The 246,158-nt window shown below is 50.9% G+C and overlaps 1 protein-coding gene across 3 annotated transcripts; it reads right to left on the bottom strand.

Moving 5' to 3' along the window:
- Positions 1-9,116: 9,116 nt before the first annotated feature.
- On the bottom strand, positions 9,117-168,207 carry MVB12B (multivesicular body subunit 12B). Of its 3 annotated transcripts, none has more exons than XM_080668686.1 (10): positions 168,033-168,207; positions 153,541-153,663; positions 131,558-131,665; positions 125,748-125,844; positions 118,692-118,821; positions 115,910-116,032; positions 89,220-89,314; positions 45,111-45,166; positions 42,626-42,685; positions 9,117-9,733 (listed from the first exon to the last, which is right to left on the bottom strand). In XM_080668686.1, the coding sequence occupies exons 1-10, from the start codon at positions 168,090-168,092 to the stop codon at positions 9,590-9,592; spliced, it is 996 nt and encodes a 331-aa protein (XP_080524812.1). In that variant the 5' UTR covers positions 168,093-168,207; the 3' UTR covers positions 9,117-9,589. The 3 variants fall into 3 exon arrangements, with proteins under 3 accessions (XP_080524812.1, XP_080524814.1, XP_080524813.1); XM_080668688.1 differs by lacking the exon at positions 168,033-168,207 and adding an exon at positions 167,528-167,665 and having other exon boundaries at positions 9,119-9,733; XM_080668687.1 differs by lacking the exon at positions 9,117-9,733 and adding an exon at positions 27,753-27,989 and having other exon boundaries at positions 168,033-168,204.
- Between the last annotated feature and the right edge of the window lie 77,951 nt (positions 168,208-246,158).

Raw genomic sequence — 246,158 nt, 5'->3', positions numbered from 1 at the left:
GGGGCTGGACCCAGGCAGGATGGGGACAGCCAGGCCAGAACCCGGGGGCTGGACCCAGGCAGGATGGGGACAGCCAGGCCAGAACCCCGGGGCTGGACCCAGGCAGGATGGGGACAGCCAGGCCAGAACCCGGGGGCTGGACCCAGGCAGGATGGGGACAGCCAGGCCAGAACCCCGGGGCTGGACCCAGGCAGGATGGGGACAGCCAGGCCAGAAGTCAGCGAGCAAAGCCTCTAGGCCAGTGGTTCTCAACCTTCCTAAGGCCGCGACCCTTTCATACAGTCCCTCATGTCGTGGTGACCCCCAACCATAAAATTATTTTCGTTGCTACTTCATAACTGTAATTTTGTTACTGTTAATGAATCGTAATGTAAATATCTGTGTTTTCCGATGGTCTTCGGCTCTACAGCAGCAGTTGCGACCCCACAGGTTGAGAACCGCTAGCAGGGTCGCCTAAGACCATCAGAAAACACAGATATTTACATTACGATTCATAACAGTAACAAAATTACAGTTATGAAGTAGCAACGAAAATAATTTTATGGTTGGGGGTCACCACGACATGAGGAACTCTATGAAAGGGTCGCGGCCTTAGGAAGGTTGAGAACCACTGCTCATCAAAATAAATGGCACTGAACTGTAAAGAGTGTGAGGAAGGCGGGCAGGGTCGCCGTTCTCCCCACGATGAAGACTCTGGGGCTTCCGCACGACCCAGCCAGCATTTCCAGGCGGCCACCCACGTCCAGCCCTTGGCGCCCTCAGCCAGGCTCCGGCTGCTCGCTGGAGCCTTGGCCCGGCGCTTCCTGCCTCAGGTTGGGGTCCCTGACCTGGGGGCCGTGAGGGAGGAGAGGGGGAGAGCCTGAATGCCCGCCCAGGGCTGGCACGGAGCCGGCCCGCGTCCTGCCTCCTGCCGTCTGGAGCACCGTTTGCTCGATGGACTGGATGCTCCAGTCAATGCTTATTTGAGGTCACCAGGAATAAACTTTTAGTATAAATATGTCCGGGACATACTTACACTAAAAAATAAAATTATTCCTTGTTTCCCTGAAATTCCAGTTGAATGGTGCAACCTGTGTATTTATTTGTTAAATCTGGGCTCCTTTCCCAGTTGGGGGTGCCTGCTCCCTGCCCCGGGGGAGCCGTCCAGGCTTTTCTCTGGCAGGAGGGCCCCGGGTTGAAGGCATTGCCCTCAGCATCTAGAGGTTCTGTGGTTACCCCTTGACTGTGGCAGAGAGTTAGAAAATGCATTTTTTGGTGACATCGTTCTTTTGGGATATGCTTTTGGAGGGGCCTAGGCGTTCCCGCACAACGGGGACTTTTTATCGGGGAAGTGCGGCGTTTTTGAGCCCGTTGTTTGTAGAGAACACAGCGGCCGGCCGGCGGGCTGCCTCGACCTCTGGTTTCTCTGGGAGGTTTTCTAAAACAGCCGCGTGTAAGGGAAACTTTCCCCTCTCCTCTGTGTAAAACTTGTCAGGACACAGGTGGGTTTTAAGGGTTAAAGTGCAAGAAAAGAAACAAAGTTACAAGCAAAAGTCCTTGGGGCAACTCCTGGATTAGGATTCCTTAAACCGGTGCTATTTCATTATTCAGATGCTGGTAGGCTTTCCCCAAACATCATTTCCCAAAGGGCCATTACATTTTGCATAGGAAGAGACTAAGAACGGTTTTCCTTTTTGTTTCTTTCTTCCTCTCTTTTGCTTAAGGCAAGACAGAGTTGTTACAGACAAATTGTTTGAGCTAAGCAATCGGGAAAAAAAGATGGTCAGAACAGGAGAAAAAAAACAGCAAACGTAAATAAAACACACACTAGACAACGTCTTTGCGTCAGATAAAAAGTTTTAACACTTGACTTTATACCTCGGCGTGCTATCCTATTCGCATTTAATTTCACAACGTCATAATTAAAACTTCAAATCCTGATGGCTTTTTTTTTTCACTTCTTCCAAATATTTAAAATTTTTTCTTTCTTTTTTTTTTTTTTACATCTTGTGGACCCGGAGAAATATTCCAACGTGGGAAAACCATGTATTCCGTGTATTTCCTTTCTAGAATGATATTCCAAGGCAGTGGGGCTCTGATCTTAGGATGGCAAAACTTTGCAAAGGCAAAATCCTAGCCCCAAGTCACACCAGAATGAGAGGGCGGAGTTTACCAAGGTTCAGACAGGTCTGAGCGATGGAGAGAGTCCCGTGTCACCGGGCGAAGAGCCTGGCTGAAGCCCAGGGGCCCCAGACCGCAGCCCGGACCCTCTGCCTCTCTCCCATCCGACCTCTCCCCTCTCGGAGCACAGACCCCAGATGGGAAGCTTGGCCTCGAGCCGGAGCGGGGAGGTGCCGCTTGATGTCAATTACGGCCCAATTCCAGAGGTGCCATCAAAGAGTTAACTAGGATGTCCCAGTGCGCAAATGTGGGATAATTGGGAAACAAATTCTACAAACATCTTGAAAGGGACAAAAGACCTTTGATCTTTCTCTAGAAAGGCAGACATTACAGACGTTACTGCCTTTCGGGGTCTGCACACATCTCGGACCAGGTTAGAGGATGCCATCTCTCCCAGAAATCAGCCGACACCTAATTCCATCGAACCTTAATTATCCTAACTGGTTTCGTATGTCCCAAGGCATTTTCCCCGAAGATTAGAGGAGAAAGAGGGACTGACAAAATAATTAAATATGCAATTTGCCAAGCGTGGGCAATATGGCTTTGAAATCACCTTTTCAGGAAGTTTTACCGCTTGTTCATGGACATGTATATTGCAGGCTGCAGGCTTTTATTTAAGCTTTTTTGATTGCCTTAATGGATTAATACCCGAGTGCCATCAGCCAAGGCCTGAGACCCAGGCTGTTTCTAATTTTGCAAATATTGGGCCTGCTTCCTCTGGTGTTAGGACAAAAAGAAGTATCTAGAATTTGCCTTCTCACTTAAAGCAACACGCTGGTCCCCTCAAACAGTTGCCTGATGTCGGAATCTGTGTCTCACAAGGGGTGGTGTCGGTTCCAGGAAACGTCCCCGGTGCCAGGGGTGGGCGGCGGGCGGCCTTGGCAGGCCTGGGCAGGCCGGTGCTGCCCATGGGGCCTGGGTCTGTTTGGGGTGCCACTCCCGAAATGAGTCCGTGTCCCAAAGACAGGCCCCAGCAGCATACAAGGGTGCAGAGGGGTGTTCCTGCCCCTGCATAGGACTCCCGACGGTGGGGTGAGAGACATTCCATGGGGAGGGGTGGGCGGTGCTCGCGGGGATGCGGGGAAGAATCTGGGCTGAGACTGCGGCCGCATCCAAGGGCGGCATCCGGAAACCAGAGCCGGCGCCTGCTCTGGGGGAATAGTTCGCATTCTGTACTCGTGATGGCAGAACTGGAGTTCGAAGGACTTGGCCGAGTGATTGCACCCGTCCCATCTTTTGGCCAAGCTGAGTGTCAGGGGGGTGGGGAGCGGGGGGCAGTGTCTTAGAACCTGCTCCAAGGACATGAAGGCTGGGTTTGCAGGGGCGGTGTCTGTCTGGTCTGGGACGTCTGTGGGTACCCGGCAGGCAGAAGGGGGATCATCAGAGACACACTGAGAGGGAAAGAATAGATGGAAAGGAGAGAGAGAGAGAGAGAGAGAGAGAGAGAGAGAGAGAGAGAGAGAGAGAACACAGCAGCGAAGAGCCAAAAAGACAGAGAAAGAAGAGACGCACACAGAGGCTTTCCCGTGTACACGCACGCGCACACACACACACACACACACACACACGCACGCACACACATGCACATGCGCACACGCACGCACGCACAGCGAGGCTGCCTTTGAAGGCAGAGGGACAAGGCCTAATTGTCCGGGGATGTGCATGGCGGCCCGGCTTTTTCATCGTTCCCAGAGCTCCCTAATGAGGCCGGGGCCCCTCCTGGTGGGGACGCTGCTCCCCGGGATCGGCTTTGATAAAGCGGACGGACCGTCTGGGACGAGTTACCAGGTTTTCCTCTTGTTCCTTTTGAACCCTGCGGTGGTTTTGCCCTTTCATGGCAAGCAGAGCAGGGCCAAGGTCTCTGGCCTCTGCCTTGGGGGACACGGCCATCTCACCCCCCGGGGATGGGGCGTTGGGGATGCGGGCCCTAGCTGCGGGCGATGCGTGAGAAGGGGGCTTTGCGGGGTTCCGTATTCAGACCTGCTTGCCAGTCGCCCGGGTTCACGGCCCTCAGTGTCCCTATTGGCCGAAATGCCCGTGGGTACACGCAAGCCTCTTGCAGCCGTGAGGGTGACGATGCCCAGGCTCCGAGGGCGCCCCCTGGGCCGGGCGCCGAGCCCCGTGTCTGACGAGGACGGTAGTGCAGCAGACAAGTGAGCCCCTTTTACAGGAGAGAGGTGCGGGCTCTGAGAGTTAGGTGGCCGGCGGGTCAGAGACAGGATGGGACTGGCTCTGCCATCCACGGCCCAGCTCCTAACCACTGGCCTTCCCGCGGGCTGCACCTCTGCTGGCCCTCAGGCCCTGGGCACACCCGTCTTTCAGCCGCACGTCCCTCCCTCGTTTCCGCATATACCTGAGCCCGGGCCTTCTGCGAGGCCACAGCCACCAAGCCAGCCAGACTCCAGAGCGGAGGTCCCCGGGCCTGGCTGCCCTGGGTAGCCATCTGGAAGGGAGGGGCACGAAGCCCGGCCCGTGGGGCAGGGGGAGAGGGAAGGGCCTGGTGCCTCCAGCAGCCCTTCTTGGCTGCCCGCTGGCTCCCGGGACCCGGGGATCCCCAGCCCAGTGGGACTTGTCTTTGATCTCTGATGAGTAAAACAAAACACCCTCTCAGGTGCTCCTCTGAGCATCCCAGGCCCGGCCTTCCATGGGAGAGGGTTCGGTTCAAAGGCCACGGCGGAGAGGCTCACCTGGATCCCTGGCTCTGACCAGGGCAGCCTTGTTCCTGACCTAGTGGCCTGCCCGCCCCCTCCCCCCCCCCCACCTTCTGGCCCCAGCTGCATCCTTCTACCCTCGTCCCCAGGGGCTGCTCACCCCCCGCTGCTGCCGCCCAGAAAGGCAGGGAGCAGGGGGGCCCAGTCACACCACCACCAGCCATTCAGCCCCGAGCCCTGTGGTCAGCTGGGCCAGGAGGAGGACCTCAACTTTATTCTAACCTGGGAAAACAGACTGGATTGCAAGCTCTAAGTCACTCCATCAGGTGCCCGCTCTGTGCCAGGCCCTGGGGTGGCACCTGGGAGACAGAAGCGGGCGAGATGGATGTGGTTCCTGGGCTCGTGGAGGGGTTTCTGATTCTGATTAGCAATGGATTCTGTGCCACGTGCTTCACCACTGATCGGGGCATCCCAGTGTGGCCCTGCTCTGAGGAGGGAGGTCGGGGACCGATCCCTCACTTGGTGTCTGGTGACAGCCCTGCCTGTGGTCCTAATGGGTCCCTGGGGATGGGGTGCCCCTGGGGATGGGGTGCCCCTGGGGATGGGGTGTCCCTGGAGATGGGGTATTCCTGGGGAAGGGGTATTCCTGGGGATGGGGTGCCCCTGGGGACGGGGTGTCCCTGGAGATGGGGTATTCCTGGGGAAGGGGTATTCCTGGGGATGGGGTGCCCCTGGGGATGGGGTGTCCCTGGGGACGGGGTGTCCCTGGGGACGGGGTGCCCCTGGGGATGGGGTGCCCTGGGGGTGGGGGTATTGGAGCACCTTTATGCTCCCCTCTGAACTGGCTGTGCCGGCAACTGTGGGCAGAGCCACGTGACTCTCCTGCTCGTGTCCCTGGCAGAGTGTCCTTTCCACGTCTCCTCGCTGACACGGCCCCTTGGACCTCCGGGCCACATCCCCGCGGAGGGAGATAGCAATAAAGGGAGGGGCGGGCTGAGAGCAAAGGCTCCCCCCAACCGTTCACGGTGAAAACGCTCACGCTCCTAGCAGAGCTGAGAGCAGAGGACATGATGCCGCGTGCCCAGGCCGAGGGCCCACGCAGGGAAACGTCTCACCCCTCTGCTTGTGTGGGCACTCACTCCTGAGTGCCTTTTGCTGTGAGTTTGGAAGGATGTCTCAGGTGCCATCCCACAGCATCTCAGGGCGTGTTTCCTACGAATAAGGCTGTTCTCCTCCGTGGCCAGCCCACACTACCCTTTGGAGAAAATCCACAGTAATCCGAGAGGCAGGGGTTTTGATGATTAGTTAAGACAGAAGCAGCAGCCCTGACCGGTTTGGCTCAGTGGATAGAGCGTCGGCCTGTGGACTGAAGGGTCCCGGGTTCGATTCTCGTCAAGGGCATGTACCTGGGTTGCAGGCACATCCCCAGTGGGAGGTGTGCAGGAGGCAGCTGATAGATGTTTCTCTCTCATCGATGTTTCTAACTATCTATCCTCTCCCTTCCTCTCTGTAAAAATCAATAAAATATATATATATTAAAAAAAAGCAGCAGCAGCACCTCCACTCGAAAACAAACAGAGGGACGGAACCCACTGAGCCAGGCTGCCTTCCGATAGAGTCCCCATTCGGGACAGCTGGAGGAGGTGGAGGGGCGCTCGGTCACAAATCCGTGGGTTCCGCGGCGGCAGAGTGCCTGCACACAGTAGGTGCTCGGGAGGTATCTGTTGACTGAATGCATCTAAGGTCAGAGCCTGCCCCTGGGCCCTCCTTCATGTTCCTGTTCTTCCGCTCTGCCCCTGCCCAGGGGAGAGGGGCCTGTGGGGAGAGTCAGGGACACCCCAATCTCCAGCTCCCCTCAGGACCATCCACGCTCAGCTGGGATGCGGGTGAGCGGTGGAGGGGAGGTATTTTGATGTGTATTTGAGTATGTGATCGTGTACCTGTTAGAAGCAGCGTCTGGGCCAGAGAAATAGTATTCAGCCTTACAAAGGAAGGACATCCTGACACAGGCCACTGCATGGATGAACCAGGAGGACATTAGCAAAGCGAAATATGCCAGATGCAAACAGACAACGACTGCATGCTGTCACTTACCGGAGGTGCCCAGAGGGTCAGGTTCATAGGGACAGAAAGTGGGAAGGTGGTTGGGGGAGGGGCTACGGGCAGTTATATTTAGTGGAGATGAAATTTTTGCAAGATGAAAAGAGTCCTGTGGGCGGGTGGCGGCGATGGTTGCACAGCCGTGTAAATGTACTTAATGCCCCCGAAACCTACACTTAAAATGGTTACGAGGGTCAGTTTCACACGATGGGTATTTTACCGGGTCTGGGTGCCGGGGACCGGTCGCCGTGTGAGACCCCGTTTCAGAGGGATGGTGCCCCCTCGTCGGGTGAAGCGCTGCCCGGCGGCTCGCTGGGAAAGCTGGCATCTGGTCAGTCACAGGGAGTGACCGACGGAGCCCAGGACACTTGGGGACGTCAGCCCCAGGACCTGGTGCTGGACAGGCTGTGGCCCGGGACGAAGCTGAGGCATTTCGTCCAAGGAAAGGACTTGACGAAAATTTGTTTTATGAAACCCGCATTTTGGCCTATTTTCACATTTTAGTTTGTCAGAAGGCAGAGTAATAAACGTTCAACATGTTGTTTATCAGGATGCACGGGTGACTTCTTTATGATGACGATTTTATTTTAAAGTTCGTCACGGCGTCACTGCAGAAAGGGGTGGGGAATCCAGAAGAGAAGGGGGAGAGATTTTATGGTTCATCCCCGCAGAACTATTGGGAGAGTAATTTTTATTAAAACAACCAAACAGAAGGGGCAGCCCAGGCCCAAAGCTCCTGACCGTGGCACATTGGGGAGGGTTAGCGTGGGGTGCGGGCCGTCCTGCCCCCCCCCCCCGCCCCCGCCTCAACCCCATGCCGCCCCTGGTGGCTGCCTGCCTGCTGTGGGTGTCGCTGGCCGCGCGGGCCCCAGCTTGCTGAGCCCTCGGCGGGGTGGCGGCTCCACAGTCTGTTCCCGGCTGATAGCCACATCACTGGTTTGTGGTTGTACATGGAGGGAGACCCAGGGACCAAGAGTCCCTGTGCCAGGCCCCCCTTCCTGCAAAAACACCCGCCACAAAAGTGACCGTAGGCAGAGAGGGACCAATGGCATGACCACCAGTGGATGGAGCAAAGGGCCAGGTTCCAGCCCCTTATGAGCTGAGGGTGGTGGGACCCAGGGGGACCCTGGGAGCTGCCCCACAGCTGGCCCTACAGTGTCCAGGCTGGGCGGGGCATCTTCCTCCCGAAGCCTCAGTTTCCTCAACTGTCAAATGAGGTGTCCACACCCTCTCTCGGGGGAGCTCCCGTGTCCTGGGTGCTCAGCCCAGGCTGGAGGCAATCAAACCCCAGGAGGGGCCCGTGTGGAGCCTTGTCTGAGGTGAGGAACCGGGGGTCAGAGAGCAGCAGGGCGGGCGGCTCTGGGCTTGGGTCCTGGGTCTGTCTGCTCGGAACCTGTGCAGGAAAGAGGATGGCTGCAAGCTCAGGATCTGGGACTGACACCGGGTCCCGGGACTGAAGAGGAAATGCAGGCCTCCGAGGAGCAGGGCGCCCCGCTCGGGGCCCAGCCGGAGGTCCTGGCCAAACGGGGATTTCCAGCTGGTTTGAGAGGAGAACAGAGACATGGCCTGGCCTGGGGTCACACAGCGGCTGGCAGAGGCCACCTGCCCCTCCCACCCGAGGCCATTGTAGGGGCACTGGGGGTCCCTGTGGCCGGGTTGGGTGGGATTAGGAGAAGGCTCTCCCCACCCCTGACTGCTCCCCCCTCGGGTTCCACCTCCTCGGCCTCCTTTGGCATGGAGGGGAGGAAGGGGTGGAAGGAAATGTCCCCCACCCCAGGGGGCCTGCTTGAGTGCCCAGGCCTGGGCCAGCGGGTTTGAACACAGATATTGGCCAAGACAGGATGACGGGGCTGGTCAGGGGCTGGTGTGAAGTCTTAGATTTGGCCCAGAAACACATCCAGTCAACCGTCCAGGGCCTGCAGTCACACCCCTGGCGTAGGAAAAGCTTTTCAGTAAGCCGAGGTGGCCAGATCTGAGAGCACAGGGTGGGGGCGTGGAGCATCCCTGTCCCCCCTCTGCACCGCTGAAGGGGGGGGCAGCCCCTGCCCCTTCTGACCCGAGGCCTCTCCAGCCGGCAGCCAGGTCCTCCAGAAGGGATAAGGATCGCATTCTTCACTTTTTAAGTCGCACAGAAGCTGTATGCATAATTAATGTGCAATAAACGTGAGCGGCTGGAAATTAACTAAATGAAAAAAAAGGAGGAATATACTTAATTGTAAAAATTTAATTTTGTTTTTATTCTTCCTCTCCCTCCGCCCCCCCGCCCTGTCCGAGGCGTTATCGTCTCGGAGCCTTCAGATCTCGCCGGAGACGGTGTTTGAAGGGCTCTCCGCCTGACCTCTTGCCGGGTAGCCAAGGACAAGATTAGTTTTAAGCTGCAGCCCAGTCAGTTACTCTCAGCAGAGGGTGGGAGAGGGCCCACGCGGGGCTGCTGCCACACAAAGGAATGCTGTCATCATCCCTCGCCACCCGGCTGGGGGGGTAGGAGCGCTTCAGGGCCTGACTTTAAGGGCTTTGAGGGATGCAATTTTAAGCGCTGCCTTTTGAGAGAACCCATCATAGTGTTTAAATTCCCAGACATGAACCCAGTAGTTAAAAAGCCAGAGGAATAAAGATACTTCCCTACATTCAAACACAGGACGTTAAGCAATCGCCTCGAAGCCCCCTTTTTTCCCCTGCTAACGCCGGGAAGGACCGGCGCTTCTTGATGAGAAGATCGGGCGCAGAGATTTCCCAGTGGAGAGACGCAGTGACATGTTCTTATTTATTGTCCCGTCTCTTAATAAAACCCGAGGGTTCGGCTTCGAGAAACAACCCATCCACTTGAAAGAGAGAAGGAAAAAAAGAGTTATTATTTTTTAAGAATAAAACACTCTATTAACAGATACTTTAAACAATGATTTATGGCCCACACATAACAACAACAATAACTTAAAATATCAAATCCCTGGAAATAAATCACCGCGATCCTATCTGCTCCCACGCCAGCTGTTTCTCTGTTTCGGCTGTCCTTCTCAGCCCTGCTCTGCATCAGCAGATCATTTAAGAAAAAAGAAAAAAAAAAAAAGGCAGAAGATTCAAGGGACAGAACCCAGAGGCATCGAGGCTGTTTGGGTGGTTCCACAGCCTCCCGGTTTGTCCCGGACAGTTCGTAAATGGCCCTTCTCCCCGTCTTCTCAAACAGGAACCAGCACAGGGTGTTCCCGTGAGCCGCTCTGATCAGATTAATTTGCAGCGAGGAAAGAGGCCGTTTGTATGGCCGCTCACACTGGCTGCCCCTCTGCCCGGGTACCTGGTCCTGTTTAAGGCGAACGGCCGTCATCCCGAGATGCCTGCTCGCCGGGACCCCGGGCAAGCCGTAAATAACCTGGTCTGTGCGGCAGATCCCGTGGGCTCCCGCGGGCCAGCTGGCGAGGTGGCTGCCGTGGGGAACAGGTGGCCCGCAGGGGCCGCGGCCGGGCGGTGGGCCGGGGCCGCGGGCGGGTTTCTGCAGCGGGCGTTCGGCAGCCACCAGCCTGGCTTCAGCCAGAGACCCCCACCCAGCGGCCGGCAGGCCCCAGTGCAGACCTTGACAGGAAACAGGTTCTGACACTGAAACTCAAGGCCTGTGGGCCGTTGTCATAGGAATGCAATATCCTCTGAGATCCCCTTATTAAAAAGCCGAGGCTTGCCGCTGCCGCCCAGGATGGAGCTCTGTTCCGTTTGTATTGATCATGGGGGTGGCAGGGGGGAGGGGAGGTGGTGGCTCATTCTCTGGCCGACAGACCCAGCGGCAGGGAGGGCGTCTGTGTTGGGTGGAGACATTTGTATTTGTTTCCACAGTGATTTGGGGGACCCTGAGCCGGAGCTGAGGTTATGTTCACGAGGTGGTGGTGGGTGATCTCTGGCTCTGAGCCGGAATTACGAATGGGGGAATGACAGTGTGCAGAACAATAGAGCCTCAGGGGCTTCAGAAACGATGCGATGTACCCGCTTCGTTCCGAGGACTTGGGGCCCAGAGAAGGGACTCGACTCACCCATGTCGCAGGTAGTGGCCCTTTTAGGAATCTGTCCTAGCTGTCCGGGTGAGAAAGGACACACAGCACAGCACTATTATAGGTTCGAAGGGAGGAAACCACCTCCATGTCTGACAAGGAGATCAGGTAAACGGCATGAAGTTGGCGTTTTTATTGGTGAAATAATGGTTGGATATTGACAATCTCATATGGTTCAACTCCATCGATGGAATGGAATGGCATGCAGTCTTTAAAGGAATGAGATGGAGAACGTGCCAAGATACATGATTAAGAGAGCAAACGGCAGAACAGCATACCTGTTACGCTCCATATGTGCGCTTAGAAAAGGCAATAGACACGGATTTGCTGGTAGAAGCCTGACTCTGGAGGGAGACGCCAGAAATCGTCCCAAGTGGCCGCCTTGGGGAGGGGAACAGGGGCCAAGGAAGGGTACGCACCCCCTCCCCTTGCAGCCTCTGTACCTTCTGAGTTGTATACTGTGTGTGTAGGGCTGATATAAAATAAGTTAATTAAAATGTTAATGAAAATGTCAACCATCGGTGAAGCGCTCACTGCTGGGGGGAAGAGCTCAGACTCTGGCCTGAGAATTCTGGGCTTCTGCTCACTTCACCTCACGGAGCCTCAGTTTTCTCACCTGTCAAGTGGGCTTGTAAGGGTGTTGACTTCATAGGGTGGAAGTGACGATTTCCCGGAGACACGAATGGGAAAGGCTCAGCATAGAGTCGCAGAGAACTCGGCCAATATTATTTTATGATAAACGATGCATACGTCATAACACCCAGAAATCCTGCTAATGACTCGTTGGGCACTTTCGCTTTCTCGGGCGACAGATTAAAAATAGCTGTGTGTGTTGAGGGTCGGGAGCTGCGACGCTGAGTGTCACTCGGGACTCCACCTGCAGGACCGTGAGCCCGCGCAGGGGCGGCCGCGCTGGGTTTACAGGGCGGCTCGGACGATGCTTTCCTGAACCGCAGCCCTGCGCACACAGGCAGGTGAACTAATGGAATTAAGCTTATTGGTTTGGTTCCTCTGGGGCCCCGTGGCGAGGGGAGAGCAGCTGGATGGATATTTTAATTAAGCTCTGACACCCAGAAGTCAAAGTCCCCGCGTGGTCCCAGGGGGCAAGGCCGTGCAGTTTGGGGTTTAATCAAGTTGGATCTCAGAGTTCAGATTTCTTCCCGGATGGAAATATGTCATTAGGCATCCCAGATTTCCACCGGAAAAAAAAATGCCCGTTGACTGTGTTTTCCCCAGAGAATGACTCCATGATTCGATTAGCCCCCTTCCCTTGACATTTTGCCCACTTTATTAACTTCTGCTTTGCTTTTGAGCAGGCAACTACTGTTTTACTTCCCTGAAGAAGCTCATAATATTATAATTCAAGTGTCAGGACAGATTAGGTTAAACGAACTGTGTAATTCCCGAAGGAAAACAAACTTCAAAACGGACGTGGCCACCTTGTAACATGTCATGGATCGCATTAGCGGTGAATGGGCGATTCCATCACCTAACGTGCTAAACTTGGCTCAAATGTTCCCCACTCCAAAGGTGAGAAATTACTTAGCTAACAAAACATTTCGTTTTCCTCCCTTTGCATTCTTCCCTTATGAGATCCTGAATGTGACATTTTCGCCAAAAAATCTCTGCGCTTATTTGTGAAAAATGTATATTAAAACCAAAGCCCATCAAATGGAAAGAAATCACAGATGGTTTTATTCACAAGCAGTAGAATTAATGGCCTCTCTTCTCTTTATAAATATTAGAAGCAGATGAGTTCATTACGATTTCACCCTAATAAAGAAAACCTGCCTGATTTTGACAAGACATCGACTTATCTAATACATCTCCTAAATAACAAAGCTACTTCCCGCCCGTAAAACACGGCTCGAAAACACCAGCTTTACCTGGACTGCTTCGAAATTAATGAAAAACACTCGAGTCCAAGGAGAGCAAAAGATGGGGGGGGGGGCGGGGGGGCGCGGGGGGGAATGGAGAGATGGAATTCAAGGGATTTTTGAAAATGTGATGGATTCTGAAAAGAGGGAGCTTTGAAATGTTTACTTTGCGGTGGTTGGAAATTTTTACATCTTTCAACAAAGCGGGCAGAGAAGTGAAACCATCTGAAAGGGCTTTTGAAAGAAGCGGATCAGCACAGGCTGGGTGAAGCTGCGGTTCTTTATCGAGGGCAACCCGTGCCCAGCGAGGGGGGGGGGCCGGCCCTCGCCCCCTCCGCTCCTCTGGCTCCAGCTCCGCGCTCCCAGCTCTGCAGCGGCCTCGCCCGGGCTTCAAAGCGCGGCTGCTGAGGTCCCGGGAGGGAACCGGACCCCTCGCACCCCAGTGGGGACCAGGGCACGGCTGCCTGATGTGGTCATCTTGTTAGTCACGGAAAGCCGGGGTCTTGCTGTTTGTGCCGCTTTCAGCACTTATTAAGCAAGAAGTGGGAGGCTTGACGCAAAACGGCAAAAGATGTTTTTGCTCCCCAGGGCCCCGGCCGTGGGGCCCCCGGCTTACCCATCACCGCAGAGAACTCTCGGAGAAACGGAGGGAGTCGGCCCGCCCAGAGGAAGAGAGAGATGAGCGCACACGGGGCCTCCGTCCCGGGACCTTCTCGGCTCAGCTCCGTGGGAGGGCGTGGGCTCCTGCGTCTGGGAGCTGCCACGGGAGTGCCGTGGGGGAGGCGGGCCGCGTGGCCGAAGGAAAACGGTACACGGGGCCCAGCTCCGCAGCTTCCGTGTCCCATTCTACCACATTCTACCATCAGGGCCGAGACTCAGACCCCCCCCACCCCACGTTCCCAGCCCCCGGACCCACAGGGGCTTACACCGCGGAGATCCAGACACCTGCACAGACGTGGCCCGGCTCGGGGAGGCGGTGGTGAAGGCGGAAAAACGGTTTCTAAGCAGCTTCTTGAAAGCGAACGCGTTCCGGTGCCTCCGCCTTGTCTCAGGAACCCGCATCTTTCCTGCCGTCGGGGCTCCCTTCCTCTGTGTCGGGGCTGTGAACTGCCCCCAGGCCCAGGTACAATTCGGAGTTCGGAGATCCTCCGAGACCCTCCCTCAAGCCTCCGTTGCACGAGTATCAAACTTCTGGGGAGATCTTGGGGGGGAGCAGCAAGTCTGAGCCGGGAGCCCATGATTGCAATTCTCCACTAAATCCTCCCAGCTGAGCCCGAAGGGTCTGCAGTTGGTTCAGCAAGCAGAGGCGGTGGGAAAGGGGGGTTTGCAAACTTCAAACAGGACCTGGGGGTGGGGGGAAGATTGTGCTGGGGAGAGGCCACCGACAGAGGGCTCCGAGTTAATTAAAGAAACTGCGTTGTAGGCCTATAAACTCAGCTCAGCCCTCTCCATATGAAAGCGCCAGCAACTCAAGTTCTGGGCAGGGACAGCCTCTCCCCGAGGGGTGACCTGGGAGGGGGAGCGGGGCCACGTTCAGGATGGACATTGGCAGCTGTCTGGAGGGCCCCAGCCCGGGGTACTTTGCCCTTCGACCAGGAGTTCCAAGGTGGCCGAGACCGTGTTTAAAAGCCTCCTTCAACAGACATTCAGGGTGTACTATCTTCCAGGCACTGGGCTGGCACCCACCTGGCATAGGGCCAGCATCGCTCCCATTTTACAGATGAGGGAGGGAAGGCTCGGAGAGGCAAAGCTGGCGGTCCCAGGGTGTAGGGCGGGTGTAGGGGGAGTCAGCATCCTCCCGCTTCTGCCACTGGCTGGAGCTGAGGGCCCAACAGAGACCAGGAAAAGACAGGTTATCGCTGCCTACATCCTGCTCTCGCCTCGGCCCTGGCCCCTCGCACTGTCCTTGACATTCAATCAGGTGCCGGTGATGTCTGCCCCGCCGTGGGGCTGGGCCCCCCCAGCTTCTCTGCGACAAATGGTTCTCATTTGAGAGGGAGGTTATAAAAACACGTGCCCAGGGACACTGTCAGGAGGATTAATCTCACTCCAGTCAAAGACCATTTCAGATATTTCTCTTTTTTGGGGGGTGGGGGTGGGGGAGATGAGGGGAGGCAGCAGCCCTGGTTAGGAATAAAGGCAGGGTTCGCGGGGTGCCCCTCAGGCTGGCTGGTTTGAAGGCACCTTGAGGGGGGCTGGGCGGGGGGTCGGGGTCACCCATCCCTGCTGAGTCTGAGTCTGACTCCAGGCCTGGCTTTGCTTCCCGGGTCCCTGAGGCGGGCTTTTCTGGAGGCGCCACCCCCGCGTGGAGGCTCACACTGTGCTCGCTCGCTCGCCGCCTTGGTTATGTTTCGGGGCGGCTTAAGTTGCCAAAAGGAAGGGAAGGATTAGACGCCTGGGACATTTTCATTTTCTGGATGGTGTCAAAAGCTGAGTGCTTTTGCCAGGTGACTCAGCCAGAGCGGGCCCTGAAGGCCAGCGGGGGGGGGGGGGGGGGGGCACTGCCTCCCCTCTCACTCCCTCCCAGCTGCTGTGGGCTCCACACGGAGCCCCATTCCAGCCAGGAACCAGGGGCGGCACCAGCTGTGCTCCCCGCCAGCAGCTGCCAAATTGGGTGGCCTGGATCCCCAAGGGCCGTGGTGGGGTTCTGGGCCACAGGCTGTGGCTGCAGCTCGGGGCCTCGGCTGAGCTTTCCTCGCCCCAGTAGCTGTTTGCTGACAGCGCAGGGGGAGCGGGCAGCGGCTGCAGTCTCACGGGTATGCTGACCCCGGTGACCCCGGGAGGTAAGGACATTGTCATCGCATTCTAGGGCTGGGGAAAGGAGGCTCAGGGAGGTCACTTGTGACAGGCCCGGACGCTGGACAACAGTGCCACGTCTCCTTTAACCTCGGCGACTTTTCCAAGCAGGGACTGTGGATGTCCCCATTTTATGGATGTGGAGGTTGAGGCTCAGAGCTGAGGCTCCCTGATGTGACCTGTCCAAGCCGAGCGCAGGTGAGGGCAGAGCCGAGAGCTGGCTGTCCCCTGGCTCAGGCTCTTCCTGTGGATCCGGGTTCCAGATCACCGCGAGGCTGGGCCGGCCTGTCCTCCATCGGGACTCCATCGTCTCCTCGGGCCTCTGCCCGCTAGCCAGCGGGTGCAGCAGGGGTGGAACCCACGAGGGTCCTGCAAGGCCCTGGGTGCAGGCCGGACGCGGTCCAAATCAATGTCTGCAGTGCGGAGCTGGGCATTTATTTTCCGACCGTCGGAACCAGCTGAGCTCTGCTTGCTTTTTGCAAGGAGCAAGAACCGCCAGGATGGGGGGTGGGGGGGGGTCCCCGCAGAGCCAGGGCCCGGCCTGGTGCAGAAGAGCGCCCCCGTGCGGCAGCCCGGGCCCCAGACAGAGTGGGGCCTCCGGTCCGATCCGCCTAGGACCGCCCCCATTCGGAGGAGAAAACAGGCAGGAGAAAAGTGCCAGAGGCCTCCGGCTTCCTGGCTGGGACTCAACGGGCGTCTGCTCCCTGCAGCGTCCCTCCTCTCTGGGGTTGCAAGAGGGCCACCCTGGAGCCTGCCGGTCAGTGGGGTGGGTGCTAGAGACCCAACCCCGCAGCTCTGTAGCCCAGGCGGCCGCCCCCCCCAGCAGGATGCAGTGATGGGTGCAGTGGGGTTGGTACTAGCCCGGAGCACTTGGATTTTCTGGCAAATTCCTGCCAAGGCACGTGGATGCACCAGGCCTAAGCATGCACTAGGCCAGTGGTCGGCAAACTCATCAGTCAACAGAGCCAAATATCAACAGTACAACGATTGAAATTTCTTTTGAGAGCCAAATTTTTTAAACTTAAAATTCTTCTAACGCCACTTCTTCAAAACAGACTCGCCCAGGCAGTGGTATTTTGTGGAAAAGCCACACTCAAGGGGCCAAAGAGCCGCATGTGGCTCGCGAGCCGCAGTTTGCCGACCATGGCACTAGGCCAACGGCTCCCATACTGGGTGGACAGGGCACCTTGCACCCTGTCTCCCTTCCTGCCCACATAGAAGGGGCCTTTGGGGGCCTCCCCAAGGCAAATGCCCTTTGCTGGGTGTCCCCCGACACTGAGCTACACCCTGAGCCAAGTGTATGGTGGGTCTGAGCACAGTTTCTTCTCTGGGAAGCCCTGGTGGCTGGCTGCTGTGAGCCCAGAGCCTCAGGTTCACACACTGGGGAGGTGGCCGAGCTGGGCCTCTCTGACCCCCGGAGGAACCACTGCAGACGGGACACTTCCTCTGGGGGGGACGGAACTCAGGTGCCTTCGGGCCCAGCACGGAAGCTGCGCATACTTGGCTGTGAGCTTCTGAGCTCCCGGGAGTCTGTTTCCATGTCTGCTAAGTGGGGGGAGGGACCCCTCAGTGCAGGGCTGGTGATGATGCGTAAGGCGCACTGCCGCGGTCCTCCGTGCACGTTTGTTGGGACCCCGTGAAAAGTACAGTGCTCCCCTCCATTGATTTACCTGCCACTCAGAGCATCGTTCACCCCAATCCAATACCCCCCAGAGCTCAGCAGGCGTTGTCTCCTCCACGAACCCCTCCACCCCCATCTTCCGGGACTCCTCTCCAACAGAAGGTACTGTGGGATATAAGAGCCATTTTTAAAGGAAAAGATTAATAATTGGACTCTGTTTATTAGTGACTTTTTAAATTTAAAAATTATTTTTTATTGAAGTATAATTGACATGCAACATTAGTTTCAGGCGATGATTCAATATTTGTAAATATTGTGCGATGATCACCATAAGTCTAGTTAACATCTGTCACCATACTTAGCCACTCTCAGATATGCACTAGAGGATCCATTATTAATTATGGGCACCATGTGGTGTATTACAGCCCAATGATTTACTTATTGTATAACTAGCAGTTTATGCCTTTTGATCCCCTAAACCCATTTTGCCCCCCTTCCACCTGCTGGCTCTAGCAGCCACCACTCTGTTTTCTGTATCTCCGAGCTTTGTTTTTTATCGTTGTTCTTAAAAAATTCCACGTATCAGTGAGATCACACAGTATTTATCTTTCTGTCTGACTTCTTTCACTTGGCAGAATGCCCCCGAGATTCCTCCATGCTGCTGCAAATGGCAAGAGTTCATTCTTTTTTTATGGCTGAATAGTATTCTTTGTGTGTATACCACATCTTCTTCATCCACCGTGCACACTAAGGCTGTTTCCATACCTTGGCCATTGAAAACAATGCTTCAGTGAACAAAGGGGTGCGTATATCTTTTTGAATTCGTGTTTTTGTTTTCTTTGGATAAATACCCAAAAGTGGAATTTCTGGATCCTATGGTAGTTCTATGCCTAATTTTTTGAGGAACCTCCATACCGTTTTCCATAGTGGCTGCGCCAATTTACATTCTCACCAACAGGGGGCAGGGGTTCCCTTTTTCCACCTCCTCACCAACACTTGTTATTTCTTGTCTTTTTGATAATAGCCATTCTGACAGGTGTGAGGTGACAGCTCATTGTGGTTTTGATTAGCATTTCTCTGATGATTAGTGATGGTGAGCGTGTTTTCACATAGATGTTGGTCATCTGAATGTCTTCTTCGGAAAAGTGTCTACCCAGATCCTCTGCCAATTTTTAAATCGGCTGTTTGTTTTGCGATTGAGTTGTATGAGTTCTTTATACATTTGGATATTAATACCTTATCAGATATATGATGTGCAAATATTTTCTTCATTCCATAGGTTGCTTTTTCATTGTATTGATTTCCTCTGCTGTGCAGAAGCTTTTTCTTTTGATGTAGCCCCACTTGTTTATTTTTGCTTTGGGAGTCAGATCCAAAAACTCATTGCTAAGGCCAATGTCAAGGAGTTTACTGCTATGTCTTTTTTCTAGGAGTTTTATGGCTTCAGGTCTTACATTTAAGCCTTCAATGCATTTTGAGTTCAGTTTAGTGCATGGTGTAACATAGCGGTCCAGTTTCATTCTTTTGCATGTGGCTGTCTAGTTTCCACAACACATTTATGGAAAAGACTGTCTTTACCCCATTGTATAACTTTGGCTCCTTTGTCATAAATTAATTGTGCCATTGATCTATGTGTCTGTGTGCTAATACCATACTGTCATATATTTTTGACAAGAGGCATGAAATTTATGCACGGGGGTGGGGGGTATCCCTCAGCCAAGCCTGCACCCTCTCCAATCTGGGACCCTCGGGGGATGTCCAGGACTGCTGGCTCCCAACCGCTTGCCTGCCTGCCAGCCTGATCACCACCTAACCACTCCCCTGCCAGCTTGATCAACACCTAACTGCTCCCCTGCAGGCCCGATTGCCCCCAACTGCCCTCCCCTGCTGGCCCAGTCACCCCCAACTGCTCTCCCCTGCTGGCCTGATTGCCCACAACTGCCCTCCTCTGCCAGCCATCTTGTGGCAGCCATCTTGTGACCACATGGGGGTGGTCATCTTGTTCGAGGGCATGACAGTCAATTTGCATATTACCTCTTTATTATACAGGATTACTGTAGCTTTGTAATACAGTTTGAAACCAGGGAGCATGATGCCTCCAGCTTTCTTCTTTTTTCCCCTCAAGATTGCTTTGGCTATTTGGGGTCTTTTGTGGTCCATACAAATTTAGGATTGTTTTGTTCTATTTCTGTGAAAAACGCCATTGGAATTTTGATAGGGATTGCATTGAATCTGTAGATTGCTTTGGGTAGTATGGACTTTTTAACAACATTAATTCTTCCAGTTATTTATTCTAACCACCTCTGAACATTAAAAAAATCTTTCCATTTGTGTCATTTTCAATTTCTTTCATCAATGCCTTACAGTTTTCAGTGTACAGGTCTTTCATTTTCATCTCCTTGGTTAAATTTATTCCTAGGTATTTTATTCTTTTTGATGCAATTGCAGATGGAACTGTTTTCTTAATTTATCTTTCTGAGAGTTCATTATTATTGTACAGGAATTTTGTATCCTGCAAATTTATGAATTCATTTATTCACAGGTGCTTTTGTGTGTGTGTGTGTGTGTGTGTGGAGTCTTTGGGGTTTTCAATATACGTATAATATTATGTCATCTGCAAATAGTGACAGTTTTATTTTTTCCTTCCCAATTTGGGTGACTTTAATTTTTTTTCTTTTTTTCTTTTCCCCCAATTGCTATGGCTAGGGCTTCCAACACTAGGTTAAATAAAAGTAGTGAGGCCGAAACTGGTTTGGCTCAGTGGATAGAGCGTCAGCCTGCGGACTGAAAGGTCCCAGGTTCGATTCCGGTCAAAGGCACGTACCTTGGTTGCGGTCACATCCCCAGTGGGAGGTGTGCAAGAGGCAGCTGATCGATGTTTCTCTCTCATCGATGTTTCTAACTCTCTATCCCTCTCCTTTCCTCTCTGTAAAATATCAATAAAATATATTTAAAAAAAAAAAAGTAGTGAGAATGGGTATCCTTATCTTTTTCCTGATCTTGGAGAAAACGTTTTTAGCTTTTCACCCTCACGTGTGACGTTAGCTGTCATATATTGCCTTTATTATGTTGAGGTATGTTTCTTCTATACCTACTTTTTTGAGCGTTTTTATCATAAATGGATGTTGGAGTTTGTCAAATACTTTGTCTGCAATTGAGATGATCATATGATTTTTATCCCTCATTTGTTAATGTGGTGTATAACATTGATTTGCAGATGTTGAACCATCCTTGCATCCTTGCAATAAATTCCACTTGATCATGGAATATGATCCTTTTTAACGGATTGTTGAATTTAGTTTGCTACTATTTTGTTGAGGATTTTTGCATCTATGTTCATCAGGGATATTTGGCCTATACTTTTCTTTTCGTGTAGTATCCTTGTCTGGTTTTGGTATGAGGATAATGCTGGCCTTGTCTGTTTGCTCATATTTTATAACCTGGGAGAAATGTAGTAAAATCGTCAAGTGCAACTGCTGATTTATCTGTTACTCTTCGTCTTTAGTCTCAGTATTTCAAAACCAACAGACTCTTATTCAAAGCAACTTGCTTCTGCCTAATGTTTCCAGTGTCCTCCTGTGTCTATTGGGAGCTGTTTTTTAATTTATAGTAAACTCACGTTCTGTCTGGTCTCTCCATTTTTCTGGTGTCAACGTCTTGTTTAGCTCTTCTGGTATGTTCTTGCCCGTGACCTCACTGTTCCTTGGGACTCTCGGCTCCACTGGCTGGTGCCACGCCCGGGGTTCTTAACTTTGGCTGCACGTTGACATCACCTGAGGAGCTTGACAAATGACTGCTTCCTGGGTCCATCGTCTAAAGGCTCTGATTTCAGTGACCCAGGTGTGGTCCGGCACAGGAAGTTCTAATGTGCAGGCAAGGTTGCAAACCCTGTGCCCTCTCGGGAAAAGGTGGGGGGTGAATGAACCTCAGATGTTCTAACCTGTGCCAACCTTGTCCTCCCATATCAGGAGATCCAGACCCTTAAGAAGACACCCAAGATCCCTGCCTATTTGCAGATGACACGATATTATACGTATATTGAAAACCCCAAAGACTCCACACACACACACACACACACACACACACACACACACACACACAAAACACCTGTGAGTAAATAAATTCCATTTGTGTCATTTTCAATTTCTTTCATCAATGCCTTAGTTTTCAGTGTACAGGTCTTTCATTTTCACCTCCTTGGTTAAATTTATTCCTAGGTATTTTATTCTTTTTGATGCAATTGTAAATGGAACTGTTTTCTTAATTTATCTTTCCGAGAGTTCATTATTATCGTACAGGAAAGTAACCTGTTTTTGTATATGGATTTTGTATCCTGTGTCTCTGGTTGCCCTTACCTGGTCCGAGGTATGGTGAGAGGGGAAGAGGGGGCCCAGCTGCTGTTTCGGTGGTAAAAGGATGAGCGTGGGGGCCCCGTGGGGGAAATGATGAGTACAGCCAGAAAACTGCTCCCCCCACGCCATCTCTCACCTGTGTCTTTGGCCATCTTTCCCTCGGGCCTGCTGCTGTTCCTCCCTCTGAGCCCCAGCCCCTCCTCGCTTTAGTGTTGGGTCCTGTGGTCCATCCATCTTCTCTCTTTCTCTGGCATGAGTTGGGGTTGAGGGAGAGAACCAGTACTCTGTGGCAGTTCCTCTTCCTGCCCCCACCCCACCATCATGGGACATGTTGGGCACTGCGGCTTCAGAGACAAGCTGGACGAGGGCCCAGGGCTCACTCTCATCTCTGGCATCCAGGGAGGCTGGCCATTGGTCATCACGGTCCCTGGAGTGGCCACAAGCCTCACAGCAAGTGCCACTGGGTCCGTTCTTCTTGAGCTTCTCAGCAGTTGAGTCTGGTCTCCCCGCCAGCTTCAGGAAATCTATTCAAAGAGTATTTGCTTGCGCCTGCTGCTTTTCTAGGCCTGTGCTGGTGCTCAGATTGAGTACCTCTGTGGATGGGGAGGGCAGTATAATAAGCGAGACGTATACCCCTTCCGTGTGATGTATGGAGTGGCTTGGGGTGGGGTGTCCATTACTTCCAAGGGGCCAAGAAGGACATCACGGAGGAGGGGTACGAGCAGGGTTTTGAAGGACAAATAGGAGTTCACCAGGCAGAAAATCAGGAAAATGCATTCTAGGCAGAGGGAATAGCATATGCAAAGGCAAAGAAGCACAGAGTTTAGGGAACCAGAAACATAGCAGGGAGATTAGTGGGAGCTGAGGCTGGCGTGGGAGGTGGAGGTCAGACGTAGGATGGTGGTGTGCAGAAACCGGAGGGACTTAGACTTCATTCTGAGGGTGAGGGGCAAAGCATGGTACGTCTTGTGAGATGGATCTTGGCGGTGTGGGAAATGGCCAACAGGGGAAGGCCCTGGAGGCGGAGGAAGGGCTGTAATCCAGGTAAGGAGAGTGGAGGGCCAGAACTGAAAAAGGAGCAGCAAGAAGAGAAAATAGTGGCCGAGTCTGAAAACAAATTTAGATGAGCTGGCGATGGAGGTGACCCCAGATGGCTCCAGGGGTGGCGTGGGTGACTCTGGGGGAGGTGGTGGCGCTGTTCCAGAGATGGAGATGTCGGAAGGGGAGCCATGTGGGGTTAGGAGGAAGATGGGACATTCAGCTCGGGATACGCTGAGGTCAGGGTGGAACATCCAGGTGGCTCCTGGAACTGTGTGACTGGGCCAGTGACAGAGCTAAGCATAAAGACACGGGCTGCTCCCGGCTGCTGGGAGGATGCAGAAGGGGGAAAGGCAAGGGTGGGGCTCAGGGATGCCCCCAAGTTTTAGGGATGAGCCAGTTTGTCTGGAAAAAATAGGCAGAGCAAGGGGAGAAGTACGAGAGAGATGGCTGGGGTGTGTACACACTGCGTGGAGTGAGATGGGCTAGACCAGTGGTTGGCAAACTCATTAGTCAACAGAGAGGTAAACCGTGGCTCGTGAGCTGCAGTTTGCCAACCACTGGGCTAGACCATCAGCTTTGTGAAGACAGGGATGCCACTGCTGAATCCCCAGTGCCCGGCTCAGGACCTGCATACGGAAGGTGCTCACACGTAACTCGGATGGCTAGACGGATGGATGAAAGGATGAATGATGTGTCATCCACCTCACAGTTCCCAGCAGCCACCTGGATGTCCTGGTGGGGTGCTTTCCCATCTTCCTGGGAAGGTCTCCCACCCCTCTGCCCACAGTCCTGCCTTCCTCCGTAGCAGATGCCTCTATAGGACCCAAACCTGAACTGGCTCCAGGTACTCTGTGATCACATATTCCCCCTCCCACCTGGGCCAGAGCTACCAGGAATAGAAGGGGTCACATGACCCAGGCCGGCCAATCAGAGTCTGACCTGGGACTCTTGCCTCTGGATCTTCTGAATGAGCATGTGTAAACTTGGGTGACTGTATGTACACCCACTTGTGTGTGCCAAGAATGCTGGTGTGCAGAGCACAGGAGAGGGAGAGTCAGAGTGTGAGAGAATGAGAGGTAGAGGCAGACAAGGTGGTGGGGCAAGACAGGAGACAGGTGTTCCCTGGCTCTGGATCTGAGGCTTGGCCAGGTCCTGCTTTGGGCTCGAAGTGTCCTCTGGGTCTGGCTACTAACCCTGCCTTGGCCTTGGCTGCTGTGTGTAGATTTGTTTTTTTGCTGCCCCCCAAGGCCAGTGTGTGAGGTGCCTCTCCGGGGCTCTGAGCATCCTTTCATCTGCCTTCCCCTTGAGGCCTCTTGCAGACAGACCCTGGGTCCTGGTGCCAAAGGTCCTGGATGCCAAAGGCCACCACTTGCACTTGCTGGTGACCCGTCCTGGGCGGGACTCAGCACACACTATGGACGGCACCACAGAACCCAGACCCCAGAGGAGGGGTTTTCCTCTCCTCCTGCTGTGGGAAAAGACCTGAGGGATGCCAAAGGCGGGGCCTGGGCTGGAGGCGCTGACACTTGTGGGGACCCTCGGGGTCGCCCTGGTCTCCCCGGAGTCCAGCATGAACAGGGCTGGAGGCAGTGCAGGCCCAGACCGTGCTGTCGAGCCCAAACACGCAAAGGTCGCCTGTAAAGGCAAAGCGCTTTGATGGTGAAACCTGAACTGACGCTCCTCACAGGGAGCCTGTGTCCCGGGGCCCTGCGGCCCCTTCCTGGCGCTGGGAGCGGCCGTTTCTTACACGCAGGTGAGCAGTGGGGACGGGGCCGAAACCACGCAGCTGCGTGTCCCCCACCGGGCCAGGCCCTCTGCACGCAGACAGGGCTCCAGGGCAGGCGCCGATGAAAGGGGCTGCATTCCTCACTGTGACCCGCCGAAGCGCACACGTCCCACGTGCTTTTATGGCAACGGGACTTCCTGCTCAGGGAGCATTCCTGAGGCTGGTGCCAGAGAGCGCGGCCTTTCCCGGGCCTCCCGATTCTCTGGCGTGGGACCAGCCCACCAGCTCTTTCTAGAAGGCTGGGAGGCCAGGGGGACCAGCTGGAGGCCTGGGGGCGCTTTATCAGGTGGCTTCAGAGACAGCAGCGACCCGGGAAAAGGTCAAAACGAACATTTATTTAACAAATTACATTAAGGAGACAGACGATCACACAGTGAAACTTCCCTTTGTCAACCGGAGTCACCTCGAATAAATATGCGTGGCGAGGACACTCGGCCCACGCGGCAGCTTGCGCCTTTGCTGGGAGAGCAGGACCGGCTCAGGGTGGTGACAGCTGCGGCGGCCGAGGGCCACGTTTGCAACAGGCGGAGGAAGCTGGCTGACCCACGGGCGGCGCCAGGCCGCAGGGCACGGTAGAGGGGGCCAGTCAAACCTGCTCAGCGTGTGCGCTTTGTCAGGCCCCTCTGCCCTCGCTCTCAGGGTCCCTGGGGGCTTCCCCACAATTGGCAGACGATGGGTAGCCAGCTGGCGCCCTCGCTTGGGGCCCCGCCGAGGTGGCGTCCACCACTGGCCCGTCCCCGAGGCGTGTGCTTATGGTGAGAGGGCTGGCACCGTGGCTCTGGGGCCGAAGGACACTCGGCTCCAAACCCTGTCTCTGCCACCTACCAGCTTGTGCCCTTGGACCGTCCGGCATCTCCATCTGTGACGGCGCAAACAGCCTCCACTTCTGGGTGTGTTGCTTTTCGGGGGGAATGACGGGGAGAAATGTGCTTAAGGTGCCGGCCTGACGCCTGGCAAGGAGCGTGGGCTTGGTGAGCGTCAGTTCTGCTTGTCGCCCCTGCGCCCGCCCTTCCCTGAAGGACAGGGGCCAGTCCCCAACCAACCACCCGCGTGGGGGCGGACGCAGACCGGAGCCTGCGTCTAACCTGCTATTTCTGCCGCCCTGGCGGGTCCTTCCCTTACCAAGCGGAGGAGGGCCGTGGCCAAGACTAGTTCTTGGACTTGGGAGGGGCAGGAGCCGTCTCATAAATTTACAGGACACCCTGCAGCAGGTCCTTACTCCTCGCCGTGTGCCACTTCCAAGGCCGCGGAGAGGGCGGATGTCAGAGGGAAGAGAAGGAAGGGGGCGCTGTGCTCCGCGCAGTCTTCTCAGAGGGACGGGGGGGGGGGGGGGGGGGGGGGGGGGGGGGGGCTGGGGCCAAGGGAGGGCCACTCCTTCACCTTTCCAAGAGAACCTCCCCCTCCCTCCCCTCCCCTCCCCTCTCCTCCCCCCTCCCCCCGGGCAGCGGGTTTGTACAGAGTGCCCTCCAGGAGGCAGCTCATTCCACTCAGGTGTGAGCCAGAGCCTGTGCACGCGCTCCAGCCTCGTCACCCCCCACCCCCACCCCCCTCACGAGGCAAAGCAGCAGGCTCAGGAGCAGCCTGGAAGCCGCCACACAGCCTACCAACGCGGCCACCCCCGCGGTCTCAGCCGCCGTTTATCGTGTTCGGTCAAGGCCACGCCCTAGACTAGGCCTGCGATGCGGGGAGGCTCTCGGCTCGCCTCTGCCAGGTGGCCCCCCAGGGGCGTGGTCGGGGAGCTGTGGACACCCTCCCCTTTCACGATGGCCGCCCTCACCCAGGTCCCACTGGAGCTGCTGAGATGTCAGTCAAAGGGGAGGGGCTGCGGGTGCTCCTGGTGGAGATAATCTCACCACCAGGCCGCAAAAAAGGTCGAAGGTCAGAGTGCATGGACCACGTGAGCCAACAGGAAGAACTGGGGCTCTGCCTACCCCCGCCCCCCGCCCCCTGCCCCCCGCCTGCTGAACACCACGTCTGTCGGCCTTCAAGTTACACAGGCCACCTGGTCTGAACCAGCCACCCATCCACAAAGCAGCAGTAGACACGTTTTCTGGGCCCACGGGCTCCCTAACGCCCCAGAAACTCAACTAGCCGATGCCTGTGGGCACACTCTCCGGCCCCGGGCAAGCACCAACCCCAAAGCTCCACGCACTGCGTCCTCCGCTGGCCGCGAGGGAGGCAGGGGAAGGCCCGTCTCACCAGGGATGTCCTCAGGTTTGGGGGAGGCGAGGCGACCACACCCCAATGCCCAGAAAGCAGGAGGTATTACAATGAAGACCGAGGGGGTGGCGGGGGACAGGTGCGTGAGGTATTTTTCGCCCTGCCCTGCTTCCTCACTGGGGGCTGGTTCCTGTTGCACCCAGCCAGCCCTGTGCCCGCCCGGGGCCCGCAGGGAGGGGGTCTGTCCCTGGTGTGGCTCCCCCGTGCTGTCTTCCTGGAGGGGGCACCTCACTGCTCTCCATGGCCCAGCCACACCCCAAACCTCTGTCCGAAGTTCTAACCATCTGGTGACCCCCAAGACGGGGAGACACCAACAGCCAGACATAGCAGGCCCTTGGGGTGAGGAGCAGCAGCACCCTGTTCTCATGGTAGATGTGCGTCACGGTGAACTCGGCAGCGGCGCTGTGTCCACTGGCCGTTTGTGGCAGAAAGGTCAGTGCCGATCCCGCTCGACGACCAGGGTCAGACGGATTGTTCACAACTGTTCCTGTGAGCGGGGGCCGGCGGGACGCGGCTGGCCGAGCGGGCCCTGCTTAGAGCCTCTTCCTCGACGACCTGGAGGCCAGTGGCTGTGGTCGCTGGGTCAGGCACCGGGCAGAGGCAGTTGGCACTGCTGATGGCACGTGGGCACTGCAGAGACGAGCCCTTTGGGGGGACGTGGGTGTGGTGGTGAGCACAGCGTCCTGGGCGGGGAGCGCCGGGCACACGGCCCCCGACCTCAGGGCGTCCCGTGTGTGGATCCAGTGACGAGTCCCAGCTCGGATGTCACCGCGGGGCGGGGAGCCAGCGCGGTCCACCTGGGCCACCGGCTCTTCCTCCTCGGGGTCGTGAGAGGCTGGGGCACCTGATGCAGGGGCTGAGGGCCCGGTTCCGGCCGCGGGCGGGCGGGCGGTCTGAGCCGTGGAGGGCCTGTGCAAAGCCGCCCGGGTCTCCCAGGAGGGGCCGTGGCTGGGGGCAGCGACGGGAGGGAAGGGAGTCACTGGTGGCCCCGGGTGCGGGGCTGTTTAAGGACGACTGCTCCTCACACGGACACGCCAGGAGCCGTCACTACGGCACACACAGGTTAGTCGAGGTTATGAATGTCCCCAGGGAGGTGGGTGTCATGTCAGGCAAGCTGATGACCGGGATGGAGAGCTCAGCTGCCCGAGTCGCCCCGCCGAGCCGGTGGGGCAGGGAGGGGTCGCAGAGGGGGCGGGCGAGGCGGGCACTCAGGCGCCTGGGCCGATGCGTCTTCTCCCCACAGGAGGCAGGTCCAGCTGGGCCCTCAGGACTGGGGGATCTGCTGGCAGCGCGTGGGGCTGGGCGGGAGCCGGGCGGCGGCGCTCTGCTCCGTGCGGAAGCTGTACTCGTACTGCGGAGGGACGGACAGACAGCGGTCAGTGTGCGGGGACCCGGGCGGCCACTCCACGCCTCGGGCCGGGCCCTCGCTGAGCCCTGTGCGTGCACACGGACTGGGGGTGCGAGCATGCGTCTGCAGACACAGCTGTGGGGCTGCAGCGCCTGCGGGTGTCAGAGGGCTGGTCCCTCTCACAGTCCCTGCCCCACGCCGCAAGGTGAGACCTCAGCACCGGCAGCGCTTAAGCCACGACGCCAGCGGCAAACACGCGCCAGGCTGCACGCCCGGTGCCCTCCCGCCTCCCACCCCCACAGACGGTCCTCGCCACCCTCCTGGAAGGAGCCCCACTGGCACGGGCAGATCTGGTCTCTGCCCAAACCTGACCAGGGGCAGTGCAGCCACCGGCCCGGGGACCCCGACCGCTCCGCTCACGTGCCCTCGAGCACTGCTGGTGACAGACACTCTGGTGCCGCGGGACACGCCCTGCCACGCCTCCTCCCTGAGGGTGTGCGAGTGGCCTCATCAACTGCCGAGGACCCTCTAGGGCTGCACCCCCCGGCTCCCCACCGCCCCCCCCCCCCCAGCTCACCCAGCAGATCCTGGGCCGAGGGCAGCGCGAGGAGGGGCAGCGCCTTTACTGTGGGGGGGGCCAGGGGACCTGAGGGTCACCTTGGAGGCCAGGTGGGATCTCATCATCTATGTCGGGCAGGGCAAGCCGGGCAGAAGAGGGGGTGCAGGTGAGGGGTGCCTGGCGGGCGGAGATGGGCCACAGGGCTGGTGCTAGGCGTGGGGAGCAGCCACGTGCTCCTGCAGGTTTGGGATAAGCAGCTTACACTGGGTTGGTGGCTGGCAAGCGTTTAAAATAGGACCTGAAACCTTGTTCGCAGCTGGAATCATCATAAATAGGGCTGGCCTCCTGAAAACAGCGCCCGAGGCCACCTCGCGGGGACGCTGGTAGGAAGATGGGGTGGAGCCATGGCAGCAGAGGGGCATCCCTGGGCACCCCCACAGGGAGGGCTCCAGATGCCCTGCTCCCGCCAGGCACCTGACAGAGCTTGCCCCTCCCCGGAGGGGCTGCTGCAGCCACGAGGCACTTCCGGGGCTACGCTGAGCGAGAGAGCAGCTAGAAGTTGGGGGGTTTCAGGTTTAATAGTGTCCTCAACCCCCCAGCCTGACAGTCCCACAGCTCTGACCCAGGACAGACAGACAGACAGACAGACAGACACAGATCCGCGCTGGGGCGGGGGCGGCCCGGCTGACCGTCCGTGCGAAGGTGGAGGTGCGCAGCGCCGAGCCACAGGCCCCGGTGATGAACGGATGCGGTCCCGACCCACAGCCTGTCCCCGAGGGCGGGAGAGGGGCTCAGGTTGCAGGGCGGCCTCGGGCAGGTCTCTGCTCCCTCTGAGCCTCAGTAAACGCACCTCTGCGGTGAGGTCACCAAGAAATGACGAGCGTTGGTGAGGACGCGGAGAAAAGGGAACCCGCGTGCACTGTGGGAATGTGAACTGGGGCGGCCACAAAGGCAGCAGTATGGAGACCCTTTAACAACGAAAATGGAACTGCCGTGTGCCCCGCAGTTCCGCTGCCGGTCTCGATGCCAAGGAAGTGAAAGACAAACGTGAGGGCTGTCTGCGCCCGCGCTCACGGCAGCTGACGGCTAGCCGAGGCCGAGGAGCACCCCGCGCACCCTCAGCGCCTGCTGGATAGAGAGAGCGTGGCACCGGGGTGGGCAAAGGAGACTCAGAGCTGCTCGTGTGGAAAAAGACACGCGGGTTACGGTATTACACCAGCTCTAGTAACTCAACGGAGTGTCACAACGCAACTGCAACCGACTTCTGCCCGGCCCTGTGCATACCCAGTGGGAAATTATTCAGCCTCAAAAGAATGAAGCCTTGCTGTCTGTGACACATTATGCTAAGTGAAATAAGTCAGACGGAGGAAATACCACATGATCTCACTTACGTGTGGAATCTAAAAGAAAAAGCAAGACACAAAAAACCCCAACCAAGTCAGCAGATTGGTGATTGGGGGGGGGGGGGGAGGAGGGGGGCGGGCCTAAAGGTACAAATTTCTGGTTATAAAAAGTCTCGGGGATGTGGAGGACAGCGTGGTGACGATGGCTAATACTGTTTTGCATATTTGAAAGGTGCTAAGAGTGAATCTTCTAAGTTCTCATCATCAGAAAAAGATTCTGTAACTATGGTGACGGACTGACCGTTCTGAGATACACATAAACAGGGAAGCGTTATGTTGTACCTCTGAAACGAATGCAATGTTTACGTCAAGTATACCTCAATGAAGAGTGGAGTCACAATCCGTGAGGGTGGGATGAGGTTTGTACCTTTGACCCTCACCTGGCCTCCAGGTACATCTGTTGGTTACCAGCCGGGTCACTCTTCTGCTCTCTAGGGACCGGGGCACAGGCCAGGACCTTCGGTTCAGCTCCCAGGCGGCCGGCAGACCCGTGCAGCAGGAGGCAGTGGCCTCCGGGTGAAGTCTGGGACAACACCGCCACCTGGTGGCTGCTCAGGTGCATCACAGCAGTAAGTGCTCCCTCCTGGGCTGCCTTAGCTAATCCACCCGGCTGGGCGCTGGGGCCAGCAGAGCCCCAGGAGCAGGGGAATGTAGGCACGCCAGGGCCACTGACCCAGACGAGCGCACAGGAGAGAAGGCCGGGGAGGGGGGAGAACATGAGGGCTTTGCTCCAGTGGCCAAGGAGCACTCTGGAGCCGTGGGACTGGGGATGAAGGGGTGGAAAGTGGAAGCACTGGGGTCAGGGCAGCTGGCGTGACGGGTGTGAAGATGTTTCAAGAAAAGCACACAAGGTGGGGAGAGAAGAGGCCGGCCCAGCACTTGGGATGAGGACCCAGAGACCGAGGGGGTGCAGGAGGCTGGGGCTTCCCTTCGGCTGCTCTGAGACCAGCGGGGAGACGCCTGCCTGGGGCGGCAGCCGGGGCGAGGCACCTCTCAAATGAGGAAGCAGTGCCAGTCGCCAGGCCCTCGGGCGGCTCATCTCCTTTGAGAGGCTTTGCGGGGCCTGCTGGGCAGGCTCTGTGCCGGCTCTGGGGCGGCGGGGACACAGGGGTGGTCAGGCCTGGATCTGTAGGGGCTGGTCAGCACCGAGAGCCCATGAGGGGAGATGGAGGCAGAGGCAGTAGCTCCCGGATGTCCACAGCCAGAGGCCCGGGCCCTCTGCTGACTGGGTGTCAGCAGGGGTGGCCGCAGAAAAGGTGGGGGCCGGAGCGGGATCAGGACACTTCCCAGCCCGGGCAAGCAAGTGCTGGCCAGGGCTTAGGGAGTCCTGAGGCCAGTCTTTGTGGTCGGGGCAGGGTCCCCAGGAAGGAGGCACAGATGGGCCTTCAAGGATGAACTGCTGAATCCCTCCTCCTCTCATGTCTGGGGCAGGGGCAGGGGCAGGGGAGGGCGGAGCAGAGCCCTTTCCTGACTCACAGCCCAGTACACAGCCCACCCCTGCCCGGGGCCGGATCCGGTCACAGCACAGATTGGTGTCCCCCCACCTCTGCCCTTGGGATTTTTCCCTTTTAGGTTATATTGGCTGGAGAAAAGGGAGACCCCCCCTCTTGTTTTCTCTAACTCCCCAAATGAAATTTCAACATATGTCCCCTGACATAATCCCCCTTAGGCTGCGGATAACCCTTCCCACAGACGCTGTCCTCGGCGGGATTGCGGCCCCAAAGTGTTTGCCCAAGAGACTAGGGCCGCCTCTGGAAGCCCTTTCTCTCCCCTGGGCAAACAGCGAGTACCTTTGAAGGTGGATTTGGGCCCAGATTTGTTTACTCAAGACATTAGTCTCCCGCATAAGGAAAACCTGCACTCGCCTACAAACAGCAAATCCTTTTTGAATTAAAAAATTTTTCAATTAAAAAGAATTTGGGTTTGCAGAGCCAGCTCAGCGGAGTGGCGCCAGGCCTTGGCGCCCTCTGGTGGGCACAGGCTGCCATCGCAGCAGCATCAGCAGCCGGCCTGGGCGTCCTCTCCAGGAAAGAGACATCACTGTCAGGGCCCCGCCTGGGGCTTCCCAGGGGCCCGGGGACCCTGCAACGGAGCACCAGACCTCTGAGCCACAGCGCACGACTCCCACCTTCCCAACGGCTGTTGTCGCGCGAGGCAGCATCCCGGCAGTGGGAGACAGGCCACAGCTTCCAGTGCACCTGGAGCCGGCATGTCCCTGCCTGGCCTCACTGGCCAAAGGTGGCGACCATCCCACCCCCACGGGTCCACTCTAAGGTGCGACGAGACCCGCCTGAGACAATTCATGTGAAAGCACGTCCTCCTGTGCCTCAGAACCAAAGGCTCAGCCAGCCCAGGGCGCTGGGCCTGCCGGGTGGGCAGCTGCCTGGAGACAGTGACCAGCCATCCCAGAGGAAGGCACATCCCTCCCCCTCACGCCCTGGGTCCAGCGGCCAGCCCGTCAGAGAGCTCCCTACCAGGAAGGGCGGAGCTTCGGGGCGTCTCCAGCCCGCGTTTCCAGATGTGGAGGCTGCGGGAAGCGCCACACTGCACAGGGTCCCAGCCCGAGCAGAGGCGCGGGGACAGGCCAGAAGCTGGCCCCGGGCAAGTGTCTCACCCACTTCCTCACGGGATGCAGTTCGGAGGCGGGGGTAGAACAACAGGTGGGTGCTTCGGGGAGCGAGAGGGGCCTGGAAGGCCGGCCAGGGGGGCACAGGCCAAGGGGAGGTAAAGGGGCAAGACCCCGGCCGCGGAGGGGAGTCGGGTTCAGGGGTCGGCCAGGGAAGGGTGGGCTCCGGGAGGCATGGAGGGTCCCTGCAGTCAGAGGGCGGGGCTCTGAGCAGCGGCCCCGCCTCTCCCAAGCCTGCCCTGCCTGGCACCAGCCTTGGCCGCACAGCCCGGGCCCTGACCTCAGCCCCTCTGGGCGACGAGCAGCGTCCTCCCGCACTCCTCTTCAGAAGCCTGGCTGCGGGGACTTGGCCCCGGGGCAGGTGGACTGGGGGGAGCCGGCTCGGCTGGCCCCGGCCTTGGTGCAGGCCTCCTCCGGTCTGTCCTGTCGGAGGCCTGTTCGTACCTGGACTGTGGCACCACAGGGACATCTCAAAGCCTGGGAAAGGGGACGCCTCGGGCTGGACACGTGCAGAGGCTCGGGCTGCGGGGGAGCCAGGCCTGCCCTCCCCTCCCTGGGGGAGGTTCCAGAATCCCCGGAGCAGGGAGCACACCTGGCTACCGCCCTCGTTTGCTGAGGACGGGCCTGCCGCTCAGGGCCCCTGGATTGTGGCTCCACAGGTGACAGGGTGAGTGTTGGGACCAAATCCTCAAGCCCCGCAAAGCTGGTACTGTTCTTCCCACAACAGTGAGCAACCCGGGCTCAGAGAGCTGGGCCACCTGGCCCAGGCCACCAGGGCTGGGGACACGGCTGGAGGGCCTTTGACCACCACGGCCGGTGAGGGTGCTCCGGCCGGTCCCTGTGCTGGCTCTCCCAGGTGGCTTCCTGAGCAGCCCCGGAGTCGGGAGCCCCGAGCTCCACCCCGTCCCACTGCTGGGTCGCCCTAGGTGAGGGGTTGGACAAGGCCCCCCCAAGGCCCACCTGCTCCGGGAGCAGGAACCATGTTTGTGGGGCACAGAGCCGCCCGAGAAGGGCTCGGGGAGCCGCTGGGGCTCCATGCCCTGCCATGCACTGGTTCAGCTCGGCTGCTGCCTGCTCTGAGGCCTCCGGTCACTTCATCCCTCCTCCTCAGTCACCCCCCGTCCTGCTCCAAACCTGGGACGCGCGGAGGGGTGGGGGGTCAGTGACTCCTACGTCCCCACCCCGGGGCAGAGCCCCGAGCCCTCCTCACCCCCGCTAAATAAACACCACTCTGTGTCCACTAACAGCCAGGCTCACCCGTCACGGCCCAGCATTTCAGAGTTTGCCTGCGTGTCGCCTAAAACACAGGTGTCTGTATTTCTCCTCCCCGGGGTCATCTGCAGAAGATATCTGAACGATCCTGCTTCCTGGCCCCGGTTTGGGCGGAGGAGGAGAAGCTGTGGTCACGCTGGGAAGGTGCCTCCCCCCCTCAGCTCATCGTTGTGCTCACGTTTACCTACATGCAGGTAACCTTCTACAAGTTCAATGTGGGGGCTATCACTTTAAAAGTTGGGCGATGAAAGGTCCCCGAACATAACGGAAAAACCCTTCTCTGAAGACCTCGCATCGGCCGGGTATTCATCTGGACTTCGTTTTGCACGAGCAGCAATACCACCCAGGACGGTGTCCAGGCGGGCAGTTCTGTCCGCCCGGCGTCATCGCTGCCGCAGCCACTCCCACGGCCCGGCCCGGTTCTCTCATGTTTGTGGTGAAGGCCGGGGCCACTGTGGGGGCTGCCGTGCGGCGACCACAGAGGCGGGAGGAGGGAGCTGAGACTCTCAGAATTAGGAACTCTATTAATATAACCTACCGTATTAACATGCTGGTGGAGAAAAAAATGAGCATCTCAAGAGATGATTAAAAGACATTTATCAAAAGCCACCATCCATTTCTAATAAAAACATTTAGGAAAATAAAAATAGATGGCTAATTCTTTAACACGAGAAAAAAAGGGACACGTCCGTACATATGACAAGCCAAAATGTAACACTCTGGGTTAATACCGAAATTAGAAACCTGCACTAAGAACATGACGACAAGGAGGCTCAGTGGCTGGGCCGTGCCAGCCAGGCAAAGGCACCAAGCGAGGGACAAACACCGGAGGAGCGGGCTGGGGTCGCGGTTGGTCCGGCTGCGAAAAGCACCCGAGGAACCGTCAGGAACAGCTTCTGGATACGCAAGCAACAGAACACCTAACGGAGCGAAGAGCCCTTTACGAGAGCCACAGCACGTAACACAGCCAGGAAGGACCTGGAAGGAACGTGCAGGAACTCTGCAAAGAACTCCGTTCTACTCCGCCGGGTGATGGAGCAAAGGCCCGATGGGGACGCTCCCCCTGCAATGGCAGCCCCATCGCCCTGTCCTCACAGCCACAGCAAACCAGAAACGGAGCTTTTGGAACCCCCGGCCCCCAAAACCATTCGGAAGTCCAGCTGGAAGAACAGTCATGTGAACATAATTAGGAACATTTTGGGGGGAAAAGAGCTAGCCCTATCATGTATTAAGGCTTATCACAAAGCTGTACCACTCAAAACAGGGTGGTAACAGATCAAAAGAAGAGTCCAGGGAAATGTCCACTAATTAACTCACACACGGTCACGTACCACTTGACGACGAAGGGATGCACTCTGAGAAATGCGTCGTTAGGTGACTTTGTTGGGCGAACGTCATAGCGCACTTAGACAAACCCGAAGATACAGCCCCCTGCCCCTGAGCTACCCGCCTGTGCAAAGCAACAGGAATTAAATCGAGCATGAGAGAAAACGCGCCATCAGCTGGTGCGGGAAACACGAGATGTATGCGGCTTCTGCCCCTAGAACACGGTCTGCTCTACAGCCAACGTTTTTATTCGCGGAAAGAGTGCACTCTGAAGTAACAATAAAAAGTAGAGTATGCAAATACATAAACCAGCAACACCGTCAATTATCATTATCGAGTCTTACGCACTCTGCATGTTGTACCTGCCACACTTGTGTACGACTGGCGAGCAGGCGGTACCAACCACGGACAGCACCACCCAGGTGGGTGACGTGTGGTGGTCTGACGTTAGGACGGCTATGATGTCATTATGCGACAGGAATGTCCCAGCTCCATTACGATCTATGGGACCACTGTCGTCTACACGGTGCATGACTGTGTATGATGAAGGTAGTATTTAAAATTTACTGAAGAAAACAATCAATGCTAAGAAAACTGGCTAACACTCTAAGATAAAGTAAATATGGTTCCAGTCCTCATCTTCTAATAAATTTCAGATGGATTAAGGAGTTGAGAAGCATTTAATATTTTAATATATTAAAGTACAAAAGGGTAGGAGAAAATAGGAATATTTTTATAATCATCTAATATGAGCTGAAGCCAAAAATTAACCTGCCCATGAAAAAATTTAGTAGGACATATTAACAAGGTGAAAAGCCGCTGGCTAAAGCGGTGTGTGTGTGTGTGTGTGTGTGTACACAGAACAGAGAGAAGGTTGTTACAAAGAGCATAAAGAACTCTTTAAAAATGAATGAGAAAAGCTAAAGAAGCCAACAGAGGAAATTAGGCAAAGGGTCCAAACAGAAGACATTCATAGAAGAAATACAAATGAGCAATAAACATGAACAGATGTTCACTTTTAAACACCAGGGAAGTTTGGCCAGAGAGGACATGGGAAGCAGGCACCCTCACATGCGGAAGGTAGGGTCATGAAGGCACACTCCTTTTTCTGGGAAGGAAAATGGTGATATATATTCTAAAGAAGGCCCAGCGAAGCAAGGACACGTGTACAAGGAAATATACCCAGCAGCGTGACAGCAAGTAATTGGAACAGCTCAAAAGTCAGTCAGTGGTGGGTTGTGTAAATTATCATAAAGGAAACACACAGTCACGGAAAGGAGGGAGCAGACCTGTGCGCACGGACATGGCAGGATGTGCCAGGTACATGGTAAGTGTGCAACAAGGGACAGAATACTGTGTAACGTGAGCCCGTGTAATGTCTGCGTGTATGTGTGTGTGTGTGTGTGTGTGTGTGTGTGTATCCCAGGAGTGGAGTGTGGGGAAAGTTTATGTGTCTGAAATGTTTGCATTTTTATAAACATGTAAAGCCTTTGAACTCAGGGGGAAAAACTAAATGTTAAAAGTTGATTTTGATTGGCAGGGAAGCTGCTTAAGATGATAAACTGCCCAGGAGACCTGCCAGGATTTACGGGGAGGGAACTAGGCTTGTCTTTGGCCTAAAATGGTCCCTAAATGGTAGTCAGACTCCTGAGGTGGTCCCCAAGTTGCTTCCCACGTTTCAAAGTAAGGATAACACTTCTTTTGTGCCTTCAGAAGGGCCATCCATTAAACGACTTAGGTCTCTTTGTTTTGGGCTGGGATTATCTCCACTCTGCCATAGCCCTGTACAATCTGGTGGCAGCTCTGTCTTTGAGCAATATAAAGAAAAGGGGGGCGGGGAGACAGGTTAACTCCTATTTACTTAACTTTTATTTAATAAAGTAGGCACATTTCCCCCCTCCCCCCAATATATCAGCTTCCTTACTGAAATATAAAGAAAAAGGAGTCCGGATGGTGAAAAGGTTAAATCTCACAGGTGGAGAGAAGGCAGCTTATTTCCTGTTGCAGTTTAAGACCTGACCACTAGATGGTGCAAAGAGACCACACATTTTGCAACCGCTGCCTGTACAGAATTCTTTAACGTTAATAAGCACAATGAAAGCTTTCCAGAGACGAGAGAATGAACAATTGTGCTGGGATAGGAACATTTTGCTTTTATAAAATTGGGACTCTGCCATTTCATTACTGATACAAAAATCTTCTGTTTCACTTTCTGCCCACATATGCAGGTTCCAAATCCACACAAAATCTCAGCTATTTGAAGGGGCCAGCAGAAGCCCAGGAAAACTGAATGTCCGAAAGTTGAATTCAAAAATTCTTCTCACCTCGAGCTGCCACATGCATCCCATTAATTTCACCTCGATGTCGTGACGTAGATGCTTGTGGAGCGGGCCCCAAGCTAAATAAGCAATAAGCCCCATTTTTCAACACACAAACATAAAGATGTCAACTCAGACTGTTTACTAATTAACGCTTAAAAAGACACAAATTAGATATGCGTGGCTAAGAGCAATTATAATCAAGACGAATTTCTCTAGTCATTTGGGAACTGGAAAAAAAATGCCTAATTGCTGGAACCAATGTTTTAAAAACTGAAATCATGCCAGTTAGCAAATATGTTCATTTAAAGAACATTCCACGTGACTACACTCTTGAGGATTGACTACAAACATGAGAACAAGGAAAATATTTAGGGATAAAATTAAAATTTTAAGCTCCCTTGGATTTGTAACTTCTTCATTAAATACGCCTGCAAACAGCAGCCCATAAAAACCTGTAGCAATTAAGTGGTTAAATGGACTGCCTCCCTTGTCACTTTTAAGGGAGTGATTAATATTAGATCGTCCCTTCACTAATTAGACTCTCCCTTGTCTTCGGCTTCAGAGCCGTGAAAATGGAGGCTGGTGGGCGACCAGCACTTCCCTTGCTGGGTCTGAGTGAGGCACCCCGGAAGGGAGGGGAGCGCTGTGGTTTCCGTGGGAGGCGGGCAGCAGGCGGGGAGCTGGCCGGCACTCCGGATGCCCGTCCAGCACAGGAATCGCCGGCTCCTATTTTTAAAAGGCTCTCCGGTCGGTCGTCATGCAGCATGAAATCCACCACCACCACCAAGGCCCCTCTCCTGGCCATCGTGCCCGAGACCAGGGACAGAGTGGCCTGGGAGGGAGGCAGGTGGGCCGTGGGCAGAGGAGCACCAGGCTCCGGTACAGGTAACGACACGGGAATTCTTGCAGAAGCTGCTGCCTGGACGGGAATCCAGCGGATGGAGCAACGGCAACTGCTTACCGGGGAAGTGAAGCGCCGCGGAGACAGCTCACGCGGAGGGAAGATGCTTCATCACAGGGCCCGGCTGCACAATCACCCTCTCCCGCCTCCCGAGGAGAGAGCCTTTTGTCTGGGCAGCTGAGGACAATGAGGCCTGCAGGGGGACACGGCCGGCCCGGCCTGGCTGCTGCTCAGCCCCCTGGGAGGGGCCGGGTGGGGCCAGAGACCTCCCGGTGCTGCCACTCCTGCCACTGGTCAGCCCCTGGCCACCTCCGGGCTGAGGGGAGAGGAACAAAATCGTCCTCTCAAGCCTGGGACCCATTTACGTGGCAAAGCCCCTGCTCTGGGCCGTGGACGGATGCGGGCGGCTGGCTGTGGCCGCAGGAAGAGGGGCCGGAGAAGCGGGGCTGCTGCCACGCCGAGGGCCCAGAGCGATCAGATTTTAACGTTTTTATTAACCACGGCTTCGTTCATTTTCAACAACCCACCCACACGGCCTGAGCGGGCTTCTGTGTTGAGACGTTTTGCCTTTCCAGTGATTTTTTTCTTTGAAATCTGCTCGATAGCATGTACACTGATTTTAATCGTGACCTGAGAACACGACCTCCCTGGGGTGTCTTTCCTAACACGTCATCAGGTCCTGCCTAGGCCACACCCCTGGGGAGGTCCTGACCGCTGACCAGGGCTCGGACCTGTGGGCGGGGTCATCAGGAGACTTGCCCCAGGTCAAACCCGGGGGCAGATCTGGCATGCTGCCCCAGGCATGGGACTCGGACACTGTCCTCTCCCCTGCACCACGCCGCCTCCACAGCCCACCGACGTCCTGCAAACACCCGGGTGCCCACGGGCAGAGCCTCGTCCTCGCTCACACTGCCCCTTGAGCTCACTGGGGTTCTGTTGGGCCCACCCACGACCGGGGTGACACCTCGTCTCTTCCCATCTGTAACTCAGTGGCAGGCTGGGGCTCCCTGCTGTGCTGGGAGCACCCAGGGCAGCTCTCTGGGCACTGCCGGAGGGCTCCCTTGGGCCCCTATCCCCCAGGCTCAAGGCTGACAGGTTAATGGGGGTCAGTCACGGAGTGACCGGTCCCAGGGCCAGCTGGTAGTGACAGGCGCAGGCTGACATTCAGAAACATCCCTGGCAGCGCAAGTAAGGAAAACGCACCTCGGGGTCTGGATGTAAGCATCACGCTGCTCAGGGGCGGCCCTCTACTTCCTCACCCCTGGGAGCAGGGAGCAGGGACCCAGGGGAGACGAGGGAGGAGCCCCAACAGGCACGAAGCCCAGGTGGGTCTCGGCATCTGAGCCCCTGACCCAAAGGCAGTCTCCCCGCTTTGGGGGGTAGGAGGCTTGGCTTAATGGGATGAGACGGCTTACAGCCAGCAGAGCTCCCCGTGCCCTGGGGTCCACCCCTCCCCACAAGAGCAGCCGGACCTGCTGGGAATAAAAAGGAGCGAAACCATCGGATGGAGGAGACAGCAGCTGCCCAGGCCCGCCCCCGGGCCCAGAGCCCCTCCCAGGCCCTCAGCTCCCCCTGCAAGGCGGGGTTCAGGGGCTCGAAGGAGCACGTTCAGGTTTATTTATGGAGAAAATCCTCGAATATGGTTGCAGAAGATGGAGCCGTTCACCAAAGTGTATGGGTATCAACATACTAATCACCATTAAACGCACGCGGATGGCTGGCGTCACGCGTAAATCCTCAGATTAGATGCAAAACTCCCCAGCTTTCCGACGGCGGGGTGTTTGCGATGGCTTCACACCCTATTGAACGTTTCTAGCCTCTTCTCATTTCCCCCCATTTTCAATGCCACTTCAATAGCCTTCAACAGAACACAGATGTGTGTTTTTAACCCATCACTAAAAACAAGAAACAGAGCTCGGCTCGGTCACCCGACGTCCCCTTCAGCCATGGGCACCGAGCAGCGCGCGTGTGGAGGGGCTGGACTCGCACTGTTCACCCCCTCCCGTGGTCGAGGGGAGCGGCGCGGCCACGGCACAGCAGCCAGCGAGCGGGAGCCAGGGCGGCACTGTGCTAAGCCCGTTACAAGACGCCCAGTCAAAGCCATAGATCAGGGGTCCTCAAACTTTTTAAACGGGGGGCCAGCTCACTGTCCCTCAGACGGTTGGAGGGCCGGACTATAGTTTAAAAAAAAAACTATGAACAAATTCCTATGCGCACTGCGGGCCCGGGACGAGTCGGCTGCTAAGCAGGACAGGCAGCGGCACCCGGCGGGCCGGGTAAATGTCCTCGGCGGGCCGCATGTGGCCCGTGGGCTGTAGTTTGAGGACCCCTGCTAGGTGCTGCAGGGTAAGCATCTTCCTTACTACCCCAGTTTTTCAAGGAGGAAGCAGGCTCAGAAAGGCGAAATGGCAGGGTCACGCTCAGGCCCAGGGGCTGACTGCAGGACCGCCTGCCCACCAGCTCCACTCAGAGCCTCTGACCTCAGATAAGACAGCCCAGCTAGACGCGTCTGGACTAGACTTTAGTCCTGAGAGCGGGAAGAGAGAGCGAGCCACCACATGCGCGGCTCTGCACCGGGCCTCGCCTACATCACCCATCGTGTGCCTCAAAGGCACCCCCCTTACCCCGGGACTGGAAGGCCAGGGTCAGGACCCAGGTCCACCGGCCCCGCTTCCTCACTCCTCACCAGCCCCTCGCGGGTCCGCAGAGCCACAGACTTCAAGTCATGAGGGAGAGGATTTGGGGTGTGACACACCAGGCCTCGACCTTTTCCTCACCCTCCGAGCCTCTATTTCTGCCCACGACACGGGAGCAATGACACCCACCGGGTCAGCGTGGGGGAGGGCCAGGGAGGCTGCAGGTGAAGTGGAGCCCGCGCTGAGCACACAGCAGGTGCTTAAACACACGGGGACCCGGGGGGGCGAAGGCCACACTTGGGGGCTGCCCCATCGCCAGCACGTGCCACCTCCCAACACCCGGCCGCGGCGATGGGCACCTGTATCCATGAAAAGCCCTGGAGACCGGTTCTACGGAGACCCCTGCTTTCAACAGGGAGGCGTGTGACTCGCCCGTCAGTGTGGGGCTGGGCTGGGCCCGCCTGTATGAACCTGGCCACCCTCAACGGTCCCGGCTGTGCCCTGCGTCACCACCTGCGGCCAGAGCAGGCCACCTCGCGGCCTCCCCTTCCCACACACACCGAGCGCCACCGACGAGGACCCCGCGCCAAGGCAGGCCGAGCAGGCGGCCGGGACCAGCCGGCTCTTCGACTTTGAGAAGGGCTGACGGGGATCCTATGCGCATCTCCGGGGTGGCAGGCAGCCCGCCATCCTTTCCCCGGAGTTTACCCCCCGCCCCCCAGTCTATGGATGACAATCAGGTTGGGTTTATGATTTACTGAAAGTCAAAGGCAAAGGGGGGCTTTGCTGTCTTGTTTTTGCTGTGACAGGTTTGGAAATGTGTTGTACTACACTGATTCAATTTTCCTTGATTTCAGCCATCTTTCAATAATGCAACCTGCTTCTGCTCGCTGGCACACCAGAGAAAACCCAGAGGAGCCGGGATATGGAAATGGTCCTACCATTTCCATCTTTGAGACAAATGCTCCTCTCAGCGGGGCTGGCTGCACCACGTGACGGCCCCGCAAGCCGCTCCACACAAAGACGCACACGCGCGCTGTCCTCGGGAGCGGGGCGCACGCCTGACCCCCAGCCTGACTCCATTATCTCAACGCTCTTTCGTCAGAGCTGTCACATGTGCCCCCAGCTTGGATTTCTTCTTTTTATTAGAAAAACATCCAAACGACTTTGAACCAGGCTGCCCAATGGGGTCTGGCTTACCACGCACAGCGGAGTGCACCGGGCCTCTAAATTAGAGGCTGGGGCCCATCTCCCCGCCCCTCCTGGTGGCTCGGCACAGCACAGCCCCTCCCCACACCCCCCTTCTTTAAGCTGAGACACCGAGCAAAAAATAAAGCGCAACTGATGGTTCCCTCCGTCCCTCACAACCTTCTGGCCGAGGAGGGTGAGGAGAGGCTGGGCATACTCGACGAAGTAATAAACACATTACAAGGGGGTTCTTTTTCCAAGCGACAACTGTGAGTGACGTGGAAGTGGTTTTCTGCAAAGGGCACCCCACACCCCGGTCCTTCCTGATCCGGAGCAGATCCCTAACCAAGGAGAGACCCAAGGGTGCGCGAGCCGGCCCGCCCCTCCCTGCTCTGGGACCTGCTTACCTCTTTCTCAATCTCCGCCAGAGACTTGATGGTGATTCCCAGCAGGTCAAAGGGCTGCATCTGAAAGCACAGACCACGTCGCCCTTTTAGGGCTGGAACGGCTCCTTCGGGCTGGCTGTCGTGCACAGCGCGTGCCCTCATGCCCCCGTGTGATCCAGGGGTCCCTCCACCCTCTCCACAGAACCCGGTACCCGTCAGGGTGGCCCTGCAGGGATCAGTGAGGGCACTTCCAGAAAGCCTGGCTGGCAGGGGGGTGGGTGCCCTGTGGAGGGACCGCTGCTTAGTCATCTGCCTTCAGCACCCAGGAGGGTCACGCCGTCCAAAAAGACAGGGACTGTCACCAGTAACCCCCTCCCCGTCCCCTTTCCACGGGGAAGCCGTTTGCTTTCCTTCCACGGCGGTGGGGCTGGAGCTGCCCACGCCTTCCCCGGAGGCCGCCAGGCCGCCAGGCCGCCGTGGGGAGTGGGGCTAAGGAATGCCAGGAGGCAGTTAGTGAATCTCTCCTCCAGGACGCAGCGTCCAGGGGAGGAGCTGGGGGAGGTCCAGGTCTTTGAAAATACGAGGCGAATGAAATAACTGCCTATCAATGATCATTTGCGAAATGAAAGGTGGTGAAAAATAATACTGCATTTTGACGGGTGTTTCTATAATTTCATGAATATGGGGGCCTTTTAATAAAAGATGCTGGCTTTTCAACACACGGCATGAAAAATCAAACACACGTGGCTCCGAGAGTCAGCGGGAGCCCCAGAGAAGTGGGGGCTGAGCCCATCTGGCCCCCTCGGGGCACATGGGCCTTCTCCAGTCCCCCAAGGGCACCGGCCCAACCTCCGGAGCCCAGCGCCTTTCTGGTTCTGAACTGCAGCCCGCGGGGGCAGAACTGAGCCAGGCTGTGGGGTCTCCTGTGAGACGAGGTAGGAAGAGGCCGCTTCCGAGTCCAAGGCCCGGGATTCAAAACCGGCCTCGGGTTCCATCACTCCATCATCTCCTCCTCCTGCTGGAGAGCAGCTGGGCCTCCCGGCCAGGCTGCTGGGAGGACTAAGTGAGGGAAGCACGGGGCAGCTCTTGGCACCGGGCTTGGCCTGATCTGCGCGCCTTGGGCCCTTGCTGAGTCGGCAGCGCCCCGGTAGCGGCCCATTAGCGAGGGCGATCTTGGGGCAGGGCCACCAGATTAGGCACGGGGCCCCGGGCTGCGCTGCCAGCAGCCGGAAAGCAGTTTGGCTCTCGCCTGCTGCCGGGCCGCGCGGCGCACACGGGCCGCCTGCCCGGGCTGCCGGGCTCCAGCTGAGGTCCAGCTGTTGTATCATTAGGCTCTAACTGCCCCACTAAACTTCCCGACCGACCGGAGCTGGTGCGCAGGGCCGAGCTCCTCTCCCAGGAGCAGGCGGGAGAGGCGCCAGCGTCGCCATGGCAACGCGGCCGAGTGGAGTCGGCTGAAGTTACTCATGCTCCGTGTGTCACGTCAGGAGCATTTTTCAAGATTAAGCTGCTTACCAGAAGGGTTCAGAGGAGGCCTATTATATTTCATGAAAATGGAAACTACAGAGCCGGTCACATGGCAAGCCGGGTGGTTTTAAGTCGGATCCAAGAAAAACACGGACGGATTCTTCAGCTGGTGCCCCCGCCAGGGCCTTCAGGTTTATTAGCTGCTTAAAGCAAACTTCTCCGGAAAGGACAGAAATCCCAGGAACCAGGCTGTGGAGCCAGCGTGGGCCAGGCCTGCACAGCGGAGGGCGGGCCACTGCCACCCTGGGGGGCAGCAGCGGGGGGGAGGCCCGGGTGCCAGGCAGGGCCGGGGTGGGCGCCTGCCTCTCAGGTCTGAGCGCCGCCTTCAGGCCCGGGCAGCCCACTCGGTGCCCCCATCCCAAAGGCAGCGGGGCGGGCGCGGGCCTTGGTTGGCTCCTGGGCGGGGGGTCAATGCTGGCCGGTGGCGAACCCACCGCTGCCCGAACCCACTGCCAGCCCAGCCCACAGGACCTCCCGGAGGGAGCAGAGAACACGGGATCACAGAGTAGGTTTCCAATTAAAATGGGAAAACGAGGCAGCCTCCCTCTTCTGTGGGACATCATCATTGTTAAATAAAAACCCCAAATTAAGCTGAACTTGGAAACCAAGTGAAGTTCAGTCCAATTAACCATCACATTTGAAGCAACAAGGCCTGGCTGCATCTGAGTTTGCTGGTCCCTCTGCCCCCCTTTCACTCGTTCTCAAGGACCCACACGGGGCAGCACTGGCTGCCAGGCTCAGAAGGGCCTGACTCTCCCCGCCTCAGGCAGCTTGTCGCTGGCTGCAGGGCTGAGCTTCCAACCGGGGCGGTGGGGCGGGGGGGGGGGAGGGCGTGCAGGGGGGTAGATACGCCAGCAGAAATGATCCTGATGGCGGGGGTGTGAGGCCAACCAGAGAGCCCTTCATGCGCCGTGCCACGGGCCAGAGGGAGCTCAGACTGGGGGTGGGGGAAGGGAGGGAAATCATGCATGGCACTTACACTTTCTGGAACACAAGAAAACTTCTCTGAAATCATGAAAGGCACACCATCCATTGCTGCAAAAGAAAAGAGAGAGAAGGGCACTGTAGATACCACCACGTTAAATAACTGCGACGCTAGCTTAGACAGTACAAGCCCGTCCGTGGCTGGAGCCCGCCAACCTGCACGCAGGGGCGTGAGGCCCAGGGGGCGTGCGCACAGGCACCATCCCTGCTCCTGGGACTCAGCTGGTGCGGGAGGCAGACGCCCCCACGTCCCCTGAAGGGCAGGCAGCTGTGTGGACAAGAGCGGTGAGAGCAGAGGGCCCAGCACCCGCCCCGGAGCCTGGCCTCCGGCCTGTGAGTGGCAGGCGCTGGGGAGGGGCTGCCAGCAGGAAGGGGCGCCGGAGGCTGAGGGCAGAGCTGAGCTTGGAGGGGCCGCAGCAGGCACGTTAGACATGCTCTCAGCTGAGGGTCACATCCAGGCGTGGGGCCCTCAGGCCCCTGGATCGGGTTTTCATCCCTCCTTCCAACCGACAGTCACGTGTTTCAGAAGAAAGATCTGGAAACATGACTGCACCCTGGGCTGTGGTGGCCCCTGGACCACCTCCTGCCGCGCTAGCTGTGACGGGTGGGGAAGGGCCCTGCTCAGGTCGGCTGATTGGACTCAGAAGATGTAATAAAACCGAGGAGAAAAAGACACAGGAAAAAGGAACTTGGCTATTAGCAGGAGGAGCATTTTCACGTACATCTGTGTAGAGTTGCACTGCAGCCTTTTTGTGAGTTAATAAAGCTGCAGCAATAATCATAACCTGCATGTCTGTTTCCATATACTCCGATATAAACCTACTTCTGCCACCCCCGTACAACATCCACTTTTACAGAGATAAACGTATAATGTGTCATGTCTGTCTTACAGCATATTCAGGTAATAGGCAACATACGTTTTACATTATACACTTATATACACACGTATACATACATGTGCCCACATATGTAGCACTTTCCAAGGCCTGCTCTTAGCTTCTAAGAGACTGAAGGGAGGGGGGAGACAGTGCACCCCCCCAGCAGGCCTTCCCCGCCTGCCGTCCAGGGAGAGGTCCCCGCCCCACACCTGGCGAACCCGGAGCACGGTGGGGGTTGTTGGGACTGAGCAAGGGCTAACCCGCCAAGTGGGCGATCGAGGTGTGGGGTTGAGGCACACCTGCCCGCAGGGGGGCTCAAGGGAAACGTCTTCACAGAAGCACTGAGGAGGCTGAAGACAGAGGCCGGAAGCGATGCCATGTGGGACACCCAGGGGCAGCCGTGTGGAGAGAAGGGAGGACATTTGGGACAAAGTACCACTTTATCTTAGCGTTCAGGACAGAAAGACAGACTCAGTCAGATGCTCTTCAGAGTCTTCTAGGAAACGGAAGAAAACACACTCAGAAGGAAGGAAAGTGAGTGGCCACGTTGCTGTGGCTGGGGTCGGAACAGAGCCTTCCAGACCCTTCCGTCCACGGGTGGAGCTCCTCACACGGGGGCAGAACCCCCAGCAAAAGTTTGCCAAACAGACAATCTGCCTGCCAAACTTCATTTATTTAAAAAATCTAAAGATTACGGCAGGAGGAAGGAATGTGGATTTTGCGAAGCATGTGACAAAACGTCTCATGTTACCCGTGTGGATAAGACAGGTAAACACGGCTGACAATGTGAAGGGGGGGGATCCCTAACTGGCTGGACTAGATGCCCAAGCAGCTGATCAATAATATTAGAGGCCGGGTGCATGACATTTGTGCACTGGGGGCGGGGGGCGGGGTATCCCTCAGCCCGGCCTGCACCCTTTAGCAGTCTGGGAGCCCTCGGGGGATGTCCGATTGACAGCTTAGGCTCACTCCGAGCAGGCCTAAGCTGCAGTCGCACATCCTTAGCGCTGCCGAGGAGGCAGAAGAGGCTCCCGCCACTACCGCTGCGCTCACCGGCCATCAGCCCTGTGGGAGCACACTGACCATCAGGGGGCAGCTCCTGCATTGAGCATCTGCCCCCTGGTGGTCAGTGCTACCGGTAGTTCCATTATTTGGTCGATTTGCATATTACCCTTTTATTATACAGGATGTGGCTGACGGCGAGTCAGGGAGGGCAGTTTATAAACTGGTAACAGAGAGGAATCCAGGAAAGATCTCAGAAAGTTGGGATCATGGGCTGAACTTAACGGATGGGTGGGCTTCACTAACGGTCATTAAGTCCAGTCGGTACTTTAGGCCCCAAACCAGCCGTGGGCAAACTACGGCCCGCGGAGCCGAAAGAGCAGAGGGTTCTCTTGCTCTCCCCTCCGCTCCTTTACTTTGAATTTATATTAGTTCACACAAACACTCCATCCATGCTTTTGTTCCGGCCCTCCGGTCCAGTTTAAGAACCCATTGTGGCCCTCGAGTCAAAAAGTTTGCCCACCCCTGGTGTGGAGTCACAGCAGACGATACGAACACTCGTGACTTCACCACGGGAAAGGGGCAGGGATGCCACGGTGAGGCACAGGCTGAGTCCTGGCACCAGAGCCAGGCGGTCGCTGTTGTAGCCGGAGCTCAGTGCGAGACCGACAGCTTCCAAGGAGGCCCAGGACGGTGGGGAACCGAAGCCAGACCAGGGAGGAGAGGAGAGGACGCCGTCAGGCTGACGCTCCACGAGGCCCGATCCTGTCCACTCTCGTTCACTGTGGCCCCCACCGGGTCCCAGCGCTGGGCCAGCACACGGAAGGTCAGCAGACGGGGCCCTGGCCCAGGAAGAGGGGGCTGGAAGGTGATCACAGCACTGTCACAGGGGGAGTGGCAGAGAGGTGGGGTGAGGTGCAGAGGGGAGCTGCCCTCCTCTGGGGGGACCCGGGGAAGGTCCAGCAGAGCTGGGTGGGGAGTGCCAGGCAGGCGGCCATGTGTCGGGGAGCTGGGGGGGGGGTAGGTGTTGTGTGTTGGGTACAAAGCTGATCTGTGGGACCACTAAATCCCCTTCTAATTCTATAACATTCATTTCGACTCTCCTTATCTGGGCAGCCTTTTCATGTTTTAAAATATCTAGAGGTTTGCCAAACATAATTCTTAAAATCAACGGCACAAGTTTTTCATGTGCTCCAAACGCATGTTCATAAACCAACCTTCCTCCCCCCCTCCCTCCCTCCCCCCTCCCTCCCTCCCAGCTGAAGCCAGTACTTTGTCTCCATTGCTCTGTGCACAGAGGCTGAGGTGCGTTCTAGATCGTCTCCTGCCAAGTCCTCTCAGGATGACATGGTGGGGGGGGGGGCGGGGAGGGAAGGGGAGACAGTCGAGCAGGTCCCTGCCCTCAGGGAGCCACTGTCCAGGCTACATCGTCCTCTCCAACCTGCCCTCCAGGCGGCGGGGGTTTCCAGGAGGCTCTCACAGACAGGCCTGACTGATCGGTGGTCACGCCCCACAGGCAGGGACAGAGCCTGCCCTCCCTCATGGGCCAAAGCAGCTTTCCCAGGACAGGGCAGTCCCTCGACTCCCTGTGACACAGCAAAGACGACCCCCCCCGCCCCGCCAGCTCAGAGGTAACCCAACCTGTCCCCAGCCCCGTTCTACAGAGAAAGAAAAGGAAAGGAAACCCAAATGTACTGATCCCAGACTAGGTAACCCTCAACACGGTCACTTGCAGGTTGTTATTAGGGAAACTGAGGCTCAGAGCAATTACGGAGCTGGAGGGAGCCAGGATTCAAGCCTGAGGCCAGCTGTGGGGAGGGGGGGGCATGCTGGGGAGGTGGCGGGGAGGACGGGCTGGGGGTCAACAGACTGGGGCCTCAACTCCAACTGAGCAGGTGGCAGATGTGTGGCCAGCAGGCTGCCTCAACTCTCTGGGCCTTGGTGACCCCGTCTGTAAAATGGGGACAATACAGCCCTCTCTCGGGGCTGCTGTGGGGGAGAAAGGAAACGTGATGGACGGCGGCCCAGGGCCTGGTGCGGTGAGGGGCGCGTGCCAGGCCGGTTTCCTTTGAGTACCAGCACCGTGTTTCCTAATTTTGCTTTTTGAATTTGTTTTTGGTAGCAGTTTGAACAAAACGCTGATCCGCGCACCGAGCGAGCAACCTACAGCAGACGAAAGCAAGGAAGTGCCGCGGGCTCGGCAGCACAATTAGCATTCTCCTAAACAAACGCGGTCGCTTCGGCAGAGCTGTAATTAAGCAGGCCTGTAATTAAGAGTGTGCCCTTTATCATAACGATCATGCTTAAAGATGGCATGATGCATGGAACTCTGTTATTAATGCTGTAATCCCAAACTGAAGTGCGACTACATAGGAATCAGCGTGTCAGGCCTGTCACCGGAGTGTTTGTAAAATACATTAAAGAAAAAAACAGGAAACAATGAGCTCATTCAACTGTTCTCTTACAGCCAGGCACCCGAGTCCAGAGGACTGGGAGTGCTTACGGAACCTGCGAGGTTTAAACAAATAAAGCTCGAATCTGCTACTGTGTTAATTAATGCCACCCCGATGTCGAAGAAGGAAAAGGTGTGGGGGACTTTCCTCCCAACTGCCCCGAACGCCCGGTTGCTGGGCGTGGGGAAGGGGCCGATCTGCGCGCCGTATCTGTTGGACATGAACTTGGACGCCTGCTTGCACAGGCAGCTGTGCCATGAACCTGTGGGGACTTCCTTCCGCTGAGAACTATAATTTTACTTGCCAAGGCAGTCCCTCAGAGCCACCCCTGAACTTTCCCCTCAAGCACACACCTGGGATGGCTGCAGGCGCAACCCAACCCCCCCGGCCCCCGCCCCCCCCCCCCCCCCCCCCCCCCCCCCCCCCCCGCTGACCAACTCCCAAGGGCTCCAGCCAGGGCCACCCCATCGCCTTGGGCACCCACCGTTGCTCAGGGCCGCCAACCCCTTCCTCACTGATGTCCCCACAACAACAACAACAAAGGCTCCAATCAACACAAGCGTTAACTTCAACACGCCTGACAGTCACAAAATCATGTGGTAGAAAATCTATAATTAAAAAAAAAAAAAAGGACTCCATTTCCAGCACCTCGGTCGCCACCTGCTCCGTTGCCAAGCGGTGTTAAGTGAGCTCGAGTCATGGCACCTGCGAGGCGGCGGGGAGCACGTGCTTCCTGGCAGGCCGTCCTTCTCAGAGTAAAATCCAGCCGCTGGAGAGGTGCGGCCTGCAGTTCTGTGAGCTGCTGGGGCTCGGGCGGTCAATAATCAGCCGCCGGCCCCTCCCTGCCCTGGTTCATGCCCTTCACAGTTCGTGTGGGAAAATGCCAACGACTGAAGATCTCAAGGCCATTTCTCAAAACCCCCTAGCAACCCGGAACGCCAAGGAGCTCTGCGTTCTTGGTGACTTGGCGCTGGGGATACTCTTCGGGAGATGTTTGTAGACGCCTCCAGGGCTGCCACGCGCTGACCTTGCAATTGAGTCCGCACAGGCCAGCAACTGCCTTCTAGGCCCCACGGCAACCTGTGTTGTCATGTCACTCATAAGCCCCCAGGAGAGATCTGTCAGCCGCGTGGAGAGCCTCCGAGTCCCACACGGGAGGCGGCCCCCGGGGCAGGACGGAGGGGGCACGGGGCCAGACACGTGAGCTCGGCCACTCGTGGGGCGCTGGGTCCGTGCTTAGCCTCTGGGTGTCACTCTGCCCTTCTGCGGGGGAGCCGCCACCGAGGGGCCAGCACAGCCCGCCCCGCCCCGCCCAGGCCCTGCACGCGCGGCAGCGACAGCCGAGCTCAGAGCTCGCAGCCAGGGCTTCGCCCGGGACTGAATTCAGACCGGGTCCTTGCCCCCACCCCTTTGACTTAGGACAAATGTTTAATCTCTGAGCCCCTCTTTCCTGGACTGCAGAAGAGAGTTTACCGTCTGGGCTGCTGTGACATTCAGGTGCTCTAACAGCACAAGGCCCGGGCGTGAACGATCGCTCAGGAACTGCCCTCGTCATCGCCGTCATCGCCGTCATCACCGTCTGTCACCGCCGTCTGTCACCGCCGTCTGTCACCGCACTAGAGGACAGTGCCTCTCTGAGGTAGCAGACCTTCTCTTTCTCCACCATCTTGTACGTGGAACCCCAGGGGCGGCCACGTTACACTATGGAGCCTATGGGCTGTGAGTCCCAACCGGGAGGCACCAGGAGGCGCGGAAGCAAGGCCCGCCCAGGGGGACCCGCTGGGTGCCCCGGACCAGGCTCTCCCTGGCACCTGCCATCCCCGGTGGAGCAGGAGCAGCCCCAGGTGTGCCCTGGACAAGAGCCCGATGTGTCCTGGACAAGAGCCCGATGCGAAGGAAAGAGAACTCCTGGGGTCAGGGTAATTTGCCAGGTCAGTGGGAAGGGCCATGCTCTTTAAGATAAAGGTGCCTTCGCACCACAAACGAAGGTTCTCTGAGCTTCTACTTGGCAGTTAGGGAGTTCCCCCACCATTCCTCAGTCCCCATCTCTACACCAAATGCCTGCCAGTAACCCCCTCCCACAGGCCAGCATCCTGAGGGGGGTCTGAGGGCCCCCCAGCCCCTGGGAGCAGCCTGGGTGGGGGGAGGGGCTCTGTAGCAGAACCGCCTCCCGGAGGCTGGAGGCTCCCTGGTCTCTGAGCGGCAGGAGCGGGAGGCGGGAGTCCAGTGAGCAGGGCCGAGCAGTGGCCCCACACTCAACGCCCACGAGGAACTCCAAGTACACGAACAAGAACATTCTCACTCGGCCACAGAAACGCTTTTTAAAACTTCCTAAGTACTTGCTGGCCTGGGGCAGAGACCACCCGCCTTTTGCTCTAAGTAAGGGGCAGAGACCACCCGCCTTCTGCTCTAAGTAAGGGGCAGAGACCACCCGCCTTCTGCTCTAAGTAAGGGGCAGAGACCACCCGCCTTCTGCTCTAAGTAAGGGGCAGAGACCACCCGCCTTTTGCTCTAAGTAAGGGGCAGAGACCACCCGCCTTTTGCTCTAAGTAAGGGGCAGAGACCACCCGCCTTTTGCTCTAAGTAAGGGGCAGAGACCACCCGCCTTTTGCTCTAAGTAAGGGGCAGAGACCACCCGCCTTTTGCTCTAAGTAAGGGGCAGAGACCACCCGCCTTTTGCTCTAAGTAAGGGGCAGAGACCACCCGCCTTTTGCTCTAAGTAAGGGGCAGAGACCACCCGCCTTTTGCTCTAAGTAAGGGGCAGAGACCACCCGCCTTTTGCTCTAAGTAAGGGGCAGAGACCACCCGCCTTTTGCTCTAAGTAAGGGGCAGAGACCACCCGCCTTCTGCTCTAAGTAAGGGGCAGAGACCACCCGCCTTCTGCTCTAAGTAAGGGGCAGAGACCACCCGCCTTCTGCTCTAAGTAAGGATAAAACCCTGGCACGTCCACCGTCCGAAGAACGTGGCAGGAACAGCTCCCTGCGTGACACGAAGACGTCACCTGAAGGCGGGAGCGGAAAGGTGAACGCAGCCCGGGGGCCTGAAGATGTTAAGACGCGATCATGCGACCAGGGAAACGCCACGTGTGGCCAAGGCGGTATGCCCGCCCCAGGGATCCTGGGGGTTTGCTTGGGTCTCCCTCCTTGTTAGCATCCCTTCCCTTAAAAACGTCCACCGTTTCCTGAAGTTTACAGGTGCCGTCCGGACGCCGTGGCCAGGCCCGCACGGGCTGCCGGCAGGTTGTGGCCGGTTCTCCCACCTACCCTCCCCCCACACCTGAGGGTCCAGCTGCCCCGACCTGCCCACCCTCTTCCGATGGGGCGCAGGAGTCCCTACACCGGACACACACACAGGTCCACGCAGGTCCAGTTCCAATCACCAGGATTTTCAAGAAACGCTTCCCTGTGGAAATGGCTTCTGCCGAGAGCACCGTGTCACCTCCCAAAACTCAGCTCAGGGACACCCTCTCCGGCCCATGGGGATGCGAGGAACAGGGGCGGCTCGAGGCAGAACTGACGTCCGGCCGGTACCCACCCCGATTTGGGAATACCGGGCGTGTGCGTGTTCCTGCCTAGGTGCTGTGTCTGTGAGGTGCAATGCCACACATTACCCGGATTTCAGATTTCATATTAACCTTTAAAGGGCATGTCACAAAAACGCATTCTCTAAACACTGGTCTTTAGCTCGCTGTGCAGTCCGCCCGTCTGCCTGCACCTGTCACGGCATCGCCCGCCACCTGACAGTAATTCCAACCGATCCCAGCAGTCCCACCGCCGAACAATTCAGCCATCCACTCTAACCGCACGCGCGCGCAACCTGAAGGTGTAATAATAGCGCCTGCTAATGCCACCTCGTTCCCAGCGCTGATGAACTTTCAGGATTTGAAAGAACGCGCTCGCGCGGAGATGACAGAGTTTTAGCCGGGGCTCTTTGAACCATCCAGGATAATAAGCACTTGTTCCTCTCCACAATGGGCACAGAAAAAAGAAACCCAACTCGTAATTGCTGTAATTATCTTGGAAAACATGCCGAGATTAATGGTGATTATGAAAATCTGTGTCATTGTTCCGAGAGCATCGCTGATCAAGGGTGTCTTGAAATGGCCGCTGCCGGGAACCTTTAGCACCAAACTCCGCGTGGGCGCGGGGAACTGACACTTTGGCTCTCTCCCCGCGCAATGTCGCCCCGTGTTTGCGAAATTGTTTTCCATCCGTCCCGGCGCCCTGGCCTGCGTTTTGACTCCGCGCACCGGTGCCCCGCAAGGTTCCGGACGCCCCTAATGGGATGCGGGTGTCACTGTGGTTCAAAGCCCCAAGTTCAACTTGTTATTTATTCAAATAATTAATTACTCTTGTAGCCATCGAGCGGTTTGTCATGACACATTAATGACTTGATAGACTTCTATGAACTGGTGAACACAGAACAGCAGAGCGCTTTTATCGCCGTTTAATTTTAAAACGATCCTGTGTGAAATTATCTCGTCGTGAGTGATGGGAGCATAAAGAACAGACTCAGCAAAGCCCCTTTTGGATCATTGCTTTATTAATGGTAACGTCAGGGAAATGAAAAATGCTAACATTGTCATATTCCACTGCTGGGTGGAGATGAATGGCTGGGGGCGTGGGCGAGGGCCCGTGAGCCCGCTGCGAGGGGCGTGCAGCCCTTCCCGCGGGCTCAGGCCTCGCACACCCGTGGCTCCACAAAACCACCTCCACGCCCCGGCTCCCTTGAGTTTATGGCTCTCGACGTCTATTACTTTGTGTGTGTGGTCTTTTTTTTTTCTTCACTTGAATTTTCCACTAGTGATATAAAGCACCTTCACGAAAACATTTCGCTTTATTGCTTTGAACATTAAACGTTATTAATCCAATAGAAAAACGTTAAAGATATTGCTGTCACCTTTAAATGTGAAATGATATTCGGTGCTAAAAAACGCTGGGTTAGGAGAAAAGATGTCCCTTCGTTTCTTTTAAGCCTCGAGATAACCGTGCTGGGTTGATGACAAAAATAACACTCCCACACGGCTCACAGCACATCTGCTCCAAGAGACGTCCGGTTCAGCTATTCCTTTTTTCATAGCGAACTTGTTTCTCAGTTGTTTTAATTACAAACTTGGGAACCTACGCAAACCGCTCCCTGGCAGTGTCATTCTAAGACAAAGACAGGATCCCGAGGAGCCGAGTGCAGCTCCGCCTGCGGGCAGCTGCTGTGGAGGGAGCGCGGCGGTGGGTTCCTCTTCCCTCACACGCTTCCTGTGTCTGTTTTCCCGATCGCAGAGCATTGCTGTCAGCCACTCGGACGGTCAGGCGGGGACCTGCAGCAACGGGGACCTGTCCCCACACCTCGCTGGCCACCAGGCCCTTAAGCCCCAGAGGGTGGTGGTGGCAGCTCACACTGTGTGAACGCCCACTCTGAGTCGGACCCTGGTCTGGGTGCTTTCTGTGTGTTGACATGATAATCCCATGGGGGGGAGGGGGAAGGAATGTATCATCATCATCATCCCCATTTTACAGACGACACTTGTAAACAGCGATCACGCGACCTGGCTGGGACACACAGCCACGGGGAGCAGAGGCAGAATCAGACCCAGGGAGTCCACTCCTTCCTGCAACTGCGGTGCCTCCGATTCTGTCCAGAGATTGCCCGGAGCCTGTCCTCCTCCCGCCACTGCCCTGGCCCCGACACTGGCTGCCGCTGCTCCTGGTGCACGCACACGCCTCCACTCCGCTCCTGCGGCCAGCCCACTGGGAGGAGGGCTTGGGGAGAAATGGGCGCCCACAGCTGCTGCCACAGAAACGTGCAGCACAGTGGACGCCGGGCCTACGCTGCACAGCTGAGGACACGTGATGGCGGTGGAGCGGGGGTTAGAATTCTGAGGATACAGAGATCAGAGGACAGGGCGGGTCTGGGGCCTCTTTGTGGACTGCCTTCCTTACCCGGGGACACTGGGCCCGGCTGCCATGACTCTCAGAGACATCTCCAGCAAGTGGCAGGCCAGGTCTGCCCCGGCAGTGCGTGCTCGTCCCCGCACGGCTGGGAGGAACTGTGCCAAGCTCAGAGGCGTGGGGGGTATCAGAGGCAGATTCATTGGGGAGAGTGCTGGGGGCTCCTCAGAGAGACAGGTGGGCACCAGGGCAGCTGAGCCCGAGGGCAGGAGACTGCAGATGCGCGGGCAGGAAAAACACTGGTTTCCAATGGGAGCCCCGCAGGGAACATCCGGGCGGACACCCAACCCGCAGGGGCACGGCTTCTCAGCCGGGGCCACCCCTCCCCCGAGGCCAGCCCCCGAGAACCATCTGACCTGAGCCCTCTCGCGGGAGAGCAAGCTGTCCCCAAGGTGACGGGCTCCCCTGGTGGAGAGGGGCCGTGGGACACGGCGTGCGAGTGGGCTCGACCTTGGTTAGTGCCTTAAGGATCCTCAACGCTGGCCCTGCACCCCGGGAGACGCAGCCTCTCTCCCCAACCACAGGTTCTTGAACTTCCAGGTGAGTTAGAATGGCCTGGGTGCTTGTTAAAAATGCAAACCACTAGCCCAGTGGTCGGCAAACCGCGGCTCGTGAGCCACATGCGGCTCTTTGGCCCCTTGAGTGTGGCTCTTCCACAAAATACCACGTGCAGGCGCGCACGTACAGTGCGATTGAAACTTCATGGCCCATGCACGGAAGTCGGTTTTCGGCCTGGGCGAGTCTATTTTGAAGAAGTGGTGTTAGAAGAAGTGGGGGTGTCGGTCGGGGCCAAAGAGCCGCGGTTTGTCGACCACTGCACGAGCCCCACACCTCGGAGACTCCGCTGAGGAGCTCTGGCCAACGGCGCACTCTGCCTGGCGTCAGAGGATCTCATGGTCCAAGTGCCTGCAAGTCTCCTGGGTTCAGCTCCATGAAGCTGTTCTGCACCAACAGGACTCCATCCCCACAGGGCTCCCCGTAACCGACAGGACTTCCCGCGTCACAGCCCTGCGAGGCCCATGGGGTCCGCCCAAGGGGGCAGCTTCCAGGCGGACGGAAGCCAGCAGGGAGCCGTGTCTGCGTAGCTCAGAAGGCAGACTCTTGGGGCTCCTTTGCCACCTCAGACCAGATATTGGGAAACACCAGGGCCCACTGAGTACTGATCACTTATGTCCCCGGACCCCCGTGTCGCCTTTTGTGGGCTGAGCCTCTAGAACTCACAGGAGGAGAGGAACCCTGGTCTGTCTGCGTCTACCTACAGTGTTTTTCGAATACTCGCATGCCCGGGGTTCCTGTGGCTTTACCTCCAAAGCAGGGAAAAGGATGACACATTCAGGTACCTCTCGGCCGTCTTTTCTGGAATCCCACAGAAGGCACGTTCTCTCTCTGACTCACATCGGGCCGACCTGCCCGGGGCTGGGGAGCACGCCTCCGCCTGCGCTGGTCCCGACTTCCTCCGCGAACCCTGCGCTTCCGAGGAGTGACTTCCAGCCATGGGAAATCTGCCCTGGATTCTTTAAAGGGACCCTTTCGGCAGAACAAGAGGGCACATTCAGTGGAGCCTGGCAGCTTAAAAAGACAGAGAGTGGTTTCTCCACATGAGCAACGAGGAGCGACACACCGCGCCAGAATTAGGATGGGCCCTTCGTGACGCGCTAGGCCCCGAAGGACACCAGGGGCCTCTTTTCCACGCCCCCCCCCCCGCCCCCAAGGCAGTTGTATAACTTTATTCGACCATCAGCGTTCGTTCTCGTCCACATGAACGGTCCGACAGGCACCTAGGTGACCGGTGCGTACAGCTTGCTCGGCGCGTCTTCATCCTCGTTCCGTTTTCTGGACAGACGCACCCGGACACGACAGGGGACATTCCTTACTCCTCTGGCCGGCAGCTTTGTTGAGCCTGGTGTCGGTGCACAGTCCGCAGTCCCCATCTCTTCACGGCGACTTTCCGGGTCTCCTTGAGAGCCCGAGGGGTGCGCTTCCTGAACCCCACGCCGTGGATGCGCTTGTGGGTGTGGATGGTGTGCTCCCTGGTCACCAGCTCGCTGCGGGCGGAGCAGCCCTCCTTCTCGCCACCCTTCTTTGCGGGAGCCATCGCGCCCGGCGAGTTGGAAAGGAAGAGCACGGGGTGTAGTTCAGGGGCCTCTTCTTAGAAATGCTTTCTTTGATGCTCTGGGGACGATTACATCAACAAACAAACACCCCAAACAGAAGCCCAGCCTTTGAGGGGAGCAAACCCTGCAGGCAGGCCAGCCCGCAGCAGCTTAGCAACGAGGAGATTCAACTGAGGCCAGTGTTACCGGAACCACGCCGTGAGCCCTGTGGAGCCTCATCGCTCTCCCACGTGGCGAACGCCCGTCACTCCTGGGTCCTCGCTTCTACCCTGTGCCCGGGGCCAACCCTATTCCAGTTCCAAAGTGACGACACCAGCGCAGAGGTTGACTGTTTGCCCAACGCGACCCGGCGGGCCACCAGCAGAACCGGGTGTAGAATACGGGGCTCCCCTATAGACGTAAATGCTATGTCATCACTTATCGGGTCAGCGGGAAAGCCGTCTGGGCGAGGCCTGGACGGGACCCAGAACCCAAAGTCCAAGGCTGCCTCTCGGTGAGAGGACGCGCAGAGCTGCTGGCCCGGGTCTCGGAGGACACGGGTCATTAGCAGCAGCTCGGTCTTTACTGCAAAAGAAGTTCCAAACTGTCGTTGACAGGCACACTTGGAGAGCGCACCCTCTTGGGTTAAATTGTTTAGTTCTGGTGGTGGGGGGCCAGCCTGATGACCGGGGCTCTCCGCTCGATCCCAGAGGCTGGACAGGTGCCAAGTCGCGCTTTCACTGTCGCCGGAGGCTGTGAGAACACAAGGTGGCCGCCAGGTTCCCCCTTAAACCCGGTGCCGCTCCAGCCCCTCCTCCTCCCGCTGAGGAGGCGGCGGGTAAGCTGGCCCTGGGGTGTCTGAGGAGGATGAGATGCAGAGGCGGCAGGCGTCGAGGGAGCCATGTCCTTCCGCCTAAAACAGGCTGTTCCTGGTACTTGAGACTATAACGCTCAGGGTGTCCATTTTTGGTGGAAATCCTGACGTGGCTTAATCTGTCGTTTTGTCATCTGTGAAACCGGGAAGCCGAGAGCGGGGTGTCTGGTCGGCCAGCAAGTCCAACAGACACAGCACCTGAAGTCCAGCTCGAATGGGCTACGCCCCAACTTTGCTCCCACAAAAGCAGGAACTGTCTCCAAGTGATTGTTTCTGTAAAAAAACTGACCCGCACCAAAGAGCCGCCCGCTGGCGCTGGGAGGGCCGGGGGAGTCACAGAGTCTGAGAGAGCGGAGGGGTGGCTGGGAGGGCTGGGGGAGTCAGAGAGTCTGAGAGAGCAGAGGGGTGGCTGGGAGGGCCGGGGGAGTCACAGAGTCTGAGAGAGCGGAGGGGTTGCTGGGAGGGCTGGGGGAGTCAGAGAGTCTGAGAGAGCAGAGGGGTGGCTGGGAGGGCCGGGGGAGTCACAGAGTCTGAGAGAGCAGAGGGGTGGCTGGGGGAGTCAGAGAGTCTGAGAGAGCAGAGGGGTGGCTGGGAGGGCCGGGGGAGTCACAGAGTCTGAGAGAGCAGAGGGGTGGCTGGGGGAGTCACAGAGTCTGAGAGAGCAGAGGGGTGGCTGGGAGGGTCGGGGGAGTCACAGAGTCTGAGAGAGCAGAGGGGTGGCTGGGAGGGTGCGAGGCGCCTGGGATCAATGACAGGTGGAATGTGGCTGCAGCGGCTGGATGCTGCTCTGCGTGGGAGTGAGCCCCGGCCGGCGGGGCATCACGAGTGGGGGTGCGCAGCGTGGAGCAGCTCCTCTGGGAAGAGCTGGCTGAACTGGTGTGGAGACAGAGGCAGGAAGCACGGGGCCCTCTCTGGTTCAGGAGAAGCAGCGAGCCCGGGGCACCCCGGCAGGAAAGGTGGTTGGAGAATTCTCAGGCCTTCCCCCCTATTTGTACAAGTGGGTGCTGAGAGGCGCGGCGAGCCCATGCGCCGCAGGTGAGGCGGCACTGACAGCCCCAGGAGCGGGGAGGAACGGCGACGGCACAGGCTGGGGTTCAGCGCAGATGAAAGAGCTTCTGCCGGAGATGGTGCCTCTGCAAACCTCATTTCCCGGGAGGAAAGGAAGCCCCCGAGTCGAGTGGTAGCGGAGGAACCTGGGGTCCTTTTCCTTCCTGGCTCTCAGCCGCTCGTGCCAACGTGTGGAGCGTCCCGAGGTGGGGACCGGGAGGGGCAGACCCGGAGCCTGGGCCAAGCGCACCCACAGCCTGATGGGAGGAACCCTGGTCTCCACCCAATTCTTTTTTACACGAACAAACTCACCGTTAAAATTATTAACAGCGATGTAATATGCGGAGGAATTTATTTTAGTGACAAAATTCATTTAAATAACTTATAAATGACGTCGATTTTTATTTATAGATCATTAGTTCTACAAGTTCATCAAAATGTTTCACTTTTACATTACCACGTTTTTGTGGGAGAAATATGTGCTAAAGAGCCGTTTTAAAATTTGGGCCTTTGGGGCTATTTTGGGGAATTATCCTACGAAAACATTCATGGCCCAAGACCGGACTGGGAAGAGATTTTCAAGATGCTTATCAAAGCTTATTGTTCTAAAATCTCTCACGAAAGCAAAGCCCCATAACACGGAGCATCAGAGGCTCCACATGTCACCCCCACCCCAATTATTCAGCCGGGTCTCTGCGGGGCTGATGACAGGTAGGGTGGAAATCAACCCCGCCTACATCCCCAGCCACTGCCAACATCCTTACTCTGAATCCCTTTGGCACACCTGAAACTAATATAAAAAAAGTGTTGAATGCAAACTGTAACCGAAAAATTAAAAAAAAATTCCTTTGGCTGTGACCAGTCCAGTTGCCAATCCTGGCCACTGCACTCTCGCCTTCCAGAGACTGGGGGCCAGGGAGCAGCTGTGGAGCTGGGAGAAGTGCCCAAACAGGGAAATTTCTTCCCAGGGTAAAACGTCTACTTTGCCCACCGGGCTTCCCTGGGGGCGGCGGGGTGGGGGGAGGAAGAGGCGGTGGTAAGCAAGCTGGTATGATATTTAAGAGAACAAAGCGCAGGCGGTCATGGAACCTTTGTAGTTGAGGGACCGAGGGGCAGAGCAAACACGTTTTAACAGCCAAACCCCTCCTTTCACACATGTGTAAACCCTTTGGAATGTCACTGGAAAAACGTTATTTCGAAAGTAATCTTTGAAGTTTGAAAATTAAAGCAGGAAGGCTATTTCTCAGTAGAGAGAGAAGGTTTCAAACTGCTGAAGGGGCCCAAGGAAGGTGCTAATGGGTGCAAAGCGGCCCCACTCGGAGGGACGGGCTCCGATGACCCACTCCTTCTCTCTTAGGTTCTCCTGATGGTTCAGAGATATTCCTTCTCTCTCGGGGGCCCTCTGCCCTGTCGGGGCCCGATGAACCCTCACCCGGGCCTGGATGGAAACCAGGTTTGGCAATGACAATTCAGAGCGAAGGGGAGCCGTGTGTGTGTGTCTGATGTGTGCCTGTGTGTGTGTACATGTGTGTGATGCAGGCACGTGTGTGCTGTGTGCACTTTGCCATGTGTGCATGTGTGTGATGTGTGCACACATGATGTGTGAATAGGTGGCACGGTAACAAGAAAGAAACCACATGAGCCTCGTGGGTGATCAGGGGCCAAGCCCGTGTGACCCTCCAGCTCCCCCACCGAACCCCGGGACACGAGGGCCAGTGGGGAATGAGGTTCTTTCAAAGTCCGAGCAGGCAGAGAGGCAACAGTCACTGCACTGTCCAACCTCAGGCTGACGATAACTCCAAGCTTGGGAACGCAGAGGCGGCCCCGGCATTGGGTTGTGTGTGTGACGCCAGCACAGACAAAAACAGATGCTCAACAAAATCACGCCGAGTTGAAGAAACGGGATTGTCATCCTCATGCACGTCACGCTGACAAGGCACTTCAGCGTCTTTTCCTTAAGGAGTCTTCCCCACAGCCCCGCCCCACAGAGACTAACCTGAGGCTCAAAGGAGGGGAGTGGCTTGTCTTAGGGGAGACCTGGGACCTGACTCCAGGGCATTTACAATGAACCCACATTGTCCTACAGCCACACCCCCAATGTGAGGTCACTGGTCCCAGACAAAGAACTGTCCTGCAATTTGCAGAAATGGCTGGAAAAGAAAGGTCTGTGAACTTGCGGAGCACTTCACAGTTCTTTCGTTTTTGGCATCAGTTAGCAATTACCCTTGCACTTCCCTTCTCCCTCCCACCAAGGTATTCCAATTACTATTCCAATTACTTCAGCCAAGAAGCTCACCCAAACCCTATTCGCACCCTGTTCCACACGAGGGCCAGTGGGGAATGGGGTTCTTTCAAAGTCCGAGCAGGCAGAGAAGCAACAGCCACTGAAATGTCCAACCTCAAAATAAGCAAAACCAAAATAAGAAAAAACCAACCTCCCTCCGTGCACACGCAGGGAGCTGGAGAGGCGTGTGCTGTGCCCAGGCAGACAGGCAGCCAGCGGTGCTCACGGGAGGAGCCACCACGGACGGGTCCCAGGGAGAGTGGGGCTGGGGTGCAGGCTGGAGGCTGGTGAGGATGTGGACGGGAACAGGAAGGCGCTCTGGGGTGGGAGAACCGAAGCAAAGGCCTAAAAAGCCCCTCCCCCGTCCTGCATCCCACACGCAAACACACCCGCAAACACACCCGGCAGAGCACAGGCAGGGGACCGGCTCTGACACCCCTCTGAACCCGCTGGCTGGAACACTCTCCACTCACTAACCCGCACAGGAGGCGGCCCCGCGAGGCCCGGTCATTCCAGCAATATTCGGGACATAACCCATTTCCAGGACAGCCACACGCCCTGAAGGCCCAGGAGGCCGGCTGCCCCAAACCACCAAACGGACTGTGGCCCAGGGCCACGGCCACACGCACAGCAGAGTGCTGGGGAGGAGATGGCAGAGGGAGAGCACTCCCAGGCCAAGGCAGGGCCTGTCTTTGCCTTTTGTGGCCCAGAACCAAGCAGAGGACCAGCCAGGAGCAGGGCTCAGGGGGAACGAACGCCTGGCTGAAAGGCCGTGTGGCTTCCATGTTTACAATGCTTGTTCTACTTGGGGGCCCTGGTTGTGTGTCCACGTGTGAGCCTGCATGTGTGTGTGGCCACACGAGTGTACATGCATGTGTGTCGCATACCTGTGTGTGTGCACACAGGAAATGAAGATCCTCCGGGGCATCTGGTAACATCTACCAGCGAAAAAGGAGGTACCTCTGCCGGCCACGCCCGACCGTGCAGGGCAGGGCGGCGCTGCTGGGAATGGGTTTTCCATACACATCCCACCTAACAGTAGGAGGGCTGCAGAATGCAACTGTGACGTTCCTGACAGCCCACCCACGGCCTCCCGGTGTCCTCCATCAGCCACGCTGCACCCAGTTTACCTGGAGACCCGGCAAGCGCGGGCGGGATCCAGTGCAGACTCACCCCATCTGCTCTTTATATGCCACCGGCCTCCCATCGCTTACCCCTGACCACAGGCTGAGCTCCTGCGCATCTTTCCGCTAAGTCAGAAAGAGAAAGAAGCCCTTTCAAAGGACACGCGTCTCGGGCGCCCCGCCCAGGCCTCCTGTGTCCTCTCTTCCTCCCACGGGAGGCGAGGGACGAGGCCTGACCCAGCTCGGAGCTCCCCGGGCCCTTTGCTCCTTTCTCTGCCTCCTGCCCTCAGAGTGTTTGAACGCCCGCTACCCATGCGGCTGGGGTACAGGCTTGATTGAACCCACTCTTCTCAGAGCCTTGCTCTGCTGGGGCTCCAGGCTCCTCCGGGGAGCGCTAAGGGACCGAGGAGCAGCTGGCTCTCAGGACCCGCCCCCCCCTCAGCAGGCTCACCGGAGGCGGCAGAGGGGGTGCCCCTGGCTGCTCCCAGCCCACACTGTACAGCGGGGCACCTTCCATGGGCCCGGCCACTGCAGCCTCACCTCTGACCCTTCGCTGTACCTTCCAGGCCTTCCCGCCTCCTTTATTTCCACAATCGAGGAAACCGGGACCCAGATGGTGAAGGGCCTGGCTCCTGATCAGGTTTGGGGTGAAAGGCAGAGGGAGGACACTCAGCTTCCGGTCCTCTTGTTCCTCTTCTAACCCCTGCCCTTCCAGAGACGCAAAGATGTCCCCGGCGAGGAGGCAGGCTGCACCCGAGGGCAGACACAGGCATTTCTGCCCGGCGGTGCCCCACTGTCACCTGGGCCATGTCATCAGTGGGAGAAGACCAGGGAGTTGAGACCCGCCTGCCTTAGTGCTCCCCGTTTCAGGCTGAGGGGCGCAGCTGGTCTTCACCCACAAGGCCCACAGGACGCCCCGGGAACCCCTCGGCTGCCCTACCCTCCTTGATCCCAGGTGCCATTTCTCCTGCTCGGGTACCAGCCCCAAGCAAGGGACAAGTGCCCTCAGCCTGGACCACACACTGGACTGGACCCCAGGGCGTGGAGGTCAAGGGCAGATGCTGGGCCAGCTGCTGAGCTGTGTGCCTCTGGGTAAAGGAACCGAGCTCTCTGTGCTTTCATTCCGCACCTGCAAGCTGGGCGGATGCTGCCCACACGCTTGGGGCTGTTATGAGTAGAAGAGATGGTTTGCGTGAAGTGTTACAACAGGGGCTGAGACTATAAACGCTACGCATTTGTTTTGTTATTAACATGATAGAAATGACCAATGTGCGTCTGGAAACCCCCCGTCTCTGCCCCCCGGCCCCAACTCTATACTCAGCAGTTTCCTGTACATAATCCTCCCCGGGGAGGGGGTGGGACCGGGAGGGAGGTGGCCCTGAACCAGGAGGCTGTGACATGACAAATAAGCTGCAGGCTGACGTGTGGCCGAGACATATTGGAGTTTACTCTGTCGCTGGGGCTGGCCATCTGTGCCGCCGCGCGGGGCTGGCTTCCCAGGCTGCCGAGGGGGCCAGGGCAGGTCCACCCGGCCCCGGACAGATCTGCAAGCTCAGCCGGCCATCCGTTAGGCTGCCTAATGAGGAGAAATGGGCTGCGTCCCCCACCTCCCCAGGAGCCAGGCCTTCCTTCCCAGAGTGGCCGGGGTCTTTGCTCCACACGGTGTGGGAGCCAGCCGTGTGCATCGCCCAGCGAGCCTCCCTGCCGTGCCTCTCCGAAGCCGTGCGGTGGCCCCGCGGCCCCAGGGGAGAGCTCGGGTGGTATGAACTTGGCCGCAGAGCCCTCAGCTTCATCTCTGATACACAGCAGGATGCTGGGCACCGACTGATGGGGCCAAGCCCTTCCCGGGAGCGCACAGTCTCGGAAGGTGGCAGGCACAGTGGGGAGCAGACCGCGTGGACGGCGATGGTGGCATTCTGGGGCAGGCACAGTGCAGGCGCCCAGGGGACACTGCCACGACTCACTGTGTGACCTGGGGAAGCTCACTGAACCTCTCTGAACCTCTCCGCTCCCCAGTTATGGTGCCACGTGCTTCCCTGGGTGGTGACGGGGATTAAACAAGTTCCTGCGTGAGAGTGATTTCGTTCAGTAAACAGGAGCTACTATTCCTACAACCGGACATTCACAGGTGTCAGCTGCTTCTTCAGGGCCAGCAGGTCAAGAGGACAAACAGGGAGCGGCACGCAATCACCCCAGCAGCCTGCGGGACCCCGGCCAGCCTTCCAGGTTCAGGACTGTCCCCAGGCCTCTGAGCGGGAAAGGTAGGAAGTGGCTCAATGTGCCCAAATGGTAGGCTGTCCTTACTCTGAACCATGAAGAATGAGGCCCTGCCTTCCTCTGGAAACGCGCCCTGGCACGGAGGTGCTGTGGGCATATTCACTCTCCTCCGAGTCCACGTTCACAACAGGAAACCAGGGGGCCAGGCCTGTCAGACAGACAGACAGACAGACAGCCTGAGAAAGAAGGGCTGCCGGGTCTCAGCCCCCTTGGCCACGCTCGATCGCTGGGTCACCTGTGCTATGTGCCTGCCGCCACGAGCCTTCTCTGTGACCATCTCGACAGACGGAAGGGCACATCTGATTTCCAGTTTGGATGTGAATTTATATGGTGGCGGGTCATAGCCAGCCCATGTGGGGGGACCCTCGCTCTCCAAGCACCCACCCGCTGCCCCCACCCCCCGCCTCTGCCCGGAGCAGTGCGTGTTACCAACCAGACTCGTTCCCTGGGCGGGGCACACGGCAGTCCCTCAGGAACTGCTGAACAGGGAACGTCCCTGCTGACTTCTCAGCGCCTGAGTGAGAGGAGCCGGGGGCCCAGCACAGACAGGAGAGCAGTGAACAAGAGCACCTGCAGGTCACTGGGTCTCGCCCTCCTTGCTCTAGCCCACGCTGCCTGGTTGTCACCAGGGAATGGGGAAAGCTTCCGAATAGCACTTCCCATGTCAAAGTTTTGGAATAAGACTCCTGAAGTAATTTAAAAAAATGAATTAGTTTCACGATGAACTCTAAGGACAGAACAGTCCAGTACCAGCAACCAGAACCCGAATAACAAGGTAACTGTGTGGGGCTAGGATGCGCCCCGTGTGCTGGGCCTGCGGACTCCTGCCCAGAGAGAGCGGACACACTGCCGCTGGCAGCTCCGTGCACACGCAGGGAGCAGGAGAGGCGTGTGCTGTGCCCAGGCACACGGGCAGCCGGCGGTGCTCACGGGAGGAGCCACCACGGACGGGTCCCAGGGAGAGTGGGGCTGGGGTGCAGGCTGGAGGCTGGTGAGGATGTGGACGGGAACAGGAAGGCGCTCTGGGGTGGGAGAACCGAAGCAAAGGCCTAAAATGAGCCCTAATGTGGCCAGAGCAGAGGGAGGAGGGGCAGAGCTCACAGCTGGGGCCCCGTGGCCCTGCCAAGTGCCCGAGAGCCAACGTGGGACCGGAACATTTTAGAACGTAAGGCCCAAAACACAACATGGACAAAAGGGGGGATTTCACCTTGAGGAAGAGTAAATACAGTCATATACCTTCATGGCCTGCCGAGCACTACATGGAAACAAACAAAACTGATGCTCAGAAATGATATGACATAAGAAGAAATTTACAAACCAATAAAAGCTACCATTCTTTGGTCAAGTGGGATGAATGAATGCATATATGGATATGAACATAAATATACTCATCAATCCTACTTGATCAAAGAATGGGAGAGAGAGAGAGAGAGAGAGAGAGAATCTCAAACATTATCCTTCCAGAAAGAAGAAATATTTTCTGGTGTCAATGCAACATTGACAAAAACTGACCACATAGTAGATGACAATGAAAGGCTAAATACATTTTTAAAAAACAAAAAATTATACAGGTCACATTCTCTGACCACCAAGTAATAACATTAAAAATTAATAAGAAAAGGTTAAATAAAATCTATCTCAACCACTCAGAAAAAGTATTTTCTAACACTTGAGCCAGAGAGACAATCAACACTAAAATCACTACATTTTATAAATGTGAGTCCTATATATAAGAATACCATAAAAATACACTAATATATGTGTATGTGTATTATGGCTATATAGCTTTAAATACTTGTATTCAAAAGCAAAATAACCCTGAAAACAAATGAGGTGACCACTCAACCCAAGAAGATTTAAAAACAAAGTAAGCAAAGCCAAATTAGAAAACAGGAACTAAAGATACAATTAAACAATGAAATACAGAACCAAGGCCTAATGCCTTTGTACATAAATAAGAGACTGGTCGTTTGAAAAGATAAATAAAAAAATAATAAATCCTTAACAAGGATAACCAAGAAAAGGGAGAAAAAAAACCAATAACCTTAGGGATATATTTGACCATAAGTATATTAATTTTAAAATTAAAAACTCTTAAGCATAATTTTATACCACTAGTAATTTTATACAAAAGTTTAAAATTTAAATGAAAAGGCTGACTTTTCTTTCAAAAACTAAAAATGACAAAATTGACTCAAGAAAACGCAGAAAGCCTGAAAGAAAAATCGGCCACTGTGAGAGGAATGGAAGTTCCCGGCCCGCCCCTAGCACACCCAGCTCCACGTGCTTCCTTCCAGGTGCTCAGCATTTACAGGGACCTTTTCTCATTCTCTCCCCTCCAAGGAACAGAAAGGACAATACTTTAACAATGTCCTTACATTTGAAAGAAAAACCTCTGATTCTTAGATCACACAAAAATAATACCTTGATAAGCATTAAGCCCAGTTTCACTTACATGAAACACCCAACTTCACGGGGGCTCTTAAAACCGAGTACCATATTTAACGAATAATGTGCCATAGTAAAGTAGGATTTATTTCGTAAGTATGACAATAAATTTCTAAATGCTAAATTGTCAAAATAAAATGTTTCATATTAATCAGCTAAGAAAGCTTACAAGATTCTGAAGTTATTTTTGTATGAAATTAGAAAAAAGAGAACTGGTCACTGAGGGAGGGTGTGGAGGAGGCAGAGGGCATAGAGGGGATAAATGGTGATGGAAAGAATAAAATAAAAATTAATTAATTAAAATAAGTGCCTGTGTTTAATTTTTAGAAGACTCCCAGGAAATAGGAGGAGGAGAATACTTTCTTCAGCACGACCGAACTCTCTATTCTGAATTACCCGCCCACCTCAGACTTGGCTGCGGGACACTAAGAACAGCCCCACTGAAGTCACGAACCAGATAAGAATGCAAGCGACTGCCACTACCGTTTGCTGCTTTGTCTATAAAGCAAGAAAAGGAAATGCGGCGCACGACTATCAAAGACATAAAACGGTATTTGCAGATGACGTTGTTGAATACTGAGAAAACGCAAGTAAATCAATTGAAAGCTACTGGAAATGGCCAATACAGAGAGGCAGCCACTTACAAAGTGAATAGTCAAAATCCACTATATACATATGCATATATATACAATTATATATGTACACATGTATATAATACAATTATACACACACAATTCCAAGTTTAAAAAAATGGGCAAAGAAAAAGGAAAAACATTTAAATCTAGGAATGAATAATATTTTACTGAATGATAAAGAGGGGCATTTGGATAAACGGAGAGTTACATTACATTTCTAGAAGGAAAGACCAAGTATTTTAAAGATGACCATTTTCCCCAAATTAAGTTATAACGTCAATGATTTCTCAATCAAAATCTTGAAAGTATTTTCCGTGAAACTTAGAGTGATTCTAAATATCAACTGGGTAAAAGATTGAACTAGAATTACCAGAAACATTTTGAAAAACAACTATAAAGAATAGTAAGAGAGGATATCAAAATTAAAAGTAATCTTCCCACTAGAATATGCATTTAAGTCAAAGGAACAGGACACTCATCACAAAATATATCATAGCAGATAACAGGCAGTTCCTAATATTGTTTTCAAAGGAAAAGATTATTTAGTAAGTGGTGCTGGGACAATAAAAAATAATTTGGAAAAACAGATCCTTATGTCATACATCAAAACAAATGACAGATGAATTTTAGATTAAAATGTTAAAAACAGGAAAAATAAGATTCCAGACTATACCAGGAGATAGAGGAGACCTTTCTAAAATGTGGTGGCAAAGGCACAAAACATAAAGAAAAGCAAAATTAAAGGCCGAACTACAAGCTGGCAAAAAGCAGTGGTAACATGAGATCCAAAGCGGGCCCTTCCGGTAAGGAGCGCCACAGCTCCATCGAAAGGCAGACTCAACAGAGACGCAGGGCGAGGGTGCGAGTGGCCAATCAGCAGGGAAGGGGCCCTCACTGTAGTCCACGGGTGTAAACTAACAATATGGTGCCATCTCATCTTTCCAATGGATAAGGATTTTACAAAATAATAAGTTAGTAAGGAAAGATCAAGTATTTTAAAGGAGAAACCCCTTTTGCACATGTGGAATTGTAAATGGATTCAACCATTTTCGTCATCAATTTGTTATTATGTATCAAAATGCTTAAAAATTCACACTTATCCTAAGGAACAAAGATTTATCTAAAGGAATGATCAACACTGTATTACATTTAGAAGTGATGATAATGTAAGTATGCAGTCACAGAGGGCTGGTTAGATAAAGTACATTGTATCCATGAGGAAGATTATACAAACACTGAATTCCCTAACCCTAACCCTAACCCTCCCCTACCCCCGGGCGCCCCCCCCCCCCCCCCGCCCCGCCCAAGACTTGAATGACAAGGAGAAAGCAGTGTGACCAGGTCTCAAAACAGAACGGACATTCTCAGGGACAGAAAAGAGCAAGTTCCCACACACGCAACAACATGGACGAATCTCCAAGCCGCTGTGCTGAGGGACACACAGGCTGCACGCCAGGTGAGTCCACTCACGAGACATGAAACCCAACTGGCCGCCAGGGACCGGGGCAGGCCTGGGAAATGGCTGGACACAGAACGAGAGAATGCTTGGGGTGACGGGAAAACTCTGTATCTTACTTCTGGCGGTGGATCCATGACATTTATCATGTAATTTGGCATTAACAAAATTCATTGAACTACACACATTAAAAGGATGAATTTGACTGTATGTAAATGACACCTCAATAAATCTGACAGATGGATGATTAGGTAAAACATACTTTTACATATAAATATAGTATATGGCAGTGGTTGGCAAACTGCGGCTCGCGAGCCACGTGCGGCTCTTTGGCCCCTTGAGTGTGGCTCTTCCACAAAATGCCACGGCCTGGGTGAGTCTATTTTGAAGAAGTGGCGTTAGAAGAAGTTTAAGTTTAAAAAATTTGGCTCTCAAAAGAAATTTCAATCGTACTGTTGATATTTGGCTCTGTTGACTAATGAGTTTGCCGACCACTGGTATATGGTATAGGAAAAAGTTGAAAGGATTACCTTAAAATACTGTTCTCTAGAGGTAATGGGATTGTGAATGATATTTAATTTCTTCTCTACACTTTGATGTATTTTCCAGTTTTTCTACAATGAATATGTTTCCTTTCTAACTCAGAAAAGTTTGTGTCTGTTTTTGACAAAGAAAAACATGTCAACGTACTGTTCTGTCTAGCAAACATGTCTTAAAGGTTCTATAGGAACTGCTGAGGCCCCGCAGCCTGGGCAGAGCTCTCTGGAGCTCTCTGTTCCACCAGCGGGGTGCCCAGCGGGGTGCCAGCGAGGTGCCCAGCTCCCAGCAGGTGCCCAGAGGGCAGCAGCAGCGCAGCCCAACAGTTTCATTTTGCAGCCGAGAAAGCTGAATTCCAGGGAAAGGTGGAGGCTTTCTCAGGTTTGGAGGTGGTCAAATGAGCCTTAAATCCCCGAGGGAGCACCCGTGACACCCCTGAGGGGACCCCTACTGTCCAGGGGCAGTCAAGCTCCTGATAGCTCAGAGATAAGCGACCGACACCACAGGTCAATGCTTCCCATACTTTAGGACGGTGCCGCATCCCAGCCTCACTTTCCTTTTTTCCAGCATAATTGTTGACTTTATACTTTTCTTTACAACTGAGACTCACTTTTTAAAACTCCAAATGGCCATTCCTGGGGGAGCCTGACATCATGCACCGCCATGGGCAGGCCGGGCCCCCTGGAGGAGGGGCCACGCCGGCGCCTGCAGGCTGGGCTGTGGGCTTCCCTCTGCTCTGAGAACAGCACGTTGCAGGTGAGGGGCTGCTCCCTCAGCCTGCACCCCAGACCGGGAGCCAGGACCCCCCACTCTGCTGTCACCGACTTGGGACCTGAGTGGCATACGGAATGGTGGTCTTGTCAGCCACTGCCATTGGGGAGACCATGTGTCACCGCAGCAGAACCCAGCCAAGACCCACGAACACGCCTACTTTACCCTTACTCGGACGAGGCTACCCTCTGATATGCTGCCGTGGGAAAGTGAAACTATTACATTGGCACCCACATCTCCCGCTCCCTCGTGGGCACACGTGTGTTTCGGGAAACACGTGGAGCCTGGAGGGAGAGCAGGTGGCACCAGACAAGACGCAGAGAAAGGAGCAGCTCCGAAGGAAGGAGACTCTGGGGCCACATGGACAAAGTTCAGAGAGCTCTGGGTCCCCCCCAGGAGCGGTAAACTACACAGTCAGTTTTGTAATCTGCTGTGCTCGCGTGTGTATGTGTGACTGCTGTAATAGTGCACTTCATTGTAAGACTGGTCCCCCATTTAGAGATGTCACCATGTGCAGGGGAAGGACCCCAAGACTCCAGGGCTACTGGGGAGCAACGGGAAAGCAAAATCAAGGAGGTGATTGGGTGGCCGCTGTTTCTGTAAGCAGTGGCTTCGTTACGTAACCGACAGCTTTTCATTCTTCAAACCAACTCCACTCCGACCACCTAAATATAAAAGATCCTGCCTACTCTGCCACTCAGTAACTCGGTACCCGGTGTAAAGTGGGTGCCACGCAGCTATACAGAACTTTCTGCCAGCTCTGTCGTGCTCCAGTCATTAATGGTCCACTTGTTTGGCTCAGGTAAATTACATTTGCATATGCAAATTATGCCTAAATACTCTGTGCTATTAATGTTATCACTAATTACATAATAATAGTTACCAGTTTCCACACGGATCAAACTTACAGTTTTGTAGCTATTAGGGAAATTGTGCTTTGTAATTAAGATAATCCTCATTTCCAGATGCTAATTAACTATATAATAATTAGCCTCATTCACTAATGCAAATTAAGGATTTTCATCTTTATTGATAAAGGCGTTGCTTCTTATCAGTTAAGAGAAAATAGCCCCAGAAATCTTGCAGAGAAATACTTTCCCCCTCTAAAGGTTAGAAGGTAAATCCATTTTTATCAGTCTCATTTGAGAATGCAAATTAGGTCCGATGAATCAGGTCAAAGATAAATGTGCTAGTCTTACTTCAGGACAGGACGTGTGGCTTAGTTCGCCTCTTCCCCCTTATAAATACTCAGGCAAACACTCCACCAGGCAGAAGTCTTCCTAGCGTCCCGGGTCCGAGGAGCGCGTCGCACGCCCCGTGTCTCTGTCCTAGTGCCTTTGTGTCCCTTTCAGACACGGCGGGCGCCTCCACGGCTCGGCCACAATGGGAATGCGCGGGAAGGGGTTTTTGTGAGTAAATACAGAGGAAAGAGGGAAAGCCACGTTCGCTTGGATTATTAAGTTTTCTGTGTTCCAAACAAACTGGCACCTCCCATGGTGACTAATGAGGGCTGCCTCGGCGAGAACAGAAGGGCTGACAGCCAGCGAGGCCTCGTTGGCAGGCCCCGGCCCGGCCGGCCGCATTCATCATCCGCTAAACCAATCCACCAATCCGCACCACCATTTGTCATTAATTATGCTAATCAGCACACCATTACTCTCTGATGACATGGTAGCTGTTATTAGCCGGTTACGGCTTTTCAAAAGGGCGACTTATTGTGCATGCACGGGCTGAGCCTGCACCAGCCCACGGGGAAGAAATGTCCAATTACGGAGAGAAGAAATTTGCTATTATCTTTTTATAACAAACCAATTTAGTGATTAGAAAAGTCTTTGAACTCACAGGTTTCCGCCCCCCCTCCCTTAAAACAACTGAAACAAAAATCTGTTTTTCAGTATTTCTCTGAAAGAGAAGGAAATGCCAACACGGAGGTCTCTGGCCACACGGTTACAAGTGCGGCCTGGAGGGAGCCGGCTGGCGCGCGGGCACACAGACCCTGCGGGGCTGGCTCTTCCCTGCCTCCTGTGGGTTAGCAGGGCCATTTGATCACGAACACTCAGCCACCCCGCTGCCCGGAAGGGTAGGCACGCCATGTGGCCTTCCACAGGTCATGCGCACACCTTCTGGGCAGATGCTCCCTCGAGATGCCCAGCAACAGCCCTCGAGATGCCCAGCAACAGCCTTCGTTAACCCTCCGCGCCCCGGTGCCAAGAGCGTCAACGCCGCCCAGATGACCTTGGAGGTGTGCAGTGTGGCCACATTAGCACATGTCCTGGGCAGGGCTTTGGGCAAGAAGGAGGACTGTGCTCGGTCTTACAGACCAGCAGAATCCTCGGGGTAGCCGCCAGACCGAGTCAGAGGCGGCGGCTCTTTGCCGAAAGTCTGGGCTCATCGGAGGGGCTGGCACTGACCCTGGGGGTCAGCGGACCTCACCTGCGGGCTCTCGTCCAAACCAGGCACTGAGCCCACGTTGTTGTGTTCGGGCTGGAGTCTTTACCACTAGTTTTAGAAGCTTCGTCTGTATTAAGAGCTCATTAATATCATCAGGGTAAATGGGCCTATTAAAACATCTTTAAGCAATATCTGAACATAAATCTCCCTAAACTATATTTAATGACTGTACTTAAGATACATTATATGCAAGTCCTAATGAGACATTAGATAGCATTTTGAAGATTAAAATGAGAGAATCCATATAAAGTCTGTCCACTTAATGTAGCCTTCAGCTATACTGATGAAAGCATTACTACCAAATTATTACTGCATTAGAACAAATATTTTTAATCATGTCTGATTTACGCATTCTCTTTTTCGTGAATTTCCATTTTCACAAAAAGATACGTTTTGAGTTTCCAAACCGGGGCGTGTGAAAGGGTTCAGATGTCCGAGGTGCATGGCGGCGAGCCAACACAGAATGCAGCGGGCGCTGCTCGTGGCACGTGCTCCGGCCTCGTCATGCCGTTCGTTTGCTGGTCCCTCCGTGCTGCAGGCAGCCAAGCATGCCGCCCTCGCCATCACATCACACTTCCTTCAGAACTGGACCGGGCCCCCAACAGAACTCCACCAAGACATCCTGCTCACCAGCGTGCGGCGCAGTGGACACAGCACACCCTCTATGACGCCGGCGGCGGTCAGGCCTGGGCATCTCCCGTGCAAATTCCACAGCCCCAGAGAGCAATCTCCCTCCTGACCCGGCGCCCCGCTCTCCCCAGCCCCATGCCTCCCCCACCCCCAGCAGACAGACAGACAGACAGACAGACGTCCTCTTAGTTCCAGGTCTGTGGCCTGTTTGTCTGTTCCCCTACAGCCGGCCGCGGAGGCGCCCACGAAGCCCTGCTCCCTCCCACCCAGGGACACTGTGAGAGCAATCAGTGCTGCTGGAGGAAGGATATTAAAAAAAAAAAAAGAAAGTTTGGTTCCCCTGGGCTATGGGAATTGAAGCCTTTAAACAGACCCAAATCTGGCTCCAGTCTGTTCAAACAGGAAGGCCTTCGGGATGACAGACGTGAGTGGAAGGGGCTGCGGGGCAGGATGAGCTACTGGGAGCAAGCCGTCCAGCCACAGGAAGATGGGAGTCTTTCCGCACGCGGGATCTCCTCCATTTAAAACAGAAATAGATTCCCGGGCCTGAAATCCCGATAAGACTTAATACACAGCGGTCCTTTTGGAAAACAGGTCAAACTTCAGATTATATACACGAACGTATTTTTCTTTATGGCTATTCGCTATATTTAAAATACTACATATCTTGCCTAGCTGGTGTGGGTCAGTGGTTGAGCATTGACCTATGACCCAGAAAGTCACGGACAGATGCCCGGGTTGTGGGTTCGATCCCCAGTGTGGGGCGTGCAGGAGGCAGCCAATCCATGATTCTCTCTCATCATTGAGGTTTCTCTCTCTCTCCCCTCTCCCTTCCTCTCTGAAATCAATAAAAATATATAAACATACACACACACACACACACACACACACACACACACACGCACCAAAAACCCATGCATTTAAAATACTGTACACCCAGCCAGCAGTTTCAATGCAACAACAGCAACAAAACCACCCCTCCCCCTGGGAACTGCATCTCCCCTGCATCAAGGGAACAGCCCACAGTCCCATTCTGGGGTGAATCTGCCCTCACATCCCACATGGGCGGAGCCACAGAGAATGTTACCTGAGAACCTGGACAGAAGGACTAGGTCAGTGCCACCCGGCAGCACCCACAGCCCGGGCGTGGACCTGCACCAGCACCACCCACTTTGCAAAAGCCGACGCTTCGGACAGTGTTAGAGATGAATGGTCACTGAAGCTTTTTTTTTAATTTTTATACTTTACACCAAAGGGTAACCACCTTTTATAAATGCTATTCAATTATGAAAGACTTCTGGGATTATGGAAATCAAGACGACTCAACCGGTGACGCCTCTCTTAATAGAATGAGATTAGCTAGCCTTTTTTTTTCCCCTTCAAAGAAGAAGAAAGTAGCACAATGTCGACACTCTGGTCATTAAAAGAAGACCCCTCCTTTAGCGTGTAAAATCGGTAGCAACAAGCCGATTTCCATTTGCTTCTCCCAGATAGTCTCTCCCCAAAAGGAGCTACTTCATGGTACAATTTCGCGTTTTTAACGGCATGAATTAGGCATTCTTCATAAATAACAGCCACGTTCTATACACAGGAGCTCCTTTTTATTAGGAACACAGTAATGAACAATGAGCAATGTGTTCTATTATTCTTTGTCAAATCACAAAATGCTACATTAGAATAACTGTGCTGGTCAATGTAATATAGTAGATTAAATTCAACTTCTGTGGAAAAACCACTGTAAAACAGCATGATAAGAAGGCTATAAAAAATTTAATTTTACTCCAAACTCCATCACAAAAAAAATGGTGTGAAAAGTAATTTTGCATAATCAGTACACGCCATCTGGAACAATTAACCGATTTCTATAGAACTATGAGGATCAGTCATATCTGCTTATTAAAGATCAGAAATTATACAAGTAATAAATCCTTGAAAAAACTAAGCGTACTCCCGCCTGTCAACGCTATTTTAACTTCAAATACTGAAGAACGCCTGATAAGGCTGAAAAGAAGAGATTAATATATGCAAATTACATCCAGCATTTAAAATCCCCACAACTGTCTCCGGTTTTCTGTCCCTTATTGCTGCCTTTATGTTTTATTCATACACCAACTCACCTGTCACTTCATAAGCTATAATATTATGGGGGTATTATTAAACAGCATAAAGCCGTGCTTTAATTGGAAAGCTTCATTGCATTTTCCAATTATTTGGAGTAAATTAAAAGCAGATGCACATAGTTTAATAAGGAGTCTAATATCAGTTCCGGGAAATCAAAATTCATTGTCATTACTATGCCGTGATAGTTTTGCAAACTGTACTCAATTTCAGAGGTTTTCAAAAGAAAATCTGTCTATGCAATCTGTTAATTGTCATTCGGTTAATAACTGTTTAAATATCCAAACTGCACAGCAGCTTCCTATTAAAAAAATTAAGCCATGGGGTTTGTGCAAGCAAACAAATACGGCGTGCCACTCCCGGGCTGGCCACCCAGACTTGCCTGTTCACCTTAAAACAATGGAGGTGGAGAAACCTCCCCACGCGGTGGCTGCGCGGAGGGGAGGACAAAGAACAGCAGTTCTCGACTTCCATGAGCACCAGAGGTTGCAGCTCGATCAGAGCGCTCTCGGTGGAAAAGGGCAGAAGCCATGTTATAAATTGTGATTTCAGAGGTCTGCACTGCTCAGCAAAAAATTAGCTTCCAAAGTTTTAATTGGTCCACCTAAAATAAATCCTTTTAATGAGCAAATGAACTGATTCAGGACGCAAACATGGAAAAATCGAAGAAGGCAAATCTCGTGAGCAATTTGTTTTAAAAAAATTGACCCCTGAAGGGCCATTTCTTTACTGGTTCACGACCCGGGAGTGGAGTGGTCCCACGGCCCTGCAGGCTGGCCACAGAGCCTACAAGTGGATTAAACTGCCAGACAAAGGGCTGCATTCTAAGCCTTTGTGGATTTAAAGAACGAAACCTTAACGGTTCCTCTTCAGAAGGGACCCTGCTCCCAGGTGGAGTTACAGTGCAGCTCTGCAGCTACAAGTTGCACACATACAAACACATGTAGCCGAGGCATTTACAAATGCAAAGTCGTAGGCATACTCCAACCAGTGCACGTAACCTTTTCAGTTTTACACTAAGTGGCAGACTTTTTCAGATCCTGGGTGTGTAAATTATAATAGGACAAGCAGTAATTGACTTTTAAACTCCACCCACTGCGCGGGCTACAATTAATCTGTTTTTAGCATAAGAACTGCGGCTGTGCGGTTCATAACTTGTAGGCTCTCTCCCCAGTCCAATTAAACCGGAGTCCTTCTGAAAGGTGACAGCGCAATTTACTTAGTCTCCCCTTTCAGAGGGCGTGGTGGCCAACACCCCAATCCTCCAAGGGCAAGCTGCACCCTCCCCACCCCCCACCCCCCACCCCCACTAGAGAGGACACCAAATCCTGAAACAGGAGAAAGCATCTGACAACCAGAAACTATGCTCAGAGATGAAGATAAAAACAATTCTGGTGCAGTGATCTAAAAAACAGCATCTCTTTTTTTTCAAAATTACCTGTTTTAATAAGTAGACACACTGTGCCAACTGAACCATTTAATTATCTGCAAAAATGATGAATCAAAACAATAGTTTGCAAAAATAAATGACTAACCTCTGATTAAAATGTCTGTCCTCATTACATCCAAATAAAAGGTACAGTATCTTTTTAAAAACGTAGCCCGAAGAAAGGAGCAACCCCTCAGCAGGAACAGACAGCCCAGCATCCTCCCTAAGACGGGGCGTCGGAGGAAGTTGTTTAGTTTACTCTCTCACACCCCGAGAAAGGACGCCCTGAATGCACGGTGCGTCCTGCGGCTGCCGGGCCAGTCCTGGCGCAGGCCTTTGAGTCCGGAGACTCTGGGCCTGGAGCAGGGACTTCATGATGTGACTTTCGTGTACCTTTAACCAAGCCCTGGCTCACAGCTAGGTAAGGATTCCGGGACAAGGAAAGGGTTTTTGTTTTGTTTTGTTTCGCTAAAGGGTCCTGCGATGGGAGGGACAAGGTGACAGGAAAAAGCCGCGAACCGAAAGGCAAAGGAAAAAGAAGTCACACCACTCAGCTGGCTGAGCACAGGTACACCCGTTCTTCACCAGAGCTGGTCCGACGAGAAGGGGAAACGGGGCTGACTCACGTGCTGAGAAGTTCTCTTTAAGAGCGTGTTACCCAGCAGCACATTGAGGTCTCAAGCAATCACTGATTCTGAACTCCTAAGGAGGGTCTACGTTATGTTACACTACACTACAGGGTCCCTGAGCTGGGCGGGGCCCCTCCAGGTGGGGTCCCTCCTGGCCCTGCCTTAGTGGACCAGCTAGCGGCCCCTCGCCCGACTGCACCTTTAGATGAGGTGGGAGGGGTCACACTGTAGAGTGAATAAGACCTGAGCCTCCAGGACTAACAGAAAGCACTTCACTAGAATACCCGTATTTGTGATGGTCATACCAGTGACCAGGTCTGGGGTGCCCTTCAGTTCTAGGTACTTCACGTCCATTATCTCTAACCCTCAAAATTACGGAAGACAAGATGGACTGAAATGTTACGTAAACTACCCAAAGTCGTGCGGCAGGGAAAGGCAGACACAAAAGGGTGGATCTCAAAAATCAACGGGACAACAAGCGTCCCTGAGCGCCTGGGGGCCAGGCCCACACTAGAGAATGAGGCCCCACCGTCGCACCCTCCCAGAAGGGAGCCTGACTCCAGCGGAGAACTGGGCCCCAAGCAGGATGTTACAACCAGAGGCAAACGGACTTTCTTAGAATCGGAAAGCCAACCAGAGGGCCAACGTTTCACAAGACGCAGAAAGAGCCAAGGGGCTCGTGGCCAAAGCAGCTGCCCATCTTGGGCCTAAAAAGGTGCAACCACCTTTGGCAGAAGCATGGTGACGCCTGTGTAACTCATGAGGCAAAGGCGCTCCTGACAGGAGCAGCCTGGCGTTCTGTTGGCACGGGCGCGGTTAAGGAACACACACCGGCAACGGCAACGGGACTCACCGGTAAAGATGGGTGCGTTCATCGCCTCCAGGTAGCAAGCGATTAAGTGCTTCTAAGTGTGTCACCAGGAGCGATGCTGGGGGCCCGCCAGGCCGGCTTTTCTCACTCATTCAGAATTATGGATGCTGCCTTGCCGGTGGATGGCGAGATCGCGGGTGCTATAAAACAAGTCAGGCGCGAGAAGCCGCTCTCACCGAGGACCTCACCTGGGATGAGGGCTGCGCATCACTCATTGTCGCAGAGACAACCCAAGACAAATCTGAGCACGGGAGCCTCGTTCTCGGGACAGGTGACAGATACGTTCCAGCCAAACGCGAGGCTGGGGCACTGAAGATTTCTTTTTAAAAAACATAAATGGGACACCGTCCTGTTTGTTTTTAAGAAACCTATCACTGGTCATTCATAAAAAGAGGGGGGAAAGCACTGGGTATTCAGGACACACACACACATGTGTGACAAGGGATGGATTCAGGCATGTTATCCACAGGAAGGATGGCTTCGTTGTTCTAAAACGGATCAGAGTTTATTCGGTCCTGATAGTGGCAGTTAAACGCGTTCATTCTGGCACAAAACGGGGCTGGAGCTGGTGGGACGCACAGGGCCTGACATGGCTCAGCAGCCGCGGGCTTGGTTTCAGCCTGGCCTGGCATAGGAGGCCCGATCTAGAAAATGAAGCTTCACTTCACGGAAGGGGAGGCACTGAGGTGGCTGTCATTCAAACAAAAGCCTTGCCGTGGGCAGGGTCCAGGAGGGCCGGGGGGCACGTCCTAATAAAGGAAAACGTGGGCCTAGGACTAAGAGAAGGCCATGGCCGGGGACAGCCAGGCGCCTAGAGCTCCCCAGACAAAGGTCCAACAGCAAGAACAGTGATAGCCCCACCTACTGAGGGAGAGGAGGCGCCTGAGGTTCCGGGACTCTTCCCTTTCAGGTCGGGAAAGATCTGGGAAGGGGTGGGAGGGAGGAGCTGTGGAACAGTCACAGCCACAGTCCCACATGCACAGCACGTGCCACGACCCGGCACAATTCTAACCCTCACCATAACCACTGTCGCCCGTTTCACAGGTAAGGAGACCAAGGCACACCAAGGTCAAGCTCGTGCCCAAGGTCACTCAGCACTGAGTGTGGGGCTCTGGGCTCACCCTCCGTGTCCTGCCCAGCAGCAGCGCGTGGGAGCCACAGCCACGACTCTAGACATCTACAGACCAGGGATTGTCATCCGTCAGGCACCAAAGGCCTCGCTCCGATGAGGTCCCAGAGACGATGGGCCAGGAATCATTTGGGATTTAAATAACGCTGGGACCTCATCCCAGCGTAACTCACTCCAGGTGCGTGTGCCGTTTCCGACTTCGGTTTGACAAGGGCAGCGTCCTCAGCCCAGGGAGCCGCAGCTTAGGCTGGCGTCAGAGGCTGGGTTCGAATCTCAGCCCTCCCACTTACTAGCAGTGTAACTTGGGGCAAATCACCATCTCTCAAACCTCCGTTTTCTTTCCCACCTGTAAAATATTTGTAACGATAAAATGTATTTATTAGAGATGTTTATGTTACAAGGCTGGAGCGCGGGGGTGCAGCAACACGGGCAGCTGTGCTGTGTCTATAAACTACAGGCGACGAGAGCGATAGCACCAAGCCATAAGGTTTTCTGTAAGGTTCTCGCGGCAAGGATTTATTGGGATCAAATGGTAAAATGCAGGGAAACTGCTTACTATCCAGTCTGTACGTGGTACGTGCTACAGGAAGGTTAGGTATTATTAAAATAAATTAACACGATCCATTTTAATAAAGGCAAAAACAACTTCAGCTCCCTAAATGTATTTAAATTAAAGAAGTTGCCTTAATTATATCATTTTTCTCGCAGTTGATAGTCTATTATTTTGAGAGACAGAGACAGAGAAAGAAAAAAGGCTGATGTGATAGAAGCTGCCGGGCAGGGGAGCGTGTAACCTGGACCTCACTCAGCCCAGAGCACACCTCCGACGGAGCGCGAGGAGCAGAGGAGCGCGGGGACTAAGCGGCCCGTGGTTTGCAGCGTTCCTGGGCGAGGCCCTCAGGAAGGTCCTGCACCGCCCAGTCACACGGCGCCTGTCAGGAGGGGAACTGTGGTGGGGAAATGGGGACATACTTCTGGTTTTAAAACTAGACAAGGAAGATAAATCCACAGGCAGAATGGTGTCCGGAAGTTGGGTTTCTCCAGCTGTCCGTGTTCTTTGCAATCAGGCAGTGTTTGGATGGAATGTGCGTGAAGTCTGAGGCAACAATGCACTTTTGCTGGTAACATCTCGGAACCCAATCGGCACGCCACAGGGCTCCTTCCCACATACCCTCGGCCCTGGAAGGTGGGTGTCGCCCCCGCTGCCTTAGATGCTAGCCAATGCCTGATACCGAGGAGCATCCCATAAATAGTAGCTGAGCTGTGTTTAAACCACTGATGCCGTTCCTGCGATTACTGATGCGGAGCGGGGCGGGAATTTAGCGCCAAGAGGGCTTGGTGCTGGGCCTGCTGAGAACCTGGCTTCTCCGGCTCCCGCCATGGTTTCCACCCCCCCCTCCCCGCCTCGCTCTCGGATTTAAGAGGGGGACGTGGCCCATTAAACCAATGTCGCCTACACTCTGACATGCTTAAAAACCAGAGAGAGACGGGAAGCACAGCGGGAGGGTGCCCACCCTCTTAAGAGCACTGAAGTATCTGTCACCTAATAATGTTTTTATTTTTCATGATGATGAAACTGGAAAAAGGCTTAACTTTTTCCTACCCACGCAGCACAGGAAAAGCAGACGTGAAGCCTGGAGCAGAAAGCAGCCCCCAAGCACTTTCCTCCAAAAAAGCGAAGAAAGGCACACGGATAGGTTTTACGGGCGCCGCGGCTCCTTCTGCCAGGCACCCTCTCCTTCCAGCCCCCAAGCCATCGTCCTGCCCCCTTCCTGAGAAAGGCTCCTGGGCTGCTTGCCACGGAAAACAGCCCACTTCTAAGGGACCAAGCGTGACAGAACGTCTCGGTTTCCACGGGGTGCCGGGCGGAGCCGTGCCAGAGAGCCTGCTGCGAGTTTCTCTGGTGGAAGGGAGAAATTTCCCCCGAGCACCCAGCATACTCTGCTTCCTGGACGGAATCGTATATAAAAGTCACGTAAGGAGCCCAGTGCGAGGAAGAGGAAGGCCGTGTTGGGCACGAGCCGGTGGGTCCCGAGCGATGATTCTCAGCAAATCTGTGGGCTCCTGAGGGGAGGTGGGTGGGGGAGGAAGCGACATTCCTGCACGGCTTCCCAGTTACAACGTGTTCTTACGTCTCGGATCCTCGCAGCATCCCTGGGAGAGTGTGGGCGATGCTGAACTGTTCTCCGGGCGTGAAGGTAACAGCACGCAGGGCCCTGGCACAGTCCTAACAGGTGCTGTTCGCCTGCGCTGTGCAGCGTGGCCACTGCAGCAGCTCTGTGACGGCCTCACGCGCTTCTGACCCCTAGTGCCCATCAGTCACGTGCCGCGTCGTCTTCTTCCACAGGCGCCCTGCTGCCCTCGGGAGGGAACACGGGCCTGGCCACACGGCGGCTCTGTCTGCTGCTGACCAGAGGGGTCGACAACCTTTGCCGTCGCCTTGCCTTTGTCTAACCACACGCTCCTTGATTCTGAAGGATCGAAGGAGCCTCCAGCCTCTCTAGACCAGCTTCTGCCTCCTCCAGTGCTCACAGCTGACATCTCCGCCACACAGAGCAGGCGGAGGCCAGCACCCCAGCGGGAGGGGACAGAGAGGAGCTGCGGGGCAGCGGCAGTGTGGGGACAGGCCTTCCGAGAGGCGTCAACAGAGGAGAGGCGGTGGGACGGCCTGAGCCAGCGAGTGGCAGGGCAAATGCACAGACACAAAGGTGAGACACAGACAGCCCCGGCTGGTGGGCGCAGTGGAGGAGACGACAGGTGGAGATGGGCCCCCACGTGGGGCAGTGTGGTCTGAATGAACGCAGCAGGCAGTGGGCTGGGACAGGGCACGGAGGTCTGATCTGAGGAGCTATGCTTTGGGGAGATGAGTCTGCCACCTGGGTAACTGGACTGAGGACAGAAAAGCCGGGCCTAGGAAGACAGCCAGGTGGGCGGCACCAATACCTGGTACCTGCAGGCCCGAGCCCAGCCAGCCCCATGGGCCCAGCCCTGTAAGGGGAACAGAACGCAGGAAGGCGAACAGAGGGTCCCCCAGGACAGGAGACGCACTGGAGGACTCGGACGTGGCTGTAGACTCATCCTTAGCAATGCCACCCAGAGCCCGCGCAGGGTCCCGGGGTCTCTCTCTGTGAAATCCTAAGGAGGGACTCGCAGAGTGGACACCTCCAGGAGGCAAGCCCCCCAGCGCCCTGCGGGTGCCGTGCACGCTGTTCATTAGCGTCGGCGACACAGCCACGCAGCGGACATATGAAAGCACATCCAATTAGCCAGGCCTACGTGAATATTTGCACTCTTAAATCTTTTGCATTTCGAAAGGGTTAAAGCTTATTATTAGCATATAATTTACAGCCCTTTCTCCCAGGAAAGGAATAATGCACAGTAAATGCCACATTCATTTTAATAATACATGTTACAGTCGGTGCCCAACATCTGCACAAAGGTAAAGGAGACAGATTTTTTTGACGTGTCCCACTCTGCCATCTAAACACAGGCTTTTTGTTTCTTAAGTGACGGAAGGTTTAATCAAGAAAGCAGGCAATTCATCAATCGAAACAAGGCAGCGTGCGTGCGCCTGACAGCACACACATGGCTGTGTACAGAGCAAACCTGGCCACCTGTCAAGCGCACCTTTCACATCAGGATATACAAATACACCGTGTGATCAATTCCCCATTCGCTCCGATCCATTTCTTCTTTTTCTTATTATATTTCTCTTTGTGCTCGATTTTGTTGTCAGTCAGGGCAAGAATAGATGGATAGACAAGGGACGCAGTGGCTGCTAGAGGTGATGATAAAAATGTATACGCTTTTAAAACGACTTATTCCCTCCTTGATTTGAGCACCATTATTATAAATATGTTTTGCACTTCATTCAGGAATTTTCCTCTTAGCCTATTATCTGTGGCTGTGTCAAACTGGTGTCCCTCTCTTGGGTCCTTGCCATCCTCCCCCACACTCCCCACCGCCTCCCCACCAGCCTTGGGTGATTCCGAAAATCCTCAGCAAAGGATGCAGGGAAGGGGGGGGTCTGAAACACGAGGCCACAGAAGCCCCGTGGATGTGTCCGTTACAGACCAAGGCCAGAGGGATACTGCGAACGCAGAGGGTGCCGGGTGACTCAGGCTTCCACCAGCAGGGCTTTCCCTCACTGGTGGCTGTCGCTGACCCCACGCACGAGCTGACCCCCGGGACACGGGGAGGGGAGAGCCACAGGCACGCACACACCGAGCGGATGGGTTAGAACCCCTCCCGCGGAAAAGAACAGCATTCCTCAGGCACTCGACTGTTCCATCTGCTGGCCTACGCCTTCCACCCGGCGACGCTTTCTGAACATGAAACTCTTAAGCTTATTTTCCATTTTCCAGGTGAGATTTTTCCCCTCATTAAAAGGTAGAAATAATGTAATCACTACATGTGAAAGGAAAAGATGCTCACAGCTGTCCGGTATGCTGCGAGTGCGTTTTTCAAGGATCATATCTTAAAATATACAGATTCTTCTCATAATAAGATGAAGAGCTGGTGGCAGAAATTTTATCCCATTGGATGAAATATATAAATCATGAATTTCATAATACTGATAATTAAATGTCCATCTTCCAATTTAAATGAGGACTAGATTAAAACTGCATGGAGAAGGCTGATATTCAGAAATCATTAATTATTTTTAATTGCTTTGCGCTTTCCTGGTCTGATGTCGGTTACATGGCTCATACACGGTTCTGTTTCAGATAAAATCCTCCCCCACTCTGCACGCGAGTCACGGGCCAAACGGATGGGCTGATGGACTCAGACTTGCCCACGCTCGCACGCTTCCTGGCGTCGGCATCTTGAATGGGGACTGGTTTTTAAGAGGGAACAGCTGTAGAAGGCAATAAGCTGGCTTTTACAGCAATCAAAAAGAAAACCGAAAGAAAAAAAAAAAGCGCGTGCACGCGCACACACACACACACACAAGAAAGCCCACCAGGTCGGTTCCAGGCTATGGCTGTTGTCTGGGGCCACTGTGCCCTCTCACTCTCCAACGTGACGATGTGGTTAATAAAGCATGTGGTCAGCCTAACGCTGATGGATAAGTGAACATGTCAGCATGGGATCTGCCCCCGGACTAAAAGGGAAGGACACGGAGACCCACAGCTCCCGCTGAGGCTGTGAGGCCTCAGGGACTTTGCATGGCGGCTCCTCCTGAATCCGCGGGGTATGTGAGATTTTCAGTGTGATTACCTGCCTGTTTTAATACGCATTTGCTTAATTTTACTATTTTAAGCTACCATGTCAATTTTTCAAAAGGGAGAAAAATAGGTTTTCTTTTGCAAAAATTCTTCACTTGGGAATATAAATCAGTTTATAACCACCACCCCACAGTCACCGGCTCATGAGGTGAAACCTGTCATAGATGGACAGAGACATTCCTGGGTGAAAGGCGGAAGCCTGGGGCTGCAGGCTGGGTGCCCGCACAGGGGTGTCCCTCAGGCTGGACAGGAGGGGAGCGCCTCCTCCCTGAAGGCCCCAAGGTATGTGACACTCAGCACAAGGAAACATCTTACTCAACTCTCAAACATTTCTGGGGTTCACCTGAGTGGATCCCCCTACATGATCATTCAGGTGGATCATTTTTAAAAAATATTATATATTTTTATTGATTTCAGAGAGGAATGGTGAAGGAGATATAGAAACATCAATGATGAGAGAGGATCATTGATTGGCTGCCTCTTGCATGCCCCACACTGGGGATCGAGCCAGAAACCTGGGCATGTGCCCTGACTGGGAATTGAACCACAATTCTGGTTCATAGGTCCATGTTCAACCACTGAGCCACACCGGCCAGGCTCGGGTGAACCTTTTGAACTCACTGAGAACAGTTGTTTTGCTATTCACTGCCCCTTAGGGGCCTCCTGAGGGGGAAGGGTTCAGTAAAAGGGACAGCCAGCGTGTTTCTTGCGGTCCGCACAGAAGCTGCCCTGGCCCAGCACCGAACCCAGATTCCCCTTCACCCGCAGCTGCACCCTACGTTCCTGGCCCAGGTTTTCGTTCACTCTTACTTTTCCACTCCCATTTTTATTTTGTTACATGGATTTGGAGCTACCTTAAATCTTTCTGGGACAAATGAAATAGATAAATACATGTTCAGACATCTAAGCATCTAAAAAAATTCTAAGAAAGAAAAGGTAGAATTCTATCATTTGGGACTAAAATAGAAGATGTTTCAGGAGAGATAAGATATTCTTAAAAAGAAAACTAACAGCCACGAAGAGTCCATCCCACACCCCTTTGGGGGCTTTATTTCCTAAAAGCAGCAGCGCCCCTTCTATGGATAACACTTTTGCACACTGTGACATTCCAGGAGAAGGTCCCAGAAGAGGAAGCGTGAGGACCGATGGCATCTTCATGCCATTCTGATCAGGGCACACGGTGGCCGAGCGAGGCCTAGCTTCTCAGGATTTCAGCAGGAGCCGAAGCTCCTCACCACCTCTGAGCGCAAGAGAAAACCTCCGGCTGGACCACGCCGAACAGCGGACACGCTCTGGCAGACAACGCACAGGGCCCCAAAAGGCTGATGGATATGCACACAGGGCGGCAGAGCCCAGCCGAACAAGGAGGACCTCCCAGACACGGAATGAGCTCATGGGAGGTGGTGGCCCGAGGCTGCAGGCGCTTGAGCAGCAAATTGAATGATCATCTGCCCCAGAGGTCACAGAGGGCATTCCTGGGCAAGGTAGACACTGGCTAAAGGCCTGCCTCCCTCCCTCCTTCCCTCTTCCCTCCCTTCCTCCCTCCCCTAAACATTCCAGGAGCACCGCTGGTACTGGGACAGCGCTCCTCTGAGCAGTGTCTTCCTTTTGCAGGCGGCATGGATGGATGTCTTAGTGAAATTCAGGCATGCCCTTGGGAAAACATTTCAAAGTAAATATCACTTCCATAACCATACATACAAATAAGAAGTGGGCTGCTTTTGGAAATTCTAGTTACACTGTTTGGAAATCTGCTCATCTTAGGAAGGACTGCAAACTACTCAAGTGTTTTCAGGCACGAACCAGCCCCCCAGGATGTTGCACCAACGGCTCAGGCCCCGGAGCCGGCCGTGGGCATGTGCAGAGCTCCAGCTACCATGGCATCAGGCAGCGGGCAAGGGCTAAGGCCTAGGGCACACTCGGCCTTGACTGCTTTCGGAATAAACCGCTGAAACCCGAACTTCCCGGTACCAAACCGCGAGGTGCCACTCGGTGCCAAATCCTGCTCGTGTGGGGGAGGGTGGTCTCTGCCCCTTCCAGCCAGAACGCCGCAGGCAGGCAGCCGGGGTCGGCGGGCAGGCTTCCCAGCTGCACCATGGCTGCCCGGTGCTGAGCTTGCAGGCTGCTGGAGCCAGCGGGTCCTGCGGGGCATTTCTGGCAGCATCACAGCAAAGCATTCCTGGACCCTGGCAGAGCGATTTGGTGCCTGCAGCCGCTGAGGCCCGAGCTGCCTGCTGCTCTGGGCTGCAGCCTCAACTGCCGCTGCCTGGAAGAGAAAACCCAGCTGCCTGCCATGTACATAAACGTACCAGGAAGTTGCTGAATGGCTTCCCCTGTGTCTTGAGGCTGTTACCTCGGTGTTGCTAAGCTAACAGCTGAAATGAACCCAGACAACACCTCATCAAAGCCGGGCGAGGAAGCGGCGGTCCGAGGCACACAGGCGCTCCTGCCAGACCGGGGAGATTCCGCTCCGTGGGCCCTTTTCCGCAGAAACGCCAACAGCTGGGAAAGCCATCAGAGAACCCAGGCAAGGGGGGCAGCGAACACGCTGCTGGAAGATTTGCAAGCTGGAGGGAACAGCCTCTGCTTTGGCTGAGCCTCCACGGGAGCCTCCGGAACGAGCTCCCGCTGGATTCCAGAGCTGCTCGGCCGCGAGGCACCCGGGGACACGGTTAGCTCTTCTACAAAATAGGTCATCTTTCCACACTTGTTATGCTCCTTGTCGACTCGGCCGAAATAGCCTCCGCACAAGCGCAGCTCTCCCTGGAGATGCTGTTCTCAGACACGCTCCCCCCACCTCTGGGCGCCTGGCTCCGGGCGTGCAGCCAGGCCGTGGGCTCGGGGACACCCCTGTCCTCGCCTCTCCCAGCAGGTGTGCCACCCAGAAATGGAACAACTGGCTTTTGCTTTTACTTCCAAACCTATTAGGGAGTGATCATAACAAGAAAAACTAATACTGACACGAATTACACCATTGTTCTACTGCGTCTCTTTAGTAACCCGAAGTTGAATTTTTAGAGAAAAGATTACCTTTTAAATAACCGATTCATTACGGTACATGAGTGAATGCCATGTTCCCGTGTTCAAAACGCCACTCACCATTAAGGGCATGCGCTGGGAAGTGGCACTGATTTGCCACTTCCCCCTCAGACAGACACCCTGACTGGAGGCCCAGTATAATCGAGGGGAGCTTGTGGGTTTCCGAGGCTCTTAGCAAGTCGCCCGCCCGCCAGGCACCTAATGAATCTCAATTCTGTAATAAGGCTGTGAGTTCCCCTCCCTGGTGAAGGGGAAAGGAAAGCCAGGACTGATGAAGTTCCTGCCAAGGTAACACTATCAATTTCAAGGCCGAGTTCAGAAATCACAGACTCATATGTGGGGGTGAGGGGGAGGCCGCCCGTACGCCCTCTGGCCACAGACCTGGCGGTGAGAGATGAGAGGCGGACAGCCCTGGATGCGGGCGGGAGAGACCAGGCCCCAGCTCTGTGCCGCCCCGGGCCCCATGGGAAAGCTGCCCTGGACCTGGCAGGTGAACAATGTGGTGACTATTCTCTGGAAACCTCCCTTCAAGCTTGTGAAACCCACACATTGTTTTTCATCATTAGTTTCAAAACATGCTGTGTATCCGCCGTCCTCGGAGTGCTGCGGTGACACAAAGGAAAGGGGGGCCTGGTCGCTGCGGGGAAGAGGCCCCTTGCAGGGAAAAGGGGGCAGGACGGATGCCCCCAGGAGCCTGCAAACATCGAGGGAGGGGGTGCGGCACAGTCGGCACTGCCATTAGCGGGCCCCACGTACCTGAGATGGCGTACAGATTGGAGTGCTGGTACTCATAGTCAGCCCGAGTGCTGTTCCTTCCCCGGAAGGTGGCAGGCAGCGTTAGGGAGATGTGCCTGGGGAGGAGACACAGAAACAGGAGGTTAAGGGTGCAGGAAGCATGCCCAAGGCGCAGAACGCACCGACGCCATCGGCAGCCCCCAGCAGCATGGCGCAGAGTAGGCGCTCCTGGCGAGCAGGCCTCCTCCACCAGCCCGAGTTCCCCGAGGAATTCAGAAGTTTCCAGACATCAGCAGCCACCTTGCCACACCGGGAAGGGCATCCGAGAGAGGGGAAGGGTTTCCCAGCCACGGCACGCCCAGGGTGCTTCAAGGAGGTGGGCAGCTCAGTCCAGGTCTCTGGCCACCAGGTAAAACACACCACCGGGCCCAGAACCCTCAGGCTTCGGACGTGAGCCTCGGCTGTTCTGTGTCCTGGTCCCATTTTCCATCCCTTGGCTTCCACACGGCCCTGCAGGGCAGCTAGGACAGCAGCTCAGGAAGCGCTCTGTGAATAAGGTGTTGGGCACAGTTACCACGTGAGTCCAGGAAACTAAGGACCACGGAGGATGGGAAGGGCCTGCTCCTCTGAATTGCTTGTCTGTGTGTCCCCTCCGGTGGGAGCACACAGTAGGTGCTCAGGAAAGCACCCTCGATTGAACAGCATGTCTTTTGTGGCATAGGTGTTGGCCATTAAAGCTACAAGTATCCAAGGAAACTCATACAACCTAACAAAAGGAAGATAAACAACCCAATCAAAAAATGGGCAACGGACCTAAATAGAATCTTTTCAAAAAAAGACAGAAGGAAGGCCAAGAGACATATGAAAACATGCTCGAAGTCACTAATCATCTGAGAGATGCAAATCAAAACGACAATGCGGTACCATCTCACACCTGTCAGAATGGCTATCATTAACAAATCAACGAACGACAAGTGCTGGCGAAAAAGGAACCCTTGTGCACTGCTGGTGGGAATGCAGACGGGTGCAGCCACTGTGGAGAACGGTATGGAGTTTCCCCAAAAAACTGAAAATGGAACTCCCATTTGACCCAGGGATCCCACTTCTAGGAATATAACCCAAGAAACTAGAAACACCAATCAGAAAGGATATATGCAGCCCTATGTTCATAGCAGCACAATTCACCATAGCTAAGATGTGGAAACAGCCTAAGTGCCCATCAGCAGATGAGTGGATTAAAAAACTGTGGGACATCTACACAATGGAATACTATGCTGCGGTAAAAAAGGAGTTCTTACCATTTTCAACAACATGGATGGAGATGGAGAGCGTTATGCTAAGTGAAATAAGCCAGGCAGAGAAAGGTAAATATCACATGATCTCACTCATTTGTGGAATGAACAACAGAAACTGATGAACAAAAACAGATCCAGAGACAGAGAAACATCGATCAGACCGTCAAACCTCAGAGGGAAGGTAGGAGAGGGTGGGGGTAAGGGGGAGAGATCAACCAAAGGACTTGTATGCATGCATATAGGCCTAACCAATGGACACAGACAACAAGGGGGGTGAGGGCATGAGTGGGGGGGGGTGGGGGTAATGGGGGAATAAGGACACATATGTAACACCTTAATCAATAAAGAAATAAAAATTTAAAATTTTTAAAAAGCTACGAGTATCCAATCAAAGCAAATAACCCACTTGGTGTGGTTGTCAGCTGCCCTTAGCAAATGCAGAAAAGCAGGACGAAAATAACAGGAGAAACATTTAAAACCCCATAGGTCTGAGGGGTTTTAAACAACAAAACTCCCTCTTCTTGGTGTGACGGGGGTTGGAGGGGGTTGGTTTGAAATAGCTCAGTACCTGAGCTTCGGCCACACTCAGGCCTTTCCAAAAGGGAGGAAGCATCTACCACGTAAGAAAGCTTTACGGTTCACACGCTGCCTTTTTCACATAACACGTGGGGGGTGTCCTACGACCGGTGCACAGGGACTCCTGGGAGGAAGGGTTCTCTGGGGAGGCCTGTTCCCACGGACCAGGAGGGAGCAGGAGCCTCCCAGGAAGACCTGGGCGCCGAGGCTGTAAAGCTCGCATGTCAGACTCAAAGGCTAACACGGGCCAAATAAATGAGGCTTGCGGCCCGCGGCCGTGAGTTTGACACGCTGGCTGTAAAGGCATTTGGTTTGCCGGCTGTGGAGTGAGCACTGAGGGCAGTGCCGCCGGCCAGCCCAGCCGACCCAGCAGAGGGGCTACACTGAGCTCCGAGGGTGCGCTCGGGGCTGCAGGGGGAGCAGCAGCATAACCACTGGACATGTGGCCACTGGGCGCTCTGCCGTGGGCAGTGAATGGGCACGATGCTACCTGAGGGTGCAGGCGAGCCCCGAGGAGCCCTCAGGCCGCAGGGGACAGAGGTGCAGGAACAAATACCTCCAACATGACACGCTCGGAGGAGAACACAAACTGGGTGCTGAGTGAGCCCGAAAGGAAGGAACGACACACTCGGATCAAGGGGCCGGGGCTTCTTGGGACACCTTCTCAGGCCAGGACCAGAGAGGAGAGAGGTGTGGGTTCTCTGCCCGAAGATGAAGGTTCCCAACTCTGTTCTGCCCATCACGGCACAGACGAAGGCATTCGAGTCACCTGGGAACTTGCTAACGATACAGATTCGCAGCCCAGACCCTGGGAGCCGGTTCAGGGGGCCTGGGGTGCAGGCCACAGGCATCTCTGTTTAACAAGCTCCACAGTGACTAAGCCTGGCCGGGTTTGGGGAACCGGGGTGAGGAGCAGCTGCGGAGGGTTTAAGCAGTTGATCAATGCCTCTGACCACAGCACTGAGTCAATGAAGCTGAGCAAACACGAGGATGAATTATTGACTGCGGTTGTGGTTGAGCAGAGCTAAAATGATGACAGGTGACCCCGCAGAGAGGGCCTGCCACGCGCCGGGCCCTGGGGTGTGCGGGTCTCCCAAGTTCTCTGTGGCTCCTCACACCGCCCTCCGAGGCAGACACGGGGCCAGCTCTGCGACGTGCAGGGCTCGGTGCAAGATGGGAATGTGGGGCTCTGGTTCAAACATCATTAAGAATTTCAACACGGTGACAGCAGGGCACTAAGCAAGCGTGGGGCCCTTCTGAGCACGGGCGCTGTGGGACGTGAAGCTGGCCGGGCAGGTGCTGCTGCTGCACCCACTGTACCAATGAGGGGAGTGCCGGGGAAGAGTCGCGCTTCAGGGCTGCCACACCCTGAGGTTTCCGAGCCTTGAAAGCCCCCAAAAGACACATCTGATCTAAGGACAGAAGGAACACCTGTGCGGAGCGGCAGCTACCCCGGGGCCGGAGGCACTCGGGGCCCTGCTCGGGTTCTGACGGCGTCCAGAAAGATTTTTACGCAGAGATGTGACAAGATCCAATTTGCCATTTTAAAAGATGGCCTGCCTGTGGGAAAGTGAGGGCAAAAGCCTGCGATGGCCTGAGTGGTGGAAATGGAGCAGCAAATTACGATGGAGATTACCATGAAACCGCAAACCATTATTCAGCACCTACAGTTTACAGACCCTCAGCGGTTCCTGCCAAAACGACCTGCTGCCATCCTCCACGCAAATAGCTTTGGGATCATTCCATGGCACAGGGGACTTGCGCCTTAGCTGCCCTGGACCCTACGTGGTCTGACCTTCACTGCCTCTCCCGGCCCCCACCTGGCTGCCCCCCCCCCCCCCCGCCCCGGTTCTCTTTCTTCCTTGCAGACAGTCCTTTCTGGCTCCTCCTCTGACCTTTTCAAGGCTGCTGTTTCCAAGGGTTCTGGTTTAGCTCCCTTCTCACTCCACACACCTGCCCTGGGCTACCAAACCCACATCCACACCCGGTTTCAGCCGTTTTCACACACCTGCCCAGCTCGCCAGCCTGTGTCTCCCTCTGACAGGAAGAAGGGAGGTCTTGTGAATCTGTGACGATGCCATGGTTTTTTTTTTTTTTTTTTTTTCATGCCTTAGCCTGATTCTTTATTCACGCTGCTCCCTCTTCCTAGAATCTCCATTCCTATGTTCTCTCCAAACTCATATTCACCCTTCAAGACCCCAGCTAAGCACCCACTTTCCAGGAGGGCTGTCCCGGGGCTTATTCTAGGCTGGACTGGATGCCTGAATGACCTCTCTCACTCCAGATACCCCAATATACTTTAACCATTTGATATAAGCCTATCTCCCTAATATGGCTGTGACCTCCTCAAGGGCAGGGCCAAATCTCATCACTTTTGTACCCCATTTTCTAGGGCAATTTCTGCCCTAGATTACTGAGTATTTGTCAACCAAATCCAGTGTTGAACCTACTCCAGGAAAATCCCTGGGCCCTTCTTGGACACGAAGTGCTGTTAGCCTCTGTTATTTCATTCCTGCATGTGTGTGTTCCCCAGTTACCAGGAGATTCAAGGAATCTCTGGGAGATCCATTACAGCGTGCACCCCACTCCTCTTTGCTAGGGAGGAAAACAGGTATGATGTAACAAGAATTTGGTGGTGGCAGCGGCCAGGAATTTACAAGGGGAGGAGGGGGAAGTTTCTGACCTCATGTAACAATGCCTGGTGATGTGGTAAATGTAAAATTAAAAGATAATTCAAGCCCTGGCGGTGTGGGTACTAGTCAGTGGTTAGAGCATCAGCCCAATGCACGAAGGGTCACGGGTTCGATTTCCAGTCAAGGGCACATACCTGGGTTGCAGTTCGATCCCTGGCCCCAGTGGGGTGTGTGGGAGGCAATCAATCGATGTGCCTCTCTCACCTCTCTCTCTCTCTCTCTCTCTCTCTCTCTCTCTCTCTCTCTCTCTCATAGAGTAATTGCTCAATAGGTAATGGTTGAATTGAAATCAAGCTGCCAGGAACCCCAGCTATGGCGGCTGGTGCAGCGGTGTGGGGTGGGCAGCTTTCAGAGGGCAGAGTCTTGGGCTCGGCCCGCCACTGGGGAGAAGAGTTCTTACGCTGCAGTAGCTGCTCCTGCTGTTCCTGGACCCAGAAAGGAAGGGCTGTGGGGAAGAAGGCAAGTCAAGGCCTCCTTTAATGAGAAGGAACAGACTGGGCTGAGGGACCGATCACCTGGGGTTAAACTGAATGGAAGTCACCTGCCGAAGGAGGAGTGGCCCAGGCTCTGCGTGTCAGATTAGCCTACCAGGGACAGGGACAGGGACAGCTCTGCGGTCAGCTGAGTCTCAGCGAAATGACATTCCGGTCCCTGTGTCTGGTGGGGAACCACCTGCCAGGCACTGGGCTAGGTTCCTTCACGCATATCACCTTGCCTAATCCTCCCGGCAACCTTTTAAGGTGGGAATAATTATATTTACTGAACAGAAGGAAAAAGCCGTCAGGAAGCCGGCTCTACCTGGTGTGGCGCCCAGAGATGAAGACCTCTGGGACCTCCCCGCAGGCCCGGGGCCATTGGAGGAAGGGGCAGGCCATCAGAGGCCAACGATTTCTGCCACTTGACTCAAATGAGGAATTAATATTCTAAAATCCATTTGGTAACTGGAGACTTCTAACTAGAGCACCCCCAAATGCTCGGGCACTTTACTGAGCTTCCTTCTCTGTCCCCCACCTCTGCAGGAGGGACGGGCTGTCCCGTAACAAACAGGGCAGCACCCCACACGCTGCTGCCGAGGGCTCCGGGTGAGCAGATGCTGAGGGAAATTTCATTCCCTGCCTCCCCCAAGTCAGGCACCTTATTCAATTAACGTGGCCACGAAGCTGCAGACAGCTCCGTATGAAAGCCCTTCAGTTCCAGAATACATTTTATTACGTGACAATAGTTGCCAGCACGATTTATTTCCTTTGATGGGATTCTGCTTTTTCCTTGTTAATTTAAATCTGTATTTTCTAGTGCTGATTCCAGGTCTGTGTGAATTTTTAAAATGTGACCATTAATCTTCCGGACCCAGTGGCCACATATAAGGAAGACGGCTCTGCCCAGGCACCGGCGATGCCTCTGTTCTCTCAAACTGTCAGAGGGCAGCGAGGAGGCCACTACAGTTAGAGACAGATGTCACTGTTATCACCCACCCCTACACACACACACATGCACACGCATGCACACACACACACACACACACACACACATACACACGCAGCCAAAACGAACTCTGAGACGTGAAATTACAGCTCCCTCTCTGTTTCTGGGGTTGACTGTTGTATAAAGCTCCTTCTGGGGCAGGAGCTTCCAGGCAGTGCCCCACGGACCCCTGAGGGCTCCCCAGACTCAGAGCCCAGAAGGCCACAGCTCTTTTCATGAGAATACTAAGACATCACTTGCCTTTCACTCTCATCCACTCACATCAGACAGAATGTTCCAGAAGCTATGTAACATGATGGTGTCATTGTTCTGAAGCGAATTTCAGTTTTAACTTCTAATAAGGTAAATATGGATAAACATAACCCACACGAACACAAATTCCCTGGAATCCTCAATTTGAAAGACTAGGAAATTCCTACACCAAGAGCTTGGAAGCCACTGTTGTGGGAGAATGTGTTGAATGTAACTCGGCAAAGGCCTGGGTTGTGAAGCCCGAGACAGGTGAGGGTTTTGCTTTTCCCGACTGTTCATTTGCCTGAACCTGTGCAAGGGCGACAGGCAGAGCAGGAATAACAATGTCAATGGACCCGAGCGACTCCTGGGCCTATTCTGGGGAAGAGGAAAGCTAGGGGGTGAAATCAATACGCCCAGAGCCCAGGGTTTGGTACTTTTGTTTAAACACATCTTGACTGGAAAATCACAGCCAGTGAGGAGTGGGATGTGGTGCTCACCCTGGATCCTGCTGTTCCTCGTACACAGTCACCTCCGAGTCCCTAAACAGCCAGGGGACCCCTTTTCTTAGTGGAAGCGATGGACCCATCAGAGAGCACAACTTGAGTTTACGAGACAAAATAAGCAAGACGACATTTAAACAGTGTATCTCCCCAAGGAATGAAGAGTTACGTTTGGTTATTCACTTTCAATGCTATGAAGAAGGATCAATAGTTGAAAATATTTAAAAGAATGAAAAAAGTTCAAATTAGGAGGATAAAATGCTACATGCCCTAAAAAGAAACCAGGTCTCTGTGATTTGTAGGGCCAGCCTGTCACCCAGGTCCTACAAAAACTCATGAGAGCCCTGGCCAGTGTGCTAAATGGTTAGAGCAGGGGGGGTCGGCAAACTCATTAGTCAACAGAGCCAAATATCAACAGTACAACAATTGAAATTTCTTTTGAGAGCCAAATTTTTTAAACTTAAACTTCTTCTAACGCCACTTCTTCAAAATAGACTCGCCCAGGCCGTGGTATTTTGTGAAAGAGCCACCCTCAAGGGGCCAAAGAGCTGCATGTGGCTCGCGAGCCGCAGTTTGCCGACCACCAGGTTAGAGTATTGGCCCCAAGCACAGAAGGGTCATGGGTTCGATTCCCCAGCCAAGGACATGTACCTGGGTTGCAGGTTCAATCCCAGGCCCCATGGGAGGCAACTAATCTATGTGTCTCTCTCACATCGATGTGTGTGTCTCTCTCCCTCTCTCCCCCTTCCTCCCTTCCACTCTCTCTAAAATCAATGAAAAAAAAAATCCTCAGGTGAGGATTAACCAAAAACCAAAACAAAACAAAAACCAAGAACATTAATGAGAACAGAGAAAGATAACGAAGATTCAGAAGATCATCTACCAGTAATGAGCACCCAAGTGAGATGAGGGAGCAGAGGAAGAACTGCACAGCCCGCCTTTTGGCCAACACCCAGTCTGGAAATGCATCATTGTGAAGGCACCTAAGAAGTGTCACATGAGCCCTAGCCAGTTTGGCTCAGTGGATAGAGTGTCGGCCTGTGTACTGAAGGGTCCCAGGTTCGATTCCGGTAAAGGGCACATGGCTGGGTTGCAGGCTCGGTCCCCAGTTGGGGACATGCAGGAGACAGCCAGTCAGTGATTCTCTCTCATCATTGATGTTTCTCTCTCTACCTCTCCCTTCCTCTCTGAAAGCAATAAAAATATATTTTGTAAGAAGTGTCACATGACAAGATGAAAAGAACATTTCCTCTGGGAAAACAACTTACTGTAGTGTGTAGAAAAAATGACCTGCATTAGAATAGTGCAGAAATAAAATTTCAAAAATCTGAGTTAGTAACACAGTAGGATAAGCCTGCCACGACTTTTCAGAATGCAGAGAAAGAGCCCAGAAATGACAATGATAAGAAAACCATGATAGGTATGGAGGGGAAAAAAAAACCCAACCTAAATATTCTAGGTGTTAGAAAGAAATCAGAACAATTAAGTAACAATTTAAAAAGTTTAAAGCTTGCTGAATTAAAAATAAAGCAACTAAATATAGAACCTGATAGGGCTTCCAACATTCCAAACAAAATCAGTGAAGTGACTCGTGACTAAATCAATCCTGATTTCAAGACTTAAGTGTAAAGTCACAGTAATCAAGACAGGGTGGCGTTGGCATAAAGATAGACACACAGATCAATGGAACAGAACGGAGCGTCCAAACAGAGCCACACATATGTGATCAATTGAATTTCAGCAAAGGTGCCAAGACGATCAATGGGGAAAGGGTAATCTTTTCAATAAATGATGCTGGAACAACTGGATAACCACGTGTTAAAAAACAACAACAAAGAACCTTGATGCTTACCTCACACCATATACCCACACACATATAAAAAATGACCCAAGAGACTCATGGGGCCATTCTAGTATAGAGGAAAGGGAAGGAATAAATGATTAAGTCCAGGAGGCCTAGGGCTGGATACTCTATTTAAGTGCATCTTGATTTAACCAGAATAGCATGAACTCTTCTAGAAGAAACACGAGAGATAACCTTTGTGACCTCAGGCTTGGCAAAGACTTCTTAAATAGGACACAAAAGCACAAACTAGACAAGCTCATCACGTTATACTTCTTTTTTCCCTTTCCTCCTCCAGCGTATCACTGGCCATGCAGTCTGGGCCCTTGACCTTTCCCCGCTAGAGATAACATCTGGGCCTCAGTTGTATTTCAGCTCCAGGCCCAGCGAACCCAGACAAGGCTGACCTCAGGACCAGCTGCACTGCATAATGACCCTGCCCTGGTACTGACCAATCCATCGGTGGAGACCTAGATCCTGAAGGACACACCTGGAAAGTTGCTGAATATTCTATTAAGATCTTCCCTGGAACCTCCCCTAAATCTCCACCCTTAAAACTCTGAGGACTCAGAGTGCTCGGTGCCTTTCCTTCCTCCTCCCCATCCTCCCCTCCCCTGAGGCGCCGAGAAGTCTCTGACCGATGGTCTCAGAGAGGTTCAGCAGCCTGCCTGAGGCGCACAGCTTGGATGTGGACCCTGATGGGGAAAGGGACAAGGTTCAGTTCTGAATTATGATGCTCTACTCAAATACCGGAAATAACATTATGTCTGACTCAGAATATTCAGCAGCCATAACAACATGATGTTTACAGGTGTTCTGGGTGGGACTGACGTAGGGTGCTTATGCCATGGCTCTGTGAGAGGAATCGGGGCGCAGACCGTGTGGGGAGGGTGATCTGAGCAGAAGAGCAGGAACTGGGTCCTTGGGCAGCCTTTATTAAGAGCAATGAATTGGTGAAATTTCATGTAACACTAAACTAGGGCAGAACCAGGAGAAAGAATGAGCCAGACATTTTTATTTCAACATGGCCAAATCTCAAAGAATAGCCGTTAGGTCACCAAAGGGGGAAAAACCCCCCAAGTTGCAGAATGACACAGAGTATGTAAATACCACACATACAATATGTTTCGGTGGTTACACATACACATATATGCCACAGCATAAAGGACGGGAAGGCTTTGCCACCTCGGCTGGGATGGCCCGTGCTGGAGGCAGGGCTGTGGTCAGGAACCGTGCTCGCCATGTGACCAGCAGAGGTCTCTGGGACGGGAGTGTGAATTCCACATTCTCTTATGTGCTCTTTATTTTTTTCCCAATGAGAACTTATTTTTTCTATTTACGGGGAAAAAGGAGATGGCAAAAGTAGGAGGAGAGTTCTTCTCAAAGTTGTTGGGAGCGTTGGACGGGCTTGTACAGGGCAGCACCCAGCTCCTGCTGCCAAAGCCCCATCTTGTTTTCTAGCTACACGTCTGCTGGAGGCGAGGACCAGCCGTAATGTGCAGAGGAAAGTCACAGAATGGGGTTGGGGGAGGAACATGCAAAAGCCACACTAATTGAGTTAAGGTGGTCGGGGGGAGAAAGAACAGAGCAAATGGCTAAATGAAATTCCACTTTATTCCTGCAAACACCACTGGGAAGAAGTCATCTGTGACGCGCAGCTTCTGTGCCAGGTGTAAGGACGTGCTTAATGAATGCCATTTAATGAAGAAAAAGGCTCTTATAAAACACCTGGCACAGGCAGGGTGCAGGAGCGGCAGGAAGGGGCCTCGGCCACACCTGCTGGCATTTTAATAAGCACCTTTCCAGCATCCGCTCTCCAAGGCTGGTCAGCGGTGTCAGACCAGGTCTCTGCCCGCTGCCCACACTCGCTGACAGTTCAGGGAGCTATTTCTTAAGGACCATATGCTCAGGTACCGGATCACCCTGGAAGGTAATTAAAATGAATCATTTTCCGCCAAAAGGGCCTGACCAGCGCCCCCTCGAAGACCTCGCAGCCAGGATTCCTGCTCCAGCCCCCTGGCTTCCACACTGAGATTCCGAGTTAGGATTCAGGTCTCTGACGACCCAGAGATGCGAGAAAATCTTGCAAATTTTTTCCTATAACTTGGTTCCACTAAAACAGAAATGCTATGATTGTTAAAAATATATATTTTTCATTGATTTAAGAGAGGTAGGGAGAGGGAGACAGAAACATCAATGATGAGAGAGAGTGACCAATCGGCTGCCTCCCGCACACCCCACACTGCGGATCGGGATCGAGCCTGCAACCCGGGCATGTGCCCTGACCGGGAATCCAACCGTGACCTCCTGGTTCATAGGTCAATGCTCAACCTCTGAGCCATACCGGCCGGGCCAGAAATGCTGTGATTTTAATGATTCTAGGCCCTAATATATTTTTAGGTGTGGCTTTCCCTCCCCTGTGCCCCCCTCATTGACTTTGGAGCCAACCTCAGAAAGAAATCTCCGTGTGCAAAGTTTACTATCATTTCTCATGGTCTGATGAAACATTGTTTTTGTTTTGTAACGATACCAGGAAAATCAAGTGAGGTTTTGCAAAACTTAAAGCAGACCTATTTCCTCTACGATTAGATTCATAAAGTTCTGTGCCCAGACCTGAAACTCACTTCCAAACACACCCAATGAAACATGCCCTTCAAGGGGGGAAAGACCCTGGTGTCGACAGGCCCGCAGGCGGCTCTGATCAGATGCCGTGCTCCTACTACACGCCAAGCACTGTGTTTGGCGCTGAGATATTTTAAAAAACCAAATGGTAAGTGTGTATTACTAAGAGAAAGAAGCCAGCTGAAAAGGCTGCACACTGTATGATTCCAACTGAACGACATTCTGGAAAAGGCAAAACTATGGAGGCAGTAAAAAGATCAGTGGTTGCCAGAGGGGTGAGGGAGATGACGAGTAGGCAGCACGCAGAGGGTTTTTAGGGCCGTGAAAATACTCTGTATGATGCTATAATGGTAGTCATATGTCGTTACACATTTGTCCAAACCCACAGAATGTGCAACATCGAGACTGAGCCCTGAGGTAAACTGTGGGCTTTGGGTGATTATGACATGTCAATGCAGGTTCATCCTTGAGTGAAGAAAAAAAAAAAGTACCATCTGGTGAGTGACGTTGATAATGGGGTTGGAGGCATATGCAAAATCTCTGTACCTTCCTCTCAATTTTGATGTAAACCTAAAACTTCTCTAAAAGAATAAAACATGAAAACAAAAATAAAAAAAACAACAAAACTAAAAAAAGAAGACAACAAAAACAAAACATCAAATGAGACCCACAGCTTTCCCCTTTTATGAAATTAAATGGAAACATATATAAATCCCTAAATTAAGAAGTAAAAAGCTCTAAATGTCAGAAGATGTGCAAATAAAGGACTGTAGGTTATATGCTTTAATTTTAAAACAAAAGGAGACCTCACCTCTATGGAGCACCGACCACGCACACCCGGCACGAGGCCCTGTGCAGCGTCCGGGGACACGGCAGCCGGGAGGCGAGAGCACCCGTGGGAGAGACCCTGAGACAAACAGTAACGCCAGGGTCACCACAGACCCAAGCGATGCCACAAAGTAAGACAGGGCATGGAGGCTCCGGAGTGAGCGATGCGAGAGAACTTCTGACTCGGACGGTCGGAGTGGCTTTCTGCAGGACGAGCGGGGGGCTGGGGAGGGGGTGTGCTGAAGGCTCTGCTCCGGAAGCCACCTGGGGCCACGACAGTGGCCACTCACTGAGCACCTGCACTATTTATTCCTCATGCTTCACACTCACCTCTGAGCTTCCCAACCCAGCAAGGTAAGCTTTATCCTACGACCGGGGTGAAGGAGGTTCAGAGAGGTTAGGAAACGTGCCCACAGTCACACAGCTAAGGAACGGGCCGCGCAGGACTTGGGCTCACGCGTTTTCCACTATGCCAGTGGTCAGCAAACTGTGGCTCGCGAGCCGTGGTTTGCCGCTCTGTTGACTAATGAGTTTGCCGACCACTGGGATAGGGGCTTAATCACAAGGAACAACAACAGCCTGTAATTATTGGAATGGCGAGTCTAGGTCAGTGGTCGGCAAACTCATTAGTCAACAGAGCCGCAGTTTGCTGACCACTGACCTATGCCATGCTCCTCGGCGAGGCGGCGCCAGCATGAAGGAAGTACAATCGCAGATTTGCTCACCTTCCATTCGAGCAACCCATTTGCCAGGGTTGATATAACTTCAAACTGCCAGCCTGACTGTATAATGAGTTTTCCTCATGGGCAACACAGACACCCCCACACCCCCAAACAAGCCGCTCGGCATGGACCAGGAAGAAAGGCCGCCCCTGGAAGACGGAGGAAATCACAATTCCAAACTCCCCGAGTTCCTCCACGCAGGGCTTTAAAGTATGTGCAGCTCGACAGCATATGGCAAATCAATTACTAGTTTAAATCTTAAAACACAGACATGGCAAGAGTGGTGCAGAAATAATCAAGAGCAACGGCTCGGGTTAGATTACAGCGAGCCACTAGAGTTTTGAATACAATAAATCATCATTCCAGGCAATGGGAAGCCATATTGACACTTATTCCTAATTTGAATATTTAATTAGGGTGAAGTTCTTCATCAAATTATCGCAGAACTGGGAGAAAGCCTGGAAGACTTACACAATTACTATCTTAACCCCTTACCAGCTGCTCCCGGAGAGCACAGACTCTTGTCCCCGCTCTGCGCTCTGCGGGGAGAAGGCCTGCGCCACCGGCTGACCTGTGAGACTCGGAGTGCTGGTGACGGACGCGACTGTGGGCGGAAAGGAGCCGAACGGTGGCAACAGCAAGGCCTGAGGGCGAGGGCGGCGCTGCTCCTGCCCACACCTAGCTCTGGGAGGGACTCTGGGTGGAAAGCGTATGCGCGAGTCCCACTGTGCGCCTGGCGTGGCACTTCCATATGTTCTCCCACTTAGTTCTCACAACAATCCTGCAAAGAAGGTGTTCTCATCCCCATCCTGTATAATAAAAGCCTAATGTGCAAAACAATGGAACGGCAGAACGACTGGTCAGTGGGGGGTAGGGCTGCCGAGCGGGCAGTGCCAGGCCAGCCAAAGTGGGTGCCAGTGGGCAGAGGGAGGGAGGGGATGGCGATCGGAGGGCGGCAGTGACCGTTGGTGGTAGAGGAGTGATTGGGGAGCAGGGTCAGCTGCTTGCTGTCCCCCAGTGGGCCCCCAGTCGCCTCCAGCAGAGGGAGGCCACTGGAGGCGGCAGCGGTGGAGATTGGCCCACTGGTCGCCTCCTGCAGAGGAGTGAGCCTAAGCCGTCAGTCGGACATCCCCTAAGGGCTCCCAGACTGCGAGAGGGTGCAGGCCAGGCTGAAGGACCCCCCCCCCCCGCAAGTGCATGAATTTTCATGCACCGGGCCTCTAGTTTTACAGAAGAGGAAATGAGGCTCAGAGGAGTGAAAAAACCTGCTCCAGGTAACAGTGACGGTGTTGGAAAGGTGGCCAGGTCACTCGTCTCACACACGCACCCTTTGTGCTCACCAAAAATGACGACAAGACAAAGAGAGCACTTAACGTCAGCAAAAACGTGCTCCACGCTGTAATTTGGATATTCGCATTGCACATGAGGGGCGACCAAAACCCAGGCCTCCTCCACCAGCACCCTAAAAGTTGACGCTTGGATTAAAAGTGCACCCCTGAGCTCCCCATGTAGTGGGGTCACAGGATGCTGTGGGGTGAGGCGAGACAGCGGCGCCAGGTACAGCGTGGTTCAGCCCCCTTGACACAGACGCCGTCCACACCCTCAGAGGTGGGCACCGGGGGAACACGTGGTGTCCACGGGGAGGGTAACGTTAGTAACAGGACACGAAAATGGGACTTTATTTTTCTTTTCTCCAAATGGTAAAAGCTTGACAATAGCATTTATAACTGCCTATCCGTTTGGACAAGAGATAACATTTCCTTAAAGTCCTCTTTCTCACTCTATGGGAACTGTTACTGACATTTCATAGACACCATGTGATTCTGCATGACCAGGAATAACACACCTCCCCTCGCAATCCCCTCCAAGGCCCCAGGACAGGACCACGGCTGACTGACCGCACGCTGCACTTGGCAATGGTAGGTCTGAAGATCCCCAGCCCCACTGAGAAGCTCACAATGAGGGACATCCCAATAGCTTCAGATCAGCAACTTTCTCTTAAAAGCTCGCGATGGGTTCAATTACCCTCTTTTGGAAATTGCGGAGGCTCCATTTGCGATGCCACTTTCAGCAGGAAGCTGATCGCGGGACAGAGGAAAGAGCGGCCCCCGCTGCTCCGGGCTCGGCCCCCCGCCACCCGGCCAGGCTGGCAGGGGGCACCCAGCATCCGTCAGCCCTGCTCCTTGCGGGAGCAAATGGCGTCGGGAACTTTGAAACTTTCCTTTGTATATTGCATTAATCCATAGAAGAAAATCTCTTTTAATGAGGAGTGATGTAGTTACAAACTCTCCAGAGTCATAATTAGAGCAAACTAATTGAAGTTGTGTTTTGACACACTTTCCAAATTCACGGGTGCCGGATGACATATTCACAACACTGCCACGCACAACCATGGCGACGACAAAATCATTAGGCTAATAACACTTATTTGCATTCTTATCATGCCGGCAGCTCTCCCTTAAATACTGTTTCCACTACTGCTCCTTTGCCGTGAGTTTCCACGGAAAGATATTAACAGTAATTATTAGTACTTTAGTGGAATTTTAATGTTAAAGAATAACAACGTGCATTAACATATACACTGAATGCCGATTCTTTTTCTTAACCACCGTTGGAAGGTTTGGGGGGTTCTTCCGCACCCCCCAGCCTGAAGGTGATGACAGGACACCGGCTTCATTTCGGACAACGGCTCAGCCCACGCCCAGTGGAAGCTGAAGTCAGGGTTTCTGAACAATTCTGTCTCAAATGTTTGACAAGAAAAATCTTTTCTTTCTTTAAGCACACTAAAATGAAACAGTTAAGGAGAAATTTTTTCCAAGCAGTTAAAAAAAATCAACAGTTTACAGCACGGTCCTTGGCAATAACACTAATGAATTCCAGGAGGACGTGCTTTAGCCACTCGGTCGCTGCCCCTCGGTGATTAAAGACAGACCTGGAGCAACTGGCACCGGAGAAAGGCCGGTGGGGGCGGGGCGGTCAGCTCTGTCCCCGTTTGCCACCAACAAGGCCCATTTTTTGGATGCTTAACTCAGACACTCACACACAGAGCGGAAGACTCGACAGTTCTAAATAATGGTTATTAATGACTCCCTCCTCTAAACTGACAAATTACATCTGAAATTTAGAATGGAAGAGGTATGAAGAGTGAACAGAACCTGACAGAATGCCAGCGGGCACAGAGTTCCGCTTCCTCCACGTGGGAGAGAGGCAGGGCCCTGGGAGACCGTCAAGGCCAAGGGTGTGACCACAGCCACGCTCCCCAAGGTGCTGGCTCCAGCAGGTCGCGCATGCGGTGACCACGGGCAGTGACATCGCTCTGGTCTCACCTCACGGTGGAGAGTGTAAGTGCCAGGGGCACAGTGACGGAGGCCGGGCCTGGCCCCGCTGTGCCTCTCCCGTGTGTGGGCATCAGACCTCAGCCCAGGTCCCCCACTGGAGTCTCAGGGTTGGGCCAGACAGTTGCTCTCATTCTGGGCTTCTATAAGGATCTCGGGATCAAGAAAAACAACCATATCATTTCCCACTCATAATTCAGGAGAAAATGGGGGCAAACGATTGCCCTGTCTTAACTAAAAATGCTGAATTTGAACCATTCACATTTCAGAATGGATGTCCAATCTCAACCCGGGAAAATCTGACTGAGTGAAGAAAATGCCTCCTTAGAAAAATGCCAAGGACTGTACTCCTTTGAAGCTTGGATTTTTCGGTTCCTTAAATTACCATCCTTGTACCAATCTGCTATTTTTCAAGTCACCGATTACTTAAAAGAAAGGGCGGGGGGGGGAGCGAGGGGGGGGCTGAGCTTCTAGCTGCAGCAGCTCCGAATCCTGGCATTTATTCACTGCGTTTAAGTTTTATTACACTGAACCCTGCAATGCCCAGACACCTACCTCCCATATAAAAGAAATGCAGAAACAAGCCCCGTCTGGGGCCGCGGGCACCGCACGGCCATTCCAGATGATCGCGTCTAATCTTATAAACCGAAATGTTTAAAGAGTCTCTAAACCTCACTGACCCTACTTTTAAAAACAAGGAACATATGGACACAGCTAGCTTTTCATCTTCTTCCAGCTTTCTAAAATATCCCCTTTCCCAACCTCCAAGAGGAGCGAGGCTGCCAAACTCAGATTCATAAAAGGCCGCGGGCGTGAGAGCGCGGGGCAGGCAGTGAACGTCCGACAGAAAACACCAGGCCATAACAAAGAGCCTCCGGCGATGTCTTCCGCCTTCTCGCCCATTCCCCAAATCGGGGAAGACAATTTGTTGAGCAAAGTGAAACAATGACGAATGGAGGGGAATGTTGGCCACGGTCTGGAACAGTTCATGGCACGTTTGGTGCCTGGCGGTGCCCACAGGGTGCGGCGCACTCTGAGGCAGAGAGTCCCCAAATTCAGGGAGCCTCGAGGCTCCTGGAAGGCGGGGAGATGCAGTGGTGGGACCTGGGTTCCGGTCCTGCCTTCTCTAACCCTAACGCTCTGCCCTTGGGTCAGTCAGTCGCCGTCTCTGCGAGCTTCAGTCTCCTCCCGTGTTAAGAGGAGGACCCTAAGATTCAGCTCACCGCATGGCTATGCAGATTAACCAACACACAGAATGTTTCCACGATGCCTGACACAAGATGCTCAAAACACTGTAGCTGAAATAATAATGATGAGAACTGTGTTTATTCTCAAAATAATAATTAATATTATTATTCAACTGGAAATGAAACACCTGCTGCTCAAGTTCAATACTGTCCTCCCCTCCGTGGAAGCCCAACCCAAATCAATCTGAAAAGTTACCGCAAGCAAAGGATTCTGTTAAATATCCAAATTAATAACTGAAACCCTGTCTTGAAATAGAACGGCAGGGCGGGGGGGGGGGCGGGCGGTTAGTAAAGTCCTGGGAAATATTGCTTGTCTAACACCCATTTTTACTTTGTTTGGCAGCTAAATTCACACGGAGAGACCAGGTGAAATATTCCACAGACTAGCTACCTGCAAATGGACTGTCAGCCTCCACGCTGATAAAAGGCAAAATGTGCACCTCTAAATGCTCTGGCTCACAAAACTGACCCTGAAGCGAACTGACAAATGTGTCCTGACACACAGAGAACTGTTTTCATAACCTGAGGAAGGCCTTTCTCCAAACCCCAGGGCTCAGCCCCACCGCACACGGCGCTCCCGCGCACACAGAACCGGCACGGGAGGAAACCGGTCCACGTTTGCAGGCCTGTTCTCGGGACGAGAGGACACGTACCCACCAGAACCACCAAGGAAAACCACTGACAGGGTCACAAACATTACGGAGAGAACACTCCCAGGCAGCAAGTGCCTTGTCAGAACTGGAGGTGTGAGGGGGGCCGAGAAGGCCAGCTCCGGGGGGCGCTGCACGGACGAACAGTCCGTTCTTCATTAAACAGAAGCTCTGGCTTCCCAAGAAGCCACATTAAACATTGATATAAAAAGTGTATTGCTCAGCCTGAGCTCATCATTCGTGTCTAACAATACCAAGCTGCATTCCGGTGAAATCGCGCCTTCAACAGTCTTGTGACACCACCACTAAGTCTGATCCTGTTACAGAAGCAGCCGCCGCTCCGTGAGCGTTTGAGAGACTCAGATAACCTTCCTCTGTAGGCGTCTTCACACCACTGTGCTGATGACCAGAGTAAATCCCACTGCTGTGACCTTGCTTCATCAGGGACTTTGGAGCCAACCACGGGCCCGAGGACCCAACGCAGCACCCTGGTGTGTAAGGCCTGTGCCTGTTTACCATCTAAAACTCAGGGGACTGGACCCCAGCCGGCGTTCGCTCGTCTCCCTAAAGGTGGGAAGGCACCCTAGCTAGTTTGGCTCAGTGGACACAGCATAGTTCTGCAGACTGAAGGGTTCCAGGTTCGATTCCTGTCAAGGGCACATGCCTGGGTTTCGGGCTCGAACCCAGGCAGCCAATCAATGATTCTCATCACTGATGTTTCTCTCTCTCTCTCCCTCTCCCTTCCTCTCTGAAATCAATAAAAATTAAATTAAAAAAAAAAAAAAAAAAAAAGGTGGGAAGGCAGACAGCTTCGGTGCTTCTGACCAGAGGCCCAGGGAACGGATGAGCTCCCTACCCCCTCGGGAACGCACTGGGAAGTCCTATCTCCCAGTTGCTGGGCGGGAGCCTGAGGACACGTGTGAAGACGGCTGGGACACGCAGTGGGGTGGCTGCACCAACCACAGCCCCCGATGAAGTGATTCACAGCCAGGGATGACCCGGCGGCCGTAAGCATCAGGGCGCAGGGACAGCGTGTGATCCAAAGGGAGCTCACCTGCCTGGCTTCAGGTCCCACCTCTGACACTCAGCTGTGTGACCGGGAAAGGCATTTAACCTCCTTCACCTCCGTTTCCTCACCTTAAAACAGAGGTGATCACAGAACCCGCCCACGGAGCTGTATCAGGGTGAAACGCGCTGTTGTTTACAGAGCACTGGGAACAGGGCCTGGCTCCTAAGAAGTGCAGTGTAAGTCTCTGCTTGTTGGATGGGAGAACAAGCGAAAGGCGCGATGTGTAAATACACGATGCCTCGTCTTAGTATCCAAACCAGCGTACCGAATATGTTTAATCAATATTTTCAGACACCCCCCCCCCATTTTGGGGCCACACATTCCCACGAGCACTTGCTGTGAGCAGCCGATGAGATGACAGTTGGAGAAAGCATTGCTGAGTTTGGAGGCACAGGGATGCGGTGCTACCGTCGCTGTTCTTTCCCGCGGCTTTGAAGGGAGGAAGGAGCCTGAGAACCCGTCATCACTGAGCCCGCCCGTGTGGCGTAACCAAACCGAGGCACGCAGCGAGACAGGCCCGTGGGGGCCACACCGTGCCCGGCGACTGCGGGAGAGGAAGGGGAAGCGAGCGCGCGGGCTGTCCGACGAGGCGAGGGCACCCCAGGTTGTGGAGTGGGCAGGCCCGGCCCGGCACGCTGCAGTCCAGCGGCCTCGCAGGAGGGCAGGTGCGGCAGAGGCGAGGCACAAGCACTGGCCGGAGCAGAGAGGCTTCCGGAACGCGGATGCCGTGCTCAGGAGCCGAGAGAGACTCCCGGTTAACGTGAGTCGATGTGGGAGACACATCAGACAACAGGACGCCGGTGAAGGGTCCTCACAGAAAGAGGGCAGGTGCGTGCGTGAAAAGCCACCAGGATGGCAGGAGACCTGGGACGTTACGGTTACGAGCAGAGTCCGTGGGCCGTTCAGTGACACCTGAGCCCCGGAAGCCCCACCCTCGAGGGTCCTCTCTGAGCCACCCAGCTGTCGGCACTTTCGCCTGGCGTCGTGGAAGGTAGCACTTCAGAGAGGACAAGTCACATGAGCAATGCACTACGCCCGCCTGTGTCCCCTGTGCCAAAACAAAGGAAAGAAAAAACCTGCGAGAGGTGTCACATGGAGGAAGAATGTGAAAATGGGTGTCCCTCTTCGGTTAAACAAAGCAGTAAACGTGTGTGTGGTTTCTTTGTGAAGGAAAAGGAGGGCTAATTATTCCCAGGGAGGCCGGACACGGCGATGCCCGGACAAGCCCTGCAGGTGGTCGAGGTTCGCAGGCCGCCGCCGATGGGATGAGGGCAGAGTCCCCCCCCCCCCCCCGCCCCCGCTCACCTGCCCAAACCGTCTCTTGCTGCCATGAAAGTGCAGCAAAATCCAATCACGGTTTGTTCACGGTTAGGAAAACAAAGCCCTGGGATCAGTCCTTGGTGCTGCCTCTAGTCGTACCCCGACGCAGGACACACGACCCTCCTCATACATGATGAACCTCATCTTAGAGCACAGCTTCCGCTCTAACATGTCATCATCCCCTCCGGCCCTCTGGGCTGAGCCTCCTCCTGGCAAACCTATGCAGAGGAGACACTGCTGGGCCTTCTCAACGGCAGACACGGCGATGCCTGGGCAAGCCCTGCAGATGGCCAAGGTTCGTCAAACCTCCTGCCGCTCGGGTCGGGTGGCCAATACCTGGACAGGAAAAGGAGAACACGGCCCCCGATCTGCGCCACTCGGGGCCTCTCGCTCAAGGCCTGCAGCCACAGGAGGTGATGTGTCACCTGTGGTACAAAGACCCGCTTATCACTGAACGCTGACAGGCAGCCTGAGGATTTGGGGCTGTCGGCGTGGACAACAGGATGCCCGCCGTGTGCTCAGGCTCCGCCCATCACTGGCTTATCCGGCAGGTGGGCCAGGAGGCAGAGTCCATCCCCCATCGCAGGGAGGCGGGGTCGCGAGGCTGGACAGAGCACAGCAGCTCATGAGCTCCGACAATGGGCCGCCGGGGACAGGCTGGGCGCATGGCCTGAATTCAGATCTCCGCGGCCTGGTCCTCTCTCCTTCAGGAAGAGCCATTAACCTTTCCGATGACAGCCCAGGGATGGGGGTGACGGAACGGTTTTTGAGGTCAGCAAGGATCTATGTTCTCAAAACCTGACATCGACAGGCAAAAGTTGTGACTGAACCCGGGTGTCCCTGAGAGGAAGAGTAAGTACATGTGACAGATCTTCTGCAATCAAAATGCCCCATTTCCCAGAGTACCTGTCACAGATTGATAACATCCACGCAAAAAGTTAAGTACAATTATGTCTGTCACTAGGAAACATACTCCGGAACCGGTGACTGACATCTCGCTGGGAGCTGACAAATCACCGGAAGATTGTGAACAGCTCAGGGGCGCCACGCACCCTCTGCAGGGAGCTCGCTGGCCGGCCCCTGGGAGAGCCCCGGGGTACAGCCTGCTCTGCGGCTCTGGGCGGGAGGGTGACACTTCCTCCCGGGAGGGACAGTGTCGGTGGAGGGTCACAGGCCCTGCCCACGGCCTGAGGTCTGTGTGGAGCAGGATGGACAAGCCTCAGCGCCCAGGCGGGCGGGAAGGGCCGAGTGGAGCTGCTGGAACCACATTCTCCACATTTTCCAGGACCCCCTGAACCCAACAACCACATGAACACGAGGTGCCCTGAGAATTCCGGCACTCGAGTCCAGACTGCATATTCCAGACGGACTCGGAAAGGGACGGGCTCACGCGTGCCAAGGCTGGGGGGGCCGTGGGGAGGGTCCAGGCTGTCAGTCACTCTGCTGTCATCTAGCATATCTCTGACACCGGTTCTGGGACCTCAGAAGGTGACGGCTACAAGTCGGGTGGGCAGACCTCGGGGACAGACACCCACTGCTCGGCACCCTCCCTGCCCACTGGAGCTCCCGGGGCCTCGTGGCAAGGTGCCTGCGCCCTAACATGGTCTCCTGAGCCTGAACTTCCGAGCGTGGAGGCAGGGAATGTGACACTGTGTGACGTCGGAGGAACCCAGAGGCTGTCTGACTGATGCCAGCAGCTGGGAACTCACGACCCTGAAGTCGGCCTCTCTGAGGCCAAGCAGCTTTTACTCGGGGGAAGTTGATTTGCTCGTTTTTTAAAATGTGAAGCCCAGGCCTACCGCCTTCTAACTGCAGTCCACGGGATCTACTTTGCCTCTGGGGCTTTCAGTGGCCCATCCCCACCGGGAACCACCACTGACATCTCCTCCACATCTAAACCTCCCACGTGACGACCATGCAAACCGCTGCAGCAGCTGCCGCGTTTCTCCCCGGTCTAACGCGGCGATTCCTCACGCAGGCAGTGCTGGGGCGGCAGCTTTCCTGGGGAGGTGCGTGGCAGGTGACGCGCCCCTCCCAGCAGAGCCAGAGGTGTGGGACACTGCCTAACGGATGCGCCCGCTGCGCACACCAGGCTGCATGCCACACACCCAGGCTCAGGCCGGTCGTTCACACCACTGCTAGGCCCAGGCTCCTCAGAGGCCCATGCTTGCCTGCCTGTCACCTCTCATCTCCTGGCCGCGGGGCTCCAGCTGAGGAGCGAGTGGTGGTGGGTCGGCTCTGTCGCTCAGAACTTCAGCTCCCTAACTACTCTGTGTCGACTGCAAACTTGACACACAGGCTTCTAAGGTCTGATCACGCCGCTGGCTCTGCAGCTGAGCAGCCGGGGGTGCAGTGCACCAGGGCTCTGCTGGGACGACACCGACCATCCCCTCACCCACACCCAGGGGTCCGGGTACTCCATCACTGACGCACCCGCCTCCAGAACGTCTCCACACCCTGGGGCCGGCAGCGGCGGAACCTTCTCTCCCCAGCAGAATCGCAGGTGAGACCCCGTGTGTGAGAGGAGTGGAGGGCTGACCTGGTTGAAGCTGGAAGGTGCTTCCCCATCTGCACCGGCCCCCAGGCAGCGGCACAGAGGAGAACCGGGAAAGCCTGCGCTGGCAGACCTGCAGAGCTCAGGCCTGCCCAGAACGGAAGGGGAGGTGTCTGGGCCTCAGCCCACGGCAGTGCCATCCTGCAGCCAACCTGCGTGAGTGGGCTGATGCTCAGAGAGCAAACAGAGGCTCCGAGCTCCTGGGAGAGGTGGCATCACCTTCTTCACCTGGAAGCTCAGGGACGTGTGCAGAGATGTACGAGAGAGATTCGCTGAATGAGGAAGAGCAGCTCTGCCAAGACACCTAATCCCGCCTTTAGCCACAAATGTCACCAAAACTGCATCCAACTCAGTGGATACAGCAGGGGGCAGCCTCCGTCTCCGGCCTCCGGCAGGCCCGCCATGAAAGGACGGCGCAGTCTCTGGCCCAGGACGGGCACTGTCCGTGGCCACAGGAAGGACACGGGCAGAAAGCGCCCGTCCTGGGCAGCCCCTGCCTCCGGATCGAGAAGGCAGCTCTGCTGGGACCACGAGGCCCTCAGGTGATTCCTGAAGAGGTCCACCAACTGCCCCTTTTGTCTGAATTAAGCTGGAGATCAGAGCTCACCAAAAAATGGCAGGGAATTCTTTGAAATATGAGTGACAACGTAAGAAACAGGGGTAGAGCAACACAGTTTTAACTTTTGAGACAAAGCCTGGAGCTCAAGAAAGCAGTAAGTTCTGCTCCTGGCCCAGCTCGCTCGTTCCCTTCCAGGCCCCCCAGGGATTTGCTGGGAAAGGCCTGCCGCCCTTTGCTCAGGTACCAGCGGGCCAGTCCTCCGCGCTGCCGCCGCCTCCAAGTTTGGCCGGTAGAGGGCGCCGCATCACCACACTCTCACTCCAGCCTAGGCTTTGCAACCTGATCCTTGGTCCACACAAAGACCAGGCTTGAGGGAGTTGTTCTTATGCTTGTGGTTCAATACTACAGGAGTAAGAAGCAGCAAAACACAAACTTGCTGTTACATGATATCACCTATGTAAAAAGTGCACAGAAAAATGACAATTATGCACCTTTGCTCACTGGAAATGGGATTTCTGTGTGTTCGTTATTTTCTGAATTCTGTCCATTTTCTACAAGTTTGTATTACTCTCATAATCAGAAAAATCCCCAGGATTGCTCAGGGGATCGGGAGTTTTTTTGGGGGGAGGGAGGCGGTGGATGGGAGCAGCACGAGGTCCTAGGCTGATGGAGAAACATTTTTGCAAAACTGAATACTTGCCTGGACCTGCGCTGAGCGCTGGGAGATCACGGGCACTGGACACAACCCCGCCCCAAGGAGTTTGCAACGTGAGCACAACATAGAGTTAACGCTGAACAGCCAGAGGCGCTCGGAAAAGAAAGCCAAGACCCAGGCCCAGCCCCTGGTGTTCAGGGAAGGCTCCCTGGGAGAGGGGGCATGGAGCTGCTATCTCCGGTGTCCACGTGAGCAAAGACACAGAAGCAGGAAACAGGAAGGGAAGAAGAGGCTACCAGGTCAGCTAAGGTCTGAGGCTTGGGGAGGGGAGAGAGCGCGGAAGCTGCCAGGTTCCCCTGCCGGGAGTTGGAGAGACCTGAAGCCTCAAGGGATAAAGTAGCATCCTCATCATTTCATCAGTCTTCAATGGAAAACTTGGATAAGTAATCAGCAGCTCATTTTTTAAAAATTATCAAAGATGCTGGATAAGAAAACAATACAAAAACCGAAGGCACAGAAGCCCTATGCATCGGGAAGCTCAGCAGGTGTGTGACAGCGAGAGCGGAGAGCTGGGAGCGACAGTGGTTTTGACCGGGAAGCACTAATGTAACATTCAATTATTCTACTGCCTACCGGCTGACTTAACTCAGCCAAATTAGAATACATTTTATATTGACTATTTTGACATTTGTTTTATTTGGCAAGTAAAACAAAACTGATCCAATTTCCTTACAACAACTGTAAACCATAAACTGTACAACAAGAGGTTATAAAATATGTAAGCCTTATAAACACCACCTGCAGTTCCGCCCGCTGCCACTCCGGGGTCTCGGTCCCTCTCACCTCAGTGGCCAGCGACTGTGCTCCACCACTGACAGTGCTCCACCGCTAACTGACCGGTCCTCCCGCTTTAACTCACTGGGAGAAGCAGCACCTTCTTTACCCAACAGAAAGGTAAAACCTGCCCTGAGGTTGGGCCCGTTTCTAGGTCCTTCCCAGCCGTGTGATGTCAACAGGGAGCAGCTGTAACGGCCCCAGGGACGAGCCTGCCCACAGGTGATGGGCCTGCGCTGCCCTGAGCACAGGTGCTGGGGATTGCAGCTCTGGCGTGCCCTGCGCAGTGAGCAAGCACTGAACTGAGCTGCATTAGCCTCGAGCTCCCAACTCAGGGTGGGGAACCTGTCTTCTGCCAAGGGCCACTGGACATTCACATCATCCACAGGCCATAAACATTATCAACTTGAAATTAGCCTGCCATATTTGGTTAAACATTTATTAATTAACTCACCCTTAGTGCCTTGGCAGAGCCAGACCAAACGATTTTGAGGGCCTTATACGGCCCATGGCTGGACGTTCCCCACCCGTCCTAAACCAGACAGACACTCAGCCGCTCCACCTGCCCTCGGGGTACTCAGCCGCTCTTTGTGTCTTTTCCCATTGAAGTAAACTGGAAAACTGCTCTTAAAGTGTCAGGCGATTCTGGGGGTCGTTAAGCTTAAGGACCCCTTGGTTGTGGGTCTGTCAGGAGAAAGCCCAGATTGTCTTTATGGAGGATGAGCCAAAGAAGCTGCTGGCTTCTTCCGAGAAGCGGATGCTCAGAGACCAGTGCAGCCCCGCCACCCCTGCACCTCCAAGGGCAAGGTGTGGGGCGTGGGGCGTGGACCAGGAGGGGGAGCCTGCCAGTGACCATTTTGCCCTGATCCTGACAGATTGTGTCCATCTCTATTCGCCCACCTGGAAGCTTCTAGATCCATTCTCATTTATGTTACATAATCCCCAATGACACCGCCTGCCAAACCTTTCTTGTTTTATTTACTTCTGTAATCCCCGTCTCAAACTTAATCCATCATCGCTGTTTGTTGCTCCTTGTCCTCAAATAATTTACTCCCAGTGATGCGACGTTTCTTTGTGACAGGATTCTTTTTTCCACCTGCGTCTTATAGAAAGTGGAGACCATTCCTACCACGATTCCGACTGAAATCAGCTGCACAGCGCCGAGTTTGCTCTCCCGAGTTTCTTTGTGGGAACAATGATTAAAACTAACATCTCCTGAAAACTTCTCACTGTTCTCTCAAACCCAAACTACTCATGTCTTAGTTCTACTCATTGGGAAAAGGAACAATGTGAAAATGAACACAATTACTTACCAACCCTCCCGGGTTTCAAATGAGTGGCTGGCCAAGGCAGAGGAGGAATTCCACCTTCTTCCGGCCAGGTTCCAGCCACGTGGCTGCAGGCCCTGCCTGCGTGCAGCTGGGAGCCCTTCAGACCAGCGAGCACCTTACAGCTGCATGCTCTGCTACTTTAGGGCCTTCAGAACGCGTGCGGGATAGAATACACAATGGCCTTTACATTCAAGCGATGCAACGATTTCTAATTGGATTTTAAAATCTCCTCCGAAGGCAGACTGCTTCTGCACCATTTCAGCAGATACTGAGTGGAGGGGTTCTGCAACGTGTGCCCGGGACCAAAGACCACGTGACTGTAACATGCATCGCAGCACGAGATGCCACGGACCAGGTCTCACCTGGGAAGGCTGGGGGCTGGGGTGGAAGCAGCTGACGACTGGGAAGGTGTTGTGGGCTGAGATGAGTCATGGTTTCTTGGAACTCTGCCCATTCGATACCAGATCCCCATGCTGTTCAGTTCCCTTTAGGAGAAAAGAGAAATCTTCATGGCACGGTTTAGCACAAAGCATTTACCTGAGCGACAAAGCAAACGGACTCCTTTAAAGGAATCACCTCCTCAAACACCAGGGAACTGCTGCCCACAGATTGGCCACAGCACCCCCTTTGTGCCCTGGGTGTCACAGTTCAGAGCTGGTCTTCCTACCTTCCTTCCTACTGCACTTCCCTTGGTTCTCAGTCTTTAAATTCTTTTTTAATTTTTTCATTTAATTGTAGGTGTTTACATGACAATCCACTTCAAGCCCCACTTCTAGTTCAGCGCTACCAGCTCCCCACGCACTTCAAGCAAATACCACAGCTTGCCTGTGACCCAGCCTGTGCCAGGCTGATGGGCAAAGGCCCGGCTTTCAGGGAAAAGACGAGGGTCTGGATTAAAATGAACAAGAAGCGAAACAGAACACGGCCCAGATCTAGGAGGCGATCTCAAAAGCCAATAGGAGAACTTACCCGTGGGGCCCCATGGGATCCAGCGAGATGGTGGCAGAGCCAGCTAGGGAGAGAGGCATGCGGCCGAGGGCCGAAAACCATCTACCACACCGATTAACTGGAAAGGCCTGGATTTCGGCTGACTGAGTATAGTGAACATCTATTGTCTTTTGGACACCCAGCATCCATTCACTCCCTAGTCTGACTTTTTATCTCCCCTCTGTGTCTGGGGGCAGCCACCCCTCATTCTTGGTCCCTGAGTTCCAATGGCTCGGGCCTGGGGGAGAGACCACTTTCCAGGTAGCAGTGACAGGGTCAGGGTGCACAGGACCCCAGGGAGGTCAATCAAGACCAATGCGACTGAGTTCTAGAACTTCTGTTTGAATGATCGAGAACACAGACTTGCTCTTTGCCTCGGGACTTGAACCTGGAGGAAAAGTAGGTGAACCAACTGGGCCACCATTCCTCCACGGGGGAGAACATGTCTAGGAATGGGGTCCCCTGGAATCGGAGCCAGGAGGAGAGAGGGGGGAACTAGATCCTCATGACGTTCTCCGAGCACCCACTTCCAGCCACACTGAGCCAGCCTGCCCCGAGCTCTGCGGTTACGCAGTCAGCCAACAGGTGCTGCCTTGGCTTATGCCAGCCTGGGTTCCCTCTCACCTACAGTCAAAGGAGCCCAGAGTGCAATCCTGGGATTCCTTGTACTTGGTGCTTATGGAGTGGCTTCAGAGCCAGGCCCGTGCCGGCACTAAGGGCCACCGGTGAACAAGGCACAAACGGCCCAGCCCTCTGCTCTGCAGGGAAGGCGAACGTGCGGCCAGAAAACTGCACAAGGAATTATCACGTGGTCATGGAATATCATGCTTTTCCCGACTCAGAACCCCCCCTGGCATCCGGTGCACTGGGAGAAAATCCACACCGCCATCATGACCCTTGAGGTCCTGGGGGCGCTCCCCTCCCCTCACCCGACTCCCCCTCGCTCGCCCAGCCAGCCACGCTGCTCCTGCTCCTGGACAGGCCATGCCTGTGCCCACGGCCCCGTCCCCTCCTCTGTCAGAGGCCCTGCCTCCCACCCTCTGCAGGGCGGTTTCTTCTTAAGCTGGAGGTCTCTGCTCCAACCTCCCCATCCCGACTCCCTCGCTGAAGGAGCCGCTGGTTCATCGCTGTGTCTCATTTTTGTTGCTCCCTAAAATGACATCATCATTAATGTGCTGTTTGTTGCTCGCCTCTCCTGTTAGAACACAACTCTGTGAGCGCAGACTCTTTGTTTGCCTCAGTCGCCACCCGCCAGGGTCTCTGGCCATGGAACAAGGTGCCGTAAACTCAGTGGGCGAATAAACTGCCGAGAGCGAGGCTCAGTGGTCCCAAAGGAGAGGACTCCTGGGCCTGGGGGCACCTGGAAAGGCCCACAGAGCGTCAAGGATAAACACCAGACAAGGGGACGGAAAGGCCCCGAGAGCGGGAGTGGCATGAGCTAAGGCGCGGAGGGCTGGACAGCGTGGCGGGTGGACGGCGTGGCGGGTGGACGGCGTGGCGGGGTGGACAGCGTGGCGGGGTGGACGGCGTGGCGGGTGGACGGCGTGGCGGGGTGGACAGCGTGGCGGGGTGGACGGCGTGGCGGGTGGACGGCGTGGCGGGGTGGACGGCGTGGCGGGGTGGACGGCGTGGCGGGGTGGACGGCGTGGCGGGTGGACGGCGTGGCGGGGTGGACGGCGTGGCGGGGTGGACGGCGTGGCGGGGTGGACGGCGTGGCGGGGTGGACGGCGTGGCGGGTGGACGGCGTGGCGGGGTGGACGGCGTGGCGGGGTGGACGGCGTGGCGGGTGGACGGCGTGGCGGGTGGACGGCGTGGCGGGGTGGACGGAGTGGCGGGTGGACAGCGTGGCGGGGTGGACAGAGTGGCGGGTGGACAGCGTGGCGGGGTGGACAGCGTGGCGGGTGGACAGCGTGGCGGGGTGGACAGCGTGGCGGGGTGGACAGCGTGGCGGGGTGGGCAGCGTGGCGGGTGGACAGCGTGACAGGGTGGACGGCGTGGCGGGGTGGACGGCGTGGCGGGTGGACGGCGTGGCGGGGTGGACAGCGTGGCGGGGTGGGCAGCGTGGTGGGGTGGACAGCTGCAGCTCACACAGAGAGGCGGTCTGGACTGGCTGCAGCTCGCACAGAGAGGAGGCGAGACCTGTGCTATGAGACTCACCCGATAAACGTGTACTGAGGAGGGGCCTGCTTGGTCCGGCCCATGATCCGGATGTCACAGATCGCCGCTTCCGTGGAATCCCGTGGGATAAATTTAATGCACAACCTCTTCTTTCTAAAAGCTACTTCCTCTGCAGGAAAGAACAAGGAAAGGCGTGAGTCTCTATTCGAGCACCAGGTCTCCGGTCACGTTCCCTTTCAGGCAGCGGCAGGGCTGGTCATCTAAGCGCCTGACAGAAGGGCTGGGCCCTGGCCCTCCTCCCTCCCCGGGCCACAGCAGGCAGCCGGGTGTGCGGGCCTGAGCGCAGACCTTCCCCGCGGGGCGGGGCTCCGGCTGCGTGCCACCTCTGCGAGGAGAAACCGCAGCTGCTCCCGGCGGCAGCCTTCAGGCACAGGCACACAGACACCTGAGCGTGAACACACTTTATTACACGGACTGTTTTTTTCCCTTTTCTTTGTAGAAATTTTCAAACAGTCCCCCGAGTACAGGACCCCACATGTTCCTGTCATCTCGTTTCAACACTGCCCCCAATGGACAGGCTGGTTTCATCCCGCGTGGCCTGGCTGGAGGATTTAGGGTGAATCTCTAACACCGTGTCTTGTCACCGTCGGTAGCTCAGTAGGCACCTGGGGCAGACAATCTTTTTTAACACGATCACCATGCCATGACCATCCTTAAGAAAAGGAACAACGATTCCTAATATCATCCAATAAACAGTCTATATTCAAGTTCCCTTCATTGTCTCAAAAATGTCACTTCGCTGCCAGCTTGTCTGACAGTGGCTGTCAGGCCTCTCAAGGCCCTTTTATTCTGTTACAGCCTCTCCCTCTACCTTGTCTTCGGGGCACTGGTGCTGGAGAAGCTGGGTCACTCCCCTGTACTCCTGGGAACTGGCAGTTATGGCTAAAGGCCCGGTAAGAGGCTGGTTAGGGTTTTTTAGGCAAGAACACTTCCCAGGTGGTGCAGGTACATCCTGCGGCGACAGCTCGCCCCCTCAGCTTCTGGGGGTGTCAGTCTGTCCCCCGGGATGAAGTCCCCAGCAGCCACTCTCTGAGTGTTCGCCTCCCCTGACGACTGCTGCTTAGATCCATCATTAAAGGTTTCAAAGTAGCGATTTTCTAAATCTGTCATCCTTCTACACTTTTAGCTGGAATTCTTCTTATAAAAAAATAACTTTTCTTCAACTACTTGGTCTCTCTGAAGTATGTTGTATAGGAAATACGTGATTCTTTAGTTATCGAGTCTCAGTGATGAGTCTGTGCCCTCCCAGCCCCTGTGGTGGCCAGCAGGTGTTAGCTTGCTCATCTGTGGTTTTTACACACAAGTTTGAATTAACTGCAGTCACTCAGACATGAGTCAGACAGACCTGGGTTGAAATCCCACCTCTGCCACTTCCCAGCATGTGACTTTAATCTCTCTGAGCCTCCGTCCCACTGTCTGTAAAAGGGAGCTAATGGAACCCCACCCTGCAGGGAGGCAGGGTGGATGAAATGGGGTAGAGATACGCTTCCCTTAGCCCCGTGCCTGGCACACGTACGTGCTCAATTAGGAACAGCCATGAATGTTCTTATCATCATCAAGGAAGCCTCCAGCACACGATTTGAGTCGGGGCTCAGCACTGACTTTCAAGCCCTTTCCGTCCTGCGTCAGGAAATAGGCATTCAAATCAGGGAGCAGCGTGAGGAGGGCAGGGCAGGCCTGCGGCCGGCCTCGACTTGACCAAGGGGAGCCCAGATCAGAGGTGCTGTGTTGTTGTTGGGGTGGGGGGTGGGGGGGCTCAGAGCCAGATGGACACTCAGAAACTCTGTGGGTTCTCTTCCTTGGTGAGGACACTGAGGGCTGGCTGGGACCTACAACTGACAGTAACAATGTCCTGAATCCAGACCCCGCAGCAACCCTGCACCTTGGAAAACTCTCCGAGATGAGATGGGCCTTTAACTGTGAAGAGGCGAGACCTGCCCTGCACGCAGGTGAGAATGCAGGTATTTCACTTGCTCTTGCCACGCTGCTCTCTGCTCTCCTCCTCCCTCTACAGCATGGAGCCACTAATTACACACGCTTCAGCAGGCCCGATTTTAAGGAAATATATTATGCAGAGTCAATAGAAATGTGTTCAGTGATGCTAACGAACACAGAAAGGACACAGCACTTTGCTAAAGCAAACAGCCTGCCCGTGTCTAAGTACTGTGTGGATTGCAACCAACTGTATTTTAAACTGATTACAGGAGCCTCCTCCTTTCGGCTGACTTTGTAAACTCAGGGCCTTACATGCACCCAAACTGCACCCGGGCCCTGGGTGAAGACTCCCGGAAATGGCCGTATGACACGAAATGAAGGCTCCCCCGAGCCCACCCTCCTTGTGAGATAAGACACCTGGTAGAGAGGCCAGGACAACCTCAGAAAGTCCACGGCACAGCAGCTGCGCCCCCGTCACGGGGAAAGGCTGCCGGCCCCGGATCACGGCCCAGGCAGGCCCCCACCCTGGGCTTCCTCGATGAACCAGTTCAACGAGAGGAAAGTGCGGAACGGGAAATCCCTTGTAGCTCTACAGTATCAACACGAAGACACTGTAAATCAATTAGTTGTCAAAAATGAACACCAATTCTAAAACGAAGAAAAGCGGGGGGGGGGGGGGGAGGGGGGGGAATTAACACAAATCTACAGGCAATTTTAGTTCTCAAGTAGACAAGCCATTTTAGAATAAGCAAAGGTAGCAAGCAAACACTTGTGAAATGTTCAGTCTTGCTAATAAATAACAAAATGAAAATTCAATAGAATTGGGATAGCAAAAGTAAATAAAAATGTAAGACCTGTGATGGCAGGTCTGTGGAAAACAGGTACGAGCCTGTGTCACTAGTGGCACCGTGAACCGGTATTTCTGGAAGTGAATTTGGCAACAGAGAGTGATAACGCTTATCTTTACTGAGCCCATCCTCTGAGCAAGGCATGTGTGCAATGGGTGCCTTAGGCCAGTGGTTGGCAAACGGCGGCTCGCGAGCCACGGTTTGCCGCCCTGTTGACTAATGAGTTTGCCGACCACTGCCTTAGGCGATTCAAAGATAAATTAAACACGGATCTTGCCCTCAAAGAAAGAGATACGCAGCAAAGACATGAAGAAAACACATAAATGGCTAAAATGCAGCTAAAAACATTATTATGAGGGGGACAATATCCTCCTTGCCCATTTTACAGATGAGGAAACTGAGGCCCAGGAGGGTGATGTCCTATAGTTGTCAGTGCAAAGCCAGACTCAGTATCAGGTGAGTCAACTCCACAGCCCACGTTCCCACAGGCCACGCTGCACTTTGTCCTCATGGAGGTAACGATGGGAATTCCGAGGCAGAATCACTCCCTGCGGCTTCCCACCACTGTGACTCACACTGCTGCCTTCCCTCCTGCCCTTCAGTAAGTGTTTGCAATAAAGGCGGCAGACAGGCCCGGCCTCTGACTGACGGTGGCCCTGTCTCGTTATGTTGTAACGCAGTTTCTTGTTGCCACATGCAGGTCACCCACAGACTAAGGTCCTTGAGGAAAGGGCCAGGATCTCCGTCACCTTTACATCCCAAAGCCTGCAGTGCCACAGGCACCCACCAATCTTAGCTGACTGTGGAGAGGAGAGAGCTTGCTTCACTCTGGTGTGTAGGGACCAGAGACTTCCTGCTGCTGGTGGGAGGACTTGGGCTCAGCCGGAAAGGTATGGGTGTGGTCATCCCGAGTTGAGGGGAAGGGAAAACAGGAGCCAATCTGTAGCCAGCAAAGGAGCCTGGAGAGCGCCCAGCGCGTGGCTCTGTTTGGGCGACGTGGAGGGTGTTTGAATGGGAGGAGCACCCTGTGGAGGACGGCTGGGCAGACCACGGGCCTCGGACCCAGGAGCCTCAAGCACTTGGAAACCGATCACAAAGAAACCATTCACAATCTGTACACACCCAACTGACCTACGGATTCAACATCATTCCTGTCAAAATCCCTGCTGGCTTCTTTGCAGAAACTGACAAACCCTAAAATTTATATGAAAATTCAAGGGACCCAGAATAGTCAGATCATCTTGAAAAAGAAGAACAAAGTTGGAGGACTCATAGTTTCAAAACCTGCTACAAAGCTGCAGTAATCAATCAAGACTGGCATAAGGAAAGACACAGAGGTCGATGGAGGAACTCGGAGTCCAGAAACAAACTCGCGCAATTATGGTCAACTGACGTTCAACGAGGACGCTGAGACAAGTCAGAGGAGGGAGAATGGTTATTCAACCGGAATTCACATGCGCAAGAATGAAGTTGGACCCCTATCTCACACCATTCACAAAAATTAACTCAAAATGGATTACAGACATAAATGTAAGAGTTAAAACTATAAATCTCTTAGAAGAAAACATAGGCATGAATCTTGGTGACCATGATTTAGGCAATGATTTCTTGAGTATGTTACCAAAAGCATAAGCCCCCCAAAAAAGGTAAATAGATTCCATCAAAATAAAAAACTTTTTGAAGGACAACAAGAAAGTGAAAAAAAAACCCACAAAATGGGAGAAAATATTGCAAATCATATAATTAATAAAGTACTTATATCTAGAATACAGTTAAACCCTGAAAAACACAGGGGATAGGGCACCAACCTCCCACAAAATAAAAAAATCTGGGTATAACTTTTGACTTCTCAAAAATATAACTACTAATAGCTTACTGTTGACTGCAAGCCTTGCCAATAACATATACAGTCAATTAATACATATTTTGTGTGTTATATGTATTATACACTGTATCCTTACAATAAAGTAGCTAGAGAAAAGAAAATGTTAAGAAAATATGGTTACAGTATTTACTGGAAAAAAAAAATCTGTGTATGACTGGACCCACACAGTCCAAACCCATGTTGTTCAAGGGTCAACTAAAATATTAAAATATTCTTACAACTCAATTAAACAAAGACAACCCACTTTATAATGGCAAAGGACCAGAAGAGACCTTCTCCAGAGCAGACACACCTATGGCCAACAAGCACATGAAAAGATGCCCAGCATCCTTAACTAACAGGGAAACACAAACCGAAACCACATCGAGAGCCCACCTCACACCCACGGAGATGGCGGGAATCGAGGACAGTGACAGGTGCTGGGGAAGCTGTGCCCAAACCGGAACCGCACGCACTGCTGGAGGGAAGGTCAGACAGTGCTGCTCCTTTTAGAAAGAGTGTGGCAGAAAGTTAAATACCGAGTTAGAATAGGACCCAGCCATTCCATGCCTAGGGAGACACCTAAGAGAAATGAAAACATATGTCCACACAAAAACTTGTACATGAATGCTCATAGCAGCATGATTCATAACAGCCAAAGGTAGAAACAACCCAAACATCCATCAACTGGATGGCTATGCAAAATGTAGTATATCCATATAAATGGCGGATTATTTGGCAATAAAAAGGAATGAAGTACTGATAGATGCTGCAACACGGGTGAACCTTGAAAACACATGCTCAGTAAAAGGAGCTGATCATGAAAGACCACATACTGCACGATGCACTTACGTGAAATGTCCTGAACAGGCACATCCACAAAGTAGACTAGTGACTGCCTAGGACCAGCGCAGGCGCAAAGGTGAGAGGTGGAGAGAAATGGAGAGTGACTGCTAAGGGGATGGGATTCTTGGGGAGGGGATGAAATATTCTAACACGGATGGTAATGGTTGCAAACTCTGTGAATATACTGAAAACCTCTAAATTGTATACTTTATGGGTAAACTGTATGGTACGTGAATTACTAGTATATCGAATCAAGTTTTACCAAAACTTTATCTATTTTTAAATATATAAAATCTTTTTGTAAAAGGTGCTTAAACACATGCTTTTACAGAGTGGCACTGTGGTTAGAAGTGTGGCTGGTGTCAGACTTGTGTGTGTTCTAGTTACCCCCACTCCGAGGGGCGCGACCTTGGGTAAATTCTTTAACCCCTAAGCAGTTACCGAGCCTCACTTACCGCAGAGGTGAACTGGGTTTAATAATACCCATTTCCAAAGAGAGGTCTTCTGAAGATTCAATGGTATCAGGTATGTAAAGCATTTATCACAGGGGTTAGCATACAGAAAACACATACTAAGTATCAGCTGTTATAATTATTAACTAACGCATATAATTTCAAACAAGTAATAGCAAAACGTCCAAAAGTGAGGAGACTATTAAGAAAATGAAAATAGGCTACGCAGTGGGACCTCCCTGTGTCACTAAAGTAAGAGCTATGTGGGGCCTATGCAGATATGAAAAGTCTGCTCTACATGAAATGCTAGCAAAAACACAGCAAAAATAGGGGATCCCAACGGGGCTAAACATGGAAAACACAAATATGTCTGGCGCAGAGTGAGACACAGAACTTCACAGAGAAACCGTGTCATGAAGAAAGGAGTCTCTGTGTTCGTTTTTAATTTACTGCTTCGCGGTGTGGGCATCCTAAAGTTAGCTGGTAAGAGTAATTAAACATAAAACAAGTTATTTCACATCAAAACGAGGAGGCTCAAATACGCACAGGCTTCCCGGCGCTGTGTAACAGCTGATGTGCGTGACGGCCCTGAAGAAGCTTCCGACTCGTCAGTGACTCTCCTGCTCAGTTCTGCCCAGGCTCACACGGGATCCTGTGCACGCTGACGGGCAGCCTTCCTGGCTCTGGCCCTTCCTGTGAGCTCCAGGAGCCCAAACGGGGACGTTATTGCACTCGTATTCCCTGGGCATCTTCTGATTTTCCCCTCGGCGTCGGGGTCTTTGCCCAGCTTGGCTTCAGCGGCACAGAGGACGCACTAAGGACAAACTACCACCCGCCTCTCCACCCATTCCTGCGCGACCAACTCGGCAGGAAGCCCACTCGGGGAGACAGGACCTTCGGCTCACTCACAAGGTGCTAACCAGAACGCTACAAACTCCTTGGAGAACGGAGTCAGACACGCGTTTATTCCTGGGCAAGCAGTAGGGACTCCTAAAATATTTCCAAAGAAAAATGCACATAAAAATACCTAAAAATATACCTGGAGGAAGGAAGCTGGCATTGTGATGAGCAGTACTAAAGGGTGACTCACGTGTGTCCACCGTCTCCTGAATCGGGATGAAGCCCACAGGCAGAGTGTCCTTGATGTCAATGAGCTTCATGTCCACCAGCACGTTCCCTAAATGACTCTGGGGAAGAAAGAAGAGAGGTACAGACGATTAATCCAAACACGCCTGTGGTGTGTTTGCCGTGTTGGCCTCGAGATGCATATGTACACCATGACTCTTGCCGCTTCACGACAGCAGGTTAATGAGAGTGGGTGTCACTTAATGTCCCCCAGTGGCCACACGGGGACTCGGTGGCCCGGGAAGGAGTTTCATCTGCAGAACCTCAAAGCCACTCAGACACTAGACACGGCACGCCTCGGTCAGGCGGACGGGCAGCCAGGAGATGCCGGAGACACAACCAGAAGAGGACAGCTGTGCACACGTCCCGGGACCAGATCTCAGGCCCCACAGGTTAGAGAGAGCAAATCCCTGGGGCAGCCGTGGGGGGAGCTGCGTCTAAACCGAACAGAGAACCAACCACACTCCTACGTGGTTGCCAGCCTGCATATTGACACACGTTTCGGTTGCTAGATACATTCTGTAAAATCCCAAGAATCATAAAATACAGCGTGAAAGCCTTGCTGCCTCAATATTACACATCTTCCAGAATGACACCCACCAGGGCCTCTTAAAGTTTCTATTTAGTGGTAGTATACGGGGTCCATGGTGCTCAGTTTCTGTAACCAGTGCAAAAGTGTCTTCCGAAGACAGCTCCCACCCCCTGTAACTGCGAGAGAGAACTATCTGCAAATGCACGGGAAACGAGCCCTAAAGTTATCTACCCCACAACTTCAATACGGGGGGCTACCCCAAGATGTCATTAAAACCTTCCGAGTAATCTGCAGTTACTTCCCCCGCTCCAGTAGAGCCAGTTAAGGAAAGACTGATGGCTGCTGATCCCACATCTCTCCAGTTAGGATGCCAGCCACGCACTCTGCGTGCCCATTTCCCAGCAGCACCTCGCCCACGTGAGCACACTCGGGCTCCTTGCTCTGTGTTTGGACCAGCACCCAGATGGCCAGCCCGTCACTCTGGCCTCCACAGCACCTCCTCAGGCCTGTGTGTGTCTCTGCGATGGGCAACAGCCCCTTCCCCCTGCACAATGCCCACTGACACGCTCTCCGAAGGCCATCTGGGAGTTCTTTCCATCTACACTCTCCGCTCTATTCTCTCTTGGCACTATTTTCCTTCACATCAATTTATAATGGCACATTTTCGAGGTTATTTGACTTCTGTCTCCCCACTAGAGTTTAAGAACCACCAGGACCAAAACTGTCACTGCTGTAAATCCAAGCCCAGCACAGTTCTTGGCACACAACAGGTGGTCAGTGATTATTTGGTAAAAAAAAAAAATAATAATGTTTTTTGGTACATTTTCAACTGGGTGGGCTGCTCAAAGTGAGAAAACAGATTGGATTTTCTGGGATGATGAATCTAAACTCTATCAATAAGAACATTAAAAGTATATTTAATAAATCTATATATATATAAGCCTAAGTGATCGTTAGACCGGTAGCTATGACACGCACTGACCACCAGGGGGTAGATGCTCAATGGACAGGCATGGAAACATGGAACAGACTGATGAATCTCAGTGGGAAGGGGGGAGTGGGGAGGGTGGGAAGAGATTAACCAAATATCTTATATGCATACTAGAGGCCTGGTGCACAGATTCATGCACCGGTGGGGTCCCTCGGCCTGGCCTGAAGGGATCGGGCCAAAACTGGCAATCTGACATCCCCCGAGGGGTCCCAGATTGTGAGAGGATGCAGGCCAGGCTGAGGGACCCCAACAGTGCACGAATCCGTGCACCGAGCCTCTAGTACATTATAAAACAAAAGCACACAAATGAAATAAATTTTTTAAATGTCACTGAAGGCCGATGTGTCAAGTGTACACCAGCGCCTGTTGTCACAGAACCGTTTCCTTCTCGCAGAACTCTCTGCTTGCCCACTGCTTTCGAGTGGTCCACCCCGGTGGCTGCCTCAGGGAAATAGTGCACCATGTGGCACAGCAGGCGGACTAGGGACCCTCATGGGTGCGGACCACATCTCTGACCTTGCACAGGGCTTGAACCGTTAGCCTAACTCACAGACATGAGCTGCCTGCAGAGCTGCCTCATCTAATCGATCATCATTTTTTTTCATGGCGGCTGCGTTTCCATGTCATCACTGCTTTCTGCATTGAGAAATTAACACTGGGCACGTGTCCCTCCCTGGAGATGGATGGGCGTTCATCAATATCCTTTGCAGATGTCTTCTGCTTGACAGGCTGGGTTTCACGGAAGTCAACTGCAAACCACTTAGCGACCTCACCCTCCACACGACAAATGTCCCAGATCGTAAAACCAGAACATGGGTGGGTGGCCATTTTAAAAAGCATCAAAAACCCTCCTGTGCATACCAAACGGGAGCTGCACTGCCAGAGCTTCCCACAGTCTGCGTGGGGCCCCTCCGCGCGCAGGGCTGCGCTGAACTGGGTTTAATACAGTGGGTCTGCGACACCATTCATTTCGCGGGTCCCTCTCCCCTCCCCCATCCCGTGCTCCCTTTCATTTCCTCCTCATAAATATGAAGAACGTATTCCCAATCCTTGTTGAGCAAATGATTCATGCCAAAAGCCCAATATGCACTGACTCAGGGCATTTATATTGCCTCTGGTAGCCAGTGTTTGCTAGTATACTGTAATTATTTTTGACAACCTTGCATTTAAGGTAGCCACAGATAACCAACTTAATATTCAAATGTTCATAAATCCTTCTGTTTAATATCCTCCCTACCTAATCTATGTACATTATTATTACAGGTAATGCAGAAAGTACAGGGCATGGAAAGTGCAATTAATCTCGATCCTTCCCCAGGAAGCAATGTCACTCCAAAGCCGGGTTTCTGTATTAATGGCATTATTGGGGGAAGGAAATTTAAGTTCCAAAGGAGTCTCCCAAAACTCCTACATTGGGAGTCTCAAGTCACCTAATTAAGAATCTGTCCAGCCTTGAGATCCCGCGTCCCTCCTTCACAGCTGTACGAATTATGCCACGCCGCGTCCGCCCTGACAGCAGGGCCCACGGCCGGCTGCGGCAGATTAAACTATGCCTCATTCCTGTCCACTCCTGGCCGGCCGCGGGCCCCTGCCACCCCCGGAAACGGATCCCTCTGGATTTCACCACAGGACCCATTCATTCTTTTTCTGGAACCAGAAAGCACCTATTTCCTATGCTGCTTCAAAGGAGCGGCAGAGGTCTCCCCGACAGCCGTGGTCCTCATCCGACATCCCTCCTCACGCCCTAGCCTCCTCCTGGGCCTCCTGGAGGAAGACACACAAAGGAAGCCCTCAGTGAACATCTCTTTAGTGTTCAACAAATGGTGACTGGGTCATGCCTCCTCTACAGGAGCTTTACCTGTGACACCAAAATTAACAAGCGCAGGCCATGCATCTGCCATTTTAGACTTGTCACTGTCCCCACACGAAGGATCGGGGACTCCTCTGGCCTAGAGTACCAAGAACCCACAGCCTTCGGGGGAAACGCAACAGAAAAAAATCAAGAAAACACACACACACACACACACACACACACACACACACAATATAAAAAGTGGCGTAAGAGATCATGGCTGTCCTGGGAGGCCACCGTTTTGAGCCGAAGCCTCCTCAGTCAGGACGGGGGAAGACTGAGCAGAGATCAGAAATGACCCCGGGAAGCCACTGAGCAGAGCGAGGGCGTCCCCGGAGTCCGTCCTCACAGCCCGGAGCAGCAGTGAGCACGCTGACCTCTGCACAAAGGGGAGGCCAGCGGACAGAACAGGGGTGACAAAGTTAAAAACATGAATAGTTTTGCCCTGGCCGGTTTGGCTCAGTGGATAGAGCGTCAGCCTGTGGACTAAAGGGTCCCAGGTTTGATTCCAGCCAGGGGCACATGCCTGGGTTGCTTGCGGGCTTGATCCCCCCCAGTAGGGGACGTGCAGGAAGCAGCCAATCAATGATTCTCTCTCATCATTGATGTTTCTATCTCTCCATCTCTCTTCCTTCCTCTCTGAAATCAATAAAAAATATATATATTAAAAAAACATGAATAGTTTCAAAAAAAGGGTTTAAGTAACTCCCGGGACAAAGGGGCGGGGAGTGCGCTGTGTGAATGCGGCTGCCGGAGGTAGGGTGGAGAGGGGGGGGACGTCACCCGGCCTGCAGACCTGCCCCTCCGTGTCCTCAGGCGGCCGCGGTGAGCCCCAGGGACCTGCTCAGACTCATTACGGCGCAGCGGCTGCCTGCCGGCCTGTCTGGTGAAAAGGAGGTCGGAGTTTAGCACCAGGACTGTCCCCCCTCCATTAGAAGCTGCATTTCACAAGCAGACGTTACCCTCGTCATTGGGGGGGGGGGGGGGGGGATTAAAGCAATGACTTCTCCCCAGCCCTGCGTATGTTATAAATAATCTTCCTTCCAAAGACTTCTCAATAAACACAGGAGCGTTAGGTGGAAGAGTGGCAGCCAAAGAACGGAGTGACGGTCTACATCCGAAAACGCGGAAGGGCCAGGCCGGGACCCCAGGACGGGACCCCAGGCCGGGACCATGGGCTGTGGGGCTATGTGACGGGAGAAAGACCGTTTCTCTTCCCATTCATGCTTCTGAACGAAGATGTTTAAAGTTATTTTTATTTTTTAAAAAACATTTTTTTTTAATTGATTTCAGAGAGGAAGGGAGAGGGAGAGAGAGATGAAACATCACTGATGAGAGAGAATCCTTGATCAGCTGCCGCCTGCAGGCCTCCTACTGGGGATCGAGCCAGCAACCCAGGCATGTGCCCTGGACTGGAATCGAACCTGAGACCTTTCAGTCCACAGGCTGACACTCTACCCACTGAGCCAAACCAGCTAGGGCCCAGTTTTTGTTTCCTTTTTAAACCATAACATATCTTACTGTTATAGTGAAATTTATAAAAATAAATTAATAAAAATATTTCAAAAAAACTTTGCATCAGAAAGAGACAGGAACACTTAGGCCCAAAATAAAATGGCTCCCTGAGAATGAATGAAAACCTGCTCCCTCTTTGGGCGAGGGAAGACAGGTGACCTTGGAGAAGCCCCAAATGCTCTGAGCTCAGGAAAGGGCGAAGGTTCCAAGAGGCGGTCCCGGGAGCGGGAGGGGTATTTGCAGGGTGACCAGGGCAGGCCCCACACAGAGGACATGCTCAGGAAAGCGGGTTCCCCCTTCCTAAAGCCACCATTAAAACACTATTGGAAAAGCTTGATTGGGTATCATCAAAAATTCCCCCATTCATGGCCCGAGTATGGGGAACGGCCCACTAACAGGAATGGACACTGGTGAATGCCTACCTGCGGAGACATGGAACGCCATGGCATACAGAGTCCGGGGAAGGACTCATTCTGGAAACTGGGCTGAAGCTGTGGGAAGGGGTGACCAGGCAGCATCTTTCTAGCTGCGCCTCCAGGTGTGGGTCAGCTGTCAATCCGGCTCCGCCGAAAGTTGTCCCGCCCCCCCACCCCCACCTGTGATTTGTTCCTCTGAGGAAAGGTGGGCAAATGAGAGCTGCGAGAGGAATCTCCTGGTCTGCTTGAGAACATTTTAATGGAACTCACGGTACACTGGGGCACATGGTTAATAATACTCTTCATAAATGAAGCACAGCGCGAGCCGCCGATTCCGCCCAGTTCACTGAGACCACAGATAAGTTAACGTGGTGAAGAAGATGAACCACCACAAACCCTGGAGGGCATTCCAAGCAGCAGCATACGTGGCTTGTGCTCACTCAGCACATGGAGGCGCTACTGGACTTACGTTTTCTTTGGAAAACGATCTTGTGAAGCACAGGTATCTGGTCACCTTGGATTTAAACAAGCCGTCTTTCCAGAGGTCAGCATCCACACCGTCTGCCGTCTGGGCAACCTACACCGAAGAGACAGAGGACCACAGGTGAGACGGGAGAACCGAAGCGTGCGAGCCGCGTCTTCGTACCTGTGCCGGGAACACCGGCCGGAACTCGCACGGCGTCTCATTAGTTCCTTTCACTGGGCCCTGGGAAGAGATTTTCCAAAAGGGAGAGTGTGAAAAACACAACTTCTAAAAATACTGTCCCTGGGGAGGCCATTGATTAAAGACACCCTGACAAAAATGGTTCTAATGAGAAGAGAGCAACTTTTGTTGTAATGGGCCAGGGAGGGATTGGAGAAGTCAGCACATTAGGTTGCTCATTACCACTCACTCGGGGGATGATAGGGGTGCAGGAAAGTCCAATGGGGTGTGAAATGCCACCTGAGAGGGCACCGCTGTGGGGAGGCTGACCCGGCCCTGCTCCAGGACCCTGGGGCCCGCCAGGTGCTTTGTCAGTGGGGTCCACTGGGGCCGGGGAAGGTGTCAGGAAACCCGCTCCTCAGCGCATCTTCCGGCACCAGCTCTGCGAGGGCTATTCAAGGTCGGAAACGGTGTCATGTTAGAACAAGAAGGCAGACCCAGTTCCTGGTTTATAGCCTCACTAGGAAGCCGTTTGCCGTGTACAGATGCATGCATTTTCCTCTAAGGAGAGTTCAAGGATGAAGCCAGCCTTGATTTGGGCCTCACAGGACCTGTGCACGGGCTGCGGGAGGGGGCTGGTGTGAAGGCTCGAGGCTGGGGGAAGGGCTTGTGATGAGATGGGAGGGAGAGGGGAGGGGCTGGAGGAGGACAGGGGCCTCCAGATGCTCCCGGGTGGACTGTCAGGGCTGGTTCTGCTCTCCTAACACGCCAGTCTTACCAGCATCTCGTCAGAGGATTCATCGACCTCCAGCACCTTGGCTGGCACCGTGGGGGACACCAGGAAGGCTCAGGGAGCAGCATCCCTGTCGGGGTACACTCGGTGTCTCCCTGCTTGTCCCTCAGAGGTGTAGCCTCGGGATGCAGTCCTTGATCTGACAACCTCCTGACCATGCTGACAAACTACTGAAGGCATCTCCTTTCTTTACACAGAACACTGCAGGGGTCAGCCCCATCCTGGATCAGCTCACGGCACGCCCGCGGCCTCGGTCACACGCACCAGCACCAGCCAGGGTGTCCCGGAGCCCCACAGCCATTCTCTGAGGCTGCCCCAGGAAAGCCCACAGGCCAACAGGCAAAGGAAAATGCCTTTTTTCAAACCCAACAATGGAAAATTAGCAAATGCTACAAAGGACGGAGAAAGGTACTTCTGCTAAATATGCAAATACGTTTGGCCTGGAATGTGGAAGAAAGGTATGGGGATAATGTAGGAACCGCTGGCTCCAACCATGTCGTCCCCACAGGAAGAAAGATGCTAGTTCGGGATTAGACCTCATCAGCACTTTCCCGTGACGGTCACACATCAAGTTTCTTGAAAAACATGAGATTTAACGCAGTGGCCCCAACCCGCCACTACCAAGGACCCCTTTGGTGTGTTTTCTTCCTTGAATCCCATGTTTTGAAAGATTTTTTGTTTCTCAAGCTCTACTTTTACTGTATTTCCTAAATTCTAGGATGGAGTCATTTGGGAATCACTTAGAGATTTAAAGAAACACCCCTTTAGAAAAATAAGAAATAGTAGCAGATAAAAATGTACAAATCCATATTGTCAGGTGCATCCCAATTTCGGAACCACTAAAATGTTAAAATAAAAAATGTACAGGAACAAAGAAATGCCATGCCACCTGAAACCTACTTGGTTTCTCTATAATAAATGCATTACTGTTAATACATTTAAAAAAGTCTGCAGAACCCTCAAAGTCTGAGGAGCCACAGGCTGGTACCCCAGAAGGAAGGAAGCTGTGTCCTCACCTCCCACGGGGGCGGAGGGCTCCGAGGCTCTCCTGTGTATCGGGAAACCCCACGGAGGAGCGGGTGTGCACGACACCAAGGCTACTGTTCCCACCGTTTGGCAATGACGATTCCCTCTTCTCACCACGGGCAGAACTTTCCCTTTTCTGAGTGAGAAGACACTTGAACAAGATGGAGAGGCCGGGGCGGGCAGAGTGAGGGCAACAGGCCGGCCCTTCCTCCGAGTCCCCCTCTCCACCCTGACCGAGTCTGAGAAGCATTATAAACGGACAAACCGAAGGCCAGGCCTTGCCCCGAGGCCACAACTCATCTGCCACGAAGCAAAGACGTGTCCTGCCCTCCAACGCCAGCCAAGGGGAGGCACGGCAGGAGGGGGGCGGGTGGCCGGGCCTGAGCGGTCCACCAGTGAATGGAAAAGTCCTACCCCAAAGCAGAATAACAGAATCCCACCAGTCCGGGATTTAGAACACCACCGCTAGCACATCCCGAGAGACAGGACAGGCCCCAACACCACGGAAATGACAGGCCTCAGACAACGCTGCTCATGGCATCCCCGTGACCTAATGATCTTACAACTGCAAGTTTATGCCTTTTGACTCTACGTAACTTTCTTAATATGAAAATCAACAATTTAAAAGACTTCATTTGATGCAGTGAGAAATAAAGACCTGCCTGAGAAACACGGTGTAGAGCAGCTGTCCAGCTGAGCCCCAGGACAGGCCCTGTGCAGTCAGCCCTCAGAGCTGTCAGAGGGTCCTCACCGTGGGGACCCAGCGCTTTGCCCCAGGGGAGCTCCTGGAAGACACCACAGCGAACCAGCAGATTCCTCAGCCTGTTCACACCCGGTGTGTTAGGAGAGCCCACCCACAATTCAAAGATGTGCCTGGCAGACAGAAAGCAAACACGGGGCCAGGAAACCCTGCAGACATTCCAAAGGAAATATCTGGCTGACACTACGAATAAGAATGGAGTTCAAAGGGCCCTTGATGTGTTAGAGCCTGCACGGTGGAAACACGCTTGGCCCGGGTCAGTGGCCAACCACGGAGCCACGTCAGCACTCAACCAGAGCCGTGTGGGCACAGCAGGGAGGCAGGGGCCGAGCAGCCATCCTGGGGGTCCTACAGGAGGGGTGCCCAAGGTGCTTCTAAAAACCATAAAGGGAAAAGAGCCATTCAACTTAGCTGGTGCCGAGGTGAAGAACTCTAGGTGTGTTTTTTTGGTTCTGATTTCGTTTGCATCCTATCACTTTGTGTCCTGAATGGAGAGCTCAACTTGGCCACAGAGCTTCCGTTGAAAATGTCTAATACTTTTTAGCAAAAGCAATGAATGCGCGTCTCTGTCAAAATGTTATTAGCATTTTTCCTCTGATTGGTAAGATTCTATAACTTTTATTCTCTATATTGTACGTTTCTGTGTCTTCCAAATTGTCTACAAAGAGCATGTGTTAGTTCTGTATTCAGAAAACGAATACATTAAGGAAGGAAGACATTGGTCAATAGCATTCAAAGCTGAGACGAGGCCAAGAATTAGGAAAAAACTACTGAGTTAGACAGGAACTAAGGGGTGAGTGAAAATAATGACAAAGAGATGGCAGTAGGAACCCCTGGGCAGGCAGGGCTTACTGAGAGAGACAGGGCTGGAAGGTGGGGAGGTGGCAGGATGGTGGCAGTGGCGACATCTCCTCGTTTTTAGGAACGGGGACAGCCGCAGGTGGGCGTGGGAAGGGGCAGAGAACGAGGACAGAATGAATGGATTTACACAAGGAGGATTAACAAGCAAGAAAGGAGACAGAAGGAAGTGGCCATGAGACCTCACCTGGGGGACTGATCTTGGGAAGGAAGACAGCCACCCACAGGGCTCCACCCTGTGTCTCTGCTTTCTCATTTTCTCCCTGTTGACGGGTCTGTAAGTTACGGGCAGACAGGGACCATCTCCGATTCACGATTCCCAGTGCCAAGCACAGGGCCTGCTGGTGAATGCATGTGTCCCCTCTTCTGCTCCGTCCATCTCCAGACCTTAAGGAGAGCTCCTCTGAACCCAGGAGAGTGGGCTTCGTAAGGACACACCCGTCATCGCAGGGGGGCTGGAGGGGGCTCACCGACAAGCGAGGCACAGATCGGAGACCCCACTTTGAGACTCCAGGACACCTAAGTGCCTTCTGAAGAACAAGGGGGTTTTTCTATGAAACCGAATCACCAGACCCCAAGGCAGGCCAAATTATAAGCCATAATTTCTGAATGCAGTTCAATAAGCCCATGAAAACAAAATGGGTCTAAGGTAAGAAGGCAACACCTTTGACAAATGGCACCATTTTCCCCTCAGCTAGGGCCCTAGCAGGATAGGGTTAAGAAAATAGTAAAAACTCAAGGTCCTGGAATTAGCAGAAAATCCAGTGACGCTTCCTGGCTCCCCCAGGCTTTGAGGAAGGACACGGGTCTGCGCATTGGGCCCAGCCTCCCCCACACCCCCTACCCCACGCTGCTGGCCCCACCCCTGCCCACGCTCTCCCACGGACCACCTGGAGTGGTGGTACAGGTTCCTGCTGGATAAGAGGAACAACTCAGGCTGCAAGGCGGGGCTCCGGGCTTCTGGCGGGTGTTAACAAAGGGGCCTGAAAGAGACCCAGCAAGATGAGGAGGACAGGAAGAGTTAATGTGATGGGATTACGAGGAGACAAGTGGAACTGGTGAGCTCATGAGTCATACTCAATGACAGGAGCAAGAAAGCAAAGGAGATGAACTGGCACTTGTGACTAAGTCACCCTTCCTCTTTACTCTATTACTCAGCTCTCAAACCACACTGCCAGCTGTAATTGCATTTCAATTCATGTTTAACACAAACATAACTTAGCTGGATGTTGGCATCCAATATCCCAGACATAGAGAGGCAAAAGAGAAAGGGGCCAGCTAACTCGATTCAATAAGCCTTCTTTGCATGCCCCGTGTGTATGTATGCACCCAGGCACAGCTGGGTATGGGGGCAGCCCTATGGAAGACGCCTTGCGATGCAGAGATACACACCGGCCGAAGCTGTGGTTAAAAAGTGGTAAGAGCCGCAACAAAGGAGAGTAAGCCCACCATCAAAACACAAAGCGCTATGACGTCACTCCACAGGGAGAGGGACGGCGTGGGAACAGCACAGCTGAGAAACTACGCAGAGTTCAAGGGGGTAGGATGGGGGTGAGAAGGCAGGCAAGGGCAAATCAAAATAAGTCTTAGGTTCCAGGGAAGTCCATCCGTTTGACAAACCCCTTCTGAGTGCTAGTTGCTGAACACTCAGAAATAAATAAAACAATGAATCTGCCTTGGAGTCTAAAAACAGAAAGCTGGCTGGAGAACAATTCTAAGCAGGTGAGTAGCCGGTTTTTTCGACAGTTTCCACAGGCAATCCTACAGGAAAGGTGAGGCTGGAGCAGAGTTAGGGAGCTGCATGGGGGCAGTTCCGGCGGCTGCAAGGAAGGACAGTGAGAACAGAGTTGCTGGATATTTGCTCAGTCAGCGGATCAAGCCCTTCTCACACTCTTGCCCTCTCGTCTGGTCCTCTCCACAAACACAGTGGAATCTGCAATCCCATAATTTCCTATCACATAAACCTTCCAAACACTGTCAGCTTAAACCATGATCAAAGGGTCAGGAAATAGCCCAGAAATCAGGTGGGGGTGAGTGGTAGGTTGGAATTCGGAACAATAAAAGGTTCAATGAGGCTGCTAGACAGAAGAAAATTACTTTTTTAAAAAAATGAGCTTTCCTCTATACTCACTCAGAAGCTTCCCATCCTTTTCCAAAGCTTTTATATAGTTTGCAGAATGTGGGAATTACCAGTTCCTTGACGATTTTAGGGAATGCTACCTTAAAACAATTTAGGCCTAGTGCTTTTGTTGGAAATAATTCTCCAATGACTTTTGCAATTTCTTCCTTTGATACAGGTTTGTTATTGGATTTCTTCTTCTTAAATAGCTGTAGCAATGATCTAACTCATCAAGATTTTCATTTTAGTCACATAAGGTTACACATAGGAGCTATTCATCATAGTCTCTTATAATTTTCAAATCTCCTTATACTCTCACTTCCCTTTTCTCAATCTAAATTCTGCTTATATTTATTTCCTTTTACTATCATATTTGCCAAAAAGTTTATCTATTGTGCTTTTTACAAAGGATCAATTCTCAATTACCAATTCTCCCTCCTTTTACTTCTGATTTCTCATTCTAACTTTATTATTTCCTTCCATGTGTTTTTCTAGCTTCTTGAGCTGTGGGAAAATATTAATTGGTCTATATGCATGTAATTAGAGCCTCAGAAAAAAAAAGAGAGGTGAAGGAGAACTCTTTTAATAACGCCCAGAAAATTTCCAACAGCAACAACAGCAGGAAGTCCATTCTTTTCAGGTGTACATGGAACATTTACCAAGACAGATCATAGTCCAGGCTGGAGCCCAGAGACCATCTACAGCCTGTAGCCTCTTTGTGCACAGCCTATGAATTGCAAATGGTTTTTATATTTTTAAGAATTAAAAAAATCAATATGCAAGAGAGACCACAGGTGGCCCACAAAGCTTAAAATATTTACTATCTGGACCTTTATAGAAAACTCCTTTTCTAGGCCATAAAACTGAGTTTTCTCTCTGATGACATGGGATTACATAAGATGTCAATAACAGAAAAAAATATATAGAAAATCCCCAAAGTCATGGAAGCAAGTCAACACACATCTAAATAAGCCACGGGTCAAAGAAAAATCAAAAGGGAAATTAAACAGTATTGTGAATGGAATTAAATTTAAATACAAAATAATAACATTCAGGGATACAGCTAATGCAGAGTTTAGAGGGAAATTCATAGTATTAAAATGCTTACATTAGAAATGAAGAGAGATTGCAAATCAATAATCAAAACTTCCCTTAAAAAACTAGAACATTAAACCCAAAGTAAGCAGAAGAAAGGCAATAATAAAGAGAAAATAATAAAACAGAATACATAAAAATGATAAAGAAAATAAAACCAAATGCTGGTTCTTTGAGAAGATCAATAAATTGATACAAGTCTAGGCAGCCTGGGGAGGGAAAAAGAGAGATAACACCAATGATCATGATTAGGAATGAATAAGAGCATATCCTACAGGTTCTAGAGATGTTAAAAATATAAGAAGATATTATGAACAACTTTATGTCCAGGCACTGAAAAACCTAAATGGAAAAACTTGAATAGAACTCTATTTTAAAACTTGAAATGTTGTTAAAAACTTACCCAGGTCCAGGTCCAGATAGTTTCACTAGTGAATTTTACAAACATTTAAAGAAAAATACCAGTTTTACATTAAATATTCTAGAAAACAGATGAGAAAGAAACACTTCCCACCTCATTATATGAGATGAGCATTACCCTAATACCAAAACCAGACAAAAAGGTTCTAAGAAAACCACAGATCAATCAATATTTCTCACTACGATATCATAAAATGTCTCAGCAACATCTTAGCAAATCAAATCTAACAATACATTAAAAGAGCAATGTACTATGTCCATGTGGGGTTTATCCAAGAAATCCAAGTTTGATTTAACATCAAAAATCAATCAGATATTTCATCATACTAAGAGACTACAAAGGAAAAGCAATATGATTATCTCAATAAAGCATTTGACAAAATTCAACATCCCTGTATGATGAAAACTCTCTGGAAGGGTACGCAGTAAGCTTATTAGATAGTGTCTACAAAAAAAGAAAAGATAGAAAGAAAAGCTACAGCTAATATCACATTTAAGTGGTGAAACACTGAGTGATTTTCCCCTACAATCTGGAATAAGGCAAGGATGTCTGCCTTCCCGAGTTCAACTCAACAGTGTATTGAATGTTCTAGTTAGTGCTCCAGGGCAAGAGAAAGAAAGAAAAGGGCATACAGACTGGGCATTAAAAAGTGGTGGGTTAAGGGGGAGAGATCAACCAAAGGACTTGTACGAATGCATATAGGCCTAACCAATGGACACGGACACCAGGGGTGTGAGGGCATGGTTGTGGGGGAAGGGGACAATGGGGGGATAAGGACACATATGTAATACCTTAATCAATAAAGGGAAAAAATTTTTTTAAAGTAACACTGAATACCATTTACAAGAGCATAAAAAATATGAAATGCTTAAGGATAAATTTGACAAAATATCTGTATAACTTATACACTAAAACCTAAAAATGGCTGATGAGAGAAACTGAAGAAGACTTAAATGAAGAACTGTATCATGTTATTTTGAAATTATTTAAGATTTAGAGGTAAGCTACAAAAAATAACAAAGAATTCCTGTGTATTACCCTTTACGCAGATTCCCTATAATGTTAATACTTTACCACATTTGTTTTTTCTCTCCTCCTTTCTCTCTTTCTCTCTCTCTCTCTCTCTCTCTCTCTCTCTCTCTCTCTCTCTCTCTCTTTCTCTCTCTCTCTCTTTCTTTATTTATATGCTGTATTCTTCACAGTGTATCATATCAAGAGGCACTTGATATCTATCTGTCTCATTATTGGTTATGTTAACCAGTAACTTGCTTAATGTGGTATCTGTTTGGTTCCCCACTTTTATTCTTTGCAACTAAGTATTTTGTGAGAAATACTTTGAGACTATGTAAATATACTACTTCTCATAATACTTTCACCTAGTACCTTTAACATCTAGCTATATCTTTAAGACCAAAAAGAAATTGACAGATGGGACTTTGATAAGATGAACAATAATCAGCAAACTTTGATACTATAAACAAAGTTGAAAGGCAATGATGAACTGAGAGAAAAATACATGTAACATATATAATAGTCAAAGAACAAACAGAATATATCAGGGAATCCTACCAGTCAATAAGAAAAAGCCAACCAAATGAGTCAACTTCAAAAACAGGAAATTCACAGAAAAATACAAATGGCCCATAAACATTAAAAGATGCTCAACCTCCTTACCATTAACAGAACTCCAAATTCACACCATGTGCTCCTAGTTTGGAAAAAATGAAAGTAACAAGACTGATAATAAAGAGTGACGGTAAGAATGAGGGTAAACAGAAACTACTGTCTACCATTTACTGGGAGTATATGTAAGTTAGTAAAGCATTTTTGAAAAGCTATTGGTGGTAGCTACTAAAATTTTAAATGTGCACATCCTTTTACCCATCAGCACACACCCAGAGACATATGTACAGGGATACTTATCACAGCATTGCTTTTCAAAGACCAAAGAAAAAAATTTTAATTGAATTAGCAGGCAGTGACTAACGAGTTACAGTAGAAAAGCAACCATTAAAAAGAACGATGCTGTTATGGAAAGATTCCCTACATAGTTGTTAAAGAAAAGAAGAAAGAAGATTATGTAGAACATGGACTAATAACAGTAACCTACATATATAACAGTGTAAGCGACTGACAGACTGGCCGACCAGCTGGTAGGTGTGATGCACACTGACCTCCAGGGGGCAGACGCTCATCGCAGGAGCTGCCAAGTGACAGCAACTTTGCAGAGTGCCCTTTCACACTCTGGGACCCCTCGGGGGATGTTGGACTGCCAGTTGGTTTCGGCTGATCCCTGCAGCCCAGGCTGAGGGACCCCACCTGCCGTTGGGACCCCGTTCACTCCACAGATGCCCTTCGAGCCCCGGTGCCACCCCAGGTGCAGCCAGCCAGGGAGGGACCGTGCGAGGTTGGCTCCAGGGCGTGTCCGGCCCGCCTCGCCCCGTCCCGCCTCGCCCCGTCCCGCCCACTGGCCACCTTCTAATTAATTTACTTTGAGTGTGCACGAATCCGTGCACCAGGCCTCCAGTAATAATAATATTAATAATAGGTGCATGGCTCAAGGTAATGCAAGTTACTGTTTTAAGCACTTTATGAACATTAGCTCCTTTAACGCTCACCACAATCTGTGAGGAGGGTTCTGTGAATAACCCCCACTTTAAAGACAGGAAAATGGAAGCACTGAGAGGTAAAGTGCCTTGACCAGGTCACAGAGCTCATAAGCGGCAGAGCCAGATGTGAACCGAAGTACGAGGGTTCCAGAGTCTCTGTTTTTCATCACTAAACTGCAGCCTCTCCCTCTCCTGCTTCCTCCCCGCCTACACAAGCACACACACACACACACACACACACACACACGGTGGGGCAAAAGTAGGTTTACAGTCATGAGCACACAAAACAGTTTATTCTTATATTATTTATTAATTATTGTATTATTTACCATGTGAACAACTGTAAACCTACTTTTGCCCCACCCTGTGTATGTATGTATGTGTATATGTATATATGTATGTGTGTGTGTGTTTGTGTGTGTGTGGAAAAGTATTTGCAAAATCATAGAAAAAGGATTGGAAAGATATAGACCAAACCGTTAACCTGTTAATAAAACAAAACATCAGTTCACACATAATCAACTAATTAATAGAACTGATCGCTAGATGCCCTGAATGTCTGACGACTTCGAGAACTAGAGCCGATTCTTCCTCCTAGTCTCATCTCCCTCACTGGGAGGTCTCTCACGGTAAGGGACGTCTGTCCCCTTCAGTGACCTCCATCTCTCAATAATACAGCCCACCTCCCGCAATTCTCAACTCCAGCTACATGTCCCCTCCCCACATGCACCATCCCTCATGCAAGCAGTCCCTTAACACTATCAGTGTGGACCACAAAAACTGAGAAAGGCGGCCTAACGCATTTTGAATCGTGCAGACATTAAGGAATAACTGGCAATTATTTTATAGACATGCAGTGGCATCTCTCTTGCCTGTGTACGTAAGGCTGAATATCGATGTTTAGGAACGATGTCTGACAGGCTTTGAAATAAAAAGGTTTTTTGGTTAACCCGATATTAACATAAAACTAGAGCAAGCCAGGACTTCCCCTTCCAGGAATATGAAATAAGATACACATTTTCCTATTCCTCCCACAAATACAACAAATCCCGGACGTTATATGGAAGTACCGTAAGTGGCCTCTAAAGGGTGAGAGGAGAAGGCAGACATCCGGGGACCTCGGGACCCAAGGAGCAACCATGTGGTGAGTCCTGTGGTTTCTTTGTGCCCCACACACCCCAGACCTGGAGCAGCAACAGACACAGACCAAAAAAGCCCTAACGAAAGCCTGCTTTCTCTCTAGGCAATAACAGATCCATTGCCCAATAACAGATCTACTCCAGCCAAACACCACCTAACACACTGTGGCCCCACCCCACCCATGCCAGTAAAGCCAGAGTAGGAGGACTAGACCTCCACCCTCACCGGGCTTTAACAAGGCATCCCAACACCTCTGATGAGATGGGGTCAGGGCGGGCCAGCTAGCGAGCCAGGACTTTCATCCCCACCAGGCAGCAACGAGGCTTCCCTCTCCTGCCAGTGGAGTGATGCTGGAGAAACCTGGTGGAAAGTCCGGACTTTCACCCCTGTGATGTCAGTGGGGGCCACCAGGGGGCTGTAATGAGGCACTCCCGCCAGGGGGTGTAAGTGGAGGCCTAGTGGGGAGACTGAACTTCTACTCCTACCTGGCAGGAAAGAGTTGGGTGTCCTCCTTCTCCTGCCAGAGCAGTGTCAGAGGAGTCAGCTAAAGTACAAGTAGGTTTGCAGTTGTGAGCACACAAACAGTTTATTCTTATATTATTATTATGTATTAATTATTGTATTATTTTCCAGAGTCTCATAATACATACCCAACATTTCCAGGCTTCAGCCAAAACCCACTCCTCAAAGAAAAGCACCAAGAAACAGAACGATCTCAAACTGAATTTAAAAAGACAATCTACAGAGCCCAAATCAGGATGACAGAGATGTTTGAATTATCTGGGGGGGGAGACAAAAAAAGTTTAAAGCAGCCATCAGGAAAACGCTTCGCTGAACAATTATGAACATGCTCAAAACAAATGAAAAGTAGAGAATCTCAGCAAAGAAATAGAAAGTCTCAGTGAATAAATAGAAAATATAAAGAAGAACCAAATTGAAATTTCAGAACTGAAAAATACAATAACTGAAATAAACATAATGGATGGACTCGGCCGCAGAACAGAAGAGAGAGAGAAAGAATCAGTGAACTGGGAGATAGAATAGAAATGACCTAATGTGAACAACAGAGAGAAAATAGACTGAACAAAAAATGAACAGAGCCTCGGGGAATTGTGGACTCTAACAAAAGATCTAACTCTCCTTTCATCAGAGTTCCAGAGGAGTAGGAACAGAGTGAGGTTGAAAAAGTACCTGAAGAAATAATGGCTAAAAACTTCCTAAATTTAACAACAGGCATAACTCTACCGAGTCAAGAAGGTAAGCAGACTCTAAACATGATAAATCCAAATAAATCCACACCAGGACACATCAAAATCAAACTCCTGAAAAATTAGGACAAAGAAAAATGTTTGAAGAATTGAGAATGGAACAACACTTTACTTATAGGGGAACAACAATTCGAATGATGGCAGAGTTCTCATTAGAAATCACAGTGGCCAGAAGGAAATAACACATCATTTTTCAAGTGCTAAAAGAACTGTCAACCCAGAATCCTATATTCCGTGAAATATCCTTCAGAAATGAACAGGAAATAAAGACATTCTCAGATAAAGGAAAACTAAGAGAATTTTCCGCCAGCAGACATACTCTAGAAGAATTGCTAAAGAAGTTCTCTAATCAGAAAAGAAATGATTTTTTTTTAAAGAAACTTTGAAACATCAAAAAGGAAATAAAAAACATGGTATATAAAAACATGGGTAAATAGACTTCTCCTTTTGAATTTTCTAAATTATGTTTGATGGTAGAAGCAAATATTATAACACTGGTATGGAAATATTTAAGTCAATTATATTATAAATAAGGGAGCGTAAAGGGACACAAAAGAGAGTAAGGGTTCTATACTTCACTTGAACTAGTAAAATGAAGTTACCAGATACACACACACACAGACACTGACACACGTAATGTACTACCTAAAGCAACCACTAAAAATGCTATACAACAAAATAAACTCAAAAACATTTCAATAAGCCAAAATGAAATTCTAACAAACTTCCAAGTAATCCAAAAGAAGGCTGGAAAAAGAATACAGAAACAAACAATAAAAAACATAGAATAAACATAAAATAAAAAATTAAATGGCAGGTTTAAGCCCAAACATATCAATAATTACGTTAAATATAAATGATCTAATCAGGCGTCCTCAAACTACGGCCCGCGGGCCACATGTGGCCCGCCGAGGACATTTATCCAGTCCACCGGGTGCCGCTGCCTGTCCTGCTTAGCAGCCGACTCGTCCTGGGCCCGCAGTGCGCATAGGAATTTGTTCATAGTTTTTTAAACTACAGTCCGGCCCTCCAACGGTCTGAGGGACAGTGAACTGGCCCCCTGTTTAAAAAGTTTGAGGACCCCTGATCTAAATAGACCAATTAGAAGACAGCAATTTGCAGAGGGGTGGATTTAAAAACATGATCTAACTATATGCTGTCTACAAGAAACTTATTTCCAATATAATGGTATAAGCAGATTGGAAGAAAAAGTATGAAAAAAGATATATCATGAAAACCTTAATTAAAAGGAAGCAGAACTAGCTATACTGATATTAGATAAAATATACTTTGGAGCTAAGATAATTACAAGACAGAAAGAGACATTATATAATAATAAAATGGCCAACACACCAAAAAGAGATAGCAATCCTAAATGTGCATGCATCAGACAACACTGCTGAAAAACATGTGAAGCAAAAACTGATGAAATGAAAGGAACAAAGAATAATTCCAACAGTACAGCTGGGAACTTCACCGCTCTCTAAAACGGAGAGAATAACTAGACAGAAAAGCAGCAAGGATAAAGAAGACAACAACACTATCAACCAAAAGGATCTAATCTCTCTTTTTAAAAAATTCCACTCAAGAACAACAGAGCACACAGTCTTTTCAAGTGACCATGGAACACATGCTAAAACAGACCATTTCATGGGCTATGAAACAAACCTCAACAAATTTTTAAAAATTGACATCATACAAGAGTGTGTTCTCCAAACACAATGAAATCAAACTAGAAAACAGTAACAGACAGATAATTGGAAAATCTCTAACTGCTTAAAAACTAAACAACACAATTCTAAATAACCCAAAGAAGAAATGTGAAGAAAAATTTAAAATACATTGAACAGGATGAAAATGAAGATAAAGTATATGAAAACTTGTGGGACATAGCTAAAGCAGTGCCAAGAGGGAAATTAATAGCACTAAATGTGTACATTAGAAATGAGGAAAAGTCTCAACTCAGTATCTAAGTTCCTACCTTAAGAACCTAGAAAAAGAGCAAAATAAACCCAAAACAAGCAGAAGGAAGTAAATAATAAGTATAAAAACAGAAATCAATGAAATTGAAAACAGAAAAATAGGGTAAAAATCAATGAAACCAAGAGCTGGTTGTTTTGAAATTGTTAATAAAATGGACAAACTTCTAAGACTGACAAAGATAAAGAGAACATACAAATGATCAATATCAGAGTCAGAGAATATTATAGGCTCTGCAGACACCAAAATAATAATAAGGGAATGCTACAAATAATTCTACACATAAATTTGGAACTTTTAGTACAACCTTTTCCTTGATTTCCAGGGAGGGAAGAAGACTGGTGTTTAAACCAATCACCAGTGGTCAATAATTTAATCAACAATACCTACGTAATGAAGCCTCCTGAAAACCCCAAAAGGATGGAGTACGGAGAGCTTCCAGGGTCATGACCTGTGGAGATTTGGGGAGAGTGGCACGCTGGGAGAGAGGGCCGGAAGCTCCGTGAGCTTTCCGCATACCTTGTGCTATGCATGTCTTCCATCTGGGTGCTCCTGAGTTGTATCCTTTTATAAGAAACGGGCGATCTAGTAAAGAAAAGCTTTCTCTGAGTTCTGGGAATTAATCAAACCTGAGAAGGGGGTTGTTGAATTTCTGATCCATAGCTGGTCTGGCAGAAGCACAGGGGACAACCTGGACTTGCAATTGGCATGTGAAGCGAGGCCGGGGTAGTTCTATGGGACTGAGCCCTTAACCTGTGAGTCTGATGCTGTCTGCAGGTAGATAGCGTTCGAACTGTTGAACTTACCGCTTATTTAGACCCATGTTGGAATTGGGTCTAAACCCCCTTCTAAATATTTACCATCTAAATTCCAGCAAAATTTTTATTGATATAGGCAAGATTATTCTAACATTTATATGGGACAACACAAAGGAACCTGAACAGCTATAACTTTTTTTTTTTAGAAGAAGAATAAAATGAGAAGTATCATTCTACCCAATTTCAAGACTTACTATGTAGCTGCAATAATCGATACTGTGTGCCACTGGCAGAGGGCTAGATGCATAGAATAGAACTGAATAGAGAGCCACCCAAATATGCCCAATTGATTTTTTTTTTTTAATGTTTGAAAAGCAATTCAGAAGGAAAGATTGCCTTTTCAACTAATGGTACTGAGCAGTTGTTCATCTATAGGGCAGGGGGTGGGGGCAGAAGAACTGTAACCTAAGTTCACACTTTATATAAAACTAAATCAAAATGTACCAGACTTAAATTAAATGTTAAATGTAAAACTATCAAACTTACAGAAAAAAATAGGGGAAATCTTCAGGTTCTAGACTAAGAGTTCTTAGATTTGACACCAAAGACATGATTGATAAATTTAAAAAGTGACAAATCAGACTTCACGAAAATTTTAAATTCTTGCTCTGTAAAAGACCCTGTTAAGATAAAAAGACAAGTACACCAGAAGAAAATATTTGCAAATCACATAATCAACCAAACACTCATACCTAAATATATAAAGACCTCTTAAAACTCAACAGTAAAAAAAAACACACACAAACAATTCAATTAGAAGATGAGGAAGACATGAAGTGGCCTTTTATTGAGGACACAGAGATGGCAAATAAGCACATGAGAAGATGTTGAACATCATTAGCCACTAGAGTAATACAAATTAAAACCAAACGAGTTATCACTACACATCTATCAGAATGGCGAACACAAAAAATATTGACAATGACAAGTGCTGGAAAGGATGGTAGAAACGGGATCATTGGTACATTTCTGGTGGAAATGTAAAATGTTATAGCCACAAAGAGAAGTAGTTGGGCATTTTCATAAAAAACAAAACAAAACATCAACACTAAATATGCAACTACCATATGACCAGCAATTGTACTCTGGACACTTATCCCAGAGGAATGAAAACTTAGGCTAACATAGAACCTGTTCATGACTATTGGTAGCAGTTTTACCCATGATAGCTCCAAATGAAACAAGATGTCATTCGGTGGGTAAACAGTTAAACAAAACATGGTGCAGGTTTACCAATGGACACTGCCCAGCAATAAAAAGGAACAAACTATTGACGCATGCAGTACATTCTCCAGATAAACCTCCTGAGAATTATGCTGTTTTTGAAGGGGGCGAGGGGGGCATGTCCACAGGTTACATGCTATATGATACCATTTCTAAAACATCTCTGAAATGACAAAATTACAGAAATGGAGAACACATTAGTGGTTATAAAGGAGGTTAGCTAATTCCTAGAACCAGTAAACCACCTACCTATGAGCACTTTGAACATAAACCAACTAGTCCTGAGTCCCTATCTCTATCCGCCGCCTTTTATCAGGCTCCTTCAGGCTGGGACACGCTCCCCCTGCCTGAATCGCCCAGGGCCAGGTATCTGACAACTAGAGGCCACCTCTACAGCCCAAAGCCACTGAGGTCATTTACACTGGACAGTCCTCAGTCCGCTTGGCCTGCCTCTCCCGCCTTTCCTGCGGAAACCACAAAAAAGGCTCTTGCCCAAGCTTTCCCCTCGCTCTCCGCCTCCTGACCGACCCTGGAGCCTCTGCTCGCTCTCGGTGCTGCATGGAGCGGTGTGCCCCTCCTCTCGGGTCCATGAGAACAAACTTTCAGTGGCAGCTGTCTCCTGATCTGTTGGCCTCACCATACCCGAATAAAGAGAAAGTCCCCAGTGCATTTAAAAACAGAAATGTTCTGTATCTTGACCAGATGTGTATCAATATCCAGGTTGGGGGTTTGCAAGTTGTTACGCTGGGGGCAAATGGAGAAAAGGGTAAACAAGATCTCTGCATACTACTTCCTAAGACTCCATGCAGATTCTGTCTCAAAATAGAAAGTTTAACCAAAAACAATGAAAGGAAAATTAAAGCAGGTCCCTCATCTTTTCCATCAATCCAACCGAGGTTTCATTGTTAGAAGCTTTTCTAAATAATGGACAGGAAGTTCCAGCGAACCGAAGGAAGTACCGGAACACCGGATTGCTCCCCCGGGGTCCTCTCCGCTATGGAATAAGTCATTACTGCAATCTTTGGGTCAAAACCGAAATTCCTAGTTGGTAGGGGAGAAAAGTTCAGAAGGAGGCAGTTTAAGGCTTTCTTTCTTTCAATATGTTTTTATTGATTTTTAGAGAGAGGAAGGGAGAGGGATAGATAGAAACATCCGTAAGAGAGAAACATCATTGATCAGCTGCCTCCTGCACGCCCCCTCCTGGGGATTGAGCCTGCAACCTGGGCATGTGCCCTGACCAGGAATCGAACGGTCACCTCCTGGTTCATGGGCCAAAGCTCAACCACTGAGCCACCGCGGCTGGCCAGCACTATTTCTGGTCGACTCATCCTAACAACAGCCAATGTTTGCCTCTCGCCTACCTCCTGGATGCCAGGCACAAGCAGTCCATGTGCATCCTCTCTGGCTCGCTCCACTCCCCGAGGCCGGAGCTCTGCAGGGCAAAGCGGAATGGCCAGGGAAGATGCCAGAGTTATACAAAGGCCTAAGGGCTGGTCATAAAACCACTTTCCGTTGTTTCCAGCAAATCTCAGTTTAATGCATTTTCCAACAAAACTAAAGGGAGGAACACCTGGTACCTTTTATCAACACAAGCTCTGGTTCTGAAAATAAACCAACGTGTTAGCCTGTGGTTATTTCCGAACTGGGAGCAGCCCTGATGGCAGAGCCACGTGGGGAGGGAACTGGAGGCGGCAGGAAAAAGCTGCTGCCTGTGCTTCTGCTTTTGCTTCTCAGGGGCAGGGCTCCCGGAGGACAGCCCTGGAGGCTTTGGGCCGACCCGTCCTCTGCCGCGAGGAAGAGGGTGGCTTCCGGCCCTGCTCGCCCCTCTCCCCAACTGCAGCTTTCTGGAGATACAAGTGACAGCTGTGATCAGACGGGACATGTGAGTATGTCCACATTCTCCACTCGCTATCTACCCTATGTTTCTAATTAGGTATCATTGCCATCTTCACATGCTTTCGTGTGACCTTTAAAATACTTTGAGCACTATATAAAAATACCAGCCTGCTTGAATTTGCATCAGCGTTTATAAGATTTTTCTTTTCTCTTTCTATTTTGGTGAGTAAAATGTAGTACCTTACTTGCAGGTTTAGGATTTTAAAGATATCCCTTCTCTATGTCCCCTAGACACGGCCACTGGTCAAGAGGGGACCTGATCTCTCCTGGTACCCCCAAAGCCCTCACATTTGACCGTTCAAGCAACTGAACCTTCCAATTATTTAGAAACTCCCCAAAACATTTAGGGCATATATAAATTATAAGGCCCACAGTTTTTAAGAAATGTTTTGCGGTCTAATTGGTTTCAGAAGTAAACAGAAGTGCTGAGAGAAAGGGAGATGGAGGGAGCGAGAGAGCAGAAAGGAAGGAATGAAAGTGGGGACTTCCGGATGACTGGCCCACACGCAGCCCGAGATCCCCTCAGAGGTCAGAGGTCACGACCACAGCTGGCTTCCCAGCACAAAGCCACAGGAAGAAGAGCTAGAAGACATGACTTCCTGGCTTCACTCTGCAGCTCAGGATGCCAGTCCTCTGCCCTCGGGAGCTCTGCCCTGTCAGCCAGCAGCTCTGTCCCGCACTGTCACCCCTCCCCGCCCCCCCCCCCCACACACACATTGCTGGCTCCTTCCCATCAGCAACTAAGTGTGCTCAACACTTTCCACCTTTAAACAAAGAAAAAAAGACCCATGAGCCCACGTCATCCTCTAGGGACCACTTCCCTCTATCCTCCTTCTTTAAAGGCCATCGTCACTCAGCCTCCCTCGTCACTTCCCACTTCTACTGGGCCGTCAGTCCACTCCAATCTTGCTCCTGAGCCTGCCACCAAGTTCACAGCCACCTCCACCTTTCAGTTCATTTACTCACCCTTCAGGCAACTTTGAAGCATCCACGTATGAAAAAACAGCATGTGCCACCCTCAGCAAACACCGACAACTTCGAGGGTCATGACACAGGTGGGTGGCGTCACAAGGACAGGGGACCCACCCGCCCTCTGCCGGCAGGAGTATCGTCACCAGCCACTCCATGACAGCGAGGCCGTGGCATTGGGGGGGTGGGGGGGACTATTTCAGAGAGGAATGCAGGAATCAGGACAATAAATGAAGAAGTTTAGCAAATAACCCTCAGCCCCTAAGGAGTTATAACATTAAATGCTCATAAGCGAACACTGGGCATCTTTTACTTGAAGCGGCAACAGGGCCTGTGCCCATTTGACAGTGGCTGTGCTGCCCAGGTCAGCATCCATCCGGTGCCCAACTGTCGGGCTGCGCGGTCACGGTGCCCAATGTGACTGCGCAGGGACAGAGCGCTCCCCAGCGGATGGGACGGGGCGAGGTCTCTCAGCCTCTCCGTGGCCCGGCCACTGTCAAACACCTGACGTTCCGGTTTGGATGGTGACTTCACACAAAACTCCAGATAAAAGCAACTCCCCTTGCCGAAACCGGTTTGGCTCAGTGGATAGAGCGTCGGCCTGCGGACTGAAGGGTCCCGGGTTCGATTCCGGTCAAGGGCATGTACCTTGGTTGCGGACACATCCCCAGTGGGAGGTGTGCAGGAGGCAGCTGATCCATGTTTCTCTCTCATCGATGTTTCTAGCTCTCTGTTCCCTCTCCCTTCCTCTCTGTAAAATATCAATAAAATATATATTTTTAAAAAATTAAAAATAAAAAAGCAACTCCCCTCATCGCCCTTGAACTCAGGGTCAGGCCTCTTGGGAGCCAGCGGTGTATGTAGAAGAGTCCAGAGGTCAGCACAGCGAGACGATTCCAACTCTCTCCCGGAAAGGGCTTCCGGAGGGAGCTCGGCCGCGCTGGCCCGGCGCGGAGGCTGGGTAATTGCCAGGCCGACCCTGGAGCCCCTTGCCCTGCTCACCTTCCACTGTAATGCGCGGCGTAATCATGAGCTGTGCTTATTAATTTCACTCATTTGACACGGCGCCCCTCTGCCCTGAGCTGGATGTTAGGAGAAAATGATAGGGATGGATTCTGCTCCTGTCAGACTCACCAAGACTCTCAGAAAACCAGACGACCAGAGGCCATCTGCCGCCCACCAGCAAGCATCCATGAGGACCCCAAAGGCACCAGCAGGATGTGAAGGACACAGACCAACAAGAGCAGAGCACGAAGACGGGGCCCGCGCCCTGGGGTGAGCCCGGCAGGAGCCCTCCCAGGAGGGCACCCCAGGGCCGGTTCCCCCAGAGATGGTGCGCGCCAGCCCTGCCCCACGCACGGCGTGCTGCTTCATATCTAATTCATCAAAAGACACTGGCTTCTCAAATCGGGAACAGTTTTATTAGCTTCCTCAAGAGTTTTATGGCACAAAGCCATACCTAATGAGTCCATTTTATGACAAGCGCTTTGAAGTCAGGCAGCAGGAAGACTCAAATCTTTGTCAAAAAGGATTCCCTCGTCCTTTCACGTTTAAAATGTTTATAAGCTTTCAAACAGCTGGGAAAGCAACACGGAGCATTTTAACAGGCTTCTCCCCTCCCACAGGACCCAGTGCCCTGACCCGCTACACCCGGCACCGTTCTCAGCGGGGGCTGATCCTGCCCACCCACCCCTCAGCCTGGGGGCATCTGGCAATTTCTGGACACATTTTTGGTTGTCCAGTTTGGGGGGTTGGTGCCACTGGCATCTATAGGTAGAGGCCAAGGGTGCTGCGAAACATCCTAGGATCACAGGACAGCCTCACACATAAAGCTGTGATTCTCCGGCCCAAAACGCCAGTCCTGCCAAGGCTGAGAGACCCTGCCGTAGGGCTCCTTCGGGGCCAGGCCTGGCATCCCCACCCCGGGGAGCCAGACACCCATGTAATCACCGCGGCAGGTTCCCAGTGCTGGCTGCTGAGGCTCTCCTTTAGGCGGTCTTGGTGCACCCTCTCAACGAACAAGAATAAAACGCTGTCGTAAACAAGAGGGATGTAAGAATCTCAGAACCCACGACCAGGGTCACTGTTTACTAAACCCTCTTGATGTTACTCTGCATTTTTTTAAAGCTCCACCCAAATCGGAGTTTATTTATGGAAACAACAAAAGAACCAGTTCCGGCCATCAGGACTTCTGTACCGCCACCGACACCTGCCGAAAAGCAAGGCAAGTCCTGCTGAGCGGTGGTGGTGTGGTCAGTCAGAGCGCTGGACTTGGCGGGGGTCGGGTCCTGACCTGCCACCCCCAAGGACGGGGACTCTGGCCCTTCACGTCCCGGAGCTGGGGTTCTCCTCGTCAGCAAAGCAGAGATGCCGCTACTGGCGCTCCCAGCACAACCGTGAGAGCTAAATGAGCTGCTGGGAGGAAACTGCTCTGGAAGCGGTAAAGAGCTGTATGATTGTATGTGACATGTATACGTGGGGGACACTCTATGACAATCACCAAGGGTCTTTCAGACACTTGGATCCTTTTCATGAAATGTTACAACGAGAAGTGACTGGAAATCAATGACTCCAACCCTTGGATTTTACAGAAGGTGAAAATGAGCATCCCAAGGTCAAGGGACTCGGCCAGGGACCGCCCAGACGGGCTCAGGCCCTCCGACTCCCAATCCAGGACACTCCCCGCCTGCCCACTGGTGATCTCCCCCTCCCCGCTTAAGTGCCTAGAGGGAAGAAACATATCTTACACACAAGGTTCAGAGGGTCTTGAGCACAGGAGGTACATATCTGTTGAATCTGTGAACAAAAGGTATAAAGCGGAATCCTGACTTACTACATCGTAGCCCGTCGGGGCTCGGTTCCGCGAAGCCACCACCCCCACTCCTGTGATGGGGTCCATGGACGTCTCCGGCAAGGCTTCTGAAAGGTCTCTGACTTCAGGCATGGTGGACTTGTCCTGGTTCCGGAAAGGAAAAGAAAGCACAGAATTCACACTGAGCGCTTACCGTGAACAATGCAAAGTCCCACACAAATAGAGCTGGACTCTCAGGGCCAATATCCTGAGCTGCGCTCCACTTCCTGAAAGAGCTCAAGGAGCCCTGACCCCACCTGACTCTTTGCTCAGAGCAAGAATTCAAAACATCACTGGCCTCTGCTTGTCTCAAGTTAGCTCTGAACACTGAGCTAACACAGTTAATGAGGGCTTGTCCCTGCCCTGAGTACGTATGTAATTTAAACTCAGACCCAAAGGCAAACCATTCTCAAATCTCCCATCTAGCTGCCTGACTTCTGAACAGACACCAGTAGCCTCTCTGAGGATAAATCAGACTTGACTAAGTCTACCCCCGCCCCCTTGCATTTCTCTCCCTTGTACTATTTCCTATGGAGGTGCAGACTTCCAACGCTACAGTCTCTACCACAGCCGAGGGGGGCTGCGCAGTAGACAGAGCTTTGCAAACACACACCTGGAAGGAAGTCTCTGGCATGGAGGCAAAGGAAGGGTTCAAGTCCAGGCTCCACAGCCTTGAGCAAGCACGGAGTCTTGGTACTGACAGTCACAGAGCTGCTGTGAGAACCAAGAGTCACGTGAAGGAAGGTCCTGGAGAGGTCCCTGGCACACAGTAGGCACTCAACAAAGAGCAGATGAGGCTGGCGGGGGTGGGGGGACACATGACCAGTGTAACTGACCAGAAACGTGGTAGGCATCACTCCCAAGAGGACTGCAAGGTCCCTTTTTTGTGTTTAATCCTGCAGGTCGTGGGCATTTACTCAAAGCTAAACACGAACAATGACCATAATTCTTGCCGGGCACTCTGGGAGAAAGGGAGGGGAAATGGAATTGTTATTCTGCTGCTGACTGCCCCTGATGTGACCAGAGGAGACAAGCTGTATAGAGAGAGCACTGGGTCTGGGCGCTCGAGTGGCAGAGCACCAGAAAGCAAATAAAAAAGGCAACACCTTATGTAAATGACTTTCAGTGCCTTTAAAAGGACAAGCCTCGAAAAGGAGCCGTTCAATTCCACCTCCTTCTGCAGCAATTAAGTTCCACCGGCTGTAGGTCTGCCAGCTCTCTCAAGGCTGGTTACTGCTGCTAAAGAAAAAAGAACACCCTGCCTAACTAGGCAGGCAGGAGGAATATTCTTAGTTCTCAGCCTAGAATCAGAAAAGGCAGAGGCTATTAAAAACGAGTGTGCCTCCTAAATAGGAACCACCAAAACGCTACATGCAAGTCCCCCATGTAATCAGCATCCCAGGACCCCACAAAAGGCCCCGGAAGCAGACTTAATACAATGCAGCCCAATCTCCCATCAGGTGTTCCTTAGCCTGGCAGCAGCTGCACTCTCAGTGTCTGTTTAGGATAAAAGCAAACCAAGTTATGCTTTACTTAAGTCTGCTGGAAGTTAGCTTCTGGGAGCCCAGGGCAGGGCCCAGGACACCACACTGCATCATTTTCTCTTTTTAAAATGTCATTTATTTAGGTAGGTTTATCTGCATAAAGCACAGGGCTTAGAGCTTCCCACACACAGTAGGTATAAAGTACATATTTACCGAATGAACGAATGCCCACGCATGCCCCCAGTAGAGAAGGTCTGTCATTCAATATCTGCACCAGCACAATCCAAAGCAAACACTGATCAAAAAGTATCTGCACTTGTAAATTCCCTCTTACCAGTAACATAACAACAACAATGCTGCAGTTTGCAAAATATGGGTACCTGCTGTTGGTTACCAAAATGCTTTGCAATTAACAACTCATTAACAGAATGTACGAATTCTACTAGTGCTAAAATATCATGCTGTGAATTTAATAAAGAACATGCGAGGTAAGTTTTTTTTTTATTAAGATAGTACTATCTAAGAGAGAAGGAGGGGGAGGTAAGCATGGGAATAAAAAAGAAATATTTTATTTGCTGATAGATTCCAATATCCTCCACCAGGCACTGATGACAATGGCTCCGCTCTGCTCTGAGCCGCTGTCAAGTGCAGGAGGGGACCTGCCTGTGCGCGAGGATGCGCTCCCAGAATGCACCGCGAGGCAGCCCAGCAGCAGGTCCAAGATGGCCGCTCCCCGGCTGAGCAGACAAAGGGCTTCGGCCGCGTGGGCACAGCCCAGCCCGCAGGAGGGGAGGCTGCTCCGAGCCGCGCATCGGTCTGCAGAGCATCCCGCACGCCTTCCGCCTTCGTCTTTCCTTCCCCCAGCTGCTCACCCTGGGGATCAAGGCAGCCTTTGTGAAATACAGACAAATGACTCCGCGCCGCGCGCGGGCCGAGGCCAGCTGGGCGGTGGAGGAAGCACCAGCAGCAGCAAAGGAAGCTTTTAATGAGAAACGCCCAAGATATCCATGGCAGAGGCAATCACTCAAAGCGGCTCGCCCTGAATTACATATTTTCTGACTGCAAATTACTTTTAACAGCGCCTCGACCGTCACTTCAATTGACCTTCCTAACAAAAGGCCATTTATTAGCTGGCGCTCCACGTCTTCGGGGCCGTGTGGAGCCCGGAGCTGGGAGGGACAGACCAGCACTCAGCCGGGTCACAGGCCAGGCCCCTGAGACGGGGAAGAGGCTGTGGATGCCGGCCAGCGAGCGAGCACATCTGCCGGGAAGGGCGAGGGGGTGCAGGGTGTTCAAAACCAACACGAACCTGTCTCGCAAGAGATGATGCTGGTCTAAAACACGTACTTCCGGGGCCTACTTGCCACAACTCCCGGTTTCGTCCGCAGCAGCTCCTCACCAGCATCCTCTGTCTCTCACCGCACACACTCACACCCCTGCTGCGCGTGTGTACAGAGCCCTGCAATTCTCAAGAAGCTTTCTCAGGCTGCTTCTCCGCCAATGCCCACTCCAAACCTGGGTGGTGGCTGGGTTGCCCTGTCCCTATTTTACAGCAGAGCAAACTGAGGCCTGGAGTTCGCAGACACCACGCAGCTGGCAGACAGCAGAGCCTAACAGGACCTCTGCTCTCCTTCCCTAGCCAGGTCTGCTTCCCATGACACCGTGCAGAGGGACGCCACCACCCACCCCATATCTGACTGAAAAACCAGTTTCAACACTAATTATAGTAAAAATGGAAAACTCTTCTTTCTCTAGCCATAACCCAGTAAGTGAAGCAAGGGGGAGAAAAGTACAGCAAGATAAAAGTAACATGGGATTAATTTCCCTCGAACCTCCGTTTCAAGATTCAACATCTCCCTCATAAATAATTTACAACAATAAAAATGAGCTAAGGCCATGTTTGTGTAGGACGGAGGTAAATTTAGGCCTAATGAGGGAGATCCAAGCGCTGCACAGGAGGGAATAGGTTGATGCATGGTGCGGGGCAAGCTGATCGACAGCACACACGGGCTCCATTACAACTGCAAGTCGCAGGACCAACCAGGGGGAGGGAGCAATTTGAGAAACTTCTACCATCCTGGCTGTGGCTGCAAGGAGGGTCTCTACAGTGAAAGCCAAAAGTTGACCCAGTATTTTAGATGACAACAGATACTGAAATTACTGAGACATGAAACTAAGTAGGTTCTCAGTAAATGCCGGGTAAGGAATGAAGGTGGTGGCAGCACCTGGGAGTTGGGTCTGCTCTTGGGCATGGAAAGAGTGCGGGCAACACTGACCTTGAGCTTATCCTCCTAACTGAACGTCTCAGGTCATCTGGTCCCAATCTCCATCCCAATCTCTACTTTCAGCGCCCAGGCAGCCTCTGCTAGATCATTTGCAAGTCTGGGGGTCTGCAGAGCTTGGCTCTGGGCAGCTGTTCCTGCATCTGCCCCAGGAGGATTTCTCTGCAACGCGGGAGTGTGTGTGTGAGTATGTGTGTGTGTGTGTGCGCGCATGCATGCCTTGCATATACATCCTAGGACTAGCTGGGGTCCCATTAGGGTGAGGTGTGTTTTCCAAGCCAGAGGATTTTTTTCCATGCCATGCTGGATGGATACGATGCGACAACACAGGGCGGAAGAAGAAAACCGCTTCCTGCTTCTGCCTGCAATGCTGCAAACAGTGCCTGGGGGAGGCCCCAGCTCCCAGCACTGCAGCGCCTCGCCAATGCTGTCATCCCAGGTTCACAGAGAAATGAACTTTAACTATAAAGCCCCTTCATACACACAGCACACTGCTCCCTTGTAGCTGATCAAAGAATTACTACAACAGTTTGCTTAATCCCTAAAAGTCAGCAGTGCTGGGCTTAACTGATGCTGAACATTGTTTCAGAATCAAAGGCGTGCCTCCCGGCCCCAGTCTGGGAGAAAACTAAGCTACTGTATCACAGTTGAAAACTCAGGGGAACTTTGATATCATCTCTGTTTAATTTCCCCGGCCCCCTGAGCCCGGGGTTTATCTCATTTTATCAACTCCTGTACTGAAATCAAAACCCAACTAACAGAGCTCAGACCTCTCTCCACTGAGGCCCCTTTAGCAGCGGGGTGGGGTGCAGGCTGAGGAGTTTGAAGACGGGGGCCAACAACTGCACGGGGCAGGGAGCGCTGCCTTCAAAGGAGGAGCAGCAGGAACCCCGACTGGGCTTCCCTGCAGCTCAGAAGCAGCGCCAGCCAGCACTGCCCGCAAGGGCTAAGGCGTGACTCGCACACAACTTTTGAGGAGAGTAATTTCAAACTATTGGGGGGGAGGGAGAGAGGAGGCTGGTTAAATTGGACTACTGTAATTGAAATGACAAAAACAGTGGGTTAATTAAGTCCCCACAGAAGGACGAAATTGCTATCAGCTTGTTTGAAATCCAAAGTCAAGGGCACAAAAGACATAAAGTGTCTGCCCACAGCAGTGGTCGGCAAACTGCGGCTCGCGAGCCGCAGTTTGCCGCTCTGTTGACTAATGAGTTTGCTGACCACTGGCCCACAGCTACCAGCTTGCAGGGCTAGGAAGAACAGTATATAAATACTTTACTCACTGTGGGAAACGGCCCAAGAGCCCAAGAGCAGGGTCTCACTACTGAGAGACCATCAGCTTTGCCTGCTTCCCAGTGGCAGTGGGGGTCTGCAGGAATCCATGCCCCTCTCTGTCGCCCCATGGTAACGGGTACCTTTCTGCTGGTAAGCTTAAGCAGGGAGCAGAAGGACACTGCCCCACCCCACGAGAGGGAGCCCGTGGTCAGGCTTCACCGGTGCACACCTCAACACACACCCTGGGCCACCTCCCTTACAGCCACGGTGCAGAGACCTACCTCCTCAGGAGGCTGGGAGCTGAGGCCAGGGTCCATGCAGCACCCAGGCGAGTGGCTAGCCTGCTATTGGGAGACGGTGCCCAGGCTGATGGGCGTCACTGTGGACTCAGGATAGCATCCTGGTGCTGCCTGCACTTCGGTCTGGACCACTTATCTAGAGACCAGTCAGAAGCCAAGTCACTCTGACAAGTGCTGTTGAGTGTGGTCTGGTGGCAACAGCCACAGACTACTGGGGAGGCTGCTAAGATACTGGGAAATGAAAGCAAATATTTTCCTAAGCATCCCTAGATCAAAGAATTTTCCAGCGCAGGCACTAACAATGGCAAGCACTTCCTTTCCCCAGTAAAGGTCTGCTGCTTCTAATGGAAGAATCTGGTGTATAAACACAGCCACGCCATCTGACCTATGATTAGATTTATATTAACCATTTGATTACCAAACAGGTTTCCTATAAACCACGTGAGGCAGGCCTGGGGTTCAGGTTGCGACAGCCCAGTAGAGTGCAATGCTAGATCCCGGAATTCACTCCCCAAAAATAAACCCAGATCAAGTTCCACAGCACGGCAGTGGCCCAAGTCCTGGCCCTCCCAAGCCTGACTCTGCAAAACCAGGGATCCTGGTGCTGGTGGGGGGAGTGGCATTCCCCAGAACACGTGAGCCCTGCACCGACTTGCCCACCATTACTGCCAGTGAGGGTCGTCCCTGCCCACTCCCTTCAGGTCTTGGTGCCACTGTCCCCTGGAGAAGACGAAGAAAGATGACCCCAATGGAAGGCAGATGCCCTACAAATGAAACTATCCCAGGAGGCCCCAGAGCAATGCTCTCTTATGTTCAGTGACATGAGTCACCCTCTTGCCCTGAAGGCTAGTGTCTGCAGAGAAAAAAGTGCCTATGTCATCTCAACACCGGGCACATGGGCCCCCAGGCCAGAATCATCAGGACACATGGCTTCAGGTCGCCAGGCACGCCCATCACCACCACCACCCCCCTCTGACTTTCACATGGATATTAAGAGTTTCTTTGCATACATTTGGGCATTTAATCATCCTATCCGTGTGCTGATGACTTCCAAAATACCTCCCGAAACTAGGTGTGTATCTAGTGTCTGTCAACTGCCTGTCCCATGAGTACCTCAGACTCGGCTGACCTTGCCATCCTCCCCCTGGAGGGGCTCCCACACTCCCAGTACCTAACAGGACCCGATGCAAAGCAGCCCGCAGACATTTAGGGAGCGCCTCGGCGCTGAGCACTGGGGAGGGTATGCACTGATGAAGACGGAAAATCCAACTCTCCGGAGCGGGAGTTCCCAAATGCCAGCCTGCGAGTCACCTGGAGCGTTTGTTAAAACAGAGTCCGGAACCCACTCCCAGGTACTGACTCAAATGTTTAGGAGGGAGCCCGAGAAGCTGCACTTCTAACAGGCCCCAGTGATGCGCAAACAGCTGGCCCACAGCGCCAACTCTGAAGACGGCAGGTATTCATGAGGTGTTTGATGACTGACTGAATGAGTGAACAAATGAATGAAGAGAACCTGAAGGTAATCACCCAGGAGGAACAGCCTCTGAATGTGAACCCGTCTCTCCCTCTGCAACACAGGTCACCTCGTTCCTTCCCTACGACACTGCACCCCCACCATTCCAAATCTGGGACGCACCTCCCATTCTGCCCCAAACTCTCCAACGGCCCAGCCAGACAGGTGCTGTCCCTGAGAATGGCGGTGCATGATACATGTGCACACACGAACACACACCCTTGTCACTCAGGTTATAGCACACTTTCCTAGACAGTAGTCGGCAAACCGCGGCTCGCAAGCCACATGTGGCTTGCGAGCCGCGGTTTGCCGCTCTGTTGACTAATGAGTTTACCGACCACTGCCCTAGGAGAATGTTAAGTTGTTCAAAGGTGCTATGTTCACCAGTGCCTGACTCACAGTGGGTGCTCAATAAATGGTTATGGATAGATAGATGGAAGGAAGGTGGATGAATGACGTTCCTCCCATCCTCTCAAGATCACCCACGTTTCACCGGATAAAGGAGGGCACCCGCAGCCCATGCAGGACAACAGCGCAACTGCGGGGACGGCCACCGGCAGAGGAAGGGAGGCCCTGCAGCACGGCAGTTTCAGCTCAAGCCGCTGGACCAGGGCCTGGCAGTGGCCGGCGGGTCTCCAGGCTGCCTGCTCAGCAGACTCACTACGGAGTCTGTAAGAACTACGGCTGCCCATCCCAACCCCCGGGTTCTGACTTAACTGGTCCGGGGCCGAGACTGGACAATGCCACGGTGCCAGGGTGATACAGCGACAAACAGAAAGGGACTGTGAATGAGGGGACGCTTGCTTCTGCCTAGAGAGCCATGGAGACGTGAGGGAAGAGCTGCCACTCCCGCCGGCCTCCCTGAAAGAGGGAGCGTGCGTGTGGAGTAGAGAAGGGACCACAGGCAGAAGGCGTGGCATCAACAGCAGTGTGAGCAAACGCCGACGGCTGGGGCGACTCTGAGTAGCAGATGGGCTCTGGAACAAGCCTCTGAAATGTTTAAACCAACCAACAAATAAACAAAACAGTCTGCACGTCTCTGCTCTTTCTCAGGTCTAAGCAATGATGGGTCTACAGGAAGGAGTACCCAATGGCCAAAAGGGAAAAATGGCCAAGTCTTCCGTCCATCATCTCTTGGAACTGAATGCTTCTCAAATCAATGCCACTTCCTGCAGATCCCCACGGGGCCTCCTTATGCTATTAGCTCAGTGGGAGAATGGGAGGTAAAGGAGAGGAATGAAAAGGCTGCAAGCTTCGGAGGCAGAGGGACCCCAGTTTGAATGCCAGCCCTGATACTTACTTACAGCTGTGTGGCCCCAGGCAAGTAACTAAACTGGGCCTACGTTTCCATCCCTATAAAACTGGGATATGAAATAATACTATTTTCTCTGCAGCGTGATAATGTATATAAAGAACTTGCAGAATTTGCAGAACTTGCATCAAAAGATACACACAATCCACAGAGTAAAAAAGACAATTTACAGACTAGGAGAAAACATTTGCAAACAATATATCCGATAAGGGATTAAACTCTAAATCTACAAAGAACTCCTATAACTCAACAACAGCAGCAAAAACCACCCTGAAATTATTAAATGAAAAAATGGGCAAAGGACTCGACGAAACATTTCTTGAAAGGTGACACACAAATGGCCAACAAGCACGTGACAGGATGTGCACCATCACTCATCAGTAGGGAAGTGCAAACCAAGAGCACAGTGAGTATCGCCTCATGTCAATAGGATGGCTAGCATCAAAACCGACACATTGGTGTTGGCAAGGATGTGGGAAGTTAGAACCCTGGTACACCGTTGGTGGAAATGAAAATGCAGCTGTTAGGGAAAACGGTATGGTGATTCCTCAAAAATGTTTAAATAGAATTTCTATATGATCTGGCAATTATACTGCGGATATACCCAAAGAATTGAAAACGGGGTCTCGGAAGAGATATTAGTACATCCTTGTTCCCAGTGACATTATTCACAAGAGCAAAAAGATGACAGCAACCGAGTGTCTATAGACAAAGGAATGGATCAGCAAAATGTGGTATGTCCATACAAAGAAGTATCATTCAGTGTTAAAAAAGAGGAAATTGTGACACATGCTACAATATGAATGACCCTTAAGACGTTATGCTAAGTGAAATAAACCAGTCACAAAAGGTTAGATACTTATATGAGGTATTCAGTAGTAAAATTCATAGAAATAGAAAGTAGAATGGTAGTTGCCTGGGGCTGAGGGAAGAGAAAATGAGACTTATTTCAAGAGTATAGAGTTTCAGTTTCTCAAGATGAAAAAATTCCAGAGATGAGCTGCACAAGAATGTACTTAATGCCACTGATCTGTACAGTTAAAAATTATTAGGATGGCCCTAGCTGGTTTGGCTCAGTGGATAGACTCGCAGGGGTCCTCAAACTACGGCCCGCGGGCCACATGCGGCCAGCCAAGGACATTTATCCGGCCCGCGGGGTGCCACTGCCTGTCCTGCTTAGCAGCCGACTCGTCCCGGGCCCGCAGTGCGCATAGGAATTTGTTCATAGTTTTTTTTTTAAACTATAGTCCGGCCCTCCAATGGTCTGAGGGGCAGTGAACTGGCCCCTTGTTTAAAAAGTTTGAGGACCCCTGGAGAGCATTAGCCTGTGGATTAAAGGGTCCTGGGTTAGATTCCAGCCAGGGCCACGTGCCTGGGTTGCGGGCTCAATCCCCGGTGTGGGGTGTGCAGGAGGCAGCCAGTCAATGATTCTTTCTCATCATTGATGTTTCTATCTCCCCCTTCCTTGCTGAAATCAATAAAAAATAAAATTAATAAACTGTGAAAAAAGATTTTTAAAAAATGATTAGAATGGTAAAATTTTATGTTATGTATATTTTACAACTTTTTTTAAAAAGCATCTACAGCCCTGGCTGGTGTGGCTCAGTTGGTTGGAGCATCTTCCCAGATATGGAAAGGTTACGGGTTCGATTCTTGGTCAGGGCATATACCTCGGTTGTGGGTTCAATCCCAGGTCAGGGTGTGTACGGGAGGTAACCAATCAATGTTTGTCTCTCACATTGACGTTTTTCTTTCTCTCCCTTGCCCTCTCTCTTAAAAAATATAAATAAACACATCCTCGGGTGAGCACTGAAATAAAAACACACATCTAGAATCGTGGTTGCACAATAAGCCTAAGTGCAACCCAAACTTTGTTTTAAAACATGCAGATTTGGGGGCCCCATCCCAGATAGTTTGATTCCAGGTCTCGATTTGACATCCTGGAATCTGCATTTTCCTAAACATCCTATGGATGTTTAGCTCATCATGTATCCATTTACTAGGTGTACCAGTTAATAATGCGGATTTTTTTCAATAGACAGAGTTACACATATGTTGATATATATGCGATTTGATATGTATGCTCTTTTGTTGTATTGACAGCAAACTTCAAAACTTCATATGTCAAATTTGCTGAAGGTGTTAACATCATAGATATTTTTACGCTTAAAAACGTCGAATTTCATGCCAAAAAAAAGAGCATTTGCGGGAAGTTTTAATTCATTACTTTATTTTGAAGAAAAGTGCTGCTGAAAGTTATTGTATACTTCGGAAAGCTTATGGTGAACATGCTCGATCTCGAGATACTTGTGAACACTGTTTTAAACGCTTTAAAAGTGATGATTTTGGTATGAACGACAAAGAACGTCCAGGTCAACCGAAAAAATTTGAAGACCAACAATTATAAGCATTATTGGATGAAGATGCATGTCAAACTCAAAAACAACTTGCAGAAAGATTAAACGTTGTTCAGCAAACAATTTTCGATCATTTACAAGCGACGGGAAAGATCTTAAAGGAAGGAAAACGGGTGCCACATCAACTGAACGAAAGGAAAACCGAAAAGTCATAGTAAAATGTTGCTTCAACGGCACAAAAGAAAACCTTTTTTGCATCGAATTGTGACTGGCGATGAAAAGTGGATTTATTTTGAGAATCCCAAATGCTCCAAATCATGGGTTGATCCAAGTCAACCATCAACATCGACTGCAAGGCCAAATAGCTTTGGAAAGAAGACAATGCTCCGCGTTTTGTGGTGTATTATAAGCTTCTAAAACCAGGTGAAACCGTTAATACTGATCGCTACCGACAACAAATAATCATTTTGAACCCACTTTGATCATGAAACGACCAGAATGTGCCAGAAGACACGGCCAAGTAATTTTGCTTCATGATGACGCACCATCACACACTTCAAAACCAGTTAAAGACATGTTAAAAGATCTTGCCTGGGAAGTATTAACCCACCCGCCGTATTCACCAGACTTTGCTCCTTCTTCAGATTACCACTTGTTCGGATCGATGGCACACGCACTTTCTGAGCAGCACTTCAAAATGTACGAAGAAGTGGAAAATTGGGTCTCTGAATGGTCTGCCTCAAAACAAGAAAAGTTCTATTGGGACGGTATCCACAAATTACCTGAAAGATGGGGGAAATGTGTAGCTAGCCATAGACATTACTTTGAATAAAGCACTTTTGATGTTTCTCTGGAAATTATCGTATTTTCTTTGATTACAACATCCTCATTATTAACCGGTACACCTAGTATATATCTCTCCGAAAGGATCAAGGGATATTTTTTGAACACTTTGCTTTGTTGATCAGTATCCTGGTTTTTTTTTTTAAAGTAAGTGTGTGTGTGTGTGTGTGTGTGTAACGACCTGGTGTTGATGGCTCTAGTCACAGGCTCAACAAGATGGCCCTCTAGTCCTCAGGCAAGTATGGCCCTCAAAGCTCCAGTATGTGACCCCTGGGATCCAGGTGCCTGGGCCTCTCACATTTCAGCCTGGACAAGCTCTGCATCCCTCCACAAGAGAATCACGTAAACCAACCGCATGGCCACGCAACGTCCCCAACAAGGAGGCGGCGGCAAGCACACCCTGCAGCGGGCGTCTCTACCTCCCAAGCAGCTGGGAGAGACCTGCAGCAGGCAACCCCCTGCAAACAGCACAGACAATCCAGAGAAACCACAACTCCCACGGGCAGCCCAGCAAGCGCAGACCACGGAGAGCCCCTGGGGCCAGGGAGAGCCTTGGCGGGAGCAAGAAGCGCCTGGGGGAGAGGCTGCTCCCTCAGGGAACCCAGGCCTCCCCGCCCACAGCCTAACGAGCCAGGGAGACTGCTCGCTCAACCGCAACCCGCCAGATACAGTGTTCTCAGCCCACCACATCCAGCCATGCAGTCATTTGTTATCTTCATAATAGCACCTTGGACATTTCCCACGTTGGCTCCAACACCATCATTACTTTCCAGTGTGGCAAGGATATGCTCCTTCAGCATGAAGCATGGAGTACTTCCAACCTGCGAGGGCAGAGCGGCCCAGGACATCTGGATTCCGATGCCCCAGAAGCTGATCTGCAGTGAAACCCAGATCAACGCGCATCCCCTACCCCCGCCCCTTCCAAGGCCCTGAGAGGGGATCCAGCAATATGCATGATCATGCCGTTTCTGTCAAATGTACTAAAGGAAGATATTCTTTTCCTTATAGCCACGCCCCCCACACGCATATTGTTCAAATGGTAGACCCACAAAACTGGGGTCTGTCCCCGAACCCCACTTCAATTTAGTGAGGACCTCACATCCTCCACAATGTCACACGCACTCACGTACATTAGCTCCTTCAGCCTTGCAGGGTAGGATTTATTCTTAAGTCACTTTATCAAATAAGGAAATAGGGACTCAGAGAGGTTCTGTGACTTGCATAGGGTCACCTGAGTTCCAGGAGATACAGAGAAATTCAAATCCAAGCCCCTAAATTCAAGCCCAGTGTTCTTTCTACTCTACCATCTCTTTCTAGCTGCCCTGAGAACAGCTAAATAATAACTAGAAAAGCACTCAAAAAAAAAAAAATAACAAATGAAGCTACTCTTCTGATTAATCAGTTAACAAACCCTTGATAATATCCACTAACTTTAATGACCTGCGGTAGGCATGGAGCTAAGCACTCCTCTTGTAATATCTCATTTAATTCTCACCACAATCTTATGAGAGAGAATGATCATCATCAGCCTCACTCTACAGGTGAGGCAACTGCGGCTCAGAAAAGGTCACGAATTTGCCCAAGAACACGCAGTGAGTAGGAAAGCCAAGGTTTAGGATGAGGTCTATTTCTAAAGCCCTTGCACTTAACATGCATGGTGCACTATTCCAGCTGGAGGGGGGGGGGGGCGGGGGCGCAGCAGCTGGACGGAGGCAGGGCAGGGAAAACGCCTTCAGCATAAATCAGGAGTGTGGCCAAGAAGCTAGAAGGAAGGAAGGAAAAATGTGGACGAGAGAAGACGCTTCTAGGCTCAAGTGAACCCGTAATTGCCATGTCAACGGCTTCACCTGGGGCTTGGGGCCCAGGTCCCAGCAGAGGCCCTGTCTCTCAGAGGCCCCATTGAAATATTCCATGTGTGGCACCATATCCCAGAGCACCCGGCACAATTTCTGGAGAGCAAGAGAGGTGTCACGCATCTCCTGCCACTAACCTTCCCAGCGCAGGGAGTTTTTCAGTTAGTCTGGGCTTCCGCAGCGCTTATCTGCTAACTTTCCTAAGGCTTTCTGGTGCAGCTGATAAGATTTTCTAGCCCCGTTAAAAAGAGATGAGATCCAGCCAGCTGTCCAGAAATGCACAAGGAGATTATACTGAGAAGGAACCACCAGAGACAAAGGCCGCTGAAGAGGCACCGGCCTGCTGTCTGCTTTTGTGGCAGAAATCTTAGTTGGGTGCTGCTTCTCGATGGGGGCGGGGAGTGGAGAAGGGGCATCGGCCATTTGCCTTCTGCCCCGTGTGGCCCTCCTCTGCGCCCGCCCGGCTGAAGAGGCTGCGGAGGAGCGGGGAACAGAAGGGTCACAGCTTTAATTTAGGAAAAGTGATGTGTTGGAAACAAAGAGGACACAGATGCTCATGGGTCTGCCTTTTCCACCTGGCCTGTCTGGGGGATCTGGTGTCCCCCCCTGGCGCTAGGCCACAGCTCTTGTCCCATCCTCTTGCCCTCGAGCCTCACGTGAGCTGGAGCGCCCCTGGGGTGCTCATCAACACACCCGCCCTCCTTCCAGGGTGAGCACCCCAAGCCTCAGGCGCCCAGGCCCGGCACCTCACCTTGCAGACAGGTGCCTGGCTCCTGGGTGCCCAGGTCACAGGTGAGGCCACACCCCAGACACTGCCCGAGGCTCAGGTGCACTCAGGTCTGCACCCACGTGACTCCAGGGAGCTGGCCCCTAGGCCAGGCCGGTCCAACCACTGTCTGCAGGCGGTGCCCAGGCCCGGGCACAGGTGAGCCGCCTCCCCTCCCGCCCCGCCGGCGGGGCGCTCGGGAGGCCCCCCCGCCCCGGCCTGGGCGCCGCCTGCACTCGGTCCCGAGCTCCTGTCGCCTGCGCGCTGCAAGGCCGAGCCCGGACGGGAAGCCGCGGCGCAGGGCCGGGCAGCGGCCGCCAGGCCTGTCCCCGCGCGGGCCGGGCACGGAGCCCGCAGGCCTCCGTGCGCTCGCTCCGCCCGCCCGCCCGCCCGCCCCTCGGCCCGGGGCCCGCGCCCGCCCGCCCGCCCGCCGGGGCCGCAGGGCCGGCTCGCCGAGCCTCCGCCGCCCGGTCGCGCGGCCTCACTTAACTGTTCCCCGCTGGGGCGGCGGCGGGTCCCGGCTCCGTCTCACGCAGAAGCAGCTTCTCATCGCCCGGGCGGCGCGGGAGGGGCCGGGCCGGGGCCCAGGCGGCGGGGCCGGCGCCGCAGCTCGAGCGCGAGCCTCCCCGGCAGCGGCGGGGGCGGGGCGCGGCCTGGCGGCGGCGACCACGGCGGCGGCGCTCCCCGCGCGGGCCGGGCTGCGGGCCTCCCGGCGGCGCCCCAGGCTGGCTCGGGCGGGAGCGGGGAGTGGGAACCCAGGGACTCGCGTCCGGAGCCCGCGCCGCCACCCCGCCTCCCCCCCAGCCTGGCCGCCCCCAGCCTGCAGGCGGCCCCGTGCAGCCCAGACCCCCAGGAGCCCGGCCTCGCGGAGCCTGGGACCCAGCGTCCCCTCCCCCACGCCGGCCTCTTGGCGGACCCGCAGCCGCGGGGCTCTCCTAGGCCTCGCTGTGCCCTGGACCAGACCTAGCACACTGCCTCCTATCCCCGAGCCCCCAGGCCTCCTGGAGCCTTGGATAACCGTTCACACACCCACACACGCACCCACACACACACCCCGCGCCCCCATATACACACAAACACACACGGTGGCCTCTTGCAGGGCACCTGGCCCACCCAGCCCTTCTAGGCTTTAGAAACCCAGGCCAGTTCTTGGCTCAGCTCACTCCAGTTCAGGGCACCCTACTGCCCCACCTGACCCAACCCAAGCTTAGTCAGACCCCAGAGGCCAAGGTTCATCCCAGGCCTCTCAAACAGACCCCCATCTCCTAGCAATTGTCCACATCCCCACATGCACGCAGGCCTAGAGCCAGCCTCAGGGAAGCCTCTAGGACAGGGGTGGCCCGAGGTTCCTATAAGGCCCACGAAATCATTTGGTCTGGCCCTGCCAAGGTATTAGGGGTGAGTTAATTAAATGTTTGACCAAATATAGCAGGCTAATTTTTAAGTTGATAATTTTTGTATGGCCCACAAATGATGTTCTAAATATCCCGATAGCCCTTGGCAGGAAAAAGGTTCCCCACCCCTGATCCAGTAGGAGGGATTAAGCAGAGGTGCCTACCCTACAGCACTTGGGGAAAGGTACAAGCCAGATATGGCCTACACAGCCCCAGCACGGCACCCCACGCAGAGGCCAGGTGCTACTTGAAAGGCCTCTGCTCAGAAGGCTGGAGTAGTTGAAGCTAAGAACCATGCAGGAGTGATCTGCATCAAGTCGCTAATGCATCGAGTCCCATTTTCACACATTCTAGGCTTTTCCAAACAACTGTCTGATCCTAAAGAAAAGGGTGCCCAGCAGAATTGGTTGTGGAAGAAGAGGTCCCGTGGCGAAGCCATGCAGGTGTCTGTGTCACTCAAATGGCACTGGTTCAGGTGGTTTCACAGGCACATTCCAGCAAACCATTCATGGACAGACAATCCCTATGTTATTTAAACAGTTACACAGGAAAAATAAATGAGGTTTTCAATGTCATTTCTCAAGTTTAGCACAACCCGAGACCCAAATCCAACAGAGAGGACACCAAGAAAGAGAAGTGCAGGTCTAATATTGAACACTAGTTCCCTGAGAGGTTAATATATATTTTTGGCAGTCAAATAATTTGAGAATATGGTGCATACCATTTATACTCTACGTTTTGGAGAATCACAATAAGTATTAGTATATGAAGGTCTATGTGAGATCCAAGAGTGAAGAAACCTGTTTAGCCTGGCATTTCTTAAACTCATCTGAGCCAGGAACAGAAGTTTATCGATCAATCTCCAATATGTAAATCACTGCTATAGAGCAACCCACCTCAGTATACAGTAGTTGTAAAACTACTGAATAAAATTTTAGCAATTTAAAATCCAGCTTGCTGAAAAATAAATCAAAATCTACCATGATCAAACAAGATTTATTCCAAAAGAAAAAGGATAATTCAACATTAGGAAATCTGTAAAACTCGTCACATTGTTAAAGGAAAACAAATCACAGGATCTTATCAACAGGATAGATGCTTTAAAAATATTTAATAAACTTCAACTACTTACAAATTTTTAAAAATCTCTTAGTAAACTAGGGAGAAAATTTAAACATCTTAACATGACAAAGTTTATTTGTCAAAAGCTATCGATAAACTTTCTAATGGTGAAACACTAAAGGTATTCTCATTGAAGTAAAAAACAAAACAAGGATACCTGCTGTAATTGCTAAAAACTGTAGCCAATGCAATAAAATAAGAAAACTAAATAGGAAATACAAATATTGGAAAGGAAGAGACAAAATTGTCATTATTTCTTCATGATGTGAGTGCATACATAAAAATAAAAATTGAAGAGAATCAACTAAAAATTTTAGAGGTTTTGGTAAAATGGCCAGTTATCAGGTAAGCATCAAAATCAATGGCTTTCCTAAATGCTAAGGGAAAAGCCTTCTTCTCCATATTGAAGGACTTCCATTAGAATTAGACTCTTGGCCTATCTCCACTCTGAGGAGGATGAATGACTTGTCTGATTAGTGAGTTTGGGAGAAGGAACCAGACAAGAATAGATGCTTCTGAGTTCTCTTTTTGGCATTGTCTGATGGCATGAAGCAAATATTTTCATGTACTCTCCACTGTGTGGTAAGCTCCTGGGGCAGAGAGAGTGTTGTCCAGTACTGCCTGCTACTATAAAAGTAAATCTATCCAATTCAGGGGGAAATACAGAAAGCCCCACTTAGCTATAGTTCAAATGCTATAGTTTCCAGTCAGCTTTATTAGTAATGAAAGAAGTATTTTTATTTCCTGTGTCTCTTTCCTATAATTATGCTTCAGTTTCTTCCAAACTAAGAAGAGGGAGCAAGGTATTACTTATAGGAACCACTAAATAAAACACTAAATACCAGTAATTTCTACTCAAAAAGTTTCTACTCAAAAAGTTATATATATATATATATATATATATATATATATATATATATATATAACTTTTTTGAGTAGAAAATGTGCATTAGCAATGAATGCTATAAAATACCTAGGCATAAACTTAGCAAGAAATAGTCAGGCACAGAAACAAACTATAAAAGCTTAGCTTACATAAGGACATACAGGAAGTCCTTAATAAATGGAAAAGCATAGCAAATCTCTGGGCAGGAAGTCTCAATATTGCAAAGATGTCATGTCTCCCCCACTCAGTTCATAAATTTAATCCACATCAAAGAACCAACATGATTTGGGGGGGGTGGGGTACAATGGAACACGACAGTTATTTTCAAACTTATCCTGATAAATAAATATGGGGGGAAATCCAGGAATTATTTTTGAAATTGACTAATTATATTAATATTATGATAACACTACTACAATAATAATGAATATAAAATATAATGCAAAATTTACATTTTAATATGTTACAGCAGTATTGTGTGTAGAAATACACACTTTTATCATAGATTAAATTCCCTGTTTATAAATGCTTTGTTTTTATTCACTGATCTATATGTATATTCTTAATACCCCACTCCAAACTATATTCTCTTGCCTAGACCACTTCAATAATTTCTTCACTGGTTTCCTGGTTTTGCCTCCATCCAAACAATGAAAATCAGCAACAAGAATGATCATTTTAAAAAAATAATAAAACGCAACAAGTCACTCACTTGCTTAAAGCCCTCCATGGCTTTTCATAACATTCAAATGCTCCGACGTGACCTACAAGATCTCATGGTGTCTGGACCTTGCCTGACTCCCCACCTTCATCTCTGCTGCTCTAGACCCACAGGTTTGCTTTGAAATCCTTAAATATCAAAGCTCTTTCCTCCCTGGGGATTTCACCTAGAGCGCTCCTCCTCTCCATCTTTACGGGGTCTGGACCCTCTCATCCTTAACTCTCAGCATCAATGTCACCTCTTTGGAAGCCTTCACTGGTCATCTAAGTAGGTCCCTGATGTTTTCATACTGCATCAGTTCATTCCCTGCTTATCACTCATGACAATTTGTAACCACCTCCTATTTGTTCACCTGTTCGACTGTCGGTCTCCCCACCAGACTAAAAGCTCCGCCAAGGTATCTGTCCATTAAACATAAATGGGCCACACAGACTAGCCCCTCAGTAAAAGTCTGCTTAGTAGATAGATGTGTCAACACTTAATATGTGCATACCCTTTGCCCATGTCTAATAATTATCCAAAGTAAACCATCAGGCAAATGCACACAGATGTATGTTCAGGGATAATTATTTCAGCATTGCTGATAATGGGAAAATATTGAATATTGAATATATCCTAAAGGTCTAGCACTAGAAGACTGAGTCATAAAAAAAATGACATAGAAATGTACCATGGTATTTTGTTAAGTAAAAAAGGCAGGCTATAGAACAGAATGTATTTATTCTACCAGCCCATTAATTTTATACTTAATTGTGGTTATGTACATGTACTAATATATGCATAAAATACTTGGGAAAATGTATACCAACATCAACAGTTTAATGGCAGCTATATCTGTGGGGAAGGTAGAAACTTTATTTTCTCTTTCAGCCTATCTATATCCACATAGCTTAGAAATTTGGATGCAAGTAACAGAACACCCAACAGTAGTGGCTTGAGCAGTAGGCATTGATTGGACAGGCCAGCTGTCATCTACCTCAGCCTTCTTGTTATAGGAGAATGATGACATTAAGAACACATGTCTTCCATCCTTTGCTGGCATCCTCAGGATGGTTATCTTTTATGTTTACGTTTGTTGCCTCATGGGCACAGATGGCTCCTCCAGCTTCAGAGTCGTGGCCTCCTCTTCCATGGCAGGAGATTGGGTGGGAAGCAAAACCTCTCCCAGAAACTCCCCAGCAGACCTGCTAAGATCACATGGGCCAGAAATGGGTAACATGGCCATTCCTAATTGCAAGGGAGGCTAGGAAATTGGCTTTATCAATTATGGTCGCCTCCTGAGGCTGGCTATATTGTCAGGCCAATACAAATCCCCGTTCCCTTGGGCAATAATGTGGAGGTTCCTCAAACACTTGAAAATAGGACTCCCTGTGACCCAGCAGTTCCTCTTCTGGGCATATGTCGGAAGGAATATGTGCACTCCCCTGTTCACTGAGGCATTATTTACAACAGCCCAGCCATGGAAACAACCGAGTGACTGTTGACGGATGAATGGATAAAGAAAGTGTAGGAGATAGGTACAATAGAATATTATTCAGCCATAAAAAGAAAGGAAATCCTGCCATTTGTGACAACATGGATGAACCTTGAGGACATTATGCTAAGTTGAAATAACTCAGACAAAGAGAGACAAATGCTGCATGAGCTCACTTATATGTGGAATCTACAAAAAACAAACTCATAGAAACAGAGAGTAGATGGGCAGTTGCCAGGAGTGGGGATGAGGGGAGTGTGAGGAGGTGGGTGAGGGTAATCAGAGGGTATAAGTTTCCTATTATAAGATGAATAAGTACTGGGGATGTAATGTACAGCATGGTGACTATAGTTAACAGTTCTATACTGTATATTTGAAAGTTGCTAAGAGAGTAGATCTTAAAAGTTCTTACCACAAAAAAATAAAAAAATGTAACTCTGTAAGGTGATGGATGTGTTAACTAACCTTATTGTGGTAATTGTTTCACAATAGTGTAATATCAGATCATCATGTTGCATACCCTAAACTTACACAATGTTGTATGTCAATTATATATTAACTAGAGGCCCAGTGCACGAAATTTGTGCATGCAGTGGTGTGTGGGGGGGGGTCCGTCAGCCCAGCCTGCACCCTCTCCAATCTGGGACCCCTTGGGGGATGTCTGACTGCCCATAAACAGGTTTACCAGCAGTCGGACATCCCTCTCACAATCCTGGACCACTGGCTCCTAATTGCTCACCTGCCTGCCTGCCTGATTGCCCCTAACCACTCTGCATGCTGGCCTGATCACCCCTAACTGCTCTCCCCTAACTGTCTCTGCCTCGGCCCCTGCCACCATGGCTTTGTCCGGAAGGACATCCAGAAGGATGTCCGGAAGATGTCCAGTCTAATTAGCATATTACCCTTTTATTAGTATAGATAAAGCTGAAAAAAAGAAAATTCAAAAAAAATCACTGTTTCCTTATCAGGGAGGAAGGAAGTTAAGATTTAAAAAATTTTTAATAATGAACATATATAACCTTTACAATCAGGAAAAAAATGTAAACATATTTCAGACATGATGAGATCCCAGGAGGTATTCAATGCCACAAGCTACTTGTTCTGAAAGAGAGGTAGGTAAGTGTGGCCACAGTTTGGAGAGCAGGTCCTCGCTGCTTACTAGGTCTTACCCATGCAAGTCAAGGACCAACTCGGGCAGCTTCCTGAACCCGAGCTCTCCACCACTCACTTTTGTCCTCCTTCAGGGCCCTCTCAATCCTTACTCCTAGGGTTGTGTTCTGGTATTGATCTGTGGGACCCAGAACGGACTGACTCTGCCTTGGGAGAGTGAGGGTAAAATTTCATCGGTTGTCAGCCTTGCCAGCTACACAGAACTTGTCTGTGGTCTGAAGAGTTTCTGATATGATCTGTGCTCTCAGATTGAACACGGATGCCTGCGGGAGCAGGAGGCAAGCAGGTGGGATGAACGTGTTGTGGGGCAGGTGTTTACATGTGGCTGGCTCCTTTTCACAAGAGGTTGACGGGAAGGATGTGAAAAATAAACACAGAATAACCACAAACAGTGCTGTTGAAACTAAGAAACCATAACCACGTGCAGGATTGCTTTTCTTATAAGGAGGCACCACATAATGACAGACCCACAATGCAATTCTTTCCATAGCCTCTTTAATCAAGAGGAGCTTGATCTGAGAGATGGCACAAAGAAGGCATTGAAGACATATGTCCATATATTCACTGCAGTATTACTTACAATAGCCACGATATGGAAGCAACCTATGTGTCCACCAAAGGATGAGTGGATAAAGAAGAAATGGTGCGTATATACAATGGAATATGACTCAGCTGTAAAAAAGAATGAAATTTTGCCATCTGCAACACCATGGATGGACCTAGAGGGTATTGTGCTGAGAGCAATGAGGCAGAGGAAGACAAATGCCATATGATTTCACTTCTATGTAGAATCTAAAATAAATAAATAAATAAACAAACAAGCAGAACAGAAACAGACTCATTGATTCAGAGATCAGTCTGACAGTTTCCTGATGAGAGGGGCTTGGGGGCGCTGGGTGAAAAAGGTGAAAGGATTAAGAAATACAAATGGATAGTAATAGAATAGTCACAGGGATATAAAATACAGCACAGGGAATATAGGCAATAATATTGGAATAACTATGTACGGTATCAGGTAGGGATGATCACTTAGTATGTTCTATAATATCTAATCAGTGGGTTATACACCTGAAACTAATACAATATTATATGTCAACTGCAACTAAAAAATATTTTTAAAAAAATGAAGGCATTGAAGAAAAGCAGTTTCCTTATCTCTTGAATGAACAATGTCAGTTCTCAATGGCAGTTGTACTGGTGACTCCCAAATTTATGTCCCTAGCCTGGATTTTCCCTGAACTCCAAATGCATATGTCCAATGGCCTACCTGACATGCCCTTGAATTGCTAGTGGGCATCTCCAATATAACACATCTGGAATTCAGCTCCTGAGCATCGCTTCCACACCTGCTCCTCCCCCAGACTTCTCCGTCTCATCTACTGGAAACACGTGCTTTCCAGTTGCTCAGCCAAACACCTGGGTGCCATCTTTGGCTCCCCTTTTTCTCTTGAGGCATCACATCCAATACGTCAGCCTCAAGGCTCAGGATGGTAAAGGAGGTGCCTCTACCGAGTGCCAGTTCATTTTGATCTGTGGGGGAAGGCAGAGCATGCTCCATTGGAAGGATGCATACAAGTGGGGCAGGCAGGAAACAGTGGGGTTGGGCACAGGAAGGAGGTGCTCCGGGTGGAAAGGACAAGCACCAAGGGCACAAAAACAGGAGGGGAGCTTCCACGGAGATGACAGGGGGGTGAGCCTGACTGGAGGGGCCAGGTGAAGTAAGACTGGAGAAGCAGGTGGAATCTGGCCAGCTCCTCAGGTCCTGACCAGGGTTCTGTAGGTGCCCCCAGCTCACTCTCCAGGTCCCTCCAGAGCCTGGCACCAATCCCCAATGCATTGCCTGCTCCTCCAGCATTCACCAAGACTCCTGGCCTTTGCCCATATGGCTGCCCTTGGCTCTCAGCAGCCTGGTTCCTAAGCCTATGTCTTTGTCTCTGGACCTTGGCTGCTGCTGTCCACCCAGTCGTGTAGCCTCCAAGTACCAGTTCATGGGCCAGGCCTTGTCAATGAGTCAGGAAACACAAATAGGAAGACAAGAAAACTAAGGACAAGGTGGCATTGTAGAAGCAGAATTGCATTTCCATCTGCCCGCTACCACCTCACAGGAAGATGGCTGGACATAGTGAATGTGTGGGGAATGTCTGGAATGCTCTGGCTCAACATGTAAGCCACATGGTGAGCCCAAAATTTATTTTTAGGGGCCCAGAGGGGAGAGATACCTCAAACAGGTAAGCAGTTATTACAGTAAAAGGCCTGTGAGACTACTGATTGAGAGCTACATGTATGGCTACGTGATGTGAGCATTAGCATATCACAGTAAAAGAAGACAAGCAGTGATTTCAAATGTGACTCCCAACTTGAACCTTTCGAGGGTGTTCTTTGAATGAAAAGTGGCCATTTGCCTCCAGCAGCTTCTTACCCATGCAACTCAGAACAGGTCCACAGTGGGTCATGGCACAGGCACACTTACTTAATGATGATAAAAGATTCTCCTGGGCAATTCCAGGAAGCCAATTAACGTGTAGTATCCATGTATACCCGACTAACGTGTCATGCATGTGCTTGGTGCATGTGTGTGTATGTGTCTGTGTGGGTGAGAAGCTGCCAACTGTCTTTTCTATGAAAGAAATGTTCTTTATTGTGCTATTATTTCCTTCTGGCTTATAAATATTAAGATTTCCTTTATTCGATGAAATGATGATGACAGTATAGACTTCTGAGACCAAAATTGCTCTTTGTTAGTCTCTAAGTTATTTTTGTAATTTACCAATCCAAGATCCCAAAATCTGGGAATCAGGGCCTCCCTGATTAAACATTTGGTTCTGAACCCTGGACCCCAGTTTGGGCCCGAGCGTCCCTCCAGGATACAACTTTCTGTGTTTTTTGGTCCAAGAGGTAAAATGTGCATAACATTTGAAGCCACAAGTGAGCCTGGCTGATGTGGCTCAGTGGTTGAGCATCAACCCATGAACCAGGAGATTCAATTCCTGGTCAGAACACATGCCCAGGTTGCGGACACCATCCCTAATAGGGAGCGTGTAGGAGGCAGCCGATCAATGATTCTCTCTCATCATTGATGTTTCTATCCCTCTCTCTCTCTCTCCCTTCCTCTTTCCAAAATCAATAAAAACACATTAAATAAATAAATAAATAAATAAATAAACAAACAAACACATAAAGCCACAAGTGACAAATTCCAAAGGGAAGGAGCTGGATTATAACTTCAGAGCCTAGTCACAGCTGGGATTCCCTCTGCTGCCATGATTCACATTTTTCACACAGTAACCAGAGCGCCAATTTGAAATATAGATCAGATTCTTTTACTCTCTATGGTAGAGACTGCTGGGGCTCACCAAGGTATCTGTGTGCCCGTTTACATTTCCCAGCTGCCTCTGTGGTTTGCTTGACCATGTGACTAGTTCTGACCAATGGGATATGAGCAGAGTGATGTATATTACTTCCAGGGAATGGTGTGCCTTCCCCATTCTCTTCTGTCCTTCTACCTGTCCCCAGGGAGATAACATCAGGGTGAACTTGAAGCCACAAGATGATGGAGCTACAAGATGGAGGCAGGCTGAGTTCCCTAGTTGTTTAGAGGAAATCCTCCAGACACACAGCAAGCTGTGACATAAGAGAGAAATAAACTTCTCTTGTGGAAAGCCACTGAGATTTGAGTGCTTATTTGTTACTGCAGCATAGCCTATCCCAGTGGTCGGCAAACTGCGGCTCGCTGTTGACTAATGAGTTTGCCGACCACTGCGTAAGGCATTATTACCCTTACCCAGAAGTTTTGACTTCAGGTTAAAGACATTAGTACATTATTAAAATGTTTTTTAAGTGTTTTCCCCTAGCAGTGGTCGGCAAACTCATGAGTCAACAGAGCTGCAGTTTGCTGACCACTGGCCTATCCTATTCTGACTGACAAACACCTTTGCTAAAATACCCACCAGTGCCTTCCCAATGCATTCAGAAAAAGGTCCAAAATATTTTCCTTGGCTTACAAAGCCCTACCGGTTGTAACCCTGCCTACCTCTTGGCATTCCTCTCCTGTCCCTGGTCCCCACATTCACTATGTTCTAGGCCAGGGGTGGGCAAACTTTTTGACTCGAGGGCCACAATGGGTTCTTAAACTGGACCGGAGGGCCGAAACAAAAGCATGGATGGAGTGTTTGTGTGAACTAATATAAATTCAAAGTAAAGGAGCGGAGGGGAGAGCAAGAGAACTGGATAGAACAGCCGGATCCAGCCCGCGGGCCGTAGTTTGCCCAAGGCTGTTCTAGGCACACCAGCCACTGAAGGATGCCCATACACACCGAGATCACTCACACCATGGACATTTCCACTGGTGATTCTTTCCACCTGCAAATTCTACTGCTAGATCTTACTCCCTCTCGACATTCATCTCAACGTAACTGCCTCAGAGAAACCTTCCTTCATCACCGAGGTTGAAAAGCCTCCACTTGTCACTCCATCTCATCATGTTTTATTTTCATCCCGGCATTTATCACTACCAGGTACTTCCTCTTTTTATTTAATTGTTTGTTTGTTTCCCATCTTGCCTGTCTTGTTTACTACTGAATCCCCAGTGCCTGGTGAAAAACCTGGGGTACAGTTGAGGCTCAAAAGATCTACAGTTGTTGTGTAAGTGGATGAATGAACAAATGACACAGCGCTGTCTCTTCTGTCTGCCCAAAGAGTTACCTGTGCTTAGTAAGCAATGGGACAGTGTTCCTGTTATCCACTGCTTCCCACAGTGACTTATAATAAGAGCAATCATTTACTTTGTTCATGAATCTGGGGGTTGACTCAGTTCTGCTAGACAGTTCTCACTTGGGGTGTCTCATGAGGATACATTCAGATGGTGGCTGGGGCCTGGGTTATTCTAAAGACCGACTCACTCACATGTCTGGCTCCTGGACTGGGAAGACTCAAACATAGGGGGCTTATTCCACCAATCAGCTGTGTGACTTTAGGCAAGTTACTTAAACTCTCTGAGCCCCAGATCTCTATATGCAAAATAAGATCAGAAATGATAACACCTACCATTTATTGGACACTTACTATGTCCCAGGCACCATATATGCCAAATTCTTTGTGTACCTGTCTCACATAATCCTTATAACAACCTATTCTGTAGATGTTCCTATCATAGGGCCTACTTATTTTATAGATGAAGAAACTGAGATTCAGAGAAGTTTAAGTATCTTGCTCGAAGGTATATAATAGCTAATCATGCCAGAAACTTCTAGTTAGCCCACCTGGTGTGGCTCAGTGGTTGAGCATCCACCTATGAACCAGGAGGTCACAGTTAGATTTCCAGTCAGAGCACATGCCCAGATTGAAGGCTTGATCCCCAGTAGGGGCTGTGCAGGAGGCAGCTGATTAATGATCTCTCATCATTGATGTTTCTCTCTCTCTCTCTCTCTCTCTCTCTCTCTCTCTCTCTCTCTCTCCCTCTCCCTCTCCCTCTCCCTCTCCCTCTCCCTCTCCCTCTCCCTCTCCCTCTCCCTCTCCCTTCCTGTCTGAAATCAATAAAAATATATTTTTTAAAAAAGAAACTTCTAGTTAATGTGGTACATTAAGGCAATATGGGAAACCCCTTATCCTATTCTAAACATATTAAAATACTAGATGATAGATAACCCCAGAATGTAAATGCGTAGCCGAATTCAAAGCTAAGAAAGAAGACGCCCCAGGTGCCAGATAAAGAGGCAACTTGATGGTGGGAAGATGAGCAGGACCTGAGGTTGAGGAGTTCCCCGGGCTGGGGAGCAGCTGGTCCTGTGAACGCAATGGGTTGGAACTGAACTTTGTGCACGAAGCCAAGGCCCCAGGGAAGTGCTTGCTAAGAGACAGAGGCACCAGGACAACTCAGCCCAGGGTTCTCATGCCACCGATTCCCCATGAGCAGCCAGCGGCCCCATGACCTTCAGCGGAGCTGGAACATCCAAGTGACACGACTCAGTCAGGCCTGGGGCAGGGGACCGATCTGGCCACATGATTCCTGCCTGTGTGCTGACCATCAGCACTGTCATTTATTTAAGCATGCAACTCAAATAAACCATCTCTAGACACCCGTAGTTGTCCCTTCTCATTACTATCCACTCTAAAAGTCTGTTAGCACTGACAAAAGATAAAGAAGAAAAAGGAAACCTCGGAAGGTAAACAAAGCACTTGTAAATCAATGAAGGGTCATTAGGATGCTCGAGTTGGAAAACACTCCTTATCAAAACATGTAGATTGTGAGCCAAAGCCATGGTTACAAGGGACTTTCACCCTCAAAAAAAATCTGTGTAGAAGAATCAGGCTGCAAATAAGGCTACACAGCACTACTTAGAACAGACAGCACAGACGTGGGCATCGGAAAGGGAAAAAGGGAAATTTCCAGATGATGTGGGTTCAAGAAGACATCATCATGATAATTAGAAAGTACCATTCTTACCAATAAAGACAGAAATCTACCCATCAAAATTTATAGGCGGGGGTGGGGGAGAATTCTGCCCACTGGTCTGCAAAAGAGGCCAAAAGACTTGCCATTCGCCTGGGCCAAGAGTAGAAAACAGGAGTCCAGGCCTGCACCTTTTCCAGCGTCAAGCCTGGAGCCATGGAGACCGACCCTGGAGAATTAATAAGCAACCTCACCTGGGACCAGAGAAAGACCTTGGGGTGCCCCGTGGAGGCAAGCTTCCCACTGCTCCATGAATCCAACTGGGCACGGGGGACTCCCAGGGAAACAAGCGCTCCTTAGTGTGAGTTCGGGGGCAACAATGACAAAGCACTCAAGGAAACAAGACACCAAGACAAAGACCCTGTGGGTACATCCAAGGAGCCATTTGTACCCCAAGACCCGAGATAAAAGAACAGCTGGAAAGAGCTGTGCATTTCAACCTGTTCAATGAAATTAAAAGGAGGAATGAAACATAAAGCAAGGAGTGTTAGGAGAATCGGCTAGTGTGGGGCAGAGCTGATACTCGAACCCAGGTCCGCAGCTGAGTCAAACCAAATGCGGGCACCTCGTGTCTGCATGTTAGAGGACCGGCGGGGGACAGACAAAAGAATCTGTCCTGACCATCCCTTTCCTGTTTGTTTCCCAAGCAAAAGTCTGCTCCATGGATTAGAAGCCACCAGTGTCCACCGTCTGTTGACTGCCATTGACTTTCCAAAAAAAGTAGGTCTAAGTCAGCCTTGGGCAAACTACGGCCCGCGGGCTGGATCCGGCTGTTCTATCCGGTTCTCTTGCTCTCCCCTCCGCTCCTTTACTTTGAATTTATATTAGTTCACACAAACACTCCATCCATGCTTTTGTTCCGGCCCTCCGGTCCAGTTTAAGAACCCATTGTGGCCCTCGAGTCAAAAAGTTTGCCCACCCCTGGTCTAAGTGATCAACCCCTTTATTGTAGGACAGATAGGTGTGGAGGAGGAAGTAAGGGTTACCTACTGCCCTTCAGGGTATTAACTAGGGCCTGAGCAGAGACTCTACCTGCAAGCACAGGAATATTTTATCATTCATTCATTTGTTCATTCATTCACTCATTCGTTCACTATTTTTTAACTAAACACCATCCCAAGAATCCCAAGAGCAAGTCCGCAGGCCTCCGTTCCGATCCCCGCTGCTATAGCCTTGACCAAGGCCCTGCGTCTCCCTGGGTCTCAATTTTCTCAACTCCGTGGAGACAATAATTGGCCTTCCTGCAGGCTTGTAGGGCGGAATGAAGAAAATGCATGTGAAGCACAGAGCCCAGCCTGAGCCGGAGCTGTGGTGCAAGGGGCACTCCCACCCCCGTGTCCCAGGGCTCAGGGTGTGGGCTCCTTTCAGCGGGGAAGTGGGTGGAGAGTGAGACAAAGTTCAGTGTCGGAGGCCGGGCTGTGTGCTCCGATGGGGCTGAGACAAAGAGGCCATTAGGATGCCGCCACCTCCCAGCCCCTGTTGCTTCCTCCTCTCCCGGCCCCCACGGGGATTCTGCTCAGTCCCATTGTTTTGCTCCTGTATCTGGTTTTGTGACAGTTTTAAAGACACCAACATGCCACAGAATTCACACCGGAGCCACTCCAGCCTCAGCTGCCGTCCTCTCGCCGTCATCGCCAACATATGTTTAACACGCTGTTCTTCCGCTTTTGTAAACACACTGTCTTCTTTCAAGTCTCAAGTTAACATGATCCTTCCCCTCTCCTTTCAAATCCTGCCTTCCAGCCACATGTCTGGTCAGATTTCAGATCTAAACACACACACACACACACACACACACACAACAGAGGACCCACGTGCATGGAGACCCAGAGGTGAGCAGATACCATTCCTACAGCCCTCTCAGCGCCGCCCCCCCCGCCTCCGACCCTTCCCAGACTGTGATGCCCTGGATTACAGACTCACTTAGATACATGGCACTATCAGGTCCACACAGAACATGTTGGGGTCTCATGAACACAGGCACGCTGATTCCCAGGAACCCCTGCATTACTCACAAGGACAAAGTCCCCAAAGGTCAGACACTAAAGAACAGAGACACAGACACAGAAACACAGATGTGCAATCATGTGCTCAGAGGGACCCACAGAATAGCCATGTGCTCACAGATATTGGGCTGGACTGTGTCCCCCTGAAATCCACATGTTGAAGACCTAACCCCCAGCACCTCAGACTGTGACTGTACTTGGAGATACATTTCCTTTGAAGGGGAAATTAAGGTCATAAGGTTGGGCCCTAACCCAATATGATGGGTGTCCTTTTAGGACCCAGACACACCCTGTGAGGACACAGGCAGAAGACGGTCATCTCCATGCTGGCGGGAGAGGACTCAGCAGAAGTCAACTCTGCCGACACCTTGAGCTCAGATTTCCAGCCTCCAGAACGGGGAGACAATACAATTCTGTTTTTAAACCACGTTGCATGGCAGCCCTAGCCGACTCAGACAGACCTGGGGACACAACCCACCGCCTCCTTCCCAGCCTTGCACTGAGCCCCCGCTTTCACAGACCCGAAGCCCAGGGCCTGCTGGTGAACCCCATTCCCCACAGAACCTTCCTCCTCAGAGATTGAGTTTTGTCCAGTCTCCCAGCAAGAGGAAAAGGCACCCAGGGACTTCCTTGACTGGACAGTGAAATCGTGGAAAGTACTATAATGAGACTAGAGGCCCGATGCACGAAGATTTGTGCAAGAATGGGCCTTCCTTCCCCTGGCTGCTGGCACCACCTTTGCTCTGGCCAGAGCCGGCTTTTCGCTCCGGCCCAGAGCCGCCTTTCCGCCTTCCCATGCTGCCCAGAGGCCCGGAGCGGCTGGGGCAGAGTGGAATGCCTGTGTCGTTGCCATGGCAATGACGCAAGCGTCCCGCCCTGCCCCTGGTCACTCGGCGCCTGTGTATGCAAATTAACCCACCATCTTTGTTGGGTTGATTTGCATACTCACTCCTGATTGGCTGGTGGGTGTCATGAAGGTACGGTCAATTTGCATCTTACTCTTTTATTAGTGTAGAATGGCTCAAACAACTGTAGGTTCCAAGGGCTGTTCCAAATGCTTGTCAGGCATTAATTCATCTATCCTTCTCAACCCTCTCCTTCAAGGTCAGTGCTGCTATCAAAATCCCTGTTCAAGAGATGGTGAAACCAGGGAAAGAGAGGTCAAGTGATTTGCCTGAGATCACACAGCCAGCCTGAGCTGATACTTGAATCAAGGCGGCCTGGCCCAAGCCTAGCTCTGAACCATGGAGCAATCTACCAGCAGATCAGAGACAGGGCCAACCTGCAGAAGAGGTCAAATGCTTGGTCCAGGAGAAAGGGAGCCACAATGCTTTCCTGTGGGCACAGAATGTTCTTGGGTCTTGAGGTGCGAGGCAAAACCCTGCACTCAGGGGCTGGCAACATCATTTGTGGGGCCCAGTGCAAAACGAAAACATAGGCCCCCTTGTTCAAAACGCAAGGGGAAAAGTGCAATAAAAAAATATTAAAATAGAAAGTTTTTTCCTTTATTCAGTGGCTTCCCTCTCTACTTATCATAATATTCTTATTTGCTATTTAATGCCATTCTAAGTAAAGAAATAATGTAAATATGAATTTTACTTTATATTTTGCAATGCCAGTTTTAAATGCAAATATAAGAGCATTTAACTCGTAGGTGGAATCAGCAAAAAGCATGCATATTTTGTACCTGCTAGACACGTATTTCATTCCTACCAGAACAGGAGGAATGCTGCATGAAATGAGCTCAACTGTTTCTATTTGACTCCCTGACATATGCACTTTCTCCTCCACGGTCTACCTGTAGCTTACTGATGAGCAGGGGAGGGCTGGAGGGAAAGGAACTCTGACTGCCCTAGCTTTTCCTTCCCTCCTACGTCATGGCTTTCAACCTGGGTGCTTGGCTAATCCCAGGAAGGAGCATGAATAAGAAAGGATATGATAGGGTTGCTTGGTAGCTCATGTTTCTTAAGATACTTTTGCCTTCTATCTTCCAAGCAAATTCTTTAAAAACACACACACACACAATTTTTTAAATATATATTTTTATCGATTTTAGAGAGGAAGGGAAAGGGAGAGATAGATAGAAACATCAATGATTAAAGAGAATCATTGACCAGCTGCCACCTACATGCCCCCTACTGGGGATTGAGCCTACAACCCAGCATGTGCCCTTAACCGAAATTGAACCTGGGACCCTTCAGTCCACAGGCCGATGCTCTATCCACTGAGCGAAACCGGCTAGCGCCCAAGCACATTCTTATTTGAAGGAAAAGTGTGGCCTCCTGGGGCTGTGGGCACCCCCACTGAGCTGTTAAAATGACAAACTTACCTTCTAATTGCTTTGAGTCTGACTGGATTCCCAGGCATCGGGGATCCCCTGGAATTCCGTGCTCCTGAGATGTTGCAAACACAATCCACCAAAGCGGGGGCAAGGAGCAGCGGCTGGCATACTGCGCATGTCTCCCCTGCTCACGTGCACGCTTCATCAACCCATTGGCCTTAACCTACAAAGCACCAGTTCAAAGGTAGAATTATTTACACAAATACCGACTCATGCTGCACCCCTGACACTAACATAACGCTGTATGCCAATCATACCTCAACTTAAACAAGGTATTCAGAGTCTCAAAATGGCAACAGCAAAGCCCTAAGCCAAGCTCATGGCTCTCCTGAGCCAGTGTGACTGCAGAGTCGCCTGCCTGTGAATGGGCCCTGCAGGCCCTGGCCATGTCCCTGCACCCACCACAGCCTCCGCTCAGCTCGCAGCATCTCCTCCTGGGACCTGGCAGCTTCCTCAGAAAGACTGCGGCCCTCCCAGGCCTCCCGGCCCTGCCTGGTGGTCTAGCTCTGGGCCCTGGGGCAGCGATCACTCAGTGTCTGGAAGTCCATCCTTCCCGCTGACCTAATGTCTGGATGCTGGGATCACGTGGGCACGTTCATAGGTAGAGTTGTTAGTTTATCCTAAAGCACACGCTCTGCCCCCCCTTGCACCTGAAGAATGATTGCCCATCGGCGGTGGGGATGTGTGTGTGCTGCTGGTTCCCCCCAGTCTGTGAGTGGGGAGGGGAGTCATAAGCCAGACAGCCTGTTTTTCTCTTTATAAATAATTCACTTTTTATTGCACAAGCAGTCCCTAAATACCTTCTCCTTTCTCTCTTCTGTAAAAAACAACAACACAGAAATAACAACAATAAAGCTAAGTCCTCTTTGACTCCTTCCCACTATCCCACTTACCTACCACTTCTCCCACTCGCGCCCCCCATGAGGTCCTTTCCAACGGTCTCACAGGTTGCTACTCCGATTCCCCTTCGAATCACCCTAATAGTTTGCTACATTTGTGCCTATAAATTTTTAAAAAGTATTGCGCGTGTTTCTGTTTCTCTGCGGCTATTCATAAAAAGTTGTCCTGTTTTATGTTCTTTTTGCCACTTGTTTTACTCACGCAACAATATTTCTTCATGTTGTGGCATGGATTTACCTCACTCTTTTAAACAGTTGTGTGGTACTACATAGTATGGCCATGCTATGGTTTATGTAGCTAGCCCCCTGCTGATGGGTATTCAGGTTGGCTCCATTCTTTTACTCTTCTGAACAATACTGCAGTAAACGTGCTTACACAAGCCTCCGTGTGCACACACACTCAAACATTTTCTCTAGGGGAGACACTAGCAAGTGGATTTGTCGTCCTTCAAAGTGGTTGTGCCATTTGCATCGTCACCGGCAGAAGCCAAGAGTCCCTCACTAACGTTTAACATAAACTTTAATTTTTGTGCGCGCCAATCTGATGAGTGACATATAGTTCATGGTAATTTAATGTTTTATTTCCTTGATTACTAGTGAAACGGAACATTCTTCAAGTTTATTGGCCATTTGAATTTCCTTTTCCATAAATCGACTGATTTTTAGTATTTGCTGAGTGTTCTATTGGGTCATTTGTCTTTTTCTTATTGATTGGTTAGAATTCTTTATATATTTTGGATGCTAATCCCTTATCTGTTATATAAATTGCAAATATTTCTCCCAGGCTATCACTTGTGTTTAGCTTGTTTATGGTGTCTGTTGTCATTTAGAAGTTTTACATTTTAGCGGAGTGAGATCTATCAGTTGCTACTTTTGCACTGCTTGCGTTTGGCCTGTTTCAGCTGTGATGTGGAGAGGCAGGGAAACCAGCAGCGGGAACATAGGCCCTCCCTCTGGTGGACAGATCAGACTTTCTGTTCCTCTCCCTGAGATAGCAGTGGCTTCAACAGACTCCTGCTGAGGATCTCAGGCTTCACTTGGGGTGAGGAGGGGAGACGTAGGGAGCAGGTGCTGTGAAAGGAGAAGAAAGACACTCTTTGATGGGCGATGGAGGTCTTAGAGTCACTGAATGTTAAAAGGTGATGATTTCATGCCCTCTATGCTGAGTAAGCCAGACATATGGCTTCTAGTCCAAGTTCTTTATGATATGGCCTCCCTTTTTCAACTTTATTGTCAGCCCTTCCCCTTCATGTAACCTTCACTCCAGTTACATTGAATTCTTTACCAAACCAAAGTCACACTTTCTGCCTTTAAGTGTGACCCTTTCGCTTTTAAGAAATAGGAAAAGCCCTAGCGGTTTGGCTCAATGGATAGAGTGTCGGCCCAGGGACTGAAGGATCCTGGGTTCAATTCCGGTCAAGGGCAAATGCCGGGGTTGCAGGCTCGATCCCCAGCAGGGGGAGTGCAGAAGGCAGCTGATCAATGGTTCTCTCTCATCATTGATGTTTCTATCTCTCTCCCACTCCCTTCCTCTATGAAATCAATACAAATTATAAAAAAGAGACAGGAAAAAAAATGATGGCACTTATTCTGAGCCAGACTCTGTGCTAACATATTTGCATAGCATCTTATTAGTCAGGATAAGCCAGGCTATGTTGCGGGAACAAACAACTCAAAAATTCCAGGGTCTTATAATTGCCAAAGTCTATTTGTCACTCATGCTACCTTGTCGAGGGCATGATGGCCCTGGCTTGGCAACGTTTTTTCTTTCTTCAGGACCCAAGCTTCTGGAGCCACTTCTGGGACATTGCTGGTTGTGGTCATCTTTTCAGCAAGAAAGAGTGTGGCAAAGCACGAACTCCCTCTTAAGAGTTTCTGCCTAGAGATTCCTCGTTCTTAATTAATGTCCCCTTTGTTGTGCAATGATATTTCCAACATGGAACTCTCAGTTTCAGCTCTCCTGCCAATTCTTCCCAGGTCTCTTCAATCAGACACCCATGAAAGGTAATCTAATTGGCCCAGCCACAGGTCATAGGTTACTAGCCCGTGTATGATTGGCTTTTATTGGGTCAGACCCTTTCCTGGGTCAAGTGGCTGAGGCTAAGGTTATGAGATACAAAACGTGACTTGGAGGCAACAGAGCACCGGGAGACATGATTTTTGTGCCTCATAAATACCCGCACACATGCTGTGCCCTTCCCCTGGAATAACCAAGTGCTAGCTACAGTAGTAACACAGCTTATTGTGTGTGCTGTGCTAATTACATTCAACCTTCACCACAACCACGTGATGTAGGCACTGCCCTACTTTAAAGATGGGGAAGCTGAGAATCAGTGAGACTAAGGGACCAGTCCTCTGACTCACATCTTAAGCTTCAGGGCTAGTACTTCTGAATGAAAGCATTTTACTACACATACTAGAGGCCCAATAGCACGAAGATTTGTGCAAGAATAGGCCTTCCTTGCCCTGGCTGCTGGCACCCGGGACCCGGGCCTTCGCTCTGGCCGCCGCCTTCCGCCTTCGCTCTAGCCCAGAGCTGCCTTCTGCTTTCGCGCGCTGCCCAGAGGCCCCCGCCATCTTTGTCGCATCAATTTGCATATTCCCTCCTTATTGGCTGTGGGCGCTGCCATCTTTGTCGCAAAGTGATGGTCAGTTTATATATTCCATCTTTATTAGATAGGATAGCAGGAGGTCTGATGGCACCTCTTCCTGGAAGCCCCCCCCCCCCCATTCCCTCTTGTTGAAGTGGCTTCTCTTTACTGAGCCTTTCTCCTGCTCTCAGGATCTGAGCACATTTTGCCTTGTGCTATGTCTGAGGGTTGTGTGGAATTCATCTCTGCATCTCCATTTGGTTCATTCATTTGTTCATTCGTTCATTCATTCATTTATTGAATATTTATTGAGTGCCAGGCCCTGTGCAAGGCGCTAGGGATACATTCAAATAGAATCTCTGCTTTCACAGAGTTTATTGTCCAGTGGGGAAGATAGACATTAAACAGATAATGACACCACTAATTATTTAATTACAATTGTTATAAATGTTATGAAGAAGTCCGGGGGGGATATGAGCGTTTATAACAAGGGACCTGACTTGAGAGGAGATGGGGACGACGCCCCTGGGAAAACAATATTCCAGCTGAGTTCTGGAAGGGGAGGCAGGAACTGGCCAGGGCAAGAAAAGGTGGGTGGAGGGGGGAAGGGGGAGCTTTCAAAGCAGAGAAAACATCTGGAGCCCCGCCCGGAGGCTGCAAGGAGGGGGTAAGCTGAGCCTGAGCACAGCGGGCCGGGGTGTGGGCGGGGGGGGGGGGGGGGGGGGGGGCGGGGAAGGAGGCCAGCGCATGCCTGGCACCACTGTTTGGACCAGTTACCCTGCTGCATCCGAGCTGCCAGCCCAGCCAGAGGCCCCTGGCCTTGGCTGCAGGGACTGGAACAAGGGGTTGTGGGCATTTTGTCTCTGGCAAGCTGGCAGCTGGAAGCGGCCGCTATTCTCTGGCCGTACCCCATGCTCCTGGGTCAGGCGGAGGGAGGGGGCGGAGGACGTGCACAGCACAGTTTTTATATATGTGGGGCCATAATATTTAAGTGTCTTGGCTGTAAGCCTGCGACTAGGTCCCCCGACAGCCCAGCCTTGCTCGGCACGCTCTAACAGCTGTCTGTAAAACCCGTTTATGGAGCCTCCATAAATTTCCCAGCTGCTGCAGACACTGGGCTGGGGACAAAGAGTCTACGGGAGGGAGGCGTGGGAGGGCGGCAGCGTCGGTGTCTCTGCCGGCTGGTCCTCTGGGCCCCGGCTTGCCCCCTGCCCACCGGGGCCGCCGTACCCTAAATTCTTTTATTGAAGCTGATCTTAACATCGACCCCGTGGGGCCTGGCTGGGCAATCCAGCTCGGCACAGACGCCGGCACTTTCAAGATTGCAGCAAAAGGTACAGTAAATCAGAATTAAGTGTCATGATAGTGATTTGAACTGACACTGTTTTCACCTTGTCCATTTACTGGGAAATATATAACAGGAATAGATTGAGCCTGTCATATTGGACCTGAAAAATACAGCTGTTAGGGTAGGAAAGGCAGCTGGCACCAAGGCAGTCCCAACGGACAGTGGGGTATTGTGGAGGGGAGGGGGCTTGTTGTCAGCATCCCATTGGGGTGAAAACTTGTCCCGAGAACACTGAGAACCAGGCGACACGCGGACCCTGCAGCCAGCTCCTTTGCCCAGAGGACTCCAGATGCCCAGACTATGGGGCATTTTTTAAAAACCTTCTATGATGTATAACACGGATTCAGGAAAGTGCCCAGATCGTAAGTGTCTCGCTTGATTGACCTTCACCAACGGAATACACCAGTGTACCCCAACACCCAGGTCAAGAAACAGAACAGAATCCCCCAGATGGCCCCCCATGCCCTCCCTCCCCCAAGGTGGCCACTAGTCTGATGTCTCCAGCTGTGGATGGATTTTGTAGGTGGCATTTTAATGAGGGCGTTTTGAAATTCCCACCTGATTTTTTGGCCTCCAAAGAAAACAGGAACCTCTCGCTTTTAAAATAATATATAAGGAATTAGAGCAACGGATACTCTCATCTCTCCTCCCAAACTTCCCAGGGAATTTTGGCCCCAGTTCAGCGGCAGGGTGAGGGAGGAGGGGAAAAGAAAGAATCTGGGATTGGTATGAGATGGGGGGATGGGGGGAAAGGGCGGAGGCAAAGATGGGTAAGTGAATGGGGGAGGGGTGAAGCTGGGGACTGGGGTGGAATGAGGAGGGGTGGAGGGTCAGGGAGGAGCTGAGGCTCAGAGATGGAAGAAATTTCAGGGTTGGAGTGGGCTCAGGAATGGGGGACAGGGACAGGATAAAGGTCAAGGATGAATTGGGGGTCAGGTTCAGGGCATAGTCAGAATCAGGATGGAGCCATGTGGGAGGGGCTCAAGGAGGGAGAGGGTGAGAGGGTCTGATGGGCCCAAACTTTAGGATGCAAGACACTGAGGTTCCGGGGCCAAACCCCTAGCAAAACGCAGAGGAAGGACAAGCCCTCTGCAGCCAGGGCTAAGGCCGCTTCCCTCCCCATCCTCCCAGCTCCTGGTAGCCCTGGGCATGGGGGACTCTGCCTCCCAGCCCCTCCCACCTGGAGCTCCCCACCCACCCAATCCTGACTGTCTGGCGAGCAAGTGGGTGGCTCCAGCGCCACCAGCAGGTGGCCTCCAGTATTGCTTTTGTGGCTCTGAGCTCTGGCTCTGGATGTGCCTATGTTTGGCCACCACCCTCAGCCTCATCTCTCCTGCTGGACCAGGAACTCCACCCTGAACCCACCCTGCTCGGCCGCATGCTAGAGGCCCCTGTACAACCAGGCCAGCTCCCACCCCTCACGTCACAGCTGCTCCCTGAGCCTCTGGCTGCCGGCCTGGGGCCACCCACAAACCGATCACCCGGGCACTGTGACCTGACCCGAAGTGTCTCCTATGGCTGGAGGACACCCTCAGGAGGAGACATCCTTTCAGGTGTGGACAGTTGTCCCTGTCAACATCCACCTTCAAGCCAGTCCCACCTGCCCCCAGCCAGGTACCAAAGAGCTCGATCATGACTGCTGCTTCCCACACAGGACGGGCTTCCAGCCACTTCCTTCCCACCACACCCGCATCCTGGCCTCACAGGAGGGACACTCCCTTTGTGCTGGCTTCGGCTTCCAATGCACTGACCTTCAGCCCCGGATTCTTTCCGCCTTTGGCCACCTCAAGGGGACTTGTCCTCAAGACCCCCGCTCGGGAGTGGACTGGTTTCTCCCCATGTGAGACAAGACAAGATACTCCCCCTCCTCTCGGCAGGAAATTCCTTGAGCACCCTGTTCCCACTCACACTCCCAATGAGGCGCCACGGCCACCTCGTTTGATGTCACTCCCCCAAGAGACTGCAGGCTCCATGAGGGCAGGGTGCTGTCTGGCTCCTGTATCCCCAGAACGCTCTCAATGCTGGGCACAAAGACGCTGTTTTACAAACAGCAGTTTCTACTGTTTGGGTGATGAATGGCTAAAAGCACAGGTGTGACGGTAGGGAAACCTAGACTTGAATCCCGACACCTCTAGAGTATCACTGAACTGCGGTAGGCCTCACTCTTCTCATCTGTGAAATGGGGCAACACCACCTTACTCCGTGGGGCTCTGTGAGGATTGACTGCAACAATGAATGCCAATGTTGGCGTTACGCCTGGCACATGGGTAGAGCACTCAGTAAATGGTTATTATTCCTATTTTTCTCCTACGAAGGCAACAACCACCGGTGTTTCTATCCCTGGAATCCCTTGGTCCTAGCATCCTCCACACAGCCTCTGAGGTCCTACTTTGCCTTAAGCAGGCATTTGCTCACAGCCTTGGTCTACAAGCGGAAAGCCTCCTTGGGCTCATTAGAGCTTCAAAGTCGAGGCAAAATGTTAGCAGACCCTACCCCTTCCCTCCGATCCACCAGGGCCTGACTCTATGGCAGGACTGGAGAAGGCCAGTCCCTCCCTTCCCCCGGTCCTCCCTCCCCATCTGCTGGGCACTAACCTCGCCTCCCCATGTCCGATCCACCTTCCAGGCCAGCCCCGAGAATCAGCATGGTGAGGGAGCAGGGCCCGCCGGCCTGCCCGGAGAGGCCGCAGTTCTGCTGATGAAGGGCCTTTATCGACCTCCCTCTGCAGACTCCTGCCGCATCACTCACAGGCCCGGGACGGGAGCCCATTCATCTGGGGCTGGGAACACGAGGGGGCTGGGATTTCTCATTCTAGGGCGACGCGGAGTTCATATCAGGAAATATTAGTCTGATGAGTTCCCTGCGAGTGGAAAGACTGTCAGGCATTAATCACGGGCTGGGGGGAAGCGGCGCCGGGCCCTTGGTCCAACTCCCCAGGGTCTCATCCTTCCTGGGAACTTCAGAACCTCGCTGGGCATGAAGACAAGGAGGAAAATTACCCTTGAAGTACCTCGGCTGCTCTCTTGTGCTCTCGGAGGCCTTTCTGCCTGGGGCGAGAGCCCCTCGTGAGGACTTGGGCAGGTGGCTTCACTGCCTGAGTCTCAGTTTCCTTGTCTGTAAAATGGGATGGGTATGTCTCCAGAAGAGGTCAGGTACATCAGCTGCCCAGCTGGGTGTCCTGTACACTGGTCCTCCCCCACCTCGGCCCCCCGCTGTGCCGGCCTTGTTCACAGCTATGTCACCGAGTCCCTGGACAAATGGTCCTCTCCAGCTTCCATACGGTTGGGACCCTTCGTGGACCCGCCCCTCCCCTTCCTGAGTCCAGCGGAGGCTGTTCCCCAACGGCCCTGTATGAACAGGGGGCTGCGAGAGGCTGGCCACGGAGATTCCCTTGGGGCCCACCACCTGGATGTCCGGGGGACAGAGACCCAGCCCTCCAAAGACGTCATGAGTTGAGCCATGGGTGGGCGCACCAGCTCCTGGGTTCTGGGGCTGGTCTACTACCCAGTACCTGGCACTGAATGTACGTGCCTTGGTCGTTCCAGGCACCAGCCGAGCTCACCTGGGGGGCCAAGTGCCCTCTCGGACCCTCTCCTGGCAGCCAAGGCCTCTCCCGACCCAGCCGTTGCTCCAGCTGTTGGAGGGCAGAGCACAGACCGGTTTGTCTCAAATTGCTGAGGGCCATGACACTCTGACCCCCACCCCAGAGGGTCACCCCCTCCCAGCTGGGAGCTGGACACCTCAGGAGTCCTGAGGATTTTCCCTCTGCCCCTGTCTCCCGAGGGCGTGGCTCTGAGAGGCCGCTGCCTTGGCATTCAGGCACCACCCGCGGGGCAGGGTGACCGCAGAGGTGAGTGTGCCCAGAATACAGCTGCCAAGCCAGGCGTGTTTATAGCTCTGCCCAGGGAGCTGACGGCCCCTGTGACATTGCTGCTCAAATGGTGGCCTTGGGGCAGTCACAAACCGGGTGCTGCCCGGAGGCTCCCACCCCGCCCAGATGGCCTGTCCTGGGGAGAGGAGCATTGCAGGGCGGGCTGGGGCTCTCCTGGCCAAGTGGTACAGGGTGGCCCAGCAGCGCCCCCCAAGCCAGGCTTAGTGAGGGTGTGAACGCCTAGCTAGGTCAGCCAACGGCCAAGTGTGCACCCGCACACGTGCAAGAGAGTGGCAGGTGTTCACTGGATGCCCCTATGCTTGTGTGTGTGTGTGAAAATGTTTGTGAACACCAATGAGTCAGTGTTTGAATGTATATGGATTAGTGGATATAGGTCTAAAGATAAGTGTGTATTATTGTGAGTGTATCTGTTTTTGTATGTCCTGGATGAGTGTGTGTGTGTGTGTGTGTGTGTGTGTGTGTGTGAAAATGTTTGTGAACACCAATGAGTCAGTGTTTGAATGTATATGGATTAGTGGATATAGGTCTAAAGATAAGTGTGTATTATTGTGTGAGTGTATCTGTTTTTGTATGTCCTGGATGAGTGTGTGTGTGTGTGTGTGTGTGTGTGTGTGTGAAAATGTTTGTGTACACCAATGAGTCAATGTTTGAATGTATATGGATTAGTGGATATAGGTCTAAAGATAAGTGTGTATTATTGTGTGAGTGTATCTGTTTTTGTATGTCCTGTATGAGTGTGTGTGTGTGTGTGTGTGTGTGTGTGAGAGAGAGAGAGAGAGAGAGAGAGAGAGAGAGAGAGAGAGAGAGAGAATTATAGAAACTATACTTGTATGTCTGGTCATGGAAGTTTGTATATGACTTGGTTGCTCTGCGTGTTCCTCTGTGTGAGTATGCCTCTGGGTGTGCAAGCACATCTATATCTGTGTGTCTGTGCCAGTGAACGTCACACCATTTTACTCAGCAAGTATTTATCGTGCCCCTATGTGTGTTAGGCTTGGTCCTCAATGCTAAGGACATCGTATTGAATAAAAGTCTCTGCTTTGAGCACCTCAGATTCCAGCAGGGAAGACAGACAACAAACTAGCACTAAGGAGAAACTTAAGTGGATCAAGGGTAGAGTCTGACTGGGTGGGAATAGAGCAGTGATTTAAGTAAGAGGGGGCAGACAGGGCTTCTCAAACTGTGAACAGAACAAAGAAACACGTGTGCAAGCCTGGGGTAGGAGTGTTCCGAAGGCAGGGACGCCCTGTGTACAGGGATGTCCTGTACCCTGAGGCTGAAAAAGTCCAACCCTAAGAAAAAGTTGACAGAAAGGTATCACTTTAATAAACACTCGCCTCCTCAACCATTTAGAGTTTGCAACATTTGTTTCATCCCCTCTCCAGCTACTGGTATTTGGGAGTTCGTTGCAGACATCATCACACCATTTCGCCCCAAGAGGTTTCCGAATATCTTCTAAGGGCGAGGACCTTCCCCTACCTAGCCACAATTCCATGGTCACACCCAAGCATCTGACATCCGCTAAATAATACCTAATATAAAGTTTATATTTAAATTGCCCCCATTATCCCAGTTTTGTTGTGTCAAAAGCAAGGATGTCTTACAAGAGTGGCCAGGACATGTCAAATGGACACAGACGATAGCTTTGCCGCGATGGCCAAACTTGGAACAATTTGAGCGTACGAAAGAATAATGGCAAGACTGGACTACAGCACGCTGAATTATAAAGTAACCCATGAATCCATACCAGTACTCAAAGAGAGGACAGGAGGAAAAATTCTTTATAGAACAATGTGGAATAAAAGTAGAAGAAATGATACAATTAGAAAAGTTACCATTTTGCCATCACCGCGGCAATAACTGATTCAAATAAGGCTCACGAATGGTTATTAGAGTTGTTGGATAAAATGTTGGGGACACAAAATGTTCACACCATTTCAAAGTATCACTCAACAGATTACTTTTCAATTCCAAGTAAGAAAAGTTTCCTTTACAGAGGCCAGAATTTGGCAGACACCCCCTTAAGCCCTTAGGGATCAAACTTGGCATTGCAGATGGTGGGATATAGGACATATGTTGAACGTAGAGCTGACAGGGGTTGCCCTTGGATTGAACATGGGATTGAAGAGAACAAGAAGAATCAGGATGAAGTTCCAGGTTGGGGCTGGATCAACTAAGTAAATGCTGGTGACATTTGCTAAGAAGGGAAAGGTGGAAGCAAGAGCCCATTGACGAAGAGACAATGAAGCCATCCAGGCTGGCTGGCTTTGTCCGGTTTGGGATGCCCATACAGGTGGAGTTGTCAAACAGACATCTTAGTCTATGAACCTGTAGCACTTGACGGTGGTTAAAAGTAGAGATGGAGCCCTAACCAGTTTGGCTCAGTGGATAGAGCGTCGGCCTGTGGACTGAAAGGTCCCAGGTTCGATTCCGGTCAAGAGCATGTACCTTGGTTGCGGGCACATCCCCAGTGAGGGGTGTGCAGGAGGCAGCTGATCGATGTTTCCCTCTCATCGATGTTTCTAGCTCTCTATCCCTCTCCTTTCCTCTCTGTAAAAAATCAATAAAATATATTTAAAAAAGAAAAAGTAGAGATGGAATTTCAAGAGGCATGAGTATACAGGTAGCCCTGGGCTGGATGACGCCCTCTAGGGATGAAATCAGCGCCTGTAGTTTTAAAATCATTTTCATGATTGAAAAACAGCTTTAATTTTTCCATTATGTGATTTATATATACTTTTAAAAAGACTTTTTAAAAAATAGAAATATATAAGGAACGAATTAATACTCCCCAAACCTAACCAGTCCCATTTTGAGGATCATTCCTCAAACACTTTGTTATTCTGCCTCCACACACCGGTTTGTACATGAATGGATCAATTCATACATGTTTTTTATGGACACTTTTAAAACTCTTCTGAAACACTTTTTTATCTTATCCCCTTTTCCATCTCCCTGGTCCTTCCCTAATATTCCAACAGCCAATGTTAAATTTGGTTTGAATCCTTCCATACCCTCTTATATGCCCCTGCATTCATATATAGATGAAGCTTGCAAGTCATTGTCAAAATGGATCATATTACATATATTTATTTAGTTTTTCAGTTAATAATATTGTGGAAACTCTTGTAAGTAAGTGTGAATCTGTTCTTTTTCATGGCTACCTCTTATTCCATGGCACAAATGTTCTGTGATTTATTTTTTTTTATTTTTATTATTTTTTTTTAAATATATTTTATTGATATTTTACAGAGAGGAAGGAAGAGGGATAGAGAGCTAGAAACATCGATGAGAGAGAAACATCGATCAGCTGCCTCCTGCACACCTCCCACTGGGGATGTGCCCGCAACCAAGGTACATGCCCTTGACCGGAATCGAACCCGGGACCCTTCAGTCCGCAGGCCGACGCTCTTTCCACTGAGCCAAACCGGTTTCGGCTGTTCTGTGATTTAAATATTATCCAATTATGGACTCTTCCTAGTTCTTTGGACACTATAAATATTTCTGCACTACACACCTTTGTAGATTCCACATCTGAGTGCTTCTGTCTACTTCTACGGAACAACTTCGTATTAGTGAGATGGTTGGGTTCAAGGGAATGTATATTTGAATGTTTAAAATAGATTTTCCCCCATATTGCTTTCCAAAAAGGCAATGTCAATTCTCTTTTTCACCAGTCATATATAAAAATACACTTTTCCTTTCACCTCATCAGTAACAGGTGTTAACATTCTTTTGACATTTTGCCAATCTGACGGGCAAGGAGTTACTTCAATTTGCATTTCCCTGAGTGCTAGGAGGTTGAGCCATATGTTTACTGGCCATTTGGGTTTACTCTTCTTGGAGCCTATTCATATCCTGGAGACATTTTTCTACTGGATGCTTTGTCTTTTTCTTAACAATTTGTAAGAGCTCAGAATTAACTCTTTATCTGTCATAAGCATGGCAAATATATTTTTTCCCAACTTTGTATTTGTCTTTTAATTTTGCTTATGGGAACCTCTAGCCATTAAAAAAAGTTTAAATTTTATGTCATCAGAGAGCTCCACCTCCAATGACAGAATACCTTGGAAAAAGTGATTTCCCCGACAGATGACAATGATAAACTCTGGACAAGATATTTTAAAGGGCCCTAGCCAGATTGGCTCAGTAGATAGGGCATTGGCCTGCAGATTGAAGGGTCCCAGGTTCGATTCCAGTCAAGGGCACATGCCAGGTTGCAGGCTCAATCCCCTGTAGGGGGCACGCAGGAAGCAGCTAACCAATGATTTTCTCTCATCATTGATGTTTCTATCTCTCTCTCTCCCATTCCCTTCCTCTCTGAAATCAATCCTATCTACACTAATAAAATAGAAGTATGTAAATTGACTGTCACTTCGTGACACCCACCAGCCAATCAGGAGTGAGTATGCAAATTAGCAGGACAAAGATGATGGCAGCCACGGAGCCAGCCAAAGCGGGTGAGAGGCTTGGGTCACCCCTGGCGATGGAGGAAGCCAAGCTTCCTGCCTGCCTGGGCTGGCCACCGAAGGAGGGGCCTGTGGGTGGTGGCCACAGAGCTGGCCTGAGCATGGAAGGCTTGGGTCACCTGGGCCAGCTGCCGAGGGAGGGGCCTGCAAACGGCCTTCAGCCCCTCACCCAGGCTGATCATGTCACCATTGGGGTAAGGGTCCCCCTGGGGGGGGGCGTGGCCAGCATGCAAACAGCCATCAGCCCCTCACCCAGGCTGGGCACACACCCCCAGCAGGGACCCTCATCCCATGGGGATGTGGCTAGCCTGCAAATTGCCCCACCCCCTCGCCCAGGCTGGCACCATACCCAGGGGAGACCCCCACCCCAATGGGGGCATGGCAGGCCTGCAAACCACCACAGGCCCCTTGCCCAGGCCACCCCGCCCCCCAAGGGAAAACCCACCCTGATCCGGGACACCCTTTTAGGCAAACCAGCCGGCCCCCACTCTTGAACCAGGCTTCTATCTATACTAAGAAAAGGGTACTATGCTAATTAGACTGGGAGACATTCCAGGAGACCTTCCAGATGTTCTTCTGGACAAAGCCATGGTGGCAGGGCCGAGGTAGAGGCAGTTAGGGGACAAGAGGGGAAAGCAGTTGTAAGTGATCAGGCCAGCAGGGAGGGCAGGTGGGTGTGAGCAGGCTGGCAGGGGGGCAGTTGGGGGTAAGCAGGCCGGCAGGCAGAGGGGCAATCAGGCAGGCAGGCAGGTGAGTGGTTAGGAGCCAGCCGTCCTGGATTGCGAGAGGGATGTCGGACTGCCGGTTTAGGCCCGATCCTAAAGCGGCTGTCGGACATCCCTCAAGGATTCCAGATTGGAGAGGGTGCAGGCCGGGCTGAAGGACCCCACCCCTTGCACAAATTTCGTGCACCGGGCTACTAGTATAATAAAAGGCTAATATGCAAATCGACTCAATGGCAGAACAACCGGTGGCTATGATGTGCACTGACCACCAGGGGGCAGACGCTCAACGCAGGAGCTGCCCCCTGGTGGTCAGTGCACTCCCACAGGGGGAGCGCCGCTCAGCCAGAAGCCGGCCTCATGGCTGGCGAGTGCAGCGGCAGTGGCGGGAGCCTCTCCCATCTCTGCAGCAGCACTAAGGATGTCCGACTGAAGGCTGAGGCCTGCTCCCCATGGCAGCTAACACTTGGAAGAAGGGATCAATGTTGAATGAGTTTCTCATTTTTACATCTTTGTGCCTAAAGGCTGGCCCCAGGCAGTGCCACATGAGCCAGCTAAAACCTCGATAGAAACCTGCATTTTACTTGTTGAGGAACCAGAGGACAAATTTTGGGGCTTCCATAGTAGTTGGGAAGTGAAGGAGGAAATTCCAGAAAGGAGAAATCCATGGAGGTGGTGTTTCAAATTCTGCTTATGAATTTTGCCCAAACTCAAGGTCTTTTCTGACTATGAACTCAGTGGAAAAACTCTGAGAAGCCTCACTGTGCCTTCTGAACAGAGATTTCAGCTTTGCCCACCACAGGGAAGACCGAGTTTGGCGTTTGAGTTCAGCCAAGTTCACTGCCTAGTAAAAAAAATAACATCAACAATCTTCCAGAGGAACATCATAGAATCCAGAGTCCCTACAACGTATCATGGATAGCGCCCAGGATTCAACCCCAAATTACTAGACATATGAAGAAATATGCAATGTGACCCATACTCAAGGAAAAAGCCAATCATGGAGACCAACCTCAAGGTGACCCAGATCTTGAAATTAAGAAGCAAGCATTTTAAAGCAGCAAGCAGAACTATAACTTTGAAGGACATGAAGGAAAATATGCTAGTAATGAATGCTTAAATAGAACAACTCACCAAAGAGATAGACTATAAAAATAAGCAAATGGGAATTCTACAGCCAAGACGTACAATATCAAATAAAATATTAACTGGGTGAGATTAAATTTTATGTAGTAAAACGTGATTCTATTTTTTTTTAATAGACTTTAGGTTTCCTGTCACAGGTAAAAATGTCCCCTCTAATCCCTGGATTCTGCATATATTCACCGAAAATCTCTCCTAAGGTTTTTATATTTTATTTTTACATTTGTCCTATTAATCCATTGGGATTTAATATTTTATATGGTGTGAGGTGAGGCTCTAACTTCATTGTCTCACAGATGGATAAGGTGCTTTTCTCTCACATTATTTATTAATTCACCTTTTCTTTTTACTGAGGTGGGATATTTATTATGTATTGAATTATCATATATACTGGGTGTATTTTTGGGCTCTTTATTCTGTTCCAAAGTTTTCTGTCAACTCAACAATCCTATTCCCACACTATATTGTTGGCCTCTAGTGGCTTTATAGTACATTTTAATATCTATCAGGTGAGATCGACGCCTTTAAATATTTTTTGGCCATTCTCAAACACTTATTTTCCCACATAAACTTTATGATCATTTTATCCAATTAAAATGGTACTATAATTGGGATTACATAAAATTTATACATTAGTGTTGGGAGAATGGACATTTTTATATTAAGATTTTCCATCCACCTGCATCCTTAGTTAATTGTTAACTTCTGTTTCAATTAAGGGCTCGTTTTTATTAAAAAATAAAGATTAATGACTTAAAATATGGTTTAAAAACAAGGTAGTCAAGCTCAAGATTGTAGAACCAGCAAGTGCATTTCACACGCCTGCTCTTCATCCTCCCTCTTTGTCTCTTGATACGTTCAGTTATCTCAGCCCTGGTCCCTCCCTCCCTCATTCATTCATTCATCCAACTTTCGGTGGATCTGTTATAGTCTTTTCCAAGATAAGGTTTCCTTTACCCCATTTCTTCTCACCCCAATAAAACCACTTTCATAATCCTAAAAAATTTTTTTATCCAAAATTATAATATATATTTTCCATTTTTCATAATAAGTTTTTAAATGAACTTTCATAATCCAATGGTTAGGGAGATGGATGAGAGACTTTACTTTAGCCCTGGCTGGTTTTTCTCAGTGGTTAGAGCAGGCGTCCTCAAACTACGGCCCGCTGGCCACATGCGGCCCGCCGAGGACATTGATCCGGCCTGCCGGGTGCCGCTGCCTGTCCTGCTTAGCAGCTGACTCGTCCCGGGCCCGCAGCGCGCAGAGGAATTTGTTCATAGTTTTTTTTTAAACTATAGTCCGGCCCTCCAACGGTCTGAGGGACTGTGAACTGGCCCCCTGTTTAAAAAGTTTGAGGACCCCTGGGTTAGAGCGTCAGCCACTCGCACTGCGCTGGAGCTGCAGTTCCCTCTGAGCCGCTGCCTCAGCCCCTTTCTCCCACCCACTTTCTGGCTTCCAGAAACTCAGTGACAGCTTTTGGACCCCAATAGCTCTTCTCCTGGTTGTTTTCTTCGCTGTACGTTTATCTCCTGTTTCTTTCCATTCATTCTGGTGGCATCTCAAAAAGAAGGTGAGCACTCCTTGAGATGAGCCACCTTTTAACAAGTCCAGGCCGATCTGTGTGAAATGCAACACGTCACCACCTCTTAAGCCTCCACTCCCACCCACTTTAGTTTAAGGCCCTTCAGTGGTCCCCGCGGCTCCCGCACAGGGCCTGCCGGGACCGGCTTGGCTTCCCTTCAGCCTCATCCTGCTCCTTCTCCCTGGATCTGCTCCAGCCACATGGCCTCTTCCTCCTTCTTCCTCTTGACTTTCGTTGTTGTTGTTCGTCCTCACCCGAGGATATTTTTCCCTGGATTTTTAGAGAGGGTGGAAGAGAGAGGGAAAGACAGGGAGAAACATCGATGTGAGAGAAACACACCGATTGGTTGCCTCCTGCACGCACCCCGACCAGGGCCCAGGCTGGGGTGGAGCCTGCAACCAAGATACATGCCCTTGACCGGAATCCATGTTTATTCCTTTTCTAGTCTGTTGAACTCCACAAGGAAGGGGACCACATCTGCTTTATTTGTCGATATAGTCAAGGCTTAGCACAACTGGTCGCTTACTCAACATTGTTTAGTGAATGAAGGAACGAGTCCCTTAGCTATGGCAGTCCGAGTATTGGTGTCTGTGTGTGTCTGTGTACAGCAAAACTTTCTGGTGTATGTGTGTGGGGGGATCAATAAAAAGGAGGCCCACTTAGGAGCAGCAGGTCAGGGGTGATGGGCCCCTCATCTTCTCTCCAGGCCTCCCCACTCCTCCCTTTTCCTTCCCCAGCCCTCCCCTGCCCACCCGCACTGTCTGGCTCCCCCAGCGGCCTCCCATCCTTGCTCGGTGGCTGGAGGAAGACGCTGGTCTCCAGCTGCCTCCGCTCGGCTGCCCTTGTGCAGTTGTCTGCCAGTTGTGCACGCCGATTACTATGAATGCCACCATCTGGTACGCCACGTGGACATCATAATCTTTTCTTAATTACATTAGCAGCGCAATCAGTTACTGCATTACAAGGCCGGCGATGAGCTTTTAAATCTTGGTGGAAATCATAAATAATTGCACTAAGTACCAGGCGCCAGATGTGTGTGCCAACTCTGGTTGCACTAGATAAATAGTAACCTTACAAGAGTGTTAGACAGCAGGCGGTCCGGCCGGCCACCAGGCCACGCCACACCTGGGGCCCTGCTGCGGGAGAGCCGCCACAGCCCGTGCACCTGAGGAGAGGCAAGGGAAGGACTCAGAGGAGCCCTGTGAGCGCGTGGGTGCTGGGGTGGGGGCTGTTCTCGGAGCCAGAGCCAGAGCCAGAGCCAGAGTGGGCACAGGAGGAATGTGGAGAAAGACAAAGGGAAAAATGAGGTGGGTGGACGTGAAGGGGGAGCAGAGAACGGGAGGAGAGCAGGTGGGATGGGAGGAGGACAGAACAGTGCAGAGAGAACAGGGGCCCAGAGAGAGAAAGGGAGAGGGACACTGAGATGGAGACAAAGAGAGACCCAGAGAGAGAATGCCGGAGACGGAGAAGAACAGGGTGTGAGTAAAATGTCCCAGATGTGTGGTGAGGCTGAGGGAACAAAAGGAAGGCCTTGTTTCTTCTGACCTTTTGCTCTTGGCTGGCAGCTGGAAGGGATCCCAGGACCAGCTCAGCAGACATATGGTCACAGGGTGGATGAGGCTGTGGCCGGACTGAGTGGCCTGCTAGCAGGGTGCTCGGGGCTCTGGGAAGGAAGCTCTCCTCCTTTCTTCATCTTTCTGAAAACCTCCTGAGTCTGAGAGGAGGAGGCAGGACATCGAAGATCCAGAGGAAGCAGCTCTGGCTCGTGCGGAGGTGGCCACGGGAGGTACTTGACAAAGATAGAAGGCCCAGGATCGGGGGCGTCTCTCTGAGGGCGTGACTTTTAAGTTGAGACATGTGTGATGAGTCACAGGTGAAGAGCAGGTGAAAGAAGGGAAGAGTGTTCCAGGATGTGCAAAGGCTCAGAGGCAGGTAGGAACGCAGCATGCTTAAGAATCAGAGTGAGAGCCCTAACCGGTTTGGCTCAGTGGACAGAGCATCGGCCTGCGGACTGAAGGGTCCCAGGTTCGATTCCGGTCAAGGGCATGTACCTTGGTTGCGGGCACATCCCCAGTGGGGGGTGTGCAGGAGGCAGCTGATCGATGTTTCTCTCTCATCGATGTTTCTAACTCTCTATCCCTCTCCCTTCCTCTCTGTAAAAAATCAATCAAATATATTTAAAAAAGAGAGAATCAGAGCAAGAAAGAGCAGAGAAAATGATGGAGAAAGGTATAGAACTTCAGGTAAAATGGATGACTGAAGATGTGTCTACTTCTACTCCCTCCTGAAATCTCTCAAATAAATAAATAATTTTTTTAATGAAGAAAGAAAAGAGAAAACAGAAAGGAGAACGTTACCAAAGAAATAATACCAAAAAAATGTCCATAATTAAAGGACATGAATTTGCAGATTGAAAGCAAACAACCCAGCCCAATGAAAAAAGACCTGCAATTAGTCATGTTAGTGTGACATTTGGGAATACTTGGAATAAAGAGAGATCCTGGAAACTTCCTGAAAGAAAGGAAGTTGTGCACAAAGAACTGGGAACCAGAATACTATTGAACTTTCCAATAGCAACACTGGAAGTCAGAAGACATGAAGCAAAGACTTACAAATTATAAGGGAAAATGATTTCCAACCAAGAATTCTGGATCTCACCTACTCATCCAAGAAAAATAAACATATTTGCAGACATGCAAGATTAAAGAAATATATTAGCTCCTCTGTATGTCTCCTCAGGATGCTACTGGAAGACATACTATAGCTAAACGAGGGAGAAAACCAAGAAAGAGAAAAGCATGGGGCCCACGGAATGGAAGCCAGTAGAAAGGCAAGAGGAAAAGCTGAAATGATGGGAAGGAAATGTGTCAGGATGACAAGTTGTACGCCAGGCAGGCCTTGAGACAAATCACCCCGGATTATGGCAGGAATATGGAAGGCTGCAGGAGGGCTGAATCCAGAGAAGAAAAAAACAATGATAGGTTACCTGAGGAGTCTGACCCTATTGGGAGGAGTTTTAGAGTTCATTGGCAAGTTTGAGGCTGAAGTGGTGAAAGAGTCACAAAAACTAGGCAAGTGAAAAAAGCAAGGCAAGTATTAACTCTGGGAAAAATAAAAGTTGTACAAAAAATGAATGTATGACTAGTACACTACCTGGCTCAGCTGTGGCAAATATTTACATAGCCCCAATTATATAAACACTAGTGGTCCGGTGCATGGATTCGTGCACACTGAAAGGAAATTAATTAGAAGTGGGGGGGGGGTGCGCGGGACTGGGCTAGACAGGCTGGACACGCCCTGGAGCCAACCTCCCGTGGTCCCTCCCTGGCCGGGTGCACCTGAAGGGTGTCTGCGGTCACCACAGCTCAGCAGTAAACCAGATTTGGGGCCGACAGTGCCCCAGCACAACATAACCCACGGCTAAAGGTGGAATCATGAGGCCCCACGAGGAATCAGGCTTCCTCCTCTCTGGTTCCAGGGTGCGTCACCCGAGAACCGCCGCTGCCAAGTCACCGCAACTCGGCTCAGCAGCGCCTGTGTTGAACGTCTGCCCCCTGGTGGTCAGTGCATGTCATACCTACCGGCCAGTCGGCCAGTCCGACAGTCGGCTGGTAACTTAGCCTTTTATATATATAAATTGCGTATTCAATTAATAAACATTGTGATGTAATTATGTTGGAAGGATGTGAAGAGGGGATGTTTAGTGTGATGTAAAGAACTAAGTCCTGCCCTGGCCCGCTTGGCTCGGTGGATGGAGCAGTGGCCTGCGGACTGAGGGGTCCCAGGTTCGATTCCGGCCAAGGGCACATGCCTGGGTTGCGGGCTTGATCTCCGGTGGGGGTCATGCAGGAAGCAGCCGATCAGTGATTTTCTGTCATCATTGATGTTTCTCTCTCTCTCTCTCTCTCTCTCTCATTCTCCCTTCCTCTCTGAAATCAATAAAGAAATTTTTTTTTTTTAAAAAAAGAACTAAGTCCTCACCATTCTTACTAGAAAGTCAATATACAGTTCTTAAAAAAGGTGGAACCATCAGCATAAAAAATTGTTTTGACATATAGTACAAAGCTAAATAGCAGGAGAGATTGCTAGAGAGTTGAAAGTTGTCTCATGGGAGGGGAAAACTGAGGATGTAGCATGGACCATCGCTTTTTATCATAAGCATTATGCTGCTATTTGACTCTTTTAAAACATGTGCATGCACTTTGATATAAATTTTAAAATTCAATTAAGAAAAAGAAATCAGGAGGTGGTTAGAAAGGAGACTAGTAAGACGGGCAGTCACCAGGCCCAGCAAGGCCACAGGGGCCACCTTTAATGATTGGAACTTTTCCCAGGAGTAACAGGAGTCACAGAGGGTTCTCTCAGCAGGGGAGTGACAAGGTCAAACCTGTTTTTCTAGCTCAAGACTTCGTTTCCAGTTGCAATGTTTAGGGCTGACCTTCTTTCCAAATTACCCAGGACTGAAGTAGGGAGAGATGGCTTGCTCTCAGGTTAGCACCCCGAGCTGGGGCCCTCCTGTGTTGCAAGGTTCACAAAGGCACACAATTGTGAAGGTCAGGTGCAGACCAATGGGGGTGGGGGAGTTCTCAAACTTGAGTGGGCACAATAACCCCCTGGAGGGCTTGACAAAACACTGATTTCAAGGCCCCACCCTCAAAGTTTCTGATCCATAGGGTTGGGGGTGGTGTTTGAGATTTTTGAATTTCTAAGCAATTCCCAGGTGATGCTGAGACTGCTGCCTACGAACCCCACTTTGAGAACCACTTTTTCGAAGGGAAGGCACTGCAAAGGTAAGACAAACAATGGGGGCCAGGCAGGACAAGGACAGACGGAGGCAAGCCTACGTTAGATACTGGTTGATGGAGAACATCTGGCCAGGGTTGTCCAATGTAGGAGGTGAAGATGGGCAAAATTGGTTTGCTCAACCAATGCCTTTAGCACAGCCAGAACGTTCTGTGTTCATTCTCTCTCTCTGGGAGCTACCACAAGGTAAGAACTGTGCCTCCTGAAGGGAGAAAGGGAATACACCGGAGCACAAAACTACAGGGACACAGCCTACCATTGCAGAAAAAGGCAAAGCAGAAAGTCTCCTTTGAGGTCCAAAGTGAAGTCTGTGCCCTGAGAAGCACTCGGTCAAGGTCCTGGTCCTCACTAGAACCCGGCAGAACAGGCTACAGGAGCTTCAGTCGCAGCTTTGGTTCAGGCATCTGCTGAGAGCAGTTCTGCAGCAAAGTAAGGTGTGGTGATGGAGAAGGCAGCTTCCTGAGACCTGTGGTTCTCATATAGCTTGCTGCACATTACAATTACCTGGTCCATGACCCATCCAATTAATATTTTATTTTTTAATTGATTTTAGAGAGAGAGGAAGGGAGAGGGAATAGAGAGATGGAAACACCAATGAGAAAGAAACATCGATCGGCTGCCTCCTGCACGCCCCTGCCAAGGATCGAGCCTACAACCCAGGCATGTGCCCTGATCGGGAATCGAACTGTGACCTCCTGGTTCACGGGTCAATGCTCAACCACTGAGCCACACTGGCCAGGCCACAACACATCCAATTATATCAGAATTTCTGGGGGTGGTACCCAGACATCCATATTTTTATAAAACACCTCAGAGGATTCCAAAATGTAGCCAAGTTTAAGGATAGGGCCTTGCTCTTCAGCATGTGACCCATGAACCAGCAGCCTGGGTATTAGCTGGGAGCTGATGAGAAATACAGAAGCTTAGGGCTGACCTGACCCACCCCACTGAATTAACATCTGCTTTGTGTCAGTATCTCCAGGCATTGGAACAGGCATACGTGTCTGAGAGGCAGTGCTCTGGGGCGGGGGCAGGCGGCTTAGGCCTAAGCAGTTCCAAAGCAGGAGGCACTGGCAGCAGGAGCTGGCACACAGCTCCAGAACCAGCCGCTCCACGCACGGGGCTGTGTCCTGAGAGAGAGCTCCCACCATCCAGTTCATCACGGGCGTTCCTGAAACACGAGGCTCCATGGAACCACGCTGCGGGGACGGGAGGTGACTTCAGACAAAATTCGCCAAAATGTTAAGAGTGGCAACCTTTAGGAAGAGGGATAGTGGAGCAGGAAACTCGAGTTTTTGTTCTCTAGTTTTCTGTACAATTTGAATTTCCTAAGTGAGTGTGTGTGTGTGTGTGTGTGTGTGTGTGTGTGGAACTGTTGAGGATTATGTTGAGGGTGGGATTATGGGATATTCTTTAACATCTTCTTTATTAAAAAATCGAATAAGTGGTATTTTTAAAAAAGCAATATACAAAGCAAAAGCTATTAGAAATACCAAGATGAATTTGGCAAAATCAAAACCTAAATAAGATACCTTAATAGTATTGCATCGCTTTATCTTAGTCACATCAGGTAGGAAAAGAAATAAAAATGTGGAAGATAGAAATAACTTCATTAATAAGGTTATTTACTAGGTATATTTAAAATTCTGTAATCTACATGCATAGGATACTCAACCTTAATACATTTTACTTAGCATTTTAAAAAATGGAACATTTTCTAGCCCACAAAGGAAATGTTAATACCTCACAAGGGGCAGAGGACAGGTTTGACTTGTTAGCATTGATCCTTAGTGCCTACCATGGCTGCTGCTACGAAGTAGGTGCTCAGTAAATATTACTGTTGGAGGAAGTCTATATTTTCTCATTTAAATGCAATAAAATAAAAAATTTATAATGAAAGTTCGAACAAATGGAAAGCTCAAAGCATTTGGAAAAGAAAAGAAATTTCCTCTCAAATAATTTCTAAAGTCAATATAATACCAGTTGCAACTTGATAGGATTTTTCATGGAATTTTACAAGCTGATTCCAAAATTAATATGGAAGAGCAAATGTACATGAACCAACCAGATAAATATTAAGCATAACCTATTTTCATTCTATAAGACTAATAACTTTATAAAGTATAGACATTAAAATGGTGTGATAATGGTGGAGGAAAAGACTATTAAATTAATAGATAACACAACTGAGCAGAGAGTTCAGATATATCCTGTCCATCGATATATTAATCTAAATAAGATACAATGTCAAAAGCATGAAGAAATTACGTATCATTCAATAAGTGATATTGGGACAATTGCCTCCCACTGAGAAAATGTAAAATTAGGTCCTTACCTCACACTATCCATCAGGAAAAAATTCCAATGGATTAAAGTCCTAAAAGCAAAACAACGGTGTTAGAAGAAATAGAGGGGACTGTGTTGTCAACTTGAGGAATGGACAGTTTCTTAGACAAAGCACAGACATCAAAAGCCATAAATGCAAAGTTTAATAAATCTGACTACTCTATAAGCTTTAATTGTGGTGTAAAACAATGACACCCCAAAAGTTTCTGAAAAATAACAAACGTTAAAAATATTGACCATCTATTTAAGAGACAAAGGATTAGTATCGAGAATAAATACAGAATTCATACAAGTCCGTAAGAAAAAGATGAACCATCTAATAGAAAATGGACAAAGGATGCCGAAACCGGTTTGGCTCAGTGGATAGAGTGTCGACCTGCGGACTGAAAGGTCCCAGGTTCGATTCCGGTCAAGGGCACGTACCTTGGTTGCGGGCACGTCCCCAGTAGGAGGTGTGCAGGAGGCAGCTGATCGATGTTTCTCTCTCATCGATGTTTCTAACTCTCTATCCCTCTCCCTTCCTCTCTGTAAAATATCAATAAAATATATATTTTTTTAAAAAAAGAAAATGGACAAAGGATATGAACAGGCAACTCACAGAAAATAAAATACAAATGGTCAGTAACCATATTTAAAAAAGATGTTTATTTCACCAGTAATCGGGGAAGTAACTGCAAAGTAGAATAGAGATACTGTTTCTCACTCATTAGTTTAATATATTTTTTCAAGTTTGACTATACCAAGTATTGGCAGGATGGGGTAATAGATTCATACATTTTGAGAGGAAATATAAAATGTATATGAAAATGTACCTAAAATGGCATTTCCGCTTTGGAGGGCATTTGGACGGGACACAATGAAAAAATGCATACTCTATAAGATGACAATTCCACATGTTTGCTTCTCCCTTGGAGAAACATTGGCCCACATTCCTAAGGCAGCTTGCACAGGATGTCGACTGCAGCATTCTGTAGCAGCAAAACCTGGAAACAATCCAAATGCCCCTCAAACAGAACGCGGTTGGACCAACTATATTAAATCCATACTGCGCAATACACTGCAGCAGTTAAAGTGAATCAGTTTGATGTACAGACATGGACAGGAAAAGATGCTTACTATCGACCAAAAACAGAAAGGTGCAGAACATACAGCATGATGCCTTCTATGGTTTTTAAAAATCCACAGCAGGAGAAACTATTCTCTTTCCACGTTCATATACATAAGTGCCTAAACAGTCTGGAGTGTCATTCAGTACAGACAACTTGAGGTGAGGGGGGAACCCTTCTGCTATCACCTGGAAACTTCCTAGAAATCCGGTATAAAATATTCCACATTTTCAAAACACAGACTTATCAATTCTCTCTCTCCTTCTCTTTTTTAATACACACACACACACACACACACACACACACTCACTCACACACACTCACACATGAGGAATGCACAGATAGTGTAGCATTTAAAAATATTAATGCAATTAGCCCAGTGATATAGTAAAAGTGAAAAACCATAATGTCATCTCAACAGATGTGGGGGAAAGCATGTGATAAAACTGCATGCTTGCCCAGCCAAGGTGGTTCAGTGGTTGAGTGTCGGCCAATGAACCAGGAGGCCATGGTTCGATCCCCAGTCAGGGCACATGCCCAGGTTGCGGACTCCAACCCCATTGTGGGGCGTGCAGAAGGCAGCTGATCAATGATTCTCTCTCATCATTGATGTTTCTACCTCTCTCTTCCTCTCCTTTCCTCTCTGAAATCAATAAAAATATTTTAAAAACTCACACAAAAACTGCATGCTCATCTAAGAGGGGTTATCTAGGAAAGAGAGAAGAGTTTACAGAATCTCATACGGAGTATTTGTTGGCCAAAGGGTACAAGCTTCCAGTGTGAGATGAGTGTGTTCTGGGGTCTAATGTACAGCACGTGACTATACTTACCAATACTGTTCTGTATATTTGAAAGTTGCTAAGAGAGCAAATCAGGTAAAACCAGGTTTTAAAAAGGTATGCACAATATGCTACTATTCATGTAAACTTAAAACACACAAAAGAATTCTATGTATTATTTATGGATATATACTTGTAATGTAAGCATGTGGGAAGGATACTCATCAATGGAGGAAAGAGGATAAGAAATGACTGGGGGTGGGGGAAGAGACTCCAAAACTCCAATGATGATGAAATGGATATCTGTTATATCATTTTCTATACTTTTTTTGGTATATTTTAAATATTTCATAATTAAAATTCCTTTTTAAAGAAAATGCATTGGTTTAATATCCTCAAAACATTACCCTTGTCATATATTCACTAAAGATGATATGATTTTTCTATCTGGGAAACCCCAGATAATTAACTGAAAAATACTCACAGCTAATAAGAAACAGTGGCTATCCCTAGGGGGAGAATTATTGAGGTACTTTCACTTTCTAATCTTTTCAATTGTTTGAATTTGAAAATGATGAACATGTATTACTTTTATATTCAGAAAACAATAATGATATTTTCATTTTGAAAATTAAATAAAATGGAGGGGTAAAAAGTAAAAAAAAGAAACTAATAACATTCGGTAAGGTAGCAGCTTATGAAATAAATGTGGCAGCAATAAAAGTCTATAAAGCAATATTGGAATAAAAATACAATTCAAAAAAGCAACCCAAATTATTAAACAACCAAAAAAATGTGCAGACATATGAAGAGAACCATAAAACTTCACATAAAAGGGCACCTGAATAAAAGAGGAATGTTCAGGAATGGGAAGAGCTGATGTTCTGCAGATGTTTATTCTCTTCAACGCCTGCACGCACACATCACAGAAAGGAACTCCCGCTTATCATTCTACCTTTACAGACCAGCGCTTTATACTTAAGGATAATTAATTAATGGATTTCCAGATCACTGAATATTTCGCAGCAGAAGTTCTTAATCGGAGCCACATGGACTTGTAGGGAATCTGGGGGGTCCTTAAACTCACTGAAATTAAATGCAAACATCTCTGCATGTGTGATGTTTCTGGGGGAGTATCATAGCTTTTAAGAGTTCCCCCAATGACCTAGTCCAAAGAAAGACTAAGAACTTCTATTATTGATCCTTTCTTTTTCTTTCTGTCTTCTGTAACAGTTTTGCTGGATGTAGTTCACATGCCATACAATTCACCCATTTAAAATGTACAAATAAGGCCCAGCTGGCATAGCTCAGTAGTTGAGCATCGACCTACGAACCAGGAAGTCACGGTTAGATTCCCGGTTGGGGCACATGCTCGGGTTGGGGGCTTGATCCGTAGTGTGGGGTGTGCGGGAGGCAGCTGATCAATGATTCTCTCTCCTCATTAATGTTTCTGTCCCGCCCTCTTCGTCTCCCTTCCTCTCTGAAATCTATAAAAAATATATAAAATATACAAGTAAGTACCTTCTGATAATTCTCAGAGTTGCGCAGCCATTACCCCACATTGAAGTCCATACCCTTTGGCTATCATCTCCCAAACAGCCATCGCCACCAGCCCGCAGCAACCACTCATGGACTTTCCGTCTCTATAGATTCTTTTGGACATTTCATGGTAATAAAATCATACAATATGTGGCCCATTGCGACTGGCTTCTTTCCCTCGGCACAGTGTGGTCAAGGTTCATTCATGTAACATGTGCTGGTATTTCCTTTTTCATGGCTGAGTAATATTCTGTTGTGTGAATATATCATCATCAATTGATAGACATTTGAGCTGTTTCCAACATGTGGCTTTTATTCATGCTGCGATCATTTACTAGTATTGTACATTTTTTGTATGAGCCTATTACATGATCAACCGCCTATATTTCCTTTTCTATCAACCATTTGTTTAGATCCATATTTGCAAACCCTTTTTTATGATCAACTCCATAAGGAGAAAACTTTAATTCATTTAATTAATAAAATAATCTAGTAATTATTTGAATTATTAAATTATTATATTCATTTATATGATCATCAATAAATTTATTTAAGTAACCAATTAAATCATTAAGTTTAATTTCTTCTTTTAAAAAATATTTTTTAATTGATTTCAGAGAGGACGGGAGAGGGAGAGAGAGATAGAAACATCAATGATGAGAGAATCATTAATTAGCTGCCTCCTGCACACCCCCTGCTGGGCACTGAGCCCACAACCCAGGCATGTGCCCTTGACCGGAATCGAACCTGGGACCCCTCAGTCTGCAGGCTCTATCCACTGAGCCAAACCAGCTAGGGCAAGTTTAATTTTTTTCTTAACTAAAGAAATTAAATACTTAGAAGAAAGTATTTAATTCTTTAGAGTTGAGGCTTAGAGGGCCACAAAGCATTATCCTATCTAATAAAAGGGTAATATGCAAATTAACCATCACTCTGTCACAAAGATGGCGGTGCCCAGTCCTCTCAGCCCTGCCAGAGTCCCCCAGTCCCAGGGGGGCGGCCGCAGAGAGTGGGCAGTGTGAGCGGCCTGGTGGAATGCTTGCTTTGTCACCGTGGCGACAAGGCAAGCATTCTGCGTCCGGCTGCAGATGGGCCTCTGGCCAGGCCGTGGCACGGATGGGCCTCTGGGCCATGGAGAGCCTCTGGGCAGTGGGCGTGGAGCGGCCAGGCCCTGCAGAGAGCTACTGGAGCACAGATTTGTGCGCAGGGCTACTAGTAATACATAAGATATTTTGCCCCCCAAGAAATGACTTTTGCCCAGCTGGGGGCGATGTTGCGCCCATTGGGAGAGAATGCATGCTTCAGAGCCTCCACATACTTCCCACCCTGGGGTTGCTGCTCTGGCTCTTTTCATTCTCAGGGATGCTTCCTACGAAAGAGAACCTGGCTCTTTGTGATAGACATTGCAAATAACTCCCCCAGTTTGTAGTTTCTTGGGACTTAGCTTCGATGGGTTTTTGCCTTACAGGTTTTTTAAAAATGTAGTTGAATTAGTCAACCTTTTTATGGCTTCTGGGTTTTGGTCACACTTAGGTAGGCCATTGCCATTCCAAAATTATCAAAACATTGTTTTGTGGCTCATGCTTTCATTTTTCAGGCTTAAATCTCTGACTTATTTGAAATTTATTTTGGTGTACGGTACAAACTAGTGTGGACGAAAAAGGGGCCTCATTCTACACCTGGCAGGAGGCGGGTGTGGTGGGCCTTACAAACTCAGAGACAGAAAATAACCCCCTGGATGGTCTGAACGCAAAAACTGCTAACGAAAAGCGAGTCGTGGCAGCCACATCCCAGGCCCGTAGCCTCCCTGACAAAGGTCGATCTTCACCTGAAGCGAGCCTGTCCATGGCCTTTCTGCATCCAAAATAACACACCTTTGGAATGCCAGTAATCTCGCCAGACCCTCAGGCACAACCATGGCAACAGACCACAGACCCCCCCTGGTTATCCTGTTCTCTGAATACCATCTCTCTGTGCTGTCAATGTTTAGGAACGATCCTGTATGCACCAGCATAAAACAAGCATGTGTTCCCCTAGTTTGCCTTTCTGTCCAATCCCAGAGATTTCTCCACCTTGCTTTTCCCGCCCCCTTAAACCTACCACCCATGGATTTCATGTACGTACTGTCCTTACGTCTCCTCTTTCGATTCTAATGTATAAATTAAGCTGCAAAACTGCCATTCTCTGGAGCATTTTCTCCACTGTTGAGATTTTGCTTCCTGGCAATTGTCATCAGTTTGACTCAAATAAACTCATAAAAATTCTCTCTTACCACCACATCGGGGATCCAAATTTTCCCCCCGACATGACTTTTCAATTATCTCAAGACATAGTACTGAAAGATCAATCTTTCCTGCATTGGTATGAAATGCCATTCTATGCTATACTAACCCACTGTGCGTATTTGGGTCTAATTCTGAACTTCCAGTCTGTACTACTGATCTGCCTATATATGCAAATACTGGCACGGCACTGTTCTACTTATTGTAGCCTTGTAATATGTTTTATTGTTTGGTGCCTTATTTCCCCCTAATTTCTTGACATTTAAAAACCTGGTTTCCTATTTTGGTTTGTTCATTGTTATCTGAACTTTAGAATCATCTGGTTTCATTAAATAATACTGTTGGCATTTTGGTAAGGTCCTATTACACTGTAAATTAATTTAAAAAGACCTGACATCTTTATTCTGTCTTCTACCCAAGAATATGAAATAAGTTTCCATTTTTAAGGTATCACTCGTGATCCTCAATATTCCAAAATTTTATTCACATATATATCACATCTTTCTTATTTTGATAAAACACTGAGTGTGTTAAGAATCACAGAGTATGTTGTATCGATATACATGCACTCCTGACATTTCTTTTAATTTGGTACCCAACCACGTTATTGAGCTACCATATATTTTTTTTAAAATATATTTTATTGATTTTTTACAGAGAGGAAGGAAGAGGGATAGAGAGCTAGAAACATCGATGAGAGAGAAACATCGATCAGCTGCCTCCTGCACACCTCCCACTGGGGATGTGCCCGCAACCAAGGTACATGCCCTTGACCTTTCAGTCCGCAGGCCGACGCTCTATCCACTGAGCCAAACCGGTTTCGGCTGAGCTACCATATTTTAATAATGGTTTTTCAGTTGAGTCTCTTGGGTTTTACAGCTATATAATTGTATCATCTCATCTTATCAACTGCAAATAAAGATAATTTAATGTCCCACTTTCTTATTTTCATACCTCTGATATCTTTCTTTAATTACATTGGTTATTTCTTCCAGGACAATGCTAAATAATAGTCCAATAATGATATTGGGCATTTTTGTTTAATCCTGACTTTAATGGGAATGCTTTTATTGTTTTTTTCCATTAAGCATAATGCTGGTTTATGGGTTGAGATAAAATCTATTTTGCGTGTTAAAGAAATAACTATATTTTCCTATTTTTATGAAATATTTTAAAAATTAAGACTAGATATTGAATTTTGTCAAATGCCTTTTCAGTGTTTATGAAGATGATCTTATGATCTTTCTCCTTAGAACTATTCATATGATGAATTATATTAATAAATATTTTCCCACCATTTTATTATGAAATTTTTCAAACATACCAAAGTTGAAATAATGTTACACCAAAAAGCATATATCTACCACCTACATTCTACCATGAACATGTTACTATCCTTGCTTTATCACATAACAGATTTAAATTATTTTAAAATATTGAACCATTTCTGTATGACTATAGTAAACACTTGGTCATAGTATATTAGTTTTGTTTATAAGCATGGTTATATTTTGTTTGCTAGTGTTTTAATTTGGCTTTGAGTCAATATTCAAAAATATATGTATATGTGATGTGTATGTATGACCATGTATCTTTGTTTGCTTCACAAAAACAATTTGAACTGTAAAAAAAAAGACCCGTAGGCACTAAAACAGTTTTAGTTTTAGTAACACTGCAATTATTTGTCCCTCAAAAAACTGGTAGAATTCCCCTGTAAAACTGTTTGGGACAGATTATTTTTCAAGAGAGTGGATAAATCTTTAAGAGCATTTTCTATTATTTCTTCTATGTTAATTTGTCTGTTTATTATTTCTTTCTCTTCTGAAGTCAGTTTTGATAAATTCTTTTTTCCTAATAAAAGTATTGATTTTTTTCTAGTTGTCAAATGTATTTGCATAAAGTTGAGCAACATGTTTCTTACAATCCTTATAATTGCCTCTGTATTTATTTTACAATTGTCATGATTATTTTGTGTATTTTTACTTTCTCATTTTTAAAATCAGTTTACCAAACCACTGAAATACTCTTGTTTCCCATCGCAAAGAACATGCATCTGGAATCAGTAGTGTTCTTTTTTTTTTCTCTCTCTCTCTTTTCTATTTCATTGGTGTCTGCTTTTCCCTTTGATTCCTTCCTTCTGATTTTTAAAGGTTTATTCTTTCTAATTTCTTGAGTTAAACATGATGCATTTTGTTCATTCTTACTTGATTATTAATATACATATCAAAGGCTATGAATTTTCCTCTGATCACTGTTCTAACTTTATCTCATAGGTGTAATATTTAGGATTTATGTTATCACTTTTTAAAAAATACTTTGAAGTTTGGGGTCTGATTCCTTCTTGACCTAAGAATTGTTTGAAAGTTTAAATTTAATAGTCAGAATTTTTTTTTTTTTTTGCATTTGAGTATTGTTATTTTTACTTTACCTGCATTGTGATGAGAGAATATTGTACCACCATTCTTACCTTTGTTTTCTTTTTGGATTCATATGTGGTCAGTTTTATGAACCAAAAGGAGTACTTGAAAGGCATGTGGAGGCACTGTTTCTAGTGATTAGTCAACGTGGTTACATATTAGACTTAAGCCACTCTTTATATTTTTAGTTGTTTTATATCATTACCTTTTAATGTATGTCATAAACCTAGGTGAGTTAAAGCCTACTACTACTAATTTGTCTTTATTTGTTTCTTCTTGTAGCTCCTATTGCTCAGTGCGCAGATATGCATAACTGTGCTTTCATTATGAATTGCAGCAGTTGACATAAATTGTTCACGTTTGTCTTTTTTTTATGGCTGAGAATACCACTGAGTCACAATTATTTAGTTACCTTGTATTGCTAGGTATTTAGGTTTTCCTAATGTTTCTTTATTGTGAAAGAATCCTACTCATTTGAAAAGTGAAATGGTATTTCATTGCCATTTTTGATTTGCATTTCTTAGTGTTAAGATTTTTTGATCATTTGCATCATCTATTAATGAATTATTAATGTTTATAATAGCTAAAAACTTGAGAAAACCTACATATTGAACAATAGGTTACATTTATAAATGATACATTATATAATGAAATAACACTTATAATTTCTTATACTTTACATACATTATATCATTTTATTCCTATAACAGTCGCATAAGGTCATTATTATCATTTTGAATTGACTCTAAGATTAAATTTTATATATTGACATACCTAAAATTGATTGCTTATGTGTCATAGTTTAATTGGCAGTTTTTTTTCTTTCTCAGTGGCAAAAAAGGTAATTCTTACAATTGATGTCATATTAGATTTAATTAAATATGTTATTTCCCCTGTTTCATAAATGACAGTGGTGAATCTCAAGGATGTTAAGTAATTTGCCCAAGGTCAGCCGACTTAAAACGCTTGGGAGCATAGAGATCAAAATGTTAAAATGGTTCTCTCCAGGTGGGAGAATTCGAATTCATTTTTCCCCCCTTTGGCTCATCTATGTTTTTTGCAATATGTGCATATAACTTAAATAAAAATAAAAGGTGGAATTGCTTAAAAATGGGGGAAAAGATAGCCGATTCACACTGTTCATCAAACTAAATCTCAGACAGATTAAAGAACTGAATATGGAAAATAAGAGAATTAGCTTTTCAATAATACAAAACATTTCCTCAAAATCAATACAGCGGCAAAAGTAAAAGAATCCATAGACAATCTCTTCAACAAAACGAGGTGAGGAAGAGTCTCCATCAGTCCAGTGTGCGGGCAGATGTAGCAGATCGATCGAGTGACAGAAAGCGCAGGGCAGGGCGGCAGCTGTGAATCAGGGGCACGGGAACTGAAAGTGGACTCCTGATGGCCACAGAAGCCCCAGAGCTGTAAAATACGTGCAGACCCAAAGGGAAAATACTCCATCCTGAGTGGGCTCTGGGCAAGCAGACACGAGAGTCCCTAACAAAACTGGGATATCCCAAGAAACCAAGATGGCGGCATAGGTAAACACCTAAACTGCTGCTTTGCACAACAATTTCAAAACCACAACTAAAAGACAAAAGGGACATCATCCAGAACCACAGGAAGGTTGGCTGAGTGGAAATTCTACAACTAGAAGGAAAGAGAAAAGCACACTGAGACTCAGAGGGGCTGCAGGAGGCAGAGGTACTGAGACGCACGCACGAAGAGGGCTAGCAACTGAGTGTGCGGCTGGCTTTCTCAAGTGGGAGGGAGACAAAGCTCCCGACTGCGCTGAACTCCAGTTCCGGGCGAGATTCTGGGGACCCAGACTCATTCGGGGAGAAACTGGACTGTCTGGCAGCAGGTGGAACTTGAGGGCGGATTTCTCTCAGAAGTGCTTGCAGTGATTACCATGGGACACTGAGACACAGGGGCCTATTAGGGCAGTGCTGATGGGAAACCAATGCTGTCTGCTCCGCCCTGAGACTCCGCCCCATCCAAGCTGAGCACAGAGGCTTTTGCAGGTCTTGTCTCATAAGGGTGTCTCCAGCACAGAAGTTCTCCCAGCATAGACACAGCTGATCCTCACAGCCAATTGGCCTAGAGGTCAATTCCTCCCAGTGATACCAACAACAATCAAGGCTTAACTACAACAAGACTGTGCACACAGCCCACAAAGGGGTGCACCAAGAGTGTCTACCTTAGTTAACTGGGGAGGAAGAGCCACTGGGCCATATAGGACACCTAGCACACAAAGCCACTCTATCAACTCAGGGAAGCAGCCTAAATGCGGAGACAAAGAAACAGATCACAAATGAAAGAAATGGAGGAAAACAAACAACTGGATATAGAGTTCAAAACCACGGTTATAAGGTTTTTCAAGAATTTTCTAGAAAAGGCCGATAAATTTAGCGAGATGCTCCAGGATATGAAAAAGGACCAACTAGAAATTAAGCATACACTGACTGAAATAAAAAATATTATACAGAGATCTAACAGCAGACTAGAGGATCACAAGAATCAAGTCAAAGATTTGAAATACAAAGAAGCAAAAAAACACTCAACTGGAAAAGAAAAAAGAAATAAGAATCCAAAAATATGAAGATAGTGTAAGGAGTCTCTGGGACAACGTCAAGTGTACCAACATCAAAATTATGGGGGTGCCAGAAGAAGAGAGAGAGCAAGATACTGAAAACCTATTTGAAGAAATAATGACAGAAAACTTCCCCCACCTGGTGAAAGAAATAGACTTACAAGTCCAGGAAGCGCAGAGAACCCCAAACAAAAGGAATCCAAAGAGGACCACACCAAGACACACCATAATTAAAATGCCAAGAGCAAAAGACAAAGAGAGAATATTAAAAGCAGCAAGAGAAAAACAGTTAGTTACCTACAAGGGAGCACCCATACGACTGGCAGCAGATTTCTCAACAGAAACTATGCAGGCCAGATGGGAGTGGCAAGAAATATTCAAAGTGATGAATAACAAGAACCTACAACCAAGATTACTCTACCCAGCAAAGCTATCTTTCAGAATTGAAGGGCAGATAAAGAGCTTCACAGATAAGAAAAAGCTAAAGGAGTTCATCACTGCCAAACCAGTATTATATGAAATGCTGAAAGGTATTCTTTAAGAAGAGGAAGAAGAAGAAAAAGGTAAAGATAAAAATTATGAACAACAAATACATATCTATCAACAAGTGAATCTAAAAATCAAGTGAATAAAAAAATCTGATGAACAGAATAAACTGGTGAATATAATAGAATCAGGGGCATAGAAAGGGAGTGGACTGACAATTCTCGGGGGGAAAGGGGTGTGGGGGTGCAGGAAGAGACTGGACAAAAATTGTACACCTATGGATGAGGACAGTGGGGTGGGGGGTAAGGGCAGAGGGTGGGGTGGGAACCGGGTAGAGGGGAACTATGGGGGAAAAAAAGAGGAACAATTGTAATAATCTGAACAATAAAGATTTATTAAATTTAAAAAAAGTCACTGCTGTAAATACAAAAACAAAAACAAAAAAACTGGGATATCCCCCCACAAATTGCAAGTTGCAGCTGGGTACACAAAGGTGGTGCAGAGGGGTGCACTCTATGGGGCTCCGAGTCCTCAAGAAAGACTCACTTCCAGGTGTGAAAGCCTGAGAGAAAACGGCTAGAAGCAGAAAACTAATGGAACAAAGAAGGAACACTCGGGGGCGGTGAGAGAAAAGGGTCAGAGAACAGGGAGGAGGTCGTTGATAGGAAGCCGATTTTGCTGTCTTATAACAGCAAAATATAAATTCTAATGCAGAGCTGTCTAATGGAGCTGTCTGAGCCACAAATGTAAGCCACCTATGTCATATTTCCTAGTAGCCACATTCAAAAAGTAAAGGAAAGCAGGTGAAATTAATTTTAATAATGTTTGATTTAATCGAATATACTCAAAATCTTGGTTCAACATGTAATCAACATAAAAATGATTAATGAGCTGGCATACATTTTCATACCAAGTCTTGGGAATCTGGTGTGTATTTTACATCTCAATTCAGATGACACATATTTCAAGGGCTCCGTAGCCGCCTGAGGCTAGAGGTGACTGTATTGGACACTGAAAGTGTAAAGATTAGAGCATTGCCTTAAAGAGCAAGACCCCCCAGAGCAATAGGAAACCCAGGGAGGGAGGCAGTAAGCCTTTTGATTCCGGTTTAGTTCTGAGAAGTGAAAAAACAGTTACACATAGAAACCACCATTTGAGCATTTCACAGCAACAGCAGAAAATGCAGGGAAAGCCACCTGGCCCATTTCTGCCCCTTCCATGGCAACGTTCTCCCAAGAATCTAGGAATAAACATCTTTTTAAATTCAGGAAATGAAGGCAAATACAATAGAACTGCAAACAAAGGTTTTTACAAGAAAATAAAAAGATGGAGATGGAAATAAATGAAATACTATCCTGGTAGACAAAGAGAACATATGTGGACACAAAGCTAAAGGAGTTGAAAGCAATTCAGAAAATGTGAGAAGCTGCGAAAGAACAGCACATATCAGAATCAAAGCACTCAGAAATGAGATGGCCGGGATACAGGAGAATTTCAAACAATTGGATCAAATTGGAAAACAAAGAGAGAGAGAGAGAAACGACCGAGAAATAAAGATTAATTTAGAAGGAACACAAGGGAGGGTAAACACCTTGATGGGCACAGTAAGGAAGATGGAGTATATAGAATAGGTAAGTAAAGAAAATCAAGCAGAAATGAAGAAAGAGATTAAAAGGACTTGAACGTGATAGATATAGAAGTAGGTAAAGGAAATCCAACATATGTATAATTGAGGGTTCTAAAGAATAAAGCCCAACCACTGAAACAGAATAAATATTTAAAAATGGAATTAAAAATATTTTCTAAAATAGAAGACTTGAATCTAAGCATTAAAAGGGCACACTCTGTCCCATTTTTGTTTCTTTTTCCTTGGTGTGGTCCTCTTTGGATTCCATGAGCATAAACCGAGACTGGTCAATACGGACACTTAGCTTAGTGATGTTATTGCTCCTTAGAGATAAAATAAAAATCCTTTAGGCATTCAGGTTAAGTCCAACTTACTTCTAAGGAAAAGAAAATCAGGGTGGCATCGAGATACGAGACAGTAACATTTTAATGTTTTCAAAACGAAGCAGCGCTTTGAAAAGTGCAGACGTGGGGAAATGGGCCAAAGAGTTTACATCTAGGCAAATTCAAATTTTACATGTAAGACCCCCTGGATTGTAGGTCCAGAATTCTGTGCTCCTGCGGTGTCACAAACACTCTATACAAACGGGCAGCCAGGAATCGTGGCAAGCATACATACACTGTGTACATCTCCCCTGCTCATGCACGTGCTCCCTTGTCCCACAGAACTTGACTTACAAAACACAAAGACAAAATGATTAAGAATCTCAAGATAGCAAAAGCAAAGCATTAAGCCCAATGTAAGCTCCTGGATTGCAGGGCCCTGGTGGTGACCCGTGTCTAGCAAAGCCAGATCCCTTCCAGCATGTCTCCTTCCTCTGCTCTCTCTTCCTACAACCCTATTCTCCATACTGGAGTCAGTGGTGTTCCTAAAACTCATTATTCACCAGGCCCAGCTCCTGCTTAACACTCCTTCCCATCGCTCTTTTTGCACTCACGAGAATATTCATGCTCTCAAGATGGGCTACCTGGACCTGCCCACCTTTCTCCTCTCTCATCCCATCCTCTCTTGCCCTGCACCCATACTCCTTGCACTGGTCAAACCGAATCTAAGCATCATGTGCCCAAAACCGAATCCCAGTTCTGCATTTCACCTCCCAAACTGCTCTCTTTTCCTGTCTCCGGAACAAGCACTTCTGTCTCTCTGGTTGTAAAAACTCTGGGCTCAATCTACTAAGAAAATGATTGCTGGATCCCTGTTTAGCCTCACGTAGAAGGGGGACTGTAGGTGAATTAAAGATCTCAACATGAAAGTTAAAAATCATAGGTGTAACAGAAACAGAAATGGGAAGATTATCTTTAGGCTTAGGGAAAGGCAAGGAGGCTTCCTATTCAACAAGACATTAAAAGCACAAACTATATTGCACAGATTCACTGAATTTCATGACATCAAAATTAAGAAGTTGTGCTTAATAAAAAAAAAGGGGGGCCAATTAAGAGTCAGATGATAGGGCTGAGATTTTTTTCAAAGTCTAAAACTGACAGGGGGTTAACATCTAGAATATACAAGGAACTCTGTAAAGCAACAAGAAGAGAACATCAACTCCAATAGCAAAACGGGCAAGTGATATGACAGGCAATTTACAGAAAAGGAAACCCCAAAAGCTAATAAGCACACGAAGGGATGCTCAAACTCATTAGTCGTCAAAGAAATGCAAATTAAAGGGAGATGGCACTTTACACCTTCCGACAGGCAAAAACCAGAATGCTGGGTAATACCAATTAACGGCAGAAGTGAGGAAGATAGTCTCCCTCACACATGGCCCCTGGGAGTGTAACTTGGTAAAGCCTTTTGGAGAGTGGGTCCCCAACTCCTTATGCAAATTAACCACACACAGACCCTAGGACCCAGAGAGATTCTAACTCATAGGCCAAGTGAACTGTACAAATGGATTTGTTAAAGGAGGAGCGATACTGGCAATCTGGGTTGGCCCACGCTATTATTATGAAGCAAAGGATCATATGTACAGATAACACAAATAGATCTTAAAAACATAGTGATGATTGAAAAAATAAAAGGATGGCAATGTTATACAACACCACTGACATACATTATAAATGCAGGCACACCCTCTGGTGTGAGTGGGTCTTCCCCAAACCTCCAGCGAACTGGCCACGTTTTGCTCACTTGTATCGGCATGATTGTCATTGATGTAATAGATCAACATAATTTTTTGTGTCGCCTGGATGAAGTCCAGCTCTCCCTGGGCTATGTGATGACAGAGGATGGGAGAGTTAATATCACCCTGGGGCAAAACTACAAATAACTACGGTTGCTCTGTTTCAGATGCTCCTTTCTGATCAAAATAGAAAAGAATGAGTTCTCTGAATCAATAGCCACATACCACGTACCTGAGGCTTTACTAACCCACTCCAGCAAGGATACCATGCCCTACATGGGAACTGCAATCAGGGCCACAGTGATGGACAGACGGAATGAGGTTCTCTGGGGGAAGGGGCGCTGCCTCTGGAGGAGGGGCAGCTCCTGTTCAACCTGGTGAGAAGGAGGAGAGTACCCAGCAGGCACTGGATCCTGCAGCCAACATGTTGGGTGGCTGTAAGCTGAGGGGGTATGCATCCGATGGCTTCTCTTTTCTTTGGAAGAACTGCCTTTTACCTTTATCAGAATTGGGGGAGAATTTTCCCAAATAATAAACTATTTCTTGAAGCTGCCATTTTTTGAAGGCAACCCCACATTCCATCCCATGGAGATGCCCAATCCATTTGGTCAATGCCCTGTTGTCGGCCTGCGGACACCACATGTGCAGCTCGCTCCGCCCCACCCATGGAGGCCCACCACTCCCAGCACCTCCTTCTCCATGAGACCTGGATGGATGGGTTCTCCCTGCCCCAGGATGCTGCTTCCATGAGCTTCTTGGGCCCAGCCCTGCCTGTGAGAACCCCACCTCCACCCCACTCACCCAACACAAGCCCCTTGGCAGGGGGCTGGCCTCCCTAGCACTGTCCCTCCACCAATAAGCACATACAGACAGATACCCACTCAAGCTCTTCTTAAAGACAAAAGTGTTATCCATAAATATATCCAAAAGCAAAAAGACCCATTTGAGCTCATAGGGCATTCAAAAATGCACGCAGACACATGCAAAGGCATACCTATGCACACTAACATACATGCATGCTCACAGATACCATTTGCATATATACACATGCACACATGTACATGCCCTTTACCTACATGCTTAGACTTTCAGGCCCTGCCCTGGGAATCTCTATTCTGAGACATACTGATGCATATGCATACTCAGTTCTCACACATGTACATACACATGCGCACATGCATGTAACACATACCTACAATTCCAGTCATCTACTGCTGCTAGCAAACCACCCAAACATGGTGGCTTGAAGCCACAGCCACTTCACTTGCTCATAGCTCTGTGGGGACAGCTGGTCTCTGCCCCACCACAGCCGGGGCCTCCGCTAAAGACTCAGGCCTGAGGCTTCTTCGCTCATGTTTGCCGCCTGGGCCGGGCAGCCTTGATGGCTGGGTGCTCGTCAGGCACCTCCCCTCCCCTTGAGGTCGCGGGGCCTCTCCATGTGGCCTCTCTATGGTCTCTCCAACATGTGGCCTGGGAGTAGCTGGGCTTCTTAAAGGGCAGCTCAGGGCTCCAAGAGTGAGTGTCCCGTGAACAAGGTGACATCGCATCACGTCCATCATTCTCATTTAGTCAAAGAGTCACAGGTCCACCCATATCCAAGGAGCAGAGGACATGGTCCCACCTCTTGATGGGAGAAATGTGAAGAAATTAATCATATTTAAAGTCGCCACACACACGCACATACATACAATATACACATTATGCACATAATAATACATATTATGCACATACACACAATATACACCTCTAAACATACATGTGTGCATACACACACTTAGGCCTTGCCCTCAGAACCTCTATTCTGAGAGCAGACTTAGACCAACACACATGTGCATATGAACACACATGTAATATAGACACATTCACACAAGTACACCCATCGTCATTCCTAGGCACACCTGTGCACACACACATGCTCACAGCTGCAGGCCCTGCCCTGGAGATGCCTTCTCCAGCACCTGCAGCCACAGCTGCATGCTCCTGGCCCCATGCATGGCTGGGCTGGGCCAGGATGGGCTGGAGGGGCTTGGCTGGTATGGGGTGGGCCTTCTCTCCACACCACCCTTCCCTTGCGGCAGGGGCCTGGCAAGAAGGAAAACAAATAACCTCGCAGTGTTTAAATAAGCAAAGTTTTGTGCAAAGCAGAGGTTAATGTACTTTATTGTTCAATGTCATGTTTATAGTGGATTGGTGGAGGGAAAAATGTGATTAATTGCCCCGAAGCCCACGGATCTACAATTATTTGGTTGTTGTGAACAAATAAAGGACTACAGTATTCATCATATTCAAATGAGGCAGCAGAATAAATGATGGGGGGCCGGGCAGGAACAAAACCGAGGCGTGTTCCCGCACAATTGGAAGGCGACTGGCGCCTTGTCAACCAGACGCAGGGTGGTGGCGGGAGCTGAACCCGTTTGTCTCTGTACCGCCGTCAAGGGCTGGGCTGACCCTGCAGGTGCCGGCGTTAATTCATGTCACACCTCGCGCCTCCACCCTCTGTGGCGAGAAAAACAGGCACCAATTTCATAATAAAGACTTGTTTCCGACGAGGCCGCGTTTGGGGCGGGGGCACAGATCTTCATTAGAGCCCCTTCCCCGGCCGCGCTCGTTACAGAGCCCGGGACCTGGCTAAATGTGTCCGATCATTCATCATGATTTTGCCCTCCACTTTGTCACAGCGTGGGGATTTAAGGAAGATAGATGGTACAAGATGTTGTCTCCTCCACAGACGCTTTCTGCTCTGGTAAGTGTGTCCGATGCAGAATTATTTTGCCACTTTATTATTTCCTAGTGAGTGTTTGTCAGAGCCTCGCCTCTTGGAAGGAGCGAGTTGTTTCCTGTCACTCAGGGATGTCGCGGGAGCCGTGATGCTTGGCTGGGCTCGCCAGCCAGCTGGAACCCAGGCAGGGTCCCCAGGCGGGGCGGCGGGGGGTCCTAGGAGTCTGAGACACAGGGCGAATGTCACATCCAACAGAAATCAGTGGGGGAGACAGGCTTTGGGAGCAGGCGGGGCACGGGGGTGTTGGACAAGCCGGGCTGGGGGAGATGAGGAAGCATTTCTCAGGACCTGGCCTGGCTGTGGGCCAGCCCGCTGCCCGGGGAGCTGTTTGAACCAGTGTCCAAAGGGCTGTAAGAGCTTGGCCTTGAGCTGAGCCAGCTGGCCAGGGCACGGGCAAGGCCGGGGCCTGCGGGGCTGCTGATGGCCTTCCGGCAGCGTGGCCAGTTCTGGTGCCTATTGCTGAGCTTCCTGCCCGGATCAGGATGGCCAAGGGGCCATGGGGTGGCCAGCAGGGGTGCCAGGTGGGAGAAGATCACATGAGGCCAATGAGGTGGATGAGTTCAGCTTGAAGTCCAGCCCAGAGCCGCCCCAGGAACGTGGGGATGTGGGGTTTCATCAGGGTGGGTCTGGGCCCCGGAAGGGTGGGCTGCAGGATCCGGAGGTAAAGCTGCCACAGGAAGAACAGGGGTCCAGGAGTACCAGCCCAGCCTCTCTTGGGCCTTCCTCTCTTGGGTTTGCTCTGCACAGTCATGCCCCTGGCCCATCCTCCAGGTACCCGCTTGCCACTGTCTCCACTGCTCCACTGCCCCCACTGACTGGGCCAGGGACACTCAGCTGCCCCCCGCTCTCAGGCCACGGGAGAGAAATTTACTTTTTCTTTGCTTCCCCCCTCAGTCTAGGCTGGTTGAATCCAGAAGGAATGCTCTTTGGAGGTTTAGGGGAAACTATAGGGACTGACTCAGGAGGAGCCCAAGCAGAGGTACCTCATCTTTCTCTGGTTCCAAGATGCCACTACATCCAATCAGAATCCACCCCGCTCCTGCTCAGGTCTTTCTTCTCTGCTCATTTCTGGAGGCGGTTAAACGCCTGCTCTCCAATCCTGCCGGGATTTCCAGTGAAAACCCCAACTCCGCTATTCCATGCAGTGTTATGTTTAAAGCATATTTTCCTTTTTAGTCCCGTAGTTTATTAGAATTTTGTGTGTGTGACTTGTCTCCCATGCATTCATGCCTTCGTTCTCTCATTCATTTGTTCACTCGGCAAATAGTAAGGACTGATTATGTTCAGTGAGATCAAAGCAGCGGGCGGTGAGAGCCAGTGACAGGGACGGGGAGGCCCGGCCAGGCGCCTTGAAGGTGGATCTTGGGAGAACCCAGGGGGCCTGGAGCCTGGCCGGGGCAAGGAGGGGTGGGAAGGGTGCTCTTCACCACCCTGAGGCCAGGAGCAGCGGCTGGGACGCCCCTCCATTTCCCAGCGCTGCCCGGGGTGGTGCTGCCGCCACTCTCATCGGGACTGTGGCCACAGCCTCCTGGGCACCCCAGGCCCTCCTCCTCCCTTTCTTTCTGTTCTGCAGCCAGAGGGATTCTGCTTAAACACAGAATCTAATACTGTCACCTTCTGTTTCAAAAACCTCAGTGGCTCCCAGTGCCCACCTGCTTTAACCTAAACCTTGAACTTGCCATTCAAGGCCCTTCACGATCCAGCACCATCCTACCCAAGGCCACCACTGACGCGCTTGATCTTAGCCGTCACTTCAAGCTTTTCTCTGCTTGAGTTTCCTCAGCTGTGAAATGGGGGTGCTAACAGTGTCTCTTACGGAAGACATGTTTTCCAAACATGGAAGCCGTCGTGTGTATCCCAGCCCCTAAGCTCTTCTCACAAGCACCTCGGACTTCTCCCAGGGGATACTGGGAACAGTGTGCCCTCCCCTTGAACTCGGGTGGACCTTCCTCGCGGCCTTGACGGGTACGTGACTCCTGAGTCCAGGTCATAAAACTGCCACGTTCTTCCATCTTGTTCTCTCGGGACACTCCCTGTTGGAATCCTGCGGCCATGCTGGGAGGAAGCCAAGCAGCCACGTGGATGTCCTGGCTGACAGGGCACCCCTGGCCAGCCCTGGGGGTGAGCCATCCTGAAGCCATCTGCCCCAGCCGATGCCATGGGGAGCCTAGACGAGCTGACCCTGCCAAGCCCAATGACAGTTGTTGTTTTAAGCCACTACGTTTTGGAGCAGCGTATTGTGCAGCCACAGATAACTGAAACACCTGTTCCGGAGGGTTGTTGAGGGATAAGTAAGTGTATCAGTTCGCTACGGCTGATGTGACAAAATACCACAGACCGGGCGGCTTAGACAACAGAAATTTGTTCTCGCACAGTTCTGGAAGCTCGAAGTCCTAGAGCAAGGTGTTGGCGGGTTTGGTTCCCTATGAGACCTCTCTCTTAGCCTCCGAGGCCAGCCCTCTCCTCCTTGTGGTCTTCCCTCATACATCTGTGTCCGAATGCCTCTCCTCCCGAGGGTATCAGTCATCCTGGGTTAGGGCCCACCCTAGCGACCTCATTTTACCTTAACTGACTCTTTAAAGATGCTGTCTCATATGTCAATTATATCTCAATGAAACTGGGGAGGGGCCTGGTCGATGTGGCTCGGTAGTTGAGCATCGACCTATAAACCAGGAGGTCATGGTTCAATTCCCGGTCAGGGCACATGCCTGGGTTGTGGGCTCGATCCTCAGTGTAGGGGGCGTGCGGGAGGCGGCCGATCAATGATTCTCTCTCATCATTGATGTTTCTACCTCTCTCCATCTCCCTTCCTCTCTGAAATATATATATATATATATATATATATATATATATATATATATATATATTTAAACTGGGGAGGGGAGAGACCCATTTCTAAATACAGTTACATTCTAAGGTACAGAGGGTTAGGACTACAATGCATCTGAGGGAATACAGCTCCGCCTGTAACAATAAGTACATGCACATGAATACTTAGAACAGGGCCTCGCCCGGAGCAAACACGCTGTGTAGCTGTGTTATCATTGTACTTGCTGTGCGGCCACCACCGCTGTCATCTGTGTGGCCACACCACCTGCCTCCGTGCCCGCGGACAGCTCTGGGTCCCCAGGCCTCTTAGGCTGTCTCCTCACCTGTTCTCCATGTACCCCAATTCTCCCTGTCTTAGGAGGCCCTTCCTGTCCTTCGGCACCCCTGCCCAAGAGTCTCCCTGATTGCCCCTCTCCTTCCTTTGCATCCCTCAGCTCATGGTGGAGACTGATTAGCAATCATCCTGGCTTGCTGTATGTGCGCAGCTTTGGCTTTTTGAGTGGTGCCTTTGTTTTCCAACATAGAAATAGGTTTTTAAAACATTAAAATAACATTATAGCCCAGTTGTTTGAGCATTGGACCTTGCACCAGGAGGTCACCAGTTTGATTTCCTGGTCAGGGCACATGCCCGGTTTGCAGGCTTGATCCCCAGTAGGGGGCGTGCAGGAAGCAACCCATCGATGTTTCTATCTCTCAACCTTTCCCTTCCTCTCTCTGAAATCAATAAAAACTTTTAAAAAATAACATTATAGAAATAAATTGTGCTCAGCTTAAAAAAAAGTGTGAGTAACTAAAATTAATGGCTGAACCTCTTGGTTTATATCTTTCTGGAAGTGTGTGTGTGTGTGGTTCTAGGACATCACTGATTCTGGGATGCACCGTTGATTTAACTGCACAGTCTTTAGGGAGAAAAGAACTACAGCATCAAACATATATATGAAGTGCAAGGTCATCCTGATTTCAGAAATTTAAGATGTGAAAAGCATGTACATCTCAGAATCAAGAAAATGTAAGTGTATATCTATGTTTTTCAAAACGGGAATCTGTGAATACTGTTTATGGCCTAATTTTTAAACATCTGAATGTCAAAACTTGGCCGTCTTTCCACATCAATAAATTAATACCCACACCATCTATTTTAATGGCTGCATAGTATTCCATCACATTGATATATGATGTACATTTATTCCTCACTGAAGGGCATACATTTTTTATTATCATTCGGATACAAACACATTTATAGACCCTCATCCTTAAGATAAATTCCTCCCATCAGCGTATGGTGAGAAAGATGAAGCTCTTTGCCCAGGACTTGGCTGTGCAAACCCATGTTCTCCCCAAGGAAGGAACCAGTGCTGAACCAGCTGTGGGTCCTCAGCTCGGGGTCCTGTCGCTGAGCCTGGTGCACAATGGGGCTCTGGGAACAGCTGACTTCCCATGAATACCCTGCCTGGGACTGAAATGTGTGAATAACTCAACTTTCTGCAATGAGACTTTAAAACAATGACAACAGCAGAATGTTTACTCAGTGCGTGACAATCTCCCGGGGCCTACGTTTCCTATTGCATGGCGGGGGGGGGATAGTATAGGTCAGTGTGGCTGAGTGTCTGCCCTGCCACTGCCCTATCTCAGAGGATGGAAGCCTGGGCATGGTCCTGAGAGGTACTGTTCTCCCTCGGGAGCTCACCTCTGGGAGAAGCTGGAGGTGGGGGGCACCTGAGAACCAGAGCAAGAACATCTGTGCCGCAGTGGGCTCTGGACCCCATAAGTGAGGTTGGCCCCAAGTGGCACAAACCACTGGAACTCACCGTGAGTGGTCCTTTGGGTTTCTAGTAACAAGGAGATGAGGCATCATGGCGGCCATTTGTTAAGCACTCATTATGTGCCAAGCACCTACCAAATGCTTGATTACGTCAATCAGTTGCCTCCCACTTGTGCCTCGGCCAGGGATCGAATCTGCAACCTGGGCATGTGCCCTGACCAGGAATCGAACACACCTCCTTTTGGCATACGGGATAACCCTTCAACCACTGAGCCACACCAGCCAGGGCCCCAGTGCTTTATTTTCATCTTCCTCGCAAGGTGAGAATTACAGGCCCACTTTAGAGGGGACAAAACTTGCACTCAGAGTGTGACTGCCCCAAGATCTCAGCTCTGCTCATTGCTCCCACCAGCACCTCTCATCTCCACTCCCTGCCCCGCCGCCCAGTCCTTCTCCCCTCTGCAGCCGCCGTGAGCTTTTCAAAGCACCTGGCGACCCGTGACCTTCTTCTGCCTGTGACTGACCTTCTTCTGTGGTGTCTCCCCAGGGCCCTTGGGGAAGAGTCCACAGCCCTAAAGATGGCAGACTTGGGATCATGCCAAACCCCTCGGTTTCCCTCACACCCCTCACTTCTTAGTTCTCAGCTCTAAGCTCTTGGTTTCCTCCTGCCTCGAGCTTCCCTTCGCACAGCTTCCCCACTGCTGTTCACTACTTCACCTCTACGAATCCTTTCAAATTCAGCTTAGAGTCCCCTTCTCAAGGAAGCCTTCTAAGACGTGCCCTCCTCCCAGGTTAAGCCCCTCCATCTTGTTCTGCAATACTTACATACCCATCATCGTTAGGGTGGATCACAGGTAATTGCCCATCGTTGACCATTTTGGCCCTACACTTAACGCCACTTTCCTGTTATCACCCTAGTAAGTATTTATTGTATTATGTCTTCAATGTTGGGCCTCTGACATTTAGGAGATGTTCACCATTAACACAAGTCTCATCACGGTATCACCCCAGCACTGTACCTGGACACAGAGTAGAACGTCAATGCATTCTGGTGAATGAATGATGAGGCTGCAAGTTGGGATTGAACCCGTCTCTCTGGGAGAGTTTAGCCAACTCGGCCCCAGTCTACACTAGTGTGGGTGCTGCCTGATTATTGCTTGGCGCCAAGCACAGTTTTCCCAGACACAAGCCAAGGGAGCCGCCCCACCCCTCTGGAGTGGACAGCTGGTCCACAGTAGCTGGCTCCAGCTGCCACACGATCTGACCCCAATTTTCCAAGACCATGTCTGGTCTCACTGGGAAGTGGCCAAAATGGGCTCCTCTAGATGAAATGTTCCAAGTTTGGGGGGCAAGACCTAGGCGGTGTCCCTCCGAGCCTGGTCCCCCTGGCCAGGCATTCCTGGCATTCCCGCCTTGCAGCCTGTGCACTGTGCCCCTGCAGCCACACGGTGGCAGTGTTGGCACCAACTGGGCTCGGGAGGAGCAGACGCCTCATCCTGGCTCCTGCAAGATGCCCTTAGAGGCCTTCGCTGCTGCATGTGCCCACTGTGTGCACAAAGTGGGTGTGTGAGGGATGGGCTGCGAGTGTGCACTCGTGTCCACATGTGTGGGCATTTGTGTGTGGGAGGAAATGTCTCCACGGATAGGGTACAAGGGTGTGTTAGCATTTCTGTGTATGGGTGTGTTTGTGTGTCCCTGTTTATCCATGCATCTTTGTGTCTCTGATTCTGTGTGTGTGCACGTGTGTGTGTGTGTGTGTGTGTGTGTCTTTGTGCCCAGCAGGGTGTGTATCTGGCTTTGTGTGATCTCTTTCTGCCTCTCTGCACTTCTGTTTTTTAGTGTCTCTGCCTTTGCTTTGTGACTGTGTTGATCTAAGGGTGTGTTTCCCACTGGGCCTCTGGGTGCAGTTAGGAGAAAGCCAGTAGTTGAGGGGTGTGTGTCTGGGTGCTGGATATCCCAAGGCTAGGGACCTCTGAGACCCAGTATCCCCTCCGCTGGCCCCTACTCCCCCACCCCATCCCCATCACCTCCATGGACAGCTGCTCTGATTCCAACCCCTCGGCCCCTGGTTCCACCGGTCGGGCACCCTGTCCCTCCCTGCCCTTACAGCTTTCTCTCTGATGCCCCTCCCCCTCGGGCTCAGCTATTTATCCAGATGTACCTACAGGGCTCAAGTCCCCGCTGACCCCATGACCCTGATGGAACCAGCCCGGCTCCAGCACTCTAGCAGCCTCCGGTCGGCCTGCAGCCAGAGGTCCTGCAGAGTGAGGCCCTGCCACAGCTCCACTCCCTGGGGAAGCTGCACCTCTTCTTGGGCCCCAGTGGGTCCTGAACTAGCAGACTTCAGGGCACGGCGTGTCTCTGTCCTCAGACTGGAGGCGCTTGAAGATGGGGCTCTGCCTCTCCCCCTCTGACCTCAGGGTGAAACCATGTCTCTGTTTCTATCGCCCAGCCTGGAGAGAATGCGGGCACCTTGGTCGCCACCTCATGCCCCACGCAGGTATTTCACAACAGGGGTGCCAGCTCCCACCCACCCCTCTCTTCCCTCCCCACAGGCCAGGGCCCAGAGCGCCACGGCTGGCCACCCTTCCCCGTGGTTATTAATAATTGGGTATTAGTCAAGAGGCGACTATTGATTCCAGCGCAGGCGGCTCCGGGTTGGGGTAATTTATGGAAGCACTGGCGTCCCTGGTGATAAATAATGAGGTGATCGCAGAGACGGGTCACTAGTGAGTGGCCTCCAGCCCACTGCCCTGTCCACTAACACACAAGCTCATAAATGAAGGGAGAGAGGGAGAGCGACCCGGCTGGCCATGAAGACAAAGGACGCACCAGCAAGACAGGGGAAGTGGAGGCCACGTGGTGGGTCTGCTGGACAAGGGGCAGGAGTTACAGGGAGGACAGAATGACAGACAAGGACAGGGACACGGCAAGAGACGGGGCAGGCAGAGAAGGCCGATGTGAGGACAGAGAGACGCGCAGTGGGAGGGGAAAGGCACAAAGCCAGAGGCTGAGACACGGAGCGCGAGAGAGCGGGGCCTGCACCGGCCTCTGCTATGAGGGTGTGTGTGCGACCGTAGGGCCTGGCTCTCATCAGCTTCACGCAATTCCATTTGACTTGATTCTCTCCCTTTTGATAGGGTGTCTAGTTCACCACGAACGAACCGGGAAGCGGAGACGAGTCTGACCGGGCAGCTGCAGGGACACTCCCTGCAAGAAGCAGAGCTGGATGTGGGCCTCGAGGCGCATTAGGAAGGACAGGCATTCCAGTGGCAGGCTCAGCTATGAGGGAATTCTGCAATTCCCAGGTTGGAGGGACCCTTGAAGGCCCAGTGCATCCACTAACACCTGGGTTTCCTCCATCCTCCCCCTAATGTCACCCGGCTTTAACCTGGCCGCCCCCAGAGACGGGGAACTCATTCCCATCCTTGGGGAACTCTGACTTGACAAGGTCCTTCCTCAAAATCGAACTGCCTGACGTGCTGCCCCCCCACCCCTTTCTCCCTCCCCGCCTCAGCCTGCCCATTCAGGCCTGTACCTGGGAGCTATTCACAGCACCCACCCCTCCCACTTCCTGACCATCAGGTGTAACCACTCTCAGCTGCTCCAAGCATTCCTCCCAGGCTGGCCAGCCAGGCCCCTCCCGGTGCTGGCTACTCCCTGGGCGGCTCCAGCCAGCCAGGCCTCCGAGGGTGGAACCAGGGATCTGCTTCATGCTGAGCAGGGCGGCCAGGCTAGACTGTCCCCTTTACCCTCAATGCACAGAGTTCAGAGTCCTCCCGGGGCCCGGAGGCTTCTTGGCGAGGAGCCACGGAGTCCTCTCCCATTCATCTCTCCTGTGATTTGTTTCACGTAGCGAAGAGCATGCCAAGCCCTGGTGTGCCGGCTGTTGAGGCTGCCACCCCAAGGGAGGCAGCTTCGGGCAGCAGGTGCTAACGCAGTGTGTCCCAGGTTGGGTCCTGGTCCTGCCACTCACTGACCAGGTGACCTTGCACAAGTCCTTTGAGCCGCTGGAGCCCCCGCTTCCTCTAGGATAATAGAGCCTGTGAGTATAAGGGGCTAACGGCAGCGGGAAAGCCCCATCAGTGGTCACTGCTGTCATTCTCATCCTCCCCGCCCCCCCGCACCACCTCTTCCCCCTGCACACGGGTAGCTTGGGACTCTCTCCTTTAAGTCATTTCCTAGTATAAGAGCTCCCGTGGGTCCCTGGTACATGCCTCGACGTGACTGCACTCATCTCTCTTGGCCCTGGTTCGGAGCCAGCATCTCTCTCTCCCCCCAGCCCCTTGGGACCAGCAGAGCTACCTCCGCCTTCATGCGCCAGGAACTGAGAAGACAGCTGGACGACTGAGCCTGGGCCCTCCACCCAAGCCCCCTGTGGCCAGGGCTGCCATATTGGTGGTTACTCACTTGGCTCTTTGTCCATCCCACGTTTCCTGCCGCTTCTACAAGTGTGTCCCACCTTCCCTCCGCCTGGCTTCCTTCCCTCGGCCTCACTTCTCTGAGCTGCGGGAGTGGCCACCCTGTAGACAAGAACACGGGCCACTCAGATGTGGCTTTTTCTTAACAAACCCATCCCTCTCCTGGGCTTACACACTTCCTCCTCTTGGGCACTCACAGATCATCGCTTTACATTTCATTCTAGAATCTTAACGGAGATACCGCAACTCATGCAATGATGCTGCTGTTACTGACAATAGCAGTTCATTGTTATTGTTTTTTTTGCTTTCCCACTTTATAGATGAGGAAGCTCAGAAAGGTCAAATAGCTCATTCCAAGAAATGCAATTTATTGGCCTATACCCGTGGTGAGCAAACTGCGGCTCGCGAGCCACATGCGGCCCTTTGGCCCCTTGAGTGTGGCTCTTCCACAAAATACCACGGCCTGGGCGAGTCTATTTTGAAGAATTGGCGTTAGAAGAAGTTTAAGTTTAAAAAATTTGGCTCTCAAAAGAAATTTCAATCGTTGTACTGTTGATATTTGGCTCTGTTGACTAATGAGTTTGCCGACCACTGGTCTACACTCTTCTATTTCCTTCTTTTTCTGCATTAAAAAAAAACCCCACTTATATCCAAGGGACATAGCTCACAATGGGTGACTGGACCAGTGTGTGTGCGCGTGTGTGTGTGTATTGGGGGCGTGGGTGTGGAGGAACTACAGGGGCGGTAAAAGGAGGGTTACAGTTATTCATATGGGAAACAGTACAATAATTAATAACTAATAATACAAGAATAAACTATGTGTTTCACGTACTCACCCCTATAAACCCACTTCTGCCCCATGCTGTATGTTTCGAGTACTGGGTCGGGACCAGCTGTTCGTGGGGAATGTAGGTTGCTGAGCCTGAGTGTCATTGTGCGGGCAGGGCAGGGCCAGGGACGCCCGCTGAGGTTAGACCTGAGTGGCTGCTGGAGTAATCTGACAGTGGGTGTAAGAAGAATGGAGTTGGGGGAGAGGAGAAGCAGGGAAACCTGCGAAGGGTCTGGGGGAAGAAGGCAGGGGACAGGGAGGAGAGGCCAGTGCTGGGCGGTGGGAGAGGTGCGAGGACAGGAGAGGTCGGAGAGTCCGCTCAGAGGCAGGACTGGCTGGATTTCAGTTGACCGGATGGGGCCGGGGGTGGGAGAACCCCATCCATGGAGGCGTGATGCCGCCATTCATCAAGGGTAAAGGCCGCGGGGCAGGTGGGGGATTCAGTGTTGGCCCTGTAGAGTCGGAAGGGCCTGGGAGACGTCACGTCCAGGGAACCTTGGAGACAGGGCCTGATGCCCAGGAGGATGGTCTGGGCTGGAAATAGAGACCTGGGGTTGGCAAAGGGGGGTTGGTGGTCGGATTCACTAGAGGGAATGAGATGCCAGCAGGACCTGCACCCCTGGGTGGTGATGTGGGCCTTGGAGGCTGCCTCCCACTGAGACTGGGAAGGCTGGGAGCTCCTCAAGGCACATCTGTGTCTCCACCCAGCCCAGCGCCCCGCTGCTCAGCACAGGGCCTGACACCAGGCTGGCCCAGCCCCTGGGGAAGCACAGCAGGGACAGTGATGGAGCTGAGCCAGCCACAGACAAAGGCTGGGGAGGGAGAGCTGTGGCCAGCGGTGCCATGAGGATGGGATATCCTGCATTTGGTACCCAGAGGCCATCCACTGGAGCCTCTGGGGGGTTGGGGGGGAAGGTGAGGAATGGAGGGGATGGACCAGAAGACTGGTTGCAAGGGGGAAGTGATGGGAACGGACATTGATTAGGCACCACTGTGTGCTTTTAATGTCAAATCGTTCCTTCAACAACGCTGCAAGTTGTTCGAGACAATGTGAATCCTTTCTCCAGGGCCACGCCCGGCTCCCTGCACAGCAGGCTCTCTGGATTGTCCCTTGTCCTCCCTACGCCCTCGGACAGCAAGGAGACAGTCCCAAGGCCACATGGCTGGTGGCAGAAGCAGGGCTGACACCAGGCCTGCAGTGTGTCCCCTTGTCCTGAGGTTGGCAGCCAGGACTCAGCGACAAGGTCTGCCCTTCTGCAAAGCCTTCCACCTGCCTAGCGATGCCGTCCCTCCTCGCTTGTCCCTCCTCCGAGCAGCTCAGCCCTCTATGCCGTGCACTGCGCACTCCCAAGGACAAAGGTTTGTCTAGGGCTCTGTCTCCCCCTTTCTGTGCCCAGGAGCCCCTCACAGCAGAAACAGGGTCCCACCCATCTCCGTGTCCCCTGCACAGGGCCTGGCACTGACAAGGAACCCTGTCGCGTGTGCTGAATGAATGAACAAATGATGGAGACCGATGGGTCCCCTCCAGGCCCTCTGGGAGGAGGCAGGCTGGGCGCCTGACACCCCGGTTGCCTCTAACCCCCCAGTCCCCGCTGCAGGCCACCCGCCCACTGTGTGTGTATGTGTGTGTGTGTGTGTGTGTGTGTGTGTGTGTGTGTGTGTGTGTTGGGGGGGCTTTGTTCCTGACCTCCAACCACAGGGAGAATAAAAGTTTGTGAAATATTAGTTTAATAAGACATGCGACTACTATTAAGGATCCAAGCAGTCCTTATTTATTATTCATGGGGCCGGTGATTTAGGGGCGAACCAGTCCTTGGAGGCTCCTGCTCGGCCGCCTCTAGCACGGCTTCCCCTCCCGGGCTCCCCTTCCCATGTACTCCCCCTCTCTCACCTAGCCCCCTTCCCTGCCTGCACTGTGCAGGCGCATCCTCACTCTCCTTGCAAGGTGGGGGAGGGCTGTGCCCACCACCCGTGGGTGCCCTGTAACCCTCTCATTCCTGTCGATTCTCCTTAACATAGGAGGGTAGTTCAGGCTGCCCAAGCCTGGCCAGCAGAAGCCTCTCCCCAGCTTTTGGGGAAGCCGTGAGGGGTTGGGGGGCGGTCCCTCTTTTACTTCATCCTTCTTTCTGTCTTTCTCCTCTCAGCTCTTTCCCCGGTGGGAGACCTCAGAAGGCCAGGCAAGTCAGAGGTGACCCAATTGGTGGACACACTGGGAAAGATGCGGAAAGGGGGGGGGGGGGCGCTGGGTTCCAGCATTTACTTGTGCCCCAACTTGCTGTGTGACCTTAGGCTGGTGGCTTGCCTTCTCTGGGTCTCAGGGATTGGGGTGAATCATCTGAAAGCTTCCCAGCTTTTGGTGGGAGGAAGGGATTGCCTAGAATGAAATGCACAGATCTCAGGTGTACAATCCCTGAGTACAGACTAATGTATATGCCCCTGAAATCTCATCCCAACCAAGGCACAGAACACTTCCCTTCTCCTGTGACATTTTGTCTTGCTCCCTGGCAGTCAACTTTCCCCCCCGCCCCCGCTAGTCCCACTGTTTGATTTCTTTTGCCACAAATTAGTTAGTTGTTCTTGAACTTCGTATCAATGAAATCAGATAGTATGCACTCTTGTGATTTGCATCAGCAAGTTGTGCATTTTTATTCCTGAATAACACACCATTGTATGACTACACAATAGTGTGCTGAGTGATACATTTACCTGTTGAGAATCGCTTGAGTTGTTTCCAATATGTAGTTATCATGAAAAATAGCTTCCATGAACATGTGTATACAAACATTTTTGTGGAAACACGTTTTATTTCTCTTGGGTAAATACTTAGAAGGGAAATTGCTAAGTAGAGTAAGTGTCTGTTAACCTTTTTAAGTAATTTTTAAACTGTTTCCAAAAGGATGTACTATTTTACACTCTCACCAGCAAAGTTAGTTTTCTGGTTGCTCCGTGTCCTTGCCAACATTTGATATTGTCAACTTTTAAACTTTTTCTCCATTCCGTTATGTGTGGTGGTATTTCCTTGTGGTTTTAATTTGCACTTCCTTATGACTAATGCTATTGATCAGCTTTTCAGGTGATTATTGGCCATTTACATATTTTCTCTTGTGAAGTGTCTAAGTATTTTGCTCAATTTTGTTTAGATTGCCTTTTGATTACTGGTTTGTAGGACATTAGTTAAATGCTAAGAATACAAGTCCGGCCCTGGCTGGGTAGCCCAGTTGGTTAGAGCATTGTCTAGAAACGTCAAGGTTGTGGGTTCGATCCCACATACCAAGAAGCTACCAATGCATAAATAAGCAGAACAACAAATCAGTGTGTGTTTTTTTCTCCTTCCCTCCCTCCTTTCCTCTCTCTCTAAAATTAACAAGAAAAAATTTAAAAAGAATACAAGTCCTCTGCCAGATATATATGCTAATATTATTTCCTAATCTGCCTTACCCATTCATTTTTGTAAGTGTCCCTTGATAAAAACTTTTCAATGTTGACAATGTCCAATTTATCAACTTTTTCTTTTATAGTTCATTTGTGTCCTCTCTAATAAACTTTTGCCTATGGTAAAGTCACAAATGTATTTCTCCTGCATTTCCTTTATACTTGTAGCTGTTATGATCTGTCTTGAAGTAATCTTTGTGTGTGGTGTGAGGTAGGGGTCAAGGGTTTTTTTGTGTTCCCCATAACTTTATCCAGTCGCTCCAGCATTATTTATTGAAAAGACTTTTCTTATTCACATTGAAAGAGATCAACCAAAGAACTTGGATGCATATATGCATAACCAATGGAGACGGACACTAGTGTGGTGAAGGTCTGGGGGGGGGGGCCGGGTGATGGCTAGAAGGGGTCAACGGCAGGGAGAGGGGAAGGAGACAAACGTAATACTTTTAACAATAAAGATATTTTAAAAAAAAACAAAAACAAAAAACCAACTGACTGTGTGTGGTGTGATGGTATTTCTTTGTGGTTTCTTTGTTGACCCATTTGATTTACCCTTACGCCAGATCTCGCTGTCTTCATTACCATACCTTCATAGTAAGTTTTAAAGTCAGGTAGAGTAAGTCCTCCAACTTTATTTTCCTTTTATAAGATGGGTCAGGCTATCATAGGTCTTTGGTTTTTCCATAAATATTTTAGAATCCAGTTGTTAATTTCTACTGCAAGGGCTGTTGGGATTTGAGGAGGCCCTGAGCTTTTCCGTGGGTCACTTTGGAAAGGGCTGCCTGGCCCGCACCCCTGCGTCTGAGCCCACTCGGCCAGCGCGGCCCGAGCCCCAGGGTGGCACTGAAAGTCTCCGTTTCCAAGCGGCCACCCTCTTTGGCAACATCATTTCCTGAAAGATCAGCGTTCCACCCCAGACACTGTCCTTCCCTGCAAACCCAGCCCAGAGCAGCAAGGCTGGGGTGTCCAAGGAACCCCAAACCCAGCCCGGAGCCTGGACTCCGAGCCCAGTCAGGTCCTGGGAATGAAGAAGCAAGAGACCTCCTGGCCCCGGGGGCAGCTCCGGGTGAGATGTAAACCCCATAAGTTGCTAAGGTATTTAAGGTTAAACTATTCTCATGTCTGGGATTGGCTTCAAAATGACCGAGAAGAGTGAATGGCAATACAGACTAAACAAAACTGGTCATGAGCTGATAATAACTGGAAATGGTTGATGGGTACAGAGTGCTTTGCAATTTAGAATGTTTGAATTTTCTCATGATAAATTTTTTTTTAAAACACACCCTCTCCCGTGAAACACCCCCCTCCCCCATCATGTTCCCCAAGCCCGGGCCTGGCCCCTGCTGCTCCCTGGCTAATGGCATCCCCTTTGCCATCTGCAGGGTCCCCAGTGGCTGCCCCACGCCCCCACGGCCTGCGCCTGGCGAGCAGACGCTGACCCGGTGGGAGCATGACCTGGCTGTGCAGCTGGCCGTGTCCCGGCATCTCCAGACGTGGCGCTGGCAGGTGGGTTTCCACACCACCTCAAATGAGTTTTAAGATGATTGAGCTACAACAGCTGCCACCCTCACCCAAAGCAGGGCCCCAGGCCAGCCCCAGGCAGGGACAGCCAGGGTGGGGCTGTCGGAGACGATGGCAGAGAAGTGGGCAGGGAGGGGTGTGCTGAGCTGATCTTGCAGGGCGTGAGAGGCCATGGCAAGACGCTGGTTTTTACTGGGTGTGAGGTGAGACCCCTGGAGGAGTGGCAGGTTGGAAAAGATGCCCCTGGCTGCTGTGTGGAGGAGCGCCTGGAGGGACCTGGATGGAAGCAGACAGGTGAGGAGGCGCCTGGGACATCTAGGTTAGAGCGGGTGCGGGGTGCACCAGGTGGTGGCAGTGAGGGCTGTCAAAGGTGGTCTGGTTCGGGATGTATGTACATATGTATGTATGTATGTATGTATGTGTGTGTGTATTTTTAATCCAAGGATCATCCAAGGATATGTGGGGGTTTCCCCCCATTGATCTTTAAAGAGAGAGTGGAAGGGAGGAGGAAGGGAAGAGAAAGAGATAACCAGCAATGTGAGAGAGACACATCAACTGGTTGCCTCCCACACTCACCCTAACCGGGGCCAGGGATCAAACCTGCCACTGAGGTATGTGTCTTGACTCGGAATCAAACTTGTGACCTTTTGGTCCACAGGCCGACGCTCTAACCACTGCAAACACCTGCCAGGCCAAGGATATGTTTATTGATTTTAGAAAGCGGAAGGGAGAGAGGAAGAGAGAGAAACATCGATGTGAGAGAAACATTGATTCGTTGTTTCCCGCACATGCCCCGACCAGGGATGGATCCCGCAACACAGGTATGTGCCCTGACCAGGAATCAACCCACAACCTTTCCGTGTACGGGATGATGCTCCAAGCAACTGAGCCACCTGGCCAGGGCTCGGGATGTATTTTGAAAGTATGGCTCCTGACAGAGGTGAATGCAAGAGAGAATGTTGGACTCCTCCCCCACTCCCTCAGAAGCTACTGCCATTTTTTACCACGTTCCCCAATCTACTCCCTCCTCACCCCTTCACTCACTCTCAAGGGCCCATCTTGTCTCGTGTTAGTAGACAGAACAGAGCCAGGGGCCACAGCTCCCCAGCTTCCATCAGACAAACCCGCACAATCTCTTGCCCTCACAGGCCCCACCCTGTCCCTCCTGCCGCAGGAGAACACAGCCCGTCCACTTTCCTTTGGTGCATGTGAAGCTCCATCCAACTGAGCCACACCAGCCAGGCCTTAAATTATGTCCCTGAGCATATTTTTCTTTCCATCAAAGCTCTCCATCCTTTCTCTGCCCGTTTCCTTAAAATAGTCCACGTAGATCCCCTCGTGGGCTCACCACCTGGTCCGAGCACATGGGGGAGGGCAGCTGGAGGGGGCGGAGGGAGGGGCCAGGTGAGCCCCGGAGCCCATTCTCCCAAAGTGGCACCTTCTCAGACATGAGATGCACAGAAAAGGTGACACAGGGCGACGCCAGGCTTACGGGTCTGTCCCTCCGCTGTGGACCCTGACTTTCTACCATGTCCGTCATCACCGCAGCCTTAGTTTCCCATTTCTTCACTGAAGACGTCTAGGAAGATGCCTCGGAGATCCCTCCTGCACCCCCTCGGGGAATGGCCAGGGGTAAAGGGACTAGAGAAGACAGGGAGGTCTTTACCCAGGAGGCTTCCAGAGACCATAGGCTAGCCGTGGGCAAACTAGGGCCTGCGGGCCGGATCCGGCCTGTTCGGCTATTCTATCCGGCCCGCGGAGCCGAAAGAGCGGAGGGTTCTCTTGCTCTCCCCTCCGCTCCTTTACTTTGAATTTATATTAGTTCACACAAACACTCCATCCATGCTTTTGTTCCAGCCTTCTGGTCCAGTTTAAGAACCCATTGTGGCCCTCGAGTCAAAAAGTTTGCCTACCCCTGCCATAGGCCTTCAACCGTCCCAGCCAACCCCACCCGGTCTGGCTGGAGCGGGTTGAAAAAGGCACAGGTCAAGGTTAGAGGTTCAGAAAGATGACTATCAACGGAGCAAGCACCTTTGACAGGTGCTGCTGCAGGGACGGGGCTGACGTCCAGGGTGAACTAAGACACTTGCAGGACTAACAGTCTGCACCAAAGAACGAAGCCGACTGTCATCCCCGGGGCCACATTCAGGGATTCAGAACCCACGACCTGTCCCTCAGCCCCAGAATCCCCTTCCCAAATGTGCCGCGGAGGAATCAGCTGGAGTGGGAAGTCCAGCGCCCTGGCCTCCATTGCCCCCCACACACCAAATCAGGGGTCTCCTTCCCCTGCTCAGCCTCCTCCCCTTCCCTGGAAGAAGTGGGGGCTGCAAACATGATCACTGCACCACTCCCGCCCCCCCGCCCCCCCCCCCCCCCCCCCCCCCCGCCAAGTCAGGAGAGGGGAGCTGAATATTCAGTGTCTGGGGAGACAATAAAAGTCCCAGGAAGAACCTGGCTAAGGCAATTACCTCTGCATAAATGCATATATTATTCATCCGTGGCTTTGAATATATAAATAATACTGATACAATTTGCATGCGTTAAAAGGAGATGTAATTACCCACTGATGCCTGTGAGCGCCTGGTATCCACCGGCCACATCCTGGGCCCGCTGCCCCACCCCCAGCCGCCCACCTTTGCCCTTTCTGGAGGCAGAATACATCACACCCCGGTTTCTGCGGTTGTAAGGCAACCAATCTTTGATGTCCTTGGGGCTTTGGCATCAACCTATGGCTGCTGTGGTTGCCCAACTTTATTCTTAAAACTTGGGGCTACGTTAGCATGATTACTATAATTGCTACTTTTAAAATAACATTTTTTTTTTTGGTTACAAAAATAATGCACGCTCATTGTATAAAATTTGGAAAATACACAAAAGTTTGAAAAATGAAACTCATCCACGGTCCATATTTAGCTTATTTCTTGCCAGTCTTGTTTTTTCTATGCTCAGATAAACTGTTTTTTACCAACATAGGATCGCATCATACATAATGTTTTGTAACCTGTTTTTATCTTTTACAATATGTCATGAACAGATGAAGAAATATAAAAGGCAAATAACTATGAAAAGATGCTCAGCCTCACTAGTAATTAAGGGAAATACAAACTACCGTAACAGGGAGATAGATGTTCACCTATCGCATTGTTAACCATTTAAAATAATGATAATACGCACTGCTGGGGTAGGCACTCAGAAACAGGCTCCTCCCCCCCCCCCCAAACAGTTGTTGCTGGGAGGACTGTAAATTGGAATATTTTTTGAAACTGTAATTTAGCAACATGTATCAGAAGGCTTAAAAATATACATGCCTTTTGGCCTCTGAAAATCCACTCCTGAGAATTTAAATAATCATACAGATAGGAGGGGACACATTATAACAATGTGAATTATAGTATTTTATCATAACAAAAAATTAGAAACAACTTTAATAGTCCAGTGCTAGGAATTAGTGTAATAAGTTATAGTCTATCTACACAGCAGAGCCCCATGCAGCCAATTACAATGGAAACATACACATGCACACGCACACGCACACATACACGCACACGCACATGTGCACACGGACAAAGACCCTGTACAATCAAGGGTAGAAAGGTGTCCCCCGCAATAGTATGTTGGGACTTTACAGCTAAATGAGGTCGGCTGAAAAATGTTTTTATTTCTGCTTCCTTCTGAAACCTCATTAAAGGAAAAGGCGTGAAAAGGACATCAACCCACCAGCACAAAGTGAAGGTGAAAGGAGATGAGCGATGTGGGGACACGCTGGGAAATGGAATGAGGATGAGGAGTGAGAAAAGCTGGAAGAGACAAACATCGAGAGCCAGCCGAGGGGATGCCAACAATGAGCTCCCCGAAGCCCAGCCCAGCACCCCAGAAAGGTGCAGAGCGTGGGGGCATCGGCTTTCAAGGAAGCAAGGAAGAGGGGGCTGGAGCCTGAGGGTTAGTCCAGCCAAGGTCGGCTGTGCTGGAGTGGGGCTTTCACGGACCCGCATTCTAGCTGGGGAGGTAGACTATGAGTTGGTGAAACAGGATATCAGATGGCAATAAGAGCTCAGGAGGAAAGTGGGGGACAGAAAAGACGGGCATGGGCAGGGGTGCAATTTTAGAGAGAGAGGCTAGGGAGGTCTCCCCGAGAAGGTTACATACAGGTGAGTAGAGCCTTGTATGAGGAAAGGGAATGAGGGATTCAGGAAGCTGAGGAAAGAGTATTCCAGCAGAGGGAACAAGCAGCAGATCTAAGGCCCTGAGGGTGGACTACATCTGCAGGGTCTGAGGAAGGAAGCCAGGGTGGGGCAGGCTGGCAGAAGCCGAGGTTGGTGGCCCCAGTGATGTACAGATAGTATTTAAAGCTGATGACATCGCCAAGGGATTGAGCATGGGTAGACAGGAAAACCAAGGGCCGAGCTCTGGAGCATGGCAACACCTAGAGGTGGGGGAGGGGGAGGCCTGGGCAAAGGGCCTGGGCAGGGCCGTCAAAGTGGTAGGAGGGAGGCCAGAAGACTGTGGTGCCTGGAGTTCAAGGGAAGAGAGTGTCAGCTGTGGTCATGCTGTGGTTCGAGAACTGGGGGTGAGTGCCCTGGCAGTTGTCAGTGACCCTTAAGAGGACTGTTTCAGTGGAACGGCCAAGGTGGAGACCATTTCGGAGTGAGGTCAAGAGAGGACAAGAAGGGAGAAATGGGAGCATGTGTTCAGACCAGCGCTGCCCAATATAAACAGAATGCAAGCCACATAG

This window comes from Plecotus auritus (genome assembly GCF_963455305.1).
Source record: "Plecotus auritus genome assembly, chromosome: 5".
Lineage (NCBI taxonomy): Eukaryota > Metazoa > Chordata > Mammalia > Chiroptera > Vespertilionidae > Plecotus > Plecotus auritus.
This window is presented reverse-complemented; position numbering and strand designations above follow the sequence as displayed.

Bases quoted from the DNA above. Each gene is read 5' to 3' on its own strand.
- MVB12B (XM_080668686.1), bottom strand. From the start codon at position 168,092: ATGAGAAGCTGCTTCTGCGTGAGACGGAGCCGGGACCCGCCGCCGCCC. The intron at 89,315-115,909 runs GTGAGACCTGGT...TCTCCTCCCCAG, and splicing joins CCAGCCCCCAGCCTTCCCAG to GCACATCTCCCTAACGCTGC. The intron at 42,686-45,110 runs GTAAGTGCCATG...CTGTGCTTTCAG, and splicing joins TTTCTTGTGTTCCAGAAAGT to ATGCAGCCCTTTGACCTGCT.